Raw genomic sequence first — 288,358 nt, forward strand, 5'->3', positions numbered from 1 at the left:
TCCTTTCCCCTTACTGTTTTCTTTTTCTTTGTTAGACCCTTCATTAGAACTTTTTTTGATAGACTCAGGAACACTGATATTATTCTTCTCAAGAATGTATGTCAAGTGATCAAGTTGTTTCTGCAAACATTTATGTTCATCATGACCAGGTCTTTTACAATAGGCACATTTGAACTTTTCTTTCTTAAGCTTATCGCCCTTGGAAGATGGTGCGTCAATAGTTGCTTTTGAAGAAATTGATATCTGATCCTTCTTCTCCTCGCTATTCTTTTGTTTCTTGTCCTTACTATTGTTGTTACTACTTTGTCCTTGTTGTTCTTTTGTGCCTTGGTTGACAGTCAAGGCATGTGACATAGAGGACTTAAGAATGCCCATCTGGATTAGCTTGTCCTGTTCTCGAGTGAGATTGACAGCAAAATCATCTAAAGATGGCATGGTGAATTGAGTACCAAGTGCACCCTTAGTAGCATAGAAGGTAGAGACAAACACATAATATTCTGAACTTAGCTTAGAGAAATTACTAAGAATCAATTGTTCATCTTTCTTTTCAATTCCACATTGTTTTAACTGTAGCCTTAGTGATTTCAATTTGGTGAAAAAATCTTGGATTGTGTTGAAATTTCCTGGACTTAAACTAATTAATTCATTTTCCAACATATGACCCCTCATTGAATCTTGTGTGCCAAATAGTGTTTCTAGCTTTGTCCATACTTCATTTGGTGTATCCAAAGACTCAATGTGAAATAGCAAGTCATGAGAAATAGACAAACACAATGTTCCAAATGCCTCATCACATTTGTTAAACCACTTAGGCTTATCTTCATCTTTAGCAGGTTCAATTTCAAGTCCCATAGTTATCCTATTTAATCCAGCTTTCCTTAAGTGAATTATCATGCGTGATTTCCACTCAAAATAATTGTATGGAGTTAGGATGGGCATATTTGTTTGATCCATGATGAAGAAATGAAAAGAAATGCTAAAAAGAAGAGAACCCAGCCATGACTGTCATGTCCCCTTTTCAAATAATTAAAAAATAATAATCTTTGCTGAGGCAGGCAGGCCCAAGAAAGTGAAGTTTCGGAAAAAGGGGGTTAATCTTTGGAAACTGTTGGACTAATAAATGAAAATTATTATTAAAATATGTTTCATTAACCTCTCTTGGACGTGAGTTATAGTTATGCCCTCTTTTAAGAGGTTTGGAGGCATTTTGGGGGGATTCCAGAACTTGATTTTGGCTCATTCTTTATTATTCTTCAGAGGCTGCCAAACCTGTGGAGAAGGAGACCCAAGAACGGGAGTTTGCAGGTTTCTAGGGAGACCCAAGAATGGGAGTTTGCAGGTTTCCAAGAAGGCTAAGGACAAGATTTTGAATCCATTCCATGTGCATGCTCATACAGAGTTTGCCTTTGTGCTGAACAGTGCAGATTTGTGGGTTTTCGGGTGTGTTTTTGGTATGAGTTTGGTGTTTCCAATTGAGTATTTCATATCAGTTTGGGTTGCTGTTGTATTTCAGACTTTAAAGTATTAAAATAGAGCTAAATATATGTATTGGGATGTGATTAAACTTATGAGATAGATTATTAGTGTTTTTGTGGTGTTTTCGGGCATTTTTGTGTTAATTTCGGGAGCCCGATGAGCATAGTTTTTGTCCTACATTTGTGAACTATTGTGTACAGGCTATACGGATCTGGAAATGTCATTTTGTAGGCTGTTATGCTACTGAAATTTTTGTAAAAATGTCCATTTTCAGATTTATTAATAATTTGTGAAGTTGTGAAGCTTTTGGCACTATTTTCAGCATACCCGATTTGGGGTTTCTGGAGAAATTTGGTGGATCTTTGTGATATCAGTTGTTTGATTTTGAAAATATGATTAGAGGTGTGAAATACCATATCAAATCAGAAAAGGGGACATTTCAGTGGTATCAGAGCCATGATCTTTCCAGCCTGAGGGTTTGTAGAAGTTGCATGTCAGTTTTGACAACTACCCAGATCTTGCATTTCAGTTTTTAGAACTACCCAAATCTTGCATGTCATAATTTATGGTTGCATGTTGCTTCTAATCAGCTGCATGTCAAAATTTATGGTTACATGCTACTTCTAATCATTTGCATGTTAGTTCTTGGTGAATTTGGTGGTTGTAGAAGTTTGCATGTCAGTTTTGACAACTACCCAGATCTTGCATTTTTGACAACTACCCAAATCTTGCATGTCATAATTGATGATTGCATGTTGCTTCTAATCAGCTGCATGAAAAAATTTATGGTTGCATGCTACTTCTAATCATTTGCATGTTAGTTCTTGGTGAATTTGGTGGTTGCATGTTGCTTCTAATCAGTTGCATGTCAAAATATATGGTTGCATGCTACTTCTAATCATTTGCATGTTAGTTCTTGGTGTTTGAAGAAGTTATATCCTATTGGGGTTACACTCTACTTTATCTAGAATGGACAGGTATAGTATAGAGTCTCAGAGGACATGATCTTGGACAATTGATATCCAGAGTCAAAACAGTAGAAAGGATGGTTATTTAGACATTCGTGATAAACTTATGAAAATAAGCCATGACATGTCTGAATAGTTGATTGAGCACCACCGTATAATGAATGACATGTTGTCCAACCCAGCTAAGGTGGATAAGTTGACTAGATTTCTATTTGACAGATTTTCTCACAGGGCAGATGACACAATTACCAAGAACTTGCATGAAGAGTTTGAGAAACTAGCTGATAGCCAGGTAGAGGTCTCAGATTCTACTCTACCACAGGAGGTGGTGGGAAAGGATATTACACAGATTGATAGTAATGGTCAACTTGATACTCAAATTGAGATAATTATTTACAGGTCATCAAAGGGTGATGCCACAGGTATTTAGGATGGTATAGTTACAATAGGCAGTGACTACAGTGTAGTGGGTTCAGATGATGATTGTGAGGATGTTGTTGTGCAGGATGGTGAGATACCTGGTAGAGATGAGCAGACATTGAGAATTCATGATTTTGCTGAGAAAGAGTACCAGGCATGTTTAGATGCTTCACCACATGAGGTTGAGGTTGGTAGTACTTCACGTGATTTGTCCAGCCAGCTGAAGGTGAACAAAGATAGTATTGTCACTTCATTATCTCATCATGACAGGTATGTGGAGTTAGTTGGTATTGGTCAAATTACTCAGGTGAGGAGTTTTCTTGAGTTACCAGTTGATTCTAGTTTACGGATATGGACTCGAGATTTTTATATTGGCATTTGGGATTCAGTTGACTGGAGATCTTTAACACTTTTTGGTAGCAGTGTTTGTTTGGGTGCTATCATGGATTTGATTAGTAGATTACATGGTGTTGTCTTTTCTTGTGCCAATATCTTGTCTGATGTTGGTATTAGTTTTTATACACTGATGTTGGGATTTGTTCATATATCTAGTCGACCATATTTGCTAAAATGTGTTGATGATCTTTCATATTTGGCAGTGTGTACAGATGAGTCCCAGGATCATATTGGCATTGATGACATCCAGGAGGATGTAGTGGGCAGTTTTGAAAAGTTAGTTTCCTTGGGTGCAGAGGAGTTGGACAGCAATGCTAATATTTTTGATACTCCGTATGTTGATATGAGCTTTAGATTTGATTCACAAGATATGGATTGTAATACTCTAGAGACTAGTGACTTTGATTATACTCCTTTAGACAGTGCATTAGAGGAGGTTCGTAGGAGACAGTCAAGCTAGTGCCATCATGTGTCTAATCAGTTGAGAGTTAGTGACTGAGACATTGCTATCACTTGCCAACATTTTGATGCTTCTCGTCAGTTGTTAGCAGTTTATGGATGGGGTTCTCCTACTAGTGATGAGCAAGAAGGAAGTTATCTTTCCTTGACAGAGATCCACTCTTTATGGGAGGCTATTCGGATTTTGAGACAAAATTATATGCAGTTGGTAGCTGACAGAGATTATCTTATGGAGTGGGGTAGTACAGCATATTATGCATATTATCTTCTTAAGTCCATCAATGGCATGTTGGAACCTGCAAAACTGATTGAAAACTCCAAATATGCAAGTTGGTTGTCAGATTTGAGATTGAAACCCCAGAGAAAAAACTATTTTTGTCAAAACTTTTCTGATTCTTGGGATCATCCAAAGATGCGAGAGAAGAGCATACTTCATTTTTCAAAAAATTACAATAAATTTTATTTGCCCCCCCCCCCCCCCCCATCTCTCAAATAAGAAAACTAAAATCTACTCTTGCACATAGAAAAGCTCTGATACCATGTTAGAATCTGATAAGATTAATAACCCAGAAAACTAGTGCAAAGAGTAAATATCTAAACTATGAATGCAAATGATACAAAATCAAAATAGCATCATAGAGTTAGTCTCCAAGAGAGTAATGCAAATGCTGGAAGCAAAATAGCATTAAGAGGATGCAAAAACAAGAGATACAAATACAAGCCAAGTAGCATGCTTATATAGGCTAGGAAGAGGGAGGACGTGGCAACACCAACCAATGAGGAGCAACCATCTATTGGACTAAAGATAGCAAAGTATCTTCCCAAGATAGCTAATGGATGCTCACATGTAGGAAGGTGACACCTCACAACCATTCACCTAATATGACATGCTTTATTAACCTAAGCGAGATTATTAAAAGTGTAGGAAAAACCTAGCAAAATAAGAAAAATAAAAAACTACACTAACACATAATATAATGCTACAAATGAAGTAGCATTTCTTCAATTAGACCTTGGTTCTTAAAAGGTGATGGCTCTTGACATAGATCTAGTTAAAAGAATAGACAATTTGAATATAAAATCTATGAACCCTACCCCAAGAAAAGAGATCATGACTCAATTTGTAGATAGCGTGGTCATGAATTTGCAATGTTTAGGGGAAGAATCAAACCCAAATATTTTGCCCCTTCCAGGATTGTGCAGGTTACACAAAGTAAGTCATTCATAATTTGAGTGCTCACATTACTAAGAAGTGGTTGCTTAGTAATTAACTTGGATGATACATTTAAAAAATGGTCAAACTTCAACTTAGATACATAAGGAAAATTCAAGTCCCACATACATATTTGAAGTCTTGGAGAATGATGAAGATCTCAATGCATCATATAGTGAGACCTCTTCAGATGGTGGAGATTAGTCTTTGCCTCCACCAGGAATGATCAAAGTCCAAAGGGGAAGATGCTTTGTGAAAAGTCAAGGCTGGATCTCAGTAGTTTTTCATCCTAAGCCACATATTGATAAAATCACAAGATTGATTGAGGAAATTCAAGATGAACAATAATAAGGAATGATTCCCATGTCTAAGGCAAACAAAAATAACTCACCAAGTCCAACATGAGAGAGAATGCAATGGATCCTAAAGAAACAGTCCTTCAAAGTTCAAGTAAAAGAAAAGGTTCAAACAAAAAAACACAAGTCAAGAAAATCAAAAGAATAGCCAATATGGACACTCACGTTTGATGGCTCTAAATGCAAATTAGGAGATGGTGCAGGTATTGAACTAATTAATCCCAAAGGTATATCTTTTTACATTGCATATTATTGACAATTTAGATGTACTAACAATGTTGTAGAATATGAAGCCTTGATTCATAGATTTCTCTTTGCATTAGAGAAAAATATCAAAATTCTTATAGTAGAGGGATACTCTCAATTGGTGATTAGACAAGTTAAATCAATATACTCTTGCAATGATAGAAGACTACTTGCTCACCAAAAAATATTTTGGGATTTGATGGAAGATTTTGAGGCCTTGATCATAAGATCTACTCCAAGAAGGAGAAATATGGTAGTTGATGCCCTTGCAATTTCAACTAGTACATTGTAGCTTGTTGAAAGAACAAAAATCAAAAGGTTCTATGTTAAATTGGTTGTTGCCCCAACTATTCCAGATAACATTATTAACTTCCATGTCTTCCAAGATGATCAATATATTCTTGAGTTCATTATGTGTAATGGTCTTTTCAAAGGACAAGAGATTGATGATACTCCCAATGATAAACCTAAGGATGATGAGCTAGAAGATGGAGATGGAATTATAAATTTGAAAACCAATACTATTCCTAAGGGGATGATAGAGTTGGAATGTATCTTTGACCAAGACAAATCAACACATAGCAAAAGAATTGTTGAAGAAAAAGAGGTTGAAGAATGTGATTCATATAATCTAACCACAGAAGATGATCCTAAGTCGGTAAGGATTGGAAATGCATGCAATCCTCAAGAATGAGAAAGTATCATTTAGTTACTTATAGAATACAAAGATGTCATTGCATGGAGTTGTGAAAAGCTTAAGATGTATGATCTTGACATCATTGCTCATGACATTCCACTCAAGCCAGATGCTAAACCTTTTCATCAAAGATAGAGACCAATGAATCCCATTATTGAAACATTGATAATGAAAGAGGTCTAGAAGTTGCTTGATGCTAAAAAAATATTTTCAATCTGACATTCTACATGGGTTTCTAACTTGGTTCCACTAAGGAAAAAGATAAGAGAAATTTTCCTTTGTATGGATTTTTGCAATTTAAACCAAGTATCCCAGAAAGATAACTACCCTTTTCCCTCACGTGATGAAGTATTATAAATTATCAACGGATCCAAAATGATATCTTTTCTAGATGGATATTCAAGATATAACTAGGTGATGGTAGATGAGGAAGATAGGTTAAAGACTCAATTCACAACAAAATAGGGAATGTTTACATATAGAAGAATGCCCTTTGGATTAATCAACATAGGGGCCACATTTCAATGAGGGATGGACAAAGAATTCAAGGGGCTAATAAATAAATTTATAGTTATCTATATGGATGACTTAATTATCTTTTCAAAAGATCAGAATACTCATATTTCTGATTTAAGATAAGTTTTCAGCTAATGTCAAAGATATGACATATCTCTTAATCCTAAGAAGTGTTCATTCAGGGTTACCAAAGGAAATATTTTGGGTCACATTATTTCTAAAATTGGGATATTTATTGATCATGAGAGGATAGAAGCAATTCTCAAATTCCCACCTCCCCATAATCATAAAGAACTAAAGTCTTTCTTTAGGAAGATTAATTTTGTACGTAAGTTCATCAATGGGTTTGCTCAGATAGTTCACCCCCTTAATGACTTGCTAAAAAAGGGAGCCAGAACTGCATGGATTCCTAAAATAAAGAAATCTTTTGAAGACGTCACTATAGATATCTCAATTTCATGTGCCACATCCTCTTCTCCTACCTCCTTATCCTTTTCATTGTCTTCTTCTTCCTTCCTTTTTGTTGCATCAGCAACTTCCTCTAGTTTCATCTTTACTTCTTCCAAGGCTACTTCAAGGAGCATGTTCTTCTCCTTTTTCTCATCAACTTCTTTGGATAACTCTACATTGGTCACCATGCTGGACTCACCTACTAACTCACCAGCAGCTGCAAACAAACACCACTTTCTCCCAAGTCTTTAACTTGCTCTAATACCACTCTGATGTGACAACCAATCTTGCTTCTTCCCCAATCTCTCTCCTAGGCACTCTTGGGGTCTCAATCTTGACCAACTAGGGCTTCTAACCACCCTAGGCTTCTTAGGACTCTAATCAATAGGTCCTAACCTTTCAATTGGTGCACATCAACTAGGTAGAACACATTGACTTGCTAACTCTTCAACCACATAGGTAACCCGAAGCCTATAAATGACTTCCAAAGTGATGATTGGTCATCTAGGTGTGAATTAGGCTTCTTCCAAGATCCAAAATCCAAAACAACATTTAAACCCTAATCGAGTTCCAACCCAAAAGTGAAAATGCATTCAAAAGCTTGTAAAAAGGCTACTAGGATTAGCCCTCCAAATGCACTGAAACCCAAATATCTTGCAAAACTGCCTAACAAGGGATCAAAAAACCACCATTCTAAGTATCCTTTTCAGAGACCTTAAGGACTTTGTGGATCTCAAGTTCCCAAGTTGTCTGTACTGTATGAGCACAAATTTAGCCTAGAATCAAGGGTTTCAAGGGTTTAAATGTTGTCTGATACAAAAACTAGTTTTGTACTCCTTATAGCTTCCATCAAAGCTTCCCCTTTGGTTTGGGGTTACTCCAGAACAGCTTCTACCACCCCCTAATATCAAGTTGAAGTATTAAGAAAATTCAACCACTCTAACTTCACTTTTCTACTATGTGATCCCTAACCAAGTTGCAAAGACTTGCCTAGGGCATTACTGCAGAAACAACTCCACAACATTCCAATGCCCCATCTCCATTGTACATAATGTACATGGATTTTTTTTCCAAACCCCAAAAGTTCATATAAAATCTATGGTGGAAAGTGGCACTATGACTCCATTCTTGCCAACAACCTATTTGAAAATAGCAGACTGATAGAAACCAAAACAATTATCCTAAGAACACCAAACTCTATAAAATAACAAACCAACTATGTTTAGAACCTTCAATCAATTACTACTAAAACTTGCAAGACAAAAAGTATTGAATCTAATCTATACGCATTCCAAGAACACTCAAAATAATAAACTATTATTGGAATCATGTTTGCTTAATCCATAAAATGACAAAACTAGTTTCTCCAAACCCTTGGACAAGTTGAGAATGGACTTATATAGGCTTAAAAAGATCTCTTCCAACTATTTTAGATATTTGAAAAGCTCCAACCAAAAAATTCCTCCATTGCAAGAAAAATTGTCAAAAAGTTGTCAATGACAACTTTTCAAGGTTGAGCAAATTTTGCAATTTTGAGCATCTGCTTCTAAAACTTGCTCCAACTGATACCAAACTATTCCAAAGGCTTTAAATATTACCAAACATGTAACAAGGTCCTTCAAACAACTATTTTACCTTTCTAGCCCTCAAAACCCAAAAATGCTCTAAATAGGCTAATTAAGCAACATTGAGCAACTTTGCCTAGACAACCCCATCTTAGGGTAGGATCACTCTATTATTCACCTAGCGGTGTGGCTAGAACCACTACAAGCCAAAAACTTGAAGGGAACCCTAGTTCTTCCTTATCCCACCTAGGTGCCCCTGTGCCATACTTCCCCAAAGAGAAAAAAATCATATCACTCTTGTGGACAGTATGTCTTTGCTAATGCGCAGTTTCTTGAAGTCTTCCTAAGCAATCCATGTGGCTTTTGAATCTAGTTTGGTCTTCCACTTGAGAATTTACTTCATGTATACTTTGTTTTTAGTAGTCTTCTTGACTCTAGAATCTAGCACCTTGTCAACATCTAACTTGGTAGTGGAAGGAACTACTGTAGGGTCGAAATCATGTTGAACTCCTGGACCATTGGTAGTATTAGTAGGAAATGCTCCTATAAACTGCACCAAATCTTGCACATTAAATACTAGAGATATACCCAAATCTGATGGAAAATCAACTTTGTATGCATTTGCTTCATACTTTTCTATGATCTTGCAAGGTCCTACTCTCTTCATCCGCAACTTAGTAGCTGCACCTTGCTGCAATCTTGCCTTGTTTAAATACACCATGACATAATGTCCAATGAAAAATTGAACATCTTTCCTCTTCTAATCTATTTTTTCTTTTAGCTTTTGGGTATTGTCCTGAATATTACTTTTGACTTGGTCTTGGATCTCCTTCATGGTTTGGGCAAATTCTTCAGCATGTACACTCCTGTGCTCCATTCCTCCAAGATCCCTCAACTCACACACATCTCTAGAATGCATGCCATAAACAATTTCAAAGGGACTTCTACGTATGGTTTTATTCCTCTATCATTGTAGGCATATTTTTCTTGAGAAATAATGACATCCCGAGTTTGTCCATATTCCTTAGTTAGGCATCTTAAAAGATTACCTAGCACTCTATTAACCACCTCAGTCTAACCATCAATTTGAGGATGGTATGCTAATCCAAATGATAAATTTGTGCCAAGTCTTCCAAAAGTGACTCATAAATTTCACATCCCTATTTGAAACTATGCTTAGTGGAAGGCCATGAATCCTTACCACTTCCTTGAAGAACAAATGGGAAATGTGGCTTGCATCATTGGTTGTTTTACATGGGATTAAATGCCCCATTTTTGTTGAACCTATCAACAACCACATAGATAATGTCATAACCCTATTTTTTTTGGGAAACCCTACTACGATATTCATGCTCACACATTCCCAAGGCCTATTAGGAATTGGTAAGGGCTGATAAAGACCTTCATTACTCATCCCAAGGCCTATTAGGGATTGGTAAGGGCTAATAAAGACCTTCATTACTCATCCCTCTTTTGGCTTTCATACACACCATGTACTATTCCACATACTTGGCCACATCTCTAACTAGTTTAGGCCAATAATAGAACCTTTGGACTAGTTCTAATGTCTTGTTGATCCCAAAATGTTCACTTAGGTTGCCATTATGTTTCTCTTGTATAAGGTTATCTCTTATGGATCCCCTTGGTACACACAACTGGTTAACTTTAAAGAGTAGTCCATTGTGCAAGGTAAATTCAAAATATTTGTTATGAAAATGATTCTCAAAATTGGAACATACCTTTTGTGCTTCACCAAAGTCTTCATCTTCCTTGTAGAGACTCTGAAAACTCTTTATTCCAATGCTATGCAATTGTACCTCTTGTTCTATCAACACTCTTCTGCTTAATGTGTCTTCTAGTTTATTCATTAGTCCTTTCTTGTGCTTGATTGTGAAAGTGAATGTCTACAAACACTCCATCCACTTCAATTATTTATTGCTTAAATTTTCTTGAGTGTCAGTGTAGCTTAAGGCCTAATTATCAGTGAACACAAAAAATTCCTTGGGAAAACAATAATTCCTCCAATCCCTAATGGACTAAACTAAGGCAAATATTTCAAGGTCATAGGAAGAATATTTATTTTTGGCCTCATTAAATTTTTCACTAAAGAAGGCTACTAGCCTACCTTCTTGATTTAATATTCCCCCCTACTGCTAGGCCACTTGCATCACATTCAAGGGTAAAAAGTTTCCCAAATCTAGGTAGTTACAAGGTAGGTTGGGTAGCTACTTGCTTCTTGAGCATCTCAAAGGACTCTTCAGCTTCTAAGGTCCATCTAAACTTGTACTTGACCCTACCCTTTATGTTCTCTAACAATGGTACACATATGCCACTAATGTTTCTAATAAACTTTCTATAGAATTGAGCAAGACCATGAAAAATTCTTACCTTAGTTTAAGTAGTAGGTGGTGGCCGGTTGAGGATTGTAGCAACCTTCTCTTGGTCCATCTTTAATGTTCCTTGGGACACCACAAAGCCTAGGTATACAAGTTCTTGCTTAAAGAAGTCACAATTATCAAGATTGATGGCAAGCTTCTCTTCATGCAACCTCTGCAATATTGCTTCCAGATGTTTGATGTGCTCCTCCTTATTCTTTCTAAAGATGAGTATATCATCTAGATACAAAACTAAAAATCTATCTTTGAAGTATTTAAGCACTTCATTCATGAGCCTCATGAATGTGCTAGGAGCATTGGAGAGATCAAATGGCATCACTAGCCACTCATATATCCCATTTGTAGTCTTGAATGTTGTCTTCCATTCATCTCCCTCCTTGATCTTGATTTGGTGGTACCCACTCTTCAAATCCAACTAAGCAAAGTACTTAGCTCCTCTAAGAGAATCCATGAGATCCTCAATCCTAGGTATGGTAAACTTATACCTAATTGTGATCCTATTTATGGTTCTTGAGTTTGTACACAATCTCATTTTCCCTCCTTTCTTAGATGCTAACACCATAGGGACTACACATGGACTTATGCTCTTTTTTATCAAACCTTGGTCCATTAATTCTTATACTTTCCTTGCCACTTCCAAGTTCTGATCTGGAGTGAGCTTGTATCCTACTTTGTTAGGTAGGGATGCACTTGGAACAAAGTCAATTTGGTGACTTATAACCCTTATCGGAGGTAGTGTAGTAGGAGTTCCATCACTCACTATATCCTTATATTTCTCAAGCAACTCTTGTACTTCCTTTGGTAGTGGCTCCTTGTATGCATTTTCTTCTCCTTTAGACTTCAGTATTACTAAATAGCTCTGGCTCTCTTCATCTTTGAGATCTTGAACAAATTCTTTACCAAATAATAATAAGGTTTGGAGAGTGATGATTGTGTGATGGATATAATGATGTTTATTCTTCATCTTCTAAGTCTTATCATGATTCTTATAAATATCATCCAAATTCTTCATCTTCGAAGTCTTATCATGATTCTTCTAAATATTGTTCAGATTCTTCATCTTCTAAGTCTTATCATGATTCTTATAAATATCATTCAAATTCTTCATCTTCGAAGCCTTATCATGATTCTTCTAAATATCATTCACATTCTTCATCTTCTATGTCTTATCATAATTCTTCTAAATATCATTCACATTCTTCATATTCCAAGTCTTACCATGATTCTTCTAAATATCATTCGTGTAGGTCCTCACCTACCTCTTCTTCACAATATAATTCTTCTTCTACTTCTACCAAGATTCTTATTCCTCTTATTGAGATATATCATAATGAACAACATGAAAAATCTTGTGACATGCCTATCTATAATGCTTATAGTGACAATGATTATGATGATGATGACTATTATATTCCTAGAAGTCCTAAAAGTCCTCCTAGTCTTATGCTTGTGGTTGAAGGGGATGAGTCACGGATAGATATTGATGGTAATCCATATGACTCGAATCTTCTAAACAACATTGATAAATTTTGTGAACAATACCTAAATGATAAATCTGCATTTTTTGAGGAAGAGAAAGCATTTTTTTCCGCTGAAATAAAACATCAATGCCATAAGAGTTCCTCTTCTAAGAACCTTCATGCTAAAAATATAGATTACACTCTTGAGCAAGATCATGTTAATGTTGAACCTTTGTCTTCTAATGCTCCCCTTCCATCTTCTACTTCCTCCACTATCCATATATCCCCTAAAGATTCTAAGTCTCTCAAATCTTCTACCAATCCTTCATCCAACAAATATTCTAGTGCTTTTCATGTGGTTCCCTATAGTTATCCTCAAAGGTTACCTCTTAAATAAACTCAAGCTAACCTTCACTTGGCTGCAAATACTTTTGATAATGCTAAACCTAAATATCCTAAGCCTTTATGTGCTATAATGCCTACTTCAACTAGTCCTTCATCATCTATTCCAAAGTCTTCCATACTATTCCAACATGCTTGCTTCTCCTCAGGAGTGGCTTCATGTCAAGAGGACTCTAAAAATGATAAAGAAAAGAATATAAAGAAAGATCAAGACCAAGAACCCTCCATGTCATCCAATTATTTTCATGATGTCTTTGATTCATTTCATTATCCTTTTGATCCTTTGTGCCCTTAATCATTCATTCCACCATGTCTTAAGTCTTCTCCTAAGCAAGATCAAGCTGCTACTTACACCATTGAGCTTATTGACAATCAAAATGACCTTAACACAGTTGCGCCTTTCAAAGATGATGCTTCCATTAAGGTTATTAAAAATAGTTTTGTTACTTCCAATGTTGAGTCTATTGAAAATCAAGAGAAAACCTCTACACTTATGCTATCCAAAGATCCTTGTCAAGATCAAAATCTTCCATCTTCTTGTTCTACCACTCCATGTTCCCTTCCACTTTCTACTCTTCCTAAGTCTTCTCAAGCTTCAAGTACTCCTATAAAAGAATTTTCTCCTATTCAAGATGTTAATGATCCTATTAAAAACCTTAATGCTCACTCTAAAGTGTTGATGTCCTTCATTGTCATATAGATGTTGATGAACTTATTGATTACCCTTTTGCATCTTCCACATCCATCCTTGGACCTCCCCCACCAATACTAAATGCTTCACATCTTACTTCCATCTTGGGTCCTTATGTCCCTTCACTTTTCCCTCCCAACTCTCCTAATTCATCATCCATCTTAGGTCTTTACATCCCTCCCTCTCTTTTCTTTCCTCAAGATCAACATAGATGCATATCCTTGAATCCTTTTCATCCACCCACTTACCTAAACCAGACATATCATCCTTCTTCTTCCACAAGTCCCAAGTCTTTTGGAAGTAACCTGAATGTTCAATACAAGAAAAAGAAGCAATTCAAGAATCCATATAAAAAAGAAGATCACTGTGTCTCCTCTAATTGACATGGGGGCATAAAGTCAAAAGATATATCTAAGAAAAAAATTATAAGACAAGTATGGGTTCTAAAATCCATCATTGAAGATATTATCTCTACATCATCAAAAAGAAGTGAAAAGAAGCCTACGGCTATATGGATTCCAAAGTATCTCTTGAGTGAGTCTAATGTTGAACAACAATCGAAGTTGACATTCAAGCTTCCAAAAAAATCCACTTCATCTTCTTCCAAAAGAATTATTCCATTCCAAGCACCTAAATTGCAACCTCTTCTATCCACTCACCCTTTTCCTTCACATATTCCTTCATTCACATTTTCTCCATCCTCTCACCACCCTTCAAGGTGTGTTTTGACTTTGATCTTGCTTTCATTTCCATTTTCCAGTCTCACTCGCTTTGCATGAAGCCATATCCTCCATTTTTTGTCTTCCATCTTCCTTTCCCTATCAGCATCTTTGAGCATATCATTTAAACTCCTTTGCATGCCATGGTTTAAAATTTCAAGGAGAATTATCTAAAAAGCTTGACTTCTTCCAAAAAATTCAAAAAATTTAAGAAATTTTGAAAAAAGATGGAAAAAAATGAAAATTTTGAAAATGTGCCTTGGTGAAAACCTAGTAATCAAGCACCTTGGTAGCAAAAGTAAAGAGAAATGCATTTGCATATGGTGAAAATGACTCCCTTGTGGCACCTTCGATAAGTACCATGATGAAAACTTGACAATCAGGCATCATGCATAGTTCTTCTACATCTTTCATCCATTCTCTTTTGATCTTGACAATGTTGACCTATGCACAAATATTTGGCTATCTTGTGAGCTATCTTATGATGATCTTGTTTTCATTCCTTTCATGTTTAGCCTTCATATCTATTTTTCTCCATTCATTCTAGTCTTTCACTATCCTTTTCCCATTTACCCCTTTGGTCTTGATCTAATAGAAAAGAGTAAAATGTGATGCTATGAGGCCTCTTGACATGTCTACTCCTTTGGATTTCATCTTTCCCACTTTTACATTATGCTTTTATGAATTATCTTATGTTGGCCTTTCATTTCTTATCGAAGTGTGCTTTACATGACAATTTTTCCCTAGCTTGGTTATTGTTGAGGAGTTTTCCCTTGAGGATTTCTTCCCTTTATTCTCCTTCATTCTCTTGTCTTTCATTTCTTCCACTAGCTTGCTAATCACTCTTGTCCTCGACCTTGCTAGACATTGGGACTACATGATGTAATCTTGGTTGAGAGTTTGGTCCTTGTTTTTGTCTAGAGGCATTGCATATTATTTGTATATATTTATTGATCTTGAAAAAATACAAAAAATATATATATTCCAAAAATACAAAAACACAAAAAAAATTTAAAAATAGAAAAAGTTCCTTTGTGAAAACTTGGAAACAGGCACCTAGTGGCAAAAATACAAAAAAAATATAAAAAGTCCTGAAAATAATAATAAATCCAAGTGGTGAAAACCTGAAAACGAGCGCTACTTGAGGCCTTTGTACCCCTATTTCTTAGCATGTTTCCTCAACACTTATCCTTTCTCCATTATGCCTTGTCCTTGTTGCCTTGGTTTGGAATTAATCTTTGTCTAGGAGGAATAACTGTGTTAGCTTTGATCTCTTGGATGTGTTAGTCTTTAGGACACCTCGCAAATGGTGTTTTTCAACACCACCTCAATTCTATTTTTCAATACAACCCCTGACATCGAGTGTTTTTCAACACTTACTGATTTGGTCTTACCCAATTTTGTCATCTAACCTTACATGTTTGCAAGCATTCGATCCTTATCCTCAAAACTTGATATCAATTAACACACTTACATTTTTAAACATAAATACTTAATGTTTGAGCTATGTCATGATCTTTTCTTTGTGTGCTAACTGTTATTGATTTTTGTTGAGTGTCCTTGTCTGATAAGTCTCTCTGGGATGCATAGCTAGAGGACTTGGGGCATGGGGCATATTTTTATTTTATTTTTTCTTATGGGTGTGGTCTTGAAACTCTAGAGTGTCTCTTGTTGTCCCCTTGAAACACTTAGGAGATTTAAGGCATCATCCTTGACTATTTTTGCACAACCATTCTCCTGGTCATCTTGGCATCTATGCCTTGATGCGAGCATGGTTTTGCTACATTAAATTGGGCAAGCTAACATCGAAGTCATTTTGACCTTTATGTCTTTTATGCTTATGTTAGAATCTTTCCACATTCCAATCTGATATAAATCACATTCATATCTTCATAGTTGCATTTGTGACTAGTGATGATTATGTGATTTTTCAATGTCTGTTAATAATGGCCCAATGATGAAAATAAGTTCCTTTACATTCTCTAATGAATAATAAACACAAAATCCTATGTTACAGTTGCTCTATTGCAAGTACACCATTGCATTTTCATGTAGCTTGCATTATTAGACTTCATGTTATTTGCATTTTTAGGCTGCATTATGAGTTTGAGAGCGTTTTCCCTTCATCTTTCTTGTGGACTTTTAATCAATTGTGGTTATGTTTTTATCTTCACTTCCTTATCTTCTTTCGTGATCTCAATTGAAATTTCTATCTTAAACAATTGATTGATTTTGGAGCATTCTATTTCTTATGAAAAATTTTATGTTCTTCTTTCTATTTCTTTCCATATCTTCCAAATTTCTCCATTCCATTTGCTTTTACCCCACTTCTTTTCTTCTAATTCACCTTTGGGGTATAATATTTCATGCTTGATGATCTACCTTGGTTCTATGATTCTTATATCTTTTATCTTACATCAAGAACTTTATCTTTTGTTTGATTTGATCAAATTTATTAATTTGTTGTTTCTCCTCTATCTCATTTCGATTTCGATCATTGGGGGGCAGTACTTATCAAACTTCAATCCTTGATTCAGTTTTATCAATTTTATTCTTGACTTTTTTTAAGTCTAAAATTTATTTGTATTCCTTGTCCTGACATGTTCCTGAATCGACCACACATCTGGGTTGTTTTGTGATCCCAAATCGATCTTACACTTCAATTTCTTTCTTTGACTACATGTGTTCCCAAATCAATCACACATTAGTCAAAGAGGGGAAAATGTATGCACTCTAAAATGGTCACCTAGACTATGGGCCCGCATTATTTAATTTATCAATTTATCAATTTCTTAAATCAATGGTTTGCAATATTTTATTAAATCAATTCAAATCAAATTTCTTGATCAAATTCAATTATTTCAATATTTCCTAAGGTTGATCATTTTATCCTAAGTCTTATTTAATTAAAAGAAAACCTCTCTTTTAATTAAATAATTAATCCACATTTAATTAATTAAGAGAAAACCCCTATTTTAATTTAATCAAATATTTCCTATTTAATTAAAAGAAATTGCTCCCTTTTAATTAAATAAAATTCCCACTTAAATATCTCTTTGTGATGAAAAATGAAATTGAATAAATAAAAATTAAACCCACTTGAAAAAGGAAATAAAATAAATAAAAATTAAATAAATCTATTTTTATTTTCTCTACACTTAAATGCACATATCTCTAAGTGGGAGTCCTCTTTTTCCTCTTTTCACTTTCTTCTCAAACACTCCTCTTTTCTCATTGGTGGAATTTTGTCTCACATGCATCAAACTCTATTATTCCATATTGGTTGTGAGAAGCCTCTCACCTCCACATTTTCCTTTATAAGGAGCACTCTCCTTCTCATTTAGATATAGAGAAATAGAGCAATATAGAGCGATATGGAGAAATATATAGAGCAACATAAAGAAATATATAGAGCAATAGAGAGAGATATAGAGAAAATAGCTCTTTTCTATAGTATTGTTATGCTACAAGTTTAGAAAGCGATTTTGGAGGAGTCTGAGCATTAAAAATTTTTGTGGAGAACTTATATCTTCTTGTCTTATTCTCTCTTGCATCCATGGCTTCCATCATGAGGTTTCATCCTTGCATTTTTATATTATATTAGAGTCATATTTGTTTTCATAAATCAATGTTGCATTGTTATTTCCTTTCATAGATTAGATTTTCTTTCTTGCATTGCTTTGAATTGTCGTCATTTAGATTAGTTTTCACCTTCATTTGTATTCATATTTTTATCCTTGAATCTCTTGTTTCATGGTGTACTTGCATGGGCACAAACTAGGTTAAACGGAGGGCCTCCATTACAAACCCTTGCACTCCATGAATAGAGAGCTATGAGCCGCCATTCTTGACCTCATTTAGCTTGCATTATTAGGCTTCGTGGTAGTTTGCATTTTTAGGCTGCATTATGAGTTTGAGAGGGTTCTCCCTTCATCTTTATTGTGGACTTTTAATCAACGGTGGTCATGTTTTGATCTTCATTTCTTTATCTTCTTTCATGATCTCAATCAAAAATTCTATCTTAAATAGTTGATTGATTTTGGGGCTTTATCTTTCTTCTTTCTATTTCTTTCCATATCTTCCAAATTTCTATCTTCCATTTTCTTTTACCCCACTTCTTTTCTTCTAATTCACCTTTGGGGCATAATATTTTAGAGAAAATAGCTCTTTGCTATAGTATTGTTATGCTACAGGTTTGGAGTGTAATTTTTGGCTTAAAATGTAAGCACACTTCTATGAGTCATTATATCCAAGATTGCTCAAAAATGACATCTAGAATGGCAGCTCATAGCTCTCTATTCATGGAGTGCAAGGGTTTATAATGGAGGCCCTCAGTTTAACCTAGTTTGTGCCCATGCAAGTGCACCATCAAACAAGAGATTCAAAGATAAAAGTATGGATGCAAATGAAGATGCAAACTATTCTAAATGATAACAATGCAAAGCAATGCAAGAAAGGAAACTTAATCTATGAAAGGAAATGACAATGCAATATTAATCTATGAAAATAAATATGACTCTAAGATAATATGAAAATGCAAGGATGAAACCTCATGATGGAAGCCATGGCTGCAAGAGAGAATAAGACAAGAAGATAGAAGTTCTTTGCAAAAAGCTTTAATGCTCAAACTCCTCCAAAAATCGCTCTCCAAACCTAAAGCATAACAATACTTTAGCAAAGAGCTATTTTCTCTACATCTCTCTCTATTGCTCTATATTGCTCTATATCTAAATGAGAAGGAGAGGGCTCCTTATAAAGGAAAGTGTGGAGGTGAGAGGCTTCTCACAACCAATATGGGATAATAGAGTTTGATCCATGTGAGACAAAATTCCACCAATGAGAAAAGAGGAGTGTTTGAGAAGAAAGTGGAAAGAGGAAAAAGAGGACTCCCACTTAGAGATATGTGCATTTAAGTGTAGAGAAATGTTTTTAGAAAAGATTTTTTTTATTTTTTTTTATTCTGTTTTCTTTTTTCAAGTGACTTTAATTTTTATTTATTTAATTTCCTTTTTCATCAAAAAGAGATATTTAAGTGGGAATTTTATTTAATTAAAAGGGAGCAAGTTCTTTTAATTAAATAGGAAATATTTAATTAAATTAAAAGAGAAGTTTTCTCTTAATTAATTAAGTGTGGATTAATTATTTAATTAAAACAGAGGTTTTCTTTTAATTAAATGGGGACTTATTTTATTTAATGAAAAGGGAGATTTTATTTTAATTAAATAAGACTTAGGATAAAATGATCAACCTTAGGAAATATTGAAATAATCAAATTTGATCAAGGAATTTGATTTGAATTGATTTAATAAAATATTGTAAACCATTGATTCAGGAAATTGATAAATTAATCAATTGAATAATGGAGGCCCATAGTCTATGCGACCATTTTAGGGTGCATGGACTAGGTACCTTAGATTGTGGTTCTTCCCCCTCCAATAAGGATTGGATTTTATATGTTCTACCTCCCTTCTTAAATGAGATGGAGTTCTCCTTCCCATGATATATTGCTTCTATTGTCAAGGTTTCCCCAATAGTAGATGGAAATCATCAATGGGTAGGATGTCACACAAAAATATGTCCTTCTACCCTGCAATGGAGAAGTCCCCCCAAGTTTTCTCATTCACTAGTATACTTTGACCCTTGTTGAGCCAAGTCACTTTATAAGAATTCACATGAGGTATCTTAGTCAACTTGAGGTTATTGAGTGCCTCCTCTAATATAATGTTTTTAGTAGAACCAAAATCCACTACTACTTTACACACTTTCCCTAGGATCTTACATCTGATCCTAAATAGAGCTCTATTATGCTTAGGCTCATTAGGGGTAGGTTGTTTAATCAACACCCTTCTAAGAATTAGATTATCTCCTTTTTTTTATTCAATATGTGTTGGAAATATAAGAGGGGTAACTGAGAGGGGAGGGTGAATTAGTTACCACAAAAATAAATCCCAAATCCCTTAGATGTCAGAATAAACTTTGATTAAATTGTGTTCTATTGTAACTCGACAAACACATAAGTACTTAGTTAACACTAGTAAATATTAAAACTCAAAAAATACTAAGAATATAGATACCATATCTCTTTAGTATCTCTTTGATATATTTGGATTGAGTAATATAGATACCATCTTTCTTTTTTTGGATCTACAATCCAACAAAGAATTTTATCTCTCCAAACATGGACATCTCAAATTCTTTACTCATCTATTTTGAAAATGCCTTGCATAAGTCATCATTTCCTATAAATAAAGTGTCATCCACAAAGATTTCTACCAACACAATCTTCTTGTCTGGTCCTTCAACCCAATAAGCATTATCACATCTAAGTTCATTGGTTAGTGAGATACAACCTTTTCCTTTTATGCAACAAAGTTCATTGTTTCCAAATCTCACACTATCACCATCATAGTGTTCCAAGTGTTCAAAATTTGTTTTCTCACCAGTCATATAATGTGAGTAGCCACTATTAATAATCCATGTATCATTCTTGCTAATATGAGAGATAAGTGCCATTTTATCTTCTTCTTCATTAGATTCATCTTTTACAATAGTATATACCATTTCATCATCTTCACTACAATCTAAATCTTTGGCCATAAAAGAAGATTTGTTACCATTGTCCTTGTAGTCCTTGAAATTCTTGAAATCCTTCTTGCCTTTTTACTTGTGCTTCTTTTCATCTATGTCTTCTCTATTTGGGCACCTTGTAGTAATGTGTCCAACTTCTTCACAAGAGAAATAGATTAAATGGAATTTACCTTTATACTTTCCTTTTCCTTTGGGATACCATCTTCAAGAAATGCTTCAATAGCTTCAAGATCGCTGTCAAAACTATCTTCCTCTTCACTTTCAAATTGTTTTCTTTTAGATATTTTAGCTTTCTTCTTAAGTAATACCTTGGCTTCAATACAAACTCAAGATTGCTAGAACTAGGAGTATAATTATAATAGTTATCTAGTTCAAATGTTGTCAATCTTCCCACTAGAGCATTCATATTTATCTTATTATTTGGATCACATCTCATCTCTTGAATAGAAAACACTCTAATTACATAGATAGGAAGAAGGGTTGTGAGTACTTTTTCTTACAACTATTTTGTCATCAATGTCTCCTCCAAATTTTTTGATTACACTCAAACTTGCTTTATTTCACTTAACAAATTTTGTAATGTTTTCATCCTCTCTCATCTTCATTTGATCAAACTGACCTCTCAAGATTTCTGCCTTGGCTCTTTTTACATTTTCATCACCTCCATAGATGTCTTTTAGTTTAGTCCATATTTCATGAGTAGTAGTGCAATCTTTGACCTCATAAAATTCAGCATAGTTAAGAGTTGATGCTATGTCAATCATCATGATATTATTATTTTTCTTTTCAACAATTTCTTCCACAGTCATTGTACCAGTAGGAGCTTTGTAAGTAGTGTTTAAATATTGCAAATGTGAATAATTGATGGTTGTTAGATGCAACTTCATAAGGTCTTTTCATTCTTCAAAGTTGTCTCTATTCAACTTGGGAATCTCTCTTCTGTAATACATCCTGATCTTTAGCTTAGGTCCTTGAAACCTTCTCTACAAGCACCAAGAGTTCTATGATACCAATTGTTGGAAATATAAGAGGGGTAACTAAGAAGGGAGGGGTGAATTAGTTACCACAAAAATAAATCTTAGATCCCTTAGATGTCAAAATAAACTTCGATTAAATTGTATTCTATTGTAACTCAGTAAACACACAGGTACTTAATTAACACTAGTAAATATTGCAACTCAGAAAACACTGAGAATCAATTTTAACTTGGCAATAATTGGATGAAATTATCTTAATGTGGTTAACTTTAAGATTAACTTAGTTTCATACACATAAAATAAATAGTGTGAATACAAGTGACACCAAGATTTAATGTAGAAACCTAACTTGGGAAAAAAACACCAATTGTAATTAGTTACTAGTTTTCACTCTTCTGAAGCAAGCCCTGTTAGGATCCAACAATGTTAAAGGTTACAAAATACACTATTAGGTGTGACCCTATTAGAGGATTTGATCATCTGTTAGGAGTGGCCTTTTTAGAGGTCTTTAGACACTTCAATCCAAAAATGCCACTTTGTTAGAGGATTTACAAATAGTTGTTAAGCCAACTCTATTAAGAGATTTGGATCACTGCTACAATGGTTAGAGTGTAACGATGAAATGACCTAATTTTTTTATGTAATTAAATTATTGATTACATATCTCAATTTTGGCTTGTAGACTTGATCCTTTCTGATCAAATGAATCTTTGCAGCTCAACAAGGATATTTTGTTTATCCTTCTAATTCACTTCCTCTAAGAATCTTCAAATATTCTATTATGTTCCATAAATTCAATTCTCAATTTAACCTTTTATTTATATTTTACATATTGTCAATTCAACTTGAATACAACTTAAAATACTTAATATTCATTTCCATAGTTGGCTAGAACCAACAAAAAAATCAACAAAACTCAATATGCCAAAACAAGAAAATCCTTCATTATTCAACCCTACTCAGTAGACACTAACTTAGAAAAAAAATTCTTGAGTTAACCAAGTGAACTTAGTTAACACTATATATCCATAGAGTTCCTTTGGTAACCTAGTGAGCTTGATTAGCACTGGTTTCATCCAACATTTATTTCATTAACTGAGTGAGCTCAGTTAACACTCAACTTCTATGAACTTCCCTTTGACGCCCGAGTGAACTCGGTAAACACTATCTTCTAAACTTGGTAAACTCTAGAATACTCAGAAGACACGGAAAACTATCTTCAGCACCCAAGTAAGCTTGGCATACACTGACTGGTAATAATATGGCATCTTGTATTACATCAAAGATAACACACAATTAACCAATTGTTTTCAAAAATATGATCTACTTCAAAATTCTTGTTGCAGTTGTCCTCTTAAACATATGTTATGCTCTTGTCAAGATTAGAAGAAGAAGGCTCATCAAGGCATCTATATTTTGGATGGCCTAGTTGTCCACAATTATAGCATTTCATAGTGGCAAAATAGGAACTACTCCTGCCTAATCCCCTTCCTCTATTTGAGCCTCCTTAGTTATTTCTATCTCTACCATAACCTCCTCTAGAAGTTCCTTCATTTGTCTACTTAGTGAGTTTGTTCTTACCTTGATTCTTCTACTTATTCCCTCTACCTTAGTAACCTCCTCTTTTTCCTCTATGATTTCTTCCCTCACCCCCATCTTTGAAGTTGGAGTCCCTTTTCTTTTTTTTCTTTTCCTCCACCTTTACAGGTAGTTGATGGCATCTTTGAACAGTAGTAGGTGCCCAAAAACTATTTTTTTCTTGGATATTCCACTTCAAACCTCCTAAGTATCTAGCCACTTTTATTGGCTCATCTTCTTATTTCTTGGATCTGAGACACAATCTCTAAAACTCCTCTATGTAAGAGGCAACATCTAGGTTTTTTTTACTTCAATCTAGGTCTCCTTCTATGGAATTGAATTTCATATTCTTATGGTAGGAAATTCACCCTAAACTTAATAACCATGTATTCCAGTTGTCTATAGGATTCTTGCCCATACTGATCCTCTCGTCTTGGACATACTTCCACCATGTCAATATTGATCCTCTAAGCCTTGGCTTAGCCACTTTGACCTTCTATACCTCTGACACCCCTTCACACTCAAAATAGTTCTCCATTCCAACTACCCAATCCATCACTAGATCAATGTCCAATTTTCCATTGAATAGTGGCACACCTTCAAAAGATTTTCCTCCTGGAGCTTTGATAGCCTTCAAGAAGGTCTCTTCATTCAAGATAGATCTAGGTTTAGGTATCACATCCTTTTTTGCTACCCCCTTACCCTTTTCATTGTCTTCTTCTTCCTTCCTTTTTGCTACATCAACAACTTCCTCTAGTTTTGTCTTCACATCTTCCAAGGCTACTTCAAGGAGCATGTTCTTCTCCTTTTGCTCATCAACTTCTTTGGATAACTCTATATTGGTCACCATGTTGGACTCACCAGTAGCTGTAGATATACACCACTTTCTCCCAAGTCTTTAACTTGCTCTAATACCACTCTGATGTGGCAACCAATCTTGTTTCTTCCCCAAGATCTCTCCTAGGGACTCTTTAGGTCTCATTCTTGACCAACTAGGGCCTCTAACCACCCTAGGCTTCTTAGGACTATAATCAATGGTTCCTAACCCTTTAATTGGTGCACATCAACTAGGTAGAACACATTGACTTGCTAACTCTCCAACCACATCGGTAACCCAAAACCTATAAATGACTTCCAAAGTGATGACTAGTCATCTAGGTGTGCATTGGGCTTCTTCCAAGATCCAAAACCCAAAACAACACTTAAACCCTAATCAAGTTCCAACCCACAAATGAAAATGCATTCAAAAGCTTATAAAAAGGCTACTAGGATTAGCCCTCCAAATGCAGTAAAACTCAGATATCGTACAAAACTCCCTAATAAGGGATCAAAAAAACCACCATTCTAAGTACCCTTTTTAGAGACCTTAAGGACTTTGGGGGTCTCAATTTCCCAAGTTGTTTGTACTGTATGAGCACAAATTTAACCGAGAATAAAGGGTTTCAAGAGTTTAAATGTTCTTTGATTTAAAAAAACTAGTTTTCCACTCCTCATGGCTTCCATAAAAGCTTCCCCTCTAGTTTTGGGTTACTCCATAACACCTTCTAATATTCTCCAATCTCAGGTTGAAGTATTAAGAATATTCAACCACTCTAACTTCTCTTTTATGCTCTGTGATCCTTAACCAAGTTGCAAAGACTTACCTAAGGCATCATTGCATAAACAACTCCCCAGCATTCCAGGACCCCATCTCCACTATACAAATGTACATGGATTCATGTTCCAAATCCCAAAAGGCCATACAAAACATATGGTGGGAAGTGGCCCTGTGACTCCATTCTTGCCAACAACTTGTTTTAAAATAGAAGATTGATAGAAACCAAAATAATTATCCTAAGCACAGAAAACTTTGTAAAATGACAAACCATGTATAGTGTTGATATATGATTGAAAAGATCATTTGAGTAGAGAGATTGTTATTGAAGAAGTGTTTTCAATCATTGTTTTGTCACTAATGTCAAACTTGCTATATGTTGGTAAGACAATTGCTTATATGTTTCAAGCACTATCACTTAGTTGATTGATGAAGAGGATTTGATCAACAAGATGTAACAAAAGTGCCTAGAGGAAAGGTTGAGTTATGATTATGTATTGAAGTGTAAGAATTAATTAAGATAGTGAGAACATAATGTATTGATGATCTACTTGAGGTTACAAAATATTTGGCTACACTTAGAAATTTCGGATGAAAACGGTTGGACAAATTTCATTTACTAAGCTTGACCAAGTTGATAGAAGGTGCCAAGCAAAGTTAGTGCAAGCCAAGAAAAAAGTTAGTCAGACCCAAGTGAATGCAATTTCTAGTGGATGTAAAACAAACTAATAGGTGTTGAGTAAGTTAGTAGGTGCCACATGATTTTCACTTGATGCCAAGTAACACAGTATGTGCCCAGCATCAATAAATTGATAATGCTGAGCTGCTGCATTATGAAAAAGATCAAAGATTTTCCAATTAAAAGTTGACAAGTTTGTTTTCTTGGAACTTGTAAATCAGGAGGAAGATAAGATTGATTAGCTAGAGGCATAGAATCTTATGTAAACCATTTTGGAGGTGAATTCAAATATATTTTAGGGGAATTTTATAAACAAAACAAGATATGGGGCAGATACATTGTATCCTACCTAATCCATCAAAAACCCTAATTTTTGTGATGGATAATGAGCAAGAAAAAGAATTATAATTCCATATATGTAGGATGTTTGGTCATGAAGAAAATTTAGTTGGAGGTCAAAGAGTTTTTGGATGCAAAAATCTAATAAGGTGAAGAAAGAGGGTTTGCTTCATCAAGTGACCCAAGAGGAGAAGTCTGCAATGGTAAGCTAAGCAAGAAGGTGAGAGGAGGATGAATGCTTAAAGGGTGGACAGGCTGTCAAGAATTGCAAAGATAGGAAGCTAAGTAGATTTGAGGACTAAATATTGATCTGTAATCTACAAGTAAGGTTGTAAGTTTTATCAAATCAAACTCTATTGTTACTCTCTAACACTTGTATCAGATTAGCGTAAATCCTTTGGAGAAAGGTTGACTTTAATAGGGTGGAATTCCAAGTGAATGGCCTAAAGTCCTCTAACAAGGCTCACTTTTAATAAGGTGATTGAAATCCCTTAATCAGGTCACATTTAACAGTGTGTTGTAACCTTTAACAAGGTTGGCCTTTAATAGGGCATCACTTCAAAAGACTGAAAAAGGAGTAGCATGTTATTGGTGGGTTTTCCCAAATTGGGTTTTCACGTTAAATCATTGTGTCAAGTGTACTGATGGATGTGTTGTGTTTTATGCTTTACATTTCTAAATGTTAGTTTAATAGTGACATATCAGTTTTGGTTTGCACACAATGAATGCATGCATAGTTAAGAATATTATATGGGTTCACTGAATTGTGAAAAAAAATTATTTGGACATTTGGACCTTGATTAATTGATTCACCCCCCCCCCCCATTAATCTAAAAGAATTCCAACAATTGGTATCAAAGTGTAGTTGCTTGAAAGGATTAGTTTCAAGGTACTAAAAGCATAAAGATCAGGATGTCAAAAAGAGAGGTACCCAAGCTGAATAGAGATAAATTTTTTGCATGGAAAAGTTTGATGAAGCTACATCTTGGAGGACTTGGAGATTATGCACAAACTTGCATTACAGTAGAACATGTTGATCCAATAGGAGCCCTAATTGCTAAAGACTTGAAGAAAAAGAAAGAACACAATTAGGCAATGTTGGAGATTGCCTCTACCCTAAGTTATGTTGAGTTTGATGACATCAAGGAACTTAAAAGTGCAAAGAAAATATGGGATGCCCTAACTACTATCTATGGAGGAGAAAAAAATGTTCAAAGAGCCAAGTCAGAGAGCCTTAGAGGTAAGTTTTCTGACATGAGAATGGAAGAAGGTGAAAACATTGCTCAATATGTTGCTAGAATAAAAGAAGTTTTTAGTGCTATAAAAGGTGCAACTGGTAAAATAGATGATGATATTGTGCTAAGTAAAGTTTTGAGACATTGTTGTCTGTGTATGCCATTAGAGTGCCTATAATTCAAGAGTTAAGATGTATGCCAGGAAATGATCTAACCCTTGAAGGTTTGGTAGGAAGACTCACTGCCTCTGAGTTATCAAATTTTGATAACTACAGACCAGAAAGTATTGAATCAGCTTTCAAAGTAAAACTATTACTGAATGATTCTTAGGAGGTAAAGCCAAAGAAGAAGAAAAGGAAGATAAAGTATGCATCCAGTGAGCGTAGTATAGATGAAGAAGACAATGAACAATTGGAAGCATTGCTACCCAGAAGATTTCACAAAGGAAAAGGTAAATTTAAAAGGTAAGTTGCCTATCATTTGTTTTAATTGCAATGAAGTTGGTCATATTGCAGCAAGATGTGTGCAAAAGAAAAACTTTAGAGAAGGGAACAAGCACAAAAATAGAAGAGAAGATGAGGGAAGAGACTACAAAGACAAAGGAAAGAAGTCATGTTACATTGCTGATGAAAATAACTCTGATAAAAATGATGATGAAGTGGTCTATGTTGCAATGAAGGATGAACCAGATGCGGATGAAGCTACTGCACTTATAACTTGTATAAACAAGAATGAAAAATGGATCATTGATAGTGGATTCTCACATCACATGACTCGAGACAAAATTAAGTTCATTACCTTAATGTGTTATGATGGAAATAGTGTAAGATTTGGTAATGATGCACCATGTTCAATAAAAGGAAAAGGGTCTATTAATCTTACAGACAAGATCCCATGTGACAATGCTTACTATGTTGAAGGATTGAATTATAACTTGTTAAGTGTGTCACAATTGAATAATTTGGGCTGTAAAGTTCAGTTTGAAAACAAATCAGCCAAAATATATGATACAAATGGAAATCTGATTAGAAAAGGTGATCAAGCTAGAAGTAATATGTTCTATTTGGATATAGAAGATGCTACTTGTCTTATTGCAAAATTTGATGATGTGTGGCTTTGGAACAAGAGATTATGTCATGTTAACTTTGATAATCAAGAGACAAACATCGGCACCTAGGACCCCTCCACAAAATCAAATTTCTGAAAGAAGAAACAAATATGTAATGGACTATGCCAAAATACTCATGATGGAGAAAAATGTTGCCCTGAAATATTGGAGAGAAGCTATATGTACTACAGTATACACTTTGAACCGTGTGCAAGTAAACAAAGGTACTCACTCAACACCTTTTGAACTATGGTATGGTCATCCACCTAATGTGAAATATTTTAAGGTATTTGGAAGCAAATGTTATATTCTTAAAGATGTTAGGAGTAGAAAGTTTGATGCAAAGAGTGAAGAAGGTATATTCCTTGGTTACTCCACAAGAAGTAAAGCTTATAAGTGTTTGATTACTAACACTAACAAAATTGTGGAAAGTGCAAATGTGAATTTTGATGAGCTTACAAAAGCACATGAGGCTAAAACTACAAAAGAACTAGAAGACTACAAGACATTTGCATACTATTATGAAGGAATGCTTATTGAAGAAGATGTTACAAATCATGTAGCAGCTCAACAGCAAGTTTCAACAACTGTCGAGTCACATCCTGTGAATGCCAAGTTGCATTCAAAAGTTGAGTTGTAAAATGAGGAGAATGCACAATCTGACTCTAAGATTGGGATACATGAAAGAGATGTTGAAATACCTAATAAAGATGCACATGGTGATACTGAAATTGAGAGACAAATTAAAGCCACAAGAACTGAGCCTAGACTGTCCAAATATGTCAAAAGACACCATCCTATAGATCAAATCATTGGAGACAAAGATGCAAGGCCAATGACAAGAAATAAGGTGAGAGGTAAAACATGTTTGTTAAGCATGAAGGAACCTAAAATAGTGAGAGATGCATTGGAAGATGATGATTGGTACAAGGCTATGAAATAAGAAATTCAATAGATAGAAAAGGACAAGACTTGGAGCCTAGTTCCTAGACTAGAGGACAAGAATATGATTGGTACAAAATGGGTATTCAGGAACAAGTTAGATGAGAACGGTGAAGTAACAAGAAACAAAGCAAGACTAGTTTGTAAAGGGTATGCACAAGAAGAAGGAATTGACTATGGTGAAACATTTTCCCCTATTACAAGAATGAAAGGAGTAAGAATTTTGCTTGCTTATGCTATATACAAAGGTTTTAAAGTTTATCAAATGGATATCAAGTCTGCATTTCTAAATGGAATATTAGAAGAAGAGGTCTACATAGAACAACTAGAAGGATTTGTAGACAAAAACAATAAGAACATGGTATACAAACTACACAAAGCTCTGTATGGATTAAAACAAGCACCAAGAGCATGGTATGAGAGACTTCACACTTATCTTGTTAAGATTGGATTTGAAAGGACAAATGATAATAGAAATTTGTACATGACAACAGATGAAGAATAAGGTATACTGTTATCTAAATTTTTTGTTGATGACATGATATTTGGAGGACAAGATGCTCTATGTAAAGATTTTGCAAATCAGATGAAGCAAGAGTTCGAAATGTCAATTTTTGGTTAAATCAAATTCTTTGTGGGACTACAAGTATATCAAATGAAGTATGGTGTATATATCACTTAGTAAAAATATATCAAGGAGATATTAAAGACATTTGAACTTGAGGATTCAAAACTAGTAAGTACACCTATGGTAACAACACTCAAACTATCAAAGAATGATGAATCAGCTGAGGTCAATCAAACATTGTATAGATCCATGATTGGAAATTTGCAATACATAGTACACAACAGACTTGATATTGCATTAGTTGTGGGCATAGTTACTAGATTCTTTGCTAATCCTAGGGAGAATCACTTGATGACAATAAAAAGCATAATGAGATACTTGAAAGGAATGGAAGAGTATGGCTTATACTATAAGAAGAATGAAAAGTTTGAACTAAAAGCCTGCACTGATGTTGATTGGGCTGGAAATATTGATGACAAAAAGAGCACCAGTGGAGGAGCATTTTTCTTAGGTAGAAGACTTGTTACATGGACAAGCAAAAAGCAAAGTTGTACTTCCCAATCTACTATTGAAGCAGAGTATGTTGTTGTTGCTATCAATTGCACAAACATTGTATGGATCAAACAACCACTTAAGGGAATGAAGGAAGAAATCACTAAACTAGTGACACTTTATTGTGATAATACAAATGCTATAAATATATCAAATAATCTTGTCATGCATACAAAGGCAAAGCACATTGCAATAAAGTATCATTATGTAAGGGAGTTGGTTCAAGACAAAGAGGTAAAGATGGAATATGTCAACACAAAGGAGAAAATTGTTGATATCTTCAACAAAGCATTACCTAAGGATGCTTATGAGTATCTAAGAGGTAAATTAGGAGTGATACCCCTATCAAAGGCTATGTAAACACAAAGGGAGTACCCTACATCAAACAAGCTTATATTCAATTCATACACATTGATGCAATGGATCTTACTTTAGCAAGTTTCCTAAAGTAATTACAGAGCTGGAATTTCAAATCAGTCACAAGCAAGGTGATAGAGGGAGAAAATTGAAGAGCCTACAAAAGCTCATATCTACATATGTCAAAGATGTCAACTGTTGTGTATATGTTTTTGGCATTGTTGTCAAAGAGGGAGAAAGTACAAGAAACTGATCAAGTGCATACTGATCAAGAGCTGATCAAGAGGAAGAAGATCAAAAGTAGAAGATCAAGTCAGAGGGAGAAAGTACATTGAGAGAAAGTACAGTGCAAAAGAGGAACACTAAAGTGAAGGTACAACATCAAAAGAATCATAAGACTGGAAGTAAGAAAGAGGGAGAAAGCAAAAAATAAAAAAGGGAGATATTCTGATATTTTGTTGATCCATGGAAGAAGAGAATGAGATATTATGTAACCTAAGAAGGAGTTGCTGATAGAGGTAGAAGTTTTATTCACAAGATTTCTTTTTGGTATTGCCTTATTATTTTAACCTATTTAGTTTATCACTTGTTTGACTGGTTGATCAGTTTGGTTTGACATCAATGCCAAAGAGGGATATTGTTGATATATGATTGAAAAGATCATTTGAGTAGAAAGATTGTTATTGTTGAAGAAGTGTTTTCAATCATTGTTTTATCACTTATGTCAAACCTGTTATATGTTGGTAAGACAATTTCTTATATGTTTCAAGCACTATCACTTAGTTGATTGATGAAGAGGATTTGATCAACAAGATGTAACAAAAGTACCTAGAGGAAAGGTTGAGTTATGATTATGTATTGAAGTGTGGGAATCAGTTAAGACAGTGATAACATAATGTATTGATGATCTACTTGAGGTTAAAAAATGTTTGGCTACACTTAGAAAGTTTAGATGAAAAAGGTTGGACAAAGTTCATTTACTAAGCTTGATCAAGTTGATAGAAGGTGCCAAGCAAAGTTAGTGCAAGCCAAGCAAAAATTCAGTTGGAGCCGAGTGAATGCAATTTCTAGTGGATGTCGAGCAAACTAATAGGTGTTGAGCAAGTTAGTAGATGCTGAGTGATTTTTAGTTGATGTTGAGCACCAATAAAATTCATTTGATGTTGAGTAACACAATATGTTTTGAGCATCAATAAATTGATAATGCCAAGCTATTGCATTACAAAAAATATCAAAGATTCACCAATTAAAAGCCGACAAGTTTGTTTTCTTGGAACTTGTAAATCAGGAGAAAGATAAGATTGATGAGCTAGAGGCACAAAATCTTATGTAAATTATTTTGGAGGTGAATTCAAATGGATTTTAGGGGAGGTTTCTAGACAAGACAAGATTTGGAGTAGATACATTGTATCCTACCTAATCCATCAAAAACCTTAATTTTTGTCATGGATAATGAGCAGGAAAAAGAGTTCTAATTGCCTATCTATAGGGATGTCTAGTCATGAAGCAAAGTTAGTTGGAGGTTAGAGAGTTTTTGGATGCAAAAATCTGACAAGATGAAGAAAGAGGGTTTGCTTCATCACGTGACCCAAGAGGAGAAGTCTACAATGGCGAGCTAAGCAAGAAGGCTAGATGAGGATGAATGCTTAAAGGGTGAACAAGCTGTCAAGAACTGCAAAAATAGGAAGCCAAGCAGAGTTGAGGACTTAATAGTGATCTATAATCTACAAATAAGGTTGTAAGTTGTATCAGATCAAACTCTATTGTTACTCTCAAACAATTGTATCAGATTATGGTAAATCCTTTGAAGAAAGGTTGACTTAACAGTCATTGGAAAATCCTTTAACAGGGTGGCATTCCAATTGAATGGCCTAAAGTCCTCTAACAAGGCTCACTTTTAATAGGGTGATTGAAATCCCTTAATCGGGTCACATTTAACAATGTGTGTTGTAACCTTTAACAGGGCATCACTTCAAAAGAGTGAAAAAGGAGTGGCATGTTACTGGTGGTTTTTCCCAAATTAGGTTTCCATGTTAAATCATTATGTCAAGTGTACTGATGGATGTGTTGTGTTTTATGCTTTACATTTCTACATGTTAGTTTAACAGTGACATATCAGTTTTGGTTTACACACAATGAATGCATGCATGGTTAAGAATATTATATGGGTTCACTGAATTGTGAAAAAGTTTTATTTGGACATTTGGACCTTGATTAACTGATTCAACGCCCCCCCCCCCACCACCACTCTAAATTAATCTAAAATAATTCCAACATATAGAACCTTAAATCAATTACTACTAACACTTCCAACACAAAAAAAATTGAATATAATTTGTACACATGTCAAGAACACTAAATAATAAATTGTTATTAGAATCATGCTTGCTCAGTCCATACAATGACAAAACTACTTCCTCCAACCCCTTGGATAGTTTGAGAATGGCCTTATATAGGCTTCCCAAGAGTGCTCCCAACTATTTCAGACAAGTGAAAAGCTCCAACCAAAAAATTGCTCCATCGCAAGAAAAATTGTCAAAAAGTTGTCAATGACAACTTTTCAAGTTTTAGCAATTTTTACAATTTGAAGAATTTGCTTCTCAAACTTGCTCCAATTGATACCAAAACATGAAAAAGGATTTAAATGGTTAAAAAACATGTAACAAAGTCCTTCAAACAACTATTTGATCTTTCTAGCCATCAAAACCCAAAAAGATCTAAATAGGCTAATTGAGCAACATTGAGCAACTATGAGCAACTTTTCCTATACAACCCAATCTTACGATAAGATCACCCTATTATTCACCTAGTGGTTTGGTTAGAACCACTACAAGAAAAAAAATCAAATGGAACCCTATGTTTTACTTAGCCCACCCAAGTTCCCCTAAACCCCAATCATTCGCCCTAATAAAAGTAGTCAAGAAATTTTGCCATTACATACTCAAGAGCAAGGTATATGATATCGTCTTGGATCCTACAGTCAAATCATTATTAATGCAAAATGAATTAGGTGAAAGAAGAGGAAAATGGATGGCTATATTACAAGAGTTCAATTTGAAAATTCAACTAATGAAGCTAGTAAGAGGACAAGGGCTGACCAAGATGATAGCTAACAATGAGATCATTAGTGATAATGAGATTAGATTTGATGATGAGATTAAGACTAGCAATGAAAAATAGATCATATTATCTCAAGTGGAATTTGATGAAGGAATAATTACAATGTAGGGTATCAAGATATCATGTATTACCTCTTGCAGAATCAATACCCTCACTGGATAAATAGTTCTCAATGCAGAGGACTCAAGATGAAATTTGAATCCAATATGCTTCAAGATAGGAAACTTTATAAAAGGAACTATGAGGTAATTTATTTGAAATTTTTGGGATGTGAAGAAGCTAAGGAGGTATTAGAATAATATCATGATAAGTAGGGCATGAGACATGGGTCAGCAGAGGCTATGGTCCATATGATTTTGAGATCAGGTTACTTTTGGCCTATGATTTTTAAGGATATATTTGCACATGTACACTCTTGCCACACTTTTCAAACAAGTGCCAAAAGGGAAAGACGTCCAACTATTCCACTACAAGTAGCATTTGAGGTATGCCCTTTTTCCAAGTGGGGGTTGGACTTTATAGGACCAATAAACCCACTGTCATCTACAGAACACATATTCATTCTCATAGCTATAGACTATTGCACACACTAGACAGAAGTTGAAACCTTCTCAAATTGCATAATAAAAGTGGTTACTGACTTCTTAGAAGAATAGAATGTCACCAAGTTTGGAATTCTATTCTTCCTTGTATATGATAATGGGTCATATTTTGTGTTGATCTTCCTTACTTAGTGGTCATTAGATAATCAAGTTCTAATCTAATTACTATCCCCAAGGGAATGGTGTGGTTGAGTCCACCAATAAGAACTTGATCACAATGATAAGGCGCTTGCTCACAAAGAATCCTAAAGATTGGCACACTCAATTGAAGTATACATTATAGATAGACAGAGTTAGGATTAAGAATACTTTGGGAATATCCCCATATCTACTTGTCTATAGACAAGAACTAGTAATCCCACTCAATCTCAAGATTTTAGTGTTGGAACTCATGAGAGGGTATGCTGAGGATGCTAATAGAGTCTAGATCATATTGATGAATCTCTTAGAATTGGATGAGAAATGGATAGCAACATAAGAACACGTGTCAAAACTTCAGGCTATCATAAAACATCAGTTTGACAAGCAAGCCACAATTAAATCTTTCAAAATCTCTGACCATGTTCTTTTGTGGGACAATGCTAAAGAAAAACTAGGTAGTCATACCAAGTTTCAACACTTGTGGATTGGCCCTTATCAGATTGAAAGGATTTTGGGAGAAAATAATTTTAAAATGAGTTCTTTACAAGGGGAATTAGTCCCTTTGCCAATCAATGGCTAGTTTTTGAAACATTATTTTGAGGCCTAAAAATTTGGAAATATCTCGAGAAAAAAATTTAACTTTTTGCATGTGTGAACATTTCTTTATGCAAGTGTGTTTGTTTTTCTTCAAGTGTATTTTCTTTCAGTTGTATGTTTTCTTTTAAAGTTGTGTCTATCTTTTCTTTTCAGTTTGGGGGTTACGTGCAATCAAGGATTTTTCTTGATGCATTCAATAGATCACTCCATTTGGTTTCAACTTTAGGGAAGAGGTATTTCTTTGTCAAAGTATTCAGATGATTTTGTTTCTTGAACCAATTAAAAATAGGTGTTTCTTTTAGTTGTATAGGACTTCCAATCTTAAACTTAGAATCAAATATTGATAGCTCTTAACACTTTACAATTTTAAAAATTGACTATCTTGGTGATTTTTGAATCTAGGTTGATAGTAGAAAGGAATAATTCAAAACTTGTCAATTCAAAAAAAGGGTCTCTTCAAAGAATTTTTAAGATCATAGTTTGGTATGAAAGTTTCCCAAAAGTTCATTAAAAGAGGAATACAAGAGTTATCAAACTAAAGAATATATCTAGAAAACAACACCAATTCCTTGGCCACATAGTCTAAGCATGGCTAGGGTAGAAAAGAAAAAAGAATCACAAGAGGTGTTACATCTAAAGAGTCCAAACAATTCTAAAAGGTAATCAAATATATAGGATATGCACTCCAAAATGGCTATCCTATTCTATACAAAACAATGAAAATGCTTCAAGGAAGAATCAAGTGGAAATATGTGAGCTCCATGAAGCAAGTTAAAGAAGCTTACCAAAGATTCAAATAGAAAAAATTAATAACTCACCAAGAGCCCTTAGAATGGATTCTCTCATCTAATCAAACAGTGCTTGACAAATAGGTTTAACAAGGATCACCGATGAATGGATCGATGGAGTCAATATATTTCTCCAAATTGTTGGATACTTATGATAGACTACAACTTGAGACATCAAAGGAAATTGATACACTAAGCACACATCAAGCTTGAAGATTTGAGATTGTAAAGCTTCAACTTCCAAGGGACTTGAAAGCTTCTTGAAATATTCAAAATTTAGTTGTCACTTGACACATCCAAGAAGAATGCTTGCTAATGAATAAATGACTTTTTCATTCCATCCCTTTTTGTTGGGGCTATTTGTTGTGTTTCATAATGCATGCCCCATTTTGTGACTCAAAATATGGACCCCCTATTTTGAAATTCCCCTCCAAGGCTTCTAGTCTAGAGCCCCAATCATTTTTTACCCTCCTTTGGGTCTAGGTCAAACCCTGGTCTTTGACCAAGAAGGGTCGAGCAATCGGAGAAAAAAAAATGAAGTTTTTGACCTTGTGTTTTAAGTGCACATATGCACACTTGCACAAATGTGCATGTGTGCCAAGTGTACAAATGCACACTTGACCCCTACTTTGGGGGTGCAAACATGCACATGTGTACACCCACGAAGGTGTGCACCTTCAAAGGTGTGCAAAAGGAGCCACCCTAGGGCCTATATAAGACCCCAAACCTTCTCTCCTTCCCTCACTTTGATATTCACCTTCTACCAGCACTACAACTCTGCACTTCTCATCCCTTCGCATCTGCACTTGTCTAGTTCCCTCCTAGAAATAAACACACAAGGTAAACACCTCTAATGAGGTGTGCACATAGGCACCCCTAAGAAATGCTCACACCTCCAAAACCTGAAAAAGACAAAAGAAACCTAAAACAAGGCTAAGGTTACTCAACGAGGTGCACATATGTGCATCCCTAAAAGTGGTGCATGTGCACACCTCCATAATGTAAAAAAGAGACTAAGCACCCCTTTGCACAATTGCATGTTGCTCATGTGCACAATTGCGCACATGCATACATTGTGAGGGTGCACATGTGCACTGGTGTGTAACTACACACTAAACCATTCTAAAGGCTAAATTAGTGCACTAGAACACCTTCCAAGGTGTGCTAAGTGAGCTAGTGCACAAAATAGGCTATTTGGGAGGAAATTTGCATTTTTTTGTCTATTCTGACCATTTTTTTAACCCATTTTGTTGTCAGTCTAAGTCCCATAGAGTCCATTTTTGTGCCTTTTGATATTCTTAAGAATAATGTTTGCCTCTTTTGTGTAGAATAAATGGCATCATCATCATCTTCCATGGCTAAGAAAATGGCACCAAAACCCATTTCATTCAAGTACCAAGGAGCACCTAAAAAATCAAGATTCTAGGATGAGCACATAGAGATTCGAGATACTAAGCTAGGACACATCGATTGGAATGTCTTTCTAAAAATATGCAAAAAACCTAAGGAGAGTTTAGTGATGATATCCACACTGATCTAAATTGGATTGGTGAACACAGCATCATATCCCACATCAGTTCAATCTCCTCAGTTGATAATGGCATTGGCAGAACATTATGTGACTAAGGAGAAGGTGAAGAGTATCATAGAAGAGATATTCCTAGACCTCTGACCTCACAACATTGAGAAATTATTTCACCTCCCAAGGGCATACTAGTACCTTTAGATCTCATATGATAGATTAGAAAGGTGGTATAGAAAGAATGAGAAAGAGGAAAAAGAGCTAATGCAGACCTCATTTTTTATCAATGAGACACCTTTGGGCCAAAGAGTAAGCAAGGTGGATATGACCTGAGGATATATGAAAGATGACATTGAATAATCAATTTTCCTCCTTAGTAAAGTAATAAGTCTTCCTTTAGCAGGTCACTTATAGACATGGACAGTTCACTTTATTGAAATCATAAGGACCACAAAGATGCCCATTGATTCAACCACCATCCTAAGTGACAACTTGGATGAGCAATTGGTCACTGCCAAGATAAACCCTCATTTTTACATGACATCATACATGGTGTACCTCCTAGAAGCTAGAACCACCGACTATCTAGGGCTATATAGAAAGCGAAGCATGCAAGATACAACTGCCTGGCCCTATGTGGTATACCCACAACTGGTAAAAAAGAAGCTCCCACTACAGAGTGTGGAATACATAGTGGTCAATGATGGATTCATCTTTTCCATCATCAGATTCATTGAAGAAGATTATGTGAAAAGAATGTCAGTAGAGGTGGCATCATGAAACACTAAAATAAGAGCCTCCTACATTCAATTCAAGATATTCACATATCTTCAAGTAGCTAGTACTCTTCTCTACCCCAAAAATCTCCCAAGATATCCTTCAGATCGGTTGATACTCTTGGAGATAGCCTACCAACTCACTTCTACTTATGACAGACGAAGGAAACAACATAAGAAGACATGGGTCTAGTTTATCACAATTGGGGCATTCAAGGTAAAGAAAAGTAGGACATTGCTACCTTTGATTCAAAATGGGACCAATATCCCTTGGAAGAATATAACTCTCCTCACCCATAATTTGACAACATTGGGATGGTACAACATCTAGCAAGAAAAGAGTTTGTCCATGTCAAAGCCCTAGAAGATCATTAGATGAATGCAATAGATGACTATGATGTTCGCATAAGGGACTATATAGAATGAGTCTATCTCTAGCAGAGAATGTGTTAAAAATGAAGATTCCTTTGAAGAGTCATAGAAAAGGATGCCCCATAAGTCATGGATCCTTTGTATAACAAAGATAAAATCTATGACAGGCCAATCATGAATGCAGAGATAGGGCAAGAGAAATATGATGACATAGATCATCAGGCCAGACATATGGTTGAGCCAACAAGGGAATGGATCTAGAAGCCATTTCGGATGATCTAGTTCCCCAAGCCATACCTCTACAAGGCATGGCTAGGCCTTAAAAAGGTAAAGGTGCTAAGGTCACTATACTAACCTACACTGCTCAATCCCTAGTAAGGCCAAAAATGGTACCTCAACATGAGTGTGATGTTGAGTAATTTGAGGTAGATAAGGGAAAAAAAGAGGAAAAGAGCATCCCCTAGGGAAAGGAAACAAATGGTTGAGGCCCAAACAACTCCAAAACAAGGGAAAGATGAGCCTCAAGTTGAGCAAGAGAAACCTCTAGAGAAAGCACAACAAGAGCAGCAAGAGGAGGAACAACTAGAGGAATAGATGGTCCCACCACCAAGAATTTTAGAGGAAGAAACCTCCCCCTCAGTGACAAAGAGAGGGAGAACAAAAATAACTATGGTGGGTGCTTAGAGGAGGAGATTGAAAAAGAAGAATACTCCCTCCCCACAAGTTCTAGAAACCATCCCGAAAGTTGAGGATGAGGAAGAAGGGGAACAAATAGATTTTGTCCCCTTGAGCCAGAGAACCTACTTCAGCAAAGCCATAGAGGAAGAGAGAAGAAGAATCTCTACACAGACACCTCCATTTGCTCCAAGGGATCCTATCCAAGTATCAACTTTAGAAGATGAACGACAAAAGTGGATAATAGAGATGGAGGGTGAAGGGATAGATTTCTTCAACCTCTCAGACTTTGATTTTATACTAGTGGGTACTAAGATGGTGGGTGAGAAGATAAGAGATACTCCCACGAGTGAGCCATTAGTGTTGTAATATGGAGCCTAATCAGACTTGGAGGTTTATTTGGTGTATTTTTCTCCCCATATTATTTCTATGAGGGTCAAGGGGCAATGCCCCAAAAATGCCCTTATTTTACAAAAGGTGGCAGCTACTATTTTTCTATTATTCTAGCCCTAATTTTGTAAGCAGCAAAAGCTTGTATAAAAAGGCTTAGGATTAGGTATTTCATAATGTAATGGTCATATTGTAGCTTCTCGTAGTGGTATTGAGCTATAAGGGATTACAGATTGTAATCATTGGATAATAATAATATTGGACTTGTTGTTGGTGGACGTAGCCAAGGGATTGGGTGAACCACATTAAATCTTGATGCCTTCTGCCCTCTTTTATGTGATTTATTATATTTTGATATTGGTTATATTTATATGTAACTATTATTTCTATCTGAGGTTAATCCTAAAAATTAGGAGATTATTGGATTCAATTGCCTCATCTACCTCAAGGACCTCTGAGAATTATATCACCACCACCATATAATATGGCCACCGTTTTGGATAAAGGGTTAGCAGCTCCACCTCCTCGAGAGATACAAGTAGAATCACAAAGTCAAGGAACCAAGGAAGGAGAATACCAATCACTTCATGCTAATGAAGTATCTAAAGAGGGGAAAATATAAGAAACTGGACAAACTCCCCTAGATATATCTAGGCTAGATCCTTATCCCGACATAGCACAAAGACTCCTTCTGAAGATCTTCCTAGACATGAGAAGACTCCAAAAAGAAGTAATAAGGGAAAGGATCCTTCTTTAGGACTAACCTCTTTAGCCAAGTACATGTCATCTATGGGGACCACACCTTCGTGGCTGAAAAGGGAGGTCATGTTTCAATAGAAGAAGCAGTTGGAGCTAATTGAAGAGGAGGGAATGAAGGAATTGATCAAAGTGATAAGGAATCCTAAGCCACCTAAGGGTGATACTAGAACACTTGCCTTCATCATGAAGAATCAAGATTAGGATCTTCTGGCTCATATCACCATTCCTCCTCCTCATGCCAACATCGAAGAATTAACTCCAAAAGATTACCAAATCAAGGAGGTCATTTTTGGAAAGCCCGTGGTGAACACGAACAAAGTGATATCACCATAGGCATGAAGGAGGTGTTTTGACTCATGGATTAGGAAAATTCCAAATTGATAACACTGCAGAAGCAAAATGAGGTACTCAGAGGCTACCTGAATGAAGTAGTGGGACCTATTGACCTAGAAAATACAAAGGTCTCTCTTGGAGCTGCACTAGGAAGAAAATAGGCAAGAACATAGTTGGACTCATTTTTGGAAGCCTGTCAGTAATGGCATGAGAATTTTGAGGAGAAAGGTGTGTAGATCATACAGGGCAATTTAAACCTATTGCACAACATCCCATCAAATGCTGACCAATTGGTTTCAATAGTGAACCAATATTTTGGGAAGATGGATGAAGTATGTACCTAGGCCAAGGGCTTATAGGCACTCAGATCAATAAAGGGTCAGAGGTATCAGATGTTAATGGAGGTATATGCTAAAGAAGATCTTTATAAACTTGATGACTGGATAGAAAATATATTGGTAGGTAATCAAGTAATGGAAGGATTACATGAGGAAATCAAGTGGATAAAGGACAAAGTTCAAGAACAATTATTGGAAGCAAAAAAGTACTATAATGCTTCTAGCCTTGATATTTTTGAGGATAAGTCTAAGAGTAAGCTTTTTGTGGTGTAATCAGTAGTCCAACAATTCAAAGGAACATTCAAAGATGCTTCATTAGAAGATGATGTAAGACAAGCATTCAAAACTAAACAGGCATTTTTAGGACTGGTCACCAAGCTTGAGGATTATGTAGAGACTTGGATAGAAGTTAGTAACTACTAGCAAATAGTAAGGAATAAGTATGAGGCTTTAGATTTACTAAAACCTAGTCAAGTAGTAGAGATGATAGAGAAATTCAAGAGTAAACATATAGACATCATTTTGGTGTAAAGAGGGAAAAAACTCAGATGTTGGAAATTCAGTTTTGACACTAAGAAGATTTTTTGGTTTTTTAGAACCTGTCACCAAGGTGCACAGGTGCACTTTTCATAGAGGTGTGCCAATAATTTTGAAGAATAAATTATGTTACAAAACTTCAAGAAAAGGAGGAAGTGCTCTTTGCAGTTGTGTGCGGTAGCCAGACACCTATGTGCCTCGACTTCTATACCTACTACGTGGTTATTGCCATATTTTATTATTTTTTACCCTAGTTTTCATTATTTTTTGCTGGTGTGCATCTCTAAGTCTCTATTTTCTTTTGTGATTGTTGTTTATATGTCATTTGGGCTTCTCAAATAATTTTTTGGTAATCTTTCCCTGCCTTGCATTATATGTGCACCTTGGATCACTCGTGAGAAACTAAGGAAGGAAATTATGGTTGAAGGTGGAGGGGAGACATTTGAGGATATCATGAAATTTGATGAGGTTTTAAACAACACCCATGATGAGGATAAGAAAAAGTAAGTACTTGAGAAATTTCCATATAAGGCAGTGGTGGAGGAGTCTTCAACCTCTTGCCCGTCGTCTACTTTCTTTTCTAGCAAGATTTACAGGAGCACTCCAGATGGAATTTGAAGTGACGGAGCCATAACTAATGGATATAAAATTGGGGATGGAGGCAACTATACATCTAGTGTTAGTGGAGGAAAGGAAAACCCTTTCTCACTCATTGAATGAGGATATTGTAAGAGCTATTAAATTAGAACAATCTTGGCTAAAAATTATTGCAATTTTCTTTACATGCTTAGATAAAGGATTTTTTTCCCTCTCACAAGTTTTTTGATGAATTGGTTGTAAATGTTTGGGGTAAGAAACTTGGGATTCATGTTACTCTATGTAGAATGGTTCAAAGAGAGATTTTTTTTGTATTTGTCAAGACTCATAGTATGCAAGAAAGAATACTAAGAAAGAAATTTTAGAAAGTGGGTAAATCTCTATTCAGAGCCTTCTCATGGTCTCCCTACAAGGATGTAGAAGAAGTGTCTACTAGGGCTTCACCAAATTGGGTTGGAGTTGAAAATCTAAATGTTCAATTTTGGCCCTTTATTCACCAGTTATTGAAGCCTATTGTCTTGGTTCTGCAAATAGAACAATCAAAGACTACTCTCCTGAATTTAAATGCTAGGGTTCTAGTTGCTCTTGAACCTGGAATTATATTCCCTGATAATATCTCCCTTAACTTTGATGCTAAAGCTTTTTCATGCAAAGTTTCTTGACTTGGTAATTTAGGTGCTTGTTTTCATTGTAAAAGGAACAGGCATGTAAGAAAGGATTGTCCAAATTTATTTAGATCCCAAACTGCTAACTTTGAGGTATCTAAAGATAATGTTAACAAAGTCTCTAGTTCTTAAATAGAGATACCCTCGGCACCATCCTTAAGAAATTCTGACAACATTTTGGGGATAGATAAGCCTATGGAAAATGATAAAAATTAACTTTCTGATGTTGTCCTAGAAAAGGAATTTGATACTATTGTCAATCCCCTTTATGATACTGAATCAAATCCTACTAATGATCTCATTCCTAGTTCTAAGATCATCCCAAGTGGTTCTTCCCAGTGAAAATTCATTATTTGTCCAAAAGATAGTGTTGTTGTGCCTTTGGTTGAAACCCCCATCAAACTTAATGCTCAGCAACTTGCTCTTAATTTTCTAGTTGAGAAGGCAGAGCTAGTTAAGAATGCTAATCACACTTTGACTAGTAAGAATATGTAGTTGAATGGGTTGAAGTCTTTAGGGATGGAAAACTCTTCAGATATAAATAAAACTAAGTCCCCTTTTGTTGAAGTCGCCAATAAAAGAAATAAGAAAAGAAAGGGAAATGATAATCAGATATTAACTAATTCTAATGGTTATAAAATTAAACAAGGAGATATCACTGATTGTTTTAATAGATTATATAAAAATGGTAAGAACAATCCTAAAAATCATGAACATGATCAATGTCCATACTTGGAATGTTAGGGGGTTGGAGATGAATGATAAGAAGTACATTGTCAGAAGATGGTGTAGTAAACTTATACAAAAAGATTGTATTTTTTTTTACAAGAAATTAAAGTTGTTGGATTTCAAGCTCACACTATTTTAAAAATGCTTTGGGATCATGCTACTACATTCTACTCCAACCATGAAAGAGGAAGGGGGGAGTTGCTATCCTTATGAGACCTAATTAGGTGGATTATAAAGTGAATAAAGGTGTTTCTCCTTGTCATAGGGCTTTGCAGATTGTATTCTATAAAGATTATCAAAGCTTTGGATTGTGTAACTTCTATGCACCTAATGGCTATAGAGATTGAGCTAAACTATGGAAATGGGCTTCAAACAAATTGCTTAATGGCAGGTGGATTTTTGTTGGTGAATTTAATATGGTGGAACATAGGGAGAGTAAAATTGGAGGTAACTCTTTTAGTTGGAAAGGTAATTAATTATTCTTCTGGAACAAATTTAAGAGGAAATTTAATGTTTTAGATCCTCTAGAAGATAGAAAATCAAAATTTCAGGATATAGTGTATACTTGGTGTAATAGTCAAAAGGGTTCTCAAAGGTTTTGCTATAGATTGGATAGAGTTTATGCAAATTCCACTTTCCTTTGTTTTTTTTTTTTTTTTTCTGATCTTGGGCACTCACCTATCATAGTTACTCCAACTTCTCTTTCTGGCCATTCTCCTATCTCTGAAAAGATTGGGTTGCAAGATGAAATTTTAGTTTCTAGGATTAAGGTTAACAAGCTATTTAAACTTAATTTTTCTTTCCTTAAAGATCAGGATACTATTAGTGATGTCAGGCAGGTCACTGGTATTGTTAAACTACTTAGTGGTGATGTTTTACCAAGAGAAATGTGGTAAAGATTAGTTGATGTCTAGCAAAATATTTTTCACATTATTCGTAAAAAAGAGTATGGATTTAATGCTGAAGAAACTAGGGCACAGAATAATCTTAACTGAATTGAGAAAGATCTACATATTAGAATTCAAGATCTGGAATTAGAAGTTTATTTGATTAAGACTAAACATTCTTTGAGGAAGATTCAAAATTATAAGATTTAAGGGCAAAGAGATAGATCCAAATTAAATTAGAATCTAGAAGGTGATAGGGGGTCTAAATATTTCTTCAATATTATTAAGGAAAATAATAAAAGGGAGGTCATTGAACATGTTGATTTTAATGGTGAAAAACCATTGGATCTAGAACTAATCCAGTCAACCTTCTTTGAATATTATCTCAACTTCTTTTATCTGAGATGGTGGATGCTAATTATGAGGCACTTGATAAATGTCTACAATTGATTCCCAAAAAAGTGTCTAAAGAAGATACTAAAAGATTAAGCAATCCTGTTACTTTGGATGAAGTTAAATTGGCTATTACTTCTTTAGCCAATGATAAATCACTGGGATGTGATGGTATTCCTATTGAGTTCTATAAAATTAACATAGATTGAATTTCTAGTGATTTGTTAGCGCTCTATGAAGACTCTTTATAGAGGATCCCTAGGTAAAAGCATTAATAAAGGCATGATCAAATTGATCCCAAAGGCTAGTGACAAAGATGAAGTTAAAAATTGGAGGCCAATAACATTATTGAACATCTTCTATACCATTATTGCTAAATTGTTGGCTAAAATAATTAAAATTTTGCTCAATAGATTTATCTCGGTTATACAGGAAGGTTTTATTAAAGGTATCTATATACTGGAAAACTTAATAACTAGTTGGGAAGAAATGCATTGGGCTAAGAAGAGCAAGCAGAATGTGGCTATGGTGTTGCTTGATTTTGAAAAAGCCTATGATATAATTGAATGGACTTATATTATTGTGATGCTACAAGCTTTTGGATTTCTTGAGTTTTTTTGTAGATGGATAAAGGTGTTGTTCAAGGACTCTTCAACTATCATAGATGTGAATGACAATCTTTACAGCCCTATTCCTCTTGCGAGATCAATTAAACAAGGTTGTCCTATCACCCCTATCCTATTTGTGATTGTTGTTGATGATTTATTCTATTTGCTCAGAGATCACTCCCTTGGTCCTCTGTGAAAGCTCTCCTCCTTCCTAACAATGATACCCTTCTCAATTCTCTATTCATTGATGACACTTCTCTATTCTTGGAACTTGAGGAATTGAATTTTCATAACACCTTAGATAGACTTGGATTATTTTGTTTAGCCTTAGGAACCAAAATTGCTCCTCACAAATCTTCATTTTTTAGGTTGGTCTAAGTCTCCTCCCAATTGGGTTCAGTCAATGTCTTAGCAATGGAAAGGTCCTATTGAGATTGCCAGATATATTGGTATCCCTTTTTCTATTAATCCTTCTACTAAAGCCATGTGGGAGTAGGTCTTTGATAAAATTCAAAAGAAACATGTGAAATGGTAGACTCATTATCTTTCTTTGGTAGGAAGAGTACAAGTTGTGCAAAAAGTTTTGGCATCATGTCACCTTTACTTTGCTTTTGCTTGTTTAATGACTAATCAAAAAATGGGGCAAAATTGAAAAAAAATTGAGAGATTTTTTTGTGGTCCGATGGAATGGGAAATAAAAAGAGACACTGTGTGAATTGGAAGTGGTGTTGTAAGCCCAAGAAATATGGGGGACTAGGTTTGAAGGACCTAAAAATCATGCTATTGCTCTTGCATCTAAGTGGATTCTTAAGGCCATTTATGGTAATGAACCTTGGAAAGTTCTAATCAGAAATAGTATTCAATGCTCTATCATTTCCAAAGGTAAAAGTTGGATGAACATGCCATTTTGTGATTTGCTTTTAGGTGATTTCAAGATCAGGGTGTTTGGTTCTAATGTTTTTACTACCCTCTGGAAGGCTTGGACCCATTTACGGATACTCTTACTAGTTAGAGATGTTGTTGGCTCTTCCCCATCTTATGTTCTCACAAATAGATCAATTTGGTGGGGGTTGTACCTAAATGGAAAACCTTTAGAACCTACATGAAGTTTCTCAACAAAACACTAGAATGTGTTGGGACTTTCATTAATTAGTGAATTAGTGATCGATAATTGGATGGGTACTTTGGACAAACTTAGAGTTATATTTGGTATCCCACAAACTTAGAAAAAAACATATACATTAATTTGCAAGGCACTTTTTACATGTCACTTCTCTAAGGCCATTGACTCAGAAAATTTTTTCAAACAACTATTGTGGAAAGATGGAATAGTGCTTAATGAAGTAACAGCAAAGCAGTTATATACTATGCTTGTGTCTGATCCTAAAATTTTTCAAAGAGTGATCCAAGGGTGGGGTTTGTGTTATCCCTCTTCTAAATGGTATTTTTTTCAGTACTTGTGGCAATAAAAAATGGAACCCAATTTTTTTTTTAAATAGCTTTTGTTGTTTGAAAAACTCGCTTTAGGACCTAATTTGGAGTCTTTAGGTCTTACCTCTAGCTATTGTAAAGTCTGTGATGCAGCTAAGTCTTTTGAACATGTTTTCTTTCAATGTGATTTTTTTCTTATGATATGGTCAATCTTTTTGGGCAATCCTATTGTATGGAACTCAAAGCCAGGTCTTTCCTAGAGTGAAATTTTAGCTAGATATGTTGAAGCTTTTGATTCTAAGTTTAATTCTTTGTGGTCTATTCTTACATGTGAAATTTTATGGTTCCTTTGGAAACTGAGAAATGAAAAGGTTTTTTAGTAGAAGGATAAAGGACTTATTAAGTTTACTCATAAATTCTCACATTTTTCCATTATGTCTCAGGTTTCACTCTCTTTGGAAATCTCTATGGTTCAATTTATGACACTAGTCAAGGATGGTATGTTACTTATTCATAAATATGAGGCGAAGGCCTTCAAATACCTTGATCAATTCAAGGATATGATGGACCCAAATGACATAAAATATTAAAAGAATGATGGAGGATCTACACATTTTCACTAGCACCCAGCAATCTTCTTCACTTGTTTCTACTGGTGAAAAGGTTCAACTAGCAAATGATTTTATTCTAGTAGGATGGAATGATGAATTGTTCAATGCAACTTTTCTACAAGCTCTAGCTTCTAATGATGGATGGGGTCTAAATATAAACCAATAGCATGTTTTAGTGTGATAATCAGAAATATATACAACTTTGTATTTATCATCAGTAATATGTTACTCAACACTATGTACATCTTTTTGGATATTCAGTTTAAATTTAATACTATTTTGACATGTATTAAAGTGAAACAAATGGGATGACTACCTTGCAAGTCATGTTTAGTAGTGATAAGGTAGTCTTAAAAATATGATATTCTAATATCTTATGTTGAATAGTTCATGATGAAACTAATGTAATCAGTTTTTACTCTATTCTAATATCAAGAAGAAATTGCATGCTTAGTTAACTGTTAGTTCCTAATTTAGAGAATTTCATGAACTAAAAATGCATTTTGATGGTAGTTTAACTCCTAGAAATGTCTAAAGAAGGCCAAGCTTCCATTTTTAAGGCTTCCAAAGGCTTTCTAGTCATCTCACAGTTTCCTTCTTCTTATCTTCTTATTCTTTCATTATTTTGTGTCATGTAAAGGCTCATTCACCCATTAATAGATATGAATAAGGGTGGAGACCTACTTAGCATTGTTTAGAGAATTAGTTTGTATCTAATTAGATTTTTTATTTTATTTTTTAGCATAAGTTTTCATTTAAAGAACTCTCACTCCTAACACAAATGGAGGAGATGATTCTTATTAATACATGGATGTAATATGTACTCTAGGTCATTATTTTGATGCAATAATTATGCTATTGGTGCTTTCATTATGAGTGTAGTTATTATTGTCAAAGTGTGTTATTTTTGTGAGTGCATGTTCATGAATAATAATGGAGCCAATGGTTTTATTGTGTGGTTATGATTGTGCAGTCTTTTAGTTCTAGTGTTTGCATTGTGTTAATGAATTTTGTTGTTGTGGTAAATTGGAGAATGGATCATATTTGTTCTTGCAAAGTATCTTGTCTCGCATAAGCACACTTTCTGTGGCCTTGAAATTTGATGAAACGTGAAACACCTTTCAATTATTATTGAGTTCCCATCAATTATTGTATCAGTGGAGTTGAGGAAGTGTTGCTCCTAATTTCATTAGTTTCCTACCTGATCCTTTTAATAATTTAATTCACAGACATGTTGTTGCCTTAGTTTATGTCCATTAGGAATTTCCCTTTCAATTATTTTCTTTAATATCTTGTTACTCTATCTTTTTTATTTTCTTTTAAAAGACTTGGTTAAAATAGGAATTTGTATAGTTGCGTTGATAAATTGCATTCATCACAAAATACAAAATACAAAAATAGCAAAAAATTGTGCAAATTGGTTTGAACTAGAAAAGGCTTCCTCACAAACATACACATTTATTTTCAATTAAGTTACCTAGTCAGTTGAAAAACCCACCCAGAACCTTGGAGTTGTTCCTTGATCAACTTCCCAAGAGAGGGGTTTGAAAGCATCCCTATCCTTCAACATCGTGCAAAATGACAACTCAATAGAACCCCTATAGATTACATAAGGTCTTGGAGAAGATGAAGAAAAGGGTAGTGGTGATGAGGAAGAGGAAGAAGGAATCAAGGGTAAAGCCCTCATTTTTGTCACACCACCTAGCAAGAAGGCTAAAAGAACTGCAAAGAACCCAGTGGTGACACCCCTCTCTCCTTTGCCACCTACCAAACCAAGGACAAGGGCACTAACTAGTGTCAATTAGTCTACAAAACAAAGAGCAATGGAAACCACTTAGTCTAGTAGTTCAAAAACAAATCTTGAATATTGAATCTTTATGATATTGCAAAATAAGACTTATGTTGTAATTCAGCAAAATGAGTTACTATGGAAGAATATTTTTGGCATCACAACAAAAGAAAAAGATAGTGATACAATTATTGTGCAAGATGATGAGAGTGATGAAATGAGTTCAGGTGTGCCAAGTTCACAAGGAAGCATGTCACTAGCTCATTTTGACACCCCTAACACTCTAGAGCACCCATCAGATGTAGACAAGGAGGACCAAGAGGAAGAAATAGATAAGGACACTAGTGTAGATATTCCTACCAAAGGTCAAGAAGGACCAAAAGTGTTAGGACCTCAAATTGAGGTAAATAAGGAGGAAAATAAAATAGAGCCAAGTATTACTTTTGTTGTCTTTAGCACTTATATATAAACACCATCGAGTGGTGATACCCCCTCACTATCTCCCAAAGCAATGTTGAGAAGCAACACTTCTACACCTTGCATTAGGAAAGCAATAAAGGACTTGTCTCTATGTATTGAAGTTAATCTGGGTGAATTGATTGAGATGCCACAATTGGAATTGGCAAATATCACTCTTGAGCAAACAATTTTGCTAAAAGAAATTTTGGCATATAAGAAGAAATAGGTAGAGATGAGGAGAGAACATCAATAGAATTACATATTGCATGATGTTACAGATTTTTATTGAGGCATTTGATATTCAAAATTTTGATGGGAAAGCCCTAATAATTTCCCAGCTTGTAAATATCATTGAACAAATAAATGTTGGAGTTATTGAATTCAGTGAGAAATTTATGGATTGATCTACAAAGAAATTTGAGAATAAGGTTGTAAACAAAGCTTCTATAATAATTGTCAAGCAGAAAGTTCAATTGCAGGTACATGTACAGAACATAGTAGAACTAATTTAGAAAGTACAACATTTGTACACTATTCTATGCGATGTGCCAAGATTCACCAGTGGTCTTCAGGAAAACATCTAGTAGATTCAAGATGACATGAAGAAGGCAAGAAACACTATTTTGTAGCCAACTAAATCTAGTTTACAACACTACAATAAGTTATTGAATGCTCAAGGAAAATTGGTCAAGCTTCATGCAGCTGATAGTAGCAAGAGACCATAGTTGATCTATATTCAATAAAAGTTGATACCTCATCAAGAGGTTATGCAGAAAGTAATCAAATCAGCCCAAGATCTTATCAATGAAGATCACAATCTTTTAGTGGTTGATAGTTTCATTAATTTGGCAGCTAGGCTACAGTTGTAAAATCACACTTTGGAATCAACAAGAACCACTTGGGATCATGCCCTTGCTATGATCACCCAAGTACATAAACTTTTAATTGAAAAATATGGTTTGATTCTACCCATTCAACCCTAGCAGCATCCCTAAGTGATAAAAATAAGGGGAAATGGAGTTGTAATGATGATTACATATCTTGAATGGTGAAAAGAAGAAAAGAATGATGAGAATAAGAGTTTGGAAGGCAATTAGAGTATGACATTGAAATAATTAGACTACTTAGAGTCATGTGTATACATTGTTCATTATTTATTTATTCAACATAAGTCAAAGTTTTTGTAGTTTTATTTTGAACTGTCATAGGCTTGAGAGGAGTACTCATATTTGTAATGATGTAATCATGACAAAGTGTTTTTGCCACTAATTTCAAAGGGGGAGATTATTGGTCTCTCTAATTGTTATTGTCTATTAGTATCAAATACTTAGTCATATACTAGGCATAGTTAGGCGGTCATCACTAAGACTGAGCTACTCTATATAGGTCAATTCATGAAAAGACTTGTATATACTAAGCTCTATAGGAGCCGAGCAAGTATGTGGTCACCGAATATTGTCAATGTAAGCTGAGTCTGATATTGACTAATTAGTTCAAGCATATGCAAGCCGAGCTATAAAAAAGGTACCAAGCATAATAGGGATGAGTGCTAGTAGCATATATAGTGAGTGCTGAGTGTTAGAAATAGTAAGTGTTGAGCAACATAGAATTTACATTCAAGTCAGGAATGATATAAAATTTGAGGTAAACCATTTCAGGCCAACATGGATGTGATATTTAATACTTTTAGAGATTTTTATGCATTTTATGATGTGGTTCACATATCCCTATGTTCCATGATGAATGAATCAAATGGAGAGGCAAAACAAGGAAGTATCTAGAAAACTCTTTATGAAATCTTTAAATAGGGAAGCACTTAACATAGTTTCATATGGCATGTATGGTATGGTGAAGAGTGTGAGACAAAGGATTCAATAAGTTATTCATGTAATTCAAGTGTGAATGTGTGAATATTGCAAAAGAGGCAGAGAGTTATGTTATTACATAATAGAGCCAGCGATATAGTCAAGCAATGAAGGACAGAAGAACCATATCATATCAAAGATCATATCAAATTGGAAAGAGGAGATCTAATATCAGCTTATCAGAGAAAACTATGGATCAGGTACTAAATCAATTTTAATAGATTGAGTCAGGGTAAATCTCTTAAGAGGATGGTCTTAACATATCTTTGTAAATCTCCTAATAAAATGTTTACTTCCTTGTAAGCATGAAACCCTCTAACAGGGTGAGATCTAGTAGTCTCAAAAGCTTTTAACAAGGTAGACCCCTCATAGGGTAGATCATTGGATATGGTCAAATAGTGTAACCCTAATAGGTTAACTTTATTACTGTAGTAGTGAAGATTTGTGGGTGTCATCCTTACCCCTGTTTTACCTTCATTCTAAAGTGATTCTAGGTAACCAAAATCTTTGTGTCATGTGATTGCTTTTCATGCATGTGATTGATAGATTAGATCTATATGCTATTACAATTTGAGTTTATATGTTATGCATGCATAAGCAATTAGATATGAGATGGTAAATGTGGTGAATGTATTATAGAATTGTTGAAAATTAAGGTTAAAGTGTTACATGTATTGATTCACCCCCCTTGTCTCAATATCTTGGTGTCCAATTAAGACTTCCAACAAGCTCTTCGTGGATTGTCTCCTCGAACTCTCAGCCTTATTATTAGGATTCCTTTATTAAGGAATGGTTGGGATGGATAATGAACCCTTGGTGAACTAGTCCTATATAGCCTTTCATTTTACCCTTATGAAGATCAATCTGGCTTGGACTCTCCTAACAATGAGTCTTGGGTGCACAAGTTCTTTATTGTATCTTTCTACTTTGTTAATAACCTTTGTTTGTAAGTCAAGATTAGTGAATGACATATATCATTGTTGGATTAGAAATTATCCTCTAGTTGAAAGTATAAAGCAATGAACTTCTAATATATTTATAATCAAATTACATATATTAGCGAAATATCTTTTTTGCAAAGTAGTCACCATGGTTTTTTTGAGTTTAAATTTTCCACATAAAATCTTAGTGTTTATGTTTACTTATTTTGTTCATTATTTTTCTTAATATTTTATATGTGTATATTGAACTTAGTTTTTTAATCAAGTGTGATTTTTCTTTATGTTGATTCAACCACCCACTTCTTAACATCTGGAGTGTGTTGAATAGTTGGTATCAAAGAAAGGTTCCTCTTGAGGAAGCTCAACCACTTTAGGCAAATCACAGATGGCACGTAACTTATAATATCAAGATATTATATTTAATAGAACTAATTTTTCATATTGGAAGAAAAATATGGAAACATTACAAAATGGTATGTGATAGGTTACTTAAAATACATTTTATCCTCTTTTTAGAAATTATTTGACTAATGGTGAAAAAATTCAAAAGGAAGATAATGTGAAAGTAAGAGGAATTATTTTTAGTAGTTAATGTGACATAGCATTGGGAAGGTGAAATGTTTAAGAAGTGATTAAGTGATTTGGGATAAGGTTTTCTTGGTATATGAAGTAGATTTAAAAACAAAAAATAGCAAGACTAATAAATCTAAAATAGAATTATGAGATCTTAAGAAAGGTAGAAGATGATAGTGTTAAAAACTACATATATAGAGTCACAGATGTTGTTCATGGAACTAGACCTGTTGGTGGACATATAGAAGATGTAGTTTTATATTAAAGATCTTATTAACCAATAGAGCTCAAAACAATGACATGTTCGATAAGAAGGAGAAATGATCTAATTTATTATTCAATTGATCAACCTATCAGTTCGCTTTGTAGATTTTGGATGTCATAAGTTGAAAAGGAAAAGACATACTATATTTAAAGTTGTTAAAGAAGTTGAATCAGAGACATGCAATATGTTAGAATAAACTGAAACATATCTTTTAGCAATATTACATAGAGAAGGGATTTCAAACAATATCTAGGACAAATTTGAATTAAATTATCTTAAACAAAGACAAAATAAAAAAATGTGTATTGTCTCAAATTTTGTCTTTAAGTGAGTGTCTTAAATTATTGTCTTAAAGTATTATCTTATAACTTAAACAATAATCAACACTAGTCTTAATGTCTCTTCAAAGATAATTAATTATTTTCTCTCATAGAGAATATTGTTAGATTGTGGTGACTAATCAGGCAAGTACTGTACATACTTCATAATTCCTAACTAGGAAAAAAAATTTGGGCCCTATTTTATCGAGATTTTGGGCCAACATGTAATTATTAATTGTAACCCTAAAGCGGTAAAAATACTAGTATAAAAGGGCTTAGGGTTAGGGATTGTTGGAATGTAAGATAATCTGAAATTGGTTCTTGCAGCAGTATTGAGCTGTAAGGGATTACAAATTGTAATTAGGTTGTAATCACTGGATCGTAAAAATATTAGACTTGCTATTTGGTGGATATAGCCCAAGGTTTGGGTGAACTACGTTAAATCTTGGCATCTTGTGTTCTTTTTTATGTGATTTATTATTTTTTGATATTGGTTATATTTGCATGTAATTTTTATTTATGTATGTGGTTTAATCCTAACAAGTATAGCTATAATAAATAAATAAATTGCCTTTATAACTATAATAAATATAAACTAAAAACAATTGATTTTTTCATCCTAGGGCATGATTAATTTGAATCACCATCCTCCTACTTATAAAATAGGTGTTCTTCCATCAAGTTATAACCCTTTTAAGAATACTGATCTCATACAAGATCTTGGATCTCAAAACCCCTTTGGTAGTGAATTTTATTTAGTCTAAATAGCAGTTGAGAGAAAACTTGGTGAAAACATAGAAATGGTTGAGAGAAGATTTGGTGAGACATAGTAGTGAATTTTATTTAAGTCCATGTAGAGAAGTCAAAATAGTGCATGCAACTATAGAGAGAAATTGAATGTTGGTGTGAGATTTGTCTACATATTGAAACTCAAAAATTAACCTTGGTGTATATTAAACATATCCATTTATGCTTTGACCCTACAACCTTGATGTCAATATATTGTAATAAAAAGGTGGCTATCAATATTTCTCGTATTTTATGTCTTGTCATTACAAGGTCACAACAATTAGGACTCCATGATAAAACCTTCAAATAAGGTTCATGAATTAGAAAGGATTTTTTTTAGATTAAGTAATGAGAATTGATAACATAGATCTCGTGCCTTAAGACAAATGAGGATAATATATGTATATGATAGCATGGATACCACTAGACTAAAAGCTCTCCTACTTGTGCTCCTAGGTCTAATTGCTCACCTCCTTTCTCCTCCTACAAGGCATGTTCTCTTTTGTCTCTTCCATCCTTACTTCTTGTAACTTGAACACTTACTCCTACCTCCTACAAAACACCTACTTTTTTTTCCTCCTTGCACTAATCTATCACTTGCAAACCTGCAAAATACTACTACTATGATGGGAATATCACTCCCTCATGATAAACAATACTAATATATCCTTGGAGAGAATTGAGTCTTGGTCACCAATATGAGAAACAATTTTTTCCTACTAGTTTACCACAATCCTTTTGACATGTTAGGAAGGCTATTGTTTACATGGGATACTCTAATTATTTTAAACATAAATACTCAATAATAACCCATCATTATTGATTAAAGCTTCCTTGATTTCTAGCATAGTTTTTGTTATTATAAAGTACTAGACTTGTACTCCTAGATTAAGGTTATTTAATATAGAAAGTACTATTTCTAACATTTATCTAATATGAGAAATAAAAAATCAACTTAAAAAATGGTAATTGGTCTTAAAGAGTATGCCCCACCATCAAAAGCATCTAATATCCTTAATTATGTTCCAACTCTTATGAACCCTATAAAAAAGCCAAGTGTTAAAATAATAGCTTTTGAAATTAAAACTAGTCAAAATTAGGTGACTGGTCCATAGAGTTACCAAAGTGATAAAAATACCATCAACTGAGGAGCAGCCCACAAACCAACAAACAACACACTAGTCGCTCATATTTAAAATAAAAAACACAATAGTATGAGAGTTTAGTAACCAACTATCTAACCACCTGTAGAACATAGTAATCAAACTATAACAAAATAAGATAGTAGTATAGATATCCATATTAATAAAAGTTTCCATAATCCAAGTAACAACCACACAAGGCTTAAACATAAGCATAAAATAAATGAATAGAGAAAACTAATCAACAAAAAATGACGTTAGACCCTCATTTCTCCTTTTCCTCCTAGAAGGGTGGTTTCAACAACAGTGTGTCTAGCCAATCATCTATGAGGAATCTATGGAGTTTCTATAAATTTTCATCCTCCACCCCTACTTTACCCTCCACCTTCTCCTAATGTAACACTTGAAGGGTGGTCATCATTGCATGTATCAATTTGACTGCAAAATCTTCCAGCATGTTGAAACAAATGTCTAATTGTGACATATTCATCTTTAGTTTCTCCATCTCCCCCTAGAGGTTCTTGATCTCTTCTTCAACCTACAAGAAATTGGTTTTCATCAAAGTGGACAAATGGGTGAGGGGACCTAGATAGGTAGGGGAAATGGTGGGTGATAGGGGAAGGGGTGAAGTACAGGGGATACAACTAGGGGTAAAAGTTGAGCAAGGGGGTCCTCTTTTGGATTCCTAAGAGTGAAGTGGTTGTCATAGGGGAGTTATTATTAGTTCTTAGGGCCTCTTCAAAAATAAAATCAATAGTGTCTAGACTAAAATTGGCTGAAACATGGGAGATGTCTTTATCTTAAGGGGCCTCCTCCATCCATGGGGGTGACTTGTTAGTTTTCTACTCTTCATCCTCAATGTAATGTATCCTCCTGGCTTTCTATTTTTTCCTACCCTTTTTCCCTTTCTCCTCATTTCTCTTTGAATCATAGTCAATATCCACCTCCTTTGGGCTCTCCTATGTTTCAATCCATTTTTTCTCACTGTTGGTGTTTTTAAAAGTGCTAAAACTACTAAGCGACAAAATGCTTAATACCAAAATGACAGTACATACACAATCTAAAGACTTAGCCTATTCTTATTAACAATTACATATGTAAGGTATTTGGACCCAACTTCAACAAAATCACAGATGGTTTTCTACTCTTTTGGCTCTGCAAAACCAGGGTGGGTATACCCAGGGATGGTTCAAAATTGAAACAAGTGTATGAGGATTGTTCTTAGTTTCATTCTGATTCTCATTTCAAGATCCTTGAACATATACATAATTCTTACTAACTTGATAAATACATCCCATAAACAGATATGGCCAAGAATTCTTCTATAGATTTATAGATGTTTTCAACAACAATGGCTAACTGAAGCTAAAACATTCCATGCAGACAAGTGCTGGCCAACTTTGAAGATCTACAAGGAATAAAAGTAAAATTTGATTTGATGATGCATTTGAAAAACCATTTGTAAGATATTTCTCCTTCAGCTGAAATAACTTGATCAGTGCCTAATCCATTGGGGTTCAGAGTCTATAGCAAATTCTTAGATCTAATTTGTTGCCTTACAACAAATTCTATCAACAATTCTTATCAGAACTTATCATTCAAAAATCCTTTTCAATACTTAAGGAATCTTATCACATTCATCAAAGCATTTATTTAATCCATTGAATTAACAGCAATGATAAATGGATATACAACCTAATTTGATTGCATTCAATTGCACAAGCTTTTACTCATACAACATCAAGGCAGCTAAGTATTTAATAGGAGACAAAATTCAGAAAGAACTGATATGGGGGACAGTTCATAATTTGTATTCATTTCCTTTGAAAATGGTATATCCTTTACAGTAGACTCGGAATGGTCTTCAGAAAGAAACACAACTCATTCTATATTCATGTATTCTCAGAGAGTTTGACAGAAAAGTACATTACAAACTTGCTTTTCAAATTTGGACCAAAAACTAGACTAAGCACAAAACTTAGAAGAAAATAGAATTCGGACCCTTTCTTTAGCCTTGGGATCTCACTTAAATAGTGTGAGATGCAACAAGCTTCAAGCTAAAAACAAATGATAGGTGTCCCTCTAAAAAAAAAGGGGCACTCACCTATACTTCTGTCAAAAAGACAAGAACAAAATAACAGAAAGGCTAATTACAACAAACATTCCCATGTGGGTCCCTTGCTGTTATGCTTCTCAGTTGTTGGGACAAGACAATATGATCTAATTTTACAATCATTCTTCATCTTCAGAGTACATAGCCATGAGGTCTGAAAGTGATGTATCATCTTCAGTTACCTGCAAACTCACTTTAATCTGGGGATCTTCCATGTCTTCATTACTAATTACAAGGGTAACTGTTACTTTCGCATCTTCCTCCTCATTGTCTCCTGACATCTGTTCCATAAACTGATTTTTCCATTTATTAAAAACATCATCATCTGGCCAATCAAAACTTAGAGCTTCTCTTTGTATCTTTATTAAAGAATTTGCACTTTCTTCTAAATTATCAAATTCTTTCTTCATAGCAGTATAAAACAACTGTATTTTTACTAGCTCTTCATTTGTCTTTGCCCAGAACCAGTGGCCAGTCTCACTCATGATGTTTATTATTCTTTCATTGAATAACTCATCCATCTCCCTTTTCCATTTTTCCTTTTCCTTTACTGTATCAACAGATTCTAAAGCACAAGAAAATAGGGTGAATTTTTCAGCAATATATTTGGAAAAACAGAGTGTTAATCTTCTTTGTAAAGAATCTCTTTCATCATCAAAATTCTCTAGCTTATTTAATAAATCAAAAATCTTCTCAACTTGATGATAAGGCATTTGGACTGCAGATATACATATGATTGTAATATCATTATTTCTCTCCCTCCATTTCTGCGCAAGAGAATTCAATCTATCCTTTTCTTTATTCAACTCATTCATGAGGGTTACAATTCTTGTCAACTGATCATAAAAAGTTGACCATTGTATTTTATCCCTCAAATATACCACACCCTGCTTCAATTTTTCTTCCTGTTGATTTCTAAATTCTATCTGCAACTCATGTAATTTGGTTTTTTCTGCTTCAAAGTCCTCTGCAGTATAGAATTGGGGCCTTTCAGGGGTGTCAGGTATTTCAATGATAAGGGTTGATCCAACAAATGACTGTGAAGGGTACGAAATTCTAAGTGTACTGGATTCTCCCACCTTTCTTTTCCCAAGTATCTTCTCCAATTGAGATATCCTGTTTTCCAGCTCAATTCTCTTTTTTACTTCTTGATTGTAGGCATCCACCACTATTTCATACTTACTCTGCAAATCAGTCATTTCCTTTTCTTCTCTTTCTACAGTGGCCAAGGCAAATTTAGAATAGTCCACATTCATGTAGGCTGCCTATACATTTGAAGTATCAGCAACCCTCCTCACAATGATACTCCCTGTTAGTCCTGAATCATCAGTCTATAATGGAGTATTCCTAGATCCTCTTCTTAGTGACCACATAACAAGGGCAGCTTGATCATTACTGAATGTTGTTCCCAAGAATTCCTTTTTATCTTGATCCTGTAATCCTAAATTATTTGACACAGAATTAAAAATTAAGGCATCAGCAATATCCCAATTGGGCAATAATAAAATATTTGCATTTTCACCATCTGTCTACCCTCGTCAGGGGTTATATTCTAGAATTCTTATATCATTTGTTCCTTTATTTGATTCTGAATGGAGGCTTCATCCATTTATGGATGCTCTGCTTTCATATTCCTACACCTTTGTTCAAAAATGTGCATGTTTTCCCTCCATGCAAACTGATGGAAAGCCCTAGATTTTACAAAAAATTTATCAAACAAAAATTGTTGACTGGCTTGTTCCAAAACAGGGTCTAATTCCCTTCCTCTGAAATCTGCTACAGTTAATTCAAAACTTGGCACAGGAGGCTCCTGGGGGTTCCCTTCATCAATTTCTGCTTGAGTAACAAAAACTCCTCCTTGCGACCCCATTTGTTCAATTTGCACATTGGTGAGCTGCTCTTCCTCAATTCTCATTGGAGTTTGGGAAGGTGAGTAACCTTCATCATGGGATTCCTCTTCCCTTATTATTTTTCTTCTTTTGGGAGAAGGTTCAGGGGATCTTTCTTCAAGGACAGTATTAGTAGATTCAATTACCTATTTTTCTTTGTTTACAATGGTCATCTGATCCCGAATAATAGTATATCTTGTCCTCTTTCGCACAACCAGTGGACCTACTCCTATGTTAGGGGTGAAACCCAATTTCCTCATAACTTCTCTAGCTTTATCTGGAAAAGAATCAATAAAATGTTGTTTCTTTTCATTCATTACCTCCATTATTTCTGAGAATGTACTCATGAGCTTATTTATCCTATCTGCATTAGTTGCAACATTACTAAGAGGACTGTAATCTTTGTCAAAACAATTAATAAACTCCAAAACTTTTGAATAGACTCTCCATTTTTCTTTCTTTGTTTCTTGTTCCTGGAGAGAATATTCATTCCTTATTATATCTTCAGGGAAATAGAATTCATGCTGACTTGGACGAAGCTTGATCCTATGTCTAAGAGCATAATTAAAGAAATCTTCTGTGTCACAAAAATGAGCATGAGATACTGCCATCTTATACCGATCCAAAAATTTGTAAAGGAAGATCCACCCTTCTTTAGTTATTACAAACTGGTGAGCTACAGTGCAAGTAGGAAAAATTGATCCTATTCACCTTTTGTGCAAAAAGGTCTCCTCCACTCCTCCCAACTGCCATAAAAATTCAGCTACCCCTACCTTTAAAGGTACCTGATAGGGTAGTACATGGGGTGTCCCTTTGAACCCATAGACCCTAATGACAGTTGAGACTGGATATGGGATGATATCTCCCCAATTATGTGAAACTTTTAAACTATGGGGTCTGTCCATAGGCCTAACAAGATGCATTAGTGCCTTAGGAATTCTGGGATTGTCACTCAACATGAGGCATCTTAGTTTAGAAGCAAAGTGCCTATCAAATCTAACAAAATTAGCAATTTCTACTTCCCCAATCATGTCTGCACTCCATAATTGAACTGGTAGTGCCTCCCCCTCTTGTTCCCTATTTAAAACCATTTCTTTACCGAAATATGTAACCCCTTTAAAAAGAAACATATGCATCAATAGGGAGTACTGACCCCAAACCTTTTCCACCTTGCCCTTTGCAATCCCCACCAATCCATTGTGAATCTCATTAGCCAGGTAAGATGCAAAATCAAAAATTATTTCTACACCAAAAGAAGAGATTTGGGTGATCATATACATGAAGCTCATCAAAATAAAGTCTTCTTCACCCTCTCCGAAGACTCTGCACAGGGTCTTGTATATCTCTACTGCCCTGGCATTAAAGCATGATTTCTTGAAAGGTTCTTTAGAAGATGATGTTATTGTTGGTAGGTTTCCAATTCTGCCTATGTGGGCTTTCAGTGCACCTTGTCTAACTACATCCCTTTTGGACATATATTCTTTTTCTAACTCTATCAAATTAATGGGCACATGATACATAGTGAGAGGTCTCAGACTGAAAACCTTCCTAATTTCTTCTGGACTGATGGTAATTAAAACCTCACCATCCATTCTTCCCACTACCTTAGTGGCTAGATCATAACTTTTCGCTACAGTTTCAAGCAGGTTATAATCCATAAACACACTGGGAACAACAAGCTTTCCAAGATCAAAATTCCATATATTGGCATGAGGAGCATATAATTTCCTTTCTGCGAACCATTTTTTGAACAAACTCAAACCAGTTTGAGAAGTCTGAGCATCCTTAACCCAATTACCCTTATCATACAATCCATCAGCTATCCTTAGCCTAGGGTTCAATGAGGTTAACCTTTTAACTTGTACTGTCTCTACAGTAGACTCAGGAAGCAACTCAAGCAAATCATCATGCACATTCCTATCCAAATAATTTACTACACCTGAAAATCCCTTCTTTGGAGGCATCTTGGACTTATTTTTTACAGAACTAAAAAGCCTACGAGGATTATGGTAGTACTACTTACTTGAATTCTGTCTTTGTTTTCCTCTGTATTTCCACAAACTTTCCGTGAAAAAACAACTTCACAATTTCTACCAGGCTTCGGCACACTTTCCTTCAGTAATTTCTTCTGCACAAGAATGGCTCCAAATCTTTGCTCGCGTAAGATGAAATTGATGAAATCTCTCTGTATTATACTCTATTTTTTCTCACGGATGATGCTTTCATGTCTAATTAATACAGAGAGTGGCACTACATTTTGCGTTTAAAATTGCGCTGTCAATTTTCAAAGATCCTACGATCATGTGATACAGAGAGAACAACTAGGAGTTGCATTTGACATGTCAATCAATTTACCCAATGAGAACTTACCACGTATATAATTCTTTCCTTGATGGCGCTTGTATATGGACCCATTGACAACTAAGGACACGTGTCAGCATGTCGCTACTTTGTTATGCATAAAGAACTAGCACCTTGCCATAGCGAAGCAGCGACAATCATCGATCTGATCCAGAATCGGTCAAATGATATGTTACTGGGTTTTCTCAGAAAGAAAACAGTGGGCCCTATTCGCTATTTCGCTATAATTATCTCCCTCGCAACTCTTCATAGCGAGAAGACAACAGCCATTGATCATATACTCAATCAAGGGTGAGGAAACTACATGGGGTCTTCTGATTCATATTCGCTATGTCGCATGGCTTAAAAAGCATGCAATTTTTCAAAGCGAGGTAGCGAGGACTATTGATTCTGTTCCAATCTGACATTCAGGATCTCTTTGTACATTCGATTAGAAAGGCATTAATGAAATATGAATTTTTGCATAGTTGGCGCCTGTCAAGATTTTACTGTAGTCCTAATTATCATTCCATGTCACCAAAGGTCCTGTCGACCTTCAGATTTCACAGGGCCTCACTACTTCGCTAACGGCGAAGTATATGATTTTTTCGATAGCAAGGTAGCGAGCTCCGACACTTTAATGAATTCCATACCGAAAAAAGCAAGGGGCAGCAGATAATTATTTCTGTTATTTAAACTGCTTCTGACAATGGCATTTATGACTTGCCACGCCACCTGGTGTAGTCATGGTACCGGCAAAATGCAATGTCACCGCCCCTTCAGATTTCACAGGCCTCGCTACTTCACTAACGGCAAAGTGTCTAATTTTTTCGATAGCGAAGTGGTGAAGCGTCGAAAAAATATCATTCCGGCTCTTATTTCAGATATTCTACTGGGTCCCCTTACCTGTTTTGATGGTAGTTGCAACGTGTACCTGCACAATAAATCATTCAGAAAACAAAGCTCCGACCATCATATCTTCACTTTGCGGTCCCGCCTCGTAAAATACTCAGCATTCGCTACCTCGCCATACTTAAAAAGCATGCAATTTTGCATAGCGAGGTAACGAAAACGGTAGATCTACTTGGATCTGGCGGCTGGGAAAAAGAGAAGAAAGGTAACACGGGAGAAAAGAAGATAAAAAGTGACAAAATATTCGTCTCATTTGAAAATTCAAAATTTCGCACCCGACAATTTATGAATAGAGAGAACATAGGGTTTTCATAAGTTTTTTGCCAATGGATGGATTATCCAGAAACCCTATGTTTCACTTAGAAATAAAAAATATGACTTTTCTACAATTGAACAAAAGACTTCTGTTACACAAAAAGTCAGACCAACACTCGCTAGGGTTTCAGGAAAACCTATGAGAGTGTCTCCTACCCCTAGTTAATTCCTTATCAATTTCACCCAAATCAACACCAAGCTCCATTTTAGATTTTAATTAAGTACACAACATAGCGGGTGGGTGTCTTTGATCATCAAGCCAATAAAGGAACAAAAATCTTAGGAAATAGTGGGTGAGCTAAGAATGTAAGTCAACACGGCCACAAGGGTTGTGTTAGGTGTTGAGGGTTGAATTAGAAGAATATTGCAAGGAGGGCACAAAGCATAGTGGAAATTATACAACTAGTAAATAAGTCCCTATGAGGATAATATAGTTTTTTATTTCTCCTCATTCACACATCCATAACAAAGCCTTTTATATCATGAATTTAAAATAAAGGGAGGAAAATTTCATCATGGTAATGAAAGTAATTTAATAGGAGAAAATGATAATAGTGACTCACTTTATTGTGGCCCTCCATGGTGAGATACTCCATAATCAAGAAGAAAACATCATTTCATATCCCTGATAGTTTTTCCCTATTAAAACCACCTCTCAAGTGAACTAGCTCCCCACCCACTTTAAAGAATATATTAATACTAGTTTTACCAACCACCTTAGTGATCTGCTTCCATTTCCTTTCATCCAAAGAGAGAGCAGTCACCTACATAATCACTTCTTCATTTATTTCAAAAGTAATGGCATTAATTGTAACTTTCCTAGCCGTCAAAGTGTTTACCAACTCTAGTAACACCATTTTGTCAAAACCATCCATGATCTACATAAAAGACAAAAACTTGCCTTCTATTATGTATGTCTAGGTATTTTCATTTTTTTTCCACTCATCTTCAATCTTCAAGGGTTCAATCCTATCCCTATTGCCTCCCATGTCAACTAGTAACACAGGCTCCTTAGTGTTAGAATTGCTTTAGAATAACTGAGAGGGTGGGGGTTTGGGGGGGTGAATTAGTTATTCAAGGTCCAAATATCATATTCAAACTTCTCTAAGTATAGTAAACCCATTCAACCATTGATTCATCCAAACTTTAACTTATCTAATCAACAAGTTGCTATAAATCAACATGTGAGCATAACACATAAGAAATCAACACATGACACAGTGATTTAAGCTTTTTTTCAGGCATTCTATAAAATAGTTCACATGCCTTGCATATGATATGACATTTTGCATGCATCCTGCACTCTCTCATCCGACTGATGATGGATTACGGAGAGTGATCTAAAGCGATGATGCTAAAAAACACACACAATCAAATCCAAAATGAACTTGCATTACAAATGGATTGTGGAAATCTGATATTGTTAATTTTGCATTCATGTCTACCAGGACAATCACAACTTAAACATATGGATTATGGAGAGTGATCTGAAATGATGATGCTAAAAAATACACACAATCAAATCCAAAATGAACTTGCATTACAAATGGATTGTGGAAATCTGATATTGTTAATTTGCATGCAGTTTTACCAAGACAATCACAACTTAAACATATATTTTGTTTAAGTTGTGATTGTCCTGGTAAACATGCATATGTTTAAGTTGTGATTGTCCTAGTAAACATGCATGCAAAATTAACAATATCAGATTTCCACAATCCATTTGTAATGCAAGTTCATTTTGGATTTGATTGTGTGTGTTTTTTAGCATCATCATTTCAAATCACTCTTTGTAATCCATCATCAGCCAAATGAGACAGTGTAGGATGCATGCAAAATGTCAAATCATACAAAAGGCATGTGAATTGTTTTATAGAATGCCTAAAAAAAAATTGACAGTCACTAATCAAACTGTCTTAAACACTGACAATAACTAATATACTTCTTCATTAATATACCCAATACAATAAGCGAACTTGGAAACTATGCATAGCAAGTTATATGCTAAAAGGAAATCATTTAGGAGATACAGAATCGAGTTGACTATATAATAATGCAGCACTCAAATCTGAAAGAAGAATCTCAATATTGGACTAGCCTACATCAAAACTCCACAAATCCACTGCCACTATTCCTTGAACAATACAATTATACAAACATATTTCCATGAAAGTTGTGAAACTTAATTGAATAGTATCACAAGTGTACAGTCACAAGCCACAACTAAGCCAAGTGGGCATATATACCTTAGATGTCTCAGGTTTAGCATCACAAGAAAATCCCCTTGTACCCCACCCACCCTCTAGTTGCACAAATTCCTCCTAAATTTTGTTTTAGCCATAACCCAAAAAGATCAAAAGGATGATTCACAATCCACAATCTTATCAAAACTAAGATCTTGGGAGAAATAGCCCATATTATCTACATGAATGGTAGTTTTCTTTATCATCCCTATATCCTATGTGAACCCACAACTACCTTAATAACTACAATCTAAATCAATCAAGGATGACCTCCATCAAGCACACTATAAAAATTTCTTCAGTCAAAGCCATACCTTTTGTTGTATCAATGGAAAAATTTCTCCAATCATCCACCTTGATTGAATTGGTTCCATAAACAGTTGTGTTCCTACATGTTATGATTTTGAAAGATTAGAGCACTCAAATATAGCAGCTTAAACCCATACATACATCACATAGACCAATTTTGATCAATCAAGGGTAACTCTCATAATCAAACACATCAAAATTTCATCAAGAGATCCCCCATCTATTTGTTCAGCTCATCTTTATCTAAGTTTCTTGACATTCCCTTTATCTGGGGAGCTTAAGTTCCTTTACAAGAAACCTTGTAGAGAGTGTTGCATTAACCTTTGAACAAATATGTGTAGTATAGCCTTTACCTTCCCACTTTAATCCTTAAATTAACCGATATCCTAATTTCTAAATAAAGAACTTATCTTCAAAGCAGTGGGTTAAGGATTTTACTAATGATAGTCTAAACGTAACAAAAATTAGTCTAGATTAAACCACTTAAGTTTCATAGCAACATGGACAATACGGTAGAGGATCTCACATGCCTTTCCCTCAAATCTAAAAACCAATAATTATCTCATAATGGAAACATTTATGCCAACTTGGTTTGTATCTCAATTACAAGCAAACCATCCAACATTCTTTCTAATGGCAGGCTTTGATAGTATCAAGGGCATAATGAAGCACTTTGCAGTAATCACAAAGGAAATCTTCTAGTTTTCCATATACTAGTTCAAACTTAGATATATCTTGTTGATCTAACAATATCACATCATTAAATGTGCCAGAAAGGCAAGAATATGAAAACATTTGTAGATCAACATAAGATCCATAATACCAAAATGTACTTGTAATATGCACTTGGAGATGATGCATAGAAGCACTATCCGTAAGTGTCATTCTATGAAAATTCCTACAAAAATAACAAAGTTCCAGTTACAAGGAAAAAATAATGTTCTACTCATCTTGCATCCTATGTCTTCCCACATGTGAGATATTAATATCTTTAATTTATGAAACAGTAAATGCTACCACCAGAATCTCTTCAAATTCTCAAGCTACCAACTAGCAGCTTGTATAATATTGTTGCACTTCGATTCTCATTCAGCCACCTCAAGCTACAAGAGCCTTTTCTCATATAAAAAGAATATTGCCTTTAAAAAATTAAGTTATGCCTCTTAGAGCCTAATTCTATTCTAGCCTATGGAAGCCTCATGATCACATAGTTGTATGCCATAGAGATGTGTTAAGGAGACATCATACTAAGATATCTCTATAGTCTACTACTCAAACCCCAGTAAGCTCTCACAAACAAAAGATTAGACTTCACTGTCAGAGACTAGAATTTTATAGTAGAAAATCTGACAATTATACTTACAGTTTAATAATAGGATGAGCCACTACCACCTAAGTATCCACCACCTATGCCACGACTCGAATAAAAATATGAGTAAGAACCTCCACCAATCTAAATATAACAAGAACTAGTTAATATTGTTACAAAATTAAACAAATCAAAATAGAAAGATATCAAGTTACATACATCAGCACCGCTAGATGACAAATAGTCATTGCTAGAAACCCCTCGAGCTTGAGGGATTAAACCTAGCCACACGCAAAAATATCTTTTTTATTAAATAGAAGAAATTTGAGTACAATGTTTTCAACTAAATACATGATTATCACATGAGTACAATGTTATCAAATAAATACATGAGTACCATTTGCTTAAAAAGCTTATACTAGAGCCAAACTCTTTCCTTACCTAACAGTTTAATCTTCATGTTTTCATATTTTTCCTATTCTTGGAATTATGAAGCCAATATTCCAAATACATTTGCTTTGTGAGACTCTTATGCCTGTAATTGTATGCATTCAGATTATTTGAAATGGTGCAGAATTGGCAACATCAAGCCAATTTTGTAAAAAGTATATAGAAGGATGGCAATACAGAGTCTCCCCATATTACTACTTCTATTGCAACATTTGAAGGATTATATAAAGCTACTCATAAATTTAGCATATTTTTCAACTAGTAAACCAAACAAACCTTACTTGTGCACCAATTTTGGAGACAATAAAGAGATTTTAAATGATAAGCCAACATTGAGCTATATTTTGCAGTAAAGTGTCAACTGGAAGCTCAAGGTCAATGGCATCCTACACACTCCATTTAAGCAACTTGGTAGATTAGTGGAAAGGTTATAATATCATATTGTAAACTCAATAATTTGGTTCTTGAAGCATCAATTGCTCATCTATTCCATCACTGTGCAGAATATAAACTGGAAGATATTGAGAAGTGCCTCAAAAAGTATCAGATGATGTGATGATGTTTCATTTGCTTGGAACTATTAAAAAAAATAGAATATCTTAAAAATTATAGGTAATGTCCAATAGATCAATGAGAAGCTCCATCTAGATGAGCATAAGTCCTTTTCCTTATGTTTCCAGAATATTTGCCCCTGATTTTGTTATGGACATTAATTTTTAATGTGGTCATGTGCACTATTCCATGAAGTACTATTTCCAAGAATCCATAAGGCATATATCCTACTTTATGATGGAAAATGCTTCCCTAGGTGTGTCATCTCTTACGCTACATTTATTGGTGTGACAATGCAAAAAAGGCATTGGCATGACCAGGCTCCAAGATCTCTTAGCTCCCCTTTAGCACACCTCTACAAGCTTTCCCTTTCACACATTCCACTTGATATCTCCTAGTATACTTCACTTTCCCTCCCACCCTACCATCTACATGTTTGACCATGGTCAAACACATCACAACCTCTATTTTCACACTAAGAAGATGCAGCATAGGAGATGAAAAAATAAAGGAATTAAGTTAGTATTTATCTTCATCAAGCAATAGGCATACACATGATAGTTTCTAAACTATAAATTGTGTTGTCTTCAATCAGAGGTTGATGTGTATTTTGTTTATGGATGCATAAAAATTATTAAAACTACCAACAAGAGGAAAGGAGGAGCTCAAGTAGTTCATATATATTCTTTCATAGCAAAAGTTCAGCATTAGATCCTTAGAGAGAAATATTAATTGAAAACAAATGGTAAATGATTGAGCCTTTAAAGCAAGAATCCAACTCTGAAACCAAGATCCAATCCTAGACACAATGAAGCCAAAACAAAAGGGACCAAATGAATTTTGTGCAAAAGATAACCCTTAATTATGGCAACAAAGCCAAGGGTGTGTTGCTTTTTTGATCAAAAGAAGATCAATTAAAATTTTAAAAACAAAAACACATCTTCAAAATATCAATCTCCCGAGCATGATTTTAGGGTTCAAATCCCCAAGTTAATATGGTAACATCCTCCATGAATAAAGGTTGATTGCATCACGCGATCAAAAGATAAGTACATTTTCAACTAGTTTATTTTAGCTCTCACGAGATGATTATGTTGCTTTTCCTGTCTATTCTAAAAACCTCACATTTTAGTTCTCCAGAGGCAATTAGATTGATCCTCCTTATTCTAAACTAGTTGATTTTCTAGTTCCACTCATTGCTCTGTATCATCTTTTGTTGTAATAATTTGTTTCCTTTTGAAATAATATGAATACAAGCTAGGCAAAATTGCCATGTCTTCATTCTTATAATCTGGTATTTCTTTGAAATGAGTAGCTAAGAGTTACAAGTTTCTTCACACACAAGTAGCTAAGAGTTACAACCTAAGTTGGCCTAGTGGTGGAGAACTTGTACTCTTGAAAGAGAGGTCACAAGTTCAAATCCCACTAGGGGGTAGGGTATGTATGCCTCATTTTTAGTGCCAAGTGCCTCTCGAAAAAGAGTACAAGGTAGTCCCATATCACTGTCACCATATGTAAACCCAAAAACTATGGCATAGTGTCGTGGACTATAAAACCCCCTTTCCTTTTTCCTTTCCTATGTTATGTTTATATTATTATTCTACATTATTTTCTAACGAACAATACTAATCGTTTGTGGATAAAAATGGGAAATACAAGTGTTGCAAGTGGATTATTTAGTAGGATGCAATTTGTGTATGCCATTTACTAGTCGTGTCATTGTAAGTCGACAAAACAAAACCAAATGCTTAAGACCACTTGAAATATTTATTTATTATATGAATACTCACCAATCCATCTCTAAAACATTGCCCTCGACCCATACACAACTTCTATGGAAAATCTTAGTGTTGTAATTTATCCTTAATTATTGTACCTTTTCACCAAACATATAAAAGTCACAAGGGGAACTAGTTGTGCTTGTAATTTCACAAACCTCATCATAACATATGAATATTTCTATCTACTTTATTCTCTGATTTAACTACAGAAGCACTTTGACCAATGTATCACAATGGGTTACCTACCTTGGGCTTGTAGAGTCTATGATGTCCCCATACTTAAACCAATAATACTAAAGCAATTGTGCACTTTGTGATCAAGGGGTGGCAGTCCTTGAACAACAATAGCAGTAGAAGTTAGAATAATTAAAAGTATATGCACATATATGTTAGTACAAGAATAAGATGTGGAATGCCATGAAGTCTTAAAAATAAGATGGTTTTCCTAATTGCATTAGGAAGAATAAGGGTTAGTTCCATTAGATGATCCCCTTCAAGAAGGATGGTGAACATTCTATACATCTTCATTTTCGTGAGCATCAGACACTCTATGTTGTATGGGTAAACCGTTGAAAAGGATAGTCAGCATGACATCTTCAAACTAGTCATCATGTAAACTATAAAGCAATAATCATCACAAGATCATCCATGATCAAATGGTGAAGGATCCTCAGCATGACATCTAGTATTGAGCAATCATTCCTAGATGAAGGAATGTACTCATATTAGATAATCACAACTATGGATAAATCGTCATTTAGAACTATTTTCACTAGTAGCTAAGAGATCAATCTACATCATACATGGAAGAAGTTGAAGAGCAGTCAATCAAGAAACTCCAATATAAAAGTAGATATATTTGCACCAATTAGGAACTGGAAAAATGGTAGATAATTTTGTTCATGGTCTCAAGAAAAACAAAGACTACTTGACAATAGCAAGAAACAACACAGATGACTTAGAAATAGTCTATCACAATGAAAAACATATTTTGTCCATCATAACACTAGCATTGCCTACTGTCTCATTTTTGGTAATAGAGACTAGTACAGACATCAATATGAACCCGAGGTTTATACTGAACAAATGCAAGGTATATAGTGAACTCTAGCCAAAGTGCACTGAAATATTCAGACTTCCTTGGTATGTATTGATTAAATTTTTTTTATTGTTTGATTGTTTTATGATTTGTTAGAGGATTCATGTGCAGGAATATATATATAATAAAATATACAGGTTTCTATGCCAAACTAACTCCAATGTGGACAAATATCTAATAATTGGGATTTAAACTAAGCAAGAAGATAACTGAGACAAAGAAGCAAATATATTGGCCTAACATTTATTTGTTGTAGCACAAATAAATTCTTTACAAGCATGCACAAGTCTGAGACTAGCTCAAAGATTCAACAATTACACTGATAAGAATATGAAATATGATTCAACAATTACACTGATAAGAATATGAAATATGGAAATATTTTGTGTTGTCCAGTTATTGGTTGATGGACAAGACCACAATACACCTATACAAGGACCAAAATGGACCAAGCACAACAAGGAGAGGTCTTATTTCTCCTCTCAATAATTTGGCCAACACAAACAAAGAGGTTCAACCATCATAGAAGTCATGGCAGCTGATGCAAGGAAGAACCATTGATTATTCTCAAACTCCAATAGTTAATCATCCAAATTTGAGTCCCTAGCCTCAAGACCTAGCAAAGAAGTGCTTATGCACTCAAATAGGGATATCATTTTAATCCAAGAGCAATTGGAGTCTTGCCTACTACAGAAAAAGAGAAAGTTCCAAATTTTATGTTATTTGATGGACCTTGTTGAAGCATAGGTTAGGTCTAAGGATTTTCTTCATTGTGTATGAATTCATATATATATGTTGATACTGACAGAATTTCTTAACAAATTTGCAAATACTTACATGTGTCACATTTTAATATTACTTGAGAACATAATGTTTCCCATCAAAATAATCAATAAAAATTTTCCCATACACTTGCATAGGTTTAAAGGTGAAAAATGGGTCAAACTCTATGCTCGTCCACCACCAATTAATTCCTCTCATGCTTTGATCCTTCTTTCTATTCTTCTCAAAGTCCAAGATTCTATGATACTCTATATTTATCATCACTACACAACCTACCCACTTACAAAAAGCTTTAGCCTCTACAATGCTTACATCCACAACTCCCTCAACCACTTCTATTTAATTCTTGGTTGACTCAGGGTCATGAGCATAATGCTCAATTTCTACCAAAGACTATGTCTCTGAATAGATAAATCCATTCACAAAGAAGAATTTATAGACCTTACTTTTCCAAATACTCCTGATTTTATAACTTCCATTAACAATGAAGTATAGGTAATGCTTCATCAAAATAGGACTCAAAACTACAAGAAATGGCTCAAAATACTTTTGTTTAAAATGTCAAGCTTTCACTGTCCCATGTGAGAGTAGATAAATCAAATGGATATTTCCTTAAAGTGACATCTCTAGTTTGAATGGATATGTTTGGTTTGGAAATATTGTGGAAACACTTCTCTTTAACACATTTATTCAAACACTTGGCGTGCACCCTTAAATTCCCCACATTTTGGGTACATGTCAAAATGAGAGTTATCCCTAAATAATCTTCAAACTCAAACCCATTCTTTACTATGCAATCAAGAACTTTCTTACTATGGAAAAGAAAATCCAGATTTGCACAAATCTTGAGAACGAGGGTGAATGTAAAAACATTTGTGAAAACCCTTGTCCTCTACATTTGGTAATAGATTATGAGGGCATCATTGCAAATCTCATTAATAATACAATACCTTATCATAAAATTCTATGGCACAATATAAGATGAATGAATTTTATTTAAACAATTTGAGTGTATCCTTGAAACTACCACACTTTGAATACATGCTCAGAAGTTTAGGATCTACAAAGTTTTTATTTACTTGAAAACAAATTAAGTGCATCTCAAAATGTAGAGTCTTACCTTTTTCAATGGATTTGGTTGTGTTAGATGCATAAAACTAACATGAATAAATATTAGATTTCAATGAATTGTTATGCTTATCTAGATCTTGCAAGATTGGCACAGCCTCCTCCAATTGGGTCTCTCTGTAAAGTGTTTCAGTACTGTAGCTATATATTTTGGTAATTATATTCATTGTGCTTAATTATGCTAAAAATATTTGTATCTAAAATAGATGATCTAATTTATTAGATGGACTATCCATGCTACTCAAAACAGAGTGCTTGATGATTGACATAATAATGTGCATACATTGTGTTTTCCTTCTTTTTTCTGTTATTGTTAATTGTAAGCTATTGCTCTTATCTCCCTGGCACACCCCATTCCCATAGTTTCTAAGGACTACATTTATATGTAGCATAGAGTAACTCTTATTCATGTATTTGTTTAGTATAATCATAATTTGAAGTGATGTAAACTACAAAATCAAAGAAACAAAAATAGTGCACATACTTGTAAATGCTTGGCCTTAACAAATGGACTATCCTTAACCTCAACTTAATGTATAACATTTCCTTTGGCATAGAGTTGTTGGAAATGATTAAAAAGATCTTTGAATGAAGAATAATAGAACTAGTAAAGAATGTTTTCAATCATTGTTTTTTCATTGATGTCAAACTTGCTACTTGCAGGAATGACAATTGCTTAAGTGATCCAAATACTATCAATTGGTTGATTGACAAGGAGGAGGCAATCAATAAGATGTAACTAGAGCACCTAGAGAAAGGTTGAAGTTATGTTGTAATGAAGTATAAGGATCAGCTAAGCCATTGATGAAATAGTGTATTGATGACATACTCTAAGACATAGGGAATGAACACACTAAGACACATCAAAGATGTAAGATTTAACTAAGCCATTTGCAAAGACTGACTAAGTTCCTCTATGAGTGCCAAGCAATCCTTCAAGTGCCGAGCACCAGAAGAAAAAGGTAGTGGATGCTGACCAAATTTCTTCAGATGTCGAGCAAATCAAGAATCATTCAAGTACCGAGTGATCTAGAAAACTATATATGCCGAGTAACAGAGATGTTCATATGCTGAGCTATACATAATTCAACATGTGCTAAGTAACTCAGGATCCAACAAGAGCCAAGCACTATGAAGTAAATAGAAGCTGAGTGATTCAAGAAAATAGTAGAAGTCGAGCAATACAGGAAAGCTTCAAGTGCTAAGTAAAGCAGAAACTATAGAGGATGCTGAGCATTAGTAAATAGCAGTAGAAGTCGAGTAACCTAGTTAATGTCGAGCATCAGTAAACCAATGATGTTGAGTCGCTACATTATTTGTTAAGTCAAAAGATTTTCCAGATCAGTAACGATAAGTTTGTTACATTGAATTTTGTGAATTAGTTGGATGATAAGGATTATGAGTAGATGTCACAAAATTTTGTGTAAACCATGCAAACCAGTTTTGAGTGAGTACTGATGGACTTATCATGAAGTTTTTGGAAGAAACAATTTGGAGGGAAAACAATATCGTTCTCTCAAATCAAATCAAATTGATGAGCGGGAAGATTTGAGCAGGAAATGAAGAACAAAACTTTGTTATAAGGAGTTACAAGTCAGAGATCAAGATAGAGAGAGTGAGTTGGTCATAAGTGTGGTCGTGTGAAGAAGCCAAGAGAAGGCTAGTGTGAAGTGCTAAGAAGAGCACACAGTGAGGAGAAAGCATAGAGCATCAAGACTCTGAGTTGATCAAATGACCATAGAGTGCATTGGCATAACGAGTGGAAGAACTCAAGGAGACAGATCTTGAAGGGTGGACAAGCTGTCAGCACTACAAGGAAGAAAAGCCAACCAAAGAAAAGAACTAAAGAGTGATCTAAAATGTGCAAGGTTAGAGTTGCAATCTTTATCAGGTCAAAACCCTTCTAATATTTTCTTACCATTGTATTCGACATTGAAATCCTAAATTGCTAGGTTAGCTTAACAGCTAGGTGGATAAGCCTTAGGAAAAGGATAGAAGATCCCCAGGAGAAGGATAAGAGATCCTTAGGAGAAGGATAGGAGATCCTTAGAGAGGGATAAAAGATTCTTTTGAGAAGGTGACTATAAATCCCATGGACTTGAGTGGGCCTAACAGCTCTAAGTAAATCCTTTAACAGGGTGGTATTCTATGTTGAATGCTCTTAAGTCCTCTAACAAGGCACACTCCTAACAGGGTGTAGAAATCCTTTAACAGGGTCACATTTGACAGTGTGTAAAGCCTTTAACAGGGCAAACCATCAAAAGTGGTTGAAATCTATTGCGCAGTAACTTTGTGGGTATCATCCCCACCCTAGTTTTACCTTCTTATTCCTGGAGGGTTTATGGGTCACCAAAATCCTTTGTGTTATGTGGTGATGCATGTTTATTTTTCATGATTTTTTAATGTTTAATTGCATGCATGATAATTTCAATTATATGCCATTCAGGATTTGACAAGAAAGTAAAAGGCTAGTACTTTTGACTCACCCTCGTTTTATTAAAAAATAAAAATTGTATTGGACATTATTGGACCTTGAATAACTGATTCACCCCCCCCCCCCCCCCCCCCTCTTAGTTATTCTAAAATAATTCTAACAAGAGTGTAAGAGCATCCATTAATGTTCTTTTGTAGAGACTCTAAGCAAAAAAGAGAGGTAAATATAGATACCAGGTAGATAATTATAAAATATGATTTAAAAAAGTGTACCAAAAGATAATTTGAAGACAATAATTGTAGATTGTTATATTCAAATTTCATTTTACATTGATATTGAGTGTAGGGTTGTTTTCAATGTTGCTTCTAGTATGAACCTAAATCCACTTTGTTTGGTTCACAAGACCATGTCTATGACTTGTTTGGTCTATGGTATTTATTATATAGGTTTTCATGAAACTACTTTGCTTAATGTTGTATTTGTTGATGTTGGACATGCGAACATGCAAGTCTATGCAGTAGCCTTCAAGAAGGGAGAAGTGAAGATCTTAGCTCATGCCTTTAACTGCTCTCTAGGTGGAAGAGATTTTGATGACATCTTTTTCAAGAATTTTGCAAGTTTTTTTTTCAAATTTGATATGAAATTGATGTTCCTAGTAATGTATGTACCATGTGATTGTGGGCTACATGTGAGAAGCTCAAGAAGGTTTTAAGTGTCAATCTTGAGGTGCAAGGGGTTGTGTTTGTGTTGCAACTTAGTGTTGTCAGGAAACCATCCCAAAAAATTGGTGCTATTGCTCAAATGCAATAAGGGTTACAATATTCTCAATGTGTAATTAATGGTGTTTTTGCATAGGTTTTTTATGGTTACGAATCCAGATCTCTAATATGAATCGAAGTGTTGATGCACTATCTACTCAAACTTCTACTTTTCCTTCTTCTAGGTTCCCACTTCAACTCCTAGGTTCCAACTTCCTTACAAGAAACTAAAAGTTTCAATATGTTGAACCAAGACTTGGTGCATCTTATACAAGATCAAAAGAAGGATTTTATACTTAGTTCCAATCACCAAACTTCCTACAAAGGCTGATTGCCTATATTGCAGATTTGTGGCTTTTTGGCCTTATTGTTGACTAGGTATCTCCTAGCAACTTCTCTCCAAAAAAGGTTGATATTGTGGCTTCAAAAATTCTTGGGATGGACTTAAAAAGTTCAAATACAACCCTTACACTTCCCCAAAAACCAACTATCAATTCCACTCTAGCAACACAAAATAACTACAAACAACACTTTAGCCTAGGTGATCAAATCAAGTTAGGGCTTGCTAGAATCACCTCAATTGGGTGCATGAAACTAATCTATTGATTTGGTGACCTCCTATAGACCAAGTTTGAATTGTTCCATTAATGACCTCTATCACTCCAAGCAAAGAAGTAGATAATAGTCACAGCATTAAAAATCCACTCTAAAAAATTGCTGAGAACCTAAGTTGCACAACAAAATTATGGCCTCAAAAGATATTGTACCAATGAAAAAAATCATCTTAGCAATGCCAATGACCACTCAAAGAGCTATCACAAATGGAGACAAATGAGAGAAACACGTTAGACCCCTCTTACTCAAACATGTCATCCAAAATAAATGAGCCTTATTGAAGGAGCCCAATTATTCTCATACATTTCCTAGGAAGTTATCATAGGTGGAGAAAATGGTGGTGAGATTTTGCCCCTTCCCAAGCTTGTTAGTAAGTCAAACCTCCAAATGATTATAACAATATAAAAAAAAAGTAAGACTTAGAAATTGTGTTATTTTCTTTGTCCTCTTGATATTGTAAACATTCCTTTGAAGAATTACAAGAATGATTAATTGTAGAAGATATGGGGTCAAAATATGTTCTTTCATTTCTCTTATTACATAATTCTCCAAAAGGGTTTTTTTTTTTTTTAATGTTTGTTTGTGATCCTAAGTCCCATAAATCTATCATGGACAAACAATTTTAGAGAGTTTTCCCTTGTCAATTATGAGTCATTCCTTGGTCACTAGAAGCCTCTCACAATAAACTCTTGGTGCTCTCCATCCCTAAATGGTTGGTTATTGACAATCTACCTTCCTTTATACTTAATTTTCTCCCTCATACCCTCGAACCAATTAGCAGGCTTATCAAAATTGATTAGTCTATTGTGTTAATTCCAAATATTGACATCAAGGTTCTCATTTCCTTAAAAGCCAGACATTGAAATTTTGTATAACTTTCTCTTAAACCTTAGAGGCTCCCCATTTAGTTTCCCTATTACCATTTAGGTAGTGTTAATAGTTATTATTTATGCAGGTAAGAGGGCCATAAGAAGTAAGATTACCCTCTATTGAAGAAGTGTGCCCCTCTCACACCTCTACCTTGTGATACCAAGGATAATTATCACAAATACACTTCTCAAAAGACTTCTAAGATGGATACCCCTCTCCCACACAATGGGTTAAAGAATTTGAAAGCATCCAAGCCTTTCTTGATAAGTTGAATATCCAATTTAAGGAAGTCCATGCCCTTGCACAACCAATTGTTGATGTACCTAATTGCAGGAACTCCATGATGCCTATAAACTAGACTTTAGTTGAGAAAATAAGACTACCAAGTTGAAACCTCAAATCCAAAATGCTGAAAAAATAGCCCTAGGCTGGCTTAAAAGGAAATCTAAGAAAGTCAAATCTTTTTCACAACCCAAATGGAAAACCTATATTGTCACCCCCAAGTCATAGTCAACCCTTTGCTCAACCTACAACCTAAGCCCCATCTTTTGACAAGGATGGATACCCTAAGGATTTTAGTCTTCCTTCATCTCCCCCGATAGGCTTGGAGGACACTATTCAAGTAGGAGGAGAAGGATAGGGTGATTCTTCTTCTCAACATAAGTTAGAAGATAATCTCAATTATTTCTTGATATTTATTATTTTGGGGCCCCCTCTTCTCCCTCTCCCCCGCAATGAGACTATAGACCTAAGAATTTGTAGGAAGAAGAACCTTCATCCTTGCCAAGTGATAATGGAGTATTGGAGGTTGAGCATACGGAGGCAGATGAGTTAAAAGAAGGTGAGATTGATAAAGTGCAAGAAGATCCATAAAGAGGAAGAGATAGCATTTGTATTCACATCTGATCCTAATATTAAGCACAAGAAAGATAACAATCATCACAAGAAGGATCCTATGGAGTTTGTTGATGGATAAAATATTAGGAGGAATAGATTTAGGCCTCCTCTCCTTATTGGAAACCCCAAATCTTCCAAGACCCCTAGAAATAATCTTCCCCATTACTTCAAGATCTTTTAGGCTTTCATAGAGATAGATGAGTAAAATGATGTCTAATGAAGCTTAGATGTGTACGTTAGAATATCAGAGGTTTAGAGTCATCTAATAGAAAATTTGTTGTAAAACAACTCCTAAATGTGCATAAGGATCTAGATATCCTAATGCTTGAAGAAGTTAAAACAATAGGTTTTACCCTTAATATAGCCTTAAATTGAATCTATAAATATGCAATTGAAAATTTTTCCAATAACTAAAGAGGAAATGAGGAACCTTTATTTTTATTGGTTTGGAGTGGAGGAAATCTATCATATCTTAGGGATATTCTCCCTTTAGTATAACAATGTGTATTAGATTTTTATTGGAATTCTAATGGGAAAGTGAGATGCTAAGACAAGGGAGGGGGGTGGGGGTGAATCAAGATCTCCCAAAAACTTTACCACTTCACATGTTAGTCATACTAAACATAATTCACCATTCACCTCATTAATCTTAACCTTGTGTGTAATCAACCATGCAATATCCTGTAATAATAGATCTAACATCTACTAATATGAATAAAATGCATAAGCAATTAAATAACACTTGACACAAGATTTGGTATCATAGAAACCCTTTAATGTAAAGGTAAAACTATGGTGGGGATGGCACCCATAAAATATTTAGTATTTCAGTAATGAAGTGCCTATTATGGCTACAATTTGATCGCTTTTGATGATCTACCCTATGCAAGGTCTACTCTGCTAAAAGCATACAAGATTGTTTAGTCTACCTTTACAAAAGGATTTAAACTTCACAACTAAGTGAGTACGTTGTTAGGAGACTTAGAATAGGTCTGTTAGGACCACTCTTTTAAGATATTCACCTAATACACTAGTTAGAATGTAGCAGTACCATGATCCTTTAGTCTTCAATGATTTTTTGATAATAGATCTTCCCTCTCCAATATTTGATCACCTTAATGTGATTGTTCTATAATATCTAGTCACTATACTGCTTAGTCACCTTTAGTCCTTCAACACTTGATATTCACTAATTCTTCTTTAGCTTCACATACATGAATTCCTCCAACTCATAACTTACATTAACTTATTAAACCTTGAATCCTTGCTTATATTGAAATCTTAAGAATCTTATAGATCATAATCAACAATTTTCATTCATCTTTTTTGCCACTTAAGCTTTCCTATTTTTTGATTGGTTCTTTATACTGAATAGGGATTAATGATGTTGGATTACATGTGTAATCATCTCCTTAATCTTCACATCGATCTTAGAAATGTGTTACATGCTTAGAAAAATAGTTTACATAAGATTTTGTGTCATTCCAAACTCATATGCACGAACTAGATAACTCGACACATATAACCTTTGATGGTTGAGCGTGCTTGATTCGTATTGTTGATCCTTGACATTTACTATACTCAACTTAAATTATTTCATGTCTAAATTACTCAGCTCATGTGACACTCAACATGTGTTATCTTCTAGATACCTAAACAACTACTACATGCTCAATGACTATAATGTGCTTGACATATATTGAATTTTATTATTATTTCTCTTTATAGCTAGACCTTTGTTGTGGCTCGATCACAATTTTGATCGACTAAATTTTCCTTGTAAATAACTTAGTGTTTTGCACTAATAGGCAATACCAAGATTGCCTTTAGGGTCAAAATTTTCTAGTTGATAACACTGAGTTTGGGATATGCTTGATATATGCCTCAAATGATTATAACAAGAGGATAGTATTATGGAAATAAATAATAGAGATGGACAATATACCTTGGATCAAGATTGGGGAATTCAACATGGTAGGGAGGCCCCAAGATAAGAGTGGAGGCTTGAAGTTTGAGTGTAAAGGTCATGAAATGATCATCTAGAATAGAATCATAAGCAAGCTAAATCTCTTTGATCCCTTAGACAAGAAGAATGATGAATCCAACATAGTTTGGTTTACCTGGCCATACTTCCAAAGTAGTGAGAGGAGGATTTATAATAAGTTGGATAGGTTTTACTTGAACAATATATTTTTCAATTTCCCCTCCATCCCTATTGATGATTATGTTAGAGTTCATCCTTTTTCCCTCTCTGATCACCATCCTTTATTTTCTTGTATTCACTTGATCCCTAGTCATAGTGATTGATATGGTAATAAATAATGATTCACATGAGCTCCTCTCTTAGAGGATGAGGATGTTTTGGTAGTTGTCAATGTCATCTCTTGGTATAATAATAATATTTCCCATCATGACTATGGGGTTTATAGGTGGATTCAAACTTTAGATTCATGGAAAAACATGTTTAAAGAAGTTGGTATGAAGAGGGCCAAAGATGTTAGGTGGGATGTAGGCAAGTCGTTAGAATCTCTTTAGAGTGATGCAGGTCCAAGATAATCCCTTAGACCTAAACTTGGTTAACAATGTGATGTACAATAGGGATTCTCTTAGGAAGATTCATAATAATATAATTAGGGGGGCTAGAATTAGAGATAGAATCAACTGGCTGAACTTGGGAGATAGAGGATCTAAACTAATATTTTTTCATACACTCAAATAAAAGGAAGCCAAGGATACTATTTCTTGCATCTATCAATGAGGTAATAGTATCACATCTTAGGATGAAGTAGTGAATACCTTTTTAGAATTTTATAGTAAGTTATTTGCTATATAGGATCTTGGGGAGCCTATGGAGAATGCTAGGAAGAAGATTATGGGGATCATTCCAAAGAAGGTAACTAAGGAGGATGCAACAATGATAGATAGGGAGCTCTCAGAAACTGAAATTAAAAATTCTATCCTAACACTAGCCAATGATAAATTACTGGCCCGAATGGGCTTACAATGTAATTTTACAAAGCTAATGTTGATTGGGTATGTAGTGAATTTCTCAAACTATATTCTGATGCTATCTTGACTGAAACATTGAGACCAATTATAAATGATGGCCTCATTAAGATGAATCCTAAGGAGGGATAAAATTCTTATTAAAAACTAGAAACAAATAACCTTGCTAAATGTTGTGTACAAAATACTTGCTAAAGTTCAATCCTTGAGAATTGAGAATGTGCAGCCAAAGATTATCAACCATACTCAAACTAGCTTTGTTAAGGGGAGGTACATCTTGGAAAATCTAATCACTTGTTGGGAAACCATGAAATGGGCCAAATTCTTCAAACATATGAGTGGAATTTTGCTTATTGACTATGAGAAGGCATACGATAGATGATGCTAGATGTTGTCGCAAAATAAATAAAATGGATCACAATAAAAGAAAATGGCATAGGAGAGAGAGTGACAAAAATGGAAGCAAAAAAAATTTAAAAGGAGAAAAAAGAGAAAAAATGTTGTTTGGTTTAACAAGGTGCATAGGTGGCATAAAAAGAAATAATATAAAAAAATTCACTTTATTTATCGAGGTGTGCAGGTGGTATTTTAAAAGTTTGCAGAAAGTTCCTTAAATCATGCATTTAATACTTGTTATAGCTCACAAAGGAAATGTAATTTTCTAATTGGACCACATGGTGGTGCTTAGTTTTAATTAGGTGGGAATTTAATATTTATTATAAGGTAGTTTCATTTATCATTTATCCCATATTAGTTCTGTTTGTAATATGTTGCATGGCAAGTGCCTATATAAGGAAGACATGTGATCATTTGTAAGCAAGCTCTTCAAGTGTAAGCTCTTGGGATTAAAGATCTTTGGATAGAAGCTCTTGAGGTGAAAGATCTTAGTCTGTAAGATCTTAATATGCAAGCTCTTTGGTTGTAAGCCCTTGATTGGAAAGCTCTTGGTGTGCTAGCTCTTAGAGTGGAAGCTCTTGTATTGGAAGCTCTTTCATATTGTAATAAGTTGAAGTCCTCTCATTTCGAGAATTTGTAAGATATTTCAACTATTAATTGGACAATCTTAAATTGAATGCACTCTAATTTAATAAAGCTTTAGCACCTATTTAATGTGAGATCATCAATCTCCTTATGTCCTTTCTTCTTTCTTCCCTTATTTTCCCTCTCTCCTAGGTGGAATTGGTAAAAAATTTAATAGATCCTCTTTAAAGGTCCTATTTTCATGGTGTTAAGCTCAAGGTAGGATCTATCCTCCTAGGTCTTCCCTTCCCTTCATCTATCCACTAGGAATCTACTTTATACACTAAAATGACTATATCTAAGACTCTGCTTAATTTCGGGGTTTCAAGACCTTCTTTTTTATTGCAAATGGATCTTAGAGATTATGGGCCTTGGTCATTAGGGTCATGGTGCTCCCCTAATTGGGCCCTATTTTGGGTCCTTTGCTTGGATCTTGTATCTGATTAGTTTCAAGGTGCAAACTTCTATAAAAGTTGTCCTACACGAATAATATATTCTGAGCCCTTTATAAACCCTTTCATTTACTCCATTTCTCTTCCATCAAGTTTAAGTTCAAGTACTCATGCTCGAGCTCTCAAGTTTTCAAGCTATTGAAGGAGTTTATGCAAGATCTATCATTTCATCATTCAAGATCTCCCTTTATATATTCAAGATCCTCTGTTGCATCTCATGCCTTCATCCTCTCAAGATCTACATTATTCTACATGCATTCCTAAGGTGGATTTCAAGCACATTCATTCATGAAGTTTTTGATGTCACTTCGATTTCCTTTATAGGGTTTTCAAGTTAAGTCAAAGCTATTACATCTACATACTTGATTGCATTTCAAATTCAATAGTATATTCATAGATTTGCTTTACTTCATGTTAGATCTATCATCACTACTTGTTATCTTTCTATCATTATTTCAATTGAAGGCTAATTCCTAAACTAGGGTTTGAATAAGGAAATCCCCCTCCAATGACAAACAAACAAATCTTTTATTTTGCAAGTTTGGAATCTTGGATCAAAGAACGAGTTGTAGATTTGGATACCCTATTTGTCATTTATTAGAACTATGAAATTAGAATCAACATCACACACCTTTCATCATGGGTACATTGTACCTTTGATGCTCTATTTCACCCCTAATTATCCAAGTCACCTCTGAAAGATCATCAAATAATTTATGGGTTTTGTCCCTAGCACAATTTTCCTTTCAAATATCAAGAATCAATCCATTTGAACGTCATTTATCAACCTATTTTCATGTTTGTATCTCACAAGATATTTCATCTTCATCTCTTTCATTTATATACACTTTATCATTTTGTCCTATCTTTATATCATAGATCTATATTGCATATCTTCTTGCCTAAACCCTCCTAAGGTGGAAGTGAGAGGGAAATAAATCCAAGTTATTCATCTCCTTTACATTAGGGTTTGCATTAATACAAAAGAATTGCTGATTGTGTCTCATTCCAATGTGGTTGTTATCTTTATTTTCAAGTTTCATTCATGATATTCATGATTTTCCATTTCATGCACATGATTAAAATTTAGTTTTTCCTTGTGTTGATTATCATTATTGTTCAAAGGGTAATTTTTTCAAAGATGTTGTTGCTCAACCTTTAGTGATTCATGATGTTCTTTTTAAATCTCCATCTACTTGCATCTAAGAGATCTTCCTTTTCTATGCTTTGTTAATGCATTGCTTATGTTATGTTTCATATGATTTGCAATGGTGAATGGTATCTTGTCATGATCACTTTACTTGACACTTCTACACCCCTATTATGATTCTACTTGGTTTGTGACATTGTTATCCTTTTTCTTCAGGGCTCATTGTCTTGTTTTGAGAGTAACATAATAGTCATTTCCCTTATCTCTTCACTTGGGGGAAAGGGCCTTATTTCCTCTTTCTATCTATATCATATGTTCCATTATCTCCCTTTTTTGACTAGTTTTCCTTTTATAGGATGACATGTTTTCTTACATTCTTATGTTCGCTAGAAATTACATGTCTAGTTGAAATGACTTAGGGAGGCATAATGTATCCTTCTTCCTTTATGAAATTTCATTCTAAGACATTTATCATTTAGTAATTTTCTTTCTCTCTTCTCTCCAGGATTCATTATCCCTTTGTTATTTCTTTTTGTGATGACTAAGTAGGCACAATATGGTATCCTTTCATCTCTCTATCTAATTTCTCTATATATTTGTATCATTTTATGGAACATTCTTATTTATGGGTATGCATTGCTTTGTTACATGCATGACGATGGTTTATGTGTAACAAATGTCTTTTCTTACTTTAGATTTTAATGCTTCTCATTCAATAACAATCTATAGTTTACTTCATAAGTGATATTCTTTATCCTATGATGTTTCTTTCTTTTATCCCCTCTACGTTGTAACATTATATCCTCTTGTTCGATATAGGGTGTTTGCATTTTGTGTATGGCTATCAATTTTTTCTTACAACTCATCTTTACATCCTTCAAGATTTTGTTTTATAATCCACCATAGATTTCCTTTATCTTGTTTCACTCTTGGAGGTTAAGAAGCTTTGTATGTTCTTTATCTCTTTCTCTAAGGATCTACTTTCCTTGGGCTTTAGTGGAACTTGTTTATTATGTGGCATTGTTCTTTCTTTATGAAGAATTATGTTTTGAATATGGATTCTCTCTTTTACAAGAGGGGTGTGTGTCCTGTGTCATCACCTCTTCTTATCAAGTAAATCTATGTCCATTATAAACACTTTCCCTTACTTGGAGATTGTTATCCTTCATCCAAGGATCCCTATTTCACCTATATATAGGGGGTTGAATATGTGCATTCTTGTTCTTCTTACCTTCTTCTCAAAGATGTTATCTTAATCAAGCACCCCTCTTAGGTGGACATCATGTTATTAATATTTCCCCTTTTGAGGATCCTCTTTCCATGATGATATTTCTTTTTCACAATTGTCTATATTCTTGGATTGTAGGAGTCACAACTCCTCGCTATGAATGTAGTCCACATTGTTTCTATAAGGATATCTCCTTGTTACGTAAGTAGGTATCCTCTTTATCTTCCTTCTCATGTCTAGACATGATAAGGAGGGGGATACATACACCCTCCCTATATATAGTCTTGCTCTCATGGGTTAGCAAATACAATTTATGACCATGTCTTAGAGTTCTTTAGCCCTATATGCTAGGTATGCTTTCTAAGTCATTCTCAAATCTATGCATTGTTACTTCATATTTATGTTTTGCACACACAAACACATACAGTAAATCTAATAATGAGAAACATATATAAACTTGCTAAATCTCATTCATGGGTAACACATCCAAACATATATTCTAAATCTTGTATATGGGAAATATAGGCAACACATTCAAGCATAACATGCTATGTCTCATACATGGGTAACACATCTTTTACACAAGACCATACCATGGTGATGTAATGAATGTTGATCTACAGATGGAACTTTGATGGGTTGACTAGTGGGTTACCACCTCATTAGACCATTCAATACCATCTTTTGTAGCAGCTCTCTTGGTGATTCATAGTGGCATGGGCACTCTACTGGGTGTGGTAATCACTTTTTCTTTCCCTTCTATCTCTTTTTATTTCAAGCTAGTAGAGATGGATCCACAAGCTAAGCTATCAATAATGTTTCTCTTGCATTCCTTATGTCATCATTTATGCTCTTGTGACAGGTTTCCAAATATGATATTAGTGGGTAAGACATTTTTTTAGCTGAGGTCTCTTTCATTGGTTGATTTGGATTTGTTTTTAGTACTAACCTCTTGTTATATATTTTTAGCTTTCTTTGAACCCTAGTGAATGGATGTGGAGTTAGTGCACTTGGTATTGGGGGCTTGTTTTCTTTGACTAAGTGATGTTTTATCTCACTATGACTCATTGGATTCCCCTCGTCTTCTTCTCTCTACTTTACTGCAAGTATGGTTTGACCTACACTTTCAATAAAGTGGGGGATAAATGTACCATATTAAATTGGATGCACTATAATTCAATGAATTCTTAGCACCTATTTCATGAGATATTCTCAATCTTCTTGTATATTTTCTTCTTTCTCCCCTTTTCTATTCTTTCTCCTAGGTGGAATTGGGGCAAAACCTAATAGATCCTCTTTAAAGCTCCTATTTTCATGGTGTTAAGATCAAGGTAGAATCTATCCTCCTAGGTCCTCCATTTCCTTTATTTATCCACTTGGAATCTACTTTCTGCATCAAAATGACTATATCTCAGACTTTGTGCATAATTTTGGGGTCTTAGGACCTATTTTGGGATCCCAAAGGTTATAGGCCCTAATCATCAGGGTCGTGGTGCAACCCTAATCAATCAAGGCTAGAATATGCCCTATTTTAGGTCCTCTTCTTATATCCCATGTATGATTCATTTTTGGGTACAAACTTCTAGGCAGGTCGGCCTACGGGAGTAAGCTATTTTGATCCCTTTATAAACACTTCCATTTTCTCCATTTCACATCCATCAAGTTCAAGTTCAAGTTCAAGTTCAAGAACTCATGCTCAAGCTCTCAAGTTTTCAAGCATTGAAGGGATTCGTCAAGGATTCATGCATTCAAGCTATTGAAGAAGTTTATGCAAGATCTATTATTTCAACACTCAATATCTCCCTTCACACATTCAAGATCCTTTGTTGCATCTTCTACATTCATCCTCTCAAGATCTACATTCTTCTACATGTATTCCTAAGGATGAATTCAAGGACATTCATTCATGAAAGTTTTCATGTCATTTTTATTTCCTTTCTAGGGTTGAGTCAAAGCTATTACATCTACATACTTGATTACATTTCAAATTCAAGAGCATATTCATAGATTTACATTTCTTATGTTAGATCTATCACTACTACTTGCTAGCATTTTATCTTTATTTCAATTCAATGTTGATTCCTAAACTGTGATTTGACTGAGGCAAGCCCCCCCTCCCCAACAACCTTTATTTTGTAGTTTTTGGATCTCAGATTGAAGAATGGATTGTAGATTCAAATATCCCTTTTTTTGTTTATTAGAATCACAAAATCAGAATTAGCATTGCACACCTTTCATCAAGGGTGCACTACACCCTTGATGCTCCATTTCATCCCTAATTATTTAGGTTTCCCGTGACAGATCGCTAGACATTTTTTGCATTTTGTCCATAATGTAGTTTTCAATCCAATAAATGAGAATCATCCCTTTTGGAGGTTGTTTAACAACCCATTTTCAGGTTTGTATCTGACAAGGTATTCCACCTCTCTTTCATTTCTATATACTTTTTCATTTTTTCATATCTTTATATCTCAGATCTATATTGCATATCTTCTTGCATAAACCTTCTTAAGGCAGAGGTGAGAGGGAAATAAACCCCAAGTCATTGATTCCTTTTGTATTAGGTACCACATTAAGACTTTGTTGTGTATTAATCAAACCTAATCAAACAAATGGATCTTGGTCTTCACCCTTCATTAATGTATGGTAGGATTTGCTTCCATTTTCCTACCCTACATTAATATATGCTTTGTAAAACGTTATGTCCTCTCTTTATCTCTATGTTGTTATGTTTTTAATTATGAGTTGGTAAGGGTGGTGTGTGTTGGATATAATTGATTAATTGTGTGTTGTCTTTGATGTTACACAAATGTCATATCAATTGACAAACAGTGCTTACCGAGCTCACTTGGTTAGTAAATATAGTTTTCCTTGTCTACTAAGCATTCACAGGCTTACTCTGAACAAATGATAGTGTTTACCAAGCTTCCTTAGGCATCGAAGGAATTTAGGCAGAAAAGAGTGTTAACCAAGCTCACTCAGTTAACAAAGGGAAAGTTGAACAGAGTTAGTATTCACAGAGTTCACTTGGTTGCCAAAGGATTTCTACAAATTCGCAATGTTAACTGAGCTTCTGTTGGTTAACATAGGAAATCATTCCAAAGTTAGTTTCTACCAAGTAGGGTTAGCTTACGAACAATTTTTCTTATTTTGGCATATGAAGCTTAATTACTTTATGTATTGATTCTAGCCGACTATGATGATGAATATTGGTTATTGAATTTGGGCCAACTTGACAATCTGGAAGGTATAAATAAAAGGTCAAGTTGAGATTTCAAGTGTATGTAAGTGTGTTGATTGAATTCAAAACAAAAGAGAGGGAGTGAACTTGAAAGATAAGCAGGTATCCTTGTGGAGCAAGAAAGTAATATTCGATCAGGAAGGATCAAGTTTAAGCAAAAAAGAGATCTGGATTCAGCAATTCAATTGCATCACAATTAGGTCATTTAATTGTTACTCTTTAACCATTGTAGAAGTGATCTAAAATTGCTTAATAGAGTTGGTTTAACAGCCAGTTGTAAATCCTCTAATAAGGTGGCAACTCCATTGAGTTGTTTTAAGACCTCTTGCAAGGCCACTCCTAGCAAGGTGATTAAATCCTCTAACAAGGTCACACCTAGCAGTGTGTTTTGTAACCTTTAACAGGGTTGGCTCCTAATAGGGCTCACTTCAGAAGAGTGAAAAATTGTAACTAGTTATATCGGTGGTTTTTCTCAAATTGGGTTTCCACGTTAAATCTTGGTGTCTCATGTGTTCATGTTATTCTCTTATGCTTGCAAGTTAATTACTGATAATGTTTTAAGATCTACTAAAAGTAATTCACTCTGCATTTATTGAGTTACAACAATTTCTATTTGTTTACCAAGCATCAGCTGCAATCAATTTTCTCAGTCTAAATTTTATTTTTGACATCTAAGGGATCTGGGATTTATTTTAGTAATAACTGATTCACACCCCCCCCCTCAATTAATCCTTCTGTATTTCCAACAATTGGTATTAGAGCTTTTGGTGCTTACAGGAAAGGCTCCAAGGACCTAAGCTAAAGATTAGGATGTCTTACAAGAGAGAGATTCCAAAGCTAAATAGAGACAACTTTTCAGCATGGCAGGGACTCATGAGACTTCATCTAGCCACCATTAGTGATTCAGGCTAAAAATACCTTGATGAAGAATAAAAAAATCCTATTGGTACATTATTTGTTGAAGATTTTGCTGAGAAAAAGAACCATAACATCATGATGATTGATATTGCATCTGCTCTCAACTATGATGAATTTGATGAGATTAAAGACTGTAAAAATACTTTTGATATGTGGAACAAGCTAAAGGATATCTATGGTGGTGATGACAATGTAAGGAGAGCCAAAGTAGAAAGCCTTAGAGGATAGTTTGATTAGATGAGAATGAAAGAAGATGAAAATATTGCCAAATATGTGGAAAGAATCAAAGCTAGTGTCAGTGCAATCAGAGCTTCTAGAGGATAAATCAAGGAAGAAACTGTTGTAAGTAAAGTTCTGAGAACTTTGCTTCCCATCTATGTAATCAAAGTGTCTATTATTCAAGAAAAGAGATGTGATTCAAATAACAAGCTAGGTTTGGATTCCCTAGTAGGAAGATTAACAGTTTTTGAGCTAGACAACTTTGATAATTATGTTCCAACTTCCAAAAATGTTGAGTCTGCATTTGAAGCTAAACCTTCACTCAAAGAAAAAAGGCAAGAAAACAAAGGACAGTCAGTTAGAGAGTGAAGAGGAAACAAAGGAAAGTTCTGATAGTGATCTTGAAGTTGTTGAAGCTTTACTTGCAAAGAAATATTCTAGAGGTAGAGGAAAGTACAAAGGTAAAGTTCCTTTAATCTAGTTTTCATGTCAAGAAATTGGTCATATTGTTGCTAGGTGTCCAAATAGAGAAAGAAAGGATGAGAAGAAGAGTTACAAGTACAAAGGCAAGAAGGAATCCAAAAGTCACAAATCCTTCAAAGACAAAGGTAAGAAGACTTGTTTTATGGCTAAATATTTTGATAATAGTGAAGATGAAATAGTGTATATTAGTGTAAAAGATGAATTTGACGAAGAAGAAGATAAGATGGCACTTATCGCTCATGTTAGTAAAAATGATACATGGATCATAGATAGTGGATGTTCACATCATATGACTAGAGACAAAACAAGATTTGAACACTTTGAACACTATGATGGAGGTAGTGTAAGGTTTGGAAAAATGAACCTTGTTGCATAAAAGGGAAAGGTCGCATCTTATTAACAAATGAAATTGTATGCGATAATGCCTATTGGGTTGAAGGACTAAAACATAACCTACTAAGTGTGTCACAACTAATCAACATTGGATTCAAGGTAGAATTCATGCATGGCAAGGTAAGACTGCTGGATGACAAAGGGAATATGATTGGATTAGGCAAAAAAATAAGAGGTAACCTATTTTATCTTGATCTTGGTGATTGCTCATGTTTTATTGCTCAAATGGAAGAAAGTTGGTTATGGCACAGAATACTATGTCATGTAAACTTCGATAATATGGTCAAGATAAGCAAATTTAGAAAAGTAAGAGTTATCCCTAGTTTGAAGAAACCAGATGTTGGTTTATGCAAGAATTGTCAGATTGGCAAAAAGGGAAAGACTAGTTTTAAGAGCAAAAACTATCAGTCTGAAGATGTCTTGGAAATTGTGCATACTGACTTATGTGGACCTATTGGAGTAGAAATTTATCGTGGAGAAAAATTCTTTATTTTTTTTGTTGATGACTAATCTAGAATGATGATTGTTATGTATCTTAGAAAAAAGTCAGAAGCATTTGAGAAATTCAAATGGTATCTGGCAAGAGTAGAAAAAGAAACAGGAAAAAGATTGAAATGCTTAAGATCAAACAGAGATGGTGAATTCATCTCAATGAATTCAATAATTTCTACATTGAAAGAGGAATGAAAAGGCAAGTATTAACCCTTGCCACTCCTGAGCATAATGGAATAGCTGAAAGAAGAAACAGATCCATCATGGATTGTACAAGAGCTCTAATGATTGAAAAGAATGTTGCTATCAAATACTGGAAGGAAGCCATCAACACTGCAGTTCATACTTTGAACTGAGTACAGTTGAAGGACATGGATAAAACTCCCTATGAATTATGGTATGGCTACAAACCCAATGTAAGTTACCTGAAAGTATTTGACAGTAAATGTTATATCTTGAAAGAGTCTAGAAAAAGCAAATTTGATGTGAAAGGTGATGAAGGTATGTTCTTAGGACATTCCTGCAGAAGTAAGGCATATAAATGTTTGAATTTTTCTACTCATAAAATTATAGAAAGTACACATGTGAGAATTGATGAGTTTGCAGAAAAGACTGAAGAAGAAAGCAAAAAGGAACTAGAAGATTACAAAAGATTTGTTTACTTCAAACCTAATACATTGCCAGGCATATCTAATAATAAGGAGACTTCACCTACCGAGTCTTCCATAGTTATCGAGTTACAAAAAGTACAAACTGAGTCACAGGGACCCGAGTCACATTCTTAAGCTACTAAGTCAATACCTACTAAGTCTGAATGACCTGAGCCTAAAGTTGAAATTCAAAATGAAGAAAATGAAATTCATTCAAAAGGCAAAGAACCTGTATAGGCCAAGTATGTCAAAAGGCATCATGCACCCAATCAGATTATTGGAGAAAAATCATAAGGTACTATGACTAGAAGCAAACTGAAAGGCACATGTTTACTTGTTAATTTTGAACCTAGAAGTATTAAGGATGCTCTAGAAAATAAAAGTTGGATTGAGGCAATGAATGAAGAAATAGAATAGATAGAAAAGAACAAAACTTGGACTCTTGTTCCTAGGCCTAAAGATAAAAATGTGATTAGAACAAAATGGGCATTCAGAAATAAGTTGAATGAAGATGGACAAGTATCAAGAAACAAAGCTAGATTAGTGTGTAAAGGCTATTCTCAAGAAGAAGGAATTGATTATGGTGAGACTTTTTCCCCTGTTGCAAGATTAGAAGGTGCTAGGACCCTACTTGCATATGCAGCTCACAAAGGATTCAAAGTATATCAAATGGATGTTAAATCTGCATTCCTGAAAGGAATTCTTGATGAAGAAGTCTACATTGAATAGCCAGAAGGTTTTTTTGATCCTCACAAAAGGGACGTGGTCTATAAATTACACAAAGCACTGTATGGTCTCAAACAAGCTCCTAGAGCCAGGTATGAAAAACTACATAACCACTTGATACAGATTGATTTTCAGAGAACAAATGATAATAGTAGTTTGTACATCAAGGAAGGACCAAATAACAAAATTGTGTTGGTAGAGATATTTGTGGATGATACTCTATTTACAAGAAATGATGACCTATGCAAAGCATTTTTAGAACAATTGAACAAAGAGTTTGAGATGTCCATTTTTGGTGAAATAAAATTCTTTGTTGAGTTGCAGATACAACAAAACAAAAATGGTATCTATATCACTCAATCCAAGAAGTTTCGAATAGAAGATTCAAAACTAGTTGGTACCCCCATGTGACTGGACTCAAGCTTACCAAAGATGATGACTCCAAAGAAGTAGATCAGACCTTATACAGATCAATGATTAAAAAATTACAGTATGTAGTTCATACAAGACTAGATATTGCCTTAGCACTTAGGATAGTGGCAAGATTCTTAGCTAAACCTAGAGAAAATCACATGATGGTAATAAAAAGAATCTTGAGATATCTAAAAGGTACTGAAGACTATGGTTTATGGAACAAACTTAGAGGAAACCTAGACCTAAAGGTATTTATTGATGTTGATTGGGCAGGAAATCTTGATGACAGAAAAAGCACTAGTGGCAGAGCTTTCTTTCTTGGTAAAAGGCTAGTATCTTGTACAAGCAAGATAACAAAAGCAGAGTATGTGGTAGTAGCAGTAAATTGTTCTAACATTGTTTGGTTCAAACAATTGCTAGAAGGAATGAAGGTTGAAATCAAAGAGCTAGTAGTCATGTATTGTGATAACACCAGTACAGTTAACATATCAAAGAACCCAGTGATGCATTCCAAAACAAAGCACATTGCTATAAAATATCACTTTTGTCAGAGAACTGGTGTAGGTCAAAGAAATTAGATTGGAATATGTCCATACAAAAGAAAAAATTGTGGACATATTCACCAAGCCATTACCTAAGGATGCATTCTTGTATCCAAGAGGTAAACTAGGGGTCATTCCCCTATCTGAAGCTCACTAAATAAAGTTTAGTGATGCATTAACGAGAACCGAGTTAAAGATCAATCCGTTGATGCAGCATAATCAAGAGAATATTGCATATGAATAAATACTCAAGGTACATTAATATAAATTTGGCATGTGTTGTCTTTGGCATGTGTTGTCAAAGAGGGAGAAGTTTACTATCATATCTTTATCTTTCTAAAATTTGGTAGAGGGAGAAGTTTGAAAAGAAGTTATGCAGTTCCTTCACAAAGGGAGAATACAACACAAAGAAGAAGTTCTTGTGTAAAATCAAAGAGGGAGAAACTTTATGTCAAAGGGAGTCTTATTCTCAAATTTCATTATGCTATGACATGTTGTGTTGCCATGAATGCCAAAGAGGGAGATTGTTGGATATAATTGATTAATTGTGTGTTGTCTTTGATGTTACACAAATGTCATATCAATTGATAGACAATGCTTATCGAGCTCACTTGGTCAGTGAAGATAGTTTTCCTTGTCTACCAAGCATTCACAAGCTTACTCTGAACAGATGACAATGTTTGTCAAGCTCACTCGAGCGTCGGAGGAATTTAGGAAGAAAAGAGTGTTAGTCGAGCTCACTCAGTTAACGAAGGGAAAGTTAGATAGAGTTAGTATTCACCGAGTTCACTCGATTGCCAAAGGATTTCTACAAGTTCATAGTGTTAACTGAGCTTCTGTTGGTTAACATAGGAAATCATTCCAAAGTTAGTTTCTATCGAGCAGGGTCATCTTACGAAGGATTTTTCTTATTTTGGCATATGAAGCTTAATTACTTTATGTATCAATTCTAGCTGACTATGATGATGAATATTGGTTATTAAATTTGGGCCGACTTGACAATTTGAAAGGTGTAAATAAAAGGTCAAGTTGAGATTTCAAGTGTGTGCAAGTGTGTTGATTGAATTGAAAAGAAAAGAGAGGGAGCAAACTTGAAGAATAAGCATGTATCCTTGTGGAATAGGAAAGTAATATTTGATCGGGAAGGATCAAGTTTAAGCAGAAAAGAGATCTAGATTCAGTAATTTAGTTGCATCACAATCAGGTCATTTCATTGTTACTCTTTAACCATTGTAGCAGTGATCTAAAATCTCTTAACAGAGTTGGTTTAATAGCCAATGGTAAACCCTCTAACAAGGTGGCAATTCCATTGAATTATTTTAAGACCTCTTGCAAGGCCACTCCTAGCAGGGTGATTAAATCCTCTAACAGGGTCATACCTAATAGTGTGTTTTGTAACCTTTAACAAGGTTGGATCCTAATAAGGCTCACTTCAAAAGAGTGAAAAACAGTAACTAGTTACATTGGTGATCTTTTCCAAATTCCATGTTAAATCTTAGTGTCTCATGTGTTCATGTTATTTCTCTCATGCTTGCAAGTTAATTATTGATAATGTTTTAAGATCTACTAAAAGTAATTCACTTTACATTTATCGAGTTACAACAATTTCTATTTGTTTACCGAGCATCAACTGCAATCAGTTTTCTTAGTCTAAATTTTATTATTGACATCTAAGGGATCTAGGATTTATTTTAGTAATAACTAATTCAACCCTTGCCTAGTTACTCCTTCTGTATTTCCAACATTGTGGTCCTTCATCAATGGTATTAGAGTGACCCTTCATCATTGATATCAAAGTAGGAGTTATTGAGCATATAGACATATCACTAAGTATGAGGTAGTTTGTGCCAAGACCTTGGGTTGGGTGAAGCTTGTTTTATGAATACTTAATCGCAAAGAAGAGAAAGAAGAAGACACTTTTATGATTGGATGGTTTCTTAGGATTCTCAGACTTGAGAAAATTAGAGCGAGACAACAAGAAATATTTTTTATACTAGATTGGAAGAAGCAAGTGGATCAATTAGAAGTAGAGTTGCAAAAGAGAAAAGTGATTCATCAGAAAAGAGACGATGTTGATTATTTGGATGCAAGAAAGAAAGAAGACTTAGTAAAGTGTTATGCATGAGTTACAAAAGAAGAACAAGCAGATGGATATGAAGAGATTCATGAACTTGTAGTTGATGAAAATTATTTGTTAATAAATAATATATAGTAGAACATGAGTGGAATTCCTTGGTTGGAGGTTAAGGAAGTGAAGTGGTTGCATGCCTTGTTAAAGACATAAAGAAAGCAAACAAAAATGAAGGTGAGGAGATAATTTTTTAAGAATCATGGGATGCTAAATTTAAGATGGATTTGGCAGATAATGTTACCAATTTACATAAGAATGTTTCAAGTGATGTGTAGTAAGCAAAAGAAGATTTATATGGTATTACATAGTTTATTATAGGTGCATTAAATCCTACAAGCTTGGAGGAGAGTGAGGGTTACACTTGGATGAAGTTAATTATAGAGGGGTATTGTCAACAACAGATATGTGTTCCAACTAGGTTTTGGAAGAAGAGACAAAAAATATATTAGTAGCAGATATTTCATTTTGTGAATCCACATTCATAAAAAATTTCCTATCTTAGGTGTCTAATGCAAGAACATCTTGCTTAAAAAAAAAGGATCACAATAAAAAAAAGTTGTGGAGGAGAGAGAAAGTGATAAAATTGAAGGAAAAATAACCAAAAAAGAAAAAGAAAAAAGAGAAAAAAGGACATTTGATTTACCAATGAGCATAGGTGGCATAAAAAGAAAAAATATAACAAGTTGTCATTTCATTTATTGAGGTGCATAGGCGTCATTTTACAAGTTTGTGGAGAGTTCCTTCAATCTTGTATTTAATATTTGTTATAGCTCATAAATAATGTTATTTTCTAATTGGACTACATGGTGGTGCATTTTTATAATTGGGTGAGAATTTAATATTTGTTGTAAGGTAGTTGCATTTACCTTTTATCCCAAATTTGTTGTGTTTGTAATATCTTGCATACCAAGTTCCTATATAATGAAGACATATGATCATTTGTAAGCAATCTCTTCAAGTGTAAGCTCTTGGAATGAAATATCTTTGGATAGAAGCTCTTGAGATAAAAGATCTTAGTGTGCAATGCCTTTGGTTGTAAACTCTTGGTTGGGAAGCTCTTGTTGTGCAAGCTCTTAGGGTGCAAGCTCTTGTATTGGAACCTCTTTTATATTGTAATAAGTCAAAGTTTTCTTTTTTTGGAGAATTTGTAAGGAATTTCAAGTATTAATATATGCTTTGTAAATCATTTTGTCCTCTCTTTATCTCCATGTTGTTATTTTTTTAGTTATGAGTTAGTAAGGATGGTGTGACCCTTCGTTAGAGGTATTAGAACAAACCTTCATCAATATAATAGAGTGGAAGTATATTCTTACGATGATAGAAGAACTTGGGTTCTTCTCACACTTCGGTAGGATGGTCTCAATATCATTGCATGGTGCCATGGAAAATTGTGGAGGTCAATAGGGTAAGATCTAAGTTATTTCAGTTAACCAAATCAATCAGAGAAGATTTCTCATTAGCCCCCTCCCTCTTTGTCATTGCTCTTGATTCCCTCCATTATCTCCTTAGGAATGAATCCTTATCTCCTAGGGTGAAGGGCATTCGTCTCCCAAATAAGGATGAGGTCTCTAATATTCAGTTTGCTGATGATACCTCCACTATTTTGTACCTTGATGGATACAAAATGGAATGCATCATAAAAAAATTGGATATATTCTTCCTATCATCTAGTAGTAGAATATCCCTTTCCAAACCATTATGCTTGGATGACATCTCCACCCTCTAAATTGGTGGGGGGAATTTGGATTTGAGTGGGGTGACCTAGACCACATAGTTAGATACCTAGGAATTACATTTGCTATCAATCCCAATATTAATGAGATGTGGAGTTGGGTCGAGAGGATTATGAAGAAATCAGATAGATGGAACAACAATTGCCTCTCTTTTGTAGGCAAGGTACAAGTATGTCATAAGATTCTCTCCTCCTATTCCATTTATTCCTAGTTAATCAACTAGCATCAGTTCAACTTCATCCAAAAAATCATCAGAGACATGCTCTGGTCATATGTAAAGATAACAAGAAAATCCATGTTGTTTTCGAGGAGTGGTGCATTAAAGACAAGAGTATAGGTGGTCTAGGCCTTAAGGACCTCAGAACACAAGGGATTACATTAGCTATTTAATGGATTTTAAAAGCTCATCTACAAGAGATGAGCTGTGGAGTTTTTTGATTAGACATGGCCTTTTCTGGGCCCACCCTAGTAGATCCAAGGTTTGGTGTGATCTAAACTATATTGATATTTTATCCATGGGTGTCAATATTTTTGTTCAGGGATCCAATGTATTCAAATGTATTTGGAAAAAATTAACAGTTCACAAGACAACTATTCTTCGACTCTGGGCCAATATAGAAGAACTAGGTGTGTGATATGAAGTCAGTTAGGTGGAATTTCAAGCAAGGAGGTGAGCCTCTTGCATTACTCCAGGGCTTCTCTACCAAGAAATGGGCAAGGAAAGACGTTAATACATTACAAGATGTCTTCCGTCAAGGACATATGATCCCTTGGGACAAAATCAGAATTGAGCTGAATATCCTTGAATTTCAATGGAGAACCTGTTCTCTTCTTTCAACCCCCCTTAATAGTATTGGCCCCTTTGTTGGTTGTTGCTCCCTAGAGAATTGCTCATTCTAGTTATCTTGGCCTGACAACACCCCTCTACACCTTGTTAAATCACAATATATTTATAATCTATTAACCTCTAGCCTATCTCCCATGTTAATTCTAAGTAGCTTCTGGATGTTCAATTGATTGACTGGAACAAATATGTCTCTTTCATTTGGACTAGACCTATTGAACCCAAGATTACTTGTTTCTTATGGAAACTCTTACTACATAATTTGCCATTTAAGAAACTAGGGGTGAACCTAATATATGATCTATATGTAGACATCTTAAATTTGTCATGTATGTATTATTTGAATGCTTATTTGCCTCTGAAATCTAGAAAATGTTTGGCCTAACCTTTAATAAGAAATTTGATGTGTTAAATATTATCTTGGGGTACAGTAACAACAATAAATTTTGTAATACATTTTGGTTTGTCTTTTCTTCTATTGTATTGTGGATTATTTGGAAGGCTCATAATAATGACGTACTTGCTGGGAAGGACATAAACCTTACTGAGTCTCTTGAGAGACTCATGTATCTTGATGTTTCTTTACAGGTCACCACCATGATAAAGATGAAGGACAACAATTTTTTGTAGGTGTTGTAGGAAGGAAAGACTACTATTAAAAATAAGGATATAGCCTATGGATACACCACTATGAAAGAAAAGAACAAGTTTGAGGTCACAATAGCAAAGTTCATACATCAACTAAAACAATCTTGCTAATGGAGACAAAACGTTGAGTGCTCAACATAGAATGTGGACTTGGGGTATGTGACAAATGATATTATAGGCTTCAATGTAGTATCTCCAGATTCCAATGACAAAGTTTTTGACCAGGTTATGCCTCTTGACTTTGATGACAATAATCTAGATGCTTTTATATTTGGATAGTAATCTTTTGTACTCAATTATACTGCTATAAGAAAATTAAACTCTCGATAGATTAGACATATTTTCAATTTTAAAACTCTGATGTAATACTTCCAAAAAGTTCTAATTGATATGCAATAAAAAAATCTATTATGAATAATAAATAAGAAAAGATAAAAGAAGCAAAAATAAACTAAAATAATTATTTTTAAAAAAAACTTAAATTAATTTAAAAAGTTAAAAACTAAACTAATTTAAAAAATAAACTAAATAATTTTTAAAATTAAAAAAACTACTAAAATCAAATTTAAATTTTATAAAAAAAACATAGATTAACTTAAAGACAACTTTTACAAAATAGTTAAAAAAATAGTTGTTTTTGGTTTGGTCATAGCATAGTTCAAGTCATCTTAAAATTATTTCGAACCCATGGGCTTAAATTATTAGTTCCTACCGCAGTTAGGATACTATAGCATTCATTGAAATACAACTCTTCAATTTAATTGTCCAATCATATGATCTTATTTTTTGAAAAAAACAATTGAACCTATATAGTTTAAATATAGACATGCAACTTTTTATAATTGTAAAAAAAAAAACATTTATCTTGCATTTAATTGGACGGTTTATGCTACAGTAGTGTGTTTGGATTCTTGTAATAATTTTGGAAACTTCATAAGTTAGAATGTTGCTAAAAAGGCAAAAACACCATAAATATCTTATACCTATCTGGAATTTTTTTAATATCCCACACATTCTAGAGAATGGTAGATGTATGTTTAATTATGGAGAATTCTAGAACACTATAGAGGTGGTGATCTACATGAGAGTAGGTGGCCAACATAAGCAATGTTTCTTTTAGCCCACTACTAGACTCTGTAGCTTAGATCAACCTTTTGATTCCCATCTGCACTCTGTAGCTTAGATCACCCTTCTGTTTCCAATAAACCCAACAAGAATAATGGCGATGAGTTTTAGGAGAACAATTGCAACTCTTTTGATCTGATATATTTTTCTTAGTGAATTCTTTGTCTTCAATCTGTGAATTCTCTTTCTTCTTCTTGATTCCTCTTGGAAGCATTATTTGAAACAACTAGAGGGCCATTGAACACATTTGCAACAATTGAGACAGGCTCATATTTTACTTCAATATTTTTACCTCCAAGTACCCCTGACTACAGATGAGCTTGTTGTTTGTCTTTTTTCTATTGTTGCTGCTACTTCTTCTTCCGCTACTAGTGCTGCTTCGTATTAGGGGTGCCCCCATCTTCATCTTTTACTTCACCTCTTTCATTTTAAACTTTGTTATAAGGGTCTCTAACAACTTGTTGTGTATCTTTCTTCTACTTCTTACTTTTCAACTTCATATTGAGGATAACATCACCCTCAACTTCTTCTTAAACTTGCTTATTTTGCTTGCCCATTATGTAGATTGCTACCGCAAACCAACAAAATCTGGTCTTTTAGCTTAGGCTAAAGCTCAGACTTAATTTTTAGATTATAAACAATTTTGAATTTGAAGGTGTCCATCGACATGCCCAATAACTGCAACCAATTGTCTATAGAGGCATGTATGTCTCCCCCTATAGTCTCTACTACTGTTGTTGTGTTACCCCTTTCTATTTTGCCTTTTGCAATAGGAAGTGTTGAAACTACTCCTCCCCTCTATGTTCCAATGGCCTATGCCATAGTTAATCTCACCCACAAGGTTGAGGGCCTGAATAATGCATTTATGAGATGTTCATTTAGCTTTAGCACTACTACAACCTCTAGTTATTTCCTCACTAACTATAGATGTTATGGGTTATGGGTCTAGACTTAGTGTTTAGATTAATTCGACTCACATTTTTTAAAGAAATATGATTTCTGTTTCTGTATAATTTGTTCATTCCAAATATGTTGTAAGCATTTTTCATCAAATAAGTAAATCTCTCTCCATTAGTGTGCATTTTTTTTATGAGAAAGGATTTTATTGTATTTCTCAATGTAATATTATTCTCAAATGTGACATACATAATGACTTTCACTATCTCAACTTCTCTAGGTTATGTGTGACTCAGCTTTAAGTGCAAACTTAGAAATATGTGGTGCTCATCTTCATCCTCAATGATGTGAGGAATCTCTACTAATGAAAGGAAAATGGTTCATAGCCACAATTGGTCTAGGAATTAAAAGAGGCACTTCATGACTATCATAGAGTTCTATAGAATCCTCTTGAAGTTGAGGCTCTAAATTTTTTTGGTTTTCATTGTTTTCATTGACATTTTTATGCTTTCCTCTAACTAAAGCGATTTCTTGCTACCCACTACAAGCAAGTGGATAGAGATTGTAATGAAAACTTCTATCTCAGATTCTAGAGTAGATTTAAATGATCATATACCCTCTCTTTTCTCTAGTTCAAATAAAAATAACATACTCACCTTCTTTCTCTGGTCTATATAGAAGCCTAGCGACTTGGCAAAAAGTTGCATGATTTAAAATGAGATTTCTTCCATGAAATGATAAACAAATTTTTTTCCACTTTATACTGTACAATATTAGTAAATCAGTCATGAATGACTCATAATTTTATACTTTCAATTGGAAGATTCTTTTGGCTACTCATAAGATCAGAAGTTTGGTTTTTGAAGAAGGTTTATGTACATTCTACCCTCAGGTAAGCCTCACGTAAAAGATGAGGCAAATATGGAGCCAAAAAGTTCATGCATGAATTATGATGAGCCAGGAAACCTAGACAAATTGTATGTAGGTAGCTGAGGGGAAAATAGTCACAAGAAAGACATGTTCTCTGAATTGACATAAAATTGGATCAACAATAATACATTTAATAAGTTAAAAAAAAAACAAATTTTCTTTTTCAAAATCTATTCTGTAAAATACTTAAGTTTTACATATGCTAGTAAGCTTTCAAAGTGATAGTACAATATTAAGTCCATCGAATATTGCAACATTAAATCTATTGAATTTTGCACCATTAAATGTTGTCATTATTGGCAATACATATTTTTTAGCATTTCCCAATGTTATACCTAAGTACACTTATTTTTCTATTTTTTTTTGTAATTAATAATAGTATTTTCTAAGTGAACACTTCATATTAATACTATTTATTTCTATTGAACTTCAAATAAATTTGAAACCTATAGCTGCTCACTCAAAACTCATAAGCTCAAAGTACAATTGCTAAAGCTTTTATACAAGCTCAATTTCCTTGATGATTGTTTTGAAGCTTGCATTTCTATTAATTTTATTTCGGTCTTCGATGACATTAAGAAAATATTAATGCTAAGGATACTTCTAGTATAATGCAATTTGAATAATTTATGTATTCTCTATTCTCTTGACAGTTGTAGATTTATTCAATATTAAAAAAAAAAATGATACATATTTATTAAAGTTCCTAATTAATTATTTAGTAAACTCATTATTTTAATTTCATTTGTAATTAATAATAGTCATTTCCAATGAGGTAACATTTGCTTAAATAATTCAAATAACATTTTATATTAATATTACTTCTATCTACTACACTTCATACTAATACTACTACTTTAAAGTATAAATTCAATACATTTTTTTAGTGTTTCCTAATGTTATACCTTAGTACACTCATTTTTCTAATTTCAATTGTAATTAATAATAACCATTTCCAAGTGATGTGACATTTGTTTTGATCATTAAAAGACCACTTCATATTATTATTAATATTATTTCTTTCTATTGAACTTAAGATAAATTGAGTTTATAATTGATATTATGCAAACATTTCTATTGTTCATTTAATTTAATAATTATTAAGTCAATATGCTTATATGTGGGAGCTTTCCTCCTGGATTTTACAAATTCTTTCCAAGAAATTGTCAATCTAAAAAACTTATTTCCGACTATTTTGACTTGTTTTGTAACTATTTGATTTGTTTCTCATATTTCTATTTCTTTCTTTCTTTCTAGCACATAAATTATAGAAAGAAGTTAAAATTATAGAAATAAATTATTTGTTTTCCCTTACTACTTTCATTGTATCACATTTTGTTTATCTTCTCTTTTTAGGTTGCACTGTTTTCCATTTGCCATTGTAATATGTATTAATTTAGTGCATGTAGTGAGCTTTTATTATATGTTTGCAACTATATCAAATTCATTCACAACTATTCTAGTCATTATTTGGGGTAAGTTATTTTAGATCATTTTGTTTCATGACCGATGGACTGGTGAAATCTATAGTTTTTGTCATTATTCGTTGATTAAGTTTTTATATTGTCATGGAAGAGATTTCATATGAATGTCTTACAACTGTTTGAGGCTATTTTGGAGTGTTGTGTGTTAGTGTAGTTTTTTATTTTTCTTATTTTGCTAGGTTTTTCCTACACTTTTAATAATCTCGCTTAGGTTAATAAAGCATGTCTTATTAGGTGAATGGTTGTGAGGTGTCACCTTCCTACATGTGAGCATCAATTAGCTATCTTGGGAAGATACTTTGCTATCTTTAGTCCGATAGATGTTTGCTCCTCATTGGTTGGTGTTGCCACCTCCTCCCTCTTCCTAGCCTATATAAGCATGCTACCTGGCTTGTATTTGTATCTCTTGTTTTTGCATCCTCTTAATGCTATTTTGCTTCCAGCATTTGCATTACTCTCTTGGAGACTAACTCTATGATGCTATTTTGATTTTGTATCATTTGCATTCATAGTTTAGATATTTACTCTTTGCACTAGTTTTTTGGGTTATTAATCTTTTCAGATTCTAACATGGTATCAGAGCTTTTCTATGTGCAAGAGTAGATTTTACTTTTCTTATTTGAGAGATTCGAGGGGGGCAAATAAACTGTATTGTAGTTTTTTGAAAAATGAAGTATGCTCTTCTCTTGCATCTTTGGATGATCCTGAGAATCAAAAAAGTTTTGACAAAAACAATTTTTCTCTGGGGTTTCAATCTCAAATCTGACAACCAACTTGCATATTTGGAGTTTTCAATCAATTTTGCAGGTTCCAGCATGCCATTGATGGACTTAAGAAGCTGATCCAGCATTTGCTTGTCATATTTTGGTTGCTGGGGTCGTTTTCTGATTTTTGGAGCCATTTTTTACTATTAAAGGCGTCTGATTTACACTACAGCAACATCTTCTGTTCATCAACAAGAAAAACGCTTTTTGGGTTTTGTTTGCAGCCTCGAAAAACCATTTGGGTATCTTTTAGATTTTGCATGCAAGCTGTATATTTTTCAGAATCGAGCATGCAAAGCTACAGCCATACCCCTCTCCGTTGGCAGTCACAGATTTGAATGCAGTTTTCAAATGTCTCGTTCTTGCTCATACGGACTCCGATTTTGACGATTCTTGTTATAAACTTGGCTATTTTTTTGTGCTCTATCCACTAGTGGAGTTGGTTTTTTATTTTCATGCACAAATTCTTCATAAATTACAGATTTTCAGCCGTGACTATGCACAGTTCTCGTTTTGGAAACTTCGGAGGATCATAACTTTCTCATACGACCTCGTATCGAGGTGATTCTTTTTTTGAAAGTGCATGATTTTTTGAGTAGATCGCAGTGGTACTATATGTTTCTTTGATTATTGTGCCCAAGTTTCACTTTTAGCATATGCTCTTCATGAGGAGGCCCTGTTAGTTTTTCTTCCGTAACTTGAGCATACAGACGTATTTTTTCAATCCAAAAAATGCATCAAAAAGCTGGTTCTGAGATGGAGATGATGGTACAGGTGTTTTTGATTTTTGCTACAGTCTAGTTGCCTATTTTGGCAGTCAAAGCCAAATGTTCTATTTTGCCTTCCGGGAGCCATATCTCGCTCATTCGGCCTCTTTTCTAGGCTCGCCAGATATCATTGGAAAGCTGGTTCTGTGAGTTATTCAATTACAGAGATCTTTTATCCAGATTCTACTCCAGGTTCTTTCTCCTCCGAGTTTTGCACTTTCGCACTCTGGCGGATTACTTGGATTCTACAGGTCCTGGAATCTCTTCTTCTGTTCTTTTGGCTCACTCTTCTTTCTGAATTCTGAGCATTGTATGCTTCTATTCTGTTGCATTCCTTTTTCTGTAAATGCACTGAGATAAAGTGCCTACTTTTGCATATCTGGGATCTTGTACACCTTGTGTTTGTCTGTACTCGCACTCAGTTATAAAGTGCCATGGGGGGTCATGATGTTTTTTCATTTTGTGCTCATCCACCTTTGTCAAGTGAATTTTTCTTCCACGACATTAGCCCATGCAGTGTGTCGGTGACACCGCCCTTTATCCTGTGCTTGTACTTCTATTGCACTATTGGTGTTCTTGATTCTTCTTCTTGCAGATGTTTTTGGCATTGCATTTCAGTGTTCCTCTCACCCCTCTCCTTGTTCAACATTATGGGGGGGTTCACTTGTTGTTCTATGCTTCTTTGGTTGATGGTTCGTGCCTTCTATTTCCATGGAGGTTCTACAGATCAACATTTTGACAGAGTTTGCAGCTTCATGCTCTTTTTTGTTCCTCTATTTGGGACATTTCCTAGATTGGAGGCTTAATTTCCTTCATCTAGTTCTTTTTCTTGTATTGGGTACCTGATCAGGCCTTGTTGCCGGGACCCATTTCTACATCTAACTAAGCTTCGCTTATGGGGGGGTTGTTAGTGTAGTTTTTTATTTTTCTTATTTTGCTAGGTTTTTCCTACACTTTTAATAATCTCGCTTAGGTTAATAAAGCATGTCTTATTAGGTGAATGGTTGTGAGGTGTCACCTTCCTACATGTGAGCATCAATTAGCTATCTTGGGAAGATACTTTGCTATCTTTAGTCCGATAGATGGTTGCTCCTCATTGGTTGGTGTTGCCACCTCCTCCCTCTTCCTAGCCTATATAAGCATGCTACCTGGCTTGTATTTGTATCTCTTGTTTTTGCATCCTCTTAATGCTATTTTGCTTCCAGCATTTGCATTACTCTCTTGGAGACTAACTCTATGATGCTATTTTGATTTTGTATCATTTGCATTCATAGTTTAGATATTTACTCTTTGCACTAGTTTTCTGGGTTATTAATCTTTTCAGATTCTAACATTGTGAAGCCGCAGAAAATATGTGTGCCTCGACAATAGAGAGGGAAAAATATGATATACAATGAGTAAGACATGGAAAACAATAGAGAGGGAAAAATATGATATACAATGAGTAAGACATGGAAACATTGACGATGGAGGTAATAACAACAAATGTTAGCATACTTACTATTATTTTCATTTGATAAAATGAATTTGGGTACTCATGATCTCATTTTTCATATGGAGTGCGAGATTCCATTCACTTACAATTTTTTTTTGATTTTTTGGAAGAAAGAACAACACAAATATAAAGCTTTGGAAGAAAGAGAGCACAAATAGAAAGTTTTCCACGACAAAAGAAGAATATTGTGTTTATTAGCACGTCATCTCCATTCAAAAAATCTTCACCCAATGTCATTTATTTGACAGTAATGTTTCCATTAGCATAATATATTCTAAAATTTATTGTGGACAAAATTTATGAAATACGTTATTGATTATATTTAATTCTTATCCATAATCTTTATTCTAATTCGAGAGAGAATGACTTTTTTATTACATTTAATGTGATTTTTGAATTTTAAAATTCAATTATTATTTCATTTTTTTAAATTTAATTTTCTAAAATAGTTTGAATCAAATTAAAAATCATGTCAAGTTTTATTGAATTTGTTTGGTATTTTTTACATTTATGAATTATTGAAGAGAAAATATTTTTATCTTAAGATATAAGAAAGATTGTTTCTATAATCAATAATTTGGAAACATGGTAAAAAAGATTGTTTCTAAAATCAATATATTGGAAAAGTTGTAAAGAAAAATTGTTTCTGAAATTAATAAATTAATAAATTGTATATTAATTATTTAATAAAATAGCTTATTATAATGATTTAACACTAAAATGCAATTTTTCAAAAGAATTGAAACATACATATCTTATTTGAGTCAAACAAATATGAAGTGAAAATAAATTAATAGAATTAAAATTACATACAATTTTCTACACCTAATTTATTTTAATTATTTCTATTGACTAATATTGCACATACATAAATGTGCAACTGCGAGTTTTAACAATACCTTAACATTTTGACTACAATCTAATTATACAGCGGGAGGAACTAGACGCTATTCGTCTTGTTTACACTAGGTGACAATTAAGGTTTTTTTTGATAGGCACAGACAAAAGTTGGATAGTTGGGGAGAGAATAGAGAGAGATTCTCGGATTTAGCCCCGTTAATATGACACGATCAATAGGAGCAAAACGTATTTAAACGCAAAAGAAGAGGGAAGTCTTGTAGACGGAAGTCTTACATTGCGCAGGCGGAGAGGGAGAGAATTAAAACAACCATAAAATAATTCCCGCGTCTATGGGGTTCGTTGCATTTGCTGGCAGATTTCTGTTTTCAGCCCTTTTCATCTACTCTGCGTGGCAAAAGTAAGTAGACATATTTTTCAATTTTGCCACATTCATCCGATACATATTTCTGATTAAGATTTATGTTGGAGTGAGTGTTCTCTTATAACATTTCAATCCTCCTCTTCCAAAAATCCTAATCCAATCACTGTAAAGTCCTGTCCTCTATTAAATCAGTTGCTAACTGTTTTAAAATAGTATTAAGCTGTTTTGCTTGGCGAATTTTTGTTTTAATGCAGTCTGTTTGTTTTTAGATTGTGTTATTCCATTGTTCAGATGGATTAAATTTCCTTTAGGGGTAACATTGGCTTAGAAGCCTCACCTGTGATTTTCTACAGATGCTAGGGTGCTCTATCACGTGAGTTGCCTGCCTCTATATGGTTGGTGTGTGGATTGTTTTCTTCCATTACGACTGAAGAATACCTTTTCCCTCAATCACACGCGGTCAGATCTGTTGGGGGACTGATTTAATCGTTTCAATGCAGTTTCTTAATCTACATTTAAACACTTTATTTTCTCTCGTAGGATTTAAACCCTACATTCTGTTTGAACATTCTTTCCTAATTGTATGCCCCTATTTTTCGTTTTGGCGCATTAATCTCCTGAGGACATGTTAATCCATATGCTGGGATCTAAGTAGTCAGTACTTAAGTTGACTCGTGTCATTGGCCATACACCTTCATAACTTATTTGTAACTAGAAAATTGCTTATTGACTCCTTTATTCTCCCTTCGAATGTATTTTTCCTTAAAGTTTTCACATAGTTGACGTCATTGCTCGAGTAATGACATTTTATAGCAACGTTATTCTAGCTGGGATTTGGCTTCAGGGTTTAAATTTATATCTATAGTCATCTGTTGATATTGGATAACTTTTTTTATAAGACAAGTCAGATATTCAATTTGTGCAAACATATCTGCTTCAATAACATAACTTAGTTTTAGAAGATTTGATACCAATGAAGGTGAGACAATATAAAGATATTATGAGTCCTATAACTTTGGTCTAGTTAGGTCTTCATCTATTTGTCTTGATTACTTGGAAAGGTGCTCTACTGTCATATAAGGGTGCAATGAGCTTTTGTAAACAAAAATTTCTTTTTAATAAATTTGATGTCCTCATTGACAGTTACACTTCAATGTCACATGGAAGATAGTGGAAGAAAATGAATCACTACAAGGGTGGAGGTTGTGTGTAATTGGCGAGAATGGAACTACTACGTTTTGTATTTGAACTGAAATAGAGATAAGGTTGATTTGTTGCCATCTTGTGTTCATTGACACACTCTTCGTGCTTGTTGAGCCATCGTTTTGCATGATGCTGAACGAAAGAAATCCTTTTGAACTCCTCTCTTGAAAAGCTAATCGAGGATCAACTCCAAGTTTTTGGGCGATCTTGCGACCTACTGAAATCCGCTCAATTGAAGATAAATGTGTACGTTCACGAGGAGGCCTTTGCTGGTTCTAAACAATAAGTGATCTTTTCTCCAATTTGTTATGTCAGCGGAATTCATTAACATGAAGCAAACATTAGAACTAAAAGCTTGCACAATCATAACAACACAATAAAACCATTAGCTCCATTATTATTCATGAATAAGCATTCACAAAAATAACACATTCCAGCAAGAATAACTACACTCAGAATGAGACCACCAATAACATATATTATTGCATCAAAATAACGACTTGGAGTACATATTACATCCATGTATTTATAAGATATCATCTCCTCCCTTTGTGTTATGAGTGAGACTTCTTAAAATGCAAGCACATGCTAAAAATTAATAAAACAAATCTAATTATATACAAATTGACTCTTTAAATGGTGCTAAGTAGGTCTTCACCCTTGTTTATATCAATTAATGGGTGTATGAACCTTTACTTAACACAAAAGAATAAAAGAATGAGAAGATAAGAAGAGGGAAGCTGTGAGATGATCTGGAGTCTCTAGAAGCTCTAAAAATGAAAGTTTGGCCTTCTCTAGGCGCTTTTGGGAGTTGAACTGCCGTCAAAATGCGTTTCCGGTGCATGGAAAGCTCTAAATTAGGAATCGACAGTTAACTGTTGGTGCACTGCTTCTTGTTCAAAACTGTCGGCACACCTTGGTGACAGGTTCCAAAAATTCAAAATTCTTATAAGTGTCAAAACTAAATTTCCAACATTTGGGTTTTCTTCCCTTTTAGACCAAAATGATGTTTAGATACTTGCTCTTAAACTTCTCTATTATTTCCGCCACTTGGGTAGCCTCTGACAAATCGAGACCCTCATACTTATTCTTCACTACTTGTCATTAATTATTCACTTCAATCCTTGTTTCCGCAAAATCCTCAAGCTTGGCGTCCATTTCCAACAGTGCTTCTTCGGTCTTGAAGGCTTGTCTGATGTCATCTTCTGATGAAGCTTCTTTAAATGTACCTCTGAACTATTGAACAACTGATTGCACTGCAAAAAGATTGGTCTTTGACTCATCATCAAAAATCTCAAGGCTAGCGGCATTGTAACACCTCTTCGCTTCCAAAAACTGCTCTTGAGCCTTATCTTTAATCTGCTGGATTTCTACGTGCAATCCCTCCATAACCTTATTGTCTGCCGATATTTTCTCTTTCCAATCATCTAACATGTCAAGCTCCTCAGCCGCATATGCCTCCATTAACATTCGATACCTTTGACCTTTGATTGATTTTAGAGCCTGTAGGTCGTTTGCCCAGGTATGAACTTCATCCCTTAACCCAAAATCTTGGTTCACTATGGACACCAACTTGTTGGCATTCGACTGGATGTGGTGTAACAGACCTAAATTTCCTTGTATTATCTTCACACCTTTTTCTTCAAAATTGTCATGCCATTGCTGACATGCTTCCAAGAATGGATCTAGTTGTGTTGTTCCTATCCCTTTCCTCTCTAATGTTGCCACAAGAATGATCTCTAGATTTTCCAAGGCGATTGGGCCCACAACTTCATGCAGATAGCCTCTTAATATCTCATTTTGCTTCCGCAGTGCTATTAACTCGGATTCATCCCGGTCCATATGGGTGAACACCTCTTTCATACCTGTAGCGATCATCACTTTGGCTGTGTCTATCGTGGGTTTTCCGAACATGACCTTCTTGATTTGGTAGTCTTTAGGAGTCAGTTGTTCGGTGTTAAAGTGCAGAGGAGGAATGGCTATATGTGCAAGCAAGTTTCGATCTTGGTTCTTCATTATGAAGGCCAATGTTCGTGCATCACCCGTAGGTAGCTTAGGCTTCTTGATTGCTTTCACTAATTCCTTCATGCCCTCTTTAGTTGTCAGGTCCAATTGCCTTTTCTGGCAAAACATGACCTCCCTCTTTAGCTATGTCGGTGTGGTGCCCATGGGAGACATGTACTTCGTTGAAGAGGCTGTTTCTACTGCAGGCTCCTTCCCCTTATCAGTCCTCTTTGGAGTATTTCCCTGTTGAGAAAGATATACAGTTGGAGTCTCTGTATTTGGTTGGGGCAAGTTCCTAGCTTCTATATCTTGAGGAATTTGTTGAGGATCTTCAAGTATTTGCCCTTCCCCAGATATTTCATCGGCATGCAGCGACTGGGGCTCCCCTTCCTTGGTTGCTCGTTCTTCTTCTTGTGTAGACTCGGGAAGTGGAGTCACTGAACCTTTATCCAAAAATGCCAAATCCTGAGATGGTGGTGGTGGAATGCCCAAAAGTCCTTGAGGTAGAGGCGACAATTGATTCCAGTCCTTTCCTAAGGGTTCACTTGTGGGAGTATCTCTTATTTTCTCTCCCACCATCTCAGCACCCACTAGCATGAAGTCAAAGTCAAAGAGGTTGAAGACATCACTTTCTTGCCCTTCCATATCATCTATCTATTGTTGTTGCTCATCTTCTAATGTCGATACTTGGATAGGCTCCCTTGGAGCAGATGGAGGTGTCACCATGGAGCTTCTTCTCCTCTCTTCCTCTGTGGCCCTAGCCAAGTGGGTCCTTTGGCTTAAGGGGACAAATTCTATTTGCTCCCCTTCTTCCGCCTTCGCTTCTAGGATTGTCTCGGGCACTTTTGGGGACGAAGTTTTTTTCTTCTTTAATCACCTCCTCTGTGTTCCTACCATAGTTGATTCAACCCTTGCCTTTTTGGGAGTAGAGGGGGAGGCTTCTTCCTCTTGTGTTGCCACTGGTGGTACTCTTTGCTCCTCTACCCGCTCTTCCTCTATTTGTTTCGGCTGTGGAGGCGCTTGTGGCTCTTGTGCGGACTCTTGAGCTTGGGGCTCAACTTGTTTAGGCTGTACTTGTTCTTGTTGAGGCACTTGGGCTTGAGCTGTTTGCTTGGCCTTTGAAGGTACTCTTTTCCTCTTGTTGGTGCCCTGATTTTCCCTAAAGTACTCAACCTCCCTCTAATGCTGGTGTACCATTTCCCGCCTTATTGGGGATTCAGCAGGGAAGGTTGGCGCTGCGACTAATGCAACTTTTCCTTTGATTGGCCTTGCTGTGGCTTGTAGGGGAATAACCCGAGGAATTGGATCCATTCTAAAAGGTTTCTTGATCCTTTGTCAATTGGACTATATGCTTGGCCCAATGATTTATATTTGCATTCTCATCTCTCCCTATTTCAACATTCATTATTGGCTAGTCATAGATCTTGTCCCTGTTGTATAAAGGAACCATGATATCTTCGTTATCCTTTTCCACAGCCTTTAGAGGGATCTTAATCTTCAACACATGTTCTGCTAAATATAGTATCATCCTACAATAGTCCCTTATACGGACATTGTAGTCATCTACTGCGTTCATTCAGTGGTCTTCTAATGCATCCTCATGTACAAACTCTTTCCCTACCAGGTGTTGTACCATACCAATGTTGTCAAAGTAGCGGCGACAAGAGTTGTACTTTTCCAAGGGATATTGATCCCACTCAGAATCGAAGGTGATAATATCTTGCTTTTGTTTCACCTCAAAAGCACCAATTGTGATGGGCCAAACCCATGTCTTCTCACTATATCGTATATAGAAGTGAGTTGGCATGCAATCTCCACTAGGATTAGCCTATCAAATGGGTATCTTGGGAGCTTCTTTGGGCACAATAGAGTACTAGTTACCCTAAGATAGGTGAATGTTATAAATTGAATGTAGTAAGTGCCGATCTTTGTGATCCTCGCCGTTGCTTCTACTAACATTCTTTAGGCATAATCACCTTCAATGAACCTGATGATTGTGAAGATGAACCCCTCATTCACCACCTTGTATTCCACACTTTGCAGTGGGAGCTTCTTCTTCACCAATTGTGGATATACCACATAAGACCAAGCATTTGCATCCTGCATGCTTCCCTTTTGTAGAGGCCTGGGTAATCTGTGGTTCTACGTAAAGATCCGAACTGGCTCCCATTCAAACATTGGAGTACAATTGATTGTTTTTGCAATTTAAAAAGTTTTCTAATTTTTTTGTATTTTTCCCAAGTATAAAAGAATCAACACTTTCATGAAATAAAAATCCAATTAAAACTGAACAATTATTTTTTGTACTTATTTGGAAATCATAAATACACATTATTAGATTGGCATCGGAAATACTTTAATTCATCAAGCTGTGCCACCCATTTGGCCTCCTATTGCTCACGTTAACTCCTCAATGGCAACACCTAGCCGCAGGTAATTTATTGTCCCTTTATTCGATCATGGAATTCGTTGTATGCTGTGTGGGAACCACGTGCAAGGTAGCTGAATGCAAAGACGTCACTCCTAAACACCTAATCACGAGTTGGCAAAATGAAACGCAAGCCCAACAAAGCATATGTTAGCTCCTCAGTAGCTGCCCAATTCAAACGCAAGTCTGGGAGTAATTGAATGAACGCTAATATACTACTGTCTAGTCTCTGTATGGAATCTGTCCTTATTTCCAACCATAGCTACCGATTTGAAAGGAAAACACAAACCTCCCATTGTTAATTCAATCAGCAAAACCAATGTAAATTCTTAGCAAGAAACGTCAACCTCCACTTTCAGGTTTCTCCAAGCCACAGTAGACATAGTAGGAGAATTCGATAATTGTTCACTCAGCACAATTATCCAAGAAGATCTCATAAAGTCTTCAAATCCTCAGCCAGGCAATATGAGCAAGAAAATATAATATTCAAGATGATCTCTCTTTCTCCAAAAAGCCATATTTATAATACAAATTTGAGCCACTTCGCTTCACGCTCATACCTTTCACTTAAAAGCAACTTTAATAATATAAATTCATAACACTTTATATTATAAAACACAATGATAATCATTAAACCACAATCCTCCAAATAAATATGACTTCAATAATATTTCATCGAGAGATCAAATAACGAAAACAGATGACCACCCTACCTGAACTGCACACCCAAAATAGTAACTGTCCGAGAGTGACTTATTAAAAATAGTAAGTCCTAAAATTTCAATATCCCGTCAAAGACTCCTAAATCCAAACGTCAACTCATGAGGGTCATGATGATGAGTTGACAAAACCATACTTCAGAAACTTGCTAAATCGAGGATATTACAGTCCTCCCCCCCCAAGATTGCTTGTCCTCAAGCAATCACAATCTGGGATGCTATAGAATATCCTCAGGCTCCTAGGTAGCATCCTGTTTTGGTAAGTTTTGCTGCTTAACCAACAACTCACAGATGGTCCTTTGTCGCAACTGTCTCTTTCTAGTATCAAGAATTGCCTCTGGAATCAACTCCAATCTCCCTTCATCATCCAACAGAGGCAATATAGGAGATGGTATCACATGACGGCCCGAAGCTCCCTTAAAGTGTGAAACATGGAATACATTATGAACCTTGCTATCCTCAGGCAGATGCAACTCATAAGCCACCTCTCCAACCCATTGTACAATACGAAAAGGACCATAATAACATGACTTAAGTTTCTCGGCACCACTCTTTTTGATCGAAGATTGCCGATATGGCTGCAACATCAAGTAAACCATGCCAGCCACCTGAAAAGTCCGACCTATTCTCCGCTGATCAGCATACTGCTTTTGCTGATTCTATGCTCTCTGTATATTATCTCTCAATGACCTTACTACATCCTGACTATCTTGCAATAAATCTCTTGCACTCGGTACTCTGCTATTACCACATAACAAGTCTATAACTAGGTGGATTATACCCGTATAGAGCCCTGAAGGGTGACATCTGTGTAGTCATGTGATGAGTGGAATTGTAACAATACTCACATAAGTGAATCCACTTTACCCAAGCCTTCCGCTGAGAAGAGACAATTCCGCAGATATCTCTCAACCCATTTGTTCACTATTTTCGTCTATCCATCAGTCTGCGGGTGGTAGCTTGTGCTAGGGGTCAACTTAGTCCCACACAATCTAAAAATCTCCTATCAAAAATGACTCATAAATCTGCTGTCACGGTCACTCACGATGGTTTTGGGTAAACCATGCAATCTGAAAATCTCCTTGAAAAATAACTCGGCTAATTGTATATTTGAATAGGTAGTGGTAATAGGGAAGAAATGAGCATACTTCGCGAGCTTGTCTACCACCACATATATACAACTTCGTCCTTGAGCTTTAGCTAAGCCCACAATGAAGTCCATGGAAATTCCCTCCCACTTCCTTTAGGAATAGGAAGTGGCTGTAATAAACTAGCGGGATATGTGTGTTCATGTTTGTTCTGCTGACAAACCAAACACTCTCAGACATAGTGATAAACATCAGCCTTCAACTCCTTCCATGTAAATCTCTCTCGAATCTGTCTATAAGTCTTGAAAAAATAAGGGTGACCACCCATAGGAGAATCATGGAATGCTCGCAAGATAGTCCTACGCACATCTGACTCTAGAATCAAATATATCCTCTCTTTGTAGATAATCAACTCTCCTGAAAGCGAATATCTATCATCCTGAATACTGCCATCCACAATACCTGAGGCCCACTGATCCTTAGCATATTCAACAACAATTAGATGTCTCCAATCCTCTGAAATATCAGAAACTATATAGAGATGAGGTCTCCTCGAAAGAGCATTTGCAACAACATTTTGAGTTCCCTTGATATAAGAGATATCAAAATCGTAAGATTGTAGCTTGTTGACCCACTTTTGCTGCCTCTCATTCAAACCCTCTGCCCTAGGAAATGTCTCAAGCTATTATGATCAGTCTTAATACAAAACTTGTTGCACACTAAATACTGCTTGAACTTGGCCAAAGCATGCATGATGGCCAACATCTCTTTATCATTAACACTAAAAGATCTCTTAGGACCCCGCAATTTCCTATTTTCAAAGACTATGGGATGTCGATCCTGGGACAAAACTGCACCAATACCCTCTCCAGAAGCGTCACAGTGCAAATCAAAGGGCCTAGAAAAATCAGGTAAAGCCAACACAGGACATTAAGTCATGATAGTCTTAAACTTCTCAAAACATTCCTGTGCCTGGGCCAACCACTGAAAAGCACCCTTACGTGTCAGGTCTGTAAGGGGAGCAACATGTCGTGAAAAACCGGCCACAAACCTATGGTAAAAGGCACAAAGATCAATAAACCATCTCAACTGTGTCAAGGTCTCAGGTGTAGGCTACTCCACAATAGCACAGATCTTATCTAGGTCCATGCGAACACCATTAGCACCAATAATATGCCCCAGATAAAGTAACTTTGTCATACCAAGAGCACATTTCTACTCCTTGGCATACAAGGAAGCGCAATCCGATATACCCAGAACTGCATCCAAATGAACAACATGATCATCCCAAGTCTTGCTATAAATCAGAATGTCGTCAAAGAAAACCAACACAAACCTACGGAGCTGACTGTGGAAGTAGACTGAAAAGTGACAGGAGCATTGGTAAGTCCAAAAGGCATGACCAAAAACTCAAAATGCCCATAGTGACACCTGAATGTTGTCTTCTCTATATCTTGCTCTCTAACCCGGATTTGATGATAGCCGGACCTCAAGTCAATCTTCGAAAAATACTTTGCCCCATGCAATTCATCAATGAGTTCATCAATCCATGGAATAGGATATCGGTTTTTAATGGTCTTCTTATTCAACATTCAGTAATCAATGCACATCCGGAGGGTGCCATCTCTCTTCTTCTAGAACAACTGAAGAAGCGAATGGGGACTTACTTGGCCTAATATGCCCCTGGTCAAGTAGCTTTTGTATGATTTTCTCAATCTCATCTTTGAGCCTTTTCGGGTGGCGATAGGGCGTGAACATAATGGGCTTAGTGCCCTGCTCCAACTCAATGATATGCTTAATCCCACGATCTGGTGGCCTACTAGGGGGTAAATCAATAAACACTTTAGAGGTTTAATTCTTAACTACTGAATATCAAGATGATAATATGCCTCCCCAATACCCTTCTGAGTGGGCATAATCCTGCACTCCACTACCCAATCAATAATATCCTCACGACGAACCAAATGCTGCATGCGTCGTAGGGAGATCTGCTTAAGCTCATTATTATGGATTGCTTTAAGAACCTGAGGTTGAGGCTGCCGTCCTTGATGAATCTCATCTCCATCCTCTCTGTGCTCAAGCAGATATCCTTAAGCGTGTGTAACCAAGCCATACCAAGGACTATATCTATTCCCCCCATGTCTACCACATAAAAATGTGCAGTGAATGCATATGTATTAAGTTTCACAGGAAGATCTGAAATCATCTTGTTACACTCAAGGTGTAACCATCAACTCCCTGTACCCGCAGGCCCTCAAAATCCTTAGTCTGCATACCTCTCTTGGTAACCAAACATGTGTCAATAAAATTATGAGTAGCTCTGGTATCAAATAAGGCAACAATACCCTGTCCAGCTATGAGCCCACGCATCCTAAAAGCTCCCTCCTTCCTTATACTAGATAAGTAAGCTACCTTGAGGTTGGAGTCATCCGCCTCATCCTCAATATCATCACTCCTATGGTGATCTTGATCATAATCCCCAGACTGCTCCTGAAACTCAATACTACCATCATTATCGTAGAACCACTCCATCATCCTATTTTTGCCCTAAGGCTTCATAGGACAATCGTGGTCAACATCATAGGGACCCCTACAGTAGAAACACAACTTCCTCCTCAAATCATTAATTGTTTCCCGGTCCAAAGGTGCTGCAGCAGGAAGCTTACCCTTAGATTTCTCCTCTCTCTGGGGAGGTATCTATCATAGGAAGACGTAGCAGGCTTCGAGGCAAACTTGCCTCTAGGTGTAGAAGCCTCTAAGTTATGGGCCTTTTTCATCGCCTCCTGCAATGAAGGGGTATGTAATGACTTAACCCAACCTCTGGGTGGCTCAACAAGTTCCTCAATGAAAAGCATAACCCTCCTCTCAGATATGTCATATACCATCACTGACAACCTCTGGAACTCATTGATAAATGCCTCCAAACCAGTTGTTGTCTGTCGTAACTGAGCCAACTCCCTAAAATAAACCTCAAGATCGTTCTATCAACCTGTCAACAAACTCTTGGTATGATATGATCTGATCACGATGGAGAGATACTAAACCATGGTACCACCAATCGTGCGCAACTCCATCAAGGTGTAGCACAAAAAACTTGATGGTGCCCTCCTCAGTCATAGGACACAAAGCGAGGTAGGTGTTGAGCTTGTGGACTTAAGTTGTAGCAATCACTCTACTGCTCCCATCAAAATGAGCCAATGTCATCTTACCAGTTGCCTGCTGAAGCTCAGTGTACCTAGGCCGTTGTCAGTCAGTAGTGGGCCTACCCCTGGAATGCTCACGCTTTTGTGTTAGATAATTGTCAAAACTCAAGTTATCCTTCAATGCTCGAGGAAGGGCATCCCACTCATGAAAATGAATCAGTACATCGTCAACAAATGGGGCGGCATCAAAAGTAGTGCTAATTGCATCTAATTCTGGTCTCAGGAAAGTAGGTCTCTATGGCCTGTCCTGAGCACCAATATAACTTGTCCTGTCCACCCTATCATCCATTCTAACATGATCCTCGATCCTGTGCTTATCATCAGTCCCGATCCCTGCATCCACATGTGACCTATGAGAACCAATGGAAATATCTTGAGCTCTCTCTTTACCCAGATCTCGAGGCAAAGCTAACTGCTGCAAAGTGTCGGACAACTATTGGAGAACACCTGTCATTTGTTGTTGCTTGGCTGCGATATTCCTAAATGCCTATAGGGCATCTCTATCAACCTCAGTATTAGTAGCCCGTCGTCCAATGCCACCAGAACCACCCGGACTACCCACTGAACCAAATTGAATCTTTGGCTCTCCCTTTATGGGAGGCGAATTATGATCCCGTCGGGTATAGTGCATGCCTGGCACAAACCTTTGATCATTGTCCATTCTCAAGATGCTAAACAATAAAATATACTTTTGAATTAATCTGAGCCCAATTCCTGCAAGCTGGCAAGAAACCGCTCTGATACCACTGTAAAGACCTGAACTGGCTCCCAATTCGAATATTGGGGTACAATTGATTGTTTTTGCAATTTTAAATTTTTTTTCCCAAGTATAAAAGAATCAACAATTTCTTGAAATAAAAATCAGATTAAAATTGAACAATTATTCTTTGTACTTATTTGAAAATCAGAAATACACATTATTATTATTATTTTTTTTAATTTTAATTTTTATTTTTATTTTTTTTAAAGGGGTAAACGCTTTGACCTGGAGCTATGAACCAGTGAGGCCACAAACGGGGGACCTCATCCCCATGAGATTTGAACCTTGATGGCAAGGATAACAACACAACAACTTAACCATCACAACATGCCACTATTGGCAATCAGAAATACACATTATTATATTGGCATCGGAAATACATTAATTCATCAAGCCATGCTACCTATTCGTCCTCCTGTTGCTCATGGAAGCTCCTTAATGGCAACACCCAGTTGCAGGTAATATATTGTCCCTTTATTTGACCATGTAATTCACTGTAAGCCGTGTGGGAACTACGCGCAAGGCAAATGAATGTAGAGACATCACTCCTAAACACCTAATCACGTGCTGGCAGAATGAAACGCAGGCCCAACAAAGCATATGTTGGCTCCTCAGTAGCCGCCCAATTCAAACGCAGGTCTGGGAGTAATTGAATGAACGCCAATATACTGCCGTCCAGTCTCTCTACAGAATCTGCCCTTATTTCCAACCACAACTGCCAGTATCATTTGAAAGGAAAACATAGACCTCCCATTATTAATTCAATAAGCAAAACCAATGTAAATTCTCAGCAAGAAATGTCATGTCCCCACATTTATAAGCTTTGATAATTAATAATAGACTAAATAATAAATAAATAATGATACAATTTGTTATTATATTTTATAAGTATAATAAATAAGTTAGTAACATATAGAATATAATCATATCATCTATTATATATGATTATAATATAATTAAAATATAATAAATAATAATAAGTTTGATAGAATTAATTATTATAAATTTAATAAATAATATTAAGAAGTGTGCACACTTCTGTGCTCACAAAAAGCACAAAGGGCTAATTTCTCTAAAACTCCTCAGGGCAATGGATTAGGGGGAGTGACTTAGCCCTTTGTGCTTTTTGTGAGCACAGAAGTGTGCACATGCACACCTTGTGGAGGTGCACATGTGCGCACTTCCAATGTGCCTTAGGAGTTTTGACATTTTGCTTTTGTTGTTTATGTAAGGGAAGGTTTGCACATGCGCACCTTGAGGAGGTGTGCATGTGCGCACCTTCACTATCTTCGGTTGCTTAGTTCCTTTTAAGTTTTTTAGGTTCTGGTGGAGGTTGGAGGGTTGAGTTGGGGTGTGCACATGCGCACCTTTGCTGAGTGCTAACCTTGTGTTTGTGAATGTGTAGGGGAGACTTGTTGAAGATCGGGAGCGGAGGAGCGCAGAGTCAAAGGGCTTGGGGGTGCGTACTTTGGAGAGGAGGCGAAGAATAAGTGAGAGGAAGAAAGGGCTTGGGGTTTTATATAAACCCCGGGCCTAGTGCGCATCCTTGCGGGTGCACACCTGCGAAGGTGCGCACATGCGCATCTTTGGAAGGAGATGTTTCGGAGATGCAGTGCGCATGTGCGCTAATGTACACTTAAGCACATGTAAGTTTAAAAAACTCATTTTTTTCCTCTAGTTTCTGTTCCCCGGACCTTCAATCAGGTATTGGGGCTTGACCTAGACTCTTGGGGAGTCCATAAGTGACCTAGACTCCGGACTAGGAGTCTGGTAGACAAAAATTTACTAGGGGTCCCCCATTTCTTGGAGAAATGGGGCGTGCGTTGTGAGACCAAAATAGTGCCCAACATTACATAATTGATGAAAGTTAACCATACCAATCAGATTTATAAATGGAAGAGGAGACAATTGAGGATTTGTAAGGCAAAGGAAGATGACGTGGACATTGGAGAGTTTAATTTGAAGAAACACAAACATGGTGATGTTGATGGAGATGTTCATCTTCACCATCCTAAATCGAAGGATTTGTAGTAATGGTGATGAAGATGGAGAAGAGTGAGATGCTTGGTAGGGTCAATGTAGAGTGTACAAAAGCACAATCTGAAGTGCTCTGTTCTGATCAATCGGAAAAATAAGCAAAGATTGAACAAGAGTATCCATCATGGTAGTTTTAGGCCATTTAGCTTCTTAGAATTTGTTTTGTAGTTCCATTAATAAATCTTATTTAAGGTTTATTTCCAGCATAATTTTCATCTCTTATATCAAAGAGGAAGATTAACAATGGTTGATCTGTTTCTAATAATACTTGTTTTATCAGAACTCCATTGCAGATTGCTACTTGTCAAAGGTATATTCCAAATCTTGTTCCAATCTCACTAGGACAATACTTATAATGAAATTAATTAATGTGTACATGTCATTCCTCTTCGCACTAATTCATCAATTGTATCCACTATATGTAGCGGGATTCCATTTACTTGGTATGTGGAAAACATTGCTATTTGAAGGAACTATTCAAATATGCATTCAAATGGCCTTGGCAATGTATCAAAATTGAATGTATGTTGAAAGCTTGAAGGTTTGGTAGAGAGATAAAGCTATGGGTTTTGCCAATAAAGCTTTACTTTTTAACTCATCTAATAATGGAGATGCCTTCAAAAATCTTCTTCTTTAAGTTGGGGTGTTAGTAAGTTTAAAAATGTGAAATATTATTTTTTGTTGTGTGGAAATAGCAATAGAATTGAGAGGTTCAATGAGTGTGGATGTATCAATTATGATCTATGAAACATGCAAATACTCTTGCAAGGCTTGGTGTGAAGACGTTTTGAGAAGATAATTAATAATAATATATGAAACTCTAATTGTTTGAAATTTACCTCCATTAGTTGAGTAGTAAAGGATGACAATACAAGCAAAACACACAATCTTCTTTAAACCATATTTTAAGACTGCCATGGAAACAATATAAAAAATTCCTTGCAACTTTTGCTTTCCATTTTTGAAGCATTTGATACAAGTTCATTCATGGCTCTAAGCATTAGATAACTTCTCTTTTATGCTAAAACAATTTCCTTTTCCAAAATCTGGTTTTTCTTATAACAACTTTGCATTTGAAAGTGAAGTGAGAAAATAACATCACTCGCTTGCAAAAGGACATAAACTTAAGCCCTCATTTTCAACTATATTAATAAATAATATTTAGAGATATTGACAGTATTCAATTTGAGATTATCCCACTTGATTTTAAGCTGAACTCGAAATCTAAATTGGAAACTTTCACATGGATGCTAGAGGCTCAATTTTTCTTAGAAATCTAATTGAAGGATGTGCGATGTAGACAATGGTCAATGGTATTGTCACTTGCACAAATGTATGATAACATTTTTTAGATGCACTCAATGGCATACACAGTAAATTTTCAGTAAAAAAGGTATTATAAACTTATTCAGTAGAATGAAGAACTTGAATTTACATAGAAACAAATTGAGGGTGACATTTGTGTTCACTGTATAGCAATATTGCTGCACCAAAAGTGTTGTAGCTTAATTTTTAAAGCAAACGTTGTTTCAAGTTGGATACCCATACATTATATTTTACTCAATAGCTCAGGTGTTGGTAGTGGGCTAACATCACTTGTGGGGTTTGCGACATGGCTAAACCACCTCCTATGGTTCTATAAGGATATTGGTTGTATCAGACATTGACAAATCGATCTTTTGGTGCAACAACAACATTGACTAAACGCCACTCGGTATGACTGGCATGGATTCAAACTTGTGACCAAGCTTTGATACCACTTGTGAAGAAGTAAAGTCCACACACGACCGAGGGGGAGGTGAATCAATTGTGACAAATTAAACTTAAATCCAAACTTATAAATCTCAACTACAATAATTAAAACAATGATGCACAACAAGAGGAAACCATACACCATAACACAATGATTTGTTGACTAGGGAGACCCTTGATTAGAGGGAAAACTTCGGTGGGGATGGCACCCACAAGATAGTGTACTAATATATAAGTTCTGTGATAGGATGTGACCCTTTTAAGAGTCAATTGCAGTGCATTTAGTACGAAGTTCTTGTTAGAGGACAAATCACTTCTAGGAGGCCTTGAATCCTTGTTAGAAGGTTCAAACCTTGTTAAAGGTTAATAAAGAAACAAATAGACCCAGCGCCTAAATGCTTCAGCAAGTGTGAAAATTAAACTTCAGAATAACATATCCAAAATACTAAATTGACTGATCTGCAACTTACTTGCTGAAATAGTTCCTTTGAAGCTAAACATAATCAACCAATCTCTTTCTCTGCCCCATTCTCCTCTCATCTGATCATCCAACATTCAAACAAGCATCAATTGATCATATACATTACATACATGATGTACATGATGATTTCCAACTAAGGAAAACATTTTTCCTTTATACTCATACAATTAACTAATTAGGTTGACCTGTTAAAGCTTCCCCAATGTACAATTAATAACATAGGACCATGCTAAGACATACAAGCTGTCATAAGCATCATTACAAATATTGCATTAAGGTTCCCATACATTAGAATACAATTATTACATTTTCCAATGATATACAACATGTTTCCACAATACAGTTGGTTGCCAATAAAACATGTACGTTTCACAACAAGGACCGTTCCAGAATAATATCTAAGCCTTGCTATCACGAATGTAGCTGCACGAACAAGTCTTCTGCCACGATCCAAGCTCATTGATGTTAATTCCACCTCGCTCATAAGATATAGCAAATATGTCACTGTCTCTAACATCAATTCTTGTTGATGTTTGGTAGCTTCAGTCAGATAAACCTATATATAATTATATATATATGTGTTCATCATATATAAGATATAAGTTATTGTAATTTGAGAGAAATTAATATAATAATATAATAATGATTAAATTTGATATTACATTACTTATCTAACTAATGAATAGACATGTCCCATGAAGGGACATGTCTCTTCATGACTTATTCTCAATATAAGTAAGAGATCGCTGTCATTTGGAAAACACATACTAAAAACATGGCAGTGCTATTACATTTGTAGCGATCCATAAAAACCAACATGGTATTAGAGTCAAACTTCAAATGTATAAAGAATTAGTTAACCATGAAGAGAGAAAGCGGACAAATAATCTCTTAAAATTGATAAAGCAAAAGGTGACAAAAATGCTGTATAAATTTTCAAGCCAATGCAACTGGCCGTAGTAAAGACAAATTTGCAAGCTGTTCCAGGCTCGTTTGGCGGTGATCTACAACATTTTTAATATGTAGTGATATCCCCGTGCATTAGGATTTATGGCGATCTGGTGCATCGCAATATAAACTTGTGATATGTGCGGCACAATGTACATGGTGCATTATAGGTCTACTCTATGAGGTCTGCATCTATAGTCCCACAAACTCCTTGATCCAATATTGTAGAGAGAGAGAGAGAGAGAGAGAGAGAGAGAGAGAGAGAGGATAGCTGGAAAGATCTCAAGGCACACCAAAAGTTGATACGCATGCCAATACTTTGAGAGGAAAGTGAAAAAGGATCTTCAGAAATGTTTCAATTGACATGATTAACCAATATCATGGTGCATAGTGTACATGAACTGTGGGAGATATAAACATTGATATTTTACATACAACTGGTGACAAGCTTTCCAAAAATACGTTCTAATTGTTCGATTAAAGTACCCCTACGAAATGTTAGCTTGCCGAATGTAATGATACAAAAAGGTGTTCATGATAGCTTGCTCAAATTACAAATGGAAGGGTTGATACCATTACTAAAGCTTAGCCATAGTTGGCACACGCAATGAGCTTGATCAAGTATCCAATGTAGTAAGGAGACCACCGACTTGGGAATGAGGACAAAGTAGAATTCTCCAATTGCAGTGACTTGTTTATTAGAATGCCTAAAGTAGAGCTTGAGATGCTAAATTGAAGAACTTGCGTATGGGGAGTGCACATGCAGGCTGTGAACCATTTGATCAGGTACCCCTTAGGTTCAAATATACAATTAGACAATCAACCTTCAACCCTCAGGCGATCCTTATTGTGGAGAATGATAAACATGCTATGACACTCATCCTATTTTTATGCATAACGAGGACTGCAGTTTTATTCGACCCACGACATCTTGAGTTGCACAATTGTTGATCGAGATTTGGGCTAGTCTCCACTATTTGGATCTCAACTTTGGCATCTGCCTGCACGAATATCAAGTCCCATACAAAGACATCAGACACAAAACTGCAGGAGATATAAAGGGATAAAGGGTACACATCACCATTGATCAAAATACAGTGACCTGTAAATCATTGATCAAAATACAATGACACATAACATGTAATACAATGACAAATGTGATAAGTAACATGTAAAGTAAGTGAGCCCATCACCTTGCCTTGATCCTTTGACATACTCATCACATGTTGGATCAAGCACAAAATATTGAAAGTTCTTGGTCAAATGAGAAGATAGGAAGTACTCTCACGTGGACCAGATAAGACAAAAGTTAATTACTCTCAGTCATATTGAGAAAGGTGGATAACCTGATAATGAAAGTTTTATGATTAGAGGGATCTCAGGCATATCAGGAATCCCAAAATCATGGGGTAAAATTAAATGTGATTTTCATTAGAAATATATATTGAAGAATTAAGAAATATAATACAAGTGATTGAAATATCCTCCCCATGGTCTTATATTGAGGATAAATATATGAAATCCATAAAGGGGAGGAATCTTTTACTATAGATGGCAGTAAGAGTAAATATAATGGACCTCGAGTGGATGATTATTAAATTCCATGGGTAGCGTATTTCATCAAAGTATGCAAGTTACAGTCAACCATTGATAGAAATCTTGGAGATTCAAGTACAAAAACTAAATGGACATACAGACCCTCATTGGAGCAATCTGCATCAAGGATATTAAGTGAGATAAGTATCCTCTGATTGTTATATCATGAGAACTGATGGACATATTGTCATTGATGTCAAAGGGCTTCACAAAGACCAGACAAGATTGTTAGTGTCAACACCATCAATGTCAAAGGTACAATGAAAGACATAATAAGTTTAATGTTATAGGAGTAATAGTATTGAAGAAAAAACCATCATCAAATGACATTGGAAAGAAGTGACTACATCAATTATTTACAAGAGTACAATAATTGCCACGTAAGATATATTATTGTGAGGATAAATTATTTGAGAAGAAAATGATAATCAATATTAAAATGTGACATCGGAATTGATACAAAAAATATTAAATGATGTAAACAAATAAAGGAGGTATCAGTATACAACAATTGAAGATATAATCAATGAGCAGCAACTATTATTATATGAAGCAACAAAATACAAACACTGCAAAAGCCACAAACGTATGAGATTAATGATTCCAAATAGATGAGCCAGAGATGATATATTAAATACCTATGCGTGCATCTACACAAAAAAGAAGAAGAAATAAAGTTCAATGATAAAGTGCTATAAGGTGGGATTAAAATAAAAACATTATAAGTTACATATGGAGTGCACAGAGAACAGTGATATATGTTATGGAATGATACATTAATTAAATGAAAATATAACAGACTGATAGAAAGACTGCAGCAAACAAATCATTTGGAAGAATAATACAGAGGTGGTAAAGTTAAACAAAGTCAATAAGAATGTCAGTCATACTAAGACATTGTGGTGTCCGAATCAGCTAATGCAGAAACAAACAAGCAATGTCAATATATATGGGTGGTATATCAATTAGATATCTGAAGTAAGCAGAAACATTCAAAGAAACATACACAAGGTCAATACAGAGCAGCTCATTGAAAGACAATACACTTGGTCAAGAGACTGAATCTGAAAGAGAGGTTGTGCCAAGGACATTTGCCAGCAATCGCAATATTATATTATTGTGAGTCCTTTTCTTAGTGATAATGATGACTGACAGAACATTGACTGTCAGGGTTCTTAGCCAACAAAATAAATATGGTGACGAAAATGAAGTCAAGCCAATAATAACATCAAAGGATCTCAAATCAAATATATAATCAAACAGATATGCAAGAATTTGTTTCCAGAACCTTGCTTCAACCTTCATAAATTTTTAAAAAAATGATTAATACTTCAGAAAAGGAGATAGTCAAAAATAGGAAATGACAAGAACAAAAAAAAAAGCACAAAAGAACATAAGGATGATAAATGGGGCAAGGAAGCCATGTGTTAAGTGATAAAATTTGGAGAAGAAGTTCCATGTTATACAGTGATGACGGGAAGGTAAAAAACATCAGCACTCATACATCAGCGATAACAATATTGAAATAATAGTTAAGCAGCAATATATTGTTTTTGTCTGAAGATTTAAATGGAAGAGATATGCATCAGTGTCAAACAAAACAAACCCACCATACCGTAGATCAAGCTTATGATAAGGCAGCGGTTAAAACATGTAAGCATCAACGTCAGCAGAGGATATGAAATCACCAGACATCTACATGTGGAGTGATGTCAGTATGAATAGAATTGAATTCATTGAAGTGGCAACATATTTTCCATACCATCAAAGACATGTGACGTGGATGGACACACAAGCAGTATGAATTGGTCAAGGAAAATAAGTATTGAACAATATATATCACAGGAGCATTGTGTCTATGCAATGATATGGATTAAAAATGAGAACCGGTATCCTAAATTCTGATGCCATTGCTGGAAACCACAAACACGATATCAATCAAAAGAATAGAATACTAACATCTTCAAAACAAATGACAACAATGATCAACAGAGGAGTCATCGGATTAAGGAAGACGTTGAAAGTTTTTCGTTCAGAATATTATGAAGTCTATGGAGGAATCAAAATAAACAAAGACAGTGCTGACACCATATAAAAGACTGCGGCAATCAGAAATAATCCTCAGTAATATTGTTCAGCATCATACAGTGAGCAGCGACACATCATCAGATTTATAATTAAAGTGAAGATCATATTTAAGGCACCTATTCAGCGAGAATCACACGAGCGATACCAAGAAATAACATGAGCCCAAAAAATTTAGTAAAAGATAATAATATTAAAAGACCACAACGTCTGATGGATAAAATTTAAGCTGCGATTAGAGTCTAAAGAGAACAATTAAAAAGTTAAAACTTCAATAAAGGTTTTTCAACCAATGTCTCTCTTGGGGAAGAGACGTAACCTTTATCTTCTTTGAAAAGATTTAAATATAAAATAAGTCCTTGACAAAGATTGAAAAGTCAGTGGTATGGTAAAAGGAGTTACGAATTCAGATAAATGTAATAAAAAAGAGTATAGATATGTTTGATTGAGTAAAAGTGCGTGAAAGGATGATGACATGAGGAGGGCATAAAAATAAATGAGTAGAAAGGAGAAGTAACGAAGAATGGTTACAAAAAGATTAAAAGAAGAGTGTTGATGTTAGTTTTTGTACCACTACATAACATATTAGCAATTGAATATCTGATACGGAGTATCAAACACACAATTCCTCTTTTGAAAAGTTAATACTCATGAAGACATGAGAATAACTCCAATGTTCCTTACACCTATGGATACTAACTCAGTTATCGATGTGATTTGCTGGTAATCGCGTAGGCGGGCTTATGTTATTCATTCAAAGATAACTTGGTGGTACTTTGCTTGCTTGACTTGTTCTTTTCTCCTCGATTACTTTTAGTTTCAACTACTCCTACCACTAAATACTTATTGCTCTACTACTACTATTGATGGAGAAATTAGGAAATGGACGAGGATCTAACCAAATGAAAGCTTGCCAGTGGCGCTACCTCCATTGGTGCGATGATTCTAAGGGATACTCTAAGGATTTTCACACTGACACCTATCTTCCAACCCAACTTGAAGTACAAGTGGAAAGATAATATGCAACTAGAACTTAGGAGCGATTGGACTAGATTACTACACAAGGCTTCCTAACAAGCCACTAGGATGCTAGTGGCCTAGTATATAGGTCTATATCAAACATTCACTAACATCAGCATACAATTAGCCATCTACTTCTACTCTAACAACATGAAATGAAATCGTACTTTAATTTGAGAGATGAGAAGAACCATGCAATACGCCAAAATGATCATGTATATCCACCATGCAAGCCACAACAATGAATAGAGAACAATTTTGATAGTATTTTGGCAACAATTCTCCGACATAACTCTCTCACAAATGAGAGTGAAATGGCCTTATATAGATGCCCCAAATTACAATGAATGGCCGAGATTAAGAGGCAAAATCAAGGGCCAAGATTATATCTTACAAACCCTAATTAGGGTTACCATTATTCGACCAATTACATGAGGGCACCAACTTTGTGGGCCAATGAGAAAATTACAATAATTTGTCAACCAATGAGAACATAGGACACTTGGCATGATTTGATTGCATGCACATGAAAGTACCACCTCATCAACCTTATCTTATAAATTTATTCAGTCCTTGAGATAAGGTGAAGCCTTGGATGCTTGAGCTTGTCCTTAGAAACTTTCTCATCACCACTCGAACTTGCTTGTACTTGATGTCCTGACCTTGAAAGGATGAGGTCTTCATGCACTTGGGGTAATCTTGCCTTGGCCTCAATGGCTTCCCTGGATGTGAACTTTTTTGCAACTTGAGAGCCTTGCTCTTAGCCACTACCTTGAAATCGAACTTAACCTCCCCCATTATCCTTGCCTTAACCTTCCTGGTCCTCCAACCTTCCCATTCGAATCCAACTAAGCTAGCTTGCACGAATAGTCAAGCCTTGCCTAGCCTCAAATATTTTCAAATCTCTTCTACTAATCTGCTCTTTCTTGAAATTGCGGGGCTTTTTGAATCTCAATCTTCAATCAAATTCGCCCTTCACCCGATTACATTCTTCACCAAAGCTCGCACTTCAACCTTTGCCGACTTGCAATCAAATAGAAGGGCTAGGACCCCATGTGGAATTGCTTCTAGTTTTGCACTGCCCTAAGTTGTAATTTTGGATTTTCACTTATAATTCTAGCCCAATCAAATTTCCTTTTTCCATTTGCAATTTCATCAATAAAGTAATACATCCAATTCTCGAATTGCATACCTTGTGAGACGCCCATGACTCAGTTGAGCAGCACAATGAGGTCTCCATATTCTGATTTGAAGTCTACCACGGTGAGCCTCGATGATCTGGTGACTCCCTTCTTTCCTTCGTGTAGCCAATCCTATTTTAGATGCATGAAATAAGCCTCCTGGTTATCTTGAAATGACTTGGCCGCCTGGTCCATCATTACTATTGTCGTACTTTTGTATTGAGAGATGTTAAATGCTTCTTCGATCACCTGTTCACCGATGTTGGCCAACACTCTCTTCCCATCGTCAAAATGATGGATTTGCCAATCAAATCAAACCTGGATGCACATTCCATAACCAATTCTGGACATGGCAAGGTAAGAGGGAAGGCCGCTGCGTGTACAATTCCACTCTTGTAAATCTTCTTCGCCATGGGGGATTGTCCTTCCTTTAGTCTGTCCTTTACTTGTATCATGTTCACTGTACCGATATTGGTATCAGTAATTCGCCCCATTTTTGAGAAGGTGGTGGTTTTGGGCATCATATCCTCTTTGTCTTTCTTAGTATTTGTTCCCTTAGGATTCTTGCTTGCACTAACATCTACCATCCTAAACACTTATTTCTACCTCTTCGTTCTAAGTGATATGGACTATCCTTATCGATCTCCAATCTTCAACCTAGGGATGGGACTACCACTTATTTCTGCCCCTTCGTTACCTTAGGATGGACTACACTTATATCTCCCAACTTCATTGCTAGAGTGGTCTAGCTTATTTCTGCCTCGCCAAATGTCCTATCATGGATTTTGCACTTATCTTTCCAATCTTCAACCTATAGATGGGATGATGAAGTGGTGGATGATGAATGCAAGAAGAACCAAGAAAAACAAAACCAGACAAGAACAAGGAGCGAAATCTGCTTAAGGATCACCTTTCAACTCTAGAATGAATTGAATTCACCTTTACCAATAGCCAGGTCTTCTTTGAAGTTCGGATCAAACTTAAGAATTTCAAGTCTTTTGCAAATAATGATGCACTAGCTGGAAAAATCAGAATTTTGTCCTCGAGGTTGCCCATTTATGTGCCAAAAAATCAGACTTCAATCACATGAATGAAACTACAAGCATCATCAATGTCAAAGGTCTGTAAGAAGTATGAATATTAAGTAGATAAAAAGAAGATGAGTAAAACTAGGCTTGGGACTTTGAAAAGACTTAATAGCATTGACAAGGTGAGCATTTAAGATGAGAGACATCATTATGCAATCTATGTCTAAAGATATGTGATAAAGCCATCAGAGATAAAGCCAATACAAATATAATGGTCATCAAATGTACCTACAAAGTTGATATAAAGAATTGACTTAAGATAGTAAAGTAGCCCTGTGTATTTAAAGGCTTTCTTGAATACACAAGTAGACTGTCACTAAAGAAAGATAAACTTCAACATGGTTGTTGACTTCATAGGCACAAAACATAATCATTAATGGAGAATGTATTGGTTCCCAAAACCATAGATTGGAAATCCAAGAACATGCCACTTCTCCAATAGGATTCAACAATCAATTTTGGCCAATGAATGAGAATCACCTTGATTCCCTTGCACTTTAGGCTCTGCTACACCGAGGCGGGTAAACCTTCACCTCAAATGCTGACTATTGGCTGAAGGCTTTTCTATAAAAAATTTAAGCTTTGTGAGTTCTTCGGTTGGGAAGGACTTCAAACTCTATCAAAATGAAATTGAATGCCGAGTGTTTGAATTGAATGTTTTGTATAAGGTTTTTAGAAATGGATTTGAGTTTTGTAATAAGGAAGTTATAGATTTTATGACTTCAAATATAAATCCAATACTTCAATCATAATAAGAGCAGTGATTTAGCTTATTCAGGCAATAGAGTCGACTACAATGAAGGTTATGATGTACAACTTTATAATGTTCTATGCACATACACTATAAACAGTTTAATAATCAAGACGAGATGGATCAAATATACATACGCAATTCTAAACTAGTCCAAATTGCACTTTAATTCCCCAGGTCCGGGAGACAGACTGGACACAGATTTGGAAACAATCAAATGTTTCACAATATCTGTGATGATCGAGTTTAAAATGCCATAGATGACCATGTCCACTTATCTGATATAAATTGTTTATGGAATTTTTAAAAAATGATTATAAAGGACTAATCAATTGCAATTAAAGTCTCTATGCCGTTAATAAAAATAAATGAAGGGCCTTTCATTTTATTATTAAAATAAAATATTTGAATTCATATTAAAAAGTCATTTTAAGCTCCTTATTCCTCCTTACCAAAATATATCTCTTTTATAAATGTTTCTTCGTCGAATATGTGTCTCCCTTTTTTATTTTTTATTCTTATTTTCTATATATATTTTAATAGAAAAGAGATGCGGCTTCTCAACTTCATAAGTCATCTCTTTTCAAAAATAAAATGTCTTTTAACGAATTTCTGTTTTCATTAATCACATCTCTTAGTAATACAACCTTTAAGCAATTTTAATTACTTTTAACATCCTTGGTTTTAACATCTTTATTTTTAACGATAGTATTTAGTTGACGCCATTTGTATATTGGACATCATATTTAAGCAAATGTTAATAGCTCTATATCTTCCCATCTATACATCTTCCTTATCGGGCCTTTTTGAGTAATATTGCTTTTATTCATGTGCTATTAAACTAATGACATATACTTATGTCGCTTCTTATTACAGTCCATATTTTTCTTTACCCAACACATGTTTATAGTCATTTCCTTTAGTAACCTTTGTTCTGGAAATCTTGCCTCATGGATTGTTCGATATGGATTTGCTTGTCTAACCATGACTAGGTATTTTTGTTTTTAATACTTCATCATCGCATGGATTACTTTAGCTGTGAAAATAAAATGAGGAAATAAATTCATTAATATCACTGACTTGTTATCAAGGGCATTTCAGTATTCCTTCTCTGCAATTTCTATCATAATTCCTATTCCTTACATTGCTCTTGAGTTCAGACGCAACTATACTGAAGAAATTGCAACAAACGAATTTGAAACATTCCTTGTCAATGGTTGATTTCCTTCAATGGGTTCATATTACTGCCATTTTAAATGTCGTAAATGATTTGGAAGTTTTTAAATGGCCAGATAATTATGAAGAATAGCATCCAGGTTATGCAATATCCATTGTGCTCACTCAAAATTCCCATTTGCTTGTGATGTAGACTTAGCCGCTTCTTTCCTTCATTCATGCGTGTCTAGCAACAATATAGTCCCAGAAAATGTATTTGACATGATCAAGTCTAGAGCAATAGATGGATAAGATGAGTCAGAGGTTAACAAAACAAAATTGACTACCAATAGTTTCCAAATGATGGACTTGTCATCAGCATCATCTTTAACAAATTGGAATTATAACTTCCGACAATAAGGCACTGAAGCTCCATCATTTGCTTAATTTTCACTTGAGATAGTTACGTTATTTGCTCCCTTTGTAGACTTTATGAGATTGACCCAAGTACATGCAAGGATAGCACACAGTAAGGTACTGTAAACACTTATGGAGACTATTTTAAATGAGATTCGATGAAAGCTGAAGCTCCAATATATCCTATATCAAGGTATTTTTGGGCATTTTCTTCTATCTCATTCAACATGTAGGGATAGTTCACCATGATGCCAACACTTTGGGAAAGACCCTTTTGCAACCTATCAGCCATCCAATTTAATCTCTCAAGTTTAGCCCCATTGTGCACATGGAAATTTGTGATAGGATCAAAAGCGTTGTCTTGCTTCTTCTCCTCAAGTAAATATCTTGTCCATTATTAAGTGTAAGTGTTTCCCCAACATGATGAACTACAACACATAATTGAGCTTTTGAATAAGGTATTTTAAAGAAATTTGCTTTAATATTTTAACAAGGGCCACAACATCTATCTCATCCCCAAGAGCTGCTAGACTACTGACTACAGGGGCATTAGATTTCCTTGCAAGGGGCAGGTTAAAAGTGTTACCACTGCAAGCATCATTGTATGCCATGTAGATTTTATTGACATAAGTGGCAAATTTCTATCGTTCTTCAACATTATTTGTCAAATGGAGGCTTGAAATTTTTGTAAATATTTGGGCTCCATCAGTGGCTCTTAGTGGGGACATATGCTCCTTGTGGGCATAATGAGACTCCAACTATCTCTGGAAGAGCAAACTGAGCATCCATGATTCACATGATGCACGGTGAAATTGGGTGGCCCCAAGCCCCCCAAAAATGAAGATTGATTCTTTCCTCTATCAAACACATAGTTTTGATCATGTAACACTTTGGATCTCTTGAATATGATATCATATCGTTCCTTAGTAAAATCTGATCTATTAGCAAATAAAAACAATCATCACATGGGATGTGCCTTTCTTTCATCTCCTTGGTTTGTTGCCCACATTTCAAATCTGCATTAGGTGCATTGTCTTTATAGACAATACATATTGGCTTTGCTTCATCAATGCGGTCTTTGCTGGATGGAAGATTGCTATGCACTTTATCAGTCACACCAGCGTTCAGATCAACCTGCTTTGCTTGATTATCTCTCATCTACAATTCGTTTCAGCTCCATACTCGAAATGCATATCCTTTCCACAATAAGACTTTGAAGATGATCCGCATGTAAAAGATGTCACCACACATATATCAAGGGTATGATTGGATGAGCAATTATCAAAACTATCCTTTGATCTATCTTCCCCATCATGCTTGGCTGACTCAATCTCATCTTCACATGTTTGATTCAACTCCTGCTCATAGGATGAACTAAAAGACGTTTCACCTTCTGAATGCATATGAGTTTCATCAACTTCATTAGGCCTGCTATCTTCATCAGGATGCTGATTGACTTTATTGCAAAGAAAATCCTCTTTAAACAATAGATTTGAGAACATAGTGAACTCAAACATATCCCTTTTTGCTTCCTCTTCAAACAATGGATTCATGAACATAGAGACTTCAGGCATACCTTCATGAGAGTTTTCATCCGGATCCTTAGATGTTTCATCTACTAGACTAATATCTTCATCAACAATATATCCTAATACTTCCTCCCGTTCATATGCCGTATGTAGTTCTGTTTCATCTTCACTCTATGATTCGTGGGAATTATCATCTCCTTCATCCAGTGCATCTTGAGTGTGCACAGGTCCGTCAACTTGCTCACCATAGTGAATTGAGAAAAACTTTGGACCATTTCTTTCAACATGTATTTGATATTCCAGATCTAACAAGGCTGGAATTTCTTCTACATCGATAGAATCATCCTCTTCATTTCTACATTCATTGTCATCTTTTGGCATATGAATATTATTAGAGATAGATTATCCTTCAGACTGACCAAAAACTTCTTCTTCATTCAAATCTGAAAGATCATTATGTTCCTGTAGCACTTCGATATATCTTTCTTTATCTTTAACAACTTCTTCCAATATTTGAAGAAGAAGCTTCACATCAGGGTCCTTTGGCAAGATTCTCCACTTAACAATTTTGTTTAGAAATTCCTCATATGGAGGTTTGATGTTTGATGGTATCTCATGATAAGTGTTTATCATCCTCAAATAGAAATATGTTGAAGTCTCGCTTTCATATATTTCCAAATTGAAAAAAGCATCAAGTGGAGACATGTCAAGATCCTCTTCCATGCTGCAACTTTGGGCTTCATTTGGTTCATAACACATGTTATCCTCTGCACTACCATCATGAAATTCACATAGGAACCATTGTTCAAATTGTTTCCAAGATGAGATACATTGTGTAGGTAATGATTCATATGCCTGTCTCGCATTGTCCTTCAACGTTCTGACAAACAACTTCATCACCTAATCTTTTGCGCACACCTCATAGTCCTCTATGAATGTATAAAACACATCCAAATGCCAAGTTGCCGATTCATCCCATTCTTCATGGAATTTTGGTACAAGTTGTGAAAGCTTTAGGAATAACTTGCTGGGTTCATAATCAAAATTGTTGAAATCCAATGGCCTGATGCCATTTGGAATAAAAGGCTTTCTTTGAAATGATCGATACATTTGAAAAAATTATCCACTATCTTCTTCTAAGTCTTCTCCCTCAACAGAGCTACAAACTGAAATTTTATTGCATAGAGTCACCACCTCTTTCGAGGAAAATGGTGATCTTTCCGGTTCTCACTTCCAGCAAAGTATGCTTCCAATCCAACTAATAGAAATACTTCTTGATTCTGGTCTACGAAATATGAAACTCTAGGTAACTTCACAATATATATTGTGAGCAACTTTCCGCAGCGGAGTCACCAATCTATTGGTTCCCAAAACTACAGATTGGAAATCCAAGAACTTGCCACTTCTTCAATAGGATTCCACAATCAATTTTGGCCAACGAACAAGAATCACCTTGATTCCCCTGCACTTTAGTCTCCACTACAACTAGGTGGGTAAACCTTCACCTCAAATGTTGACTACTTGATTCAAGGCGTTTCTATAGCGAATTTAAGCTTTGCGAGTTCTTTGGTTGGCAAGGTCCTCAAACTCAATCAAAATAAATTGAGTGCTGAGTGTTTGAATTGAATGTTTTGTATAAGGTTTTTAACAATGGATTTGAGTTTTGTAAGAAGGAAGTTATAGATTTTCTGACTTCAAACATAAATCCAATACTTCAATGATAAAAAGAGTAGTGCTTTAGCTTATTTGGCCAATAGAGTTAACTACGATGAAGATTATGACATAAAACTCTATAATGTTTTATGCATATAAACTATAAACAGTTTAATAATCAAGTCGCGGCGGATCAAATATATATACGCAACTCTAGACTAGTCCAAATTGCACTTTAACTCCTTAGGTTGGGGAAACGGACTGGACACAGATTCAGAAACAATCAAATATTCCACAATATCTGCAATGATCGAGTTTAAAATGCAATAGATGACCATATCCACTTATCTGACATAAATTGTTTATGGAATTTTAAGAAAGTGATTGTAAAGGACTAATCAACTATAGTTTAAATCTCTATGTCTTTGATAAAAATAAACAAAGGGCCTTTTATTTTAATATTAAAATAAAATATTTGAATTTATATCACAAACTTTCAAAGTCATTTTAAGCTCCTTATTCCTCCTTACAAAAATATATCTCTTTTATAAATGTTTCTTCGTCGAATATGTGTCTCCTTTTTTAATTTTTAATTTTTCTCTTTTATCTTCTATTTATATTTTAATAGAAAAGAGATGCAACTTTTCAACTTCATAAGTCATCTCTTCTAAAAAATAAAATATATCTCTTTTAACAAGTTTTTGTCTTCATTAACTGCATCTCTTGTAATACAACCTTTAAGCAACTTTAATTTACTTTTAACATCATTGGTTTTAATTTTTTAATTCTTACCGATAATATTCATTTGACACCATTTGTATATTGGACATCATATTAAAGAAAATGTTAATCGCTCTATATCTTCCCATCTATACATCTTCCTTATCAGGCCTTTTTGAGTAATATTTATCAATCATATGCTGGCTTTAATTCATGTGTTATTAAACTAACGACATATACTCATGTTGCTTCTTATTAAAGTGCTTAATATTTTTCTTTACACAACACATGTTTATAGTCATTTCCTTCAGTAACCTTTGTTTTGGAAATCTTGCCTCATGGATTGTTCGATATGGATTTGCTTGTCTAACAATGACTTGGTATTTTTATTCTTAATACTTTCATTATCGCATGGTTCACTTTAGCTGTGATAATCAAATGAGGAAATAAATTCATTAATATCACCGGCTTGTTATCGAGGGCATTTCAATATTCATTCTTTGCAATTTCGATCATAATCCCTATTCCTTACATTGCTCTTGTGTTCAGTTGCAACTATCCTGAAGAAATTCCAACAAAGGAATCTGAAACATTCCTTATCAATGGTTGATTTCCTTCAATGGGATCATATTAGTGTTATTATAAATGCCATAAATGATTCGGAAGTTTTCAAATGGCCAGATAATTACAAAGAATAGCATCCAGGACATGCAATATCCATCGTGCTCACTCAAAATTCCCATCTGCTTACGGTGTAGACTTAGCCGCCTCTTTCCTTTATTCATGCATGTCTAGCAACAATACAGTCCAAGAAAATGTATTTAACATGATTAGGTCCAGAGCAGTAGACGGATAAGATGAATCAGAGCTTAACAAAACAAAATCGACTGCCAATAGTTTCCAAATGATGGACTTGTCATTAGCATCATCTTTAGCAAATTAGGATTATCACTTCTAGCAATAAGGCATTGAAGCTCCATCATTTGCTTAATTTTCACTTGAGATAGTTAGGATATTTGGTCCCTTTTTAGACTTTATGAGATTGACCCAAGTACATGCAAGGATAGCACGCAGTAAGGTACCACAAATGCTTATGGAGACTATTGTATATGAGATTCGATGAAAGCTGAAGCTCCAATAAATCCTGTATAAAAGTATTTTTGGGCATTTTCTTCTATCTCATTCAACATGTAGAGATAGTTCACCATGATGCCAGCACTTTGGGAAAGACCCTTTTGTGACCTATCGGCCATCCAATTTAATCTATCAAGAGTAGCCCCATTCTGCACATGAAAATTTGTGACAGGATCAAAAGCCTTGCCTTGCTTCTTCTCCTCAAGTAAATATCTTGTCCAGTATTAAGTGTAAGAGTTTCCCCAACATGATGAAGTAAAACACATAATTGAGCTTTTGAATAAGGTATTCTTAAGAAATTTGCTTTAATATTTTAACAAGGGCCACAACATCTATCTCATCCCCAACAGGTGCTAGACTACTGACTACAGGGGCTTCACATTTCCTTGCAAGGGGCAGGTTAGAAGTGTTACCACTGCAAGCATTTGTGGCAAATCTCTATCATTCTTCAAATTATTTGTCAAATGGAGGCTTCAAATTTTTGTAAAAAATTGGGCTCCATCAGAATGAATGAAACAGATCAATGCCTATGGGCTTTACCTTGAGATGAGTCACTGTGCTATCATATTCAGTGTTTAGAAGAAGCAACATTTATTTGAAAGCAAACATGTCAATTTCAGAGCGTCAAATTGCTACAGTGGACATTACAGTGCAAGCAAGTAGTTAATAGAAAGAATAACATGACAAATATAAAATATTATCAATTATGAAAGAGATTATAACCAAATACGATAGAGCCAAGCAATTTGAGAAGAACAACGACAAGTTGAATAAAGGGCACTCACAATCACGATGAAAGGTAATTATTGTTTGGTAAAAGGCAACGATGTTGAGAATTTTTAACAATAGGATAGTTTGGATATGTGATTATGTTTGACGGCATATGTAATAACAAATATATTAAAGGAAGTATATGACAACAATAGTCATCAACTATCATTTGCAAAACTATTCTTGAAATGTTAAGTCATTAAATGTATAAGATGAGTAATTCAAACTGTGTCATCGCTTATATCAAGGCTAAGTCTATCATGGCCAAGACAAAGATACATGCGTTGAACTGAAGAATCCGAAAGTTGGGAAGCTACACGGTGAAATAAAGTATAACTATATGCAATTGAAATTTACAACTTCATCATTGACAACAAGCATGAATCGATTTGATGCTATAAATTATTAAAGTAGCTTAAGGGATATCATGTTATGAAGAAAAACCCTATATATTTTATAAAATACATTGGTTTAGGACAAAGTCTTTTTGGTAGCGATAATAATCAGGATATCATTTTTATTCACAACTTTGATTGAACCAGAAGTCATCAAATACATGTGTCAGTAGAGAAGTAAATTTGTACCAAGTTATAATCAAGATTTTTTCCCCATTTACGAATAGGTTAATAAAGAAGTGAATGATTCAAGGCAGCGATGAGTTTTCTACAACGATAGTGATGATGGTCAGAAGAATGATTTAAAATATGATATATATCGAATGTAGATCATGAGAAAGGCAGCAATTGATTTAAATTTCTGTATGTTTGAATATATAAGACAACTATGATTATAATAAATAGGGTAGCGATATGATAGTAAAATACTATGGTTTGAATAAATTGAAGGAATATGGAGGCAAGGTCCAAATCATCAAGAATTTATGGTCATTAGCAGGAGACACGAAAATAGTCAAAATGTTTGAACAAGAGTCATGATGAATTTTGAGCAATTTGGATAGCATATTGCAGTCATGAGCATGTTCGAAGATTTGAACAAAGGCATGATTAAAATACCACATGCTATTACATATGAATCAAATTAAAATATGCAGTGAAAGAAATACGAATCATATACCGTCAGTCCTAGCTATGACAGAAATATTTGGAGCCTTTTATGCAACATTTAAAGGCCTGACAATTTAAGATTGTATTCCTTGGGAGTCTTCAATCAGATATATGTGCCTACATTTGCAACTCTGGATTAAAGCATATAAAAATAGTTTATTGATATCTTAGATTGAAAGCAATATGAAGACAAAGAAAGAGCCGCTGAGTATACGCCACCGAGCATATGCAGATATATATAAATGTAATATCCGCACTATTAGGGTTAGTTTGGGACAAGTAATACCTACAAAATAACGGTTAGAATGACAACAATAACAAAACTAACAATATTATTCTACACTCTAATTTAATCCCAAATTTAAGGATATCTCTAGATCAGGTTTCCTAGCTCATAGCTACCTCGTTGTCTTCCTGGGAGTGCACCCCTTTAGATTCTTCTTGGAAGGGACATCCTCTATCCAAGGCCAATCAGATATGCATATGTTGACATCATCAGAATATTTTGGCACATGGAGATTATCCATTGATTCTGGGCCATAGTGGTTAGATGGAGATCTTAAAATCTCACATACTCGATGCTTCGAGTTTCATTAATCTCCATGGTGTTAACCCCATGAGCTAACACAATATTATCCACAAGTATTAGTCATCAATATAAATAAATTCATAAACATGATTAAACAAATATAATCCATAAACATACCTTTCTTACCTTCTTTTCTTAGTCCATGTGGCTCTATCTTTAGTCGGCCCTTCAATGAATTATTCCTTCTAGATTATCTTAACTCTATATTTACTTTCTAAAATTCTTCCTTTTCTAATTACAAGGAAAGGAAACCTTTCACAATACAAATCCTTTGAAAAGTCACAACACTTCATAGTCATAATCTTTTCAAAAAGTCACAACATAACTAAACTCCTTGGGAAAAGTCCCAATATTTTATAATCACAATATTTTTGAAGAGTCGCAACTATTCATAAATTCATAATTATGACCCTTTCGAAGGTTTAGATCCTTTCAAAGGTTCACATCCTTTCAATATCATTGACACCCTTTCCGAAAGACACTTTTTTATTTTCTTCATGTTACTTTCCTCTTCCATTTTTCTTTTTTGAGCTCCTATCTTCTCCTCTTCTTTTTCCCCTCTCTAAAATAAATTCTCCTTCCTTTTATATCTTAATTTTAAGGAGTTATGTCTATTTGTTAAACATCTCTTGACTTTTCATTAGATTTAGTTAATTTATATTATTCTATGTTATATTATTTATTTACTTATTTGTGTTTATTATTATTTGTCATTAAATTCTATTTAGAAAGTTAACATACTTTCTACAATATTGTCTCTTGTATTTAATTTTATTTCTTTCTTTACTCATTGAAATTTTATTATTTTTTAATTATTTAAAATATCATACTAAATATTATTTCATTGATAATATAGATTAAATAATAATAATTTCCTATTTTTATATTTTAGTATTAGTTTCAATATAACTTTATTATCATTATTTATTTAATAATATTGTATTATCTAATTATTATTAAAATTCTATCTTAGAATGGGAATATGACAGTCCACCCTTCCTCAAATTGCTTGTCCTCAAGCAATTAGATAATTTCTTCTTGAGTTGAAATATATATTTATTTTAGTCCAAATTCTTAGGTTGCTATCATGGCTATGTTTGAATCCTTTCTAATAGTCTATTACTTTCTACGTTAGTCTTTCATAAACTTTTATTCTAGTTCCTCTTTAACCCTCCTTTTATTTATTTTTATTAGTTTTAATATAGCTTTATTATCATTATTTATTTAATAATATTGTATTGTCTAATCATTATTAAAATTCTATCTTAAAATGGGGATATGACAATAAAAAAATGTATATGATAGAAATAAAGATGAATGGCATATTGGAGACAAGGATTGTCAAAGAATGAGCAGTTATCATATTTTCACAGTGATAAGTCTATCATGAAGGTTTAATTTGAAACAATTAAAGTCTATCAAAGATTGACTATAACATTTGGAAATTGGTATACATAAACCGATAAGACAATTTAATTGGTGTTTCAAAAAAATAAAATTGTGAGTATTGTTTAAACTTGTTAAGAAACAACATGAGTCAATTATGAGAAGTCATGTCTCTTACTACTATCAAATATAAATAAGAGTTAGTTCCTTTTGAAATATGTGTTGAGATAAGTGTGAAGAAGTGTAATGCCCCGCCAAGGAACTCAAAATAAATTAACCTAAATTCACTAAGTTTGCCAAAATTTTTTTTTTGAAAGATAATAACAAAACAACAGATATAATATAGCGGAAGCAATAATCACATACATAAACAAAATCCGTAAAACATATTACATCTCTTAAGGGTCCCATGATGTTGAATCACATTTAAGTTTAATAATAATAAATCTAACACAACCAAAATCCACATCATGGAATAATCACAAGTACAAATCCAATTAAATAATATACAATTACAGAGGATGCCACTTGGCATAACCAAAATACATGATCATAGCTAAAAGAATATACATCATTAATAAAATATATAATCTCATAAGATTTTTGATAATCAAATACATATAACAGAGTATAATCATCCAACAAAAATACAAGATTAGATAGAAAGGAACATCTACACAAACACATCCAACTGTCGGATCTCAATGGTATAAGAAAAATGTACTGCCACCTGACCTTGTGGTAACCTAAATGGCCCACTCCCACCGTGTTGAGGAGATAAACTTAAGTCCCATACGGAAATCAATCCACAAGTTACAACCAACATCCAGGTCAAGGAAATCTTGATAGCAGTCTATTTCAAAAGGTACCAAGACACAAGTATCATCTAAACCAAGAGGCAACAAAGACACTTAGGAAATCTACTATGTAAGTGGGCAAGTGTCATCGCATGAGCCAACTCTAAGGTTACCCTGGAAGCCTCTCTAGACATCGGCCCCCTAGTGTCTCTATGCGGCACTAGTATCTTTTCGTACAGACAAGGCCTACTAACGAAGCAAGGTCGCAACCAAGCATCCTCTCTACTCCCATCCTAGCCTGTACTAGCACTCGAGGCATGGGTGAGGAAAAAAATGACTCTTATTAATTCATTTTAAAACCCATTTAATGAAACGTTATCATTTATTAAAACAACTTACAATGGGTTACCCAGGCAACCACTCTGGGCTTCGGCCTCCATAGCAAGCCACTTCCCAACGTACACAGATTACTATGCTAGGCTCATAAAAGTACAAATCAAAGACTCACAGTTTTCACCTCAGTCCTTTACAAGCAACTAGAAAGCATCTATAGATAAAACACAATAATCACCTCAGTCCTTTATAAGCAACTGGAAAGCACCCATAGACAAATTTCAACATCACCTCAGTCTTATATAAGCAACTGGAAAGCATCAAAAGATAAAACACAACAATCACCTCAATCCTATAAAAGCAACTGGAAATCATCAAAAGATAACTAATATAAGACTCAAAGGTTACACTAGAAAAGTCACACCATTCACCTCAATTCTACACAAGAAAATTGGAAAGCATTAATAAGCAACAGATCAAACTCATCATAGAAGACATGTGACTACATCACCGTGGTTAGGTATAAAAGATCGTGTACATAACATCATCACAGACTAGAACTCCCAAGCCTTTGGTAAAACATCCTGATTGGTCAAAGTACTAAGCCAGACCCGAAACCGACAAGAGTAAACCACACATCACATAAAGTGCATACAAAAGTGACTTTCGTAATTCATTAGGTTTTAGAAACATACAAATTCAATTTTCACTATATTTTCAAGTTTCCATTTCGTTTTCAAGTATTACAGTTGATAGGATTTTCGATTACAATTCAAGGTTTCAGTTATCATTACCAAAGTATCAAAATTTCTAAGGTTTTCGAATTATCAAAAGATGAAATAAATTGCTCCTAATACCATAAATCGTTTTCGTATAACATTGAACTGTCACGAAATAACCCAAGTTTACTAAAATAATCATTTCACTAATTACCATATTCAAAATTACTTTCCAAATATATTTACAACAACTTCATAATTAAATATTATTATTACAATTGTAATAACTATTATTAAATTATTAATACTAATAATTCTTTAATTAATAATAAAATAACATATATAATATATTATTTATTAATAATAATAACTATTAAATTAACAAATATAATAACATTAATATAATAATAATAATAACAGTAATCTTATTAATAATTGTAAGAAACAATAAGATAGAGCAAGGAACAAGAAATAATCCAAGTAAGTTAAGTGTGAAACAATGTTACCATGAGATAAGCAAAATCCAAGAGCATACACCAAGATGGTTCAACAATGGAGACAAGGATTTATAAGGGGAAAGCAAAGAAAACCCCTTGTGAGTACTATGAATGAAGGCAAATGCCTAGAGGAGAGAGAGAGAGAGTGTTGGAGCAAAATAGCTCAATACAATAACATCAAAGTGATAAGTGTGTAAAAGAAAGAAGAAGGAGCATCTCTTATAAAGAGATGAGAAAGGAGTTGCATGTGTAACTCCCATTTCTATGAATGCCACATTCATAATAGGTGTGTGCAAAGTGTCACAATCCTCTTAAGGAGGATAAACTAAATTCCTTAATAAAGGAATAAAAAAGAGTTGTCCTCACATGTGGAATAAAGGACAAACAATGACATGTCCTCCACATGTGTACAATAGGACAAACTACATTTAGGGATCCTTGGAATATCCCAATTAATACATCCAAGGGAAGATTAACCTTTCTAACAATAATAATAATATCAACAACTTCAATATTTAATAATTAATAACATTTAATATATTTAAATAACATAAATTTTAATCAACATAAACTAAAATTTATTAATAAAATTTAATTTAAAAAAACCAAAAAAAAAAAAAAAAAACAAAACTTACCCATCGCCCATTTTAAAGCCCGTAGGCTTGGCACAAGTGCCGTGGCAACCCTACTGTCATAGTAGCAGGTTTGCATCAGTAGTACTTGCTACATCGGCAGCAGGCCTGCCGTCGGCCGATGGAGGAGGAAGGAGGAAAGGGGGGTAGGGGGAGGTGGGGGCCCCCGCCCACCAAATTAAATATTAAAAGAAAAATATTTTCCCATCAAAGCCGATAAAACCATAATATGGTTCCTCCCCCAAGGCATGCACTAAAACCAAAGAAACGTGAATCGGAATCGGATCGGAATCGGCAAGGCCGAATCGAATCGTGAATCGGCAATGAATCGGCAATGAATCGGCGATGAATTGGCAAATTTGAAAAAACCCTTTAAATTTAAAGATTTTAACAATTTAAAACTTATTTCATGCACCCTTTATTGAATATAACTTAAGCACACTATAACATCATCAAATAGAAGTTAAAACTTAACATACATAAACATGAAACATAAAATCCATCACATACGTAACTATGTTATCTAAGATTCTAAAATGTAAATTGTAGGCTAGCTGAAGTAAATAGAAATCAAATGATCATAATGATTTAAATCATATAATGTATGTAAGATGATCCATAAGACATCAAATCATAAATTTATGTAAGAATCTAAGATGAAGATCCATGAAAGTTTGAAACTTTGAAACATATGTCTATCAATGATTCAGTATCAATATCTGTAAACAAAATATAAAAACAAGGCTCCAGCTCAAGCCTCAGGCTCATAGTCATCATCATCCTCAACATCATCCTCAAGCTCGGCTACAGCCTTAGCCTCAGCCTCTGAGTATCCAGTCTGCCTAGTAGCAAGGCGTCTAATGTAGGTCCTAGAGGACTGTCGAGCCATATCTCCCGCATATAAGATGGGCTCACGAATGTCGCTAGGGCCTGTGTCTGTGCGTGCACGTGTGCGTCTACCAATGCCTGAAGAACGTGCTCTAGCTGCCTCAGCCTCTATATCCACTTGGTCAATCCACGCACGGTCTTCCTCAGTGAAGACTGGATCTACAACCTCTGTGAGCCACTCTGATTCTGGATCAATCTCCTCCAGAATGATCGGAGAGGAGTCAGTGCCCAAAATCTGTCTGATCCTAAGACGGAGGTTGTAATGAACGAAGACAAGATCATTCAACCTCTGCACTGTCAACCTGTTTCTCCTCTTCGAGTGGATGTGCTCGAACATAGACCAACTGCGCTCACATCCAGAAGCGCTGCTTGGCTGACTCAGAATACGAATGGCAATTTTTTGAAGTTTTGGGGTTGTGGCCCCAAACATTTGCCACCATCTATCTGAAATAAGGAAAAATAAAAATAATTAGTCTCATTTACAAATTACAAATTACAAGTTAACTCTAAAATTACATAATCAACTTTAAGTTTAGAATCTAGATTCATGAACATTGAATATATTATTTAATTTTTACCTGGCTGTATTGTTTCCCGAGCATCTATGGCTACCCTGCTAGAGAAAAGTGGCCCTTCTTTATTATTGAACTTATCAAGCTCAATAATTGCAGCACTGCTATCCTCATCAATACTCAACCTCTGGATCACTCTATATAATCCGGTGAGAACCTCCTCATCCGCCTTGAAGTCAGGACGGAAACGAAATGCCGAGTTCAAAAAGTAAGCTGCTGCATGGATGGGTCTGTGGAGCTGATTCTGCCATCTCCTATCAATGATGTCCCAAATAGGGGCATACTTCTCCTGCACTCCTGCATACTGAGCTCTAATGGCCTCCTTGGCCCTATCCATGCCCTCATATATGTAGCCCATAGAGGGCTTCTCCCCATCAGCAGTTCGTAGGAGAGATACAAGAGGCTCAGTGGCCTACATATAAAGTAAAACAAAAATTTGAGTCAAAACTTAAACATAGAATAATTCAATAATATAAGGTAAAACTAAATCATTAAACAATTAGCATAGTAAACTGTAAAATATTAAATGTTAAATTGCAATAAAATTACCTTAAGTATTTCTCTAGCAGGTTTCCAAAAACCATCATCATCAAATATGCAATCCACCACATCTATCCCTGCAGTGGTCGTAGCATAAGAAGATGAAATCCACTCCCGCCCAACAAACATGCTCCTCAAATCATCCCTTGATGTCAACAAGGACTGCAAGGTGATGAAATTCGAGGCAAACCTCGTGATCCCTGGACGAGCTAACTCTTTGTCTCCTGTGTACTTCCTCATTGTGCTAAGGACAAATGAATGATTATAAATAAACTTACATATGTTTTTTGCCCTTTCCACACATGACTTGACCCACTCAAGTTTGCCAATTTCCTCCAACATGAGGTCAAGGCAGTGTGCTGCACAAGGGGACCAAAATATGGTGGGGTGCCTCTCCATCAAAAGTTTGCCTACAACAATTTTAAGATAATTAGAAATTCAAATTTCAAACATGTTAGAACTTAGGAAACTTAGAAATTCTAAGTTAGAATTAGAAAAAGTTCAAAATTCAAATAAATTTATTTTCAAAACTTAAAAAGTTAAAAGTTTACCTGCAGCAACATAACTTGCTGCATTATCCGTCACCACTTGCACCACATGTTGTTCCCCCACCTCTGCTATAACTTCCTCAATAACCTCACATAAGTATGTGGCATTTTTTACATGAGCAGAAGCATCAATGGATTTGAGGAACATGGTATATCCTACAAGTAACAAAACAACGAATTATAATTACTATTAGCAATCAACAAATCAAAATTTGAAATAGTTAATCACGATTCAAAATTATGTATGCAGGAAAGTAGAATGATCAATCACCTCCACAGGATACAAGAAAATTGAGGAGTGTTCTTCCCCTCCTATCTGTCCAACCATCAGTCATGATGGTGCAACCCTTTTCGATCTACTCCTTTCGGTTGTCCTCAAGCTCATGCCTCATATCCTCAACCATTTCCTCCAGGAGGTATCCACTCAACTCAGCCTCAGTTGGGGCTTTAAACCCCGGACCACAAATGGTAACTGCATCTATCATGTTCTGCCAATAAGGAGTCCTGTCACAAATAGATAATGATATTGATTAGAAATTTAGATGTCAAAAACTAAAATCATAAAACAAGTAGATATAATTAAAGTTTTACTTTTACTTTTAACTTTAACTTTGAAGATAACAAAGAAAAAAGAATCAATTACCTGGCTGCAACAAATGGAATGTTGCAAAAGTACCAGAATTTGCAAATCTCTTTTCTGGCAGCATCATGAATCTCCTTGTTCAAACCCATGCCCTCAAGCGTGGGTTGGGAGCTAGGAGTAGTGCGGGGCACAAAGTAACTATCCATTTTGCTTTTTCGCACTCTAGGCCGCAATAGGTTGGTGTTGGACTCTGTCTCAGTATGAGACCGACTACCACTAACACTCACATGAGCACTAGCACTAGGATGAAAAGGAGGCCTAGAAGAACCCTCCCCAAGACAACCTACGGATGCGGAAGCTGATGCAGATGCACTTGCAGATGTAGATGCGGTTGCGGATGTGGGAGCACGGGAGCCAATACCTCTTAACCCTTCAAGTTGCATTTTCTTAGTCAACTTGTCTTGTTCAATTTTTTCTAATGCCACTAAACAAGAGCGTTTTGCCTCAACGGTTTGTTGAGTGCAAACTGTGACATCATGGCCAGGTATGCCAGCAATGTGGTATTTCAATCTATAGATACCTCCCGAATTTATTTTTTCTTTGCAAAATATACATTTTGTTTGATATTTGGTTCTCCCAGGAAACTCTTCATTATATTTCCAGCATTCATCTTTTTTACCCATTGTGGAAATTGGAAAATGAAAGCAAAGGGCTGCTGCAATAAAAAAATTCATGTAAAAAATCAAAGTTTGCAACTAATAAACAAAAACTACAAAACAACAAACCCTAGTTTGCAATTTAGTAAAACTAAAAATAAAAAACATTCAAGATTTGCAAATGAACACTAAAAAAATTTAACAAAAAATGCATACTACACTAACATGCAAAAAAAAAACCAACACTTACCTCTTGCAAATGAGTTGAGGAGTGTTGATATTGACTCCTTAATGCTCCCAATGCAATTTATGGCCTCCCCAAATGGACTTCTGATCTCTTTGGTGCTCTTCCTTCTTGCCGGTTGGAAACCTATGGATTCTCTTTTCTCTTCTTCTCTCTCACTCTTCCTCTCTTCTACTCATACTAAGCAAATAGAGGGCTCTTTAGGGTTATAACAAAGAGGAAAGTCAACTTAGAAAGCAAATAAAACATGTGTTTTTTTTTAAAAATTGAACTTTCTATCCTTGCTGCCGCGGCCGATTTTTGGAGATTCACGATGGCGATTTTGGCGATTTTTGCCATGAATTGCCGATTTTGGCGATTCAGGCGATTCACAAGAAAAAATCGCCGCCAGCGATTTCCGATTCCAAAAAAATCGGGAGCCATGAATCTTATCGCGATTTCGGCGATTTCATGGCGATTTTTGGAACTATGACTAAAACGATTTTTGTTTGTATAACAGAATACTATTTCATGTAAAATTATCCCAATAATTTCTTTTACTATGGTAATTTTATAATATGTATATTTTTAAAATAAAAACTAGCATAGATCTGATAGAAGAAGAGCAGTTTGTCTGTAGTTTGTTGGTGCTCAGAAAGACAAGGGGTTGGTGCTTCCAGCAGGTCGGAGCCTGCGAAGTGTGGGAGTTGGAGGTTCTAGTGAGTTGGTGCTCATAAACATAGAGGTCGCAGCCTTTAGCAGGTTGAAGCCTATAAACCAATTTGAAAGAACAAGTTTATATATAAAGTATTTATTTGCCGTGGTTTCTCCCGCAATGGGTTTCCACGTAAATCTTGTGTCATTGTGTTCATGTGCATAATTGTTTATTTCAGTATTTGAAGTTAGTGTTTGGATTAATGTTTAAAAATTGGCAAAGTTGTTATTATACTGATTTAGCCCCCTTTTCAAATAACCATGTGCTCTTTAATTGGTGTCAGAGCTGGTGCCTTATATAAAACCTAACCGCTCGAAGGTAGATCTAAAAGAGCACAATGGGCGAAATCTTTCAAAACAAAACGTTAATGTTTGATGGAACGAACTATGCATACTGGAGTATAAAAATGAAAACTTATCTAACGGCTATTGGTTTCGATGTCTAACAATCAGTTGTAGATGGTTATACATCGTCGCAAAACCCAACAACGGAGATAGTTGGAAAGAGAAAATGTGAAAACAATGCCAAAGCGAAACATGCAATTTTATGCAATCTTGTTGAATCTATATTCTCAAAAGTTATGCACTATAGATTGGCCAAGGACATTTGGGACAAATTGAAAAATGTTTATGAAGGAACTGATAATGTAAAGAAATCCAAACTACAAGCTCATTGGAAAGTATTTGAAAGTCTCAACATGAAGGAAGATGAGAATATAGCCTCTTTTCTTGATCTTGTAGATGATGTTGTCAACTCTATGCAAGCTCTTGGTGAGGAAGTAAAAGAAAGTCTTGTAGTAGAAAAGATTTTAAGATCATTACTTATGAAGTTTAATTCTAAAGTATCTGCAATTGAAGAAAAAACAGATTTAGATACGTTGACAAAGATGAACTACATGGGATTCTTACTGCTTATTAAATGCAAGTCAGAGGAAATGAACTAAAGAAGGAAATAGCATTCAAGGCGTCTAAAAGGGGTAAAAGCAAAAAGAAAATTTCAAGTGAAATGTCAAATAGTGAATCAGATGAATCATATGCTTACTTTAAAAGAAAGCTGAATAAGAATGATGGGAAGAACAAAGGAAAATTAAAATGTTTCAATTGCGGAAGATAGGGACATTATGCATCAAAATGCCCTCTAAACAGCAATTATTCTAGTAATGATGAAGAAGAAAAATATATAAAGAAAAAAGATAAGAAGTGCACTAAGAGCCATCATAAGAAAAAGAAGTCTCACAAACACAAAAAGAGTTTGGACTCGAAGAAAGAAAGCAACTCTTTAGAAGAGAGCAATGATGAAAACTGGAGAAATGATACTGAAGATGAGATGCTCTTTTTGGCTATGACCGATGAGTAGGAAGAAGAAGACGAAGAAGAAACTGTTGAGGTTCGTGGCAATGATGAAGGTGTTGATGAGGCAAGTAGTGAAGATGAAGAAAATGTTGAGTGATCTAGTGAGGAAGAAGATGTAGATGTCATCGAAGAGTTACGTTATGCATACACATAGAAATTAAAGAAATAAAAACTCAACTAGAAGATGCCAAACAAGTTGAGAATGACGTGAAAAATAATCTAACTGCAAAAGAAGAGTGCATTAAATTGAGTCAAGAAATTGAAAGGCTGAAAAAGGACCGAGAGGAAAGCAATATCAAATTGAATAATAGTCTCAAATTTGGAAAGGGCTCTGAAATTCTATCAGATATAACTAATAGTCAAAGACCATCCTCAAGAAAGACAAGAGTAGGTTATGAAGGAAAGTCAAATGATCGAGAGCTACATTTAAAGGCTTTGTCAAGAAAGGAAGTAATAAAGTAGATCCATGCACAAAATTTAAAGGAATTGAACTAAAAAAGGATTATGAAAAGCAAAAATATAGTGCTAACTTTTATGGATATTACTATGTGTGCAACTATTTTGGTCACAAGGCAAGAGAATGCAGAATACATATAAGGAGTTCGCATGAATGGAGAAGCTAGAATCACACTCCATATTTGAACTATAACATTCGATGTTATAAATGCAATATAACTATGGGCATATTGCAAAGCATTGCAGACTTGATGTTGGAGAATCAAATAGAGATGACAAGAGACATGATGATCACAAAGGAAGGACTATAAACGTTTGGAGAAGGAAGATAACTAAAGGATGAGAATGTAGTGCAAGTGCTACTTGCGATTCACACACTTCCTAGTTTGAAAGAAGAATCGTGAATTCAGGGGGGGATATAAATGAAACCATTCATTACCCTTGTGTAACGAATAACATGACTAAAGACAAGTTGATGTTATGGAGATTACTTAGGAAGATAATTGCATTGATGTCAAAGTTTGTAATGGAGATCTTAAAAGAAGCAGATGCATTCATGACAACCTTAAAGCATACATGAACATTCGATAAACCTTCTTAGGGGGAGTATGAGAGAACTTTCATAGGGGGAGCATTTGAAGACTAGTTTGCAAATGGAAGTTTTGTTAGGTAGCCCTTTGCAATTGATGTCAAAGAGGGAGAGAGATTGAAAGGACTAGATTTAGAAGACTTGGTATTGACATCAATGACAAAGGGAGAGATTGATGGAAGTGTTGTCATTGATGTCAAAGGATTTTTAAAGCATGAATGAAACTACAAGCATCATCAATGTCAAAGTTCTATAAGAAGTATGAATATAAGGTAGATAAAAAGAAGATGAGTAAAACTAGGCCAATACAAATATAATGGTCATCAAATATACCTACAGAGTTGATATAAAGAATCAACTTAAGATATTAAAGAAACACTTTGTATTTGAAGACTTCCTTGAATACACAAGTAGACTATCACAAAAGAAAGATTAACTTCAACATGGTTGTTAACTTCATAGGCACAAAACATAATCATCAATGGAGAATGAACGGAGTAGATAATAGCCTATAGGCTTTACCTCGAGATGAGTCATTATGCTGTCATATTCAGTTTTTAGAAGAAGCAACGTTTATTTGAAAGCAATGTGTTAAAGAGACATAGGGCGCATGTCAATTTGAGAGCCTCAAATTCGTACGATGGAGATTACAGTGCAAGCAAGTAATGAACAAAAAGAAGAACAGGATGGAGTTAAAATATTATCCATTATGAAACAAATTATAACCAAATACAATAAAAGCAAGCAATTTGAAAAGAACAATGACAGGTTGAATAAAGGACGTTCACAATCGTGATGAAAGATAATTATCGATTGGTAAAAGGCAACGATGTTGAGAAATGTTAACAACAGGATAGTTTGGATATGCGATAATGTTTGATGGCATATGTAATAAAAACATATTAAAGGAACTATTTGACAACAACAATCATCAACTAGCATTTGCACTATTCTGGAAATGTTAAGCCATTAGATGTATAAGAAGAGTAATTCAAACTGTGTCATCGCTTATATCAAGGCTAAGTTTATCATGGCCAAGACAAAGATACATGCGTTGAACTGAAGAATCCGAAAGCTAGGAAGCTACATGGTGAAATAAAGTATAAGTATATGCAAATGAAATTTACAATTTCATCATTTTGACAACAAGCACAAATCGATTTGATGATATAAATTATTAAAACAACTTAAGGGATACCATGTTATGAAGAAAAGCCTGATTTATTTAGAAAAGACATTGCTTGATGACAAAGTCTTTTTGGCAGCGATAATAATCAGGATATCATTCTATTCACAACTCTGATTGAATCAGAAGTCATCCAAATCATGCATCAGGAGACAAGTAAATTTGTACCAAGTTATAATCGAGAGTTTTTCCTCAATTACGAACAGGTTAATAAAGAAGTGAATGATTCAGGGCAGCGATGAGTTTTCTATAACGATAATGATGATGGCCAAAAGAATGATTTAAATATAATATCTATCGAATGCAAATATTGAGAAAGGCAGCGATGGTTTGAATACATTGATGGAACATTGAGGCAGCGTCCAAATCATCAATAATTTATGATCATTAGTAGGAGCCACGAGAACTGTCAAAATGTTTGAACATGAGTCACGATTAGTTTTGAGCAATTAGGATAGCATATTGTAGTCATGAACATGTTTGAAGATTTGAACAAAGGCATGATCAAAATACCAAATGCTATTTCATATGAATCGAATTAGAATATGCAGTGAAAGAAATATGAATCATATAGCATCAATCGTGGATATGATGGAAATATTTGGAGCCTTCTATGCAGCGTTTAAAGGCCAAACAATTTAAGATTGTATGCCTTGGGAGTCTTCAATCAGATATATGTGCCTACATCTACAAGTTTGGATTAAAGCACATAAAAATGTTTTATTGATATCTTAGATTGAAAGCAATATGAAGACAAAGAAAGAGTCGCTGAGTATATTGGAGCCACCGAGTATATGCAAATATATAAAATACACACACACACACACATACACACACACACAATAAAAATAAATGGTGAATGACATATTGAAGACAAGGATTGTCAAAGAATGAGCAGCTATCATATTTTCACAGCGATAAGTCTGGCATGAAGGTTTAATTTGGAACAATTAAAGTCTATGGAAGATAGACTATAACATTTGGAAATTGGTATATATAAATTGATAAGACAATTTAATTGGTGTTTAAAAAATACAATTTGTGAGTATTGTTTAAACTTGTTAAGAAACAACATGAGTCAATTCTGAGAAGTCATGTCTCTTACTACTATCAAATATAAATAAGAGTTAGTTCGTTTTGAGATATGTGTTAAGTGTGGAGAAGCTTTGAAAGAATTGTGATGTGAAGAAGTATATGTGAGAAAAAGAAGAACTGACAGTAAATAGATAAAATGGAAGATAAGATAAATAGAAAATGAGTCAACAAATAAGAAGAAAAATTTAGGAAGAATAAAATAATGCAACATATAATCAAATGTTCAATCTAATTTATATATAACAAAAATAGAAGTCGAAAACAAAGATAAACAAGAACATATCATTATTGCGGGCTAACTTCTAGAAGAAAGAAAATCGTATGTGTTGAAAGAAAATAATCCATACAAATATTAATTATCTAATTAAAGAAGAGAAATTGTGTAATGAAAGTATCCATCATCAGTTGAGTTAGCACCATTGCCAAGGTGGAAGAGAAGTTTGTGTGTAGTGAGTTGGTGCTCGCGAAGACAGTACTTGGGGTTGGTGCTTTCAGTAGGTCGGAGCTTGCAAAGTGTGGGAGTTGGAGCTTCCAGTGTGTCGGTGCTCAGAAACATAGAGGTCGTAGCCTCTAGTAGGTTGAAGCCTACAAACCAATTTGTAAAAGAACAAGTTTATATATAAAGCATTTATTCGCCGTGGTTTTCTACTGCATTACGTTTCCACTTAAATCTTGTATAATTGTGTTCATGTGCATAATTGTTTATTTTAGTATTTGAAGTTATTGTTTGGATCAAAGTTTTAAAACTGGCAAAATTGTTATTATAATGATTGTCCTCCCTCTCAGTAATCGTGTGCTCTTCAAGATGTTTATATGGTACGCATTATGAGAATGTGTGTGCACATACCTTATAAACATTTTGAGTACATGGTGAATGTTATGGAAATTGATGTTTTGGAGGCCATTACACAAAGTACTTGGCGAATATCATGCAACTTAATGTTCAGGAGGCCATTACTCAGTACTTGGTGAATATCTTGCATCTTGACATTTCAGAGCCATTACTCTAGTATTTGGTGAATATCATATGTTGATATTTTGGATGCCAATACTCATGATATCAAATGTCATAGTTTAAATTGTGGGTTTCGGCAATATCTTGACCAACCTAAAGTTTTTGAAAATATTGGAAACAACAAAAACTTGGCAAAAAAATTGGCACTTTTATCGAACATTTGAAAATATATAATTTCATAAAATACTCTTAAAAATTCATTCATACACCAAATTTTTAGAACATATAATGATTTGAGATATCTATCATATATTAATCAAAGTTCTGAGTCAAATAGTAATTCATAGCAACTAAAACTTAGTAGATTAACATAGTGATAGAATCTTATACCAAAAAAAAGTCCAACATTTGAATATAAATAAATTCAATACATATAAAAGTCAAACTCCTTGAAACTATGACTTTTGAATGCATATTAAGTTCAAGTTTCAGTATCAAAGAAAACTAAAACTAACAATCATAAATTGCGTCTATGAGTAAAGCTCAAAAGAGGCTGCTTCTTCTAAGTGGGTGGTGCTGAAGTAGTTGCTTTAGCAACATCCTCAATAGGTGCTTGAATAGGTACCTTAGGTTCAACAAAAGCCTCTGATGGATGACCAAGCTCATATTCCTCCTCACGTGTTGCCACATCCGCATCCCAGTCATCGGTCTCCATCTCATACTCAGCTAATTGCTCTTTTATCATTAAAGGATCACCCAGATCCAGATTTGCATCCTCGCCATCCGAAGGAGCAATCCAATCTAGTGAATATGGATCAATGTCATCCGATTCAAGTGCTTTATATTAAGCTTACCCTTTCACCTTCTTCTCGTGCGAGAGAAGGCTGTAATTCACACAAACCAAGTCATTCTTGTGCTTTAGAGTCAACCTATTATGTTTCTTTATGTGTATGTTTTGAAAGTACTCCAGTTTCGCTCTCAGCCAAAAGCACTACAAGGCTGCAATAAAATTCAGATTGTAAGCCTTTGAAGATTAGGCGTTGTGGCATTATAATCTTCCCACCACAGATTTACAAGGATTGAAAGAAACTATTTATGATGTGGTAAAACTTCTAATAAATTTCATGAGCCAATTAAATGGTATGATGAAACTAAACACATGTTCTTTTTTACTTGGTTGCAAGGTATATCTCTTAGGTTTGCAATTGGGAGAAGAAACTAATGGCCCATCTTCCCTCTTGTGGCTCTGCAACTCATCAGGTATGAGGTCTCGAAGGTTGAAATCAGCCAACAATCTTCAAATACATGTGTCCAAAGCCAATTTGAACCTCTGCATCTTCTCTAGAAGTGTTGGAGAAATAGAACTTGGGGTTCAAGTAGTAGGCAGTTGCATGAATATGTTGGTGGAGTTGTTGGTTCCACCTACGATCAATTATGTTCCATATGGGTCTATATTTGGTCTCAGTTGACCTATACAAGTGCTGAATGACCTCTTTGGTCCTATCTATGACCTCATATAGAAATCCCATGGGACTTTTATCCTCATCCACAATTTTTAGAACCTTCATCAATAGCTCTGACACCTGGACATAAAAAATTATATAAAAATGAGCAAGTGGAAATATTTCAAAATTAAATACTAAATCATCAACGGAGACTTGAAAACTTACTTTGAGGATCTCTTCCATTAGCTTTTCAAAGCTAGCATCAAACAAAATTTTCACAACCTTCTCCGCTTTAGGCTTCTTGGCATAAGGACTATCAAACCATTTCTTATCTAGGAACATGTGCGTTAGGTCTAACAATGTCTCAGATATGCTTTGTAAGTTTAGAAAATTAGTAGCAAAGCATGTGACCCCCGCTTGTACAAGATCCTTACCACTAGTGTGCTCTCTCATAAAACGAAAGACCCATGTATGATTGTAGATCTACTTCATAATATTCCTTCCATCTTCAACCACCTTCTCCACCTAGCTCAGTTTCCATAGGTCCTGAAGGAGCAAGTCAAGACAATGGGCAACACAAGGACTCCGAAACAATGTAGGATGCCTCTCAATCAGAAGTTTACCGGTTGCCACATACCCAGTTGCATTATCAGTCACAATCTGGATGATATTAGTCACTCCCACTTCCACTACCACCTCATCCAACATGTTGCACAATTTTTTTGTATTTTTCACTTGATCAAAGGCATATACCAATTGTTCCCTTGAAGCAACTATAAAGTTGATGATCGTCCTATTCTTTCCATCTGTCCACCCATCGAATATAGTAGTGTCGTCTTTTTATTCCCAAACTTTTCTTTGTTCTTCCACAAGTTGATGAATGTTTTTTACCTCACCATCTGACAATGGCCCACTCACCTCGTAAAGAGTTGGGGGCTTGAACCCCTTACCAGACAAAGAAATCGAAGTTACCACTTGAGCCCAATACAGACTACATAAAGAATTGAAGGGAATATCATTGCGGATCCAAAATCTTGCAATTGCCACCTTTGTCTTCTCATGCATCACTTTGTTCCATGCAATGCCTAACAAGCCAAGTTGAGCACCAGAGTATTACGTGGAACCCAAAACTTTGACAAAGATCCACCCCCACTTCTCGATCCTTGTATCCAAGGCCCAATAGAAGAAGAAGCCTTTCCACCTATTTGTGATCTTGTAGAACTAAAATCCCCCTTTGGGGTTGCCATGGCCTTGAATGTCCTTTTTTATGTTGCCTTATTTTGTGCATATTTTTGAAGACTTGTCAAAGCCTCTCTTGTAGCCTCTTCTCGACATTTATCACACGGTGTAATATTATTGCATGGAATCTTTGCAAGATGGTATTTCAATTGGCTTAAGCCTAAAGTCATATGCTTATGACAAAAGATACATTCGACACGTCTTTTGACTTCTCCTAGGATCCCATATTTTTGTAATGTGTCCTCTCTATCACTAGCCATCTTGTAAGTGTAAAGAAATAAGTAGAGTTAGACTATAATTATATAATACTGTTGTAAAATAAAATTGTTATATATAATTATATAATATTGCTTAACTATATAGCTATATATTAAAAAATAAAATTATTAAAAATAAAATGGTATAACTATTTTAAAAAATATTTACAAACTTTACTATTCATGATTATAAATCAGTATAAAACAAAAACAACATAAAAAGATCAGTTAAAAATAAAATAGTACAAAAAAAGCCTATAACTATAAAACATTATAAATTATAATCGTATAATACTCAAAAAATAATAAAATACGGATCGCATATAAACTTAAATTTTAAATGGTTAGGTAGAGCCGATAGCTAATATATAATATATAATATATAATTTTTTTTTTTTTTTGTAATATACTCAAACAAGTCACAGAGTCAACACACAATTTATACATTTTAAATTATATAATATAGTGAGACAGAGTTGAACTGTGAACCTACCTAGGTAACTTGTCAGTCTTAGACAGAGTTGATGTCTTTTTCCACTTGTAGTTTGGTATTCAAAGTCTGTTTGCACTCACAGTTTGGTATTCAAAGTCCGTTGCTACAGTGTGTTCGTAATCACTACTCGCTACAAAACAGAAGAAGTCGAAGTTGGATTTAGGATACGCAAACCTAAATGCTTAACCTGGGCCCGCAATTTTATTTTTCACATATCCTAAGTTTTTAGTGGTTGTTGTTGACTTGTTCAATGTTTTTCCACCTTTTACCCGTGCGATATGGAGATTTTTTGTCATATACCGCCACAAGTTTCAGGAGAATATCGATGCCGCATAATGGGGCGATTATATCAATGGAGATATGATTCACGATATATCATGATTTTTCTGATTAATCACAATTTTCTAAAACTAAGTCAGATGTGATATCAAACCTTATTGAGTACATGGTGAATATCATATATTGATATTCTACAAGCCATTACTTAGAGTATTTGGTGAATATCATATGTTGATATTCTGGAGGCCTATACTCATGTGATTTCAAAATGGTGAATATTATGTGCTGATATTCTGTAGACCATTACTCAGAGTATTTGGTGAATATTATATGTTAATATTTTGGAGGCCAACACTCATGATATCAAAATGGTGGATATCTTCTAATCAAAGATATCCTTAAAATTTGTTATTCCTAATATTACTAATGTGTAATATCTGTATTGTGTTTATCCTTCCTAGCAAAGAGGGAGCGTTGATGTTTGGTAGCTTTAGTCGGATAAACCTATATATAATTATATATGAGATGTAATTTTCATATATGTGTTCATCATATATAAGATATTGTTATTTGAGAGAACTTTATATATATATGATTAAATTTGTTATTATATTACTTATGTAATTAACGAATAGACATGTCCCATGAAGGAACATGTCTCTTCATGACTTAGTCTCAATATAAATAAGGGATCGTTGTCATTTGGAAAACACATACAAAAAACATGGCAATGCTATTACATTTGTAGCGATCCATAAAAACCAACAATTCCTGTACATTGGTTTGCTACTAGTCTTTACCAAATGAATTGTAACTTACCCATAACTTGACAGAAGATCCAATGAACATGATACCATATCTATACTCATCCTTCTGCACAAATCTAAGCTCACGTAGCTTAACATGTTATATGCCAAATTTGCTCTGCCAATAATCACCCTGTAATATACATAACATTCTTTTGTCATATTCTCATAAACATATGTTGTCATCAATGACAAAACTTGTCATCAATACGACACATAAACAAAACATCCAAGTGCCAATCAAACCTCTATTTCTAACAGGTTCCAACTTATTGTTCAATTTTTATTTGTACTTATTAACTTTTTAAAAACTAATCATTAGGGCTGAAACAACACATTTTTTAGGGTGAGATAAAAGTTCGCTCTTTTAAAAATTTATATCTCTCAACTTATTTTTCACCGAGTTTTAAAAATGTAGGTATGTTAGTTTCACCTACAATCATCTCTTACAAAGTGTTGTGAGACAAGTGGAATATTAACGTGCTGAAAAGTTAACCAAAAGTGAACATCCACAACTCTTGTTTCTTTCTTTTGGTAATTTCCTATGTTTTACCAAGCTTTTGGGAGGGATTTTTCTAAGGCCATTTTAGGGGACAATAGGTAATGGCTATTTTTTATAAAGGCATAATTTAAAAAATATCGACAAATCTCAAATATTTTTATAATAACATTGATAAAGCATTCATGTACATCATAGAATCCTTAATACACAACATTAGAGTCGGTTTCATAGTCTAGATGAGAGTTGAACAAATTAATAAATGTGAAAACACAAAATTTGGTCGCCTCTGTAATGCATTGTCAATGTTGCAACAAATATGCTCAAAGGTTGCAATTTTGAACTGCAAAATAACAAACTTACAAAAACATAATGATAATATGAGGCTGCTCCTAATCAACATTTGCTAACATTGTATCAAAATTGCAGTATAATTTTAAGCCACTAGCACTATGAGGGACCATCTCATTTGATGGAACTCCAATTGATTCCCCTTGTGTTTCATCAATTCGGGTGGCATCATTAGCATCAACATTGCATTGTAAAGGTGGAGGTTGTCAATATTTTAGGGTTTGATTATGTTGGAGTCGCACATCACTATGTGCAAATAGCAACTTCTTTGATTGTTTAGAGGTAAGTCTATTCCTCTTAATAGAATGTATGAAGTTGTATATTGATCAATAGATTTCTACAACAAAGGAATTAACAACCTATGGAAGGAGTTGAATATCAAGCATCCTCAACTCTAGTGTATCCTTGGCATGCCATGCTCACTATCTAATAGAATTAGTTTGAGCTAATGCAACTATATTTGTAACAAAGTCCTGATAGAGTCCACGTGGACTCGTCGAGTCCAGAGACTCACCAGATTCGGTGAGTCTTGAGCTCAGGACTCTCGCTAACGGCTGAACCCATAAAGAGCAAAGATAACTTAAAATAAAAGGTTGAGTGATTTATTTTTGTTTTGTATAACATCCATTTGACCTAAAAAGGTCATTCCACCCTTTGCTAATGCTTGTGATCATAGTTACGGGACTCACACTCGCCTCTAACTCGGAAAGTCAAAATTGGGCTTGGACTCAGACTCGGTGACCGGACTCGACAAGGACTTGGAAAATCGAAAAATACATGAAATTCAAAGATTTTTAAGGATTTAAATTTTTTTTCATGCATCTTTTAGTCAATTAACATCAAATACACAATAATTGAGATAAATAGAAGCTATTTAATACACACACAATTTTGCATAGATCACATAAGTATAAAGGTGAATTTCTGAGGGAAAAAAACTGAATAACATAATATAAAGTTATAAACATAGTGTTACTGCAGTGTCAAATGTCTACAATATTCATGGATTACAAAATCCATGGTACCAAAAGTTCAAACATATATCAAAATAACAACTAGAGTGTAGAAGACTAAGGCTCATAGTAGCCTAAGATAAGTCATGGAAGACTGTAGAGCCATCCTCTCTCCCTGTGTCTGAGGCTGAACCTCAGGGGCGTCCTCATCTTCATCCTCACCCTTACCCACATAATCTCCATCATTAGACTCGGATCCATCACTCCTATCCTTAGGGTCCTGCATTCGGTCTCTTCGTGCTCTAGCCCCTCAACTGCCATCACTATTGCCTCAGCCTCCCAATCCACTTGATCAACCCACTCCACGTCTTCATCACTGAAGACAGGAGCAGCGATCTCTGAGTTCCACTCTGCATGTGGATCAACAGTCTCTAATACAATTGGTGATGTATTGGTCAGTGCCTTGGATCTGTTTATGGAGAAGGTGAAGGTTGTAGTGAATTCAATTTTTGCACTGCCAACCTATTGCGCTTCTTCGAGTGTATATGCTTGAATAGACTCCAATTGCGTTCGCATCTTGATGCATTAGATGGCTGGCTCAAGATGCGAATCACAATCCTTTGTAAATTTGGCGCCTTAGTGCCAAACATCTCTCACCATACATTTGAAACAAGAAAATTTTAAATCAATTCAATAACTTTGACTTCATCAATTTGAAATGGTAATAGAATTAGAAATTAGGATGTAGAATCATAAATTTTTACCAGGCATCAATTCTGTCTTATTTTTCTTGCACAGCTCTCGTGCAAATAAGTCCCCTTGAGCTTTCTTAAACAACTCAATCTCACGGACTCCAATTGTTCCAACTCTTGAATCAAGTGACATTCTCTCTACAACATCATAGAGGCCACTCCATACCTCATCATTAGCCTTCAAATGTGGGTTGAATTGGTATGCTGATTAAGGAAGTAGGCCGTTGCATGTACAGCCTGTGAAGTAGATTGTGCCATTGTCTATCATTGACATCCCATATATGCCCATACCTATCTCGATTCCCTGCAAAAAAAAGAGTGAATGGCCTCCTTTACCCTATCCATGCCCTCATAAATTTAGCCCATTGAGGGCTTCTCTCCATCAACAATTCATCGGAGAACAACAAGCAGCTCTATGAATTGCATTCATTATGAAAATTGAAAGAGAAACAATTAGCTTTAAGTTTTCCTTTAAAAAATGAACAATAGTTTATAACATAATTTCATAAACAAAAAAGTTGAAATGAGGACAAAAAGGAAAATTACCTTCACAATCTCAGCTATCGGTGTCCAAAAGGAAGCCTCATAAAAAATGTGATCAGTTGTATCAGTCCCTGCAGTGGTCTTTGCATATGATGATGAGATCCACTCCTCACTTACAAACACGTGTCTCAAACCTCCCTTTGAATTAAGCAAGGATTGCAAGGTGAGAAAATTGATTGCAAATCTAGTGACCTCTGGATGAGACAACTCCTTTTGATTTGTGTATTTCCTCATGAGGTTGACTACACATGTATGGTTATATATGAATTTACATACACTCCTTCCTTGCTCTATAATTGTTTGTCATGAGCCCAAATTAAAAAGATATATGAATATTCAAATAACGTATTATATAATGATAATAATTAAGAATAATAATATTAAAGCAAAATATATTATAATCTATTATATAATAGTGATGTATTTGACAATATAAAAATAAAACAATATATAAGATTATAGCATAATTGTAATTAAAAATATTATATTACAATTATAATATTATTGAGTTAAATAAATTAACAAATAAATATTTTGATTATAATTGATAAACAAATTTAATAATTGTTAAATATACTATATATAGTTATAATATATCAAATTGATATAATATATTATTATTATATCAATTGATATAATAATTGTATGAAAATAATACTATATATAATAATTGTATGGAAATAATACAATAAAATATGATTAATTGATAATATTAAAAATACATTACTATTAACTATTAATATAATGATAAATAAATATAATAAATTTATTAAGTATGATATAAGGTTTTATATGTTACCATAATATAACATAATTTTTTATATATATCAACATATTGATATAATAATGATGTTATATTAATATAATAATAAATATAATATAAAATAGTAATACATCCAATACTATGATGTATACTTATTTGAAAAAGAATAAATAATACATATAATCATTTACTTATATAGACATAATGGTGTTTCTCACAATCTAATAATCATTATTAAGTTAACAACAAGTAACTATCGAATAATCATATAATAGTTTCTATTGGGCTAATGATGAACTCAAAATAACAAAATAACATAAACAATAAATGTAATAAAACAAAGCGTAACAAGTGATAATACAAAACCTAAATTTGTTTCCAAAAACGTTGTGTCTCTTCCACATAAGGGCATGACCCGCATACTATGCATTATATGTATAATGAATTATGAGGTTGACAAGGTATCAATGATGAGGCATGGAATCCCATTACAGGATACAAAGCGACAATCTAAGTCTACAAAGAAGCTACTAAACATGCAACGGTTACCATCAGATCGATTATGGAAGAACAAAGACAACAATATCTGCGGGTGATTGAGTTATGGATCATATTTCAGTCAGAGCAATTAGTGCCAAGACCAGCGATTAAGATCAGAGACTTGACTTATATTAGTGGAGTAGAAAGATAGAAGTAAGCTGCCAGCATTCTATTAGAATCCACACAAACAAAGGATATATACAAGCAAGGGAAGGGCATCAAAGAAGGAACATGAAAAATATATTTTTCATAACACGACCGAGATCACCATCACTCAAGAAATACTAGGCATGTAGGTGCACAAATCTGCCAGCGAGTCATCACAAAATAGGAGATCATAATCAATTTAGCATCCAATAATTACTTGGAGAGATATCGCACTCAGCATACTCAACAAGCTTAATAATTGCCTGGAGCGTTTGCATGGGAATGAAGTTATCGCACGAATCCAAGGATTGTTATTGACTTCGTATTCAACAAGCAAAATATTTATCAAGATACTTAGAATCTGAGGCAGAAAGGAAATCATAGAAATCATTAGAGTTTGAATGACATGCGAAATATCAAATAGAAGATGATAAAGCACACACGGAGGAAAAATGGGAAATTATATGCATAGCCGGAATAAAAAACCTAATGTCCTGATTGGGGACATTACATTGTTTTTATCCAAGGGAGTTTACCAAGATCCTCTAATATGAGGTCAATGTAGTGAGCAACACAAGGGGTCCAAAACAAGTGAGGGTGTCTCTCCATAAGAAGCTTTCCTGCAGCAACATAATTTGGTGCATTATCTGTAACTATCTGCAACACAATCTCCTCACCCACGTTCTTTATCACTTCATCCATTACCTCACAAAGATATTCAACATTCTTTCTTTTTCTCGAGACATCAATTGATTTCAGAAAAACTGTGGCACCTGAAGAAAATGAAACAAATTAGTATAATGATCAATGATCAATCATAAATTCATAATTTATAAATATAATCACTTAATAAAGATTCTAAATTTCTAAGTACGAATGTGAGGCCCAATGGTCACACTCATAGAAGTAGTAGCAATAGTAGGTGGAGTAGGGGAATAATGGAGAGCGAAAACTAGAAGATCCTTCTTGAGCTAGTTTTGCCATTTCTTCTTGTTGCTTCTTTTTCAATTCCTTTTTCTCCATTTTTTCCTCTAGAAGAGCTTGCATGTCTTGCATAGCATCCTGAGGTACTGTTTCGTATTTTTTAGTATCACATCTAGGTATATGTGCTAGGTGATACTTCAATCTATTTATGCCTCCCCGTTTTTATGTTACATCGCAATGCCAACATGTAACAACTCCCTTTTTGTGGCCCGGGGTGGCATGTTTCCAACCCCTATCCCTTGCTACTACAGTTGGGTCTACATTAGAGTTATATGCAACCCTAGTTCCACTTCCACAAGGCTCAACCTGAGGCATGATGTCAATGTGGCTGCTACTGTGATATGAATATATTATAAATAGAAAAAAATACCATCAAATCAAATCTTTAAACTTTAGGGCCTTCTTAGTTCTTACTTATCAAGTTTGTCATCAAGATAAATTAGAATAAATCTAAATCGTAGATACTAGAAATAGAGACTAAAACAAATGTAAACAAAATGGAAAGTAAAAATATGAATGTAGAACAATTTACAAAATAGAAAGAAATGCAACTTGTTGCTTACCTCTTCAAATTTGCACAAACAATGAAAATAAAAGTAAGTTTGGAGGAGGCTTCTACAGAGGCGAGCCCGAGTCAGAGGCGAGTCCGAGTCCTGTAACTATGGTTATAATGTTATACTAGGTTACAATAAGAAGGAAAATTGGCTATTTAAGCAAGATTGTTGGAATCATCTTTGTTCGCATAAAAATTATCTCCCCAAAGTGGGAGATTTTGCATGGGTTGCCCTCTAGAATAGAATTTTAACAAGAGATAAATCGCAAAGATTAGAATTTTAGGGTCCTGGATGAGATTTATGAAGAAAGGATGATGAAATAACAAATCATTAGATTGTGAGTTTGCAATGACCAATTGGGAAATGATCATGGAAAAATTGAATGGAGTGCTCAGCTTCCTTTGAGTCTTTTTTAATGTTCCATGAATGACCAATTTTGTATAACAAATTAGTCTCCTCAAGTATCTAAATGGCTAGTCCGTCAATAATCATATGGGAAATTTGGAAGGAGACGAGTAGAAGGATATTCTAGGGAAAAAAATGCTCCTTGATTTGCTGATCAAAAAATTTGAGAATGCAATCATAGAGATGGTTAATAATGCAATGAGAAATCAAAGCCTAAAGCATAATTCCTTTTCATTATGGAATGAATTAACAAGTCTGGGTTGGGCTGGTCTGAGTGTTTCTCCCATTCACGAGGTTGGGTGGATTAATTTGATCTCAAAGATTAGGGAAAATATAAGACGGGTTCCTTTTTGAAGAAGGAAGGATTAAAGCTATAATTTTAATGGAGTCTCTTGGGTAACCTTGGAATACTTGGTCTAGGATGTGTTTTGAGAGATTAGGAAGGTAACATCATAGCAGTCAAAGTTGAGAAATTGAAGAATGGGGCAATTAACGAGACAAAGTTCCAAGCGTCCTAGCTTGCACTAAGAATTGTTGTAGTTTGAATATTAGGAAAATCCATTTGGAAGGTGACTCTAATTATTGTGAATGCAATGGAAGCTACATAAAATTTCTACAACCAATTTTTAAGTCTTTTGGGGAGTTCAAAAACTTTAAAATTTCTTGTGTATAGAGGGAAATTGCATAGTGGATCACCTTGGAAACTAGGTGAGAGAAATCGAGGAAGAAGTTGAGGGGATAAATATGGAAGATTTTTGGCACAATTTGTATAGCGGGTGGAGGATAGAGGGCAAAAGCTTTAAATGTCATTAAAGTCAATATAGGTAGAAATGCAAGCATTCAATATTAATCATAAGGAACCATTGGTGTTGGTAGCAGCCAGCTTCTGTGGGAAATGTATTGAGTTTAGAAGGGCATTTGCAAATATGTAGGCCACTTTTAGTTTGAAAGCTAGTGGACAACAAGTTGCTTTCATGGGGTGAATAGCAGATGGGCAATTAAAGAATGTTTTTCGAAGTCATACAAAGATGGTGTTGCAAGCCATCAATATGATCTTGGTAGAAGAATACATTGAATTGGATGAGAAATATAGAACAAATGCGGATGTGACCTCTTCCCAAGTGATGGGTGCGGAGGGATCTAGCATTGTGATGGTCACACAACAATAAGATGAGGAAGAAGAAAAGTAAGGGGTCTAGGTCTGTCTTCATTTTGTTGAATGATATATATATATATATATATATATATATATATATATATATATACTTGTTCTGATAGTGATACTAGGTAGTGGTGTTTTGGATGGTTAAAGGGTTCAATGAGCATATCCAAAATTTTGAATTGCATTGGCATTTCTAAATGTGACACTATTTGGATGATATAAACCCTAGATGTAATATGTGTGTGGCTCCCTTATGACAACATTTATATATCAAAAAAAAAATCAACAATCTATTGTTAGTAAAATCACTAAGTTATCAAAAAGTAGTAACTTTTTACTTCACAATATATAACCATTCATCATCGAGAATGTTTTGTTCAATACTTTTTCCTTAAAGAATGTTTGCAATACGCCATTTACTTCATTCCAAATTAACCACAACCAATTGTAGACTGTTCTGGACCTCAAAAATCTTGTTAAACAAAATGAAATCACTGATGTACCTTGTCTTTGTAGGTTTGAGGAATTCCTTTTTCAAAAAAGTCTTGATGAGAGTATGTGAGATGTGTGTTAGAAATGAACATTTAAAAATCTCTATCTTTTGCTAGTACTTGTACAACCAGTCTATATTCCCTATGTCCTAAGTCTTGATGAGAGCAAGTGAGATGTGGTAGTTAGAAATGACCATTTAAAAAACTCTATCTTCTGCCAGTACTTGTTACATCCAATCTATCTTCCCTATGTCTTTCAATGTATTATTGATCCCATGAACACATGGGATCCAAAAGATGTGCCTGTAAGCAACATCCATTGTCATGCCAACTAATTTGCACCTACGTATTGTATTGATGACCACTTGTACAACATTCAAGGCCCCAATTTCTTCTATGTCATCTTTCAAAATATGAAATTGGAAGATTGTATCTTTGCACTTCCCAAGGCTATTAGTAGCTCTAAAAATATGAGAGTAAATTGAACATGTGAATATAATGTTGGTGAATGGCAAATGTCTAATATTAGTCCATGTTGCTCGGAGAATGGGTAGTTAGGCGGTTGGCATATTCGAGGGAGTTACATGGTCGCGACAGTTTGCCTTGCGACCTCTCGGATACTATATGCAACCTTAATTTCCTTTCATAGAGACATGTTGGTATTGAATACTATTGTGCAAGGTGACTAAGCAATGAATATAATATGATTATTCCCTCCTTGCATTTTTGTTAAGTACCATTCTTTCTGTATGCATTAGTTCTGTTACCCATTAGGGAAAAGATTTGGTGCCATTGCCATTTCGAATCTGGGAAAGCGACGTGATCGATAGTATACGACACAGAGTCGATGGGAATACCTCTGGAGGAGAATGTGAGAGTGAATGAAAACATAATTCTCGAGCTATTCAAGGGGGAGCACGAACTGATGGAGTATTTCCATATTTTATTCTGCTCGAGAATTGAAACCTTTGTATGGGGAGAAGCCGTACGGTAATTGGTTCCAGAGGACATAGTGTGGGACTCCCTCAATGCTAGCCCCATCGCCAATCGACTGCTTCATCAATTTCCTAGATTGTTTGCACAAGCCTTCCTGGCACAACAACATCAGCGGGAGGAGATTGAACAGGAACAACGAAAGCAATAGACCCTTCGGAACTTTTGGGAATGCATCCGACGAGAAGCGGAAGAATGCAATGGAAGCCACTTACGCCTCCACCCATGAGCCCGAGGCCATGGGAATGTGAGCAAAGTGTGAGGGAAAAGAGCACTAACCTCTATAATAGTCGCACAGACGACCATAATGATGTACGAAGACTATATAAATAAAAGTGTTCTTTTACACGTGTTATCAAATTCACCCATGAAAAGGATATATGCCAAACACATTAAATAAGAATAGAAATAGGAAGGAACAAATCGATGCCGTACAAGCCAAACATCAAGCCTTAATTCTTGCACAACAAACCAAGTGAGGACGAAGGTTAAAGCAACTTGTTGAAGGGAACCACAAAGGTGTCATGGAGGGTGCCCAGGAAGGTACTGCGCGAGTAGTGATCGAAGGGGAATGGTTCGGTTCGCTGGAACACCGACTAGCGAGAAGTGGTGATGAACTTTTGGCAGAGACACAACAGAGTGGATTTGATAGAAGAGAGGCGTGAACAATTGTTAAATCTATCCATCACACCTTAGGCGGAAAGAAACTAAGGTAGAAACACCCGACAGGAAGAGGAAGGGAAGGAGGCATAAGACACCGAGGTAGCAAGAAGTGTCGGAAGGACATTGCATGGTGGTTAGGGAAACCCTCTAGGATCTAATCTTAGCAGTAGTAGTTTGGGAACACAACAAGTGGGTCAAACACCGCGACGAAACATTTCGCAGAAACAAAATCTTCCCAAGTTTACTGGTGATGGGAAGGAAGATCCTATTAGACACTACCACACATGTGAAACTATTTGGGTGGCAAATGGGGTGACTGATCACGATGAATGGCTTAACCAATTTCCTGCAACCCTACGGGGCGTTGCCATCGATTGGTACTAAGACATAGACAAAACAAAATTAGGTTGATGGGTTGACCTCAAGAAGGCATTCCATGCGGAATTCAAATTACTTTGCGACGATAATGAGATCGTCACAGAGATCTACAGTGCCAAACAGGGGAGAAAGGAAACTGTCTTAGCCTATAATAGAAGGTTGGAGTTGCTAAGGAAAATGGAAACCCAACTTGGCGATGAATTGAAGAAGAGATGGTTCATCAATGGATTGAATGCATCTCTCAGAAGAAAAATAAGGATAGTACTGCCGACATCGTACGATGATGCGTACGACAGGGCCATGAATTTGGAAAGTGAAAACAAAACACTAAAAAGGAAGAAGAAAAGCAAGTCATCGTCTGGAAGTGATGAATCATCTGATGTGGATAGTAGTAGCGATGAGGAATCCAATAAAAAAGTGAAAGCACTGCAAAAAGATATGGAGTACGTTGTGCGGGAATTCAAAGCAATGAAAGGAGGTGCTAGATGGAGTGAAGAGGGAGAATTATGGTGCACAGAGTCTAAAGGAAACAACCACACAAAAGGAGCATGTCGAAAGAAGTCAATATGTGACATACGCCAGGTGACGGGCCACTCTACCAAAGACTGCCCATATAACCTACGGACAAGAGGGCCCTAGGTACTCTTCACCTAGGAGCAACCATCTACCTTTTGGATAGCGACAACCAATCAACAAACAAATAATGCATCATTTGGCGGGTTTTGAAACAACCAGTGCGCTAGAAGAGGAGGTAATGAAAACAAAAGCCGGATACAATATGACTCTAAGGGCCGGCCAATAATTTAGTGTCAGGCGTGCAGCCAGTGGGGCCACTTCACTCGAGACTGTGAGAAGAATGACACACCACAGAAACTATGTTGATGGTGCGGTCTAAAACCGCGGGTGAATCTACTCAACATTGAAGACGAAGATGTACTGGTAGTCACTCATAGTTAGGCAAAGCAAGCTATGTACCTTGATCCTCGTACAGAAGCATAGAGTACAGGAAGTGGAGGAAATAAAGAAGGCAATGAAAGCCAAGGGGGATTACCGTGGGGCTGCAAGTTCATCCAGATGGATAGAGGCTGAGAACAACATAGTGGGACGGATGTTGCAAATGGAGGCCCCAATCAAGATACAAGACCTCCTGCACGATACCTCAATTGAAAACAACATTGTTGAATATGAACATGGTTCCACAAAGTACACAGCAACCAAACATCGTCGGAGGCTCAACCATAGACGCTATGATATTGGCATTGAACAATAGACGATATCCTGTTTGTTGAGATGGGGCTCCAGACAATTCTCACGGAGATCATTGTCGATGGAGGGTCGGGAGTAAATGTGCTTTTGGAAGAAACATGGAAGAAACTTGGGAAGCCTACCTTATGGCCTCCCACCTTCAACCTACTCGGTGTAGACCAACATGGAATTAAGCCCATCGGAACATTGATGGCTCAGCTCGTCACCAACGAAACCCAACCTCTTGTGTTGGATTTTATGGTAATTCCATTGAAAAAGAAGGGGTATGATGCCATACTCAGAAGAGGATGGTTAGTAGCAACAAGGGGGAACCATAATTGGAAGAAAAATACGCTCTCACTGGAGAACTGTGGGAGGAAATTTGTTGTTGATCTTTGTACTCAGATGGTGAGGCGAGGAGATGGCTTTGAAGTTTAACCCCGACGAAGAATTTGGCGGAAGGGACGAGGGAAGGAATGACATGGAGCCTAATGATGAAGGTGTGTTGGAACTACAAGGATGTTTGGATGACGACTTGGATTCCTTGAATAGACTATTCCATTGGCAAATGGAAGATTACGAGATATTTCCAAGTTGTAATATGCTAGGAATAGACGGAATAGATGAAAAAGAAATAGAGGTGTTTCCGCCGGAGTACAAGGAAGGAGAAGCTAAGGTGAATGAAAGACCGACTCACAACTTCGACACAAGGAAACCAATAAAGTACAAAGAGCCATCCGTACGGATTACGAATTTGGGGGATGATCAAAACACGTGCAACATAATGGTGGGCGATGATTGGGATCTTGTGTTGAAGACAGTAACATTTAAAATCTTCATGGAATATAAGGATGTGTTCGCCTGGAGTTATAAGGACCTGAAGAGTGTCCCACCGAAATTGTGCATACACCGTATACCTCTAGTGTTGGGAGTTGTACCTTTGCAGAAGAGACCATACAGGATGAATAAGAATTATCTAGCAAGGGTGGATGAAGAGATACAACGTATGTCGGAGGTTGAAATAATATTTAGGGTAGAAACAAGTGAATGGGTCTCATCGATTGTGATATCATTGAAGGAGGTGGTGAATTAGATTAGGATCTGTGTTGATTTTCTCTACTTGAATGCGGTCACTATAAAGGACCCTTTTCCTATACCATTCACAGACACAATATTGGAAGAGGTTGCTTGGCACGAAATATACTCATTTATGGACAGTTTCTTTGGCTATAACCAGATATCAATCGCTGACGAGGACAAATTGAAGACCCCCTTTGTGGTGGAAGACAGTGTGTATGCTTATAACCAAATGCCCTTTGGGTTGTGCAACGCATCGACAACCTTCCATAGGATAGTAATTCATATCTTCGATAAAATGTTCGTAGGAAACTTCTGTGCATTTTTGGATGACTGGTTTATCTTTAGTGGACAGGACACGCATTTAGTAGCACTCGGAGAATGCATGGAAAGGTGTCGTCAGGCCACGCTAGCCCTGAACCCAAAGAAGTGTAGATTTATGGTACCTCAGGGTAAGTTGTTGGGCCACATTGTATGTAAGACTGGACTGAAAATTGATCTTGACAAGGTATGTGTGATAGTAGAGATGGAAGCGCTGATTGATGACAGCGGGCTAAAATCTTTTTTGGTACACATTGGGTATTATCGAAGTTTTATAAAGAACTTTGCCTGAGTATCTCGCCCCCTCGACAGGATGAGAAGAAAAGGAGAACCCTATGTTTGCGGTTCAGAGCAAGAAACCTCTTTTTAGGAGTTAAAGATGAGGTTGTTAGGGGCACGGATCTTGGCGTACCCAAATTGGGATAAAGAGTTTCATGTGCATGTGGACACCTCGAACTTTGTAATTGGTGCAACACTTGCACAAACAGGTGATCACGGCCTCGATCATCATATCTATTTTGCCAATAGATTGTTATCAAGGGCAGAAAGGAACTATAGCACAATGAAGTGAGAAGTCCTAGGAATGGTTTACGCCATACAAAAAAATTCAAACATTATCTATTAGCAACGCCCTTCATATTCTATGTAGACCATCAGGCATTGATGTACTTAGTAAACAAACCCATTGTTCAGGGGAGTAAACAAACCCATTGTTCAGGGGAGGGTGAGTCGTGGCTATTGCTACTTCAAGAATTTACATTCACAATTGTGGTATGACCTGGGAAGAGTCATGTTATAGCTGACCCACTCTCCCGAATTAGATCAGGGGAGCTGTCGAAAGGAGCCAATGATGACTTCCCAGATGCGCATCTATTTCGTATAGCCATCCTTCGAGAGTAGTATAAAAGCATCAACGACTACCTCTCCAATTCACAATTCTCGAGAGAGATACTACTAGGAGAACAAAGAAAGTTAGTACTAAGGAGCAAAAATTTCTCTAATCAATGGTCTATTGTACAAAATGGGTTTGGACCAAATATTGAGACAATGTGTCATAGAAGAAGAGGTAACCAATGTCCTTCGAGAAGCCCATGAAGGCTTGACAAGAGGGCATATGAGACCTAACACAATGGCAAGGAAGGTACTCCTCGCAGGACTATGGTGGCCTACACTCTATGATGATGCTAGGGAGTGGGTGGTAAGTTGTGACACTTGCCAGTGTGCGGGTAAACCCCTAAAATGAGGTTTCATGGCACTAAATCCATCACATGTCCAAGAATTGTTTGAACGATGGGGCTTAGACTTTGTGGGACCCATTAAGCCAAGTAAGACTTGAAGGTGCCACTAGATCGTCATAGCACCAAAATATTTGACGAAATGGGTCAAAGCACGAGCATTAGCAGACAACTGGCTGTCAACACGACGAAGTTAATCTAAACAGGTCATCACATGTTATGACATCCCTATTCAGTTGGCTAGTGATAGAGGAGGTCACTTTGTCAACCATGTGATTTGCTTGCTCATGACAGAGTTTAAAATTTTTCACTCCCTGTCAAGTCCATACTACTCGAGGGCCAATGGTTAGGCCGAGGCAACAAATAAAATCCTTGTGTTCGTCATCTATAAGTCATGTGGGGTCAAGCAAGCTGACTGGGAAGAGAAACTACAATGAACACTTCATGCTTACCACACAACGTATAAAGTGACAATCGAACAAACGTCGTTCCAATATAATTTGGACAAGAAGCGGTTGCATCGACAGAATTCATGGCTCCAAGCCTTCGGATAGCAATTGATAATAGGTTGAATGACATGGAAAGTCTTTAGGAGCGGTCGTATAGATTGAACAAATTGGATGAATGAAGACTAATGGCGCAATGGGCTACAAAGGTGGCTCAGATTTGTCATAAGGCCTAGCATGATAAGCACCTGAAGTGGACAAGGTTTTAGCTGAGACAATTGGTACTAAATATAATGGATGCAATGAGATTAAGCCAGGGAAGTTTAAGGTGAAATGGCTGGGACCCTACAAAGTATGAGAAGTTGGTGACAACAGAGCAATCAAGTTGTGGACCCTTGACGAACAGGAGATTGCCGAATTGGTCAATAACTCGAAACTCAAAATCTATCACCAACAGCATGAAAGAAGCCAAGCAAACCGACAAGGGCCCATAGTACAAAATCGAATTTATAAAAAAAAAAAGATCACCACATAAGTTAACAAATAATTCTTTCCATGAGGCAACAAATAAAATCCTTGTACCTGTCATCTATAAGTCATGTGGGGTCGAGCAAGCTGGCTTGGAAGAGAAATTGCCATCAGCACTTTGGGTATGCCGCACAATGTATATAGTGACAACCAGACAAACGTTGTTCCAATTAATGTTCAGACAAGAAGCAGTTGTACCGGTAGAATTCATGGTTCCAAGCCTTCAGATAGCAATTGATAATAGGTTAGGCAACATGGAAAGTCTTCGAGAGCTGTTGTATGGACTCAACAAACTGGACGAACGAAGACTAATGGCACAATGGGCTACAAAGGTGGCTCAGACTCGTCGTAAAGCCTGGCATGATAAGCACTTGAAGTGGACAAGGTTTCAGCTGGGATAGTTGGTACTAAACTACAATGGACGCAATGAGATTAAGCCAGGGAAGTTCAAGGTGAAATGGCTGGAACCTATGAAGTACAAGGGGGCCCTACAAAGTAGAAGAAGTTGGCCACAATAGAGCAATCAAGATGTGGACCCTTGACGGTCAGGAGATCGTCGACTCAGTCAATGGCTTGAAACTCAAAATCTATCACCAATGACATGAAAGAAGCCAAGCAAACTGATAAGGTCCCATAAAACAAAATCAAATTTATAATAATAATAATAAAAAGATCACTGCAAGGAAGCAAGATAAGCCAGCAGACAAATACAACAAGAGTTGCAGACAAAGGGAAACAAGCAGACCACACTGGACAACAAATGACCATGGATACATAGCAAACACCGTTGATGAAGGGGATCTGTGGAAGGAAACAAAGGCATCCAAAGGATAGAACACGTACACATGCTCAGTGTAACCGTTTTAGTTGCATAAAGGCAAAACAAGAAATAGTTAACTAGTTGGAGTATGTAGTTCGCAAGGAAAAGGCAAAAATGGAAGGATCGGTTGAAGGAGAATAGTTCCAAGATGGACAAGAATGTGAGAGTATTGGCCTCAAGAGTCCATGTTGTAGGGCTAGGAGCATCCAGTAGCAAGAAGCGGAAGGTGCATCCTAAAGTGCAGTAATCCTCACAGAAGGCTGACATTTCTCATCTCACTATATAGTTTGAAGGATTGAATGACATTGAATGCCGGAGATGGTTGCAGGAGACATTGGATACAGACCTTGTCAAGCAAATATTGGTCCACGCACAGGTACATTGGGCAATCCAAATGCCTATCTTTTTCGTTCCATTATTTGAGCAGGTGTTGCGCATCATGATTGAATCTTATGATAGATATAGCTGGTAGAGTTCATATGAGTACAGGAAATATCCCATTATAGTTTCATTCAAACCTCACGATTTTACAATAGTATTTGGGATTCCGAGGCAAGGCGGATGTAAAGTGGTAACAAAAAATATAAGCTTCCGCAGGACAAGAAAGAGCACTGGATTCAACTGGTTGGCTGTGATCTCACACCAGAAGAATTCAATTCGGTTCTAAAAGGCACCAGAAGTGGTGGAATGCGACGAGATTTTATCAGGGAAGGGTTGTGGTGTTGTATCATGGACGTCATGAAGAGTCGGTTGATAAGGGCTAGCACGGCTTCCGACATTGCAGTACCTCAGATATTTTTCATGAATGGGATCATGAACGGGTTGGTGTGTGACTGGGCATCGGTTTTGGCAAAACACATGGAGGAGTTCATGATGTTGCAGCATAGGACTTTTTACATGCCGCACCGTGCGATTGGATTATTTTAGGAGATCGTGTTGCACCAGATTCCAGCAGATGTGTTAGAGGTTCCACCAAAAGGCAAGCTGGCTAAGGATGAGCCTCCCATATTCTACTGGCGACATTTGGACACGAGTGGCACTATGGCTGACCAAAAGAGGGTGATGTAGGAATTAGACGCCTATGGTGACACAGATAGCGGTCGGGAGGATACCATCGAGAGTGGTGGGACTGTTTTAGAGGGGATAGTACTTCGGTTGAGGTTGGGAACGATGAGACAGATGCAGGGTCCCCATCTAGGACACTTTTCACTCCTTAGTTGCCTACTTCGGCGCATTTGATAGCCACCACTCGCATGCCGCCTATTCCACCATTCGGCCAGACGCTTGCGCCGATTGTTATGTCCCCACCCACAGCCATGAAGGAGACCACAGTAGTATCTACCCAGATGGAGGTTGTTGAGGAGCCACCCCTAAGGGAATTCAAGTCGTGGTTGTCCCCTTGGATTCAGTTGCCCCAGAGCTAGTACCTGCAGTTCCAATCGAGGGGCTCGTGGAGATGCACGAGGCGCTAGAGCCAACTGAGAGTGGATTAACGCAGCCTCAAGTTCAACTTGAGGTGATTGGCACAAAGGTTGTTGTCACTACAGTTGTAATGTCCCCATTTTTAGTAGGTTCCTACATTTGGCTTGGTCAGTTCACCATCGTGACCCTTGTGAGTTGATAGTGGGATTTGAGGGTCTTATTTGTGGGGTTATAGGCTTTTTAGTAGCCTATGGTGTGTTTTGGCTCCATTTGAGGGACTTACGATTTATAGTAAGTTAAACTGTTGGTTCCGATGAGCTCAGATGAGTTAGAGGAGTTGTGTGATGCTCTCAGTTTTTATTTTAGGCTTCTAGTTTGGGCTCCAAGAATCTTGGAGGGAGCGTCTATTTATTGCAAGTCACTCTGTCAGGTTCATTCATCGTCTTTCATCATCAGGATCACTTTGGTGTTGTCAGATTTCGATTTTGATGCTTCTGCAGTTGTTTTCACAAGGCGGGTGAATTATTATTATTCATCTAAAAACGTTGGGGTTGTTATTTTTGTTGGTGTTGGTTGGTCACCTTAGTATCATAGCTTGTTGGAACTAGGACAAAAAGTTTTAAATCATGGAAACAAGAAATAGTGGCCTTGTGTGTCAAAATATTAAGTTATGGTGGAAAAGGTCATTTTTGGAGCCAAAAGCAATTAATAAATTATATTAATGGCACTTTATTATATTTTAATGTTGTGTGTGGGAAGCTTCTTAATTGAAGTTCATTTGGGAAACTTTGTACCATTTGGAGATTATAAATATGAGCCCATTTGATGAGTAAAGCATCAAATTATTTGATTATCTTAACTTTCTTTGTTGTCTTTGTGACACTCCTGAAGTTCTGAAATTTTGTGCCCTTGCTGAAGTATAAGGTTTTGGGATCTACAGTTGAAGTATTGTAGATTCAATTATGAGATTGTTTGGCAAATTTTGTTGAGGTATACGATTTGTCATTTCTCCTACTATATTAACTGTTGCTAAGGAGAAGTTTAATTTTTCTTGTTCTTGGAGGTTGTCCTGGAATTTGTGAAGGGATTCATTGGAATTGTTATATCAAATTGTGTGCTGTTAATTTGGAGTTGGTTGAGTGCCAATTTATATCTGTTGCTGGGTGTTATTTTCTATCTGCACTTTGGAAGCAACATTTCCAAATCTGCAATTGCATCTAGTCTTCATTTCAGAGGGTTTCAAGGCATGTCTTACCTGTAAGTTCATGGATTGTAACTTCTAATTCTTCTGGGTATTGTTGATTTAGATAATAGGGGATATTTTATCAACTAGGTTGTTGGTATTTTGTGAAAATACTCGATATCTAAGTTGATATTGAAATTGGAAATTTTCAGCTGTATATTCCCTATGTAATATCTAAAAATTTGAGTTGAAATTATTATTGCAAAATCTTCTAGTTTGCTGCTATATTGTTGTATCAAAATTGCAAAACCTCAAGAACAAAAAAAAAGAAATCAATTCTTCAACACATTGTTTGAGAGCCAGTCGGGTTATTACAATGGTATCAGAGCTTGCTTGCAAAGTGTTTGACAAAATGTCAAACAACTAAATTATGAAAGCAGTTGGTGTTTGACAAAGTTATAACCGGTTGGGGTTATTACAATAGCTTCATCCTTGTTGGCTGAAATCATAGTGTGGAGTATCTACCATTCTAGCACCACAAGAGTTGAGAGTACCACAGTTCGAGGATGCGCCCAGGGATGAGGGGGCCACACTGGAGGTGGACACGATTGTCACAGAAGGGGCAAAGATAGATACAAAGTAGGATGTCGATACTGAGAACAAGCTTGACTATGGGTCGGATGAGGAGAGAACCATGGCGTACATTAGGGCCTTGGAGGATGTATTGGAGAGAGGTCGAATCATTGGATAACATGCTTTGATCCGCAGAAGAGAGCTACAGTTGATTCGAGACTATATCTAGAGGGGTTGTCCTAAGTGTTTTCGCTCTTGCTTTGAGGCAAGAGGATGACCAATTGTGGAAATGCCAGAGATGCTGGCTGATTGGGCTACAAAACTTGAGTTCGGACCATGCAACACAGCCATGAAAAAGCTTACACACGAGATAGGAGGGGTGTATAAAGACTTCTATTATGCTCAGTAGCATGCAAAGGCAGAAAAGGTTGTAGCTGTGAGGTCTAGGATAGTACAGGCAAAGGCTTGGGAGGAGCTAGCTACTGAATTGGCTAGCCAACAGGCAACATGGGCAGCAGAGTGAGCAACGCTCTTACAAGATAAAGAAGAGGTTGCGAACGGATTGCAGGTGGCTCAGGCTCAGGCTCAAGCTATGGAGGTAACACTTTTGCTGAAGGAGGCTGTGGAGGTCAACACACGGACGCAGAAGGACTTGCGCAATTGGACGGACGAGGTCTATGAGTTGCATCGGTTATTGGACACTCCAAGGACGCAACCGCCCCCTTAGTCCCTGTTTTGATGTATTTAATTCATTATCTTCTATTTTGTAAAATTGTACGTTGTCAAGAGAACACTTTTCTTTTGTAGGGGATGATGTTGCCAGGATAATTGGTAGTTAGGCGGTTAGCATATCCAAGGGAGTTACACGGTTGTGATGGTTTGTCTCGCGACCCCTTAGATACTATATGTAACCTTGATTTCCTTTCATAGAGACATGTTGGTAATGAATACTATTGTCTACGGTGACTAAGCAATGAATATAATGTGATTGTTCCCTACTTCCATTCTGTGTTAAGTACCATTCATTTTGTATACATTAGTTTTGTTACCCATTAGGGAAAACAGTCCACTCATCCATGACAAGAGAGCAACTTGCTTTAATCCAAATCCACCTCATGTCCTCCATCACTAAAATCACTGTAGAATGTTGTGTCAAGGAGGGTAGTGAGTGGTTTATGTTCTTCAATGAAGGTGAATGAGAGACCAACAAAAGCTATATCTCTAAACATATGTTTGAAGTAAGGGAAATATTGTACATGGAATGGGCACAGAGAAATTTGGCAATGGAAGACTTGGTCACATCCTATGGTTGCATTTTAAACATACTCGCAACTCCCCGTGCCTTCTTGTTAGCAAGTATTTCTCTTTTTCTCTTGGAAACATCACCACTACCACTATAAACTGTAGAGGGATATGTGTAACTTATTGTGCAGATTGTGTTGGCACTGACACATCCTTAACATTGCTTTCATCTCTATATGCAATTCATGAACCTTTACCTTCTCATCGTCCTTTACATATGATTACACCTCAACTCCATGTCTTGTAATGCACAATAGATGAAAATATACTCTTAACTACCACAATGTTTTTATTTGTAAATGTGACACAATCACACTCCACTACCCCTCAAATTTCTCTTTGTCTCTAAGACTTTCATAAATTAAATAAGTTTTTGGATTAAAAGTGCTCTTTGGAATGTTTTAAAATGGTGGAAGGGTACTCCAATGGATATTGTAGGTGTTCCCCGTCTCCCACAACACTCCCACACCCTAATGAACCTCCAGCTGCTAGATTTTGATTTTGTTCTTCCATCTCATTTTAACAACATTCACTGCTGCTACTCATATTGTCTTGTGACAAAAAATGCCAGTGAAAGCTATTTTTTTAAAACTATTTGTCTTCCTTTGAACTTTTGAATAAAAAACGAAATGTTATTCCAATTCTCTTATTGCCTCAATCCTCATTCCATGCTAATGTTAATTATCTAAGCTGCACCTTCAAACTCCATTCAAAATGATTTATTTGGCTCCAATTTGGTTGCAAATCTCCTTGATATATAGAAATGGTTAGAATGAGATAGGGAGGCCCTTTTTATGTTGCTTAGGGCTAAGAGTGGTCTAGGGGCCTACAAAAAAATGAGAGAGTTGTTTAATATTATTTTGAACCTTTTAATAAAAAATGCTTGCACAGTTGAGGGGACGGCTTCCTGTCCCCAATTTGTCCCCCAATTTCTGTTATTTGGTAGGGCAATTAAAAAGGCTATGGCTAGGGGACATCATTGAGCCACCCCCATGCCTTCAGAACAGGTATATTTTGAGAAACCCAAGGGATGCATCCCCAGGGAACATATATACTTTCATTTATATCGTAAATAGTTTGTTTGTCATTTATTAGATAGCTTAGCATTGCTCATTACTTTTCTTCTTTGTTTTATGTTATTGATATGTATAGCCCTTGCCTACTATCAAATAGGATTCTAATTTTTGTAGCTCTTACTTACCACGTAGTGGTCTCGCTTGCTAATGTAGATTGCATTATGGACCCAAATTCTTTATTTGTGTTGAATCTAGAATGATCTTCTACATTTTTTCTAATTGGAGGATTGTCATATTATAAAGATCTATTTTAGACACAAAACATGTTTAGTTACTATTAATTGCCAAGTTGTTCCATAAAGTGTACATCATCCCAAGAACAGATCTTATAAGTTGATTGGAAATGTTGATACTTTTAGTTTAAAGATAACATATCTAAGCCTTTGTTCTGACCTTATGCTTAAAACTGTTGTAGATCTATTAAGATTTATGTACTATGGGTAAATCATGTTTTTCTTGAAATATTAGCTTATAATATATATACGATTCTTTTCTAAGAATTGAGGGTTGACATGTTATTCTGCACTTGGAATCTCTTTCCCCCTCATAAAGTTCTTTATTGCTGCTCACAACCCTCAACATAAAGCTACTGGATGTTTTTAAATTAACTACAATATTTTAAAAATGGTTCTTCAACTGATTGCCCACCATCCAAGTTATAGATATATAGTCCCATAACAAATGAGAGGAGGTAAGCAGAATTAACTCCTATTGAATTTCCCAACCATGCCAATGATTGGGCTATGGCTGCACACATAAATTTACAAGTTTTAAGACAAATTAGGTCTGTTAGGACTAATAATTGGAAGTTGGAAAGGCAAAACAAAACAGTTAACAAAACATCAGCATTTTTTTTGCTTTTTAATTGGCATTCATTCTAGCAACTTGCAAGGTCCTCTGGTATCCCAACTTATTTTGCTCTTTATTAAGGTGTTTCAAAAAGGTTTCACCATACATGTCTGGTCCTCTCAAAAAAAAATAGTTTCCATGGAAAGTAAAGTGACACCCTTGGCCAAGAAATTTGAGACTTGATTCCTATTGTTCAAGACATAGGCAGAACTTATTTACTTCGTGAACATATGATTCCTATTTCTTACAACACATACATTTAATTTTCTACACGAATATTTGACTGGTTCTAAAATCAGTGATCAAGATTACAATGCATGAATTGTTTCATCAAGGATGATCATTTTTCCCAAGTAAAACCATAGGAGCTTTTAGTCAATCTTCAAAACTACATTGTCCAACTCCAATTTTTAATTTACGAGGGCCTTTATTTTATCCTCATGGCTTCCAATTGTTGATTAGAGCCTGGACAAATGTTGAGTTTTAATTATGACAAATGCTTTAAATTCTCCCTTCTCTCATTCCCTTTAGAGATACCATTTGAGTTTGTCTTCCACTTGTTGCTTAGGGGCAGCTAAATTTTCCTTCTTGATCTCATGCTTCACCTAGATGCAATGAGTGCTAAGAGTTCCATTCATTCTCATGAGAGATGGATTCTTGTAAAGTAATACTCATGAAACATGGGTCAATGAGTTTGACTCAGAAACTACATACACAGTTGAATCTTGATAACAATATCACAATTTGACTTGCTTTGGAAAATATCTCTAACTTATCAATCTCATGATTTTTTGTTTGTTTTTGTGAACAAGATTTGACTCCATTGCAGGAAATGCCATAGTGGGTCTTCATTTTGATGATTCCTAAAAGGAGGGGAGTATATAGAAACATCTTTTTAATGTCATGACTATTTCTAAGAAATTGGGGAGACTTATTAAATTTCCAAGGCTATTTCAGGAGTATTTTTAGGCCTACTCACGTCTTCTAATGTTGTCTGTTCTAAATTGAAATAGTGTGTAAATTTTTTGTTATATTATATATATATATATATATATATATATATATATATATATATATATATATATATATATATATATATATATATATATATATATATATATAGTTACAATTGTTCCCCTACCATTTAATTTGTGTTTACCAAAAAAGTTGATGTGTCATGTTTCTCAGTTTTGGATTGTTGTAACCTTGGAATGCATCTTTAGCATTTTAATTTTAATGATAACATTTATGCTGAATAATTCACAATTAAGATAGTTTTATAGAAATTTTTAATAAGTGGACAGAAAAAGGTTTTTCGGGGCATTGCAAAGGTCCATTGTGTTAAACTCTTTGATGGATTCATGCCAGGATATATGATTTTGGTCATGATGGTGGTGCTGCCTTGAATATTTTGACACCCAAATATGGTGTATTCAGAAACCATGTCAGAACAATCCTTGGGGTTGAGGTGCCAGATTTTGAGGCGAGTAATAGTTTTTAAAATTTTCTTATTTTTATGATATAAATCATGATTTCTTACATCTTTGTGCATGGAAGTGTACTAGCACCTATCCTCTACATATAATTTAGATGGAAGTTGCCCATTGTTGGAGTAAACTAGTAATGCCATTTGCTTTGCACTTGAGTATGATGGGCAATGTCAATATTATATATAATTGTTAGTAGAGGATGTAGCTTGTCCAATGCAAGGCGTTCATGCTTAACTAATATTGCTTTCTATTTGTAAGAATCAAATGCATAGACTGTGTGCTTTGCTCCATCATTGTCATAGCTGGAGTATATATATGAATTGTCCTATTTAGATTCAGATAGTTGCAAAGTGAACTAGTATTTTTCTGCATGGGACATTGTTTGCAGGTTAATTTGCTATTACAAATATGTTACATAAAGTTCACAGTTAATTAATGAGAGTGCTTTTATTTTTCTAATCTCCATTCTTTTTTATTGTTTATGTCAACAGATGAAACAAGCAATAATGACAATTATTGCATTAGAGGGCATTGGAGGCATTCTCTTCACCTTTGGCAGCAACTTGGGGGCATACTTATTGGTTGGTTTAGTTTGTATCTTATTTACTTGGTTGACTTTCTGTTTGCCTACAATATTCATTAATATGTATTCCTATCCAGAGACACTTTTTTCACTAGACACCTAGTATGTCAATTGCCAAATGTATCCCAAAGTTCAGCATTCAGATTATGTATTATTGGAATTGTGAAAATTTGGATAATAATGCAATGCTAGGAAGATGCTCAGATGTTTCAGTTTATTGAGGTTTACACCAATGTGTGTAAACACTTGCATGGGCATGGTATTCAAGGCAGAACTCTCATCCATAATACAATGATGAAATTATGTTTTATCCAACCCTACAGATGGAGGAGGAAAACAATTTTCTTACCAAGGTTCTCAGGAAACATTTCGGGTATCTCGAGTAGTGTTCAGTTCATCAAGGATGAGAGAGAGAGATTTAAGAGGGAGATTTTAGCCAACATATTAGCAATAGGATTGCTACATGTATGAACAATGAGAGTGTCATATTGGGGGCGTTTGGTAAGTCTTTATTGAGGGTGTAATATTGGGTCCTTTGGTGTAGCAACCACCCATCCAAGAACAATTCATACTTTTTAAAATTACAGGATGAATGCAAGCCTTCTTGTGATACGGATATTGACAAAACATGCAAATTGTGCACTGATTTTGATTTAGTAAATAAATTGTGATGTATGGTTACCCATCGTTTGGCATGTGAAATATATAATTTGGATGAGTAATTGCTATCAGCTAGTTAGAGCTTTTTTTTGGGGTTTTACTGTCATTTTATTGTTTTCTTTGATCATTGATTTGTTTTGAGTCAACTTTTTAGAATACATTTTCATGTCAGATGTTTATATATGGAAAACTATATCGTTCTTCAACCATCCATTTATCATTGGAATTGAAGTGCTAGTATTAGTAAATAACTCTAAATGGAACATGCTTTTTATAGTATATGTTTTATTTATCATAGAGATGCTTGTAAAAACCAAGAATAAGGGAGTATCTCTTTGGTGGCATACATTTATGTTGAATTTGATGCTTTGTTAATAATATGAATTGGCCTTGGCAGCTCATCTTTCTAGCAGCTGTGACACCGATTGTGCATGATTTCTATAATTATGACATGCGGAGGACTGAGTATGTTGTAGAGTTTGTTCAATTTTTAAAGGTATGTTAATTTGGATTTACGAACTCTAAACAATGTTGATTGAATATGTTTGTTTTAGCCTGAGCTTTTTAAAATCTGTTTCTAGTTTTTTTTTTCTTTTTTCATGAATTGGCAGGTTAATTGTTTCTTTGAATATATTTTTTTTCTAAGAATAATTTAATCATAATGTTGTTTGTTAACCTTGAAATTATGTGTTTTTAAACATTGAAATATCTTGCTCTATATGATTTGTAATACTAAATTAGGATGGATATATTGTACACTAGTCATCAGTAAACATATTTAACTTAAAGAGCATGGTTGATTGATTTTAATTAAGCAAAAAATGTAACAATAATTGAAGACAAACAAACAGAACCATATCACCCCAAAGAGTAACACCAATATACCTTGGAGAACCACTTGTAGTTGAAAATTCCAGCAAATTTGAGTACAAACCTACTTAGCACTACTCCCAATGGCTATCACAATGGTTTGCAACTCCTGGTTTTGACATACAAACATTAAACAACTCTGGTTTCAGCTCTTACAACCCCAAAGGTATATCACCACCCGTTGCCTTGCTTCTGAAGTTGCAACAGTCACTTAGGAACTTAGAAGTCTTGCAATTCACTACTCTAAATCCGTTCTGCATGCTGTCAAAATGCTCAAGCATGAATATAATGGTTTTGTTTTAGCCTTACAAACTTCAATGCAATAGGAAGTTAAAAAGAATTGAAGAAGATGAAGAAACAAGGGAAACTGAATTGTCAATGGATATATTTTCAAGCACAGGAAAACTTGGTTCTTTCTACAAAGAGGCAGTTTTGAAACCGTCAAGCCCTTTGAAATTGCTCCACACTTTTGAATTACATTGTAGGAAGAAACCTTTCACCTCATATTCCTAAGGAATCAACCTATTGGTTTCAAACCAATTTTTAGTTTTTTAAGGCTTCAAAAATTACACGTCCCCACTCTTGGAACCTATGTGCCCATCCTTCCTGTCATTGTGGGGACGTCCCCCTGCTCTCCTCAGAAGTGGGGGTTCAGGGGCTACACTCCTCATTTATTTTTTGGATGATTGTAAAGATGAGGCTGAATTGGATAAAAATCCATTTATAGGGAAAGCCTTGATGGAACTCTAAATTTTTGGCAAATTTACAGTCCCAAATATCATGCCAAAGGGAAAATGTGCTTCAAAGCATTAAAAGTCATGAGCAGGGCAGTTATAAGTGGTTCAAGACAAACACCAACAATCCATTAATGGCAAAAAGGACAATGCAATGGTTTGAGAGATAATGCAGTTGGAACAAATTGATCATGTACAACAAACATATTTATATAAACATAGAAAGATTGGATTCCAAATTACAAAAATCAGTGACAGTTATATAGCAACACATATTTCTCCTACCTACAGAATGCTCCTAATCCAGAAACGAATGTAAATCTGACACACAATATGTGGTAAATGATGCACATATGGAGGTTACCAAATAAAGATCTATATTGAAGCAAACGGAGGAAGATTGTCCCAAGTATAGACCGTTGTATGTATCCCCCATTTTATAAGGAGATATTGCTCAATCTGAGACCTTTATGAGTAAGCTCCACAGGGAAATAATATTCACACATTTTATCAGACAGTTTGGATGCGATTATCATGTAGTCATCTTTGCACATTTGTAATTGGTACACAACCAAACTCACTGAGAATTTTAAACTTCAGAGAATAAATATTAATTACTATGAAGATGTCTGGTGTGATTATAGTGGTTATAGTGTTTCTGAGAATGGAATCATGCCTGAATTAGGATCAATTACTACCACCATAGTTATAAAGGATAAATGCTTCGATCAGGATGGTAAAGATATACATATCCCACTCACAGTACCAAGTGTGGAAGAATTTTTAAGTGCACGGGTGCCATTGGAAGATACAGATGTGGGATCTTCAGTGTCACATGTCATGTTACAGGCAGAATCGGAAGTTCTGAATTATTTAGAGGCAATCTGTTATTATTTCAAACCTTGAGAGCCGTCTGAGCATAAAATTTGTATTGTTGTTGTCATTTATCTCATATCTAACAATGATGTTTTCCTCCGCAGGTCTGAAGATGCTCACAGAAGAAAAATCTATGTAGAAGCAGAATTTGGAATTCACGGCAAAAACCAGATATGAAGTAAAGTATTGATGTTTGTAGATGGAAAATGCCAAAGCCCCGATACAAAGGTTAAAGACTCTTACGTGAAAACAAGGAGTTGCAACAATATCAAAGAAGTCGATTTGCCCATTTAGAGGAGAGTTGTGTTATAAATCGCAGATGGAAAAATTCCATGCGGTCTTGGAGTATGCGAACATTATATCATCATGTTTTGAATAACGTCTGTTGCATTCGCAAAACCGAAAGAGAAGCTTGTGTGAACTTAGAATATGGAAGTCTCAAGCCTATTTATATGTCAGAATGAATTCTTAAAATAAAACTGATCCTAATCGCTGTTGCAGATAAGGAGGCATCCAAATATCAATCATTGTAGCGAAATTATGTAAATTGTTTTATGTTAGTTATGAGTTATGAAGAGGTGCGCTGTTTGAAAAAACAACCAATACCCCTTGTGGTTCTATAAATATGAGAGGATTAAACAAAGACAATTCATATCCATATACAAATTTTTGCATACCCAATTCATATATGTGCTATGATTAATTTTATTCTTTAATTGGTAAAGAAATGAAGTTTTGAACTAAGCCCATGGATTGTGGATTATTGAATATATTCATATGCGATTTTGGAGTCAAACTGTATTGGATGAATCATCCGTAAGGAGTGTCTCTAGTGCAATTTTATTTCTGACATGATTAGTAAGAAATATTTATTTTGCATGAAGCTTTAGAGTTAAAATATTATATAGTAGTGTCCATTATAATTGTTATTTTAATTTTATAAATAATTTATATGATAGATAAGTGGACAAGATCAATTATAGCATTTTAAAATTGAACATCGTAGATATTGAGAAATATTTAATTGTTTCCGAATCTATGTTTGGTTTGTCTTTGAAACACGAGTTAAACTACATTCTAGACTATTTTAAAATCGCGTTCAGATATTTGAGCTGTCGCATCTTGATTACTAAATTGTTTATAATTGATGTGTGTAGAATTTTATAAAGTTCTATGTTTTAAACTTATAATACTGACTCTATCGCCCTTCAGCACTAGTCTTTATATTTTTCATAATTCACAATCCATATGCTGACAATTGTTTCATCTTTTTCCTTTGAAGAATTAATATATTCATTTGTTGCATTAATCTATACTTATTCTTATTTTGAAAACATTCATATATTCATTTATTATTCTTAATTCATAAATTGCAAGTCTGAGGTTTTCTATAATCCTTGCCGTTTGGAAAACTTTCAATACATTTGCATTCTAATCGATTTGCTGTAAGTGTCTTGGACTCAAGTGTTTTGTTCAGGATTGGGTACACACGCCTTGGTTTTGCAGAGCTAGAAGTGCAGGGAACTCAAACTACACTGTTCAGTTCCGTTAAGTTGGCCATAACCAATTGGATATCCCAGCATTGAGGTGGCAAGACTTGTAGGATTCCAATTTGCGGTTTTGGGAACCAACAAGCCTTTTCTTTTATTTTATTGTTGCGGGGGGTGCCTGGTCATCCCCTCACATGCTCCTAGCAAGAGTAACAACCTTCATCATATCTACCTTTTGGCAAGAGTCACAACCCTTCAAAAAAAAACTTTAAAAGCATTACAACCCTTCATCATTGCTGCCTTTTGAAGGAGTCACTTGTTTATTTTCTTCACATTCCTTTTTTCTTCCATAAATCCTTTGTTAATTCCTATGCTCTCCTCTTCTTCCTTGCTCCATATCCCTTTTCAAATGAACACTTCCCCCTTTTATTCTTATGTTGAGGGACTCACAACTCTTCATTATGTATCTCTCAACCTTTGGTTAACTTCTAATATATTATATTATTATTTAACTATTTTTGTTTGTATATTTTAATTTTAATTTTTTCTATTATTAAATCCTATTTCAGAAGGGGACAATACACCTTTCCATAGTGGTTTCACTTACACACGCTTGATGGCTTGGATTCTTCCTTTGTGAAGTATTTCATACACATCTTTCTTCAATATTTCCTCCAACTCTTAATTTTTTGTAATTTGATCCTTCTATAAGTTTTATAGCCTTGTTTGGTTCTAAGTTTACTTGATCATTGACAAGCATCCTAAACTATGTACAAATTGCTTAGAAATTCACCTTATTTCCATTATTTCTTTAAATATATATGTTTTTAATGCTTGTGGAATGGATGCCTCTTTCTTGTGCAAAAGAAAGTGGTATGGGTGACCCTACTTTGTGTTTGCCCAAATGGATTAGCTACCCCTACTTGTGCTGCCACAATGATTTCTAGAAATGGGAAGTTTTACACTATTTAGGAAGTTGTTCTTGATGAGGGACTTCTCTACATAGGATACCTCTCTTACAGCACGAACAAAACTAATGACAAAGAACCAAAAAATTTCCTCAAATTTCAACATAAGATGCATGGGGATACCTTCTATAAGAATGTGGAATCGCCGAGGTTCAATTCAAACCCTTCTTTTGCTTGGCTTTGCTAGTTGTTGATATGAGTTTTACTCGACTACAACATGTAGAATCAAATACTCAATGTTTTGAAATGAAACACCGAACACTCAATCCTCTCTTGATGTAAGGTCATCTCTCATGCTAAGCTTGCAATGTAAGATCATGAAATGACTTGAAGGTTCTATGAACAATGGATACTTACTCAGTGAAATAATGCGAGTTGCTAGTAATCACTAAGGAGACTTATGCTAGTTCATTTAAGACTTGTCAATTGCTTGCACTTCTAAAGATTTAGCTTCATAATGTGTAATCAAAATGTTGTTTGATCTTCCAGCCTTTCTACTTTAACTTCAACTTAACTTCTACGACTATATCTACTTCTAAGTATGAATGCAATGAATCATGGATGGACTTAGACTCTACTATATATAGCTTAATCGATGACTCCACCCACCTAGTGCAAGCTTCTAAGGTTGTACTGAAATTGTTTCAAATCAATTTCTACCCTCCTCAATGCCATCAATGCATGCAAACTAAAGATGGGATATCAATTGAAGTTAAGTACTTTGTCTAGCTCATCACACAAGGCACTCCTACCATTAGCATAAGGCTAGTGGCGTAGTTTATATTCAAGTCAAGCAAGTAAACACCTACAATTCTTTCATCCAACTAAACTACTTCTAAACAACATGAAATGAAATCCTAAGCTAAGTGAGGAAATATGGATCACTATGCAATAACACAAACTTGATCACAAATGTTCACCATACAAGACACAACAATGAAAAGAAGAGAAAATTTGGCATTATATTAGCAATAATTCTCCAACAAGTCTTGTTTTATAGATGAGAGGGTTGGGGCATATATAGGAGCCACAGTTACAATGAACGACCAAGATTAAATTGAAATCAATGGCCCAGATAAAACCATTACAAACCCTAATTAGGGAAAGCAAAATTAACCAATAGAAATGAAGCACCACAAAATAAGCCATTGAGAAAATTAATTGGCTTGAGGACCAGTAAGAAACAAGGAACTGACCTAGTCATCATACAACTCATCATCCAAGATGTATACTGTTTTCTTCCTCCCTTTTAGCAAAACCAATGAACTTAGGCAAAATTTCACTAAGTTCCTCCATGCACATATTAGGAAGGCTGTTATGTTGTAACTCAATGACCTCTTATCCATGCAATCTTTATCTTAGTCCCACCTTGTTAGGCTTGGGAATTCTTTATCGTTTTTGGACTTCTCTCTCTTGAACAATTGGATTTACATTGCTTGAACCTGTGGTATTTCCACCTTTATTGCTTGGAATTCTTCCTTGGCATATTAAATCCGTTGCCTTGCATGACTCAATCATCATCAAGATCACTCCCTTGATGGGAATATTGTCCTTGAATTCTTTCTTGCTCTCGACCTCAAACTTTTCTCTATGTCGTTGTCCATGCTTCTATGCCAACTCTGGTGTTAGAATCAATCCTCAAACATTCGTTTTGTACTCATTTGATCCTTATGAAAAATAGATGTGAATAGGGATAAGTTGATCTCCTTGTAAGATAGTCTTTATTCTTCAAATATTTAATCAAGTGTAGAGTTGACTTGCATACGGACACGAGAATGTCCATGAATTGAATCCCTAAACTTGTTCATGGACCTTTTTAAATCTGGACTTGGCCTATGTTCTTGCTTGATGAAGGTTTGGTCTTGGGATAATTCCTTCATCTTGATTCTTGAATTTTCTTTCCTTTGTCCCAACTTTGAGCTGCATATTTTGAAGTGTTTTCCTTTGAACTCAACCACTTTAGACTAGTCCTCTTTGATTGCTATCCTTGGCCTTTAGCTTGAACTTGTCTTCTGCCTTCCTTTGTTCACTTCCTTGTGACTATCCCTTCTTTTGAACCAAACATGATTCCTAGTACAAAGCTTGATGTCAATATGGTCTAAAGGGACTCAAAAATAAAAATAAAATTTCAGACTTTACAATCCTATAATTACTGCATAAATTCTATGCCAACTTAGTGGTTCTATGCCTTGAAAGGTTTTAATTAAAATGGGCATTTGGATAAGAATCCTAAGACAAAGTTTGATCATCACTTAGCCTCAAAAAATTACAAAATTAGTCTTGCAACGAAATCTGATTTTCTGGGGACAAATTGGACAAATCTGAAGATTAGCTTTGGATCTAGTTCTAACAATTCAGTAATTTACCACAAATCATTACCATGGATTCATATGCACACTATGAGCTAAAAATGTGAGGCAATCCATGCACAAAATCCAACCTTGACTTATAATTCGTTGAGGATAAGGAAGTCTGAAAATGAGTTATAATTTATCCAAACCAAGCTTGAACTCCATGCACAATGACTGCAATGAGAGTTTGGGACCTAATTTTGCACTTATCCATGTTTTAGAGCAATGATTCATCACTTAAAATAATAAAATCAGACCCTAGCAAAGTTCTGATTTTCTGAGAACATCTTGGACAAATTTAAAAATAAGCTATAGAATTCAGTTCAAAAACTTGTGACATTCATCCTTTATCAAATCTATGAACTACTTTATGAATTAGGAGACAGTCATTACTTTATTAAGCATTAATATCACATTCCTTGTTCATGTTAAGTCTGAAGACACACCTGCAACCTGCACTTTTCAAATGTGTTTGAGTGGCGACATCGGTGATTTGGATGCCCAAGGACCCCATTAAGACTCAACACTATCAACCCTTCGAATTAGTAAAGTTGGGATTCAATAGTAAATTATTTATAAAATTAAAAATCACCCTTGTTACTTTAAGTATGCAGACCCTAGGTCTGCAACTTGTGTTTTCAGACCTCAGAATGACTCTAATAGTGCTTTGAACAATGTCCAAAAGCCTACAATACATTTAGGATCAGATTGTAATAAAAAGCAAACCCAGGCGAGGGAAATTTGACCTCAGTTTGGATAATTCTTATACTTAAAAAAATTCGAGTCTCCATACTTCTCATCGAGGGAAAATATGCCATGTCCGAACACCTCCAACAGTGACGAGAGCATTTTATGTTCCAAATTATACCATATTTTAGCCTTCGTATAAGCCTTCACACTCATTTCAATCCCCATTTTATATTCCATTTTCTTCTTATATGTTGCATATGATTTAATACTTATGAGTAATATTTAATCTAGTTATTACATAGAATATGTGAATAAATAAGATGTGGTTGTATTTATCTAACATTTTGATTATGAGCTATGACTCTTCCTGTCGCCTACAGATCTTCCTATCACCATCTATGTATTTTTCTATAATAATTGGTGGTGATTAGAATGTTATTGAAGCAAGTTAAGTGCATATTTGCTGTCACGAAAGGTGCTATATTATTCTTAAGTTATTAATCTAAATCATGCCACGTCAAGGCTTGTTATGTGTCCATCTTCAAGGAAATCATTGGTTATAAAGGGCTTATATATCAGTTACTCTGCCTGTGTGGAAATAGAATCTGTTATGACTGAACCATTTCAAACAGAATCTGCCAATGTTAACCATTGCTGATCATTTTGTATGGACCAGATTCTGCTATGCCTCGATCATTTCAAACCATGAATCGGCAACTATAGAAAATACTATTTTGCTGGAACGATACAAATAATTGCCTATTCTTGGCATGAGCTAGATTTCTGTTCTATGCCACATATTCTACCTGTATCATTTCTGCAGCAAATCACGTGGAAGCATGAGCAATAGGGATGCTGGAAACCTATGATAATATAACCCTTGTGCACGCTGTTATAACAGCATTTGTTTCAATTTGTAGAAGTTGATACATATTGTTTTTTGCTTATTGTTTATTGGTTACGGTCCAAAACTAAGTTGTGTTATTTTCAGGCAACATTAAATAACGTCTGTTATGATCTTGAAGCTATATATATACCAGCTCGAGCAAGAAAATGTATGGAAAACTTTTGATCAATAAATATAAAACCTTGCATGATCGAAATTGCATAAGGAAGAGACGTTTTGAATTTCATCACTTAACAAACTGGGAGGAAGGGCCCTCTCTGCAGAATGCTGGTGATTTCAGTAGCTTACATTTGGTTTGTTTGAGTTCTTTAATAGAATAAGGTTTTCCTTCAGTTCAATAGTTAGTTTGCATAAATAGTTCTGCAGATAGATTGATATTATAACTGAGCAAGATAGTGGAATAGTTTATCAAGTATTCATTCATTTGAATTAATTGATAGTGTAAATTTCTGCTGTTGAACCCGTACAGGAAATTATCAGTATCAATATGTAGATTAAAAAGAGCTCCCTGTCATATTTTTAGAAATTCAAGTCAGATTTCTATTTAGAAAACTATTGTATTATATTATTTTCTTATGCATGATGTTTGTTTGTTTCTTCTATATTAATGTTCATTGGATTTGTAAATTGTTACATTTGTTATTATCATTGTTTTTATGTTTATTTCTGTTTCTGATGTTCCTGTCGCCAAGAAGTGATAGTTCTTGTCGCTGGGATTTATTTAGTTTTTCATAGATTTGCTTCGCGTGTTGCAGTTGCATTCATAATCCCTCATCTCACAACTATCATCCCTTGATGGCATATTGCTCGGACACCTTTTGCAAGCTTACGCTCTCGGATTGACATGTATAGACCAGCCGAACTTCATCATCAATTGTTAATAACTTTCTATTATTTGCCCCAGTGTTGGCCTATCAAACAATTTGAATTTTTTTTCAATCCACCATTGCTCTTCAAGGGAAAAACAACCCATGCTTGGACAAATTCGACACTTTGAATTTTTTTGGAATCCATTCTTGTCACCCAGTGGAAAAACGACCCTAGTCTAGACAACTTGTAGACTTAGAAAATTTTAAACATTTCGTATACTCAGTTCAAGGGGAAAATCGACCCTTGTTTGGACAACTTCCAGACTTAGAAAATATTTGAAGTTCTCAACTTCCTTAAAGGAAAAAACGACCCTAGTGTGGACAATTCTTAGGCTTGGAAAATTTTCAAGCTCACCCTTGGGGGAACCAACCTCACACACTCCATCCACTGCTACACTTGGGGATGATAATTTCTCCTCTTCGGGTCGGGAAGTTTTACTGTCTGGAGCAAGATGGGCGAAGTTTGAGCAGAGAGGCATTTTCATACTCAATGAGTTGTGTCTTTTTTCCCTAGTTGGAGTTAAGGGAGATAAAGTTAGGCAGGGGTTGGTTAATAGCCACATTAACACATATCTCAGTGTTAATCAGTTTGGACTTGGAGCTAGTAATTTCATCAAAATAGATAAAGTGTGCCCAAATGAGTTTTGAATCCACATAAAGACCCTATCATCCCAAAATATCAATGAGAGGCTAGTTAGTTTGACATAGGCAGGGGCTAGGCATTGAAGGTCCACAGTGAGGTCAAAACTTGGTTTCCATCTAGGCAAGGCCAAGCAATGGTTCCCATAGCTCCATGAGCCTAAAAGCACATAGTTAGCATCCTCTTCCGACAAGAACTTGAAGAGGAATAAACCACCAGGTAGAGTAGAGATGGTCACATTGCCTTTTAGTTTCAAGCGGGAAGCGCACCATCACGGAACCATATCAATCGTGGGTTGAAACACAAGGAATCGTCCAACGAGATAGAGTTTAAAGGATGAAGAGATGCTCTTCGCCACCGAGTTTGGGAGGAAGATTTCAAGCCCTTCATCCCCCAAAACCACCTTTGATAGCTTCCTGAACAAAGGCTTTGCAGGGGAACACACCGCAACCTCCTTCCCATTGTTTCCTAAAGCAGGAGAAATAGGCTTCATCACGTTTTGACAAACATCTTCCTTTGGACAGGTGGAACCCAGGAAGGCCAAAACATCCCCAGTTATCCCTGTAGCCGAGAAGACAAACAGAGGAGCGGGAATGTCAATGCCATAGTTGGAAGACTTGCTGAGGAGTCGACAAGTTTTGAAAACTTGCCAAGTTTTTTTGCTCAGTGAGCTTTTCATGAAAAAACTCGCAACTTAGCTCTAAGAAAACTTGCCGACAAAAGCTCGCCAAGTAATCGATGAGTTTTTAAGATTTTTTTCTGATTTTAATTTTTTTGGCTAAAAATAAATGGCAAGAATCCTATATATTTACATAAAATAGAGATAATTGCAACATAAGAGATGGCAAAGAAGGCATTAATGTTTGTGAAGAAAAAGCAAAAGAAACATGAAAAAATGGCCAGAAGCCAAAAGAAGTATAACACCTAAACAAGAAAGTTAGTAGGGATACCGAGAAAGGAGGCACAACAACAAACTTCACAGTCACACACAATGCAGGGTTCCTCTTCTAGGACTAGACCCTCTCACTTTTATGCTAGTAGAGTTGGGAAGAGGAAAATGTGATTGTATTGATGTATTTACTTCTAGTGTGACATAAACTATTTACTATTTTGCTTCCCACCATCAACATTCCATATGAGAATGTGATTTTGTACCCAGTATGCATTTATATATATCTAAACTCTGCTTGTTTCTTTTGTTTTCTCTTTAATTAACTCTGTACATGCATATTCTCATTGAATTTTGCAAAAAAAAACGCGTATTTTTAATTAAATCAAAGTTGTTTTATAGGTTCCCTAGCTTTTCCCCAAGTTTTGTTTTGAAAAGTTGGCTGAAATTTTCTTGAATGTTTTTTGGGGGGCTTGGCAAGTTTTTGCCTAGTGAGTTTCCAACCATGGTCAATGCCATCTATCTTGTCGTTTGGAAAGCCCAACGAAGCATGGCCTAGAGAATCCACCTGTGAAGAGCAGGAATTTAGAACTTAAAACAAACCCGAGGGGCTCGGATCCATGTGGGAAGTGTCCACTTCGGATGCCATGAAAGGGAAGGATTTGAAAAACCCAAGCGGTAAAGTTGTAGAGCAAAAAGCGGGAAAGCCGACACTTTCACTGTATAATATATATTGTTATGATCATGAATGATAATTATAAATGCAATGATCTATGATTCTATGTGTGTATTTATATCAGTATACTTTGAGTATATTGATACACATAAATACATAATTTAATACTAAACCATAAATCATTAGATTGATTATTATTATTTCCAAGTATATATATCTATATTGATAAATCTGCATTGAGTCGATATTTATATAGACCATTATCATTGAGCATCATATATAATCAATATTGATTATCACCTTAATATTATCATTAATGTGTATAGATACACAAAATTGCAACAATTACGAATTGGTTAATATCGATGTGTGATGGTTGTGTAGATTATACCAATTGTGAATCGGTCTATGCTAGTTACATTGATTGTATTGATCTCCATTGATTTGTTAAGACACCGATTATGAAATGATAGTACGGATTAAACATGTTGGTGGAGAGACATGTCTTGACATGTATGGAGATATGTCTCTCCATCAACATGTCTCATAAAACTTGTATATATAATCCATATTAGATCGAATAGAGATGAGTACATAAACTTACAAGTGCAAGTCTATAAGAAATCGATCTATATCTCTTATAATTAGAAATTTGTGATCCATATGCTGAAATAATTGAAGTACTATCAAAATTACAAATATTCATGTGTGAAATATCATTTCATTGTTATTCCGATTGTAACTTGCAAAGAGCCATAAGTCAGTAAGAGCAACACTAAAGAGAGTAAAATTAAAAAGATATCTATATTCTAATCTACATTAACATGATATCAGAGCCTTGCAAAGGAAGATCTGATTAGATTTGAGATTATAGATTATCTAGAATATAAACTTGCTCTTAAAACAGAAATTGCATTCCATTCTTCATAATGACAAGTAAAATTGGATTTGAAGAATGTCTTGAAGGAGCATCTAACTTTGTATCATGGAAATTCAACATTATGCTAATATTGGAAGAAAATAAACTAGATTCATTTGTAAAATCTAAGATATCTGAACCAGAGAATGATCTTGAGAAAACTCAGTGGATCAAAAACAATGAAGAGGCTATGAAAATGATTATGGATGCAGTTAGGGACCATATAGATCCAGTTATATCAAAATGTGATACTACATATCACATGAAGATACATATGAAACAAACAATACCAGTAGAGCTTTTACATAGAAATGACAACTCCATCATGTGAAGATGAATAGGGGAGAAACTGTCACAGCATATTTTATGAGGAGTTAACATTGATAGCTCTAGCTGGATTTCCATCATCATGGGAGTCATTCATTCAGGGAATAAGTGCACGTTCAAAATTCTATAAGTTTGATCGGTTAAAAATGTATTGCTTGCAAGAAGATTCTAGATTGATCACCAGAGGGATCAACCAAAATATCACCAATGAAGATATTCATGTATTGAACAATGACAGTCATAAGAAAGGAAAGAAGATGACCATCACAAGAAAGAAAACCACGTATGGAAAAGGCTCTTCTAAGAAGAGGAAGGACATATTTCAAATACAATGTTTCAGATGTGATAAGCATGGACATTATGCCATAAAGTGTCTTGATAGGATAAAACAACAAACTTCCTTTGCTGAAGTTGGAAAAACTAACATAAAAAATGATTCAAAGAAATGTGTCTTCTATTCAACCTTATTAAGTTTCAAGCAAACTCAACACCTTGGTGATTGATAGTGGATCCTCACGCCATATTACAAGATTCAGAGAACACCTGGACACTTTGGTAGAAAATTCTGATGAGGAAGTAACTATTGGGTATGATTCTAACTACCTAGTCAAAGGGATTGGAACTTGCACCATAAATTTGAAATCAAACATATCTCTTCAACTCATCAGAGTTTTATTTGTGCCAAGAATAAAAAGAAATCTAGTCTCCATTTTTGCACTTGAAGTCAAAGGGTATAGAATAACCTTTATAAATGACAAAGTATTGGCATGGCCAAAGAACTTCAGTTTCAAAAAAGCACATACTATAGGAATAAGACATGGATATCTTTACAAACTATGCACTAATTCAAATCAAGCCCCAATTCATGAGACTTCTAACTCTAATGAGATTTGGCACATAAGATAAGGGCATCTTCACTTTTGCGTCCTATCTTCATTAGAGAAAATGGTGACTTGGTTGCCCAAACTAAATCAACCTCATGAAGGAGCATGCAAAGGTTGTGCCCTAGGAAAGAATACAAAGGGAACTTTCCAAAATAGTGTTAGCAAGCCTAATGTACTAGAACTAGTTCATTTTGATTTATGTGGACCCATGTTTGTAACCTCCATTGGAAGATTCTTGCAAATACAATTTTTGTAGATGATTTCTCAAGAAAAAACTTGGATATACTTTCTTAAATGTAAAGAGCCTGAAGAAATCTTTATAAGGTTCAAGGAATTCAAAACTCTTGTAGAAAATATGTCTAGGAAGAAAATCAGAACAGTAAGATTAGATAATGGGAGGGAATACACTTCAGACATCTTTAAAGAGTTCTGTGTAAATGTTGGGATTAAGAGGGAGTTAATTATGTCTTATAATCTCCAACAAAATGGAGTAGCTAAAAGAAAGAATAGGACCATCGTAGAAGTTGTTAGAGCTATGTTGTATGATCAAAACATAGAAACTTCATTTTGGGTTGAAGCCTCTAGGACAACTATCTACATCTAAAATAAATGTCCTTATTCACTCCTAGATAATAAAACCCTTGAAGAAGCATTCATTGACATCAAACTTGATATAAGTCATCTAAGAATCTTTGGGTGTCCTATCTACATTCGTGTACCTAAAGAAAAGAGTTCTAAGTTACAACCAGTGTAATGGGACTTGCTGAGTCTGACCAGGACTCTGCGAGTCCGAGGTAGAGTCTTGATTTTCGAGGCAATCTGCCTCTGGACTCGGACTCGGCCGAGTCCTAGTAGAGTCCACTTGGACTCGCCAGACTCGCCAAGTCCCGATGCTAGGACTCTCACCGGCGGCCAAGAAGGAAAAAGGAAAAAAAAAAAAAAAATGCTTTGTTTTATGTTGACTTTTTTGGTTCTTATAATATGTTATTGACCTAAAAAGGTCATTCCACCATTTGCTTGTGCTCACAAAAGAGAGGAAAGAGTTAGAGAAGAATATTGGGGTTTTGAGAGAGAAATCAGCAAACCGGTTGGCTCTCTTGTATTGATTGCTAATGGTTTGTGCATCTTTGTAGCTTGTATTAAAGCATTGAGAGGAGCTTAACAGAGCAGTTGGAGGAGGTTTCTACAAACTTGCATTTCCATTGTTTGACTTTCTGCAAATTTGAAGAGGTAAGCTACAAGTTGCATTTCTTTGTGTTGTTTTGAATATGTTTTAAACTTTTACATTCGTATTTTTTAGTATTTTTACTTTTCATTTTGTTTAAGTTTGTTTGGTCTCTACTACTAGTCTACTACTATCTACTATTTTTTACTTCTTATTTTGTTTACATTCATATTGCAGCAGGCTAGCAACAAACACATTGAAATTTGACATAATGTCTCAGGAGGAGGGAAGTGAAACTAGGCCTCCGTTTAACCCTAATGTAAACCCAATTGCAATAGCAAGGGATAGGGCTTGGAAACATGCCATCTCGGGGCACAAAAAGGGAGTTTTTACATGTTGGCATTGCAGTGTAGTATATAATGGGGGAGGAATAAATAGATTGAAGTATCACCTAGCAAATATACCTAGACGTGATGCTAAAAAATGCAAAGATGTACCCCAAGATGTTATGCGAGATATGCAAATTCTTCTAGAGAAAAAAATGGAGAAAAAAGAATTGAAAAAGAAGCAACATGAAGAAATGGCACAACTAGCCGGAGCCCAATAGAGATCTTCTAGTTTTCGCTCTCCATTATCCCCTACTCCACCTACGGATGCCATTGCTTCTACGAGTGTGACCATTGGGCCTCGCATTCGTAAGCAAAGATCGACACTTGATTCCATGTTTGCTCCATGCACGACTCCAGGTGCACAACCATCGTTTGAGGGCATGGGTTGGAACAAAGATAAACATGATTATGCAAAATGGGCACTTCGAGATTTCTTCATCTACAACAACATTTCATTCAATGCAGCAAGGTACTTATTTATTTAAATTTAAATTTATGTCTTCTCTTGCTTTCAAAGTTTCAACTTTCAAGAGACAATAATATGCTTATATTGTTTATTTTAAATTGTATTTTGTTTTCAAATTTATTTATAATATACTAATTTGTTTAGCTTTAAATTTTATTCTATTTGTTTTAGGTCCACTTATTGGCAAATTGGGATCGAAGCTATTGCTGTTTGTGGTCCGGGGTTCAAAGCCCCTAGTATTGAAAAGCTAAGAGGCCCTATTTTGAACCAAAGGGTGGTTGATGTAGAAGCTGAAATCAAGGAGCAAGGTGAGGTGTGGAAGAGGAAGGGTTGCACCATCATGATTGATGGTTGGACTGATAGAAAGAGTAGAACACTCCTCAACTTTCTTATCTCTTCATCAGGTAAACCATAATTATACTTAGAGTCTTAGACATTAAAAATTTAGAAGTAGAACTTGTACTTAAGTGATTAAGTTTATAAATTATGAATTTATGAATTATGATTCATCATTAATCATTATACTAATTTGTTTCTTTTTCTTCAGGTGCCACGGTGTTTTTGAAATCAATTGATACCTCAGAAAAAACAAAGAATGTTGAATATCTTTGTGGGATAATGGATGAAGTGATAAAAGACGTGGGTGAGGAGAATGTGGTGCAGATAGTTACAGATAATGCAACAAATTATATTGCTACAAGAAAGCTTCTTATGGAGAGACACCCTCACTTATTTTGGACCCCTTGCGTTGCTCACTGCATTGATCTCATATTAGAGGATCTTGGTAAACTCCTTTGGATAAAAACAGTTATAGAGTGAGGAAGGAGTGTATGCAAATTCATATATAATCATACATGGGTCCTCAACCTCATGAGGAAACACAATGAGCAAAAGGAGTTGTCTCGTCCAAGGATCACTAGATTTGCAACCAATTTTCTCACATTGAAATCTTTGTTTGATTCAAAGGGAGGTTTGAGATGCATGTTTGTTAGTGAGGAGTGGATTGCATCATCATATGTAAAGACCACTACAGGGATTGCTGCAAGTGATCATGTTTTTGATAGAGGCTTCTTTTTGGACACTGATTGCTGATATGGTGACGGTAATTTTCTTTTTTGTCTTCATTTCAACTTTATTTTGTTTATGAAATTATGTTATAAATTATTGCTCATTTTTTAAAGAAAAAACTTAAAGCTGATTATTTCTTTTCCAACTTTCATAATGATTGCAGTTTGTAAAGCCGCTTGTTGTTCTCCTACAAATTGCTGATGGAGAGAAGCCCTCAATGGGCTACATTTATGAGGGCATGGATAGGGTGAAGGAGGCCATTTGCTCTTTTTTTGCAAGGAATCAAGATAGGTATGGGCCTATATGGAATGTCATTGATAGACGTTGGCACAATCTACTTCACAGGCCTATACATGTAGCAACTAACTTCCTTAATCCAGCATACCAATTCAGCCCACATTTCAAGGCTGATGATGAGGGGTGGAGTGGCCTCTATGATGTTGTAGAGAGAATGTCACCTGATTTAGCAATTGGAACAGTTATAGTCCGTAAGATTGAGTTGTTTAAGAAAGCTCAAGGGGACTTATTTGCATGGGAGTTGTGCAAGAAAAATAGGACAGAATTGATGCCTGGTAAATACTAAAAATCTTTGATTCTACATCCTAATTCCTAATAGTAATTCTATTACCATTTTAATTTGATAAATTCAAAGTTATTGATATGATTCAAAATTTTCTTGTTTCAGATGCATGGTGGAAGATGTTTGACACAAAGGTGCCAAATTTACAGAGGATTGCGATTCACATCTTGAGCCAGCCATCTAGTGCATCAGGATGCGAACGTAATTGGAGTCTATTTGAGCACATATACTCGAAGAAGCTCAATAGTTTGGTAGTGAAAAAATTAAATGATCTTGTCTTTGTTCACTACAACCTTCGCCTTCACCATAGACAGATCCTTAGCACCAATACATCACCGATTGTATTAGAGAATGTTGATCCTTATGTAGAGTGGAACACAGAGATGGCTGATCCTGTCTTCAGTGATGAAGATGTGGAGTGGGTAGATCAGGTGGATCGGGAGGTTGAGGCAGTAGCGATGGTAGTTGAGGAGGTTAGAGTGCGAGGAGACAGGGTGCAAGACCCTGAGGCTAGGAGTGATAGATCCCAGTTTGATGACGAGGATTATGTGCGTGAGGATGAGGATGATGATGAGGATGAGGTTCAGGCTCAGCCTCAGACACAGGGAGAGAGGATGGCTCTAGAGTCTTCCATGACTTATCTTAGGCGCACTCGTAGGAGGACATAGACTACTATGAGCCTTAGTCTTCTAGTTGTTATTTTGATATATGTTTTGAACTTTTGAATTTGATACCATGGATTTTATAATCCATGAATATTGTAGACATTTGAGTTTTTGACACTGGAATGACACTATGTTTATTACTTTATAGTTTATAACTTTATATTGTGTTATTCAGTTTTTTTCCTTAAAAAATTCGCTTTTATACTTATGTGATCTATGCAAAATTGTGTATGTGTATTAAGTAGCTTCTATTTATCTCAATTATTGTGTATTTTATGTTAATTGACTAAAAGATGCATGAAACAATCTTAAAATCCTTTAAAATCTTTGAATTTCATGGGTTTTTCAATTTTTTGAGTCCTTGCCGAGTCTAGTTGCCGAGTTCGAGTCCAAGTCAGATTTTGACTTTTCGAGTCCGAGGCGAGTCCGAGTCCCGTAACATTGGTTAGAACCCTATGGTAAGAGTATTTGTGGGTTACAGTGAAACATCTAAAGCCTACAGATATACATACTTGGACAAAAATTAATTGAATTTAACTAAGATGTCATTTTTGAGGAAGACATTGCTTTTAGGAGATCCAAGAGCTCTCATGAGATGGACGATCAAGTTCCTCCTAAAGATATGGAAGAGGATTATGTTCTTGAGGCTCAGAGGAAGCTTGTCAAAGAGATTGAAAATGAAAACTAGATTGCTCCATTATATGAACCCAACAATAATAAAAAGAGACCACTTCGGGCTAGGAAGATGATACAGGAAGTAGAAAAGTATGCAGCACCAAAGAGAACTTTCATCATGAAGAGCAAGAGACCCCACAGATTCTCTAGTTATATTGCCTTGATGAGTGAGATCATAAAATCAGAACCAACTTGTGTTGAAGAAGCTCTCAAACATCAAGTACGGAAAGATGCTATGTTAGAAGAGTGTCAGTGCACTGTAAAATATGATGTATAAGACATAGAACCAAGACCTAAAGGAAAAATCTGTTGTATCATCAAAATGACTCTTCAAGATTAAACATGCTACAGATGGTGGCATTGAGAAACAAAAAACTCGGTTTGTTGCCAGAGGTTTCTCTGAGAAAGAGGGTATTGATTATGAAGAGACTTTTACCCTTGTTGCTAGATACACTTCAATCAGAGCTGTAATTTCTATTACAGCATCTAAAGGATGGAAGATCCATCAAAAGGATGTGAAGACTACATTCTTGAATGAGACGATTAAAGATGAAGTCTATTTAGAGCAACTTGAAAGTTTTGTCATACATAATGCTGAATTACATGTTTATAGATTAAAGAAGGGGGTAATCTCAAAATTTGCAAATCCCACTCTTTGCAGACAGATAATTGGATCACTGATGTATTTGCTCAACACAAGACTGGATATATGTTATGTAACGAATGCACTTATCCAGTTTATGTGTGAAACAAAGGAGATACATCTTGTTGCTGCAAAACATATTTTGAGATATCTTTGAGGTACAATTGGATATGGTCTTAAATTCAAAAATAAAGACCTAGATCTACATGGATACACTGATCAAATTAGCTTGGAAGTGTGACTAATTGAAAAAGCACATCAGGATGTTATTTCAGTTTAGGATCAACAATGATCTCATGGATGAGTAGGAAACTATCCTCAGTTGCACAAATCTCTACAGAAGCTGAGTGTATTGCAGCCTCTATGGGAGCAAGAGAAACAATGTGGCTTAGGAAATTGCTTGTGGGACTATTTGGTGAGCCCTTGAATCCTACTATTATCCATTGCAATAGTCAAAGTTGCATCAAGCTTTCAATGAATCTAGTATTCCATGGTAGATCAAAACTCATTGAGATTCCTTATCACTATGTTAGAGACATGGTAGAAAGGAATGTGATTCAGTTGGAGTATATTAGTACAAGTGATTGTAGTACGTAATAAAGTAATATTGTATTCAGCATTAGTTAAGCTTTGTTGGGTCGGGTAGTTAGGAAGTGAGGGGATGCATCCATTGGGTTTCCCAACCAATCGACCATTCTATAAGAACTTTGGATTATGAATGATGTACTCATGTTTTTGGTAATCAAGAAAGTAATAACATTTTCTCGCCATTTTGGTATTCTGGTACTAGTAATGAATTTCATGTTGGTACAGTTGAATCCATGCTTTATTGTTTTGTATATTTTGCATTGATAACCATTCTACAGTGATTAGACAACAAACATTCTCACCAAACTTCTATCTAGGGAATAAACTTGGTATAGTTGAAAATGTAAGTCAAACTTGAGATTGAGGATCAATTGTGCTTTATTTGTACTAATATATAAAGATGTTTAATGTGTAAACTCTTTTGTTGTCATGTGTGTGACTCCATGAGCTTATGGGCCCGTGTGGATATTATTTAAAGGTGACGACTCTTGAAATAATGAACACTTGAATTTGACATTGTAGGGTGACGACTTTATGATGATCTATTTCACTATCATGATGGATATCATGTGACTTGATATTCATGGACATGTCATGATAATTAATATCTCTGACGTTTAGATAGATATCATTTGATAGATCATAATGATCTTTAAGAGAAAATCATGGTGGATAATTTATCCATGGATATACCATGATGAAACATCCATATGGTAGACATCATGAGACTTCATGTCAATGGTTAGTGTACATACCATAATATGGATATTTTGAGTTATAAAGAATATCATGTGACTTGATACTTTTTATATATCTCATGGTATCATAGTGAGGTGATATCTCTCTTTCACAATAAATGGATTTATTGTGTTGAATACTTGGATAGATTTTATCTTCCCTAGCTAAAAGAGAGTGTTAAAATGATAGCTTCGGTTAGATAACCATGAATGATAATTATCAATACGACAATCTACGATTCTATGAATGTATGTATATCAATATAGTTTACGTATATTGATATACATGCATACATAATTTAATACTAAACAATAAATCATTATATTGATTATTTGTAAAGTGAATTATCATTCATGAGAGTCTGATTATCATTATTATTTGCAAGTATATATATCTGTATTGATAAATCTGCATAGAATCGATATTTATATCGTCCATTATCATTGAGCAGCAGATATAATCATTATTGAGTATCACCTTAATATGATCAATACACAAAATTGCAACAGTTAGGAATTGGTTCACACTGATGTGTGATGACTGTACAAATTATTCTGATTTTGAATCGGTCTCTGCTTAGTTACATTGATTGTACTAATGATCTCCATTGGTTTGTTAAGACACCGATTATGAGACGACACTATGGATTAAACATGTCCGTGGGGTGACATGTCTCGACATATGTGGAGATATGTCTATCCATCAACGTGTCTCTTAAAACTTGTATATATAATCTATATGAGATCGAATAGAGACAAGTACAGAAATTTACAAGTGCAAGTCTATTAGAATTCAAGGAGAGCAGGTATCTCAAGTAATGAAAATATGGAATATTCTTACCCTTAGTAGATGTAGAACAAGGAGAGCAGGTATCTCAAGTAATGAAATGTGGAATGTTTTTACCTTTAAAGAACTGCCTGGCCTTGGACAAGGCTTGGAATTTTGTTTTGCAAAACATGCTCGAGAGAACAGTGAGCAGTGCAATGTAAAGTGTTTGAATGACAATGGAAGAAGGGTGCTACAAATGCAGTGGAAGGATGATCCCATTTGCAAAATGGTCAGTGCTCCCCTTGGGGTTCGTGACAAAGGACTAATTGTCTTATGTGGATTCTATAAGTCTAGTAGTTGTATCGGGTATTGAGAGGTCAATCTTTTGGTGCAATGGCAACCATACTTGTAACAAGTGGTATCAGAACTTGGTCACAAACTCAAATCCCCTTGAGTAATGCTGAGGGGGGGAGATTGTTGGCAAAATTCTCAGTGCTCCCCTTGAGTTTTGTGACATGGGACTAATCACCTCCTGTAGATTTTGAAGCCTAGTGGCTGTATCTGGCATTGGCAGATCGATGTTTTGGTGTAATGACAACCACACTTGTAACAGATCCTGAGTCTATGGGGTAGAAGTGTTAAAAAATCAGAAATACTAGATACTTCATATTTGGAAGATTCTGAAAAGAAAACCATTTCCAAGGAGCATGCCATATTTAAAGAAAATTTATGGTTAATGGAGTTCTATTCTCTGTTTTATGGCATTGCAAATCATTGTGAACAGCAACAGATGGGTCAGACATTGCACCTTGGTTTAAGGCAAATGATAAAGAAATAGAAAAACAACTGTATTTACATGCAGCTTTCTTTTGGAGGAACAACAGTTGAATCTTGCTACTCATAGTTTCTTGTGGGAGAAGCACACTGAAGTAGAAAGTACATTTTGGGGAAAGGACAGACAACAAGATTATCATTATGCAGGGTGTTTCCAAATGCTTGTCATTGTTAATGTAAAGTTTGTTTTGGCAATAACTTAATAAGGGATCACATTAGTCACATTGCTCAGGGAAAAGGTCATAATCCTTGCATGAGAATGTTGGACTGTGGTGATAACATGTAGGAATTAGTTTATACTTGGTTAATGGAGTTCTATTCTCTTTTTTATGGCATTGCAAATCAATTGCTAACAGCAACAGATGAATCAGACGTTGGACCTTAGTTTAAGGCAAATGATAAAGAATCAGCAAAACAACTGTACTTACATGTGCACTTTTCTTAGGAGGAACAACAGTTGAATCTTGCTACTCATAGTTTTTTGTGGGAGAAGCAGAGTGAAGTAGAAAGTACATTTCGGTGAAAGGATATACAACAAGAACATCATTATGCAGGGTGTTTCCAAATGCTTGTCATTGTTAATGCAAAGTTTGGTTCGGCATTAAGGGATCACATTAGTCATATTGCTTAGGAAAGAGGTCATAATTCTTACATGAGAATGTAGGACAGTGTTGATAACATGCAGGAATTAGAATATACTCCAGATAGTTTCATAGATTGAGGTGTCAAACACTTTCCTTTGGTCATTACATTTATGAAGTTTGTGATAATGTTGGATGGGGGTTTACAGTTCTGATCTTTCCAAAATAGATTTCCTGAAGGAGATACCAGTTCCAAAAGTAGGTTGCTTCAAATAAAGGAATTGGTGAGGAAGTGGATTCAATAAAAGTGCTGATTAGAGGAATTGGAGAGGATCACTTCATCTATCTCCTCTTGGAGGTTGGCTTATTGATGAACTTATATCATCCTTAGTCACTTTCATGACTGATTATGCACTTAGAATGATCATTGTTCACATTCTTGGGAATTCGTACAGATTTTGGATGGACAATGAGCATTAGTAGCATGATAAGAGACATCTATCCCTAACTTCTCTTAGGTGGGAGAGTGAGGATTTGGAATCCATTAATCAGCTCGATGGTGGAAATGAATCTAAATAACAGAGTTGCAGGATTCAGCATTGGTGGTTGCATCAGAATGCAGCAGTGGAGTGATACAGTGCGAAATAATAGTTGCAATGTTATCATGGTTGGTTTGTTTGATGTTAAGGGCCACAACAAAGAACTACACGTTTATCTAGAAGGTTCCATGATTACGTACTCTGATTATTTGGAGGTGAGTCGAGAAACACACACTTCTTGATTCCAAGATTGATAAGATTAGAGATGGAGCTTGGAACATAGATGCTTATCTCAGATTTGTTCAGCAAGGTGGCAGAGCAGTGGTTCTGGGAGACGTCTAAACAACAAACTAAAATGTAAGTGTTACCAAGGGGAAAGTTTTTTTAATTTTTTCCATAATTGCCTTTATAAAACTTACGTTTTAGTTTTCTGTTTAGCCAATACCATGTTTCTGAGGTTGATATGGGATCCTGGCATTGAATGTTGGTATGTAGGTGCAGATTGCTTGGGACAAGCAATCTCTAGGACAGGAGGATTTTAATGATCCCAATTCTTGGCTGAGTTGGCCAGCCTTAAAAAGTTGAATAAATAAATGAATTAGTTAAATACTAAATAAATGTCCAAGGACTGACTTGGGGGCATAGGAATCTTGGATGGCATGAGATGAGAGTTTAAATAGGTATTTTAAATTTTATTGGATGGCAATTATATAATAATATAATTAGCAACCTGGGCAGACTAGGAGGTGGCTAAATTAATTATTCTGGCAGAGCTGACTCAAGGGCATGCATGTATAAATATAGGTCAAAGGTTTGGATTGAACAAATGCACTTAAGGATCTCAGATGCAAATCTGAGACTCTTTTCACAGGTAGGATGAAATCCCTACCAAACTATCTGCTAAGTTTGTAATATCATTAGTATCGCGAAACCACCAGTGCATTCCACATAGCATTTCCAGGTTCAGAGCTTAATAAGGTGAACTCCCTCTGATTACAGGCTCATCGTCTTGGCTCTTTAATACACACGCACGTGTGTGCACAAACTTGAATCCGTCCCCAAACCCAAATTGGCAACTTAGCCGTTTATCTACAGCAACACCAAGAGAGCATTCACAGTGCTAGGGAAGAGACAGTAGATCAGCAGAGGTTGTCAAACAATCTAAGTCAGTGCCCTTTAAAGTGCCAATTTTTGTATTTGGTAATCTGAAGGGGAGACCGCAGTTCAAAGAGAATTGGAAGAGCCGAGTTCATAGCTAGAACATTGCAGGGACCAGTCTATAGATGCTGTGGTACAGAGCGATTCAACAATATGGATTTATACATGTTAAAGTTGGAGTTGCATAGTTGAAATAAGTCTGAGTGGTTGTATTGAATGATTGCATGATCACTCAGAAAATCTGTCCATAGCTATAATCAATTGAAGAGGCCTAATTGCTGCATATCAATTCCCTCCAAGTATATGAATTGATGGGCAGAAGCATTATGTTCGAATCCGATTAATATTACAGAATATGTAATATTTATCGTGATTGACTACTTTCCTCAGTATTTCCATTCAATGTCTTAAGAAGGATAACTCACATCCACCTAGGCCTTGAATACTGGGCATTTCTGCCCTCAAGAGGAGAAATAAAATACAAATTAAAGAGGATGGCCGACTTGATGGGAGAATAATACACGTTCAAAATGAAAATCAAGGCTTAAGAGGGTTGGCTGTCATCAAGACAAGTTACAAGTTCCTAGTGGAGCACTATATAGATCATCACAAACAATAAAATGCATTCGAATTCAAAAGCAAGAAAAGGTAGAAAAATACAAATTAGGGGCATAGACGGAGGTGAATCAAGGTAGAGAAATTGCAAAATCAGAACAACATTTCAAGCAAAGTTCAAGAGTTATAAAATCCTTATCAACTTAAGGATTCTGATCAAACTTGTTCTTAGTGACATCATTTCCACCCAAGTAAATTGCATTTCCAGCTAATCTTGACATCCGTGCCCTCATTTCCAGCTAATCTTGACATCTCTGTCCTCATTTCCAACTGAAATCCTAATTTGTGCCCATCTGGTATTCAAATTTCCACCTAAACATGCAAAACCTGACCTCATTTTCCAGCTAAAATGGTAAATCTCGCTCAAATTATCTGGCTAAACCTTTGATCTCCGCCCAGGCAATTCTGCTGAGGGTTGGATTTTCGCCTTAGGTAATGAGAGAAAATGCAAAACATAGAAGGGGAGGAGGAGGGACAACATGAAAGTGAACTGTGAATTATTCTTAGAAGGTCAGCTGCATTAATTGAATTTGCAATTTATAAGGGAAATGCCAGACATAATGAGGATCAAAACGTAATCTTTTAAATCCTATGTAATGCAATTCCAATCAAATCAGAGAAGAGAGGAAGGTGAATTTAAACAAGAAATTCAGGTTACATCAGAGAAGACAAGAAAGATCATTTGATGAGAGGATGATGATGTCGATATTGCGAGGAAAAGGCAAGGTCATTTTGAAAAGAAAAGGCCAAAGATGACGATTTACATAAAGATGTGAACATATTTATGCATTCACAGATCCAAAACTTCAGAATTCCAAGTTATGGAAGATGTCATTTACAGATATGAGAGGATTCATAAAATCATTTTGTGTGAATCATTGACGTTGCAGTCTTTTGAAGCATGATAAATGAATTAAGGATAATAGAAAGTGAGCTTTGATGTTTTATCATAAATATTGTGTATTTCATTTAAGAGTTTCAAAGTTAACATAAGGGTTTTCATTTACAATCATAACCCACGATGTTTTGTCTCTCTTTTGCAGAAATGATTACATGGAAGATGATGGTGGACAAGGAAGAAGATACTCCAACAACATGAAGAAGTCAAGTCATACTAGGAAATGAGTGGAGAAGAGTCAACATTGCAAATGGAGGATTCTACAATGACAAGAAGAACAAAGGGCGTGAAGGCCAAGAATATCATAAATGATCCAAGGATATTGAAAAGGGAGATGATAGTGAAAGGTGAAATGAAGTGTAAGGGAAAATAATGGAAATAAAGGCATTCAAGAATTGGATATCTCTACAAATTGGGATGCAACATTAACCTTGGATTTCCCTTGGAAATCCAAGATGAACATGAGGATTTCTCGATTGCTACAAGAAGGTCAAGACATGAAAATATCCAAGGAGAACACAATCAAGAAGTTGATGAAGAATTCGAAGAGCAATGAAGTCGTCTATAAGATGAAGAAGAACATTGATGAAGATGAAACAATTTGGGAATATGAACTATCATATTGAATCGAAGGTTGAATAATGTTGAGTGTAAAAAGATATTGCTAGAGACAAGGAGACTTCTTTATGAAGATGAAGAAGTGGAGTTGAAACAAAGATGATCAAAGGAAAACTTTGAAAACAATGCAAAGCTCAAGTGGCATAGAATCATCTTCAACTAATCAAGTCATCCCAAGTTGACATGTCCATATTTGTCTAATACAACTCATTCACAAGGGGATACGTGGAAGGCATTTCAATGTAATACTACAATCAATTTTATCATTGGTTCATCCTTGATAGGATATGTACTTAAGATTTGTAATCTCCTCATTTGATGATACTAAATGTATACAAGTGGTAGTTATAACTATGCCAATTAGGATTTCATTGAATTATCTTGGCCATTGATTTAGAATTAATTTGGGCCCTTCATTTGTAATTTTGAGTTGTATAAAAGGCTTGATTTTCTCATCTGTAAGGGGAATAGTGATAGAAGTAGTAGTAGAAGATAAAAGTTGTTGCCAAGACTATGTCGAAATTAGCATACAATATTCATTGAAGATATGGTGGATCTTTGTGTACTATTTCAATATTTTGCATGGTTTCTACTTCTCAAGTTTTAGTTGGAGTTCATTGGTTTTAATGGAGAATGTGGAGATACTTGATGAACTCCTTGGTTCATATCATTTTTAGTTTGTTGATTGCAAATTGCAGTGTATAGTTAGTTTGAACCTCATTAAGTACTAGTTTGATTTCATTTGGATTGCGCTAGTGTGGGGCATTTGGATGAATGCTTACAATGTAAAAATCTTTCATTACCTTTGGAGATCACATCAATTTTCTGCTGTTGTTTCCACATGGTAAAGCAAATCTTGATTAAGGATTTCATTGATCAAAATTTTTTCAATTATCATCATTGTCCTTAGGGATTCCTCATGTTATTTTATCTTTATTTGACGTTTGGGAATTAGTTTAATATTCGCGTTCTAGCCACTTTGAGGGAAAAGAGCTGATTAAGTCTAGGAATGATAGCATAAGTCCCTTTGTAGGAGCCAACATATCACATCAATTCATTGAGCTATATCAAACACAAAGTTGCAAGTTCGTAGTGTGAACCTTGGAATTACCTTAATTGATTATTCAATTGTACATTGTTTAGCATTTGAGGTTTTCTTATTCAAGAAAAGATAGAATACTTGGTATTTTATTTTGTGTGGGCAAGTTTCACAAAACACACATCAACACTAACATGTTGGATGCAGTGAGATTGAGATCATGAATTTTGTACGCTTTAGTGTTGATGCTCTTTGGGACAAATACAAATTTGACTCTCATAATTTGTGGTGCTTCCATGGCCAATTATTCATAGATCTACAACCTCTTGAAATCAAAATCTTACTAGAAATTTTACAAAAAAAAAGTATATTTTAATTTTAATTTTATATTTCACTTTTATAATTTAATTTTAAATTTTTTGTAACTCCTAACTTTGTTTCAATAGGTTGCTAGTTCATCTGAATTTGAGAGGAATTGGAGCACATACTCCTTTATCCACTCAATTAAGTGCAATTGACTAAACTCAAAAAAGGCAGAGAACTAGGTGTATGTGCATTCAAACTTGTGACACTTTACACAAAGTGGCTACAAGGGAAATAAGGAAACATCAAGCCAAAGCATATTAACTTGGATGCTTTGACTTCCCATTTTGATGTCTAAGATGAGTCAACTAGCAAGCATGAGAGTGCTAGGAATATTGCCAGTGCCAGTGGCATTGATCATGGTTTTTCTAATTCATTAGTGCCTACTTTGTCTAATATGGATGATGATGATGATATTTTCAAAAACACATAAGATGATGTTTGGTCAAGGATAGATGACACTAGACATTATTATTGATATATAGTATTAATATATATCATATCATTGGAGTTTTGACCTTTTTTATTTGAGACGGCAGGAATCAAGTATAGCACCCCCTATAAACTGCTTTGTGCCAGATAAACCTTTTAATGTGACCGGTGACGCTAGCATGACACACCCCTGAGTAGCACATCTGTTGGGGGGGAACTAGTCCTCATGCTTTACCATAAGAACCTCTTGCAAATTGAGCTAGGCTCCTAGCCCCAGAGTTTTGACCAATTGACATTGTAATATTTTTAAAATTTTTATGGTGGTTTTGTATACTATATAATATATGATATACTGTGTGGTGTATTTTGAACTTACTTCTGCAAATATGTATATATTTCTGATTTTTATATGTTTTTGTATGGATGAACCCAAAACAAACCCAATGTTAGCCGACTGGATGGTTCCGGCAGTACTTTGCATTCTGTAGCCAACGGTGTTCCTGTAGCCGACGGTCCGGCGGTGTTTCTGTATTCTGTAGCCGACGGTCCGGCGGTGTTTCGGTATTCCGTAGCCGACGGTCCGGCGGTAAATAGTTTGTAACGGATAGAATAATTGTGGCCGACAGACTCCTTCGGGAAGGTTCGGGAGTAGTATTTATATCCCGTCTGGGATCATTGTAAATCATCATTCACTTACTATTGCGAATATTATGCTACTGTTCTGCTGTTACTTTCTATATGCGTTCATTTACTTTACCTGTACGGTAAACATTTGGCGCCGTTGCCTTATGAATCTGGAAGGTGGGAGGCATGAAGATTAATGCCAAATCAGCTTAACAAGGATCGGAATAAGGTGAAGGGAAAAGATGGAATCCGTACTGCGCAAGAGAATTTAATTTTGGCACAGCAAGCCGAACGCCGACGGAGATTCCAAAAGATTGCCGACGGAAACCGAAGTGCGGAGGAATTGTTGGAGGAGACTCGACAGCGGGTGGAATTGGTGGAAGAAGCACGGGAGGAGTTCTTGAATTTGTGTTCGCCGAGGGAAGAAAATTCAAACGGGAGAGCATCAACTCGCACGGCTCGCGGTGCCGACGGAGCACGAGCGTGGAGTGACCTCTTCGTCCAGGATAGACTTCCGCGGGAAACAATTTCGGAGGATCCTCCGTCTTCACCAAGAGTTGCAACTGTCGACACCTCCGGTGTGGGAGTGCAAACTGCCGGTGTGGGAGTGCCGACCACTGTAGGAGTGCAGACCTCCAGAGTTATGGTGGGACCCAAAGAAAAATTACCGAAATTTGAAGGCGATGGTACAGCCGACCCCCTCCGACATTGTAAGACATGTGAGACGATCTGGCGGGCAAATGGAATCACAGATGTCGACGAATGGGCCAGGCAATTTCCGGCAACCCTACGGGGTGTCGCGATTGATTGGTTTTCGGATATGGATCCGCAGAAGCTGGATACATGGGATAACATTAAAAAGGAGTTCTTGGCGGAATTTAAACTCTTACGGGATGATAATGAAATCGTAGCGGAAATTTTCAATACCAAGCAAGGGAAGCACGAAACTGTCCGCGTCTATGCCAGGAGATTAAAAGACTTAGTAAACAAAATGGAAAGCAAGCCAGCGGACGGATTGCAGAAAAGGTGGTTTGTGGACGGCCTACGCTCGAAACTACGGAGGAAAATGAAAATTGTGCCACCGTCATCATATGCCGATGCTTACAATAGAGCCCTCGACTTTGAAAGTGCACAGAAGACAAAGAAGAAGAAAACCAGCTCCTCTGACTCTGATGATGATGAATCCGCTCAGGATGATAGCAGCGATGACGAAGGTAGTAACAAAAAGGTTCGTGCCTTACAGAAGGATATGGTTCGAATGATGAAGGAATTTAAAAATATGCAAAAAGAGCCCAAAGGTAATGAATTGTGGTGCACGGAATGTAAGACCGACGGTCATACTAAAGGATTGTGTCCGAAAAACCAATTCTGTGACATCTGTCAGATCATGGGACACTCGACAAAGGACTGCCCCTTTAACATGAAGACAAGAGGATCTCCACAGGTTTTTCTCACACAGGAGGCTTCCCCGTCGGGTAGTAGCGGAAACGCGAATACTGTCGGTGCTACATCTGGAGGATACAGGAATAATAATAGAGGGCAAAATAATAACAATAATAATGGGAGCCGAAGTCGAACTCAGTATGATGCAAACGGACGGCCGATCGTTCAATGCCGAGCATGTGATTTGTGGGGTCATTTTGCGTGGGATTGTACAGCGGCAAATACACCGAAATTATTATGCAGATGGTGCGGACCCGACGATCACGAATATTCCAAGTGTCCAAAGGCTGGAGTAAACTTGATCACTGTTGGCACGGATGTAGAGGAGGTTTTGGCAATTACACGGAGGCAAGCGGAGGAAAAGAGAAAAGTGGGGGAAGCACAGGCGGACATTGCAAAGGCATCGTCGGCGGGGACATCTCAGTTGAAGGATATCACCGGCACCTTGGCAAGGAACTTTGCAGAACAAAACATTGTACGACAGATCTTACAAACGGAGATACCGGTCAAGATAAGTGACCTCCTTCTCACAATGCCCAGATACGGACGGCCATTCTGAATCATACACCGTTTCCAAAAGCAACGGAGGACATAGGAATGGACAGTAGGGAAGCGACGGCAACAGACCCAATGCTGTTGGCACTCACCTCCGGACGACATCCAGTGGTCGTCGAGATGGGGATTTTGGGAAATGTTTTGACAGAGACAATTGTTGACGGAGGGTCCGGCGTGAATGTCTTGCCGGAGGATACTTGGAAGACGTTGGGAAAGCCGACGCTGTGGCCACCTGCATTTCAGTTGCTCACGGCAGACCAACATAGAATCAAACCGTTGGGAATTCTGAAAGCGCAACCGGTAACAATTGGTACGCAACCATTTTTATTGGATTTTGTGGTCATTCCATTAAAAAGAAAAGGCTATGATGCTATTCTGGGACGGGATTGGTTGGTGCAAGCAAAAGTACAACATGATTGGAAACGCAATACCCTATCAATGGAGCGCGGAGGCAAAAGATTCATAATTGACCTGCATACGCAAATGGTCGGCGAGGAGGCAGCATTGTCAGATGTTGACAGTGAAGGCAAAAGTGATGACGAAGGACAGAGGAGAATGGAACCGGATGACGGAGGAGTATTGAGACTTGACGGAGGATCGAATGACGACGACTTGGATTCAGTGAATGGCCTTTACCATTGGCAGATAGAAGACTACGAACTCTTTCCGAGTAGCAATATGTTAACGGTCGACGAAGATGAGAAAAAGGAGAAAAACGAATGTCTGGAGGAATGCAGGGAAGCGGAAGAAGGAAAAGCTGCCATGGCTGAAGCTGAGGGGAAGAACATACAGTCTGAACACAGAAAAACGAAAGATCCCACTGTCCCGTACATGGTGAAGGGACCGCGCGGAAAGAAAAGGTTACACTGCAGCATAAAATTAGTGGAAGGGCACCGACAGCAAAGAAATAATCTAGTTGCGCGACGACTGCAGGCACCGTGGGCGACGGGGGTGACACAGAATAAACGTAAGCCGTACGACGATCAGAATGAAATCAAAGTGGAAAAGTTTAAGGGCAGATGGGGTGGACCATATCAGATTTGGAAGGTCAGCGACAATGAAGCAATCAAACTGGCGACCTTGGACGGACAGGAGATGGCTCAGTCAGTTAACGAATCCAAGCTAAAACCATATTGTGCAAGGAAGTTCTCGCCGTCATTGCATCCTCCTTCGTCGTCAGTACAACACTCTTTGGCGGCGGCGGCGTCCAAAGGTGCCCCAGGTACCCTTGTTATTTGAAAAAAAAATTTCAAAAAAAAAAAAAAAAAGTCAAAAAAAAATCAAAAAATTTGCCCCGCGGGCAGTCTGTCCGCGGGTAAGAAGAAGCCCCGCGGGCAGAGTCTGTCCGCGGGTGGAAAAAAATCCTCGCGGGCAAAGTCTGTCCGCGGGTAAGAAAAAGTCCCGTGGATAGAAAACAAACAAATCCTGCGCACTTGAACCTCCGAATCAATAGCCGCGGAGTTTAAACTTTTTTTTTTTCTTTTCCTTTCGTTGTTGATGATTTTTATGCAGTCCGCGGGTGATTGTCCTGTCTGCGAAAGCAGTCTGCGGGGTTGAAAAAAACTCTCCGCGAGTGATTGTCCTGTCCGCGGGGTTGTAAAACAAAAGCTCGCTGCGTGTTTTGTAACCTTCCTCCAATATATCTGCCATGGATGGAACAGAATTCGCTGCCAGCTAACTTCGCAGGGAAGACATTTGAATAGCGTAGGGGAAAGACTCCGACTGGCCTTCTAGTGTTTGATTATTTTCATTGCTGAAAGACTTATTGAGCTTCTCATTGCCGGAATGTTTCAGCCAAAGATTGTTGGAGTGAGGAGAGATTGTTGAGTTTGTGTAGAAGATGGGTCTGAGGGGTTTTTCTATAAAAATAATTACTTACAAAAAAAAAAAAAAAAAAAAAAACGTCGACAAAATCAAGTTGTTCAGAATGAGTGACAAATGATGCCAAAGGGAAGAGGACGCATCCATGGACCCCCAGTCGTGGCGGATATCAGTCGTGGGATTCTGACCAGTTGAGAAGAGTTGAAGTTGCTGCAGGCATGGGCTTTCTGTGTACCAGAGGCAGTGGGAGCAGGTGTTGGCTGTGAGGCTGTCTTGGTGGATGCGTAGAGAGCTCGGGAGGAGCTGATCATCCGGTTGGAGGCAGTGCAGCGACACTTGGCTTAGGGTACCGAGGAATTGAAAACAAAGAAAGCAGCACAGGTGGCTATCAAGGTCAGCTTGAGGAGACAGTATTGTGTTAGCAAAGGCTACAGATGTAACGGGATGAATGTGGAAGTGATGTGACAAAAGCAGATTTCTCTTGTTGTAGTCACTCTGTTAATGTATTTTGTTTGTTAATTTGTCTCAGATATTTTGTCAGTCGTCAGGAGACGACTTTTCTTTTCGGGGGGATGGTGTTAGCCGACTGGATGGTTCCGGCAGTATTTTGCATTCTGTAGCCAACGGTGTTCCTGTAGCCGACGGTCCGGCGGTGTTTCTGTAGCCGACGATCCGGCGGTGTTTTTGTATTCTGTAGCCGACGGTCCGGCGGTGTTTCAGTATTTTGTAGCCGACGGTCCGGCGGTAAATAGTTTGTAACGGATAGAATAATTGTGGCCGACAGACTCCTTCGAGAAGGTTCGGGAGTAGTATTTATATCCTATCTGGGATCATTGTAAATCATCATTCACTTACTATTGCGAATATTATTCTGCTATTATTGTCTGTATGTGTTGACTTCTTTACCTGTACGGTAAACACCCAAGCCCAACAAGAATTTTGACTGAACACTCAAGCTAAAACCTGAACCAGCGTCAGGACTCATAACTTAGCTTTAGCCCAAACTTTTGTCTCTATTCAAATTTTGTGTATTTTTGCTATTGTCAACTGTTTTCCTCAAGCACCTTGAAATAGCGTTTGGTCATTTCTAGAACTTTAGTTGTTTCAATATAGACGTAGTAACTGATTTTGAATGAGTATTCTGCCAAAGCTGTATTGATAACTTATCTTCATAAATTTGAGAGAAACATCCATTTGGTGATCCGCACAGATTGTGAAAAATGCCTAGCTGCCAGAGTGGCAGAAGATGTTTTTGGATGGTTCAAAAAGCGATGTCAGTAAAGCTTGGGGTTTCAAAGCTATTCAGCCCTCCAAAGTTTTACTTTTGATGGTCAGACTACAGTAAGAAATTTGAATGGTTGAGTGCAGACTTGATGGGCAAGTTGTTAAAATTCTTCAATAATTGACATTTGGACCATAGAAAGTCATGGAAGAATTTCAAAGTGATTCTTATGTGATGATTTATTTACTGTGTCTTGGGATTGTAAAGATTATTGTCTCAAGAGTTAATGCTATTAAAGTGTCAATTATGAACTGAAAATTCTATATATCTTTGTAAGTAAAAATTGGAAATATGAACTATATTGTGACTGCTAATGAATGTAAGACTATTTGCTATTACTAATATTCCTATATTGTATAGAAGAATTAATGATTTTCTTTTTTGAGGTAAATGTGGCAAGCCACCATACAAATTTTATTAATAACTAAAACTGGTTCAAGAGCTCAAGGAGGAAAGAAACAGTAAAAAACCTTCTATCTTTGCTCAGTTACAACTGAAATATGTCTCCATACAGTACCTACTACCACATGAACCTGTGTAGGAAAATACCTCATTGTGAAAATAATGAGACCTACCACCACCAAACAGACAAAACGGCAACCAAGACTACAAATGACCCCACCCATCCACCTCACCAAAAGACTCTTTACCAACCCAGCCTGAAGAGGATGTCATAACATTGAAGCTGTGAGCTCGTCAACCAATTTAGCTGAGAGGTGACAACCCTTAAACAACATAGATTATCGTTGTCAAATAAATTGGAGCCAAACTCCATAGTTGCCCCCAAATTGGCTAAAAAATCAGCAAATTGGTTGGCTTTTCTGAAACAATGACTGAGTTTGGACACCTGAAACCTCGACAAAAGCTTCCAAAACTATCCCAGTTAACAACTTTCTTTGGGGACAATGCTGAAGTAACAATCTGGGAGTCACCTTCAATATGTAGTTTCCAAATCCCCAAAGATAATGCTAGTTTTACACCATTCATGAGAGCTCTCACCTCAGCTAGATTATAGTCTCGTCCAGAAACTTGGATGACAAATGTTTTAAAATATGGCCATGATGATCCCTACGGACACAACCGCCACCTGATCTGCCTGGTTTCCCTTTAGATGCACAATCAAAATTAAACTTGCAAAAAGGGGAAGAAGGGGCTTCCCATTTAACTTGTTTCTGAATCTCATCCTTAGGTTTATTACCAACCATCATGCCCTTAAAAGGAGTATAAATCTGCGACCATCTATTGAGGATTAAGCAATCAGAGGAGGAGAATGTAGAAGACAGATTCTTAGTCCTTAGAGTAAACACATTGACATTTCTGAAATAGATTTTTCAATTTGCTCATAGACCCTACCCAATGAAGAAGCTTCCTTCTTGAATATTCTTCTATTTCTTTCCCACCAAATCCCCCAAACAATAGATGAAGGAGCAACTCTCTGTATCTCAGCAAAAAATGAACCCTTGTGAGGTAGAGGCCAGCCCACCAGCAATTGGGATAGCAAGTTAGGAAGATACCAACCAAGTCTGTCTAGGACCCTCATCCAACACTCATGAGCAAAATCACATGAGAGAAGAAGATGAGTAGCGTTCTCCCACTCCTTACCACACAAGACACAGAGGAAACCATCAGCAGTTCACAACCCAGGGAGACTATCTCAAGTGAGAATTCTATTCTGGAGTGTCAACCAAAGAAAGGCTCCAGCCTTTGGAAGAACAGCATCATGCCAACAAAACGTAAACTTCCTTTCATGAACAGCATTTTGCCCTTCAATCAGAGATTGGTATCCAACCTTAACTGTGTATTGACCACTCCTACTTCTACTCCAAATCAGCCTATCGCTGTCATCACTGCAACATAAAGATCTTTGGTTCAAAACATTAAGAAGCTGTGTCTTCTCAATCCGAGGAATGGGTAACCCTGAAAAGTCTTTCCAAACCACATTAGAAAAGCCATCAGTAGATTCAAATGAGTCTTTTACTTTAGAGCCCCACAAAGGTTCCAGAACAGTCCAGGCTGTATTAAGCTTATCAGATGAAGAAAGGGGAGAAAAACTATTCCACGAGTCTGACCAGAATAACATCTTATCACCCAAGGTAACTACCCAGGAAAGATGTGGCAACAACACCTCTCTACTCTTTATCAAAAGTTCCACATAGCTGAGCTTTAAGGAGAATTAATGATGATTATCTAGCTTGAAGTCCTATTCCATATATATATTTCTTAAACAGCCTAAGAACTATTTGTGAAGCACGTTCTTTAGTTATATGAAATAATGAAACACAGAGACTTGTTTCTTATGCTGTTTATACAACCTTATGATTAGAAAAAATGCTTTATTGACCAATTGTAGTTTCAGGTGTTGAAGAAAAGGTTCTAAATTTACTTTACTGCTGTAGATTTTAGTTTTATTCTTTATTTATTTTTATTGTATAAAGTATAAAACGGATTTGCACTGCGTCCTTACTTTTTCCATTTTAAATTTATTCAAACTTGGTGTTGTGCAGAATCTAGCACTCTTTGGCGCCCTTCTTTTCTTCCTTGGTACAAATTCAACAAAAAAGAAACACAGGATGAATACTACCAAAGTAAAAGGCAATTAAATTTAGAGCATAGAACAATATATTCATGGAGATTAATATCTCATTCAAAATCTCAGGCTGAATTAACAGCGGAACACACACACAATGGAAGCTAAATTGGGTGTATATCTCAGGCAGGCTCAGATTTTGTGCTCTACTTGTTTCATGATTTCCATCAGTGTACTGGATGCATTTCTTAGCGTACTTACGGAAGTTCAATTTTTGATTAATTAAAAGAAAGTTCAATATTTTGATCTGGGCACTCTTGTTGTATTCAAGGTTTTCGAATTTTCAGAAATATTGCTGGAAGAATTTGCATGTTCACATTTTGTTGACTGTTGAATTAAGTTTTGGGTACAGTTTGTGGGTTCTGGAATTCGTTTACAGTTTTTCCTTCTTTTTTCTATTTAAGTATGAATAGTTATATTTTTCATTTTGTTGTTCCATTAGTTTTATAAGATGGTTCAATATTTTCTTTGACACTCTCATTTTAGAAAGAAATGGACGCATGCCCATGATTAAATAATTAATGTCAATGGCCCCATGATGCTTGTGCATTTGCCTGGTTTGACTTTCATTTCAACCTATCTTCAAAAGGAATGTTATTCACCTATTCCTATAAATTAATTATGTATTCATTTACAAATTCATTCAACCTAATATGTAATGTCTCCAGCTAGGACTCTACTGATTTACCTTGAATTTTCCAATTAGGTTCGGATTGCATTGGAAATGGCAATTTGTAGCCTTTTTTAGTTGTAGGCTGCCAATTTCCAATAATTTACAACTGTCAATATGCATTTAAATCAGATTAGTATGAGAAAAACTCATTGATTCATGATACATATTCTAATTACTTCTCTCTTAATCAAATGACTTTTAAAAGGATGGGGAATTACTTGCCCATGAGTGCTTGGAACCAATCTACAAGTAGGCTTCCTCAAGAATTTCAGAACACATGCATACCTATTTTGGAACATATCTCTCAAGGACTCATGATATATGCCCTACACCAACTTGGGAGTTCCCTCCTACATGACAAGGTATTACTTCATCTCTCCTTGAAATTCAACGTATCCTTTTAATGGTATTAGCGAGAGATTATTCAAGAATAGGCTATGTATGTTTATAACACGACTGATAGATATGTCTTCTTTCACTATATATATATATATATATATATATATATGTGGTGTATGTTAGACCATACAAAGGCTCCTTATCCCTAATGGAATTTAGATCTATCATTTTGTAAATCAATATTTAACTTCGATATGTTATAACATAATTTGTTGTCAAGCAATGCTTGCTAACAATGTGATCGTTTCATTTTTTGTTTCTTGTCTTTTCTTTGTGAAGAGTTTCAAATATATTTTATAACCTCTATAACTCCCCATTGATCCTTCTTCACCCTTTATATCTTTTGTGAAGAAGGGTCACACCTCTTCATCATGTTTGCCCTTTCCAATGTTAACACCCTTTCACAATTACCACCCTTTGAAAGGGCCACAATCCCTAGACATTACTATCACGTTGGAAGTTACTTTTTTTTTTTCTTCTATCAATCAAATTTTACTTCCCATGCTCCCTTTATGTATATCATAATTGTCTTATATCTCATAACAAAACTTACTACGATTACCTTATGATGATTTCAATCCACTTGCAAAAATAACGAGGAAATCCAAAAGCTCTAAGTGTGCCAATAACTAATGACCACTCTATCCTATCATATGCTTTTTCAAAGCCTAGAAGAATTGTGGTAGAGTTTTGTCCATCTTCTTTGGCCCAATGGAGAGCCTTCTAGCTGGTTATAAGTATTTCATGGATCAATCTTCCCTTGATAAAACTAGTTTGAGTCACAAGAATGACATTTTTTAGGAGTCCAACAATTCTTTTAGCAAGGAGCTTAGAGCTTAACTATAATCTTATATGACAAATAGAGAAGAGTTATTGGCCTCCGTCTTTTCACTTAGGTTTTGTCACCACTTTTAGGAATCCGTTTCATTACTCCTTGTTTATATTTTGACCTAGTGTCTCATTCTTAAAGGGTTCATTGTACATTTCAAGAAGTTCCAGACTAGTTTGATCAATTTTTAGCTTATAAAATTCTACAGGTATGCCATCAAGATCGAGATATTTATCATTAGCCATATCTTTTATAGAGTCCTATATTTCATCTGGAGTAATATTTTTATCAAGAGCTAATGCATTAGTCTTAGACACCTTTCTAAATATCAAAGCTAAACACTTGTTTAATGCTTCTTGATTAAGAGTATCATGTTTAGTAGAAAAGAAGTTCTTATAGAAGCTAAATGAAGCATATTTCACCTCATCTATATCTCTAGTGAGTCCCATATTGCCTTGCATTACATCAATCAACTCTCATTTCTATTTGGTCTTGATTAATTTTAAAAATATCTTGTGCCTTTATCTCCTTTTAACCAATTCATCTTACCTCTAATTCTTTGTTCATGGACTCTATAGTTTTTCACTTTCTTAAGATCCCTCCTTGTGATCTTTAGTTAATCTTCTAGAGCATTATCAAAGCCTTGTGTATGTAGAAACCTTTCAATCTTTCAATCTTGCGTATGTAGGTCTTCAATATATTTCCATCTTTAGCTTTCTTTTCTCCTATAACTTGGAACATTTCCCTACATATAGTAGTAAGGGAGTCCCTTTGAGTTCTATGATCAAGGCCTTTAGTAAAGAATTAGGAGAGATATGTAACCATCTTAATGGAATCAAGGGTATCATGATTATTTAACAAAAAGACATTGATCTTAAAGGAGTTCTTGAACTTGGGTCTAATCGATTGGGAGGGACAATCATCAATTAGAATAGATAAGGAAATATGCGAGTGATAAAAAATAAGGGTTAGGGTGAGCCTGATAGGGAGAGACCAACTAGGGAAGAGAAAGAAAATAAAGAGGAATCAACGTAAATTATGTCAAGTCTGTAATTAACTCTTCGTTTGTCAGACTAGTTATTACACCATGTAAACCAAATATTAGAAAAAAGATCTTTCTTTCTCTCTTAAGGATATATTAGATTCAATCTCTGTTTGAATTTGGCCCCAAAAAAATGTGCATTACCCTTTTAAGTATTCTTCATACATCCATAGTTGTCCTCACCATATTCAAGCATGTTAAAATCACCAGAGAAAATCTAGTGTGCATTAGGTAGGGACGAGGCTTACCAATCCCAAAGAAGGAATCTTTTTCTATAGTCATTGGGAGCATTACATTACATACTCCAAAAGTTTTATCTTTCCATTTACAAGTGATCCATATTGCTCTATTACAAGGGGTGATTCCATTGTCAAGGATCTGCTTTGCCCATTTCAAACCTATTAGGATGAAAATTCCTCCTTTGCCTTTGTCATGCTTAGAAATGAAGGGAGTGGCATGGTTCCCAAATAACTTTCATGATAGTATAATCATGATAACCAATTACTTTGACCTCTTGGAGAAATATGGCACCTTTATTATGAATCTTATTGCACTAATCTCTTACCATGTATTTTCTATTTGAAAGTTCAAGGCCTCTGACATTCCAACTTTCTATATTCATCATTATTAATGATTTTAAGTGGGTTTTTAGTTCTTATATAGCTTGTTGAAGCAATCACACAACTCTAAATTATTTGATTTATTACTATTAGCATTAGAATTGGAGAGGGAGTTCCTCTTGATTATCTTTCTCTTCTCTTTTAAGCTTTTGCTAACAACCTCACTAAATTCTCCCTCATTGCAAATGCCTAAATCTTTTGTGGTAGTAACAGTTTGTTTAAAGTTCTTTGCCTCTTCCATAGAGTCCATGAACTCCCAAGGGGTGGGGGTGGGAACCAATATGCTCCAAAAGTACTTTTTTCCATTCTTCATATTTTTAGTTGTCTCCTTAATGGATTCTAGAGCTATTTGTTGGGAGATCTTTCTAATAGGAGTGATTTTCTCATTATGAGTCATATTTGATCAACAATTGGATATCAAGGTAGGAGGATTCACTTCATTATCCTTTTGAGTAATTACTTCATAGTCGTCCTCAAACAAGGGAATAGAGAGGGAGATGAATTTAGTACCCTCAGTGTTGTTCAAGGTTTGTGGAGCTTCAAAGTTCAATTGGTTATCTTTCTTATTAGTACCTTTAGTAATGCCTCTTTATTATGCAAATTATTCTTATTCTTCTCCTGAATATTAACATTAAGGGTAGGACCTTTGTTGGGGTTAACCATAAAAACACCATCCTTTGATTTTGTGAACAATATTATCAACAGTAATAAAGAGGGATGAATTAAGTAAAATAATTAAATATTATTTAATTTTAATTATCTTAATGAAGAATATGATATTAAATAAAAACAGAAACATTGTAGGCAAAGGCAAGGAAAGTGTGCATTTCCATATCTGGTATTTCAACAATCTTATTATAGCTACACTGGTAAGCCCAATTTTTGTTCTATAATTTAAGCGATAGGCTCATAAGAATGAAAGAGATCAATCTCCTAAAGAGAAAAGACTATGAAGTTTACAATAGATCACAACACTAATTTGAAAATATTAAGACTTCAAAAATTTAGAGGTAAGTGTAATCTGGATGACTATACTAATAATAATCGACTATGACACTAATTTGTAAATATTACAATCCCAAAATTTTACAACTAAGCATAGACTGCATCATTATTAACAATCATATTGAAGTTCCTCATGGGAGTGTATTGAAAGAGTAGTCTAATATGGTCATGATTCCTAGTATACAACTTATGTTTATGATATAGCCGATTACTTTTTATATACATGTATATTGGTAGATGGTGTACTAAGAGATAATGTTGTAGATATTTTGTAAGCATTTGGGGTGATGGCGTGAAGTCATGTGAGATGGTTTCAAGCCATTTTTTTGTGGTGCACTGAGAAGAAAGAAAAATACCTCTTTTGGGTGATGTTTTGAAAAGGTTGTTTTTATTTGACAATTTTCAATTTTCCACTGAAGAGTGAGTTGTGAATTTGTAAAGTGTTTTTTTTCTTGGAATGGGATGCCATATATAGACTTGTACACTTGGAAAAAGTGGATGAATGGATAAGGTGTCAACAAATCTACAAGGAATAATACAAAGATCAATTGGACAATGAGTTCGATGATCTTGCCCCTGAAGCTATTTGGACAATGGGTCCTTCTACCTTCTACAACTCCTAACATGGTTGGCACAACTCCTAACACGGTTGGAATCTCCTAATAGGGATTCAAAATCTCCTAACAGGGATTGATATGTACTGAATTTATTTTATTGGCTCCTAACAGAGTTCATCCTCTTACAAGGAACTTATATATTAGAACATCATTTTGTGGGTACCATTCTCACCAAGGTTTTCCCTCTGATCAAGGGTTTCCCTAGTTAACTTATCTAGTGTTATTGTGTATGTGTATCTTCTTATGTTTGTTGGTTATATTGTTCACATGGTTAAAGATTAATAAGGTTGATAAATGTTTAACGATTGGATAATTGATTCAACCCTGTTCTCAATTATCTTGGTGGACTTTACCTTCTAACATTTGGTATCAGAGCATTAGGTCTTGAAGAAAAAGCTTACAGCTTAAGGAGATCAATGGTGGGTCACTTCATAAGTGAAAGTCATAAATGTGATAGAGCTAATTTTGATATTCAGAAGATGGCTCTCCTTGGTGATATATCAAAGTTATGTACAGAATAAAACATTGAGTTTCTAGATTCATAATCTTTTTGTTGCATACAAAAGAATAAACCTACCAATGCAAGCATAAGTAAAGACAAATCTAGATCTAAAGAAGACAAGAAGATCGAAGAAGGAATTTCTATGGTTATGAAAAGAGAGTTAGAAGGTATGAAATTTTTTAATTGTTGGTCAAGTCAAGAATTTGGTCATTTTTCATCTAGATGTCTTAAGAGAGTAAGGAAAACTAAAAAGGATTCGCTTTATGATGATGACGAAGAATTTAAAGAAAGTATAGAAATATTCTTGAATGATAGCAATAATGAAGTTGATGAACTTGGATAGGTTAAGAGGAAGTAAATAAAATAGATAGCTTCAATGACTATTGTTGATCCAAAGGCTAACCATGAAAATGTTGAAGTTTTCTTTGAGACCATCGATGATTTGTAGAATGATGTTCAAGTTGTTGAATAGAGAGAAGAACCAAGATCTGAACCTATAGAAGAAGTAAGAGTTGAAACAACAACGTCTACACCAAACATGAATTTGACAAAGAATCACCCTGCTGATCAAATTATTGGAAGTAAAGAAAAAGGAGTAATGAAAAGAAACAAAGTACATGAAGAATTATGTTTGATTTCTCAATTTGAACCCAAGAGTGTAGATTAGGCATGCAAGGATGATCATCGGATTCAAGCAATAAAGGAAGAACTAGATCATATTGTGAAGAATGAGACATGAGAATTGGTTCCTAGACCTAAAGACAAGAATGTAATAGAAACTAAAAGGGTTTTCAAAAACAAGATGAATGAACAAGGTGAGGTTGTGAGGAATAAAGCAAGAATGGTATCCAAAGGATATTCACAGCAAGAAGGTATAGACTATGAAAAGACATTTTCCCATGTTTCCATAATTGAAGCAGTAAGAATGTTTTTGGCCTATGCAGCAAGTCAGAAGTTCAAAGTATATCAAATGGATGTAAAGAAAACACTTTTGAATGGAGAACTTGAAGAAGAAGTCTACATTAAGTGGCCTTAAATATTTCCTTTGACGGAAGAAAAGGACATGGTATGCAGATTGAAGAAAGCATTGTATGGTCTAAAGAAAGCACCTAGAACCCGGTATGCAAGATTAGACAAGTATATGGCAAAGTTCGTATTTGCTAACGATATGGAAGATAGCAATTTGCATTTGAAAGAAATTGCGAATGGATTGTTGATTATTGTGATACTTGTGGACGACATAATCTTTGGAGGAAATGATGAAGCAAGTGACAAATTTGCTAATGAAATGAAGAATGAACTTGAGATGAGTATGTTGGTGAGATGAAATATTTCTTAGGTCTACAGATTGTGCAGAACAATGATGGTATTTTCCTATCACAAGATAAGTATTTAAAAGAATTGTTGAAAAGATTTAACTTGAAAATTTGTAAGCTTGTTGGTACACCTATGATAACTGGTCACAAGTTATCTAGCAAAGATGAGACACCTACAATTGAGGAGAAGTACATATCTATGATTGAAGGTTTGCAATATCTAACTCACACTAGACTAGATATAGTAAATGCACTTGGGATAGTAGCGAGATTTCAAGCTGATTCTAAAGAAGCACATTATGCAACAATAAAGAGAATATTTAAATATTTGAAAGGTACACGTGATTTTGGTTTATGGTATGACAGATCAAGTGATTTTACTTTATGTTCTTATACTAATGTGGATTGGGCAAGTAGTACGAATGATAGAAATAGCACCAATGGTGGAGCATTTTTCCTTAGAGGAAGATTGGTTTCTTGGCTAAGCAAGAAATGAGATTGTATCTCACAGAGTATAGTAGAAGCAGAGTATGTAGCAGCAACAAACAATTGTAATGAGATCACGTGGATGTAAAAGATGTTGAAGGACATTGGGATAGAATTTTTAGAACTTGTTATCATACATTGTGATAACACAAGTAAGTATGTCTAGGAATCCTATGTTGCATTCTAAGACTAAGCATATATCTATTGAGTATCATGTTTTGAGAGGGAAAGTTGTAGAGAAAGAGATCATATTAGAATATGTGAATACAAAAGAGCAGATTACAAATATCTTTATGAAGACTTTTCCTAAAGATATATTTGAGTATTTGTAGGGTATGCTTGGGGTTATGCCCTTGCCTACTTCTAAATAGACGATGCATAGAGTACATCAGTCCAGTGGTACAGAGCACTATTGTTTATCTAGACTAAATGTTAATGCTTCTTGTATGAGGGAGTATCCGTGATGAACAGAGTCATCAAGGACTCTTGGTAGTTAGTACAGAACAGTGTCTTTGGACACTTGAGCTAGTTAAAGACTTGGAGAAGATGATTGACGTAATGAAGCCTTTGTTATTGATGTCAATGGGGGAGAGATTGCATTAAACACATCTTCTATGTATGAAGTGGTGTAGATGGAGAATGAGTTAAAAGATCCTCTGACATAATGGGGTAGAGATTGTGTACCTAAAAGAAATCTTCTGATAACATGAGGGAGATGTGTAACAATGGGGGAGAAATATTATTGAAATTGATTGATGTCAATGGGGAGAAACATTGATGTTTATATCAATGGGAGAAGTTGTGAATAATTGATTTCCATCCATGTAAATCATATAAGAATGGAGAGTTATTCCTATAAGCTTGAATGTGAACAACTAATGTCAATCGTAAGAGTGAGAAATAAGATGGAATAGTATTCTTGTGAGTTTTAGATTTGATTGGTGAAGACGATTTGAAAAGAAGAGAATAACAACAACAACAAAGTTGGATTTGGTATTCTTGGAACTTAGATATTTTTCATCTATGTTGCCATCAATACCAAAGGGGGATATTTTTAGCATGAATGATGATGGTATTCCTTTGGGCAAGTATCCAAACCATTGGGGAGATTGTTAGCATGATTGGCATGTTGGATTCATGATTGTGTTTGGCATTGATGTCAACATAGTATTGTTTCTGTAAAAACTAGTAGAGTATCGCATACAAAACAAGGTCATATGGATTGTATATTGATGATGAGGTCATGCACAGATGAGAACATGTTCTACACTATGTCTTGATGAAGTGGACAAGTGTGTGAATAGAGAATCAAAGACATGTGGAAGTTATTCAAGAATTATAGAGGATAGTGAGTAGATAGAGTACCTGATAAGTGGTTTTTGATTTTTAGATTATATCTCTTAACAAGGATAGGATCATGATGAGCAAAGTTAGAGAGATAAAAAATAGCCTGATGATGATGTCAACAAGTGTGCAAGGTCTAAGGTCACACGTGTGAGAAGTTGTAAAGGCTATGAGCCAATAGTGATTTGTAATTGTGAAAAGATATAATGTTTTATATTATCTTGATGAGATCCTATTATAATTAATTGGGAAAGCCTCAAAGCCGACTCAAAGAATTATTTTGAGGATGTGGTATAAAGGAAGGTTATTTTCCTTGTGAATAAAGGTATGCAAGTATGATATGGAAGCAAGTGTGATATGTGAAGTACTTGGTAAATGCATGTAAGCAATCCAAGGAATTATTTGGATATGAAGTTGGTGATTTGGTATTGAGATTAGAAGAGGATTGGTCTAGTAAAGAGGACAAAAGAGCTTGAGATGATTCATTCTTATTATTCTATAAGGAATAATATAGAGATCAATTGGGCAGTGAGTTTTGTGATCTTGCCCTTGAAGCTATTTGGACAGTGGGTCATTCTGCCTTCTACAACTCCTAACAGGGTTGGTACAACTCCTAAAAGGGTTGGAATAACCTAACAGGGATTCAAAGTCTCCTAATAAGGGACTGACATGTATTGAATGTATTTCATTGGCTCCTAACAGAGTCCATCCTCTTACAAGGAACTTATATATTAGTACATAATTTTGTGGGTACCATCCCCATCAGCATTTTCCCTCTGATCAAGGGTTTCCCTAGTTAAAAAATCTAGTGTTATTGTGTATGTGTGTCTTCTTATGGTTGTTTGTTCGTTAAGGATTAATAAGGTTGATACACATTTTAATGATTGGATAATTGATTCACCCCCCTCTCCCCCCCCCCCCTCTCCCCCCCTCTCTGTTATCTTGGTGGATTTTACCTTCTAAGATTGATTTCAGATATTTATGACCTAGAACTATCTTATACCCTTCATTTAATAAATTAAATCAATTTTAGTTGGGTATTTACACATCCTTAATCAAATATACATTGCATGAAAGAGGACTTGCTAGTGTACTTCCTTGATAAGTCTTTAGGTTTCATATAGGCATCCCTATATCACACTTGGATTTTGCTAATCAAACCTACGTCTTATTGAGGGTTATGCTTGGACTCCCATCTTCATCTTGTATTTCAAATGCTTTAGATGCAAAAAGTCGAGGCCTACGTCCTATTAAAGTTATTTCATGTTTTCCATAAACACTTTCTTTCTTATGTCGCTATTATCACTTCTCTCTCATATATGTCACGTTGATATCATACATGTCATAGTCTGGCAAAATAAGTGGTCACTCAGCTGTAACCATCTAATTTCCACACATGTCTTCATTTCATATGCTTTTCTACCTCTTCTCCTTTTTCATGACCAGAATGCCAATCTACCAGTGATTGCACTCACTTGAAACACTTTTTTCTTCTTGATAACCTGTTGTCAATCAATAACAACACTTTAATGCTCACTCAATGCTTGAGTTTAGTCCATCTCCATTTTTCCAATTAATCACGCCAGTATGATTATTTTATTTCAAAAAATCCCCCCTTAGCATTGATGACAAAACCTCTTGTTGGCTCCTAAATTGACAGGTTTTGAATAACCCAATGATAGGAACAAATACATCTAGGGGCAACTAATTTCCATGTTCAACATACCTATTCAGACATTGGGGCCAACTATAAGGCTATACTCCTTCTTCTACTTCAGGCTTTGCAAAACCTAGGCAGGTAGACCTCAGATTCATTCATATGGTACCAATTCCTAAAACATATATCTAAATCTGGATAAAGCAGATTGAAACCCCAAATCTTCTATTGCTTATGCAAACAACATAGATATGAAATAGTCAATAACATGACCTATGAACTTGACAAGCTAAGTGAGGGTAAATCTTTTCGACTCTTCAACATAAAAGGGAAAAAACTTTGATTAATGTGTTGATTATCAACAAAAACAAGGTGTGAACAACATACATATAGATCCTGTAGTTGATTAGTGCCTTATCTATTGGGAAATTCCACAAATTACTAACACACATCCTTGGAAATGATTGATACATCTCATATATCAAGACTCTAGATCTATCCTGTCACTTTGTCAATTAGACATCTGCACCAAGATTGAACCTCATACTCGACATACTCGACCTATCCTTCTATGAAATTTGTAAACCTGTCAAATATATCAAGAATTTACTTGGATCTTTGTTCCAACAACAAAACATATTGAGAGATACAACTTTAAGAAGTTGCAACTAGGTTCAAGCTCTTTGTTTAGAAACCACAAAACATTACAAAAAACACAGATATGAGACAAGAATCAGACTGAAGATAAAACCCAATTGTTGCATTTTATTTATTTCCTTGAAACAAATACATGAGGATGTATGAAAATAACTCATAGTAATTCTAAATAGACTAGAACTGTCTCTATAATTCATTAACTATTATTAATTACAAGAGAGAAATGTTGAAGAATGGTGGAATCACAGCTCTGGAAACTTTCCAAAATATTGGAGCCAACCAAATGGTATCACATTAATGAAATATTTTCAATAAAACTAGAACCAACCAGGTGCTATCACAAATTTGGAAAAACTATCCAAGAATTGGAACCCCTACTCCACATCTTGGAAATCCTTTTATAGAGAAGGATTGCAACAAGCTTCAAATGGGAGGACACATATCAAAATCTAACTAGAAAACAAATACAGAGATATTTCTATAATATTACATTTAAAACATTCTTTATATTCAAACAAAACTGAGGAAGTAGTAGCAAAATTGGCAGGTGGCACTTACTGTAGGAGTCTTCAATTTAATTTGGTTTGTCTTCTGCTGCCTTTAGTTGTGAAGTTCTTCAACTTCTTCCCATTGATAGAGCCTTAACATCTCCAACTGCCTCCAAACATTTATTTCCTTTTTGGTGGGCCATTTAGTGCATCTGATTTCATCTAAGTCTCTTACTACCTTACTCCATCTGAAAATGAGATCTCCATCATTGTTTCTTGGCTCTATTTTTCTCTGCATCATTTAGTTTCTCCCTCAAGGATGCAACTTCAACCTCCAATGTCTGAGCCTTAAAGCTAGTGTTTTTTTTTTCCACCTCAGTCAAATCTCTAGCTGACCACCCAATGAGAGCCACCTATCACCATCTGATAGGTTGTATTCATCACCTTGTCACTCTATCAGCAGGTCCTTGCCACATGTCACACTTTCACGCCATCAGGGCCTTGAAACCAAACTGTGATGTTGTGCCTACGATGATGTGATTCCTCTTATTCACCACTTCACAACTATTTTTCCTTGTTGACCATGACTTTGTGAAACTATGATATCTTCATTCTATGCTTTATTGTTGCTTCGTAGCTTACCACTTTAATTTACTAACTGTTGTGATTGAGCGATTACCATCAGCTCACTGCAGTTCAGAACTTAGCATTTCTTTTTCTTGTGATGTTGTGATGCCTATGATCTTGATTATTCTGAATACATCTCACAACTTAAAATTTTAACTCACAGTCAAACCTTGCAATGGTGTGATTATAAGCTTTTTCCGTTTTGCTATGTTGACCTTTAGTCAATCATAACATCTTGTGAAGATGTGATGGTTTAAATTTTAACTCCATGATTATTTATCACAACTTAAACTTTCTTAACTGTGTTTCCATCTTCAATGTTGTGGTAGCCACTTCAACCTTAACATTTTTTTTGTTCGCAATCTCACAACCTCAAATCTTAACCACAGCCTTAACCTCACGAAGGTGTGACTATAAGCTTTCGTTGCTTCATAACCTTAACCCTAGGTTACTCTTAACCACATGCAAGGATGTGAAAACCTTTAACTTGATTGTTGTTGCTACCTTTAGCAACTTCACAACTTGGGCCTTAGAGCTTATTTGACTGCTTTTTAATGGAGGAATAACTATTTAACCTTTTTTTTTTAATCGACAAGATAACTCCTTTGAAATTCTAAATATTAACCTGCCTCTTGACCCTACGAAGATGCGATGAATATTTTCACTACTTCAACCATGGGTTAACCTTAAGTGCAAGCGATGTTGCCATAACCTAGACTTTGTCTATCAAATTCTCTTCGCAATTTCACAACTTAAAGTATACTCGATGCTTTCTAGCCAACGACCTTGTGATAACTATTTGAAGCTAACTATTTCCTGTCATCGCAACCTCACCACTTGAATTCTTAACTCATTTCTTAACCCTGCAAATCTACGATCAAAGCATTTAGTTGCTTCACCACCTTAACTCTAGGTTACCTTTAACCACCCATGAAGATGTTATAACCACTTTACTTAACTCTAGATGTCTTTCGCACCTTCGCAACTTAGAAACTAGAGTTTATCTGACCACTTGCGATCATGCAATGGTTCAAAATTTGATTGCATGGCTTTTAATTGTTGCTTCGCAACTCTATAGGCCTTAAGCTTGATACTACCTGCGACCTTGTGATTAACAGCTTATCACCTCTTCACAACTTAATCTTTCCATTTAAAATTAATAGCTATGAATTCACACTAACCATTTTGATGACTATTTCACATCCTCATAGCTGTTGAAACAATTAAAACTCAAATAGGAGCAACAGAGCGATTGAAAGGATTTCACACCATCACAACTTGAAACACTCTTAAAGATATTGGTATACAATATGACAAATGGTTAAAACACTTAGGGATATGAAAGAAAAGAATGTATAACCAAAGTTTTTACATATCCCTATTTATACTTGCATGTCAATTTATGAATAATCCATTAGAACATGGGGCATGACTATTTTCTAGGGTTTTAATGAGGAATGACACATTTTCATAAACCTAAAGCAGAAAAAACTCATTTTCTTCTTGATTTTTACAAGGTATTTCAAATCTTTTGGCTGGGTGAAAAATCAGGCTAACACCTCTATACTTAGAAATAAATCTATTGGTTAAAAAGACTTGCATCTCTTCACAGGTTAAGCTTGCATGTTTCATCTCTTCTGAGTCCTTCATGCCTATCAATGGCCTTAGACTTTATTTGCATGAACATTTTGTCTTGCTATCAATATGAGAAAATGCCCACTTTTTCTTCTATCTTATTTGATCTATCCTTTTGAGTTTTTTATTCCTGTTATCTTATTGATGTAAGAGCATCCTCGGTGTAAGGGAAATCTTGCATCACCCAAAAATATTTCTATTTCCAATTTTTCAATTTTTAAATTTTTTTTATAAGGGTTATTCTTATACAATTTTTCTATTTGAGGGAGATTATTAATTTTAGTAAGTTGGTATTATGTGCTCTGATTGTTCTAATCTCATATGTGGAGGTTCATCTTTGACATATTAGCCTGCCAGTTGAGTTTTATTGTCATATCATATGTATTGGTGTAGTCATTGTAGATTTTTGGTATGAATTTTGGCTACCCAAACTTTAGGTCCATTAATGAAGGCCTAAATGGCTATAAAACAAGGTGAAACCTTGACTAATGGATGCCTATGCAATTAATTGATGTAGATTGCTAGCCAAGGATTCTGGAATGGGGTTATAATAGCCCATCAGGTTAATGGTTTGCTACTCATGGTCTCTAGAAGTGGACCCTTCCAAAAATGTAATTTTTAATTTGTCTCTTCAGTTGGTCTTATGTAATGAAATGATATTATATGAGGTTAGTCGACCTCAAGGGTTATGGCTTAGTGTCCAAAACCTTCTCATTGGTTAAAAGTGCCTATATAAGGAAGGCACGTAGGTTGTCTATGGCAACTTTGGGTGATAGTCATAGCTTTTTCTTGTAGACTATTGTAACGAAGGCACCCATGTGGGTTTACATATTGTAATTCTATAATTCTGCATTTGTGGGGATAATAAGAAGCCCATGTTTGTTTCTCTCAATTTGTGTTGTTTTTTGTTTCCATTATTTGTTGTGGTATGTAGGGGAGCATCCTTCAACACTTCTCCCTCTTGATATTCATTGTGTCACTCCATTTGTATTCCCCTTAAGTATTGTTCTCACCTCATTCTTTCTCCCTCTTTTCTCATTCTTCTCCCCCTTTTTGTCAAAAATGTTAAAGGGCTTCATTGCTTCTTCAAGATGTCCTTGTAGCACTCCCTAGTTGTCTTTAGCAGAGCCTCCCATGACTCCTTCAAGTGAGTGAGATTGATTGTTCCACTCTTGATCTCGTCCAATTATTGTCTAACACGTCTTTTGTCTTGTTTGGTGACTTGGCTATGCTAATGTCCACATCATTGAGATATTCTTGGATGATCGCTGCTAGTGACAATAGGAAATATTAAAGTTCCATCACTCAGGATCCTCTCTTCTCTACCTCTGCTCTTAACTGATGTACTAAGTACATGGTACCTTAAATCTTTGTTGTCTGCTCTAAGGTTAATCTAGTTAGTGGAGTATAGTCCTGAACAACTTCATCAAGCTCCTATTGATCTTTCTCTCTTTTTAGCTTCAAGTCACCTATTAAGGTGCATGATTTTCTAGATTTCTGGAATACAGGGGTTATGTCTTTCAGTACTCCTGATGTTCCATCTTTCAAAAATGTTAGTTCCCCTTTCTTTTCTTGTACAAAGCATAGTACCTTTTCCAATTTTTTCATTAGAGAATATTACTCCATGACTTATTTTATCTTAACTTTTTCATATAGATGATCTATGAACACTTTGATATGACTTATCAAATCATCTTCTTTGTTTCTAGAACTTCTAGTGCTATTTGCATACATATGTCTTTGCCTTTTACTAATGCATTGGCTCTCTCATGCCTTGATAGTTTCATGATCATGTACTTTTCCATGAGCCTTGTAATTTTGTTCAACTCTTTTCTGTTTAGCTAATTGAGGCACTTACCCATCTCCTCTACTCTCACAAAAAATGTATGTACTTTTATTGCTTCCTTTACATCGACATCATATAATTCTTCTTCATCCTCTAATTTAAATGATTCAATCGGTTCTAGGGACTCATATCTCCCTCTACTATTATTCTAACTATCTGATTCTTTTGAATCTTTTTTTCTCTTTTCTTTTCTTTTCTCCAGCTTCTTCACACTCCTCTGCCCTTTCAACAGTGTCCCATATGGTAGAGTCTTTGCAGGAGTCTTTTCTTGTTGAAATGATGACAATAAATCTTCCCTCTTCTCTTGTTTTTTCTTTTACCTTCTCTCCTTATTAAGTATCATGTTATGTGGTATCCTCTAGTGTTTCCATTGTAGGAAGTTATTGTTTGTCAATGTCTTTTTCTTCAATTAATTCTCCCTCATTTTTACCTTTCTATGTTCCTATTGGGGCATCAGTCACAGTTTGAACTTTTTCTTGTTTTTCATCCTTTGGACCTATGTCCGTCATTGTGACATCAATAATGTGTGGATGAATTCCACTAGTATGTATGTCACCTACTCATCTTGCTTCCACCTTTGGTGGTGGTTTGGTGGATTGTTCTTGTTAAACCTCTCCACTCTCCTTGGGCTCCATATTCATATCTTGACTCATCTAAGTCTTTTGTTCTTCTAGTGTAGGAGGTAGTTATGTTGTATGTTGTGATGTGGAGCCTAATCAGACTTAGAGGTTTATTCGTCATGGTTTCCCCTTAGATTATTTCTATGGGGGTAGCACCCCCAAGATAAGGTCAAGGGGAAGAGCCCCTACAGGGTCCTAGGGCAGTGCTCTAGGTGTGCTCCCTGTTGTAGTATAGGGTGGAGTCAAAGGGAAATGCCCCTATGGGAGTTCTCGAGTGTAGCTCTCTCGAAGCTAGAAATGACCTTATGTTGTAAAAGGCATCGACTACTATTTTTTCTATTGGACAAATTTTCTAGCCCTAGTTTTGTAAGCGACAAAAGCTTGTATAAAAGGCTTAGGGTTAGGGTTTCATAATGTAATGGTGATATTGTAGCTTCTTGTGGTGGTATTGAGCTGTAAGGGATTGTGGATTATAATCACTAGATAATAATAATATTGAACTTCTTGTTGGTGGACGTAGCCTAGGGATTGGGTGAACCACGTTAAATCTTTGTGTCTTGTGTTCTCTTCTATGCGGTCTATTATTTTTTGATATTGGTTATATTTGCATGTAGTTGTTATTTTTGTCTGAGGTTAATCCTAACATTGTCTTCTATCATTAGCTTGGTGTCTCTATTTCTTGGGTTGCTTCCTTCTTCTTTTCCTTTTATTCTTTCTTTTGACTTATAGTTATTAGTGCTACATTGGATGGCATGTCAAAATACTTTTTACAAGAATCAACCAATCCATATCTTTCATCATCGTCTAGGTTAGGTCTTATCTTAGCCAAAGAATCATCAAGCATGTTTTTATACTCGATTATTCCCTTCAACCATATTTCTCCAATCATGGTATAAAGTTTGTTGAGAATTATGGATTCAATATTTCCAATTTTTTTATTAAAGATCATTAAACTTACTAATATAATATTTGCAATCTTATTCTTGCTTGCTTTGGTAAACCTTGAAAATTTATTTCTACATGTATTGTAATTACCATTATTTTCATTATCATCAATAATATTTTTCAATGTAAGTTTCTTACCTTTTTTGAATTATTTGAGACTCTTTGTATTAGTCTTCTCTTCTAATTCTTCTTCCTCTAGTGGAGTTGGAGGCTTCTTCTTTTCCTTCTTTGAGCTCTTCCTCTTATAATTCTCTACCGTTGGAGGCTTAATGATAGTTTGTATATTCTTGCCTATTGCCTTTATTTCTAACTCTAGTTCAGGTGAGGATTCACCTCGAGGATCTATCTGTGTGATTTCATCTCTTCTTTCTTCTACTCTCTCTTTCCTAGTCTTCTTCTCAGTTTGACATGTGTCATTCTTTTTTAGCTTCTTTTCTTGAGAAATTGTGTCTTCATTTTGTCTTAGCTCTTTTATCTTTTCACCTATTATTCCAAACCTTTGTTTCTCCTAGTTAATTTACATTGCTAGTAGCTAATCAATATGCTCCTTAATTGAATTATCTTCAACCTCGTAGGGAAGTTTAGTCAACTAGTGAGTCCATGGTTCAACTGCTTGAACTATGTGTTAAAGAAAAAGGTTAATTTCATTTCATTTATTAAATTACCTTTTCTGTCTTCTTAAGATTTCACCTTTATGTACTTTTGCATTCACATTTAATAATTAATTAGTAATTATTAAATGTATTTTCCCTTTTAGGTTACCCTTTTTCAGGTTTCAATCTCCTTCTTTAAGGATGGATCGTTTGTAACTATCTCTCATCTTTTTCATTTCTGAGAATACAATTTACATATTTCCAGAGCAAACTCTTACATCTTCTTGTCTTTTTCTTCTCTAAGATAGGTTTTTACATGCAGGTACTCTTTGGTATTTGTGAATTTGTATGGTGTATTTCTCAAATCCTTCATGATATCAAAGCCAGATCTATTGTAGCTTGTTCAGTATTTGGAGAAAAAGGAGAATGAGTGTTTGACATAATAGATCTGGTATTTTTTAGGTATTTTTTGTGAAAATAAGGGGTCTCTTATTTTTAGAGCACTTTGAGGCCAAACAGACCTCACAGTTGGACTCAAAAGGCTTCAAAACCCCCAATTTCATATAAAGTTTGTCCATTTTGGACAACGTTGATCTGGGAGACAAAAATCATTTGCCCAGTAGGGTCGTACAACCTCCTACACACATTACGAGGTGATTTCACCCAAAAATTATTTTATTTTTTAAAAATAGCTCACAAACACATTTTTCCAGCATCAAAATCATTTAATGGTACCATGGCCACCTTTCTGGTAGTTGACACTGTTACCACCATTTTCTGGTGCCGAGACACCACAGCCACCGCTAGGACACCTCGTTGCCACTAGAAGACACTTGCCACCTCCATCTTGCCGCTAGTAGCACCACTGCCTTCCCCTCCCTGGTTGCCGCTCCACCACCACTCCTCTGCGGTGTGTTTTTTTTTAATGTATATATATATATATATATATATATATATATATATATATATATATATATATATATATATATATATATATATATATATCTTTTTTAATGCATTTTTGGGGGCCCTATCATTTGTTTACGATATCTTGAGCATACAGAGGTATTTTTTCATTCCAAAAGAAGCACCAAAAAGCTAGTTCTAAGACAGAGACTGTGGCATAGGTATTTTTGGGAATATTTTCCAGTTTGGTACCTGTTATTGTGCTTGAAGTCTATTGATGACTTCTAGCTTCGAGGGGCATAACTTCTTTGTTATAGCTCTATTTTTTGATTAAAAAAAAGTGCCAGAAAGATCTTCTCGAGCACTTTCCATATTCTCTATCATTTCACGAGTATTTTTTATCAAGTAGTTATGATTCATTTCTAAAAAAAAATTTCTCTTCACTCATTTCAACATTCCTTCTAGCGGCTGGGGTTCAATTTCTTGCATTGTGGGGGGTTTTTTCATAGTGTTTCTATTATTTACTTATGTAAACCATAAATATATTCAAAATAAATTCAACACCTTCTAAAACAATGGCCGATACCTCTCCTTGTCTAGAACCTTTGATCCCTCATAACAATCACACATGGAACACCTTGAGGACATGACTTCTCTGGTCAAAAGGGTTGTGGTCTTGTTTAGATGTAGTGCAACCATTTTTACAGAGGCCTTTTCAGGTCATGCAACACAAGAACAAGATGGATGAGGCAATAGGATTGATTTCCTTACAAGTCTCTGACAGTCTACAATTTCATCTTGATGGGTGCAATACCCCTCTAGCTATGTGGACCAAGCTTGAAGGCTTGTTTGGTATAGTGAATGAGTTCAAGGCACTTTAGATTGAGGTAGAGCTTACCTCTCTTGTAATGGGTTCTTTTCCTTCCATTGAGGACTTCTTGATGAAGTTCAATCAACAGAGATCTTTATTGCAGGGTTGTGGAAAGATGAAGACTGACACTGAGTGTATCTACCTAATTCTTTCTAAGCTTCATGGAAACTTTCAAATTTTTTCTTCTACCTTCTATTCCACCAAAGATGCTTTGGGTAATATATTTTCCATGCCATCATTTGAGGTTTTTTGTGATCGTTTGACTCGAGAGAAAGCTAAGCTCTCTCAGTTGGATTCTCTCACTGGCTCATAGACATATGCATCGGTAGCTCGATGATCTTTAGGCATGAAGGAGAAGACTCAGCAATCTCATTCTATAGAGCCTCAGATTGATTCTAGCACTCACAATTCATCAGGGCCACCTCCTCCTAAAGGGGGTAAATCAAAGCCAGAAAGATTGAAATGTGGTTATTGTAATAATCCTAATCATGATGAGTCACATTTCTATGAGAAGAAGTTATGTGGATATGCCAAACAAGTTTTAGATTTGACAGCTCTCCTTCAAAAGAGAAACATTGATATTCCTTCTACTTCTTACAAACCTTCTTCATCATCATCATTTCAGTTAGATGGTAAAGATATAGGAAAGGGTCATGCACTATGTGCAACTACTATTCCTCATTCTTCTAGATGGTTATTGGATTTAGGTGCTTCACACTATATGACATCTTCTTAGGATTTTTTTTCTTCTTTTGAGGCTTCTCCTACTCCACACATTTTGATGGGGAGCAACACTGTTATGATTGTATGTGGGAAAGGCTCGATTGATGATGGTACATTTCATGATGAACATTTTGTTTCATCTTTTTCCTCTAACCTTCTCTATATTTATCATATTACACATAGTGGGATAGGGAAGACAATTGAGTTTGCATAGGATTCAATGTGCATCAAAGATACTGAGACAGGCAATATTATTGCTACAAGGACTATTGATCATGCTTTCCACCTATATTCCTTCTCACATTTTGGTCCACCATCTCCACTATCAAAGACTCACTCTCTTTTTCACGAGAGTCTACTAAGGTGAAGTTACGTTGCTTGAACTTATGTGTTGTTCCTAAGACCAGTGTTGTGACTTCTACACCTCCACCTCCTGTTCAGATTCCATCTCTTGCATAGGATTACTCTTCAACATTGCCTACTATTATAGCTCTAGTCATTGAACCACCTACTATAGTTATTGAGGATATATCAAAGGTCACACATCTCCTCTCAGATGACAGATTCAACTCACCTATTATTCCACCTCTATTGGAGATTCCATTTCAAGATTCTCATGCTTTCTCCTTTGAGCATCAACTAGGACTTCTAGTTGCATCTTACATACATGGGTTTTATCATCCTTGTCCACTACCTCTGTTTCCTTCAGATTGGAGCCACATTGGTATGTTCATCAACACAAGAGTTTTGCCATTCTGGGGGGGCTATGGAGTCTCAAGATTCTATCATGGAGCCTTCCATTGTACTTATGGTCTTAAGAGATTCTCTTGAGATGTTTCATTTATGCATCCTTTTTCTATCTCTTTTTGGAGCACTATTTTTCCCACTAGGTTTTCTCTATTTCTCCATTTCATAAAGATTTGATTATGATTGGGTACCTCATCAAGCCTTGTTGTCGAGACCCAAGTTTGGTTTCAGCATTGCATTGTAGTTTCCTTTCTCTTTCTGCATTGTTGCTCATCTTTAGGGGGGTGTTAGAGAAAAAGGTTAATTTAATTTCATTTATTAAATTACCTTTTCTTCCTTCTTAAGATTTCACCTTTATGCACTTTTTCATTCACATTTAATAATTAATTAGTAATTATTAAATGACTTATCCCTTTTAGGTTACCCTTTTTTGAGTTTTGATCTCCTTCTATAAGGATAGATCGTTTGTAATTATCTCTCATCTTTTTCATTTCTAAGAATATAATTTGCATATTTTCAGAGCAAACTCTTGCCTCTTCTTGTCTTTTTCTTCTCTGTGGCAGGTTTTTACATGCAGGTATTCTTTGGGCTCTATTAATTTGTATTGCGTATTGCTCAAATCCTTCATTATGCACTTATTTTTGCTTGCTAAGAAACATATGTCTCTCATGTAGTCAATGATCGAATGCATAGGTATCCTTCTCCTTATGTGCATTTCTAAAACTTCTTGAAATATTTTTCAAGTAAGTCGGGGGCACTACTACCCAACCTATTGTACATGTTCTTTTTTTGGGTTGTTATGATGTTCTTGGACTTTAATTGGAACTTCACAATTCTAGGAAATTTTAAGTACAAGAATATGCATACCAGTATTGCACCATACTTTAATATGTATGCAATTTCGTCCTTCTTGATATTTCTTAGATTTTTCATCATCTTCATATGTAGCTACCCACTTTGGCTAGTGCACTTGATTATGATCTAGTGCACTCCATACATTGTTATGCTAGGTACATTATTTATCCTTCTAAATTGGTATAGATAATTGACAATCACTCTTGCAAAAAATTGAACTTTTTCATTTGTGATGTCATTAAGAGAACACATCTTGTCATTGTGATTGTAACCCATCAGTTTTGTCACTTCTATTGGCTTGTATTTCTTGATTGTTAGTTCCTATTCCACTAAACCATGAAACCCTCTCTGTCACCTTCTTTGTTATTTGGTAGGGTTTGTTGAGATACATGTACTCATTGTGCACCTTCTTGAGCACTAATCTCACCCATTAATCCCTAAAGAAATTTGGGATGTCTACCACACAAGCCAAGTTTGTATCTTCTAGATCTTTGAAGCCTGCTTTCTATTGGTTGTTGAGACAAAACTCATCATACTTCAATATGTTTTCCCTATTGCTCAACTCCATGATCCTCACCTTTAGATAGTACCCACGTCTTTGATCAATGACACATTACTTGGAAGTGAAGAGAGGGCTCATGTTATGTCTCTTTTGTTGGCACTCTTTAAGATTGGATCATAGACTAGTGGTTCACTTTCTTTTTCGTCAACCATTTCAATGTCATATAGCTCAGAATATTGTTCATGTACCATTGTTGGTGTGATACCCTAAATCAATCCCTTTCACACACTCCATTGTATTGGTCTAAATATAAGGTTTCTTATCACTTCTTTGCTCAGATTTGCACAAAAGTCACTCTTTTAGATAGCTAGGGTTTCACAAATTAAAAAAACTATTAAGATCTCAAGTTTACAAAAGTGATATCCACTATGTGATGTGCCTATTTATTGATCTAACAAAAAAAGTAATATTGAGGTTATAATGGTAAACTCATTTCTTACACACCTTTGCCTTTGTATAATAAATATTTTTTGACAACTCATCCAATGGTCAAGTTTTGGTGATAACCTATCCTCTCTTTACAAGTAATGCATGACCACTTTTCAATATATCACTCATCATGACTTATTAGTTTGAATGTGGGGATCGGTGCAATACTGACTCAACTTACGTAACCTCCCTTACACATTTCTAGCTAAACTTGATTGGGAGGTCTCATCATTTTTTGGTGAGCTTTCTACTTCTATAGGTTTTACTTTAGCGTCATCTATTTTTTCTTGGTCCACACTTTGGAAAAGTCCTTGCTAACTTGCTCAATGTCAATGGCCTTTTCTTTTTCTTTGTTACCATCGTGTTGTTGCTTAGGTTTATGCTTGACCCAATAGTTTGTGGGAATATGACCAACCTTGTGACATGTGTAGCATGTCATGCATATGTTGTTCCATGGTCCAATATTATTCCTATAACCTATTCTCCAATTGCAATGGAATTGAGGGTGACCATCATTTCCATGAGTTGAGAAAATGTGTCTTGCATTCCTATTGTTTCCAATGTATCTTCCTATCTTTGGAGATAACTGATTTTATTAAGAATATGATCTAAAGTCCTTGGATCTATGACCATACCTTTTATAATGGTAACAATAACCTTCTACACTTTCTTTATTTGCAAGATCTTTGCACTTGTGTACATTATGTCCATATCGGTGACAAATATTGTGTAGCCTTTATAGGCATGTTGTGTAGAAGGCACTATTTTCCTATGCCAACAAATATTTTATGTATGTCCTAATTTACCACAATAGTAACAATAGGTTTTTTTAATGACATATATCTTTTTGGTGTCTTCTTGTTCTTTATGAGATTTGAGTCTTTTTCTCCTAAAGACTCTCCTTTCTTAGTAGTGTTGCCTCCTGTAAATCCTAGATTGGTTGTGACTGTTGTCTTCCTTGGAGTCTTTAGTTTCTCTTCCATCTTCCTAGTGCCTTCATTAGACTTCTTCAGTCTTTGATTTTTTCCTTTGGTGTTCTTTAGTTCATCCATCAATTGACAAAATTATTCTTCCAATTGCTTGGCTTCTTCATTTAGGACTTCTACTTTTTTAGCTTTATCATGACAATGTTCTAGTAGTACACTATTTTCTTGCATGATAAATTAGTGTTCTTCTTCCATTAAGGTTATTTAATCTTCTTTTTCATTTAGCAAAACTTTAGCTACTTGATTTTCTTGTTGAACTATCTTGAGTTCTTCATAGGCTTGGTCTCTTGTGAGGATGGTGTTTCCCTTTTTGTCCTATCCTTCACTCATTCTAATAGTTGAGTGCTCTTCTTCCCTTTTCATTTCCTTGATCCTTTTGGTTAGATTTTTATTTTCAATCATGTGTTCTAAGATTGCTTTCTCTTATTCTTCTGATCCACTTTTCTCTTCAAGATTTTCTACCAGTTCTTGGCTCTTGTTTAACTTCTTCATTGTAATGCCCCGCCAAGGGATCCAAAGAATTTCACTAAGTTTTCCAAAAAATTAAACATGAAAGTAAAACCATTCATAACATTCACGGAAGCAATAGTAACATCCAACTGAAAGTAAACATAACATACATACATAACATGTTACATTCTTTAAAGATCCCTTAACGTTGAATCACATCTAAATTAACCATTCCTCTAACATCACATCCTTATGAAATAACAATGATACATCCAACATTCTTAAACAATATATAAGTGTCCTTTTAGTAATTACATTTTTGAATGCTCAATCATCCACTGTACATATTACAAGGTATGAAAAGGCTTAAAAGAATAAACGTCCATGTAAATAAAGTACATCATCATCCAATATTAATCCATGATGCAATTAAAGTAAATGAAACCACATGACATACATGATACATCATCACCATAAAGATATAAACATCCATCATAAGATATAACCATATATCACAAACATAAATAACTAAGTGCACGGTTCCTCCCAACCGTCAATAGCATCATTAGACCATTATGGATCCTAGCCATCCCTCCGTGCATAACATTCCAAAGCATCGAAGAGATCATCGGCTATTAACATAGTAGGAATGTCACTCCTAAAACATACTACATCATATGCAGAAAGTAATCCATCATGCAAAGCATAAGATAACATCATCTAACATATGCTAATCAACAATGAAAGGATACATATCCACCATCATGAAGGATACATCAGCCACAATGTCTCAATGAATCTCAAATGATAAGAGTGGAAAAACACTACCACCCGACCGCGTGGAGCCTAAATGGTCCACTCCCACCGTGCTGAGGAGATAATCTCAAGTCCCAAATAGGCTATCAAAAACACATAGCATAAATCTGCATAAGTCCAAGAATCTTAAAAGTATACTAACTCAAAGGTTCCGATCACAAAAATCGACATCTAATTCCCAGAGGCACACAATGACATGTAGGAAACCTACAATGCAAGCGGAAAAGTGTCATCGCATATATCATGTACAAGTTACCCTGGCAGTTAGCTAAACTCCACGGGTCCATACTGATCCTTATGCGGCCACTAGTATCCTCTCATACTGACGAAGCATACTATGGAATGCAAGGATGCGTTCTTTCTACTCCCATCCTAGTCTGTACAAGCACTCGAGGCATGGGCGAGAACATCAAAACAATTATCTTTTTAGGTTCATTTAATCCCCATTTAGTGTGTAAATGTTATCACTTATTAACCAAAGTTACAATGAGTTACCCTAGTAGCCACTTAGGGCCCCGACCCCCATTGTAAGCCACTTCCCGACACTACAAGTAGATAACCTACCCTAAGCTCATGGAATCATAAAATCACCCCAATCTTATACAAGCGACTGGAAAGAAAATCCAAAAGATAATCCATAAAAAGAATCATCAAATATCCATGAGCATCTGGAAAAGCATCCATAGAAAATCATGACCACAACAGTTCTCTATTGGCAACTGAAGGCATCACTGATAATCATAAGTATCCATTGGTTCTCAATAACCAAAATATATCTCAAAATAAATCACCATATCCATTGGTTCTCGACAAGCAACCAAGAATATCTCAAAATCATACTAATTGAAGACTCCAAAATGGTTGAGTCAAATATGTCACAACATGACATCATCAAGATATAAATCAACATTTCAGTCCCATCATGGCGACTAGAAATTAATCCAAGGTTAATTGATCGATAACTCAAAAATGATTAGATCAAGTGTCTCATACACATACATCTCAACTTCATACATGAATACTGAAGAACAATAACAATTAGTAAATACAAACATTTCATAGAGCATATGATCACATTACCATGGTTGGGTTTATAAAGATCAAGACCAAATAAGATCAACATGCCAACACATCTCATAACCCCCGAGCCTCTGGTAACAACCTAAGACTGGTCAACACTAGTCAACCCAAAAACTCAAAGCAAGAAGCATAGAGAATACACGATGCAGACACATGTCTTGGTTTACTAAAATCACATAGCTGAATAATGTGTAGAGTTTCTGTTTCTGTTTCAAGTATACTTCAAGTGTATAGGATTAACCATTAGACCTATATGTTAACCCATTTGTTCTCTGATAGCATAATCCTTCCATTATTTAAAATAATATTCTAAGAACAACTTAAGGATAATTATTTTACTCATTAAACTGATCATCATCGACCCTTAATTAGATTGTTCTCTTTATTTGACTATGATCCACATTCTAATTGATTAACTCTTCAACTTTTAACATAAATCCAGGATCATATTCGCTACATTATAAGAGAGCCAATTATCAATCTTCGAATAAGAAGAATATAACTTTATTAAAATGATCAATTTAATCAATCAATTAACATAGGTACACCATCCATGACCTATTAACATTCTAATAGTTCTCAATTAAATATTACTAAGTCTCACTATCAAATATCTAAGGTTATTATTCAAATCATGAGAGTACAACTTATCAACTTCGATGTAAATACTTCACAACTTTGCTAGAGGAATCGATATTAGCATATCAATTAAAATTTTATTACATAACTTAATCATTAATTAAATCTAATTAACTCTAATTAATTAATTCAATTAATAATTACATATCCATGGCAACGTCAACTATAACTCAAATCTCTAATATTCATATTAATAGTTCAATAACGACTTGTTATTATTTAATAGCAATATATGAAGTCTATAATGACCACATTTAATGAATACTAATATTTCCTTAACGAATTCGTATTGTCAATAATCTTCTCAAATAAGACTTATCGCACAACTTAATTATCAATATCATAGTTATAATATCAACTCAAGGAAAATCAATTATACTACAAATCCAAAAATTAATATCTTTTACAAAACTTTAATCATAAGATAATCTCCACTAGATTAACTCTAATCGGATTTATTGATAACTATTTAAACCATTATTTATTAATAGTTTGTTAGACCCAACAAACATTAATAAATAATAACTCATCAAAACTATTATTAATCGATCTAGAGAACTTTACATAAGCTGCATTAGCTAACTCTATCACCATTTAAGGTATATCAAAAATTTAGTTAATAATACATAATGTGTTAATCATAACAATAATTCAAATCGTAGCTATGTTATAACAATGTTATAATGTAACAATGACCCATTGTCCAATACATCTTAATCCATTATCATTAAAGTCTTTAAATCAATATAAATTATCATCTCTCAATTATTTAATATATATTAAATAGTATAAAATCAATATTAAAAGTCAACCATAGTCCAACTCGCTAATACTCATACTGATAGTGCAATGAAAATTCTGTTATACTAGATTCATCACTATGAATACTAATGTCTTTATTCCAACAAATTAATAATCCATATTTAACATTACTGTGATTATAATATTAACCAATGTAACATATTGACCATAACATTAAACATTTGTAACTTTACAAACATTAATGTTAAGTCATACATTTATCACAATATATATATATATATATATATATTATTAAAATATTGTTACTAAATATTAAAATAACAATATAAAACTTAGTCGCCAAACAATAGTGATAAACGATAATTTTAAAACCTCCTAACAATTTATATAACATGATTATAAGTTGTAATATAATAATTATTAATTATTAATAAAATATATATAATATATAATATTATAATTTACTAATAACAAAAGTTATTATTTATGAAAATCGAATTCTAAAAAGTTGAATCATAAAACGTTTTATAAAAAACCTTATAACAAACAAAAAAAGAAGGCGATAATACAATCGTGTCGGCCATTGGCAAAAACGGACCGCAAGTACTCTGCAGATCGCAAGTACACTACAGGCCGCAGGTACTCTGCGATCTCGTAGACCCTGCAGTACGTAGGGTGGGGCACAAGATTTTTGCCCCCCCCAGTATTAATATATATGCATAACATTTTAAATAAACGACTTCCCTCTTCTTTTAATACGAGTTATAATAAACACTTTTACCATATATGAATTCGGATTTGTAAATAAAGTTACTCGCTGCGAATTACACAAATATATACATATATGTATATGTATATACGTATATGTATATATATGTATATATATATATATAAATGCACATATTTTATATTTTAAAGAGAACATATATATAACTTTTAAATAAAAAGGGTTTTCTAATGTTTTCTTTGCAACCAAATAAAACATCTAGGTTCCAATTCAAATTGCAGATTCAATCACAGAGAGTATTCAGACACATATAACAAACACGATGAAGATAGGAAGAGAAAGAGTGCAAAGGGAATATGCGAATATCAAGAGTGCATCTGGACACTGATGCTAATTTGTCATGCCTCAGAAGTCCATAGAAAAACCCTTCCTTCTCCATCATTCGCAATTCCTCCAAGATCCAAGCCAACTGAAACCTCCAAGCGACTAGAAGTGCTAGAAGAAACATAGGAGCATTTAGGAACATATGAGCAAGTAGAAGCATATGAGCTTCTCAAATGCATATAAGTTTTCAAGCTTGAAGCTTCCATTTTAGCTTGTCCAAACACACTAGGAGAGCCTCTATTTAAAGGCCTCTAAGATGCATCTAGAGTGTCTCTAGAAACAACTAGAAGATAAGAATGAGTCTACTCCAACCTTCTATATAAGTCATAAGGTTGTAGACACCATGTGCTCAAATAATATGCTAACTCCTAAGTGTAGACAACTTATGCATTCTTAGAGTGCAAACTCCTGTGTTGTCTACATGACAACTCTCGAGAATTTGCAAACTCCTAAATATTAAAATAATGCACAATCATTAATATAATATTTACTTTATTCTTTCCAATTTAATTTATTTATTATTAAATCTCATGCACTAACTTTAATAATTCCACTTATTCTTATCTTAATATATTTATATTTTAATCACATGAATTCTAGACTCTTTTAATAATTTTAATATATATTTTCCACTTTTTAAATTTTATTTTCAAAACTTAATTGTTAAAATATTTATTAGCTTTAATAATATTATTATTTAGTCATTTATTTAAAAATGAACTCCAAATATATTATTATTAAAATAAATATTGTCATATTCCAAATTTAAACTTATAACTTTTATCTTCAAATTAATTATTTTATTTAATTAATTTCCCAATTAATTAAATAAAATAAATATTAAAATACCATATTAATTTTTCATTTAATTAAACCATTAATTAAATCTTTTAATTAGGCTTAATTAATAGAAAATACACCAAGGACTCTCAAGGTAAAAATACGAAAATCCATCATAGCCAAAATACATACAAAATCAAACCAAGAGTTAATATCACGAATTACGTCATCCAACGCATTCAGAGGGTACTCACTCAGATGCTTGTCCTAATTTCCAATTAGAACAAATGGCTTAAAGGGTTGGGATTTGGACTTGAGAATTTATCTCCCCTCTCTTATCATTGAGATGATGTGATAGGGTACGCTCATCCTAACAATTCAAAGAAGTCGATACTCGGTACCTGCAACCTGCATAAAAACTATGCATGTACAAGCACAATATATACTAAGCTAAACAGGCAATGGCAGGAAGTGGTGCATCGTGTAGATCCCGACTAGCAGGTGACTACGACTCCCTTCCTTAACCACATCAGACATGCCATACATAAGAAAAAACACGCACACCATACACATGCAAGTATGGGGTAAGTATCCATAAGAAAACACATATGATAATAAATCATCTAACTAATCATCATCAATAACTGCAAACACTGAAAATAATCATCATGCATACATGAAATGTAAAGTACCAAGTAATCTCATCATATAATAAACTGAATTCATAGCACAATATCAGATAGTCTCAAAACAATGCTACTATCCATCAACATAAAACTAACCCTAAAAGAGTTCGACAATGTTAGCAAAAATGTGACCTAGGGGCAGGCACTACATTCATCCATTTCTTTTTTTTATGTGTTCTCTAAGCTTGTGTTTTAGATCCTCAATAGTGTCTATAGCTTCATTGATTTGTATTTGTATTTCATGCCTGTCATTTGATCTTCCCTCAAGTTATCAAGATCACCATTCTTAGGGTTTGAGCTCTGATACCAATTGTGTTAGAAAAAAGCGCTCCCCTCGAGATTCATGACAAGGGCTTAATCGCCTCCTGTGTACTATAAGTTGAGTGGTTGTATCGAGCATTGACATATCAACCTTTTGATGAAATGGCTACCCCACTCTAACAATTGGTATCAGATCTTGGTCACAGGTTCGAATTCTCAGACCCTTGGGTAACACTGAGGGGGAGATTGTTAGAAATTTGTTCAATTCTCCCCTTGAGATTCGTGATAAGGGCTTAACTGCCTCCTATGTACTATAAGTTGAGTGGTTGTATCAAGCATTGATAGATTGGTCTTTTGATGCAATGACAACCCCACTCTACCAAATTTTTGGTCCCAACTAGTATTGAGAGGGGGTGTGACTCAATACACATGACTCTATCAGTTAAAATAACAACCTTATTAACTATCCTTTCTATTGATTCTTTAACAAACAAAACTATTATGAAAGCAATACAATTTAACTATAAAAGATCGTACAAAGAAGCATACTTCAATGACATGAATATTTTTACATGGAAATTATTGGTAAGCTATAGATAAGGTACAATACCTAATAATTTTAATGTTTGAACTTTTTTTGAACATAAACTAAGAGTTTGTCAAAACACTTAAACCAATAATCTTTTGTGTAACTGATAACATTTACCAATAGTTAATGTATTCATAAGATGTGATAGTAATATAAAGTATGAAAATAAAACATAAACTCATAAACACATACTACAATAATTTTGGTCTCTTAGGAAACCCCTGGTCATAGGGGAAAATTGCAGTGGGGATGGTATGACAACTTATCACTATAACAATAAGGTGCCCTATTATGAGCTTCTAATAATATCATATTTGAATGACTACATTATGTTGAAAGTGTCTAATACCATGTTAAGAGTATCAAAAGTCCTATTAAAGACTGTTATGTTAAGAGATTCAATCCCACTAATACATTGTTTACCCTATTAAAGGATTTGATAATAAGAAATTCTAAATCTTGTTAAATACAACCTTGTTAAGGGATTTTACAATCTTTTTGACAAAAAATTTAGGTAAAAACAATAAAAAATTGACATGTATTTTTCCTTTCCTTTTGCTTGATAGGGTCCACTTTTCTCTTCATGTTAGAATATTCATAATTACAAAAGCAGTGTTGGCTCACAGTATATGCAACTTCTCACATGTGTAACACTAGGACTTGAAAATTTGTTGATGTCATCATTAGACTATCTTATGTCATTGGATGACCACGTAACTCTAGATTATATCTATGTTAGAAGATATAATGCAAACATCAAAAATTGCTTCTCAAGTACTTTGTCTCTATACTGCTCTCTACAAATCAAGCATATCTTCTATACATCATCGACTCAAGTAGTGCGCATTAAACCTTTACATCAGGATACTGTATTGAACATATCCATAAACACACATCACTAGACAATCAAAAAATTATTCGTACAACTAAGATCTATGTTGGTTGTTATGTCAATCTTCACATACTTACTACTATGTTGACATCAATGGAAACCATAGTCATGAATGCAACATGTCAATAATCTCCAATTCTTAGGATTCTCCCTAAAGGAATACCATCAACATTTATTCTAACAAGTAATTTATCAAATAAATAACTACATACAAGAGTTGGGAGAAAATTTTGATGGTATACTAGAAGCATATTTTGAGAATTTCAAGGAGAAAATGCATAATAGGTATAGGATACCTCAAGATATCTGTTTCTTAGTTGATTGTGACTCCACTCACATTCAAGAAGTCATTCCTAGGACTACATGGGTAAAACCCTTGGGATATGAAGTCAACATAGATGATGCAAGGGATATCATAGAGGCTCTTCTTAATGAGTCGATTGACCCTAAGGTAATACATTTTGGTACCTATGATGAAGAAAAGACTAGGATATCTCTAGAGATAGAGATTCATCAAGTCTTGAAAAGAGGGAAGAAGAGGATGGAGACCTTGAAGAATAAATTGAAAGTGACCCTCTTATGCTAACTGAGGGTAAAGGTGAAGATAAAGAGGAAGGAGAGGAGGAAGAAAAGGAATATGAAGAGGAAGAAGAGGAAGAGGAATAAAAAGAACAAGAACCTCCTAAGCAGAAAGGTAAAGTGATTACAAGGGCACCTAAGAAGGCTACGCCCAAGAAGGTGGCTACCCCTATATTCAGACCTACTAGAGAATCCAAGAGGAAGTTGAAACTTTAGGATGAAGATGATGAAGAGGAAAACACTCCTATCATCCAGCTAAAGAGGCCTCCACTATCCTTTGAGAAACAAGTCAAGAGATTAAGAGAATGAAGTGGCATGACAACTTTTAAATACATCAAGTATGAAACCAGAGGTAGAGAAGAGAAAAATCAGATAGAAGATGTTGTAGTGGAGAACATGGAAATATGGAAATATGACTTGAATGAGTTAAAATGCTAAGCCCTTGATGTCCTACTAAAGGTAGTTTCACAAAGGTGGAAAAATGTTGTAAAAACAGAGAGGGATATCAAAGAGAAAACTCTAAAAAGCATCATTCCTAACCTTTCAAATGCAAAGATCAAGGAGGCCATGAAAAATCATGAGAATAGGAAAACTCCAAGGTTCAAAGATTTTCAATTTTTGACAAATAATATTGAGGATGTTGTGCAGTCCACAACAAAGTTGTGGAAAACCATTCTTGAAGAAGAAGGTAAAATAAAGAAGGATGAAGAGTAAGAGGTATAGACTATAGAAGAGTCTAACACATACATTGTGGCAGCAGTTGTGATTGCATCTCTTCCCTCCACTTTGAGTCAAGACATTGCTACACCTAGTGTAGAGAAATCAAAGAAGAAGGAACAAAGTCTTCCATCCACCCATGTAGGAGCCGAGTTGCATACTCAATCTACCTCTAGGAAAAATTTGACCAAGAAAAAACCAAAGGATTGAGACAAGGTTGACAAAGAAGGAAAAGAAGAACCTAAGAGTCAAATGAGTGGAGAGGAGAAGAAAGATGAGGAAAAAGGTAAAGCAATCATAGTCTCTCCTAGTGCCAAAAGAAAAGGTAAGGAAAATAAAAAGATCTCTAATGAGATTGACCTTGAAACTAAGATTGTGATTCCAAATTGGGATCAATCCAATCTCACTATTGATTAGATGGAGATCCTTAGTGATCTATGGAGGAAAAGGGAACAAAAGAGGAAGTTGAGAGTAGAAAGAGACAGAGGTAAAGTTCTTGAAGACATCAAGGACATATTTTTGGATGTATTTTAAATTCAGGTAAATAATTAGGCCCATGTTATTGAGCAATTAGTAGACATCATACATAAATTCAATAAGGATATAGATGGGTAGGAGAAACTTTTGCAAAGGGCAAAAAGAAAATTTGAGAATAAAGTTTTGGAGAATGTAGCAAAGAAAATTTATATTGATCAAGTGGAATTTTTCACTCTCATTGGAACTCTTGAAGGAGCTATAAATAATGTTGTTTCCTTGTTTATAAAACTATGTGATACTTCAATTTTCACTAAGGAAATAAAAGACAAACTAACAAAAATTGATGAAGATTTGAAGAGAAGTGCTAGTCAGTTAGCACTTGACCCAACTACCAGCTCAAATAATTTTGTGAAGGTCAGATTTTTGACTGATTTGCAAGAAGATTTGTTGAGGGAGGAAGCTAGGATAAGGGCAACCATATCATACATCCAAAGCATGATACTTCCTTATATGGATTTGATGCAAAAGCATTTGGCACATACAAAGACATTAGTTCATGACACAAACTTCTCAGTTGCAGATCTCATGATGGAGCTATCAGCTGAAATCTAGATTGAATTGCACATTTTGAAGGTACTACAAGAAAATTGGGATAAAACTATGTCTTTGATTTTGAAAGTGCATAATGATTTCCTAACAAATTTTGGTATTACTTTGTAAATATATGTTTTTGAATTTGTAACAAAAACAAGGGGAAAACTTAGCATGTATCTAATCAAGGAGGAAATATGTATATGATACAGATCAGATGTTCAGTCAAACAAAATTAATTTGAAAAATCCAAATTCAAAGAAGTTGTAACCAAGTTACAGTATTCTAGTTCAAACTGGGTTATAGAACCAAGCACATACAAAGGCAGAGTTTGACAAGAAAATTTTGATTAAGATATTTTTGTATTACTGATAGAATGACTCAAGATAAGTGTTTTTGTCACTAATTCCAAAGGGGGAGATTGTTGACCCTATGCTAAGACATATTGTCTATTAGTGACAAACCACTTTAGGTATCTAGGAAGGTCAATTAATACTACAACCAAGCTTTCCATTAGGGAAATATTTTTAGTGTAGCTCGAGCAGATGAAGCTATATTGTGTTAATCAAGCTCATTGTATGAATTGAGTTGTTTAGTATTATTAGTGGAAAACAAGTCTCGTGGGTGAACTAAGTTTGTAGAGTTAACTGAGCTCTCTATGTAAATTGAGCTTCTATATCACTTGAGTTCCACAATGTTATCCCAACTTCCAATACTAACCAAGCAACAATTTCACCTAAGCTTGCTACATTGCTTGAGTGTCAACAGAAGATCAAAAGAATTGTTTTGCTCAAGCATCAATACTTGATCTGAATTAAAGGTATATTTGGTTTTTATAAAGATATTTATTGTGGAAGTTCACTTGGTATAGAATCATTATTTGAAGGATACATAAGGAAGAAAAATTCATTTGTCTATAGTGTGTAGTGTAGTAATAATAGAAGATACATGATTATTTGGAGATAAGAAGAAAATATGGTGCTGAATATGTAATCGGGCTACAAGGTAGTATAAAGAGCAAAGAAGAGACTCATCCATCATAGTCAAGTGATCATATTATTCAAAGGATCTACAAAGAGAGTTGCAAAGAAGAGATCATCTTGTTGATTCATCCTAATAGGTGCAACAATCAAATCTTTAACCAAGTGTACTCAATATTCTTTTGCTATGTCTCTTAACAAAGTAGATACTTCATTGTATTGTAAAATCCTTTTACAAGGTGGACCTAATAGTCATTTATACTCCTAATAGAGTAGATCACCTTAAGTGATAAATTGTAAGCCCTAATAGGCCAACTTTATTACTTCAATAGTGAAGCTTGTGGGTGTCATCCTCACCCTAATTTTACCTTCTACTTGGAGGGTTTATGGGTTACCATATCTTGTGTCAAAGTGTTATGATGTTGATTTCTTTATTTCTTAATGTTTATGCATGGAAGTAGATTAGTTAATCTAAAGAAGTAATTGAAGTAATATTAGAGGAAAGTTTTATTGGTTCTTGTCATTAAATTTCCAACAATTAGGTGTGACTCTATTAAAGAATTTAATCAATCTATTAGGAGTGGCCTTGTTAGAGGACTTCAGAACATTCCCTTAAAATGTCACCTTGTTAAAAGATTTACAAATGATTGTTAGGTCAACCTTAATCAAAATAATTTTAATACTGCCACACTGATTAGAAAGTAACATCTAGGTTTGATCTAATAACATACAACTCACTTTCCAAATTCAAATTCAATTCAGTTTAATATTGGTTCATTGACTAGACTCCAACTCTCTCAACAACTCATATCTACTTAGAAACTCTTCAAGCAATCTACCACATCACAAACTTTGCACATCTCCTTTGCAAGTTTATTATCCCCTTGTCTTCACAAACTCTAGTCCAAGAACCCTCAAAAGAATCTCATATGCCTCCTTAAATAGGTATCTTTGATGTTTTTCCTCTTAAACATAATCATAGATCTTAAGGTTATGGTTAGATTCAACAGATTCAATGAATCTGGCCATCTTCTATTCTTCTTCTTCCTTCTTGAAAGTTCTAGAAACATCTCTTCAAATCTTAGCCTTTGATCACTCAACTAATCTTTTCCATGCATTAAATAATCTAGCTCATCAATTCTTATCATCAACAAGTTTTGGTTACTTTGAGAATTCAATTGTGTTGGCCACAAATCTCGATTCTTTCTCAAACTATTATTTTGTTGACACTCACTCATAACTACATCATGTTGCTCAATTATTACTTGATCACTAGGTCATCACTAAACTATCTTGCTCGGTTTACACTATACAACTCGGTTGTTACTGTCATTTGACATTATTTTTCACTCGGCTAATACTGATACTCAGCCAACATTGTTGTACTTGGCAATGCTTAAGTTCCTTAATCTTATGCTTTAGATACTCATTTTATTTACAACTAATCTTTCTTCCTTGCTTATTAAAATGAATAAACAACACATTGTCTTGTCAACCACTAATCAATCAAGTTCCCATTGTAATTCCATCACACTGTCACATCTCAACTAAACCTTTCATTAGGTCATCTCGTGATATCTTATTCCAAATCCTCTTCATCAATAAAATGATATCACACTCTACATTATTAGTAAATATCTTACCAATAAGGTTTGACATCAATGAAAACATAATATTTGTTCCATATTGGTAGTTCCAATAATATCCCTCTTTGGTATTAATGGAAACACCTTTAAAATGCAACACCCTATAAGGTACCATTAAATCCAAAAAGTAACCAACACCTCAAGTGTTTCACTATTTAAATCCCTTTCTTTTTTTGTTCTCTCTTTTTCTTAATTCCATTCTGATTCTCATCCAATGCATTCTCAGAATGCTCCCTCGACTCATACTAACATATGTAGCAACATATGTCACCCTCTTTTGATATCAACCAATGTATAACTTCTCTCCCTCGTACTGTTTCTTTTAGCTTTCTCTCTCAGCTTTGTCTCCCTCATTAACAATAATGTCAAAGACATTTCAGTTAACATATCAGGTTCATTGTTAGACATCTATGTTCTCATGAAAATATCATATATTTCTGATCTATAGTATTTCTTCCTTTGTTATCAAGTAACAAATTATGTTTCATCTCTTCTCACTACTTCCCATCACTCCACACCTTTAGGCAGATCCTAAAGCGTGATCTCCTACATCAATATGTAGGGTATTTTGATAACAACATTTGATGCAATACTACATATCTTCTCTCTCTTTTTTTAGGTAGGGGAATGACCCCTAGCTTGCCTCTTTAGTACACATGTAATTCTTTAGGTAGTGTCGTAGTGAATATGTCAACTATTTGCTCCTCTGTGTTAACATATCCAAGCCTCACTTATTTATCTTGCACTAACTCTCTCAAGTAATGATACTTGGTCTCAATATTATTTGTCTTTGTATGCATCACAAGATTCTTCAAAAAAATTATAGCAATTGTATTGTCATAGTAGATCATTGCAGATTCAGTAATCTCTTCCTACATACATTTTAACAATTGTTTATCCAGACAATGTTTGAACAATTCACTACTGCAACAACATAATCAGCTTATGTTGCAGATTATGAAATAGAATTCTACTTCTTTCTTTTCCATGAAATCAGCCTCTTTCCTAGAAATAAAGTGCCTCCACTAGTGTTTTTTCTATCATCAACATTGCCAGACCAATCAGCATCTGTATATACTTTCAACTCAAACTTTTCATTCTTCTTGTACTATAATCCATAGTCTTTTGTGCCTTTTAGATATCTCATTATTCTTTTCACATCCATCATGTGATTCTCCTTAGGATTAGCATAAAATGTTGCAAATATTCCAATTTCTAATGCAATGCTAGGTCTATTATGAACAAAATTTTACAACTTTCCATTTATTGATCTATACAATGTTTGATTTACCTCTGTAGAATCATCATTCTTTGAAAGTTTATGTCCACTGGCCATAGGTGTTCCAACTAGTCTTGAATCTTCCATACCAAAAATTTTATGTATCTCCTTGATATACTTTGACTGTGTAATGTATATTTCTCCTTTCTTTTGATAGACTTGTAAACCAACAAAGAATTTAATCTCTCCAAACATTGACATTTCAAACTCTTTCTTCATTTCATTTGAAATTTTTTTACACAATGAATCTTGTCCTCCAAATATGATATCATCAACAAAATTTTTGGCTAACAATACCTTTCTCTCAGATTAACTTGTTAGGTACAAATTTTCCATTGTCATTAGTTTTAGCAAAACCAATCTTTGTAAAACAAGTATGTATCCTTTCATACCATGCTCTTGGGGCCTACTTCAAACCATACAAATATTTGTCTAACTTGCATACCATGTTTCTCTTCCAGGTTCAACAAATCCTTTAGTTTTTTCAATGTCAACTTCTTCTTCTAGTATACTATTTAGAAATGCAAACTTCACATTAATTTGATACACTTTAAAACATTTTTAATAAGCATATGCAAGCAAAGTTTTCACTCCTTCTAACCTTGAAACTAGATAAAAAGTCTCTCCATGGTGAATTCCTTCTTCTTGTGCATATCCCTTACAAACTAGTCTTGACTTGTTCCTTGTGACTTCACTTTGCTCATTTAGCTTTTTTATGAATACCCACCTTTTTCCAATCACATTCTTGTTCTTTGGTCTAGGTACTAGTTTCCATATTTAATTCTTTTCAATCTAATCAATTTCTTCTTTCATAATTCTTATCTAGTCTTCATTATCAAGTGCATCCTTAACTATTTTGGGTTCAAAATCATACAACAAACATGTACCATTCTTTAATTTGTTTCTTGTCATAACTCTTGAATCCTTATCTTTGATGATTTGATCTTGTGTATGATGTATGATGTCTTCTTACATATTTTGCTAGCACAAGTTTAGATCTTCTTAATTCTTGTGGTAGTTTAGTTGGTTTTGCATGTTCAATCTCTTCATGTCCCTTTTTTTGTGTCTCTGGTTGTATTACAAGTTTATCCAACTTATGGTTGGCAGTCACTATCGGTTGTTTGGCTTCAATAATTTGACACTTGGGAGGTTGTTGTTGCTTAGTAGCACTCCTCTGTTGGGACTCAACAATGTCCTATATCTACATAACTTCAACTGATCTTTCAGGTTTAGGCATGGTACTAGGTTCTCCTTCATAGACATATACAAAAAAATTGTAATCTTCAGGTTCTTTCTTGCATTCAGCTTCATTCATTTTTGCAAAGTTATCAACTCTAACATTTGCACTTTTACAATCTTGTTAGTGTTAGAATTTAAACACTTATATACCTTACCCTTTGTGAAATATCCTAGGAATATGTCTTGATCACTTCTTTCATCAAGTTTACCTTTCCTATTATCTTTTAGAATATAACATTTTCTTCCAAAAACTTTGAAATAATTCACATTAGGTGCATGACCATACCAAAGTTCAAAATGTGTTTTATCACTAACTTTCTTTACTTGTACTCTATTCAAGGTATAAACAATAGTACTTACAACTTCTCTCCAAAAATTTTATGAGATATTCTTTTCCATCATCAGTATTCTTGCACATTTCATAATATATGTATTCCTTCTTTCAGCTATACCATTTTGTGGTGTAGTTCTAGGTGTAGACATCTACCTTGTGATACCTCTATCATTTAAGAATATGTTGAATTATTTAGACATAAATTATCCTCCTCTATCACATCTCAAACATTTCAAGCTCTTACCTATTTCTTTCTCAACTCTAGCCAAATACCACTTAAATATTTGAAAAACATTAGATTTTTCTTTAAAAAATGTCACACTCACCATTCTAGAGTAGTCATCAACAAACAAGATAAAGTACTTAAGTCCATAGTAGTTTTGCACTCCAATAGGACCACATAAATCGGTATGAACTAATTTGAAAACATCATCAAAAGAATAAACTTTGCTTTTGAAACTAGACTTTGCCATTTTTCCCAATTGATAATTTTTGCACATCACCTTATTAGGTTAACTTAGCTTTGGAAATCCTCTTACTCTCTTCTTCTTACTAATCCAATAAGATTATCAAAGTTCACATGACACAATCTCCTATGCCATAGCCAAACATCTTCAAGTTATGAAAATAAACATGTTTCATTAGATAAGTCTTGATAGAACAAGTTACCTCTGGTTTTCTCTCCACTTCCAATTAGTTCACCATTAACATCATAGATCTTTGCTTTCCTATTCTATAACTCAACTCTATAACTTGAACGATCAACTATGCCACACTCAACAAAGTTATATTTTAGACCTTCCACCCAATATGCATTATCACACTTGATTTTATCATTTAGTACAAATTATTCTTTACCTTTCATATAACATGTTGCATCATTTCCAAACTTGACACTACTTCTATTATAATGTACCAACTTATCAAACTTACTTGTATCACCATTCATGTGATGTGAACATCCACTATCAATTATCCACCTATCATTCTTGCTTATATGTGAGGTTAAAGAAATTTTCTCATACATTTCATCATCATATTCATCTTTCATAGTAACATAGACAACGTCTTCATCATTTTCATTAGTGTCACTATTAGTAGTTTCTTCAGCAACATAACAAGATTTCTTACCCTTTCTCTTGTACTCTCTATTTTCTCAATTTTTCACTACAATATGACCAACCTTGTTACATGTAAAACAAATATTAGGGATTTTACCTTTGTATTTATCCTTTCCTCTTGGTATCCTTTTAGCCAATAATGCCTCAAGTTCATCATCTGATTCACTATCATTATTCACAAGCTTGCTTTTCTTCTCTCCTCTAGATTCATCAAGAGTCATTTTTTCTTTGAAAGCACCTTCAACATTAGTCGATCTCTAATTATAAAATTTTCCAACTCAAAATCTATGAGTCTACCAACTAGACTATCCAATGTCAAATCTTTACTGGGTGTACATCTAAGTTCTTGTATTGCAAAAATTATAATAGCATAGATAGGAAGTAAAGTTCTCAATACCTTTCAAATAATTGTTTCCTCAATATGATACCACCAACACTCCTAATTTTATTCACCACTTATTTGATTCTTCCAACATATTGTGCAATATTTTCACCTTCCTCCATCTTCATGTCATAAAAATTTCCTCTTAAACTTTCTACCTTGGCTCTCAGCATATTTGTGTCTCCTCCATGGATCAATGCCAACTTATCCCACACTTATTTTGCATTTTCATTGTGTTTCACTTCTTCAAATTTATAATAGCTTAGGGAGGATGTGATTTCAATCATCATTTGGTTATGCTCCTTCTTCTCTTTCATTTTCTCAACTATCATAGGTCTAGGAACCTCAATGTACTCATTCTCCATACGTTAAAGTGAAAAATCTCCAATACCAGATAGATTTAGCTTCATTAGCCTTTTCCATGGTGAGAATTTCTTCTTGCTCAACTTGGTTATCTCTCTCTTATACAACTTGATCTTTAGCTTTAATTCCTTCAAACTTTCACACAAGCACCAAATATCTTATACCAATTGCTAGAATATTTAGAATAACTGATGGGGGGTGAATCAGTTATCCTTAGGTCTAGATGTATAGAATCAACTTTTAACAAGTCCAAAAAACTCAATCAAACTCATGAGTAATATATCAAATAAAATTCGTCATCACCATTCAACTTATTTACTCACTCCATCTTACTTTATGTTTAGTATGCATCGACTAGTAGAATAATATCATAATTAACGATAAAATTAAAACTTAAAACAATAAGTAGCATAAACACATAAAAAAAATCCACACAAATTTTTGACACCAATATTTAACATGAAAACCCAATTTGGGAGAAACCACCAAGTAACATGCTACCACTTTTCACTTTTCTAAAGTGAGCTCTATTAGGAGCCAACCCTGTAAAAGTTTACAAAGCACATTGGTAGGTGTGACCCTATTAAAGGATTTAATCACCCTGTTAGGAGTGGCCTTGTTAGAGGACTTCAAAACATTCCCTTAGAATTTCACCACGTTAAAGGATTTATAATTGACTGTGAGGTCAACCTTAATCAAAATAATTTTAATACTTCCATAATGATTAGAAAGTAATAGCTAGGTTTATTCTGATAATATACAACTCATTTTACAACTTTAGATATCTATTCAACTCAATATTGGTTCATTTATTAGACTCCATCTCTCTCAACAAGTGAGATATGCTTGGCAACTCTTCTAGAAATCCACCACATCAAAAAATTTGCACATCTCCTTTTCAAGTCTGTTCCCCCCTTATTTTCACAAACTCTAATCCAAAAACCCTCAAAAATATCTCATATGTCTCCTTAGATAGGTAGACTTGATCTTTTTCCACTTAAACATAACTTTAGATCTTAGGGTTACGATTAGATTCATAGATTCAATGAATCTAGACATCTTATGTTCTTCTTCCTCCTTCTTGAAAGTTTTAGAAACATCTCTTCAAATATTAGCCTTTGATCTCTCAACTAATATTTTCCATGCATTAAATAATCTATCTCATCAATTCTTATTATCGACACATTTTGATTACTTTGAGAATTCAACTATCAACTAAAAATCTTGATTCTTTCTCAAACTATTAGTTTGCTAACACTCAGTCATAACTACATCTTGTTGCGCAGTCATCACTAGATCACTAGGTCATCACTAAACTATCTTGCTCAGCTTACACTATGCAACTTGGTCGTTACTGTCACTCGGCATTCTCAGTCACTCGGCTAATATTGATACTTGACCAACATTGTTCTTCTCAACAATGCTTAAGTTCCTTAATATTCTACTTTAGATACTTAGTAGCTTCACAAGTGATCTTTCTTCCTTGATTACTATAATAAATAAACAACAAAATATCATGTCAAGTACTAATGGATTAAGTGCCCATTATAATTCCATCACACTTCCACATCTCAACTCAACCTTTCACTAGGTCATCTCATGATCTCTTCTTTCCAAATCTTCTTCATCAATTAAATGATATGGCACTCTAAACTATTATTAAATGGCTTACCATTAAGCTTTGACATCAATGACAACATAATAATTGTTCCACATTGGTAGTTCCAACACTTCACTGTTTGTTTTCTTTCTGATAGCTTACTACATTATTCATTGTCTTGATAGTCATTGTACTCGTGTTGAACTTCTCCAACTCTTCTTCTCCTTCTCTCATTCCGCTATCGCTTTTTCTTCTTCTTTTCTAATATCTTTTTTCCTTACTTGATGACCTAATTAGGGTTTCCAACCTTTCCATAAACTATTTTTGACTTTTCTTCTTTTCTTTACCATTAAGTCTTATCATTGATGATAAGGTAAGCATTTTAGGGTTTCAATAACATTCTAACTTATGATAGATCTTCCTAATATGATAGTGTAAAATTTTAACCTGTAACTTAGTCTTGTCTTTTATAGTCTTTTTGTCAGCTATAATAACCTCAAAAATCATCACCATAGGGGTCTAGGATTTTGTCAAGGTAATAATCTCCCCATTTGGAATTCATGGAAAAACTTGATCATTAATTAGCACAATATACACCCTTGCAGTTTCTTACTCCCCCTTTTATCTTGTTCCTTCATAATGATTTTCTATTTAATCATCTTCTTCTTCTATATATAATATATCTCCTTGTATACTCCTCACTTATGGTTGTATCCCCCATTGACATCAATGCCAAAGGTGGACAACAAAACTTGCTACTGTCTTTATGTGGCTACCTCTATATACTTCATCTTGCTAGTGATATTCATCAAAACTTTATTCCAATTTCTTGTAATTTTGTAATGCTTAAAATATGACTTTTTCCTATATTACTTGATCAACAATGCCTTTGTCTATTGCAACTGATAGTGTACTTAATAGAGTTTTTATCCTTTGCATCTATTGTTGCATGATATTAATATATAATGATAGGCAGTAGTATTCTTTAGTTGTAGTATCATTCACCATGAGAATTAACTTCATTACTTCCAAACCTTCCTTTATCATTTCTTAGAGTTCACTTTGTTTCTTTGATAGTGTTGTTATAACTTCAGCTAATCTAGCCTTATCTAATCCTTTCTTAAGTTTTCTAGTCAATCCCTTTTTGATATTTTGATCATTATCAATTACCTCTAAATATGTTTGCAGTTGTTTTACACTTGGTTGTTCCTTATCAATTTCTATCTCAAATAATAAACTTGAGAACACTCTTATTATCCTTTGTACTATCTTCGTTCTCTTCTTATCTTCCATTCTTCTTAATAAATTAGTTATCTCTTGAAATGTCTTTGCATATAGCTTTTTTTCTACATGGATTAGTTTAGCATAGGTCCTCTTTAGTATTGCAAATTCAACTTTGTTACTTATTTCCTCTTCCTCATCATCAATTTCTCTCTTTTGTTTTTCCTTGGCTGCTTCCACCTATGTCATATCATGTAGTGTTTTGGAAACCTATACTTCCAAATATTCTCCTTTATCTTCCACAACCTTGATTTCATCTTCTAATTTCTCCTTTGTGTCTATGCTCATCATTTCTCTAATAATAATAGTCTTATTGGGGGATGTTTTTTTATTTTTGTTTCCCTAAATTGTTTAGGTTTATCTATTCATCTCCTTGTTCCTCATTCTTTTCCTCTAACTTCTCATCTTCTTTGGTTCCTTCTTTAGGTTTAACACTTGAATCTATGATAGTTTCATATTCACTCTCAATACTTGTTGGGATCTCATCTCTAGTTAATTCCATGTGTTCACCCATCTTCAACTATTCATTTAGATCATATATTTCTCCTATAGGAAAAAATTCCTCTGTTACAACCTCCTTTGCATGGAAAATTATATTCCACATTCTCCAACTATCTTTCTCAACATATTTATGCATTCCAACCATGATTTTTTCTTTCCTATAACTAATTGAAAATATTATTGCATGCTCCTACAATAGCCTATCTATCTCGGTAACATTTATATTTGGTTTTGTCAAATGTAGTGCTCTTTACCTTCTTTCATTTTCTAGCTACCCTGCCTTATCCCATTTTACTAGGATTTTGTCAAATAATTCTTTTGGTATTTTGTTCTTCAATATGCTTGAAAAATATAAAAAATTGTGTATTGTATATGTTATGGCTTCTTCTATAACAGATTTATCCTCTTTCTTCCATTTAGCATACTTATATTATGACATGCTTCCAAGAATTCCATACTCTTTTATACCTCTTGCTATTTATTCAATTTTCCTCTTAGGTCTCATTCTCAGTAGTTGTACTGTTATATGTAATTTATTCTTCTTCCTTTGTGTTTTTGATTGTGTTCCTCCTATAGTATGCCTCATTTTTCTTCTATAAGCTTAAGTTATTGATGACCATGTTTATTTCCTTTTATTTCATTCAATAATATGTCTCTTATTCTTTACCTTTGCATACATTAGTTACATATTGTTATATTTTTGCCTACTACTTCCCTCGCCTTTTGATTTCTTCTCTTTTATAGTTACTTTTCTATATAAAAATCCATAGTTTCTATCTCTCAATTTCTTCATCTCTCGGTTCAACAAGTAGTTTATCTATTGTAGGCTATATTTCTTCATCTAATACTTCATAACCAAATGGTTCTACTCAAGATAATATATGTTTCACATATTTCAGCAAACATGAATGTGTGCTTTCCATAAAGCATAGGTCTTTTTTATATCTATTCAATACATGAGGTGGAACTTGCTTTTGTTTCTTCATTTTCTCTTGAACTTATTTAAAGTAAAACCACATTAAGTTGTAATTCCTTCCCAATCTCTCAAAAAATCTATTAATCTGATGTATGACTGGTCCTCCAACTATCTAATTAACTATGCCAATTCTAGGAAAATAGTTTTGCACATGAAATAACATGTAAGTCAATAAATATCTATACCTTAATCCTTACTTCTTGATTTTCCACAAATTCATCATCAATTGATCGCTCACCAGTTTCGCCAAATTAAACTTATTTCCTTCCATGATAGTCTCATATGCATCTTTTATAGCTCCTCTAGGTATCTTGTCCATTTTTTCTGCTAGGTAGATTTTATACCCAATTACCAAAGATACAAACCTTACACCTTTATCCTTGATACTATTTGTATCAAACATGCTCTACTCTTACTTGTATCTGACTAATCTATAAATTTGTATCTTATGATCTAGCTCCTTTATGCATTTGTAACCATTCCTTGGTATTCCTATAACAATATTAATTATATCCTTTGTTATTTCCACTTTCTTTTTCTCTAACCATATATATTCTCTATGTATTCTACTTAGCAGAATCTTGATCCATTCTTCATCAAGACTCTTAGGCATGTGAATAATATGCACCAATCCATACTCATCAATTTGTAGTTATTTGGTCTTAAATAATTCTTCATACATTGCACCTATCTCTTCATTTCCAATCTCAATTTGTTTTCTCTAAAGGTATCCAATCACATCCTTAGTCAAAAAAACTACGCCTAGTTTATTAGATAGGGCTCCCAATCCAACTAGATCTTTAGGTTTCAACAAGCACAATCTATACTCAGGTTCTCTTCACCTGATCTCTTAATCAACATATTCATATTCTCCATAGTGTTTTTAATTTGATTCCAGACACTAACTCAAAATCTTACTAAGATTCATAATTTTTCATAGGACAAATGTGTGCTTTGTTATGTTTCTAGACTTTCTCTTTTCACAGTTATAAAAAAAATTGGCAGCTTCCCCTACTTACAGTAATAAAGCATCCAACAACTATTGTACCAAAAATATTCAAGGCAAATTGACATTAACTCATTTACGGATAACAAAATATTTTAATCTTATTTTCATCAATTTACTAATCTATGCTTATATGCACTTTTCTTCTTATTTACTCTTTTGGGACCTTGTGTAAACTTAGTAAAGTTTCATGTCCCTAAATATACACTTACATGCTTGGTTGGCAGATGAATTCCCTATGTCATCTAACAAGGGTTCTTTGGTTGTTTTTGTCTCTTCTCCTTTTCTGACCTATATCCTTTTCATTTCCTTTCTTACTTGTTCTTTTTTATAGCCCTTTTTCCTTTTCCAGTTTAATCATTGTCAACACCACACCAATACCAGTATTTATAGGTGGAATGCCCATATTTTGAGTATAAATGACATGATAGTCTAAGTGATCTCCAAGGATGAGTAATTCTTGACTTGCATTCAATATTTAAGTGTTTGTGCATTCTACATTGGTAACATTTCACAAGTTCATTTCCATAGTCCTTTGAATAATACATAGTTTTCTTGGCTATTGGTGATCTCATCTTATGAGCATTTTCCTTGTGACCATATTGATTGAACTTGGATCAATAACCATTGAAGTTATTTCCAACTATATTTTTATTAGCTCTAGACCTTCATTCTCAAGCTTTATGACTATATGTGTTGCAGTTATAACATTAGTCATTAAGTGGGGTTCTTTTTGCACTCGCTTCTTGTTTGTATTTGCATATATCTTATGTATGATTATATCTACCATAATAATATCAAACAAAGTGTTAGTTCAACCTCCTTATTTCATCATCTTCTATCATTGAATGTAAAGACTTTGATGTGTCACCTTTCTCCTTTAAATTTTTGTCGATAGTTCTTGAATTGGTTTCAGTTAGTCATTCCTTTTGTTTCACTGAGAGTTTATCTAATGCAAGCATACTTTCCTCAAATTTGGTAATTCTAGCATTTACCTCTTTTTCAACATTCAATTTGTTGCTTAGATCATTGTTTTCCTTTTTCATTCTCTGATTTTCCATTTCAAGACTTTGACTTCTTTCACTAATTCAATTGATTAAATCATCTTGTGCCTAAATTTCATTTCATTATCTCTTTGTGACTAGGTATTTTCTAGTCATTGTGTCTAAAGTGTCCTTGTACTTAGATTCAACATCATGTTTTTCATTTTCAATAGCTCCCATTCTATCCAGTATTTTAGTCATTCTGACAGCTTAACTTTCTTGTTCCTTTCTCAATAGACTCTACCTTTCCTTTAATTTTTTATTCTTTTCCAAGAGATTATCATTTTTCTCTAGTAGTTCCTTTATTGCAACATATGTTTCCTCATAATTCACACTTCCTTTTGACAATCTATCCAAACCATCAAGAATCATTTGTATTTTTTCAGTAACTTCATTTATTTTTGTAAATGATGCTCTTAGTTTGTCTTTTAACTCAAATATTTGTTCATTTGCATCCTACGAGGCTTCTTGTTCCTTCTGATTTTTGTATCTTTCCATTGTCTCAAATCTACTCAAGTTGTTAAACTTTCTTTCAAGAACCAAGTTCTCTAATACCAATTATTGGTAAGCTATAGGTAAGGTACTGAAGGGGGATGAAGAAGTACCTTATAATTTTTTAAGTTTGAAATCCTTTCCAACATAAACTGATAGTCTGTCAAAACACTTAAACCAATAATCCTTTGGTGTAGATGATAAAATTTACTAATAGTTAATGCATTCATATGACGTGTAGTAATGTAAAGTATCCAAACAAAGCATAAACTCATAAACACATAACATAACAATTTTGGTATTACAAAAAACCCTTAGTCAGAGGGAAAAACTATAGTGGGGATGATACCCATAACTTATCATTGGCGCAATAAGGTGCCATATTAAGATCTTAAAATAATGTCATCTTCTAAATGACTACAATTTGTCAAAAGTGTCTAAACCCTATTAAGAGTATCCTCTGTCATATTAAAGACAACTCTATTAAGAGATTCAATCCCAATAATACAATGTTCACCCTATTAAAGGACTTATAATAAGTTCAAAATAAGAACTTCTAAGTCTTTTTAAAGAAAACCTTGTTAAAGGATTTTACAATCTTGTTGACACATTTTTTAGGTAAAAGAAACAAGAAATTGATCTATATTTTGCCTTTCCTTTTTCTTGATAGGTCGACTTTTCTCTTCACTATTTGTTCCCTTTATGATAGCTTGTTGTACTATTCATTGACTTGATAGTCACTATATTCATGCTAAACTTCTCCAACTCTCCTTCTTCTTCTCTCATTCCTCTATCTTTTTTTCTTATTTTTGACTAATATCCTTGTGCCTTGCTTCATGACCTAATTAGGGTTCCCAATCTTTCCATTAACCATTTTTTACGTTTCTTCTTTGCTTCACTGATAAGTCTTATTTTTGTCAATAAGATAAGAATTTTAGGGTTCCAATAATGTTCTAACCTCTAATAGAGCTTCCTATTGTGATAGTGTAAACTTTTAATCTTTAACTTATTCTTGTCTTATATAGTCTTTTTGGCAACAATGACAACCTCAAAAATCATCACCACAAGAATCTAGGACTTTGTCAAGGTAACAAAAACCCCCAGTATAAGGGTGAAAACCATAGTGGGAGTAGTATACCCACTATCCTTTCCTTGCAATTAAAAGGGTGTCCTTTAAAGGCTTGCATCTATTCTTTTTTGGGAACTCATCTTGTTAAGAATGAACATAATCTGTTAAGATTATAACAACCTGCTAAGGCTACCTTGTTAGAGGATTTTGATCCCTTTTTGAGAGATACTTTGTTAGAGGATTTCAAATACTTATTACAATTGTGCCTCGTTAAAGGTTTACAATAGTTGAGATGGTAAGGAAGCAAACTAAATATTAGATCTAAAGGTGTGGCACAACTTGCCTTGTACATCCATTGTGATACTCTACAAAGACTCTCAGATCTCCTTCCTCTATTCTAGATTAACTTAGTTAATGCACTCTATTCACTTTTTGTTTCATGTGCTTGAGCATCAGTCTACTATTACATACTATTGCATTCTATTCTGGTCTATCTACATAGATCTCTCTTCAACCTAGCAAGAATAACCACTTCTAAATGAAGCTTGAGTGACCTTAAATCCACTCATCCAATCCATGGTTTGAATCCCTAAAATTACTCTAGTCAAATCATCCAATTCAAAATTTTAAATGATGAGCATAGTCACAAAATACCTATGACTTCCTATATGTAGGTGCCTAATCATGTAGGCTTGCATGTCTGCCTGTACATCTACATCTAGATTTGTTTCCTTGCTTTATTTTGTCTCTTCCATTTCTTTTCTCTTTGTCATGTCACATTGCTATTATACCTCTCATAGTTTGGCCACATCAACGGTGACTCAGTTATAACAATTTAATTTTCACGCTTGTCTACCTATCATAGGCTTTCTTGTCTCTTCTCCTTTTTTGTGACTAGTATACCAGTCTACTAATGGTTGCACTCACTTGAAACCCTTTCATCATCTTGTTAACCATTTGCCAATAAATGACAACACTTTAAACTTCACTCAATGCTCAAATTCACTCCACCATTTTTTCAGCCAATCATGTTAGTGCGATTAGTTTAGTCCAACGAGAATGACTCTCTATCACATACAAAATTTATCACCTTGAGCTCTAGCAAATGTATTTCCACATGTTTCTTGTTGAACCTGCTCAAATATTCTTCAATACAGTTGAGGTGGTCACAAGTAACAAATAATACATCCCTATCTATGTAGTTACAACTCCAACATCCTAAAAGCATTGTGCATCCTTTATGTCTTGATTTATTTCCTACCATTATGCTTAAGTTGTAATCATGATGTGCAGTAGACACATTTCTTTCAGAGATTGTATAAAACAACTTGCATTCCTTCACAAGCCTCAACAACAAGGATGAAGTTGGGAGAAATTGTGGAGTTCAACTTTAGGCTCAATAATTATAATTACTTGAAAGTTTCTTAACCTTATCAAAAAATCAAATCCACTTTTTTACAAATCTCGCAATCATTACATTTTGTGAAATGTATCAATCTTCAATAGAATCAAATTTTGGTGGATAACCATGTGTTCTTCATCGCACTCATAAACTTTGCGAACATATCTACTTAGTAGGCATTTAATTACCATAATTACCTCTTTATTGTTAATATCACCTTATAAAGTGAACACCTTTATCAGCATACCATGTTAACATGCATTCCAATGATCTATTATTTATTTAGATTTATTTGGTACTTTAGTAAATAAACCCTTAACCTAATATTTTGCAAAAACTTAAGCAAATTTATGAGGGTTGTGAAATGGCAAAATATTGTCATTTTGTAGGTTAACTTTTATTACTTCTCAAAATGATGAAAGAGTGTGAAGTGCCCTAAAAATGAAATATAAGGGGTAATGACAAATTCATAAGAAGGAAATAATTCACATTATCTAATAACAATGAAACAAATTAAAAATCAAATAACGATAAACTAATATCTATATATATATATATATATATATATATATATATATATATATATATATATATATATATATATATATATATATATATATATATATATATATATATATATATATATATATATATATATATATATATATATATATATATATATATATAATGACCGAATTGAAGGGTGAATATTTATAAGATTTAATTTAGAACTATTCACAATTTACACTAAGTTTGCAAAAAGGAGCATTTTTTTAAAAAAATCTAAGGAGATTTGTAATTAAATAAGTTTTATTCTCGAGAAATATTTTCTCTAAAAGGGGTAGTTTATTATCAAAAATAATAATCCTTATATTTGGGAATATAATTTTCAAAAATATATTTTCGAAAAGCCCTAATCACAAATTAATGGAATAATTTATGGAACTGCAACATTATTTTTATAAATCATTAATATGTTTCCCTAAGTATTTAAATAAAGTATCTTCTAAATAAAATTTAACAATAACAATCAATGTATTTTATTATTATTATTATATCTTTGTAAGGGGTACTAAAGGGCTTTAGAGAAAACATTTTAAAGATGAATCATGAAAATATTTTCTTGGAAAAGGGATATTATATTATTACCCCTAATAATTGGAAAGGTGATACATTGGGGTAGATTTTTATTTTAATTAAAAGGATAATAAATTTTATCAAAGAATTTTTTTTTATCAATAAATGATACCAGGCCTATGTTAATTTTATTAATTGAAATTAATTTTATATTTTGGATCCTTCGTTCAGTATTTGCACCAGAGGAAAAGAACCAAGGTCCAATACATATCCAAATGGTTACATTAGGGTCTTCATGGGGCATTCCCATACTACATAGATACATTACTCAATTACAATATTTTAAGGAGTATTCCCTTTATTACATAGATACATTTATCGGCTCCATTATGTTATGGAGCATTCTCCATATTACATAGATACATTCTAACCTTTCATTTGATTAGCCCTTAGATTGATCACTTACATGAGTTCTACCATAATTAAGAGTTGATTCAATGGATCACATATGACATTTGTGTCTTTGATTTGGATAATTCTTTCTTCTTTAGGTATTTCCTAATGATATTTCCTTTATCCTTTAATCATGTTTTAGATTTATGCAAAATCCTTCTTCTTGACTAAGATCGAGGTTAACAATATAGATAACCTAAGATTAATTGAACTTGATATTACTTTGTAGATTATTAGGTATTAAATTTAATGAGCTAATGTATTTGTACTTTGTCAAAATGCAGACAATACAAAGAAATAAATATTCTTTAATATGTACTTTAGAACACAAACAACTATATCATGCAAATCATACAAATGGTACCAACATAGCATGGGTTCCCCAAATTATAGAAACGTGATAATATAAAGTTATACTTTTATTAGATAAAGTTTTGCATGCAAAAACTATGTGATGGAAAAGTATTTAGGTCTCTAGTACCTAAGTTGTTCAATTATAGTAAAAAACTTAAATCAATTCTTCCATAATAAGATGTCTTTCAGTCCCTAGGTTAGCTTTCTTATCAACTAATCTATTACCTTCTCTATAAATATGACCTATTTTAACATTTCTAAAGAATTTTAAAAGTGCAAGAATGATTTCTAATTTTGAATTTAGAATCCAATTTGGAGTTGTTCATGCTCTTATTACATTAATAGTGTTGGCTCCTGAATTGACAGGTTTGAATAACCCAATTATAGGAACAAATACATCTAGGGGTAGTTAATTTCCATGTTAAACATACCTATTCATACATCGGGGTCAACTATAAGGCTATTCTCTTTCTTCTACTTCAGGCTCTGCAAAACCTAGGTGGGTGAACCTATAGATTCTATTATGTGACCAGTTCCAAAACCATAAATTTGAATCTATATTTAGCAAATGAAAACCCCTGAATCTTCTATTCTTATGCAAGCAACTTAGACATGAAATAGCTAATAACATGACCTATGAAATTGATAAGCTAAGTGAGGGAAAATCCTTTTAGTTTTTCAACATAAAGGGGAAAAGATATTGATTATAAGATTGATTTCAACATAACCAATACATGAAAAATAAAACATATAGATCTTGTAGCTGATAAGTGCCTTATCTATTGGCCAATTCCACAAATTACCAACACACATCCTTGAAAATCACTAATACGTCTCATATATCAAGACTCCAGATCTATCTTATCACTTTGTGAATCAGACATCTACATCAAGATTGAACCTCATAATCGACCTATCCTTCTATGAAATCTATAACCCTGTCAAATATATCAAGCATTTACTTGGCTCTTTGTTCCAACAACAAAACATATTGAGACATAAAACTTTAAGGAGTTGCAACTGGGTTTAAGCTCTTTTTTCAAAAACCACAAAACATTATAGACAACACATATAGGAGACAAGAATTAGATTGATGATAAAACTCAATGGTTACATTTTATTTGTTTCCTTGAAATAAATACATGAGGATGTATGAAAATAACTCATAAAATAGTTGAATAGACTAGAACTATCTCTGTAATTCATTAACTGTTGTTCATAAAAGAGAAATGCTGAGAACAGTGGTATCACAGTAATGGAAAACTTTCCAACTAGAACCAACTAAATGGTATAATAGTAATGATAAGTAGAACCAACCAGGTGGTATCACAGATTTGGAAAAACTATCCAATAACTGGAACCCTTACTACACATCTTGGAAATCCTTTTATAGAGAAGGATTGCAACAAGGTTCAAATGGGAGGACACATGTCAAAATCTTACTGGAAAAAAAATACAAAGATATTTCTATAATGTTACATTTATTAACATTCTTTGTATTCAAAAAAAATTAAGGGAAGTAGTTGCAAAGTTGGCAGGTGACACTTATTGCAGGAGTTTTCAATATAATTATGTTTGTCTTCTACTGCCTTTAGTTGTGAAGTTCTCTAACTTCTTCCCATCAGTAGAGCCTTAACATCTCCAACTACTTCCCAAACATTTATTTCCTTCTTGGTGGGTCATTTAGTGCATTTGATTTCATCTAAATCTCTCATTGCCTTACTCCACTTGAAAATGAGATTCTCATCATTGTTGTGTAGATTGAGCATCAATGCTCATCCTTCTTGTCTTTGTTCCTCCTACTTCATTTAGTTGCTCCCTCAAGGATGCAACTTCAACCTCCAATTTTTGAGCCTTAAAACTAGTTCTTTTTTCCACCTCAATCGAATCTCCAATTGACCACCCAGTGAGAGCCACGTATCACCACTTAATAGGTTGGATTTGTCACCTTGTCACCCTATTAGCAGCTCCTCACCACATGTCACACTTTCACACCTTCTGGACCTTGAAGCCAAACTATGATTTAATTCTTGTGATGTTGTGAATCCTCTTATATTTCCTTGTTGACCATGTTGACCTACGAGACAATGATCTCTTGGTTCAAGCCTTTATCACAACCTTGCAATTGCTCATTGCTCCCTTTTACTAACCACAGTGAAGTAGTGATGACTACACACTAACCATGATTGTGCCTTCAAAAAATTAAAACTAACTATAAGTTAATACCTTGCGAAGTGGTGAAACCTTTAATTTTGACTATCTCTCAACTTCGCATGCTTTTCATCTTTTAACTTATTCACTGCAGCAACCTAGTGAAACAACTATTTTGATATCTTATCGCAACATTGTTGCCCATATTCTTAACTATTATTTTAAACTTGTGAAGTAGAAAAACCTTTAATTTTGACCATCTTGCTTCTTCATAATTGCCAGACACATAACACTCTTAAGCCATGCAATGGTGCGATGACCATTTCTTTTAACTGTCAGATGCTCTTTGCAGTTTCGCAACTTAAAATATTTGTTCATGGCTTTATTATGTGATTTTGTGATGACTTTTATCTTGATTGTTTTCTCATTCATTGTTACTTCACAACTTGAAATATTTTTAATGCTTTTTCACCTATGATGTTGTGATAACCTTTTAAAGTTAACTATCTATTTCAATCGCAACCTCGCAACTTGAAAATCTAATTCAACACTTAACCCTACAAAGCTATGATTACAGGCTTTTGTTGCTTTGCAACCTTAACCCTAGGTTACACTTAACCATGTGTAAGGATGTGAAAACCTTGAACTAAAATATTGTTGCTACCTTTTGAAACTTTGCAACTTGAGCCTTAGAGCTTATCTCATTGCTATTTGATGGAGCGATAACTATTTAACCTTATCTACTTGTATTGACAAGTCAACTCCTTCAAAATTATGAACATCAACTTGTCTCTTAACCCTGCAAAGATGTGATGAAGAACTTTTGCTACTTTGTCACTTCAACCATGGGTTAACCTTAACCTCGTATGAAGCTGCAATGGCCATCAAACTTGACCACCATGGTTATCTCCCACACCATCACAACTTAAAATTTTCAAGCCAGAATCATGTTGCAATCATGTGATCTCCATTGAATCGCTCCTTTTCAACCTTAACTTGATAGTCAAAAACAACATATGTGATGTTGTGATGACCATCTAACTGACTACTTCACATCCTCATAGCTACTGAAATAGTTAGAACTCAAACAAGAGTGATAAAGTGATTGAAAGGATTTCGCACCATTGCAACTTGAAACACTCTTAAAGATATTGACATACAATATGACATAGTTAAAAGATTTGGGGATATAAAAGAAAAGAACATATAACCAAAGTTTTCATGTATCCCTATTTCACACTTGCATGTCAATTTATGAATAATTCATCAGAACATGGGACGTGACTATTTTCTATGGTTTTTTCATGAGGAATGACACATTTTCAAAAATCCTAAGCATTAAAAACATATCTTCTTCTTGATTTTTACAAGGTATTTAAAATATTTTGGCTAGGTGAAAAATTAGGCCAATAGTGGCTCTGTTTAGGGATGCATGTCCCTTGTGGGCATGGCAAGGATTCAAATCTCTGGAAGAAGCAGACCATTCCAACAAATCTCTCGAACAACTTTATTGAAAGTAATAAAAACTACTCCTAGATTGTACAAGCGATGGCTCCAAACCACCAAAACCTCAACAAAATTTCTTATCTTTTTCATATACCTAATTTTCATTTACACATTCTTGAGGTAAGCTAAAAAATCCATTTACATCTATTTCACCAAACACATCAATATTAACAATTAGATCACTTGGCAAAACAAAATATCTCTCGTCACTTTCATAGTGCATATTCAAACTAGAAATAGTTTCTACCACATGCTCGCTATGAAAAGGTGTATCAACATACTCTTGGACTTTGGAATTAAACTGAAATGCTTCCTCATCAAGTGAGGTATGCATGCTATCAATTGGAAACACAAAGTACTCAAACTCTACTTGACTTAATGATTCATATGTATCATAAATTTGTAACTCACCATGTATATCCAAGTATGAAGGGTCACTAAAATCTAATTGCCTCATATTTGCAATCTTTTCATTCATCTAATTAGAATTATCAAGTATTGAAACTCCTTCACAATCAAACAATGGATTAGTTATGAAGTTATAAGAACAATTATGAAAATTATAATGCATAGAGAAATGATCAGCAACATGATCATCAATAGGCATCCCCTTGGCATGAACTTCAAACATATCATAATCATCCTGGGATACACTGGCATTACCCTTCTCTTCATATGAATAATCAGAACATTCTTCAACACTACCAACATAAGAAGAAACTGAAAAAGCATCAAATTTTCCTTCAATAAAATCCCCCACATCTAACAACTTCTCATGTGCACAGACATTTAAGGTACTGGCATATACACCTCCAAAGATTGACAAAGATGGTTCTAATTGTATATCTCTTTCCATATCAAACTTTGGGTAAGTGACTTCATTAAATGAAGAAACATCATAAGGGAAAATATGAGCATCCTTAGAAATACTTGCATACCTTTCAAAATCATGAGCTAGAAATGCTGAAATTTCATTAGGGTTCAAAAAGACTTCCTCACAAATCTTCTCCTCTTGGCTATGATTATTATCTAGATGACATGAAGAACTTACAACAGCAGAAACATTAGTAGTAAAATTTGAAAAATTAGAAGCCTCACTACACTCATTTTCATCATAATAAGAATTACCTCTATTGTTGTTATACATTTCTTCACTCTCACACATATTGTTACCTTCTATATCTCTAGTTACATATCCATCTTCTTCATGCTGACTGAAAACATCTGATTCATTTATTCTTGAATCCTCCTCTTCACCATTAGAAGGTAGATTATCAGCATTTGTGGAATCATCATATTCATTACTACTTTACACATTCACCATTATTATCAAGAGCTTCAATACAACACTCATTATTATATAAATATGTCTCCATATTCTTGACAAGTTTCTCAACATACATAACTTTTTGCAATCTAAAATGTTTTGGACAACTAACAGAATCATGTATAAAAGCATCTAGAAAAACAATGGGCTAGGAAAATTCCTTAGGTCTCAAAGAAACATGAAGCTCCACAAGTGCTAGCTTAAACTTCTTATAAATTTGAACATCACTTTGACCTTGTAAAATTCCTACTGTATTTCTTATTAAGGTAATAACCTGACTACGAATTTCCTTTTTTATCTTTACAATATATTCAAGCACATCTTCATAACTTGATAAACTAACATAATATCTGAGATTTGACTCCATTGTTCGATTAAAACTTCTATCTACCTCTTTCCTTAGTGTTGATATTCATTGAATAGAGGAAACCATTTCTTTTCATTTAACTTTCATGAAAGGGAAACTCACAAAAAGTAAAATACCTTTTAGTGTTGATGCTTGCAAACTCAATTTGTTGATCTTGGCATGGGTGTAAACTTGAACTTCTTCACACCATTTATCAAAACCATGTAGAGTTGCCACCTCCTTCAAGAGGACAAATAAATCACTATTGTGACTCACTTTCGAACATTTCAATTTATTACAACATAAAATGCACACAACTCTTAAACTTTTTATATCAAGAACTAATAACTTCTTTTCCAAGAAATACTATCAAAAACTTCAAATCTAGCCATACAAAATGGAAGTCCTTAAAAAAAACTTAATATGAAATCAACTAGGATATTGGTACAAAGGTTTAGAGTCACCACTCACACTTGTGAGAAAGATTTAAAACATAATTTGTCACTTGACAAATCTGGACCAGACTTTTTGTTTGTAGGAAAAATATGCAAATCATCAAACCACTTTTGGAGATTTACAAACTTAAAAAGGAGAAAAAACCCTTATGTTCATTCTTGACATTGAAATTTACAATAGCACCTTGAAACAATATCCAGTTGAACTGATTGATGATGAATCCACTAGTAACAATGTAATTTACATTCAACTTTCAAAGTACTTCTATCCCAAATAAGGTAACCACTAGGAGACATGAAGCTTCAGAAAAGAAATGAAAAACACATCACAACTTTGCCACTGTAGAAAATTTTTCACATGCCTCTCTTATAACTATATTGAATCTCATTTCAGATTCTCAAGGTTTTTCTATACCAAAGTTTCAATACTCCCCAACAGAGTTTCCATTTTGTTGGTGTCCCAGATGGGAAAAATATAGCTGAGATACATGACTGAAATATGCAATTTATACTAGAGATTCTAGTACTTTTAACAATGAATTACTTCACATACTCCCTAGCAAAGTTGCCATTTTTTTGGCTCCTAAATTGATAGGTTTTGAATAACCTAATGATAGGAACAAATACATATAGGGGTAGCTAATTCCCATGTTCAACATACCTATTCAGACATCAAGGCCAACTATAAGGTTGTACTCCTTCTACTTCAGGCTCTGCAAATCCTAGGTGGGTGAACCTATAGATTATGTTATGTGACTAGTTCCCAAAACCATAAATCTGAATCTATATTTAGCAGATGAAAACCCCTAAATCTTCTATTGCTTATGCAAACAACATAGACATAAAATAGCTAATAACATGACCTATGAACTTGACAAGCTAAGTGCAGGTAAATCCTTTTAGCTCTTCCATATAAAAGGGAAAAGACTTTGATTAATGTGTTAATTATTAGCAAAACTGAGGTATGAACAACAAACATATAGATCATGTAGCTGATCAATTTCTTATCTATTGGGAAATTCCACAAATTATTAACACACATGCTTGGATATCTGTGATATATTTCGTACATCAAGACTCCAGATCTATCCTATCACTTTGTGAATCAGACATTTACATCAAGACTGAAACTCATACTCGACCTATCCTTTTATGAAATCAACAATCTTGTCAAATACATCAAGCATTTACTTGGCTCTTTGTTCCAACAGAAAAACATATTAAGACATACAACTTTAAGGAGTTGCAACTAGGTTTAAGCTCTTTATTCATGAACTACAAAATATTACATACAACATGAATAGGAGACAAGAATCAGATTGAAGATAAACTTATTGTTGCATTTTTATTCATTTCCTTGAAATAAATACATGAGGAGGCATCAAAATAACTTAGAAAATAATTGAATAGACTAAAGCTATCTCTTTCATTCATTAACTATTGTTTAAAAAAGATAAATGCTAAGAATGGCGGTATCATAGCAATATAAAACCTTCCAAAAGATTGGAACCAACCAAGTAGTATCACAAATTTGAAAAAACTATCCAAGAACTAGAACCCTTACTCCACATCTTGGAAATCCTTTTATAGAGAAGGATTCCAACAAGCTTTAGATGGGAGGAAACATGTCAAAATCTTATTGGAAAAAAAATACAAAGATATTTCTATAATGTTTTTTATTAGATATTTCTATAATGTTACATTTAAAACATTCTCTGTATTCAAACAAGACTGGGGAAGTAGTTGCAAAATTGGCAGGTGACACTTACTGCGAGAGTCTTCAATTTAATTATGATTGTCTTCTACTACATTTAGCTCTCTAATTTCTTGCCACCAGTAGAGACTTAACATCTCCACCTACTTCCCAAACATTTATTTCCTTTTTGGTGAGCCACTTAGTACATCTAATTCATCTAACTCTCTTATTGCCTTACTCCAACTAAAAATGAGATCTCCACCAAAGGATGAGCATTGCTCATCCTTTTTGGCTATGCTTCCTGTTGTTGCATCTCCATAATCTAAGCCTTAAACCCAATATTTTTTTTGCATCAATCTAAGCTCCAACTAACCACTTAGTGAGATCCATGTGTCACCATCTGGTAGGCTAGATTTGTCACCTTGTCACCCTGACAGTAGGTCCTCGTCACATGTCATATTTTCACAACTTCGGGGCCTTGAAACAAAACTATGATGTTATGCCTATGATACTATGATTCCTCTTATTTTCCACTTTGTAGCTATATTTCCTTTTTGACCATGTTGACCTATGAGACAACAATCTCTTGATTTAAGCCTTTTATCACAACCTCGCAATTGCTCACTGCTCCCTTTTACTAACTGCATTGAAGTAGTGATGACTACACACTAACCATGATTGAACCTTCACAACATTAAAACTAACTGTGAGTGAACACCTTGCAAAGTGGAAAAACCTTTAATTTTGACCATCTCACAACTTTGTAGCCCTTTCATCTTTTAACTTATTAATTGCAACGATCTAGTGAAACAACTATTTTGATATCTTATTGCAACATCACTGCTCATATTCTTGACTATTATTTCAAACCTATGAAGTAGAAAAAACTTTAATTTTGACCATCTCTCTACTTCACAACTGCTATATACATAACACTCTTAAGCCATGTGATGGTGCGACAACCATTTCTTTTAACTATCAGATTCTCTTCACAATTTTGCAACTTAAAATATTTGTTCATGAATTTACTGTGTGATGTTGTGATGACTATTATCTTGAAGATTTTCTCATTCATTGTTGCTTCGCAACTTGAAATATTCTCAATGATTTTTCACCTGTGATGTTGTGATAACCTTTTAAAGTTGATTGTTTCTTTTAATCTCAACCTCACAACTTGAAAGTCTAACTCAACACTTAACTCTATGATGGTGTGACTACAATCTTTCATTGCTTCTCCACCTTAACCCTGGGTCACTCTTAACCATGTGCAAGGATGCAAAAACCTTGAACTTGATTGTTGCTTCTACCCTTTGCACCTTCTCAACTTAGACTTTAGGTTTTATTTGACTACTTTCGATCATGCAATGGTTCAAATTTTTGACTCAGTGGTTCTTCATTGCCTCTTTGCAACTTAACATATCTTAATCTTGATATTTCCTATGACCTTGTAATCAACAGCTTATTTCCTCTTTGCAACTTCAAATATTTTCATCTGGCTTGACCGTGCAAAACTACGATATATTGGCTTATGTTGTTTTGGCCCTTTATCACCACCTCACAACCTGATATGTTTTGAATGCTTTTTCACCTGTGATGTTGTGATAACCTTTTAAATTTAACTATTTCCCTTCAATCACAACCTTGCAACTTGAAAATCTAACCTAACACTTAACCCTACGAAGCTACGATTACAGGCTTTCTCTACTTTGCAACCTTAACCCTGGGTTACTCTTAACCATGTGAGAGGATGTGAAAACCTTGAACTTAACTATTGTTGCTACCTTTTGCAACTTCACAATTTGGGCCTTAGAGCTTATTTGACTGCTTTTCGATGGAGCAATAATTATTTAACCTTATATGCTTTTATCAACAAGACAACTCCTTCAAAATTCTAAACATTAACTTCCCTCTTAACCCTGTGAAGATGCGATGAAGAACTTTTGCTACTTTGTCACTTCAACCATGGGTTAACCTTGACCTCATGTGAAGCTACAATGGCCATCAAACTTGACCACCATGGTTATCTCCCACACCATCGCAACTTAAAATTTTCAAGCCAAAATCCTACTGCGATCATGTGATCTTCATTGAATCACTCCTTCACAACCCTAACTTGACAGTCAACAATAACGTATGTGATGTTGTAATGACCATCTGACTGACTGCTTCACATCCTCGCAACTACTAAAATAGTTAGAACTCAAATAGAAGCAACAATACAATTGAAAGGATTTCACACCATTGCAACTTGAAACACTCTTAAAGATATTGACATACAATATGACAAATGGTTAAAAGACTTAGGGATATAAAAGTAAAGAACATATAACCAAAGTTTTTACATATCCCTATTTTGTACTTGCATATCAATTTATGAATAATTCATTACAATGACATGGGACATGACTATTTTCTAGGGTTTTTCCATGAGGAATGACACATTTTCAAAAACCCTAAGCAACAAAAACACATCTTCCTAATTTTTACAAGGTATTTCAAATATTTTGGCTGGATGAAAAATCAAGCCAACAAATAGTAATGAGTGAATCACCTTCTCTTTCTAGATTGGGAAATGTTTTATTACTACAAATCTTGAGACCTTCTATAAGAATTCAATTTTAGCTATGTTATTAGATGTTATTCCTAGAGGTTTTGTGAATTTTACTAACATATTTCCTTAATTATCATGTATAATGCCTCCACACCTAGTTATACCTAGATTGACCCTTGATGCCCCATCAAAGTTTAATTTAATCTAACCAACCTTTTTGAAGGGGAGTCCATTTACAGTTTTCTCTAGAAATTTTTCTTTCTTTACCCCCTCTTCCTACCAAGTTTGAAACTTTAAGCCCAAACTACTCTTTCCTTATTTGTTCATCCCACTAAGAAAAATATCCTTCAAAATTTGGTCTATTAATTACCCTATTGTACATTACTTCTACTATGTTTTCTTCCATTTTATTAATAAGAATAGGAATTTATATCCTCGCTCCTTTAAATAATCTTATGTTTCTTTCTTTCCATAATTCCTAGGCCACTATTGAGGGAGTTATTTTCCAAATGATATAATAAAAAGAATTACTATAAGGATTAGGCCATCTTATAAAGAAGTTAGTGAGTTATTGTGGATTTGTTGATTTCCATCCTAATTCTTGTTGAAGCCACTGCTAGCATTTTTGTGAGAAGGGATATTGCCAAAAAAGATGTTCCAAATCTTCTTCACTATTCTCACATAATAAAAATCTTGAGGGCACTTCAAAAACAACCTTCCTGAACTAGTATGATGTTAAAATCCTATTTTGCATTGTTTCCTATAGGAATAAGCACACCTTTAGTAAACACTTTTTATCCCAATAGAGATTTAAAGTTAGTTTTGGCTTATATGGAGCACGATTCTAATTAATCATATTATAGCCTTCTTTTACTACATATTCTCCTATCTAAGATTTAACCCATTTTATATTGTATTCTCTATCCTCAATCAAAAAAATTCTAAGTTTAAAGATCTCTTGAAGGTCTTCTCTTTCTTCTAGTCTTAAAGGTGTTCCTTCTAACAATTTCCAATTCCATCCCATAATTGGGTTTGTCTGTAGGTAAATATGTGTAATGATTAAGATTGTCCCCCTAAAGGTCTCTGAGGATGTTTTTAACTCTTTTATATTTAATATATTATTATAATGGTACATATCCTCCCTAAGAGTCTTCCCAAAATAGTGTTGAATCACCCCTTTCTACATCCCAACTTATATTTTCTGAACATATTTCAACATTCCAACATGAAGTTCCACACCTTGGAGCCCTTAGGAGGATTATTAGTTATAAATATACTTTTTGGATCGTAATGATAAATACATTTATTGTAGATAGTCCTTGCCCATTTCCTATTATGTTCCTTACATAATCTCCATAGTAGTTTGGCCCCTGCGTCATTTTTTGCAAACCTATATCCTTTAACCCTACCCCTCCTTGATTATGTGGTGGAAAATTCTATCCCATTTTATAAGAGAAAATTTCCATTGGTTAGAGGTACCTTTCCAAAAAAAGGTTCTTGGTTTTTAAGTTAATTTAGTTCTAGCCATTTGAGATTAAGGGAGATAGGATATTTGATAGATTGGAATAACAGACAAAACTATCTTAATCACTGTTGTTTGTCTTGTACTAGAGAGTCACTTCCCTTTCCATCTATTTATCTTCTCATCTAATTTAGATAATATTGTATCCCAAGATTTAGAGGAATGAGCCCCATTTCCTATAGCCATACATAGATATTTACAAGGGAAAGTAGCTTTATGAAATCCTAATACCTGGCAAAGTCTAGTTTCTAATAGACTAGGGTGTTTAAAAAGAAAATTTTAGATTTTTCTCCATTACTTTTTTTCCAAATTCTCTTTGGCACCAATTGAGAATATTCTTTTATTCATCAAATAATATGTTTTCAAAGAATCAATTCGCATAAATATTTTTCAAGTGATGTCTAAGGATTGAATTTTTTTGAAATATTTTGATAAAGTATTTGCATGCAAGAAGGAGCTGCAAGTCATTCCAAATAAACCTAAATAAGAGGTAAGGTCTTGATTTATTTTAAACTAAGGTATCTTAATAAGTTATTTTATGTGCATTATCTATCATTAATAGAGAGAAGCACCAAAAATATGGGCTAAATATCACATCCAAAATTTTAACTGACACTCCTAAATTCTTTTAAAGTGTTGTCATTAGTGCCATATTATGCTGAAGATTAAGGTTGGTAAATACAAGGTAAAAAGGTTGGTGAACCTTGACACTAAACAAATACAGGATTACTGAATAGAGGAAGATATTGAGTGAAGTATAAGTCCCCAAAGAGAATAATAACCAAGCATGGATATTACTAAGGGACAACATATTTAATGAGGTGACTAGTAGTGTTGATCAAGAAACACATGATGATTATGAAAGTTAGTGAATGCACAAAATTCTATGTAGTTGAATCCTACTGATCTAGGAAATGGTTTACAAAGATCAAGGAGATGTTTAGATCAAGGAGATGTTTAGGTAAATTGTATTGGGATTAAAGCAGGACCTTATGGATCCCAAGGCACAAGGGTAAGCCAATGAAATAATTGCATAATGATCTTGATGATATAGATAAATGAGGACCATTGATTCATTTGATTGAGCATTCCACAAGGTTCATAGCCCTAATTAGTTCACATATTGAAGAAGATACAATATTTTTCTATAAGAATGGATTGAGATTAGATATAAAGTTGTTAGAGGAATGACAGTTTGAAGATCTAGTTAACTAAAAGAACAATAGAGCTGCCAA

At 35.0% G+C, this 288,358-nt stretch overlaps 2 protein-coding genes across 3 annotated transcripts; one reads left to right on the forward strand and one right to left on the reverse strand.

The window, feature by feature from the left end:
• Positions 1–107,474: 107,474 nt before the first annotated feature.
• LOC149563444 (uncharacterized) lies at positions 107,475–222,924 on the forward strand. Of its 2 annotated transcripts, none has more exons than XM_089826704.1 (5): positions 107,475–107,768; positions 183,973–184,087; positions 184,586–184,675; positions 185,735–185,833; positions 187,922–188,561. In XM_089826704.1, the coding sequence occupies exons 1-5, from the start codon at positions 107,701–107,703 to the stop codon at positions 187,925–187,927; spliced, it is 378 nt and encodes a 125-aa protein (XP_089682830.1). In that variant the 5' UTR covers positions 107,475–107,700; the 3' UTR covers positions 187,928–188,561. The 2 variants fall into 2 exon arrangements, with proteins under 2 accessions (XP_089682830.1, XP_089682829.1); XM_089826703.1 differs by lacking the exon at positions 187,922–188,561 and adding an exon at positions 222,479–222,924 and having other exon boundaries at positions 107,508–107,768.
• On the reverse strand, positions 146,033–148,684 carry LOC149563445 (uncharacterized). Its single transcript, XM_089826702.1, has 5 exons — positions 148,292–148,684; positions 148,024–148,176; positions 147,482–147,882; positions 146,939–147,344; positions 146,033–146,804 (listed from the first exon to the last, which is right to left on the reverse strand). The coding sequence occupies exons 1-5, from the start codon at positions 148,353–148,355 to the stop codon at positions 146,224–146,226; spliced, it is 1,605 nt and encodes a 534-aa protein (XP_089682828.1). The 5' UTR covers positions 148,356–148,684; the 3' UTR covers positions 146,033–146,223.
• Positions 222,925–288,358: the final 65,434 nt, after the last annotated feature.

The sequence above is a fragment of the Cupressus sempervirens genome, chromosome 4 (genome assembly GCF_028749045.1).
Source record: "Cupressus sempervirens isolate cs-2001-9-10 chromosome 4, ASM2874904v1, whole genome shotgun sequence".
Lineage (NCBI taxonomy): Eukaryota > Viridiplantae > Streptophyta > Pinopsida > Cupressales > Cupressaceae > Cupressus > Cupressus sempervirens.

Coding starts and splice junctions, on each gene's coding strand:
- LOC149563444 (XM_089826703.1), top strand. CDS start 107,701: ATGGGGTTCGTTGCATTTGCTGGCAGATTTCTGTTTTCAGCCCTTTTC. Junction 184,676..185,734: donor ACTTGGGGGCATACTTATTG/GTTGGTTTAGTT, acceptor TGGCCTTGGCAG/CTCATCTTTCTAGCAGCTGT. Junction 185,834..222,478: donor AGTTTGTTCAATTTTTAAAG/GTATGTTAATTT, acceptor GGTGTTGTGCAG/AATCTAGCACTCTTTGGCGC.
- LOC149563445 (XM_089826702.1), bottom strand. CDS start 148,355: ATGACTGATGGTTGGACAGATAGGAGGGGAAGAACACTCCTCAATTTT. Junction 148,177..148,291: donor TTTTCTTGTATCCTGTGGAG/GTGATTGATCAT, acceptor TGTTACTTGTAG/GATATACCATGTTCCTCAAA. Junction 147,883..148,023: donor AGCAAGTTATGTTGCTGCAG/GTAAACTTTTAA, acceptor AAATTGTTGTAG/GCAAACTTTTGATGGAGAGG.